This window comes from Heliconius melpomene, chromosome 15, assembly GCF_056956725.1.
Source record: "Heliconius melpomene rosina isolate 202511_hmr_F chromosome 15, ASM5695672v1, whole genome shotgun sequence".
Lineage (NCBI taxonomy): Eukaryota > Metazoa > Arthropoda > Insecta > Lepidoptera > Nymphalidae > Heliconius > Heliconius melpomene.
In genome coordinates, this window is record NC_140403.1 from 9,642,969 (window position 1) to 9,931,326 (window position 288,358).

General features: G+C 33.3%; 11 protein-coding genes, 2 non-coding genes and 1 pseudogene across 19 annotated transcripts; 4 read left to right on the forward strand and 10 right to left on the reverse strand.

The window, feature by feature from the left end:
* Nucleotides 1–10,747: 10,747 nt before the first annotated feature.
* On the reverse strand, nt 10,748–11,796 carry LOC146531655 (uncharacterized; annotated as a pseudogene).
* Nucleotides 11,797–13,154: 1,358 nt separating this feature from the next.
* On the reverse strand, nt 13,155–73,217 carry LOC146531656 (uncharacterized). Of its 3 annotated transcripts, none has more exons than XM_085197908.1 (5): nt 73,042–73,209; nt 21,259–21,300; nt 20,693–20,838; nt 19,829–19,995; nt 13,155–18,570 (listed from the first exon to the last, which is right to left on the reverse strand). In XM_085197908.1, the coding sequence occupies exons 2-5, from the start codon at nt 21,296–21,298 to the stop codon at nt 18,372–18,374; spliced, it is 552 nt and encodes a 183-aa protein (XP_085054034.1). In that variant the 5' UTR covers nt 21,299–21,300; nt 73,042–73,209; the 3' UTR covers nt 13,155–18,371. The 3 variants fall into 3 exon arrangements, with proteins under 3 accessions (XP_085054034.1, XP_085054033.1, XP_085054032.1); XM_085197907.1 differs by having other exon boundaries at nt 20,693–20,865; XM_085197906.1 differs by lacking the exons at nt 13,155–18,570; nt 19,829–19,995; nt 20,693–20,838; nt 21,259–21,300 and adding an exon at nt 31,354–37,520 and having other exon boundaries at nt 73,042–73,217.
* Nucleotides 73,218–76,611: 3,394 nt separating this feature from the next.
* LOC146531657 (solute carrier family 23 member 1-like) lies at nt 76,612–92,225 on the reverse strand. Its single transcript, XM_085197912.1, has 15 exons — nt 91,765–92,225; nt 91,356–91,453; nt 90,457–90,564; nt 89,996–90,116; nt 85,789–86,022; nt 85,530–85,665; nt 80,640–80,760; nt 80,245–80,386; nt 79,898–80,011; nt 79,408–79,547; nt 78,998–79,145; nt 78,572–78,726; nt 78,101–78,167; nt 77,439–77,556; nt 76,612–76,808 (listed from the first exon to the last, which is right to left on the reverse strand). The coding sequence occupies exons 1-15, from the start codon at nt 91,868–91,870 to the stop codon at nt 76,724–76,726; spliced, it is 1,893 nt and encodes a 630-aa protein (XP_085054038.1). The 5' UTR covers nt 91,871–92,225; the 3' UTR covers nt 76,612–76,723.
* Nucleotides 86,275–86,346, forward strand: TRNAA-CGC (transfer RNA alanine (anticodon CGC)). The gene has a single exon. It is a non-coding gene; the product is annotated as a tRNA-Ala (tRNA).
* Nucleotides 92,226–92,379: 154 nt separating the features above from the next.
* On the reverse strand, nt 92,380–113,958 carry LOC146531659 (solute carrier family 23 member 2). Of its 2 annotated transcripts, none has more exons than XM_085197911.1 (15): nt 113,718–113,958; nt 108,222–108,279; nt 104,293–104,397; nt 103,849–103,969; nt 102,191–102,424; nt 101,408–101,543; nt 97,457–97,577; nt 96,588–96,729; nt 96,151–96,264; nt 95,616–95,759; nt 95,270–95,413; nt 94,904–95,058; nt 94,615–94,681; nt 93,692–93,809; nt 92,380–93,197 (listed from the first exon to the last, which is right to left on the reverse strand). In XM_085197911.1, exons 2-15 carry the CDS (start codon nt 108,270–108,272, stop codon nt 93,110–93,112), a joined length of 1,740 nt encoding a protein of 579 aa, XP_085054037.1. In that variant the 5' UTR covers nt 108,273–108,279; nt 113,718–113,958; the 3' UTR covers nt 92,380–93,109. The 2 variants fall into 2 exon arrangements, with proteins under 2 accessions (XP_085054037.1, XP_085054036.1); XM_085197910.1 differs by having other exon boundaries at nt 104,293–104,400.
* Nucleotides 98,481–98,552, reverse strand: TRNAA-CGC (transfer RNA alanine (anticodon CGC)). Its single transcript has one exon. It is a non-coding gene; the product is annotated as a tRNA-Ala (tRNA).
* A 2,162-nt stretch (nt 113,959–116,120) lies between the features above and the next one.
* Nucleotides 116,121–120,208, reverse strand: LOC146531661 (uncharacterized). Its single transcript, XM_085198306.1, has 5 exons — nt 119,622–120,208; nt 119,213–119,304; nt 118,115–118,680; nt 117,829–117,893; nt 116,121–116,921 (listed from the first exon to the last, which is right to left on the reverse strand). Exons 1-5 carry the CDS (start codon nt 119,749–119,751, stop codon nt 116,803–116,805), a joined length of 972 nt encoding a protein of 323 aa, XP_085054432.1. The 5' UTR covers nt 119,752–120,208; the 3' UTR covers nt 116,121–116,802.
* A 2,337-nt stretch (nt 120,209–122,545) lies between these two features.
* Nucleotides 122,546–129,934, reverse strand: LOC146531662 (uncharacterized). Its single transcript, XM_085197913.1, has 4 exons — nt 129,701–129,934; nt 129,415–129,563; nt 127,391–127,503; nt 122,546–125,313 (listed from the first exon to the last, which is right to left on the reverse strand). Exons 2-4 carry the CDS (start codon nt 129,551–129,553, stop codon nt 124,267–124,269), a joined length of 1,299 nt encoding a protein of 432 aa, XP_085054039.1. The 5' UTR covers nt 129,554–129,563; nt 129,701–129,934; the 3' UTR covers nt 122,546–124,266.
* A 659-nt stretch (nt 129,935–130,593) lies between these two features.
* Nucleotides 130,594–133,007, forward strand: Atg12 (Autophagy-related 12). The gene is made up of 3 exons (XM_085198167.1): nt 130,594–130,892; nt 131,254–131,390; nt 131,887–133,007. Exons 1-3 carry the CDS (start codon nt 130,775–130,777, stop codon nt 132,007–132,009), a joined length of 378 nt encoding a protein of 125 aa, XP_085054293.1. The 5' UTR covers nt 130,594–130,774; the 3' UTR covers nt 132,010–133,007.
* Nucleotides 132,979–144,324, reverse strand: LOC146531664 (cilia- and flagella-associated protein 52). Its single transcript, XM_085198168.1, has 16 exons — nt 142,963–144,324; nt 142,525–142,787; nt 141,822–142,026; nt 141,352–141,487; nt 140,775–140,923; nt 139,972–140,117; nt 139,341–139,534; nt 138,366–138,514; nt 137,753–137,898; nt 136,014–136,165; nt 135,627–135,771; nt 135,029–135,121; nt 134,528–134,671; nt 133,870–134,016; nt 133,339–133,504; nt 132,979–133,130 (listed from the first exon to the last, which is right to left on the reverse strand). Exons 1-16 carry the CDS (start codon nt 143,006–143,008, stop codon nt 133,066–133,068), a joined length of 2,346 nt encoding a protein of 781 aa, XP_085054294.1. The 5' UTR covers nt 143,009–144,324; the 3' UTR covers nt 132,979–133,065.
* Nucleotides 144,325–144,460: 136 nt separating this feature from the next.
* Det (baculoviral IAP repeat containing deterin) lies at nt 144,461–145,355 on the reverse strand. The gene is made up of 2 exons (XM_085198166.1): nt 144,974–145,355; nt 144,461–144,759 (listed from the first exon to the last, which is right to left on the reverse strand). The coding sequence occupies exons 1-2, from the start codon at nt 145,247–145,249 to the stop codon at nt 144,631–144,633; spliced, it is 405 nt and encodes a 134-aa protein (XP_085054292.1). The 5' UTR covers nt 145,250–145,355; the 3' UTR covers nt 144,461–144,630.
* Nucleotides 145,356–145,788: 433 nt separating this feature from the next.
* On the forward strand, nt 145,789–187,426 carry LOC146531666 (monocarboxylate transporter 9-like). 4 transcript variants are annotated; one of them, XM_085198722.1, is made up of 6 exons: nt 145,789–146,154; nt 178,444–180,051; nt 180,556–180,789; nt 181,932–182,214; nt 182,658–182,886; nt 183,241–187,426. In XM_085198722.1, the coding sequence occupies exons 2-5, from the start codon at nt 178,537–178,539 to the stop codon at nt 182,867–182,869; spliced, it is 2,244 nt and encodes a 747-aa protein (XP_085054848.1). In that variant the 5' UTR covers nt 145,789–146,154; nt 178,444–178,536; the 3' UTR covers nt 182,870–182,886; nt 183,241–187,426. The 4 variants fall into 4 exon arrangements, with proteins under 4 accessions (XP_085054848.1, XP_085054847.1, XP_085054849.1 ...); XM_085198723.1 differs by having other exon boundaries at nt 145,797–145,952; nt 146,049–146,154; nt 182,658–187,426; XM_085198721.1 differs by having other exon boundaries at nt 182,658–187,426.
* A 16,708-nt stretch (nt 187,427–204,134) lies between these two features.
* LOC146531667 (cytochrome P450 9e2-like) lies at nt 204,135–211,847 on the reverse strand. Its single transcript, XM_085198580.1, has 11 exons — nt 211,707–211,847; nt 210,559–210,758; nt 210,019–210,182; nt 209,632–209,769; nt 209,114–209,124; nt 206,866–206,998; nt 206,539–206,640; nt 206,223–206,444; nt 205,896–205,993; nt 205,378–205,547; nt 204,135–205,074 (listed from the first exon to the last, which is right to left on the reverse strand). The coding sequence occupies exons 1-11, from the start codon at nt 211,707–211,709 to the stop codon at nt 204,909–204,911; spliced, it is 1,407 nt and encodes a 468-aa protein (XP_085054706.1). The 5' UTR covers nt 211,710–211,847; the 3' UTR covers nt 204,135–204,908.
* Nucleotides 211,848–244,641: 32,794 nt separating this feature from the next.
* LOC146531668 (uncharacterized) lies at nt 244,642–247,908 on the forward strand. The gene is made up of 4 exons (XM_085198581.1): nt 244,642–244,860; nt 244,999–246,069; nt 246,256–247,294; nt 247,640–247,908. Exons 1-4 carry the CDS (start codon nt 244,642–244,644, stop codon nt 247,906–247,908), a joined length of 2,598 nt encoding a protein of 865 aa, XP_085054707.1.
* The last annotated feature ends 40,450 nt before the right edge of the window (nt 247,909–288,358 follow it).

Genomic DNA, 288,358 nt, shown 5'->3' on the forward strand with positions numbered 1-288,358 from the left:
AAGTATACGCGACGGGAATCGATTTCGCAGGTCCCCAGAAATTGTGGATTGACGAATCATCGTGTTTAGTTACATTGTTCGTGAAATAATGCATCGATATTCTGCGGCGATATCGAATATCGATTATCCGGTAGTTTTTTGTTTTTTTTTTGAGCTGATGATGCGATAATGGCCTACGTAATTTATTTCGGAAATGTATTTAAAATTTTTATTTTTATGTTTAAATTGACTTCTCCCTAAGTAAAGAAAATACAAAGTTAAAAGTAAAATAGAAATATACGACCCAAGATACATAATTACTATTTTCTTGTTACCTGTCGTTAGAGACGAGTAAATTTTATAAAGCAAAATAATTAATGTGGTTTAATAGGCAATAACAATAAAAGAGCGGGTTTCATTTAAAATAAGCGTCTAAATATTTCAAAATAGCATTTGTTTTTAAAAAACATTCTAGCTTTTCTTAGAAGAGCTATAATAAGCTCATGTCAATCCGGCGGTGACGTCACTCAGCCTTGTGAACCGACAAACTCGTTTAACTCGTATTACTAGATAGGTAGAGAGATTTAGGTTGATATTATAAATAAAATTAAATGTATTATACTTATATAAAAAAGGTTTAAGGTATAAAACTTAATATTATAAGTAGGTATATTTTAAAATTATTATTCTAAAAATAAAATTAAAAACCAATAAAATAATTAAGTCCGAAATATAATAGACATTAATTATCTGTTTCAAAGGCACACACAAAAAAGTTCGTGATTGACATAAAATATACTAAAATAACATCTTAATTTTAAAATTTAATCTATTTTAAAATATTTATATAGGTTATTTTATTTTTTAACTAATATTTACCCTATGCCTTAAAAGTTGAGTGGAATTTCAACATTCAAGGTTAGAAGGGAACTTCCAAAACTATTTGAGCAACGATAACGAAGCTCTTATGGAGGGACAAGGACGCACTGTGTTTATAGTACTGCACCAGAGCGAGACAGAACGATATATTTTATTTATTACCATATCAAGTTTCCTCGTGGGTTCTGTATGGCGTGTGAAAGAGACAAATATATTTCGATATTTAACTTGTTATTTAGTGTTTGAATCAAATGGTTAATTAATAATTATGCTAACTTAATAAGTCCTATTTACATAAAATATTAAGGGTAAGCAGAGGGAACCTGATATTGAGATATTCCGTTTCCTACTTTCCGGTCATTTTTAGAGACATAGCTAGCAGAGTGCAAGAACTCACCGCCCCGTATTGTCTTGTTAATAGAGGGAGTGAATGAAAATAATTCATTAACCTGAATGAGAGTTGAATCCACAACCATTGGGCCTCCTCACTCTCCTTAGGGCCTCAGGCTCTAATAAAAAAACATCAGTACATAATAAGATTATACCAGTTAACTTTTAGAGAAATAAACCTAAATATAAATATTTTCCAAACAAATCTATTAACCACATAAACTACACTTACTTACAATAAAAAACAAAAAAAAAGCAAAACAAAAGCTAATTGTACACCGTCTCCACCGGCTATTTTCAAAGAAAACCTTCAACAGGTTGCCAGAAAGAACACTTACGAGAGAAACGCTGAAATATGTTTGTACTGTCTAGTGTCTAGCTAGTCTATATGATTTCGAGACTTCAGCTTATACTTGAAGTCACTCGTAAAATATATGTGGGTAGTTTTAAATATGATTTTGTCATGATTTCTGTATATACAAATAGTGAAGTAGACAAAGGGAAATCTTGGATCCTGACACTCTGTTCCCCACTATTCGGGATATTGCGTATTGAGTTGTGGAACTCAACGCCGCGGTTTATCTTCTTATCAGCGGGAAGAAATGAAAATAATTCTCCCGAGTGGGAATCAAACCAATAATTGTTGTGTGCGAAAATTATTGGTTTGATTGATGGGTAGAGTCAGACATTGTGCGGAACACGGCCACGACGGTATCTTGTTTTCATAATTTAGGTATTTGATATCAAAGTTTTTAGGGTTTTTTTATTTTGAAATGTTGTTCAAACTCTTAAATTGATAAGAAATTGATGCAAAATAGCCTGCATCTTTTCATTTCCACGTGTTAAACACATAGCATAGTTAGCAGTCTATCTATCTATATATATAAAATCGAAAAGTCACTCACTCATCACGAAATCTCAGAAACTACAAGTGCTAGGAATCTCAAATTTTGCATAGGAGTTACTTATAGGACGTAGGTGCTCGCTAAGACGGGAATTTGTAATATTCGACTTCTAAGGGGTTGTTTTTGGGGTTGAAAGTTTGTATGAAACTTCGTTACTACAAATGCTAGGAGTCTCAAATTTTACATGGACGTCACTTAACGACGACGACGAAATTAATAATAAAGTAGTTCACGCAGGCGAAGCCGCGGGCGAGCCGCTAGTATTATATAAAACAACAAATATCTTAGTAAATAGTTACAGTTGGGACGTGCCCGATTATCATCGGTAGCTTTAGGTTCGAATCTTTCTCGGAGGGAATAATATAGATGTTTCCTACACGTGTTGAGATAGAGCACGGTGGTCACAGCGCTTAATGGTATTTTACGGTTTACCTTAGTACCCTACTTAGTGTGTTTGATGTATAACAAGGTAGGTAGGTAGAGGGAACCTAGGAACCTATTGTTAACACATTCCAAATCAAACTTCCACTCTCCACTTTCCGCCGAATTCTTAAGGCATTGCGTGTTGAGTGGCGGTATTCAACGCCGCTTTGCGGCATGTGTCACTTCCCGAATGGACAACAACCGTTCCCACAACCGTTGAGTTTACCTCCGTACGCGTGGCCCCCTGCGCCACGACAGCCACAACAATAGGTAATATATTATTGACATATTAAAAATATCTTAATAATAATAAAAAATATCTTAATAATAACAAAAAATAAAATAAAAATACAAAAATACAGTCGGAGTAAAGGGCCACAAGCGTGCGACAATAAACGCGACAGGTTGTGGGTTCAAATCGCACTCGAGGAAATGAAAAATTAGTTTAATATATTTTCATTACAAAAAAGAACATAAAATTTACCAAAATATGGGTAATTTCTAAACATAAAAAAATATCTTTAATTCAAAACAAAAAATTACAAACAAACAAACGAATCTTACATTTCATAAATGTTTTAGTAATTATCATCCGTCCCAACCGCGATACGGACTAAAAAGCGCCACTTGTAAGATAACAGTCTCCTGTGAGCGACGCGACGTCAAACAAAAAGCCTTTAGAGATAGCACTACGGTGGTACCCTGTTTACTCTGTTAATAAACGATTGTATTGTAAATAGTTTGTAAACACGACGATTGTGGGTTCGATTCCCATTAGGGAAGAATATAACTAGTTTTGGTCGTTAATAGGACCAATAGCGACATTGAGTGCCGCCATTCAACATAGAGAATTAGGCGGAGAGTGTGGAACGGTTTGTACTAGCACTCTGCTCAGTTATATGTTTTTAACTCATTTACAAACAATATGAGTTAAGTATAAGTTCTTATTACAAAACATAAACCCTACATCCCCATGCGGGGATCGAACTCATAACCGTCACGTTTTCAGTCAGACACTTCTCAGCAGCGTCACTATATTAGCATAATGCATCAACAACAAAAGACTAATATTTATATTCCACCTATCCTAAGGGTAGGTAAAGAGCATAGTGTTAAGAACCGCAAAATTTTTGACATTTGATGATTGGCGAAATTACTCGCGTCGCCTTATTAATAACAGAACAATGATAATAGCCAACCATAATATCTCAAATAAAAATAATTCATATCCCAATTGAGAATTAAACCTGCCTGACAAGATACTGCGTTGTACACTTTCCACCAAATTTATGAAGCATTGCATCTAGAGCGGAAGAACTCAACGCCTTTGCCTTTTTACCAGAACCAGAAAATTTAAATATTAAATCGACCCAAAAACCACCACTGTTCCATGACGTCTTCAATAGAAATATCAAAATTTTCTCCATCAAATATTACAATCAATTGTTCTATTCTGTAACCACAAAACTGAATTTACAAAAGGCAAATTTCTCATAGTAATAGTAACAATAACTGACCTACGCTACGCCACGGTACGGTACTCGGGACTCGAAGTGATAAGTGAAGGAGTGCCGACCTACCGCATATTTGTTTTAACCGACTTACAAATTCATTTAACATTACTGTGAAGTATGCGGGCTCTGTGTTTCGTGAAATCTTGGATAGATTGTTTTTATTATAGATAGATAAATAGATAGATAGATAGATAGATATGCATGTTATGAGGCTGTCGAGGCTGTTGTGGCGCAGTGGTAGTGTTTGGCAGTAAGCGCGATGGTTGTGGGTTCGATTCGCACCTGTGGAAAATGAATGATTTATTATTTTTATTCTCTGATCGCCCTGACGAAAAACTAAAACGTGGCGTTGAGTCCCACTACACAAGACTACAAAAATTTAGTGATACGTGGAGAGGACAGTGTCTTAACATTAGCTGTCCTCTGCTCACCCTTCTTTCCCGGAATTCAGCGAAAAACTTAAAAATATATGCACGTTATCTTATATAGTAAAAAAAATAAAAGAATAAGAAGGTAGGTAAGAAACAAAAAAAAATCAAAACAAAAGAATCTGTCCTTGCGCAGTGGGCTGGGAACTGTAAGCGTGATGGTTATGGGTTCAATCCCCACTCAGGGTCATGAATATTTTGAATTAATTGCAGAGTATCTTGAGACACCACAATCTCTCTGTCTACACTTTTTTGCGGGGGCACAGCGTGAATATAATGAAATTTTAATTGACTACAGATAAAAGTAGATAAAAGCACTACATTACAAAAATATTTAAAGTAACTCAACTACTGTAGTGACGTATTATCTACCTACTCACTAGCATATCGATCGGATAATACGAAATACATGTCCATAGAGACATTGAATGAATCAATAGAAAGGACCCCACTAGGGAGAGATTTATTAAAAATTCCATATAAGGTATTATTTAGATCTGTTTTATTATAGTTTATAATTTGATATTCCTATCTAAAAGTATTAATACTCTTAATTAGAACGTTTTATAATATTTATCAATACAACAGAACCCCAAGCAATAATATATAACATTTGTGTTCAAAAAACCAGATTAGTTAATTAATTATTGTGTAGTTCAAGCGGGCGAAGTCGCGAAAGAGTCACTAGTTTAATATAAATATCTCTAACTACCTATGCACATACATATAATAATATATGAACCATGGTCTGTCAGTATTAGTTGCACGCTAAACTAATCTTTTTACATATTCATTTTATTCATCAAGCCAGCAAATCCATTGTTTCACAGAAAGAAATCAAGATTTTCCCATTCCTAAGTCTTAACAATGATTGGGGACGGACCCAAATCGAAATTTACTATTGGCTTATCTCGGGCTCAATCTTCAATAGTGTTAGATTACCAGACAGACACTTATATTGGTAGTTTTTGTGGAAACTTATTGTATTTGGGGGTAAAATTACATTCCTATGAAATTCGTAAAAGATCAGAGACTTTTTAATTTCACAGGAATATGTCATAAGACACTCCTGTGCTCACAAGTGGGTATCTCTATCCTATACCTATCTTTAATTAAAACAATATTACTAGTGACCAAATTATTTCTATTTTCCTATTCTAGGAGATACAGCACGCCGTTGAGTTCCGTCACTCAACACGTAATGTCTCAAAAGTTGTGGGTCTAACAGGTTTAGGTTCCTTCTTTCGTAATTCATTTCAGAAATTTTATCCCTTCGCCACTTTTCAACTAAAAAAAACATAATAGGTACTGGATGGTTAAATAACCTTTAAAATTATGGCGTAGGTACTGGCAGACACTTCTCTATTAAATTAAATTATATTAGTAGTCCATACTTTTTTATGAACCAAAGCTGTGTTTGTTAGAGGAATGGCGGAACACAACGCCGCTATCACACACCAATGCCTAATTAATTTCGCGAGTCATTAAGTGTTGGGTGAAAAATGAAAGTTGATCCCTTTCCTCGAGTTTACAATCAGTTGATTTAGACGCCGATGTGTTACGACTGCCTCTATGACTTGTTAAATACCACCCTTACAGATATTTAACTTTTACTAAATTCACCTCAACATTCAGAAATGTCAAGTAAATCTGTATCCCAACTTCAAACAAAGTTCGCTCCCCATACGATAAAGTACTTTGTAAAAAAAACAACAAAGTTTATATGTGGGACTTCCCCCTGTGAGATTCACAAGTGGCATAGATTCATTATGAGCGTTCGGAATTCGTGGAAGGAATTTAATCTTTAATTTATATGGGCTACCCTCGGAAATTAGTAGTTAAAGGTATTACTTATTGGATAGTATAATAGATTCTAGTATCTCGCTTGTAGCAGGGTAGGTAAAGGGAATCTAGTAAAACACTCCTTCTCTCTTACCGTTTAATTTTCGAGCCTTGGATGTTGACCGGCAGAACTTAATCTCGTGCTTTGTCGCACAGAGCGAGGAAATAAAAATAACTCATTCCCACGAATGGGAATCGAACCCACAACCGTCGCATTTACAACGGATCCTGTCATTTATTGTCAAGTGTCATGTATTTGGTTAGACATGTAGTAAATCTATAAGCAAGTACCTAAGGCTTAGATTAAAGGTAGGCACTTTCCTCAACACTTTCGTCTTAAAGGTGTCAAATTAATTCTGGTAGGCGTCTCAGGTACGCCGTAACTCCTAATATATCTTATTTGTCAGTTGACGCAAAGTGCGCGTAGTGAGAAATACTTGTTTATTTATTTAGTGGTTATTGTAACTGCTAACATGTGGTTGTGGGTTCGATTCTAGATTGGAGGCATTTTTATAATGAATCATCAATATTATTTTTTGGTCTTCTACGTGGCACATGTCCTAGCTTTCATTGCCTTTAAGGCAGGCGCCTTACGACTTACTTTATATCACTATGCACGGTCTTCTATATCTATGGTGATCAGTCTCTCTCATTTGACTTCTCATATCCTGTATCCAGCCATCCCTTCCTTGGGCGTGTGCGAGGTCTTCTCAGCAAACTACTTCTCTTATTCCGACGCAGTTATTAGCCCGCGTCTGTTGTCATCATCTAAATACCAACCTATAGCTTTGGTAAGGCAACTCTGTGATAATCTCTGTGTGACTCTGTGATCTGTCTTGATAACTCGTCTATAAGCCATCATTGAATAATATGAATGAGTTAGTTTCTCTTTATCTATATTTCTATACTACCTATGTCTCTACTAATATTATCAAGCGTCTGTTTGGTTGAAAGCGCTTATCTCAGGAAGTGATGGTTCATATTGAAAAAAATCTTTTAGTATTGGATAGTCCATTTTTTCGATGTAGGTAGGTACTATGTCATCTAGGTATAAGAGTATACCTCGTCAAACGTTTCTAAATAAACCACTGTACCTGTAGTCCTGTAGACAGAGTTACCTTTTTTAAATTCACGCAATATCCCGCACCTATGTGGGAAGGGTAGACAGAGGGAACCTGGAAACCTAGAGTTAAGATACTTCCCATCAAGACATTTTATTTTCCCGCTTTTACTTGTGGCGGAAATCAGTGCCGTAGTACATATGTACCTATATGAACCTACATACATAAATTGTAAATGATTACAAAAATGCGGGTAATTACACACAAAACGTAATACTAAGTCGATTTAATACATTGAATGGCAATTGTATTACAATAGGTTATTGATGTGGTTTCACAAAGGACATGGGTTCAGATCAGTGAACATATGCGACTAGGGGTGCCTTTCAAATTAATGTAAAAACCAATATATGAGAAGAAATAAGTTGAGTCCGTCGTGGTGCAGGGGCACAGGCTGTAAACGCGACTTTTGTGGGTTTGATTCCCACTCGGGGGAATGAAATATTTATTATTTTCATTTTTTCACTCTGGTCAAAGCACGGCGTTCAGTTGCGCCAGCCAATACCTGCGCAATGTTTCAAGAATTCAGCGATAAGTGAGGAACGGAGTGTGAGAGTGAGTGGAGGTCTTAGCACTATTTCCCAGGTTCCCTCTAAATACTCTGCTCTGCGGGATATAACGTCAAAAAAACCACCGTGATATCTTGGTCCTCTGGTTCCATTTAAGAATTTATAAATCAGATGTAAAGATAATATCTTCTTATCACAAATATTAAGTATATATCTCAATACTAATATAATTACTATTCATAATTAGGGGAAAATAATAAAAGTAAGAGAAAATAAGTTTATGGACCTCGCGCTAGCTGTGGTATCATAGTATTAAAATAAACAAAATATAAACGTGACTTCTAAACATTGATTCATTGCTTAGAAATTAATAGTAATTGCATCTTCTTTCAGCTTACCAATATACGCTTATCTATTTTCTATGTAGGTACTAGATACTACAATGATTTTTTATATTTTGGTTGAGTTCTCTTCATGCTTCGTACAAATTTTCCAATTTTACAATATATCCCGTTGAACCACAATTAAACCTATGAATATTTATAAAGTTACATTACAGAATTTTAATTTATCGTGCCAGTCTGCGCATTTAATATTAGTTAATAATTCTAACGAACGCTAAAAAAAGTTCGCGTGGAATAAGAAACCCAGTGAACAGACATTAATAATGCAAAAATATGTACCGACTTGCATTATACTACAAAGTAGAGAAGTATAGTGAAAAAACTATGTAAATTAAAAAAAAAAAAACAAAAGACTATTTATGTTTTTCTTTTTCAACGTGACGCTTGTGACAACGACCTTTTGAGATACTGTTTTGACGTTATATTTTTTTTATCTGTGTTAAAATAATTTAAACTTGCATTATACACTTTTTCGTGAAATTAAAATTCAATATTACTTATGTATTCTTTATTAAGATTTTTATAAATCTTAGTATGTTATAAAATTAAGCTATTTAATTGTAAAATTGTATGACAAATCAAGAAATTGTCAAACGGCTGCGGGTTCAATCCCCACCCGAGGGAAGAAAATATTATTTCTTGATATTTTGATTTCTTCGCTCTGGCACCAAGGCTCTTAAGTTAAGTCCGGCGTTAAGTTCCGCCTCTCAAAACACAATGCCTAGAAAAATTCGGCGGAAAGTGGGAAATGGAGTGTCTTATAACACTAGGTTTCCTATGCATATCTTGGTGTAAACAGCGTGAAGCTGATAAAAAAAATATCAATTTCAAAAACCTAAACACAAATTATAATTTTAAACAAAAATTCTATAATATTCGAAAAAAAAAAACAATTAATTCCCCATAATTAATGTTTTAACATCACTATTATATCGGTAGCGGGCCGGCGGGATCGATGCGGGCGACGTTGCCGCTCCGCGCGTGTTTTGTTTGGGTTGCGCCCCGCCGCCCGCCGCCCGCCGCCGCCCCCGCCCGGCGCCCGACGAATAAAAAAAGTTTTTCGACGTAAGTTGTAAATATAACTTACTAGCTTATTTTTACCCGTGACTTTGATCGTTTCGAATGGAAATAGTAAAAAAGTTTTGTATGACGATGGACAGGTAGTTAGTGTGCGAGGTACAGTGTAGGTACAGATGGTCACTATTGGACTATCCAATATAAAAAGAATTTATCATTTCGAACCAGAAGTTCCTGATATTAGCGCGTCCAGCCAAATAATTTCTGTATCTGCTATTAAACAGAGTAGCTAGTAACTACCTACTATAATATAAGAATTCATTATACACCTGAGGGAATCTGGAAACCTAATGTTCAGACACTCCGTTCCCTCTAAGATATTTCCGTTCATCACAAATGAACATTTTGTAATTCACGCAAAAGAAGGGATTTACGAAACGGCGGGTCATATATATGCTATAATGAAAGCATAACTCAAAAATAACAATTGCCAATAAATACGCAGAAATAATATTAGAAAAAACTAAAATTTAAAAAGTTTAATTTCGAACAAAAAGGCGATCTAAAAAAGAACTATTCTGGTCTGATCTAAGTTTTTTATCGCGTTTTGTAGTTCTATTGAAAACGGAGCTATTCCTCACAATGTTTTTTTTCTTAAATAAACTTACTTGATAAAAAAAACTTAGTTTGCTTAAAAATATGATGAAGATAAACAATTAACTGTAGCTAGATTGTTAGAAATCGGACGCGGTTAGCGTTTTTAAAATAACACGATAAAAATACATACCGTCTATATGTTTCCAACGTACTCGGCTAGAGGTTCCACATAATTACAATAAGTGACATGTATCACTCAGTAACAACACTACACACTAGATACCTTCCAATCAGGGCTTCCGTCTACAAGCAACTGTTCCCGTTTGACACAATTCCAAAGCTTTTATTGTTGTTTTTACCTAAATCTACCCACTTTTATAGGAATATGCTAACACTATAGTTACTGATAATGTAGGTATATATTAAGTATAATTTTTGTTTCATATACTTTTTTTTGAAGTGCCTCCTCCTCATATGGATCGCTACGGAGTCTATGAGAGAAACCTAGTGGAGAGACACTTTGTTCTTCATGCGGTCGTTCAGTATTAATATTCAACGCTATTCTTTGTCTACTTACCGAAGCAAGGAAATTATTATAATTCTTTTCGCTCAGTGGGAATCGACTACAGAGAGAGAGAGAGAGAGAGAGAGAGAAAGAGAGTCAGACTCTGTACCTACCACTGCGCGTTGGCGGTCTCAATAAATAATGTAATACTCTATTTATGATGGACAGATAAAATTATAATTTCGTACCTTTTCTTTGCGTCAGACCATCAGCTACAAATAAAAAGAAAAATATATATAAAATATACTTTAAATATTATAAATAAGCGTATTAAAATATGTACCGTTAACTAATAGTTTACTAAATAACTCATAGTAAGTTTTAAAGTTCTTCAATTTGCCGACGGAACTTTCGCCGTTACTTATATTAGACTTCGTTCGTCGTTGCGCAGTGGAACAGCCAGCAAAGGTCTTGATTATGGGTCCGATTTCCACTGATTTCGTAAATTGAGCAGAAATGGATAGAGATGAAGAAGTGATGATGAATGAACGTATTTCAAACACATGTACTTTTGTATCTAAGATTATCCACAACGATTATATCACATAGTTTTTGCCTGACAGCTCTTATCTCCCAAATCCCAATTTGCACTACCACCCAAATTCAAACTTAGTGTGGTATTTCAAAATTATTTTGCTCAGCCATTACTTTCAGTACCTACCTATAATATCTTGTATTTTATTTCTAACTACTAATTTCCTCCATGGCTCCAGTACTCTAAAAAACGGCGTAAACTGTAAAAACATTGAATCGAAATCATCTGATAATTTTCTTTTATTTGTCGACTCTACCTCAACATTGCTTTCGGAGACGCGACGGCTAATTATATTATTTTCTATTAAACACTCGCAGCAGTTCTCCATTTCATGTTCCTCCTTGACTCATTATATCTCTGGCCTTGTCTAGGCTTTCTTCAACTGATGTGTTCTCTGTGTGATCTGATCTCTGAAGAAACCATAGAGCCTTAAAATATCGCCATTTGCCTTTGTAATCAAATTCAAATTGAAAATATTCTTAATTCAAATAGACTACTATTATAAGCACTTTTGAATCGTCGAATGAACATGTAAACAAAAAAACTACCACCGGTTCGGAAGGAAGTTCTGAGAAGAGCCGGCAAGAAACTCTCTCAAGAAAGAGAGAAAATCGTCTATGAAATGAATTTTGCCTTTCTTTATCTCTTGCTTGAAGCGGTATCGCAGGATTTTCCACTTCGCCCGTAAGACGGTTTATGAAAGGATAATTTAAGGATTAGTTTTTTGTTAAGTACCTAAGTATTCCAAGATGTTGATGTGCATGTTTTAGTTTAAAGATATATTTTTGTTTTTAAATATATTTAGAGGCTAGTTGCGCAGGGATACAAGCGACTAACTGTAAGCGCCAAAGGTATTTTAATATTTTTATTTCTTCGTTCTTGTGTCGAGGTAAGAGGCGTTGAGTTTCGCCACTCAACACACCGAATGTCTCTAGAATTCTGTGAAAAGTGAGGAACAGAAGTGTCGTAAATGGAACGGAGAGTATTAATGCAAGCTTCCCTCGTTCTTGCTATGTGGTGGTTACAGTAAAAAAACTTTAGGATGTAAAGTAGAAATTCTCTCTTACTGCTCCTCTACTCTCCATTATCTTCAGTAGCTTCTTGTGCGTTATCTGTGAATGACTTAGTAATGGGAAATTTTCAGTTTGATATAATCGTTTATAGATAAGTATTACACAGTATATCTATTTGAATATACGTAAGGTTGTGTTTTAAAGCAATTTATATCAATAAAGGGTGGTCTTTATGATGCACGTGGACTTTATACAGCCACTAACATTTTATGCCTCAATTTAAGTAATAAACTACAATACTCGGGGATAGCACTATACTTAGTATGAAATATGTATAGATCTTGATTATAGATCTTATATTACAAGTGTGTTGTTTTGTGGCAGCGCGGCGTTGAATTCCGCTTTTGTCTCGCAACGGCTTCGGAATTCAGCGGGAAGTGGCGAGCGGAGTGCCTTGTCTAAGTTCTCTCTGCTCGCCTCTGCATTCCAGACCGAAGAAGTGAAAATATAAAATTATTTTCTCGTGTGCGGCATTGCGTGTTGATCTTGTAACTCATTATTATCAAATTTTAGAGAATATTATTTTAAGTGACAAAAATAATCTATTATTTATTTTTCTAGTAATATTATATTAATCTTTAGCTTTATCAGCCAGTAATAACTATTTATAGTAATTATTTCTTAATTTCGATTTAATGTAATTAACGAAACATCATTATTTCATAATATTTTATTTTGTTTGCCCTCTAACGGGTAATTTTGAAACTAAAATCGTTTTGTTTTGGCTTCCTTTGCTCATTAATTAGTTCCTTAAATTAAACATAGATGGCGTTACTACGAAATTTGAAATATAATGTGTTGTATAAATTATGAAATGTTGTTTAAAATTCATACTTTTGTAGCATGTGACAACATTATTCTGGCTCTTTATCATATATATAGTTTCCAAATTTTGTATAAAAATCATTATCAAATCATTAAAAATATATATACCTATAAAGATTACAATTTACAAGGATAAAAGAAACCAGCATTTCCGTTCACATTTTATTTAGAGACATCGGTATAAAATATATGAGATATAAAACAGCACAGTCGTAATTAAAATTAAAATATTATCAATATACGAATATAAAAAACGTTCATTGTAACTTTAAAGGTGATAAAACACTTGTTAATAATACAATTCCTTAGAAAAAATTAAAAAAAAAATTACAATTAAAATCGATTTTCAAAAGGTGCATTAAAGAAATAACTAAAAAAAATATACTTTTAGCTAAAACTGTGAATTCACTGTGATGTTATTTAAATAAATAGATGATTATTTACCTTATAAGTTTAATTTATCACAGTGAATAGAGCTTAGATATAGGATGAGAGGGGTCCTTAGTGGGATATGAAGAACGAAACGATTCAACGATCTTAATTCATTGTTATTATAGAACAAAGTATTAGGTATACTAGATTTTTCTCAAAAACTTAAATTTGCGAGCATAATTAAAAATTAACAATATTTCATCACATAACCAATTAAACATATGTTAATTAATTAAAACTATTTTTAAAACTTTTTATTATAATAATTATAATATTAAATAAACAGAAATAAATAATGTAGAAAAAGTTTTTATATAACATAATAACTTTGAAAATTCAAATATTTTCCATCTCTGTTCTATAATTGCAACAACATTAAATACAACGAAAATACATATATTTAATATTAAATTGTTTACACATTCATAATAATTATAATATACTATAATATATCTTATTCTACTTAATTATAATCCGTCAATATAACCGTTTGGCGATTTCGATACACAAAAAGCGGAATGTACGCCACAACTGGACCGCCCACTTATACTAAAGACAACATTGAGAAAATTATATTTTTAATTACAAATTAAAAGCACGATTGGCACAAGAAGCTTAAACAAAATAGCTTAAAAAACCTCAAAAGTTCTCAATCATAATTAAATTAAAGTAATGAGTAACTTAAGAACTAAAATAACACCTATATAACTATAAAAAGTCGAACGATCTGTCTATCTAAATTCCCTTATAGAATACAATTCCTTAGAGACTGTTTAGTCTAAAACTCAACTAAGAAACACATGCAGATAAGTGTAATTACAATAACATGTAGCAAAAAATAACGTCAGCAAAAAAATATAACAAATAATAAATAAATAATACAATTTAAATAAATAAAAGAAAATCAATAGTACTATTCAAGTCGTATTATTAGTTAGCATTTATTTGCTGATGCTATTTTTGTGTCGTTACGATTAAATATTCGTATGTGTTGCTAAGTTCAGTTCTAGAGTAGACGATTTATAACGTCGGTACATACGAGTATATTATATAATGTAAACATGTATGTATGTCTTTGTTTGTATGTAACGTGAAATAAAAGTTAAACATATTTGGCACGACATAAGAAAAATAATCTAAATTATTTTTTTAACTGTTAATGAACTCGCAGTGTTTTATTAAATTCGTTCCAATTCAATTTTAATATAATTATAACGAAATAAAATTTGGCAACATTTTCGAAAAATATGAGATTTTTCGATTTTGCAATTATGGATCCTTTTAAGATTATGTCACAAAGCTCTCTTGATTTTCAGGTTCACGCTGATCCTGTATTCTCCCTCATCTTCGTTCGCCACGCATCGCCAAATTTTAGAGACATTGCTTGTTGAATCATGAAACACAACGCCGTGCTTTGTCTTGTTAAATATAATTCTTACCTCGGCGAGAAATCAAACCCGCAACCGTCGCAGTACAGTCAGTAAAGTGAGGTGCTCCGCACCTGCGCCGCGACGGCCTTAAAACGTTCTAAGTAGGTTCATTTATTTCTCCTTCAAATTTCAAGTATTTTAAGTGTTAATAACTAACAATTTAGCAAACTTTACGATATGCTTGTAATTTTTTCTAATAACACCACGAAGCTTGATCAAACTAAAACTCTACCTGACTTTTCCAAAAAAATAATAAAAATATTTTATTTCATAAATATAATTGCGGTAGAGACTGTTTTGCAAATGGAAGCAACTAAATAATATTATAATGACTAGAATTACATAACATCAATTTTTTTATACCTATTTTATATGAACATAATTACTTGGAATACTTATCTATTGGATATTTGACATAACCGAGTCCTAATTAGTCATAAATAGTTAAGACTTGATTAGTTGTTAGCTTGGAAATAGTTTGAAATAGTCAAATTGTCCAAAAGTTTACAGTTAGTAAGTAGAATGTCTTATAATGCGACTAAAAGTGTCCCATTTTAATTTTCAATCATAAAGGGTAACATTTCAACTCAACTTCAATGACTTCAGCAACTCCAAATTCAATTAAAAAATTTAACTCAATCAATGTTTAGTCAAACATAAACTATTTCAATACATAATAAGACTTTTAATTCCATTTAGCTGTATACAACTAAAGTAATGAGAGTTGTTCTCATAGACGTTAATTGTGTTTTAACTTCAGTTAAATACAAAATTATATGTATTTTTAACTCTAATTAACGTCTCTGAGGAAGTTTGTAAATCTCAAAAATGTTGATTTTATTAATTTTAAAGTTTATATTAAGTTTCAATAAGTCAAGAAAATTAATTATTTAATTAAGTTTTTTTGTATGATTCTTACTTTAAACTGGGATGTCAAAATAACCTGTACAGGGATTATAATATCAATTCAAAACTATTCATAAAGGAAATATATCAAAAATTATTTAAATAATCTGCAAATTTTACTTTTTAGAACACTTCTCAGTCTCTTAAGATAAAATGTCGATTTTGAACTTGAACTTGAAACTCCAACTAGACGAATGTAAACTATAGTATGGATAGTAAAGAAACGCGACGAATTCAAGTATTCTACATACACGTAAGTTACGTAAATATTTTTAATACTAAAGTTGGTCTACATCTTGTTTTTTTTTCCTTTTAAATTTAATATTAACAGCAAAGACAACATCTATTACACCAATAGCTATAGTTATATATAGTTGAACCAGAAAATATTTTTAATTATATAGTACTTGTGAATGACACTTATCATTTAAATATAATAACTTATTATATACTAACATACTTATATTATATTAAAATTGTATATACTTTTCGAAATGATTTAAATCGATATATTATTTTTTTTGAAGATTTACACTAATAAAAATCTTTAAAACGATGCAATTAAGTGATTTTTTTTTTCTCAAATATCAGGAGTAAAGGTAAGAAAAAATAAGTTTTTAATATATAGATATGTATCAGAATATGTATGTATGTTTGTTAGTATGTAAATATAAACCAATATTTTTTTATTTAACATTTTATAAAGTAATATATAGAAAAATACATTAAGCTCTCATATTTTTATGCTGTATTGGTACATGGCTGTAAACATGTGTTAGAAGGGATTTGGTTATACGTTTCTTTGAGCTATGACCAGTTTCGGCGGACGGTAAGGAATTAGAATGGTTCTGTCAGGTTCGATTTCTTGAATAATTTACAAAGGCTACCTAAATAATAGTATATGATATACATTTTTTTATTTTCCAATATATTTTATAATTAAAAGTCATATCTAAAGCAATTTATCAAGGGATATCTCAATTGTAAAATCTTCAAAAATATTATGTTTAACTCAAAATCGTAAAATATATATGATAATTCATACAAAACAAATATTTTGTCGACGTATCAGCTGATGTTTAAGGGTAGATCTAATAAAAATGATATGTTGCCAATACTCAATAAGATAAACAAATGACAAAAAGAAACAAAAAGTTTCAATTTCAACATGGAGCTATCTAGAAAATGAAAGAGAAAGCCGAGAAATAATTCACAGACAGACTTACAACTTATTACTCGGGAAGTTACATACTAAACATCAATACTTACTAATTACTATATGATTAAGGGTTTATATAATAAAAATTTCATTTCTTTTCTAAATAAAGTATAGGGCTTCCAAATATCAAATGTATAAAGGTACTAAAAGATTTATCTAAAAGACAAAATAGTGTCTGAAATGAAAATCTACTTACTGTATACAGTCATACACCGGATATCGCTACAACTTTATTTTTTAAGCATCAGTGGGATCAAGGAAAACTTATTATAGAAAAAGAGATTATAGAAAATAATAAGAAATAACTTTTATAATTCTGTTATTTTCACCAAGACGTTACGTGTTGAGTGGCGAAACTTAACGCCGCCCTTTGTCTTGTACCAGAGGAAAATAATACGATATACCGAATGGGAATTAAACCCGTCACATTCACAGACAGTCGCTCTGCCCCCTGGTCTCATAAAATGTATTTAATTATAATTAAGGTTTCACTCTTCGTCTCATTTCATTATTTTTATAGAAAAAAATGTATCATTCTTTGTGAAAATGAAATACTAGCTAAAAAGCTTTGGCGGATTCATCAAACTTAATACGATCTAAATATGAATGTTATTTTAGAGCAGAACTTTCACCTTACGTAAATAAAAATCTTATTTGAAATAAACCTCAGAGCTTTTTGAAAACTTTTATGCAGAACTTAAAAATAAACATCTGGAGAAACTTTTAAATGAGATGCCTATTTCACTATAACTTATGTTTGATACAAACATTTCAATAAGTCTTTTATTTAAAGAAATAAATGAATGAATTTTTAAATATTTTAGTTTGAATTTTAGCATGTTATAATTCGTTTCGACAAATAACGCTCTAAGTAGACACCAATGTGGTACATGAATAAAAATAAATATTCAATTCGAACCATTAGTTCTCGAGATTTGCGCGTTCAACCTTACAAATTTTTTAACTTTATAATATTAACTAGCGGCCCGCCCGCGGCTTCGCCTGCGTGAACTACTATATTATTAATTTCTGTCTCCATGAGTACCTACGTCCTGTAAGTGACGTCCATGCAAAATTTGAGACTCCTAGCATTTGTAGTACGAACGAAGTTTCATACAAACTTTCAACCCCAAAAACAACCCGACGACTTTTAACCCCAAAAACAAATCGACCTTAGAAGTCGAATATTGGAAATTTCCGTCTTAGCGAGCACCTACGTCCTATAAGTAACTCCTATGCAAAATTTGAGATTCCTAGCACATGTAGTTTCTGAGATTTCGTGATGAGTGAGTGACCTTTGGATTTTATATATATAAATTTATAAATAAAAATATAAAGTTATAGCGATATCATCATTTAACATTATAATTTAAATGGTCTAAGTATCGCTAGCAACTGAGGGTTGCTTGATCAAGTCTACATCTTGAACGCTAACTTGGGCCTTCAGCTTGGGCTTGTCTTCCTTGCGGGTCACGTGATCGTGGCTGTCAACCACGCTGACGCAGTTCTTCTGGTTCGAGCGGATCCTCTCGTCGTACTCTTCACGGAATTTCATGTTGTAATGTAGGCACAGGCATCTGGAATATAGGAAAACATGGGGTTTTAGTTTTTATTTGGTTATATTTATCTGCATTCGATGCCCAATTGTGGGAATGAATTATTATTTATTAATATTTTCATTTCTTTGCTGTGGCACCAAGGCAAAAGCTCGGCAAGGACACGAATGCCTTTAGAAAACGGAAGTTTCCCAGGATCCTTTTACCATGCTAGGTGCGCGATATGGCGCGAAGCAAAAAGAAAGGATTTATAATTTGAGCTAAATAGTTTGAGTTACTGAGATTAGCGTGTTCAACCCAACAAAACTTTAAAATTGGTACCTCTAGATTTTGTATTTTATGAAATAAAATAAAAAAGAAAAATCTCTCTCTTTCTCCCTCTCTTTATTCTTTGAAACTAAAACAAACATCGATTCCATTAAAACGTGTCGCAATACTTCAATTAGACTAACAAGTCTTATCTCTTTAATTAAGTTAAGTAACAGCCCTTGCATCCAGCTTTTATAGCTTTTAAGCTACATTAGAGTCATTTACTGCTCTAACGATATTGGATCATTAGGTATATAGGTACCATAAAATTATAAGTCATTAACTAAGAAATTAACTGAATATAATTAAATTACAATAAATATATTATTTTTCTTAAATTCTTAAATTCTTTATTGCACAGAATTTAATACATAAAAAGTGTATGCTCTCTCTACTCTACCAGCCAACATTAGTCATGTGGGAGAATAAAATGTGTAAGTATGCGAAAAAAAGGTCTATAGATACATTTTTCATAACCTAAATAATTTCTTAAATATTAAATAAATAATTTAAATTAATAATATACTTTTTTAATTAATTATATTTTCTTGTTCTGGGAAGGCCAAGCGCGGCGTTGAGTTCTGCTACTCAACACTTAATGTCTCAAATATTGGGCGGTGAGTGAGGAACTAAGAATCATAACACTGTATTCCTTTTGGATTTCGTGGTATACGTGGATTACATCCTAATTCTGGGGAGTATGAGAATATGGTAGAGAGAGTAGTAGGCAGTTGTGGCACAGGCGCACAAGAACGCAACTGTATAAACGACAGAATAAGAATCGAAATAAGAATCGGTTCGATTCTCACTTGAGGAAACAAAATATTTCACCACTCAACATTGAAGTGCAAGGGAACTGTGTTTTTTAACACTAGGTGCCCAGGTTCCCTCTGTATAACCTGATATATGTGGGATACAGTGTGCAGCTATCTCAATTTGAATAAATCGTAAAATCATCTGAAGTTCTCACCTAAGCACTGCACCTAAAACACCAACCCCAACTAGTGCTGCGCCCGCGCCCATCAAGTAGTAGCGATGTTGGGCTGCCTCCGCACCAGGTGACAGCTGCACGAGTCCCACCACTAGCACCACGATGCCCAGCAGGAGCGATCCTACTATCGCGTGTAGTGCTGCCACCTGCAAGTTAGATAAGTATTTAGACCTAAGGTAAGGTAAATATACGTGGCGTTTCATCAAAGTAACCCTTAGCTTTTCACAATATTTTCCTATTTATTTAACATACTATTTAGAAAACTTATTTTTTTTTACTTTTTCCAACAAAAAAAGCTCAATTTTAGTAGATTTCACATGATTCACATACAAGTGTATATAGAATATAGTACATGCTGCTATAACGTAAGTTGTAAATAGGTCTTCAAAATGTCATCCTATAGAAGCTTTGTAGGTTAAAAACCAGCTTTCAGAAAAGTGTAAATGTGAACAGAAAATGACATACATGTAAACTACTTCTATAGGTTACATGTGGAATTAACTAAAAACAGATTAATAAAGACCTATGTGCCGTATTTTATATGAACCGACGGTTTTGGGTTCGATTCCCACTCTGGGGAATTAATTATTTCTATTACAGCTCTGGTAACAGGACTCAACACACTTTGCTCTGGTAACAAGATGAAGCGCGGCGTTGAAGTACATCTCTTAATATGCAGTGTCTAATTTAGACTGTTTTAAGAGAAGGTTTCCTCGGCGATAATTGTGTTTTTAAATATTGCTGGTGAATTTTAATTTCAAATAATCTTTTTGTCTCTAAATTTTACACGTACTTACTTACTTGGACGATGTTCATAAAGATCAAAGAAGCTCTCTCAATTACCTTTCCACAAACATAAAGCTCATTCCTCAGCCGATGATCTGGCGAGGGCGTGGGGTCCTCTACTCCCCTCCCGAGCTGCAAGGGCAGCTGCGACGGCCGCCGCCCCGTTCTCTTCTCAGCTCTACGCCGTTCATGCCGGACGGCGACTGCAGGCATCGCACCAATCATTTTCGCTGAGAAATTTTCTATATGTAGATTTCTACATATTGGGTTATAAATTTGGTAACCAGTTTTTTTATATAATACTAGCGTAGACCCTCGACTTCATCCTTGGGCTGAATAAATAACTAAAATATGTGTGTGCCTGAGATATCTCTGACCACAGAAGATGTCATTATAATTAACGCGATGTAAAATAGTCTTTCTCGATGAATGGACTATCAAATTCCAAATGGAATTTTTCAATGCGATATAATAGTTCCTGGAATAAGTGCGTCAAGCCAAAAAGCCCTTTAACCACCCATGTGATTATATACGCTATCACACACTCAAATTGAGATTTTATATCGAATTTTTCATACTTTATTACTATTTACAACTAAAATATTTGAGTATATAGAACTTACGTCTTTGATTATCTCTTGGCTGTAATAAGGATTGTAGCATATCTGAAACAAATTAAGAATTTTATTAGATCAAAAAATTAGGATAGATTGGTATACAATATATTTATATGATGGTCATCATTTAAAATTACCTATTTAACTCCTCATATGCAAAATCTCAAGTCACTTTTGATGAAAAATTACTTGTTTCGTTTGGTGTAACAAAATGGAGGCAGAGAAAATAAATTTTATTTTAATTATAAATATTTTTCTGAATTACATTCGAAATACATAAAAGGAAATACTAGGTCCCTTGCTAATAAAAATATTGTTTGTTTAAAAAAAAAAACTCAAATAATGCCTACTCTGCCATAAACAGGATGATCATGCGTAAAGTTAAAAAAAGAAAGAAAGATCTATTTAAATATTATCTTGTATACAGTCAAAATAACATATTTTCTTTATGACCATAATAAAACTCAAAATGTCGAAACAATAAAAGAAAAATAAATTTTCATTTCGTACTTAAATAGAACTCGGCCATTTCTGTCAACAAAATATTCATGTTTGTAGCGTTTTAATAAAAGAACAGATTATTAAAACTATGCATTTGTATTTAAACAATCTGCTTCATTTTTCCTTTCAAGATGTTTTAAAACGTTCCCACTTTAAGTATAGTGCAGTAAGTCTATTTTTTTATGATTCATATGATTTTTTTTACCTTTTTCTATGGTGTTATATTAGTTGCTATCTCCAGCATATAACAGAGAAAACAGAGGTAACCAATTGTTAAGAAATTCCGTTCCACATTTTTCATCCAATTGTCGAGAATGCATTGAATGAAGGAATAAAACTTTCACTTTTACAATTGCAGTGTTGAAACACTCTGTCAGAGCGGAAAAGTCAAAATAATTTATATAAATTAATGTCATCGAGTTATAATCAAACCCTCAACTATCAAATGCTTTCGCACTGCACCATGGCGGCTTTGATATGTAAAATCAAGCCCAAATCCCCCAAGGAAAAGACATTACTTGGTGGGTGGTACTTGTATTCGTCGTAGCTAACCTTAGTAAATAAAAAAATGTTGTTCTTTAATTTAAATGGCATGAAAAATTGGGGGGAACGGAAGGAACAAAATGTCTTAACACTAGGTTCCCTCTGCGGCCTCTGCCTATCCTGCTGTGCGGGAAAAAGCGTGAAGCTGCTTTTCTTTTTAACAGCGTTTTCATACATAGGCGTATGGAATATTCATATGTCATATACATAATATGACTTCAAAACGTTGAACGCCGTATGGCCGCGGTCGAGTGTAGACTCAAGTCAACTGGGTCGCCTCAAATTTATAAAGGCTTTTAGCGAATGTGCGGCATTTTAGCGCTGCGCCAAGTAATAATTTCTAACTGAATTTATTGTTTTCCGCAACCATTTTGTTTATAATAAAATATAATTACCTATATATTTCCTCTTTTCTTCCTTTCACTTTTTCTTTTGTGAAGAATTTGATGTCTGTGAACTTAGCAGAGCATTGTCCAGCAGATCAAAAAAAAAGTGGAGTTCTCTTCGCATGCACCTGAGTTCTATAGTTCCTGATAGATTTTATAAATAGTTCTGCCGTTTTTACCCCTGAAAAAGTTATGTAAAAAAATGATCTGCTAACTTCCCGTGGCAGATCATTTTTTTGCAAATAAAAATCGGGGCGAGATCTGCACTCATAAGGATGAATAAAATAGTTCCTGATAATTTTTAACAATAGTTCTGTTAATTTCACGAAGAAAAAAATTTTTAAACAGAAAAAAAGAACGTTCGTTTCGAAAAAAGTTCGAAAGGTAAAGTAATTTTTAAAATTAATAAAATGATACTCAGACGCGAGAACTCTTTATTTTTCAATAGAATATAACTAGTTCTACAATATTTAGCCTGAAAGAAAACCATAACTCTGAAAAAACTGCCAGCAGAGCATAGTTGATTGTATGAAATATTGAAAAATGTCCATTTCAACTCTTCATATGTAAAAGTACTAAATAATCTATTTATGAATGTGCTCAGACTCGGGAACTCTTTAATTTCTAACAGAATATGAGTTGTTCTATTATAAAAAGCTAATTATGAAACTAGAACTCCTGTAAAAATGCCAGCAGAGCATAGTCGAAAATTCGATTTGTTGAAAAATATCAAATTAACTAGTTGCGAAGAAAAATATTTTCTTAAAATATTAATATCTTCCTCAGAAGCGAGAACTCTTCATTTTTCAATAGAATATAAGTCGTTGTACGATATTTAGCCTGAAAGAAAACCAGAACTCTGAAAAAACTGCCAGCAGAGCATAGTTGATTGTATGAAATGTAGAAAAATGACAATTTTAACTCTACATATGTTAAAGTACTAAATATTTTTTTTTGAAAGTGTTCCGACACGGGAACTCTTAGATTTCTAATAGAATATGAGTTATTCTATTATACAAAGCCAATTACAAAACTAGAACTCCTATAAAAATGCCAGCAGAGCATAGTTGAAAATTCGATTTGTTGAAAAATATCAAATTAACTTGTTGCGACGAAAAATATTTTTTAAAAATATTAATATCTTGCTCAGAAGCGAGAACTCTTCATTTTTCAACAGAATACAGGTAGTTCTACGATATTTAGCCTGAATGAAAACCAGAACTCTGAAAAAACTGCCAGCAGAGCATAGTTGATTGTATGAAATGTAGAAAAATTACAATTTTAACTCTACATATGTTAAAGTACTAAATATTTTTTTTTGAAAGTGTTCCGACACGGGAACTCTTGGATTTCTAATAGAATATGAGTTATTCTATTATACAAAGCCAATTACAAAACTAGAACTCCTGTAAAAACGCCAGCAGAGCATAGTTGAAATTTGTATTTCTTGAAAAATATCAAATTAACATGTTGTGACGAAAAATATTTTTTAAAAATATTAATATCTAGCTCAAAAGCGAGAACTCTTCATTTTTCAATAGAATATAAGTAGTTCTATGATATTTAGCCTGAAAGAAAACCAGAACTCTGAAAAAACTGCCAGCAGAGCATAGTTGATTGTATAAAATATTCAAAAATGTCCATTTCAACTCTTCATATGTAAAAGTACTGAATAATTTTCTATTTTAATGTGCTCAGACTCGGGAACTCTTTAATTTCTAACAGAATATGAGAATTTCTATTATAAAAAGCCAATTACAAAACTAGAACTCCTGTAAAAATGCCAGGAGAGCATACCTTAATATTCAATTTGTCGAAAAATATCAAGTTAATTTGTAGCGAAGAAAAATATTTTTTAAAAATATTAATATCTTGCTCAGAAGCGAGAACTCTTCATTTTTCAGTAGAATATAAGTCTTTCTACGATATTTAGCCTGAAAGAAAACCAGAACTCTGAAAAAACTGCCAGCAGAGCATAGTTGAACATGTGAAATGTAGAAAGATGACAAATTCAACTCTTCATATGTACAAGTAGTAAATATTTTTTTCAGAGTTCTGTATTTGTTGCAGGCTAAATTTCATAGAACTATTTGTATTCTATTGAAAAATGAAGACTTCTCGCTTCTGAGCACGATTTTAATATTTTAAAAAAATATTTCTGCGTTTCAGATAAGAAATTTGATATTTTTCGACAAATTGAATATTCAGGTATGCTCTGCTGGTATTTTTACAGGAGTTCTTGTTTAATTATTGGCTTTTTATAATAGAACTACTCATATTCTAGTAGAAATCAAAGAGTTCCTGAGTCTGAGCACATTAAAATAGGAAATTATTCAGTACTTTTACATATGAAGAGTTGAAATGGACATTTTTCAATATTTCATACAATCAACTATGCTCTGCTGGCAGTTTTTTCAGAGTTCTGGTTTTCATTCAGGGTAAATATCGTAGAACTACCTGTATTCTGTTGAAAAATGAAGAGTTCTCGCTTCTGAGCAAGATATTCATATTTTTAAAAAATATTTTTCGTCGCAACAAGTTAATTTGATATTTTTCAACAAATCGAACTTTTAACTATGCTCTGCTGGCATTTTTACAGGAGTTCTAGTTTTGTAATTGGCTTTTTATAATAGAACAACTTATATTCTGTTAGAAATACAAGAGTTCTCGTGTTTGAGCACATTCAGAAATAAATTATTTAGTACTTTTACATATGAAGAGTTGAAATGGACATTTTTCAATATTTCATACAATCAACTATGCTCTGCTGGCAGTTTTTTCAGAGTTCTGGTTTTCTTTTTGGCTAAATATCGTAGAACTACGTGTATTCTGTTAAAAAATGAAGAGTTCTCGCTTCTGAGCAAGATATTAATATTTTTAAAAAATATTTTTCTTCGCAACAAGTTAATTTGCTATTTTTCAACAAATCGAATTTTCGACTATGCTCTGCTGGCATTTTTACAGGAGTTCTAGTTTCATAATTCGCTTTTTATAATAGAACAACTCATATTCTGTTAGAAATCAAAGAGTTCCCGAGTCTGAGCACATTCATAATTAAATTATTTAGTACTTTTACATATGAAGAGTTGAAATGGACATTTTTCAATATTTCATACAATCAACTATGCTCTGCTGGCAGTTTTCTCAGAGTTCTGGTTTTCTTTCAGGCTAAATATCATAGAACTACTTATATTCTATTGAAAAATGAAGAGTTCTCGCTTCTGAGGAAGATATTAATATTTTAAAAAAATATTTTTCTTCGCAACTAGTTAATTTGATATTTTTCAACAAATCGAATTTTCGACTATGCTCTGCTGGCATTTTTACAGGAGTTCTAGTTTTATAATTGGCTTTTTATAATAGAACTGCTCATATTCTAGTAGAAATCAAAGAGTTCCCGAGTCTGAGCACATTAAAATAGAAAATTATTTAGTACTTTTACATATGAAGAGTTGAAATGGACATTTTTCAATATTTCATACAATCAACTATGCTCTGCTGGCAGTTTTTTCAGAGTTCTGGTTTTCTTTTAGGCTAAATATCGTAGAACTACCTGTATTCTGTTGAAAAATGAAGAGTTCTCGATTCTGAGCAAGATATTCATATTTTTAAAAAATATTTTTCTTCGCAACAAGTTAATTTGATATTTTTCAACAAATCGAATTTTCAACTATGCTCTGCTGGCATTTTTACAGGAGTTCTAGTTTTGTAATTGGCTTTTTATTATAGAATAACTCATATTCTGTTAGAAATCCAAGAGTTCCCGTGGCTGAACACTTTCAAAAAAAAATATTTAGTACTTTTACATATGAAGACTTAAAATAGACATTTTTCAATATTTCATACATTAAACTATGCTCTGCTGGCAGTTTTTTCAGAGTTCTGATTTTCTTTCAGGCTAAATATCGTACAACGACTTATATTCTATTGAAAAATGAAGAGTTCTTGCTTCTGAGCAAGATATTAATATTTTAAAAAAATATTTTTCTTCGCTACAACTTAATTTGATATTTTTCGGCAAATTAAATATTCAAGTATGCTCTGCTGGCATTTTTACAAGAGCTCTAGTTTTATAATTAGCTTTTTATAATAGAACAACTCATATTCTGTTAGAAATCAAAGAGTTCCCGAGTCTGAGCACATTTATAAATAAATTATTTAGTACGTTTACATATGAAGAGTTGAAATGGACATTTTTCAATATTTCATACAATCAACTATGCTCTGCTGGCAGTTTTTTCAGAGTTCTGGTTTTCTTTCAGGCTAAATATCGTACAAAGACTTATATTCTATTGAAAAATGAAGAGTTCTCGCTTCTGAGCAAGATATTCATATTTTTAAAAAATATTTTTCTTCGCTACAAATTAATTTGATATTTTTCGGCAAATTAAATATTCAAGTATGCTCTGCTGGCATTTTTACAGGAGTTCTAGTTTTATAATTAGCTTTTTATAATAGAACAACTCATATTCTGTTAGAAATCAAAGAGTTCCCGGGTCTGAGCACATTCATAAATAAATTATTTAGTACTTTTACATATGAAGAGTTGAAATGGACATTTTTCAATATTTCATACAATCAACTATGCACTGCTGGCAGTTTTTTCAGAGTTCTGGTTTTCTTTCAGGCTAAATATCGTACAACGACTTATATTCTATTGAAAAATGAAGAGTTCTCGCTTCTGAGCAAGATATTAATATTTTTAAAAAATATTTTTCTTCGCAACAAGTTAATTTGCTATTTTTCAACAAATCGAATTTTCGACTATGCTCTGCTGGCATTTTTACAGGAGTTCTAGTTTTATAATTGGCTTTTTATAATAGAACTGCTCATATTCTAGTAGAAATCAAAGAGTTCCCGAGTCTGAGCACATTAAAATAGAAAATTATTTAGTACTTTTACATATGAAGAGTTGAAATGGACATTTTTCAATATTTCATACAATCAACTATGCTCTGCTGGCAGTTTTTTCAGAGTTCTGGTTTTCTTTCAGGCTAAATATCGTACAACGACTTATATTCTATTGAAAAATGAAGAGTTCTCGCTTCTGAGGAAGATATTAATATTTTAAGAAAATATTTTTCTTCGCAACTAGTTAATTTGATATTTTTCAACAAATCGAATTTTCGACTATGCTCTGCTGGCATTTTTACAGGAGTTCTAGTTTCATAATTAGCTTTTTATAATAGAACAACTCATATTCTGTTAGAAATTAAAGAGTTCCCGAGTCTGAGCACATTCATAAATAGATTATTTAGTACTTTTACATATGAAGAGTTGAAATGGACATTTTTCAATATTTCATACAATCAACTATGCTCTGCTGGCAGTTTTTTCAGAGTTATGGTTTTCTTTCAGGCTAAATATTGTAGAACTACTTATATTCTATTGAAAAATAAAGAGTTCTCGCGTCTGAGTATCATTTTATTAATTTTAAAAATTACTTTACCTTTCGAACTTTTTTCGAAACGAACGTTCTTTTTTTCTGTTTAAAAATTTTTTTCTTCGTGAAATTAACAGAACTATTGTTAAAAATTATCAGGAACTATTTTATTCATCCCTATGAGTGCAGATCTCGCCCCGATTTTTATTTGCAAAAAAATGATCTGCCACGGGAAGTTAGCAGATCATTTTTTTACATAACTTTTTCAGGGGTAAAAACGGCAGAACTATTTATAAAATCTATCAGGAACTATAGAACTCAGGTGCATGCGAAGAGAACTCCACTTTTTTTTTGATCTGCTGGACAATGCTCTGCTAAGTTCACAGACATAAGAATTTGTATAATAAGTCGTAAATCACTATTCTTTTTTCTAATTCATGTTTATTCTGAAGCACGATATGATAATTTGATACAATACATGCTTAGTGGTAGAGCTCAACGCCGTGCTAAGTCTCTCCAATATTGCCTTGTGAATGCAATTACATTTAAAACGCTTTTTCTGCTCGCAAGCAGGGTAGCCGGAGGGGACCTAATGTTAGGACACTCTGTCCCCACTTTCTTCCACAAGAGCAGGCAAATGAAAATTATTTAAATACATCATTCCTCTGAGTGGAGATCGAACTCACGACTATCGCGCTTAATGTGAGAGTGTGCCACGATGATACCTGAGGCAAGTACATCTTTTGATAAAATCTTCGTAGCTATTTAATTTTCTCCCTGGTGCGTAGTTAACCATATTTTAATAGGAAGAATTAAATTCTTTAAGTCTATCCCAGGCTTAATAAAGTTAATATTAGGAAAAAACAGCCAAAAGAAAAACATGATTATTCATACTAAAAACCGAAAAAAATCTCGCAATTTTGCGGCATAATACTAGTATTTTGAAGAGCGCCGTCATTTGAAAGACGTCTTTGAGTTGATTCAAGTTTGCCAACCATCTGCCAACTGGGTCGAGCTGTTAACCGATATTTATGTGGTCTTTTGTTATGGGTGTTGTGCTTCATGTTTAATTGGCAATCCTCTGGCATACTGATATTCGGTTTATGCCAAAAGTATATAGGTTCAATTTGTTGCGTAGTAAGAATTAAATATATTATTTTTAATAGCTTCATTCTTACTTATTTTCTCCCTCTGTCAAGACAAACCGTGGCGTTGAACTCCGCCACTTAACACACAATATCTAGAAAATTGCAAGGAAGTGGGAAGCGACATGCTTCATCTACGATTCAAAAGCTTCATCTACGATTAAAAAAATACGATTCAAGCTTCAGCAGGTTAAGAAACTCCGTTCTTCATTTTCCGCTCTAATTTCGAGTGGCGAAAAGTGAAAATAATTCATTCCCTGTAGTGGGAATCGAACTCACGATCGAGTAGCGTCTACAATCAAACGTTATTACCCAGTGCGAAATAAATACCTGCAGTAGTGTAAATTGTAGAGGGGAAAAATGTCAGCCTTTTTAAACGAAACAGATAATATATCAAAAATTAAAAAATATACAATAAACGAATAGCTTATAAGCGCTGACTCGATCAATATTTTTTAATTGAAACCGTCACGGTGACCACAAAATTATAGCTTCGAAAGCGACCTAAATAATGCACAATAATGCATTTAGATAAGGGTGTAAAGTATTTTTTTATTATTTTCATATATTTTCCCCACTTTTTTACCAACTACTAAGTATTTTTAATACTTAAATATGCTGTCTCGCTGTATCCTTCATGATAACGTAGGTAGAAGTAACCATTCCACATTTTCCACCTACTTTTCCGAGACATACAGAGACAGAGTTAATAAAAATACGTTATTCCCCTGAGCGGGAATTGAATCCACAACCATCCTGTTCACATTCCGATGCTGTACCACCCCGCCACGAACTTCTCATAACAAGATATCGAACTAGTAATATACGATATTAGAACGCAATTTGAATATGTATTTGACGAACTGTAGGTACGTACGTGCCTAGCATCCCTCGACCTTGAGATAGAGACGAGAACAGATATTATATGTAAATATGTCTAATAAATTGAACTTGGTGGTTTATATCCAAACTAATTAAATGCAAATCTACATAATTATATAGATTCATTATATCCTATTAATGTTATAAATGTGAAAGTTTGTGAGGATGTATGTTTGTTCCCCTTTTACGCAAAAACCACAGAATGGATTTAGGATAAACTTTATATCTATTAATATATTTTATACTAATATAGACTCAGTTTCTATCTTTTGACGATATTCTAAAAATGAAAATACTTTTATACATCACAAGAAAAATTATAAACCAAGCATGTTTATGATTTTTCTTAGGTGGTGGGCAAAGGGACCTTAATGTTAAGACCTCCATTTGCTTCGACAATTCTGGAGGCATTAGAACCAGTTACGTCAGTCACAACTGGCCTCAATAAATCATATATAGCATATTCTAAGAGACTTTTTAACTAAATTTTCAATGGATTTAAACGCGTCGCCTACACTGTGGCAGTATAGGCCTTTACACAAACTTCATTCCCTTTGTGCTCTTTCACGCTCGCATGGGCTTTATAGATACTGCTTTGTAGTATGCTTCGTCGAACAAGGGAGGATAAAACTAACCTTCTAGTTGTGTGATTTTTATCCCTTCACAGTAAGAATTATTATATAATTATTTATAAGAGGCTAGTCGTGGCGCAGGGGCACAAGCCTGTGACTGTAAACGCGGCTGGTTGTGGGTTCGATTCCATTTAAAGCCATTTAAAGCTAACTTCAGGGAGGCCACGACACGTCAATTCTACTGTACTAGCTAGGTCAAGCAACATACGCCCTAGTCAGATGTTAGATGGGTTGGCAGATGCCCTCCTTTCTACAAAACAACTGCTAAGCTAAGATCAATGACAATCGTTGCGGGCACTTAGAAGGATGCTTAAAGCTGTCGAGATAATTAAGGTTACCCGGCAACTTAACGGTATTGAGTAGATTGGACTCCTTAATGAAATTGGCAAAGAAAAAATATTTCCTTTAAGGAAAGAGTTGTAAAGAGGCAACCCCCTAGACGGACGGACAGCAGTATTAGTAATAGGGTTTTTTGAATGAATGAATGATTAATTGCTCCGAGTCATACACAACAACCAACCAACCAAACAAAGGAATCACACAACCTCGCTGCCCCACTTTTTTTACTAATTAAATAACTATTTATAACAATTAATTACTTTAATTAGGTGAAATAAAATATCAAAAGATTGAATTATTAATTTATTATAATAATAAGTGTAATAAATTCAGTGAAATAAAATATTTGCCTAACGTGTATGGTGTGTGCGTTTGAGAGGTAATATGTGATTACTTCATTTATAATTGAAAATTGTTTATTTAATTGCATTTTAACTTTACAATTATTATATTTTTTTCTATTGAATCACGATTTTATCTTATATAGTAGGATAGGCAAAGAGGTAGAGCGGGGATGGAGAATAATTCCTTGCCCCTAGTGGGAGTCGAACCCACAAACTTCGTTTTAAAGTTAGACTGTACGATTGTCTTCTATGGCCTCAATAAATGGATGGATGACAAATGTGCATTATAAAAAAAATTAAATGGAAATTAATTGTTCTTGAAGAAATTGAAACATTACATTATTCTTTAGATCTGAACAGCTCATGTGATAAAGATGGATTAGAGACGATTTCTCGAAAAATCTGTAGAATAGTGGGATTTTCTATTTCTTAAAATGTGTCATATAAAATTTTAGATTATAAAGTTAAATTCAGCTTCAAGCTGTATCCCGCACACAGCAGGAAAAGCAGAGGAAACCTAGTGTTAAGAAACTCCGTTGCCAAAGGTTCCGTTCTGGTTTTAAAATTAATAACAAAAAATAAATAATCACATATTCCCTCTCAACAGTTTTAAATTGCATTATTACAAAATTTCATATTAAATTTAATGAAATAATTTAACTATTAAAAACTTGTACAGAAAGTTTATTTGTTTATAATTAAATAATTATCTAGTCGTCAGTATAGATGTAGTAAATGTAGGACTTACTATTTAAAGAAGAAGTAAATAGTTTTAGGAATAAGATGTATTCGTAGGAAAAAAGATCTTTTTAATAGATAATTTTAGGATAAGGAGATAAATAGATTTATTTTTGACATATATTAGGGTATTATCAAAATTCATTTAGTATACATGTAAGATATAAAGTTTAATATACAAAACAAAGCACGCCTCTTCCTGCATAGCAGGATAAACAGAGGGAACCTAATTTCAAGCGGGTCTTAATACTAGGTTCCCTCTGCTTATCCTGCTATATGTGGGATACAACGTGAATATATTAAATTTAATTATTTTTATCCTTCAAGTATTTTACAGACGCTTATCAGCTAGTTAACAAATATAATATTTTAAATTTAAAAAGTATTAGTAGAGTTATTGAAAAGGAAAATGGATTTAAAATTTTATACATACTTAAGTAGTAACAACAACGTACAGATTTGGCGGTTTTTAAGTGTAGGTGCGGGTATTTTTGAAACTTTTAAACTTAAAATCAACTTAGTTCACCTAACTGCACTTAAAAACCGCGCCAAATCTCTTGCGACCTTTGGCTTCCTTGTTGCCTTGTTGATTGTTGACGTCATTTTTAGTGATAAGTCTCTAATTTTTAGATTCAGTAGCGTTAGTATATAAGTAATACTAAACGATTACTACATCTATACCAACGATTTAGGTTAATATCACTTTGTGACAGTACAACCATATTTAAAATATATTGTATTTGTATTAAGATTACACATTTTTTTATTTGTGAAAAGGTAAAAAGGCACAAAAAACAAAAAAAAAAACAAACGCGACTGACTTCTTCGCCCTGATAAGAAGACAAAGCTCGGTGTAGAGTTCCGCAATGGTTAATAAATAGCCAATAGAGGATCGGAGTGTTTGAACACTAAAATCCATTTAGACAGAGGGAACTTTGCGTAGTACTACGTAGGGTAGACTCTGCTATAAGCGGAATACACAGTGAAGCTAAACTATTATCCTTTTTAACTTTAACTCATTTACAACGATTGCTTGAAACTAGTTTTGTAGGAATATAGGTATAATGTGATATCAGCTTCACTTGTTAACCTGCACATAGCAAAGTAAGCAGAGAGATATGAATTATCGCTCGAATTCAAGAAATCATGTTTAGTGGCAGAACTCATCGCCGCGTATTAATTAGCCGATATATTTAAAATAACTACAGTCAGTGGTAAAATTGTAACGTTCATTTTTAAATTATTCCCTTTAAAATTTATTTTAAATAAATAAATAAATTATAAGATTATGTACTACATAATCTGTATGTATTTTTATAATATTCTTAATACAAACACAACAACATTTTAATGAAACAGAAAAATATTTACAATATTTGCCTCTTTTACTATATAAAATGAAGAAACATATTATTACATAACTCTTATATATTAAAAAAATATTCATGATCTTTGCATTAGTTAAAATTTTTACATATTTGTTTTTTTTTTTCATAATCCTCATATAAGTACACTGCAGTCCAAAAAATGTACACAATAAAAGAAAATTTTTCTTCATTGTAACGATACGTTGACACAAAATGTCATTATTGTTAAGAAACGAGTTTAAGTTGCAAGATACCCTTGTTAAGGAATCGAACGTGCGACCTTGTCCTTATAATCTTTTATTCTATTTTTGTAGAATACAATAAATAAAAGAGACAAACATTATAAATTGTAATAGGTACATGCAATTTCTTAGATATATAATATGAAGTAGGTATGTATTTATGTATGTAAATTGGTGCGCACTATACGCATATATGTAGAATTGTTTAAAAAGGCGCAAAAGCGTTTATAAAAAATGTTTCCACGACATCGAAATTGCGTAAAAAAAATCACAACTAACACTTTTGAGCTGATACAACACCAAAACTGTTTAAATTAACATCACAAATAAAAATATACTACATACATTTGTTTCATATAAGATCACATTGTGCTATAAGGTTAAGTGCTTATATACGAATATGTATGTATATTACAAGGCTTAAGCTTTTAATTTAATTTTATTTAATTTTAATGTCAATTCTCACTTTCGATAATAAACGGAAAATCTTTTTTTGGAAATTGGCAGTGTTTCCACTGTTTTTCTTTTTCCTTTTTCTTTCAGCTTCCCGCTGTATCCCGAATAGAGTAAGGTACACAGATAGAACCTAGTGTTAAAACACTTCGTTTCCAACAGAGCGTAGAAATGAAATTGCCTCAAATTTAATAGTATTTTTTATTTTAATAGTTTATTATTTATTAGATATAATGATTTGGGCAATATTTTCTAGTCATCCATATAAATTTTCAATTTAACTATCGAAAGTGTGAATCTTAGGAGGAAAAGAAGGCGTCTCTTAAAAATACAATAATGATAAAAAATTTAAAAAGGACGCGTGATATATTTACATGTAATGGTATGTACTCGTATGTATGTATGTGGTTTAGCGAATATTAAATCTTACGTATACTATCAAAAATATCTAAATATAAAAGTATAGGCACGAGAAATTTAATAATTAATATGTGCAAGAACTATTTTTCACGCTATTTTATAAGTGCATTGTTTTATTATAGTATTTACGTTGAATAAGATTTTACAATGTATTCATTTATGTTTCATAATATAAAGCGAATATGGCACTTTACTTTACTTTTAAGAGATTTTCTTTTGATTTTTTTATCATTTCAGCCTATTTTATAGTTTATAGATAATTTTTATGGTATTAATTTGACTATTGTTTCTTTTGAAGGCTACCATTATTTGGATGCTGGAATATTTTTTTAAGAGCGCTCACGTTTTTTGTACTCTAATTCTCTCTTTTATTTCACCATATTTACAAGCTAGCATTTACTAAACATAGAGGCAATTATAAATATACAGATATAGATAATATAAGAAAAATTAAAAATATTATCATGGCAACATTGTATAATGCCATTTTTAGCATCTGTGCAACCTATATTTTTATTTTTTCTTACATTTTCCACATACTTATTATACAGTAAGTACTTAAGGTAATAGTAAAAATTGTGCTAACAGCCAGTAACTTGAAATAAACAAGGATCTTAATCTAAATCAATAATACAATTTTAAATTCAATATAATGTTGTGCAATTTGAGATCAAAACAATTCTCCATTAATTTTTACAAAGTAAGTAAAAATCAATACTTTTTTTAGAAAATGTACAAAAACTTTAAACTCGTAGGGGAAGTCGCGCTACTTTTCATACTATATTTATACATCTTCTAAAAAAAGTATTTTTCTATTCTAAGAGTGGAATAATACATTATACTTGTTAAAATACTTAAAAGATATAAAATTTTAAAAACACAAGAGATCATTTCGAAATGCAATAAAAAAATTACATAAATATCACATACACCATTTAGAATGTAAGTTGGGAATCATTAAATTATAGGGAAAATATTCGAAGAATCATTAAAAGTCTATGCATTGCGTAGCTAAGCTCGTGATGAATATGTTTAATCTTATGATAATATCAGTGAGAATTACAAATGACGAAAACTCGTCGCTTCCATCAGAGGACATATTATTATAAATTAAAGCTAGAATAAATTTAACCAAAAAATAAACTTTAGCAAGTCGAAAAGAGTTATATAAGAAGTAGATACTTAAATTCAACAATAATTTAATCACAGCCCAAAAAAATACTCTTAAACAAAAACCTTAACATGTCTGAGATCATTTAAATTTAGCCTTAGAGTAATTAGATCGATATTTATTTTATACCGGATGTAGAAAAGTGTAAATTTGTTAACATTGTTGTTTTGGCACAACTGCATTGGAAAATCAAATTCATACTATTCTCGGAAATCTGCGCAAACAATAGTAATAAATTATAAATTATTAGATTCTAGAACAGTATTCACAATCAGTCTCAAGCCAATAAACGAATCATTAATAAAATACAAGACCCGTTTACAACTGCAATCAATATTTAACAACATAAAGTAAGGAAAAGTGACATAAACACGCGAGAATTGTGCTTCGTTCAGATTTAAATATTCTTCATGACTGCAATAATAAAAGAGTATCTATAGTTCTGCTACTCTACCGTGATTTGGTCCATCTGTAAAATGTGAAAGCAAACGTTAAATCCACTAAGCGGTAAGCTCGGCGGGCTGCATCAGCATTAACTTCAATTGGTAACGCGAAATAAGCGAAACATCTACTAGTAGTCCAGATCTTAAGCCTTAACGCACCGCGGTTCTCCCCATTTTGACATTTCACTGATGCCGAACATCCTGTTTCTCGTTGGAGACTGCGTTCAAGAACTTTGGAACTCACTTGCAGAAGGGATTATAGATACAAGTTAGAAAAATGTTAGAAGCAAGTCAATTTAACAGATTTTAGTTTTAAGATTTTTAAGATTTATAAGAATTTGGTAAAATTATTTTAGAATGTAAATTGTGTTAACGTAACACATGGTTACCTATAAAATCAAACACTATTCCATAGAGAAGTAAGATGTACGGGATCAATAATCTGTCAAACTAGGATGTTCACATCCTCGACATGATGAGATACCGTCCATCAGACAGCAGTTCCCTCGTATCTGAAGGTGATCCAGGACTTAGGCTGGGAGCCACTGAGGGCGTGGAGTACGTATCTCTGTTAAATTTGCCTAGTCGTCTCTCGCTTTCTGACGCCACAGAAATTTCTTCTTCTACAATCTGTTCTAATGGCGTTTCTCTCATAGCGTCACCATTTATAGCTAATGCATTCACAAAACCGTGGGCTCTATCTGGAGGTGGTTCTGTATATGTTTCTGTAACGACTGCATCTGGTAGTACTTCAGTGGCGCGGGCTCGTCTCGCCCCCTTTGTTCTCATACCACCTGTTTCAGCATCACGTTCTAATCTGTGACCAGAACGGGTTCGCGTCAATTGTCGTTGCACGTAATCCTCTAGCGCGTCCTCCTCACTCTTTGTTAAGTATTTGTGAAGGGCGATTAAGAATATTCCAATGCCCAGAGCAAACAAGCCTGAACAGACCAATTCATTAAACCAGCTTACAGACCCTATGTTACTCCAAGCTGTGACATCATCTGGCAGCCATCCGGACGCGATAAGAAATACTCCAAGAACAAGGAACACTACTCCAAGATGAAGCATGCCCACGGACGAGACCACTTCATTGTCGGTGGCCCTGGACTTCTTGTGGTTGCGTCGCTCGAGGCTGCCGGTGGAGCAGTGGGGGGAAGTGACCCCCGACTCGGAGGACTGGAGGGAGTAGCGTCGTTCTCTGGCTCGTTGCTGCTCAGCCCGTCGTTTGCGCTCGCGGCGTATCGCCAGCGCGGAGTGGAGGCCCACCGCGTGCATCCTGCAAGCACGGGCACGGGTTACCGCGTGCACGGACGGCGCGACCCGTGCCCGTGCCGTGCCGAGCCGCCCGATACACTAATAAGACTTGATTTCTACTAAGCCACATTTATCATTGAATTCAAGTAATAAAATTAGTACAATGTGCATCTTTAAATAATATAGAAATCAAGACTTTAAATTACATTTTATTATAAAATTATTATCATAAAAAGTTGGACTATAAATATATGGACTTATAAAAAAAAGGCAAACATTGTAAAATAATCGAATATTAATGGGAAAAAGGAATAATAAAATACAAAAGTGAAAAATCTCATCTCACTTTAATTGCGAGTGCTCTAGCGAGATGGGCTCAGAATTATTTACACGACCTTTCTTTATCTCGTGACATGAAAAGGAAAGGCCTGTCCCTTCATTATACTTCATAAATATAGCATTAGGGTCGCCCCCCACCGCTCATAAAGCGCTATGTCAAATTTTTGTGGCTATCATTTATTTTACGTGTTTTCGTAAAGTTGTTAATTATTACAGGGAAACCTTCTATTAGAATAAGATAATTAAGATTTTTTATATCTTTTTGTAGTCTTATATTAAGAAAATGTAAAAAAAAAGGAATAACAACATAAAGCATATGCTTTTCATATTAATGTACATATGTATTTGTTGTTTTTAATAGATTGTATAAACAACGCGTTTGGAGTTGGACATGGTGTCAATAAGGCTACATCTTTTTCTTTTTTTAGATTCAAATTTTACCCCGCACATAGCGGGGTAGGCAGAGGTAGCCTGGGAACCTCGTGATACGATAGTTTCGTTCTCCATTTCCGATTTCTGGAGCTTTTGCTTGTCGCTTTGCATCGTTATCAGAGCGAGGAAAAAGAAATTCAGCCCTCGAAGGTTCAATCGATCTTTTCAATAACAAAATCGTATTCGCTGTTCGTAGTTTTAAATTTAAATTATTATAATTAAAAAAAAGAGCAATATAATATTTTATAACACTATAAATTATGGAGAAGTTGAATACTTATAGTGGAAAAATAAAATGTCAAAGGTGAGTGAAAATGTGTGATGCTTAGATAACAATGTTCTAGATGTGAGCGATTCTTTAGGACGAGATGAATATTTTTATATAACGTATGAAATTCTGTATTAAAATACGTATTGCGAGTAAGTAAGTTTAACACAAATAAAGCAGTCTATAGATAATATTTTTCTTTATTTTAAAATATTTTAATAAGCTAAGTGGCCAACCGGAGGGTTCTTAAGTGTCTTTTATCTGAACAGTGCTCCAGTTAATTTACGATAGCATCAAGCGATATCGCCGTTCAGGAAAATTGAACGATATTTTTTTATAAATAACTTATAGAGACAGTTTTTTTTTATTTGAATAAAATATTAATAAATATTGAGCCCGTTGCGGCCTAGGAGCTCATGTGTGTAGTTGTAAATGCGGCGGTTATAGGATCGATTTATACAAGGCAAAGTGCGGCGTTCAGTTCCGCCTCTCAGGACGCAATGCCTCGAGAATTCCACCAAAAGTGGGAAATGGACGTTTCAATTCTCCACTTTTTCGCTTCTTAATGGGAACTTAATGGGAAGGAAGAACATCTTAACACTAGCTTCTCAGGTTCCCTCTGCCTATCCTGCTATGTGCGGGATACAGCGTGAAGCTTATAAAAAAATAAGGCCATCGTAGCATTAAATCCCCTTTAAATTCCCTACCCTAGTATGTGCGGAATTTCATGTTAAGAATTACTACAGCTCGTCAAAACAACAATTTGTTTTTGAGACTATTAATTTAAAAGTAATTGTGTAAGAAAATGAATGGTTATTTCATTCATTCATCATTCGATATCTACAAGTACTACGAGACAGGTGTCACTAGCAACAGGTCTGGCTAGTTGCCGAGAAAACATGTATTTTATTGCATTTCATTGAATTGCTGCAAATTCTATATGAAAATGGACAACCAGTGATTTACTTTGGATAACAATCTTCTATACTATACATTAATAACTAGCTTTTACCCACGGCTTCGTTTTATTTTCCTCGATGAAAATCGAATCCACAATGTCGCGTTTACATTCACACGCTTATACGCCACGACTGGCCTTAAATTGATTTTTTCTTTTTTTGGATATGGATAGTGGTAATATATATGATAATGTCCCCTCTGCCTACCCTGTTATACGGGAAAAAGCGTGAAACGGAGCGGGAAAAAGAAAAGTTAAATTCATTTATCGAAATCACTTCTAAATTAGAAACGTCTCAAGTGTTACATCTCGACGGGCCCATTAGAAGGAAAGTAGCAAACCATGTTATTTCGTTCTTATAATATTTATTTATATGTCCTTTAGAAGAGTATTAGTTTCTTAATGGACATGTGGTAATTCTAGATATTGTTTGATATATATTTGTCTAGACTGTTAACGTGAAGATTGTGGGTTCAAATCCAACTTGGGGAATTCCTAGCTCGGAAGGCTCTTTCTAACAATAATCGGCAACGAATGAACACTTGCTTCTTTAAGCTTTATGATAATAATTTACCATTTCATTTGTACCTACATTATCATGTATGTATTATGCCAAAAAAACAAATTAGTAACACATTTCTTCTTATTTATAATATTTTTTTTGTATTTTAAACAATGTTTACTTAGAATGAAATATATAAACTTTAATTTTAATGTAATGTTAGTCGTATTTCATTTGTAACGAGCATTTCAATATTGTTTATTGTATTGTACTCTGTTTCCTTGCGCTTGCGCACGTTTCACGTGGGCGGGCGTTAAATATGAATTAGAGATCAATAACTTGTTACATTTATTATACTAAATATTTATTAATTTTAAATAAAAATCATTTGATAGTTATTGAATAATTTTAATTTAATTTTTGATTTATTAATTATCTATATCTACACTACTTATAATAAAATCATAACGGATACGTATTATACAGGGTATTTTTGTCTGTCTGTCTGTTCGTTTGTTCACGCTAATCTAAGAATCGGCTTAACTGATTTAATTGCAGTTTTTACTATTGTAATTTGACAAGCTTCTCTGAAGATTTTGTGTTTATTTAATTTCATCGGTTTACATATAAAAAGATAACACTATATACAGTTTCAAAGAAATTTCAAATGCTGTCCGACAAAATAAAATGTCACTGTCGCTAATAAAAATTTTTTTTTTCATATTTAGTATATTATGTAAATGTTTTTTTTTTTTTAGATAAAAAATACATCTCCCACAAATTAGTACATTTTTTAAATAATTGTACCTGCATTCAGTTCAAATCCATGCCCTAAATGACCTAGAAACTATTATATCCGACCCACTTCGTAAACTTCGACTGGAACTACAAACACCTATTGTTGAGAAATACATTGAAAGTCGCATACATGTATTACATACATTTTTTTTAACGGCTTTACGTGTACGGGACACGGCCGCATCGTTAGAGATTACCACCGCAAACACTTTTTTTAGTGATGGAACTATGATAAAATTTACTCTATTTTCTCCATTTGTATAGATTTTTTTTTTTAAATAAAGGTAACAAATATCTTTAGTGAGTTAATTAATTTCGAAAGTATAATAATAAAAATATATGCGGAATCAGTTTATGTTTAGCAAGGATGTAAATTTAAGAATGAGAATGTGCTCAGGTGGCTTGGGTACATTGAGAGAATAAGTGATAAATGAATGGCAAGCAACGTTTATAAAGTAAGAGTGAGTGGAAAGAGAGTCAGGGCGAGACCTTAGTGGCCCTTCGAGAACACAATATCGACGATACTGGAAGACTTTCAAGTAAAAATCATGAGCATTCCTCGGAGGTCACGTATGAAGAGATTGCTGACAGTTGACCAGGCGAAAGAGGTATGCTGAGGTTACCGTGTTAGGGATAAACCGTGTAACTACAATAATATTAAATCTTTATTTTACATTTTCATTTTGATTCCACCCAACAAGTTTTAGAAACTTAAAGTAAACAAATAAAACATAAACGACTCGACTCTTAGGAAATAAAACTTTAAAAAGTTCTTTCAACTTTCAAATGTAATAATATCTTTTAGTGCCACGTATGTAGGCCATGACCAGCCCCAACTTCCTCTATAAGCAGATGCCAATTCATTTCGAGAATCATTTGTAAATCAAAATTTGTATTGTTTTGTTTATACTAAGTGAAAATATCAACAGCATAAAATATCAGGACAGTTTTTTTTTGTCAAATTTTCTAACAAAATTTTACTATACTTTTAAATAACTTTCCGCGTAGTATTAGATTACTATCGTTCTAAGTGACTTGTAGTTTAGCTAACGGTAAAGCATAAGAAAATGAAACAGCGAAACATTATACAATACAAACACTAAGATAGAATGCATTAGTATAAAGTAACATCCAATTGTTTTATTCACTTGTAATGAAATGAAATGTTTTAAGTATGAAAAAACATATCAAGAAAGTTGGAGCTGTCGTGGTGTCGACGGTTCTAGGTTCGATTCCCAGTCCGAGGAATGAGTTCTTTTCATTTTTCTTGCTGTGACAAGACTATGAATTTAACAAGATAAAGCGTGGTATTGAGTTACGCCAACAAGAGTTTTAATACATATTTTAATAAATTATATTTGATATAAAAAACAGAGTGCTCTTTAAAAGTTTTTTATTAATAATCGCTTTATACATTCACACGAGCGTAACAAGAAAATTGAACAAAAAATGTGGAAAGCGGGGAATGGAGTATCTTAACACTAAGTTTCCTCAGCATACCCTGATGTTTGCGGGATACAGCTTGAACCTAATAAATCACTACTTAAAAGGGTGTCAAGAAGCTTTGCGGCGGTTAGTGTGTTGCTTGCGTCATCACTCGCCCAGAAATCGATGTATTGTAAACATCTATATACTCGCATGTAGAGGGCGATCCGTACTGTCCTATTTAAACATGATATTTTTAAAATAGAAAATCCTAAAGGTACCGTATTCTAGTTTTATTTATATGATATATTGCCAGTTTTTATAAGGAAAATGTTAATGTAGATTATTTTATATTATAGTGTGTTAAAGCTTATTAAAAGACGATAAAACTGGAGTTAGTTCTTAATTTAACGCGTATATATTTTTAATTTCCACTGCGATAGAAGCGAAAAGAACGACTAAAATTGAAATAAAAAGAATATTTCGTTAGATTTATTCTCCATTATGTAAGAATGGAACCAATGTAAGAAATTAAAGAAACATGTAAAATAGGGAACAAACATTAGTATTATTTAAGAATGATAATTTTCCACACGACATGTAAACATTTCAGATTTAGAGTCAATAAACTCATGAAGCTTAAGGAAATGAGAGCGCGATCTGGTCTTTAATAACATTGTATATGATATACGATAATAAGTGTACCGCCTTGGCGCCAGTGGTGGCGCAGAGGCACAAGTATTGCCTGGAAACGACTGGTTGCGGGTTTGATCCCCACTTAAGAAAATGAATTATTTATTTAAATTAAATTTTAAATTTATTTTCTTTGTCCTGGTGTCGAGAAGCAATACCTCCGAAATTCCGAAACTGATTTTACTTGATTTCATATGTACCTTGGCGCCCATGGAATGAGACGTCATGTGTATATTTTTTATTTTCCCCTTAGTACAGATACTATATAATAAAACTCCTCCTCCTCCTCTTATGTAGAATTCCGTTTGCTATATTGAAACGGTAAAAAACGGGATTATGTCTTTTATAATTGATGTAAACCAAATTCGGAGCGAAAATATTGCTGCAAGGTCATGGAAGATTTTTTCTTACTTTTTTTCTGAAGTGCTATTTCACACTACGGAAGAGGAATAATTATTTAGAAGATATATAAAAATTTCAGCTTACGGGGACTACGGTTTTAGATAATTCTCTGTATCATAATTTAATTTACTGTCATATATATTTCTATTTTTTTATTTATCGATGTTATATGGCATCAAGTTAATCGTCTCTTATCTTAAAATATTTTATGCACAACCCTCATTTTTTTCATAAGGAACACCAGCGAAGCCGTAGGTAAATTCTAGTAGCATATAAAAGTAGCGCGTTAGTCCCGTAGGCTATTTAGACTTGGAAAACTACCAGTATCTACAGTAGGTAAATATAATTATATTTGCCACCTATAACGTCTCCCTAAGTAGGTTAGAGTTTTCCTTCTTCATATTAGATCGACTTTTCTCTTAGCAACAGCTAAGTGAATGCCAATTTTAGTATACTGAATTCTTGTATGGAGAAAAACAGAATTATGGTATTTTTTTTTGCTCCTTAGCACAGACACTACTTTCCACCCTATTTTTGAGATATTGCCTATATAATTTAGATTAAATATTGTTATATAATACCGAGGCCAGTCGCTACGCAGGGTGACAAGCGTGTGATTGTAGACGCAACAGGATATGGATTTGATTCCTACTCACGGAAATTAAATATTTAATATTTTAACGTGAACGCACCGGTGTCTAGGCAAAAGCTCGTCTTTGTATTCCACCACTCAACACGCATTGCCTCTAGAATTTGGCGGGAAGTAAGAAGTGGAGTATCTTAACACTACTCCCTCTGCCAACCTAATAACATGCGGAATACAGTGTGAAGCTGTAATAAAATATAAATAACAACAATTCCCCGCATAAAAATCGAACCCACCACTATCACTCAATTCCACCAATTGAATCTAACCTACTTATAAGTTATCATAAAGTAGCATCATCCAACTTCGTTCCGCCATATCGTTGCTAATTCTCCGCGAGCTGTCCAACTGTCTAACTGGCTTACTGCTTCTGACGTTTAAGATAGGCCCACTTGTTATACCACTGAGAAAATAGATTTTCCAAGTCCAAAAATAGTTGTTTTTCGCTTGGAAGATAGATTTTCAATTCTAAAAATAGTCGTTTTTAAAAACGACTTATGTAAAAAAGGAGAAGGTGCCAGTCAAAAATAAAGTAATACTAAGAAGTAAGTACTAAATACACCGAAGCTAAAAGAAATAATTGAGAAAACATCTTCAAAAATAATCGATTTTTAGTAGTAGTAGCTTAAACCTATTGGTTTAAGCGTTTCAATAACTTCACTTATTTTTTTTATTATTTTTATGAATCTAAATAAGATAGCATTAATTTTCTTTCATACGTTTAATTTGGAAATCTATTTAATGACAATATATTTAAATAATAAGTGGGTGATAAGTTATTTTTAATTGATGTATTTGGAAAGTAAAACAATTTTCCAGAACTATTTCATAATTTTTGAGAATTCTTCAGTCTAGGGAGTGCAGTCAAATAAAATTAACAAAGAATTTCCCGAAATCCTATGGATTATACGCTTTGTTGTCCACGCAAACGAAGTCGCAAGCTATATAATTAGTATTATACAAAATTTTATAAAAATTATAAGAATTTTCTTTTTTCCAAGTAATAAAAAATGACAATTTGCATAAAAAGCGACTTGTAAGAAGGGTCAGGCTCTAGGGGCTTGGAGTGTTCTTGACTTTTCTTTTTACAACGTGTGATAACAATTTATTTTATGTATTATGAATATTTACCTTAGATTTGCTTTACTATTTCTAGTATATTATATATTTTCTTATTTTTAATAATGCTGCATCAAATGCATAGCAAAGTAAGCAGAGGGAACCCAGTGTTAAGTCACTTCCTTGCCATTAAAATACTTCCTATACCCTTGGAGGCATTGCGTGTTGAGTGACGGAACTTAACGCCACGCTTTGACTCGTTACCAGGACGAGGAAATGAAAATAGTACATATTTCATTTTTTCGATTGGGGATGGAACCTTCAATCGTCCCTGCGCCACGACTGGCCTCCTATTAATAATTAAACTTCGTAAAACAAAGTAAGTGAGAACAAATCTTCATTCGCATGTAAATAGCGTCGCAAGTTTCTAGTGCACTCTCGTTCAGTGCCACTGACGAGATGGAGCGCGAGGAAACTTTTAAAATAAAGATTCATTTTTAATTTGTATAGTAATTCGAGATTTTAATGTAAACTAGGTGTTTTTAATAAAGACTAGTTGTCGCTTGCAAGTTTGTTTACGTTGACTGTGAGACGTATATTGGTGAAGATTGTTTTTCCCGGTCTCAAAGAAATTTCGGGAAATCGTTTCGTAGTGCTTTCAAGCACTCTTGTCAATGTTCTTTCCAGGAATTTCCCTATAATTGGGATTCACGCTAAGCCGTGTTTACCTCGTACGAATGTCTATCTCCAGATAAATATGAAATAGTCAAACATTTTTCTATCCAAATATAATCCTGAAATGTTTAAATTAAAATAAATTTCAACGAACGAACTTGCCCGAGGCAATGCCTTAAAAGTTCGGCAACGCCTGAAAATTGGAATGAATATATCTTAATTGGAACGGAGTGCTTCAACACTAGTTTCTTACTACCATGCTATATATGAGATACAGCGTGAGGTTACTAAAGAAAGAAAAAAATCATATAATTAAATAAAACAGGCGAAGCCGCTAGTGATACATAAATAAGAAAGAAATAGTAAAGAATATGTAAATAAGACATACTATATAAATAATAAAACTTGGTTCTATCAAATGTAGCGTATAAGTAAACTTTAAAGGTTAAGTTATTGGAACTTTAAAACTATTTAGATTTACTTAAAGTTAAACAAACTTACACAATAGTGTACGATTAATTTGTAAAGAAACTTTAGTTATTTACATAGACAGTATAAGATTTACTGTTATTTTTAATATTAGACATTCTACTTCAATTTGCCAAATAAGGGGACACAATGATCGTTCATCATTCGCCCTGTATACAGCTGACCTAATTCCAACTCGATTTACGAAACTTGTCAATTTATCATGTTCTTATAATTCATTTGAATTGAGAAAATTTTCTCCCATCTCCTCTCAAATTATTATGTCACTGTGACCTTCTGACGTCCTTGGGGGATTTTTATATCATCACAGAAAGGGCACAAAGTCTGACTCTGGGTCTGTCACTCAAGGAAATAAAGTATTTATTTAAATTTATATTTCAATTTCTTTGCACTGGTGTCGAGGCAAAGCGCGTTGAGTTCCGCCGCTCAACACGCAATGCCTATAGGTTCCCAATGGGTTCCCTCTGCCTACCCCGCTATATGCGGGATACAGCGTGAAGCTGATTTATTTTTATTATACAGAAATAAAACCTTGTCTTGAGATTGGAAGTGAACTCCCCATGGCCGCGTTATACCCTATTATTATACCAATCAACTAAAATCATTTACACAGTACAATGACAATCATTCTTGTTTATTCATTCATTTGTTCCAACAATCTTTACTTGTTTAATTATCATAGCATATTACTCTTTGTATGTATGGAAAATAAACACAATGTAGACTAGTATTTACTTATACGTATGTATTACAAAATTTCAATTTAATGTCATACAAAGGTCGTCGTGATGATATGGCAGGGCGGTTGTAAACACGGTAGTTGAGGGTTCGATTTCCACTCGGGAGACTATTAATTCCACTGGTAACGAAATACAGCATGGCGAAAAAAAAACCGTGGCAGTGCATGGGGAACGGTGCAGTCTTAAATGTTGATAAGAGGATTCCTTTGCATACTCTTTTATATGCGGGATACAGCGTGATATGTCTTGTCCTTTAACTAGAGGGGAGAAGAGAAAAATAACCCGATACCCTGAATGGGAATCGATCCCATACCTGTCGGGCTTACAGTCCAGACGCTGTGAAAGATTAGCTTAGGAAAATTACTTATTATCGAAGCCGCCATTTCCGGTGATAGCGTGGGCAGATGACATAACAAGATGATGATACTGCTGTGCATTATTACAGGGACTCTTCTACTTATTTCGTCTAAAAATATATATAATTTTTCAAATGAATAGCTTCAATTTTTTTTATATATTGTAATAGAAATAAGTTGTTTGTCATTTTGTTTCATTTTGTTCCCATCTTAACTCTGTATCCTGGTCCATTTTTCCAGCTTCACGCTTTGTCTTTTACACATCTCGGATCTCAACGCCGCGCTTTGCTTTGCCAGAGTGAAAAAATAAAAAAACATAAATATTTTATTTCCTCGTTTCCTCGAGTGGGAATGGAACCTAAAACCAGTCGCCTTTATAATCACACTCTTGTGGATCCATACTAAGTATAGAAAACACTTTTTAGAAAACGTATATAATAGGTTTTGAATAAAGTGGGTGACAAACTAGCGCTTCTTGGAAATCGTATCGAATGAAGGAATTGAAATATTTAAGAAGTCGAGGAAAAACGCGGTGTTAAGTTGCGCCACTCTACACACGAAGTACGAAGCTAATGGAATAACGCTTTAAAAATAATAAAAAAACTACTAAGAACATCACAATTAATCGATTCGCAACAACAATTAGATACAATTAAAACAAACTCTCAGAACGAATACAAATGAGGTGCTATTGTAAATCGAATATAGATTTGGAGGCTATTTAAATGATTTACTCGTCGCGACTCGGTTATCGCCAGTCGTAAATAATCGAGTTTATCTATTATTGATGCATTAACCGTTCGCGTCTACTGTTTTATATCAAAAATCTAAAGTTGTGTATAGGAATATTATAACGTGGAAGAGTTTGTTTGGATGAACGAGCTTATCTCATGAACTACTGGTATGAATTGAAAAAATATATTTGTGTCGACGACTATCAAAGTCGTTTTGTAGAAGAAAGCTGTCAGAAAAGCAAGAAAGAAAGTGTTTTACACTCCGTTCCCCATTTTCCAATGAATTTTTGAAGCATTGCATGTTGAGTAGTGCGAAGAAATAAAATATATATAAGAAAATAATAAATATATCATTTGCTCGAATGGGAATCGAACAAACAACCTATTGCATTGTCTATATACTCTCTAGTTTCTGATCTAGTCATAACTGCTGCTTGTGTTTAATAGTCAACTTATCGGAGAAAGTTACAGGATATGAACCTGAATTTAAAGCTACCACGGGCAATAAAAATGTGTCATACAAAGATCTTAGTATATTTCCATTTGGCCACGCGAAAGGGAACACGGGAAACCATAACTAGTTAATAATAAAAATGACTATGAAAATAAGTTATATATTTTATAAAGATTACACAAAGCTTTTTCATGACCAATTCTTACTTTCTCTTGCTTTATCCTTTAATTTAGTACCGACCTAGTTCTTGTAGGATAGTTGCGCGTATTGTCTCGAGATGGGTTTCGGTTGCCAAGTGAAATGTTTCTGGCCATTTAGTCTACACTTTATTATTTTAATATTAAATAATATTATTTATAGCAGCTTTTCTTTAAATAAGATTATTATAAAAGAGACTAGCGGACCCGGACGCGGCTACGCCTGCTTGAAATATAAGAATATAATTTCTATAGAAATATAATTTCAATCTAGATGAAATGCTAAAAGTGACTATTATATTTATTTTCATAAGGATGAATATCAAAATGACGCGGTAACGAACGCGGTCGCGTAGCGACGACGGTTGTTATTAACATGGCAGAATAAATTGCATGTTAAATTAGAAAGTATTTTAATTTATAAGTATATATGTGTAATGTAATATTATATAGCCTATAGCACTTCTGAAGAATGCAGCTTTCATACAAAACAAAAACAAAGTAAATCGATCCAGTAGATCCAGAGATCTTAACGTTCAAACAAACAAACAAACAAACAAACAAACAAACAAACTCTTCCGCTTTATTATATTAAGTATAGATTTCGAGTCCATTTGTGGAGCAAGAGCAAAAGCCTGCGACTGTACGGTTGTAGGTTCGATTCCCACTCGAGGAAATGAAATATTTTAAATTTCAATTTCCTCGCTCTGGTAATCAGGTAAAGCGTGGCGTTGAGTTTCGCCACTCAACAGCATGAAGCTTATAAAAGATGTTAATATAATATACCTATTTGCATTTGTGATCAAATGGGAAAAACTAAGAGTTGTGTATGATACTTGAAATACTCTAAGGCCCGATTTTTATTTATATTCCACCCTCAACTCTAAGATCGATCTTGAGATGCTATTTTATACATTATACATTTGTGACAATGATACCTGTACCAGAGGTTATTACCACTTTTAACATACAACCAATCTTACTATTTAGAGTTTTAGAGACATAGCGGGTCGAATGACGTAACTTAACGCCGAATCATTCGATGAACATTAAAAATATTCTTTCTCATTTTTGTATAGTTTATTAAAGATTAATGGGGAGTTATGAGACAGTGACAAATTACCTCTCTGATGGCGAATGATTATTACAGCTGGTTCACGGAATACCTAAGTATAGTATGAGTCGCTCGTAGTTCAGATATGTGTGATTTTAACATCTATATATGAACATAACTGTTTTATCCGTCTGTTATTTAGTAATAACAAAAACTTTAGGAAGAAGGAACCTGGGAACCTGGTGTTGAGACATTACCGTACACCATCTTCCACCGAATTCTGAAGTTGAGAGTGCGGTGAGTTTAGAATCGCGTTTTGCCTTGTAACTAATGGGAGGAAAAGAAAATATTAAGTGTTTCATTGCCTCGAGTGGGAATTGAATCCACGACCTATCACGTTTACAATCGCACTCTTGAACCTCCGCGCCACAACTGACCTCAAAGTACGATATAAGAATATATCCACTATCTTATTAAGAACATATACCTATGATCCCTCATGAATTGGATATTCTGGAAAAAATACCAGGTCCATTCCTTCACTGTAATATGTATTAACTATCAGGCTTATTAGACACGGGGGTGCGGTGGACGGCCAATATCGCAGAACTACCCCTAATGTCTGTTTGCGATGCTTTTAATAGCTCGCTAAGGAATGTATCTTATGGCGAATTGATTTTCTATTTGGAAAGTAGGTATAAACATTTTTTTATAGTTTTTTGGATAAAACTACTTTTCTGTCTTTTTTTTTAATTCATTTTTTTTTTCTATATTATTATAATATAAGGCACAAGCAGCCTGCAATTCTTACATATTGACATAATTGTAAGAAAACTTATTTTTATTTGAAGCATAAAGCTTTACAAAATTTTCACATTTTTTATGATGCATATGTTATCTTTTTTATGAAAAGTCTTCGTGGATTGAGCTTATTGGTTGAATTTGAGATATTGCATGTCAAGTGGCGAAACTCACCGCTGCGGCACTAGAACGTTTTATAAAAGCCTCGCGCACGTAGCAGGGTAGGCAAAGGGTACCTGGGAATCTAGTGTTATGACACTATGTTCTTATTAAAACACTTCATTTACCCATTTTCCGTCGAATTCTGGAAGCGTTATGTGTTGAGTGAAAGTATTAAGTATTAAGAAGTATTACATTTTTTATCTTAATGATAAACAAATTAAAATATTAAATATTTCATTTCCTCGAGTGGAAATCGAACCCACAATCTGTCACATCTATAGTCGATCGCTTGTGCTGCACCACGACTGGCCTCTGCATAAAATTTACTTATATTTTAAAATTTTAATTTCTTATTTTAGTTAGCGATCAATATGTTTCTTGTTTAGTCTGCCTCTTAATATTTATTACGCCCATCACAAGCTCGAGTGTTCGCTTTGATAAACTTCAGATTAGAAACTGAAACTACTTTTATATATTAACTATATATGAAGAAACATATTTTTCAATACCTAATTAGATTAATAGAATAATTTTAATAAAAAGTATCTATAAAAAGCTTATTCAATATAATTATATGCATATGCATATACCTACAATATACATACATATATTTTGTTTTAGATCCACTCTGTATCCACATTGCACGTAACAGGGTAGGTAGAGGGAACCTGAAAACCTAATGTTAAGACACTCTATTACCATCAAGACCACCTCACCATGTTACCTGCGCGAGGAAATGTAAATATTTCATATTTCAGTGGTAAGCAATCTAACCCATAACCATCGCGCTCACACTCTTACAATCACACTCTTGTGCCACTGGGACAAGACAATACTCTGACGAATCTACTGGACTTAAAAAGTTGAATTTAAGGTGGAGAGTGAAGTGGTACCTAAGAGAGGAAACTGCTAAAAATCGAGCGAAAGAAAATTCACGTTAACTAAGTTGAGACCGACGAGTCTTGCTAGTTAAATTAATATTAGTTATTTTTAACTAAAATAGAAAAAAAAACCCAATTTCTAAGGTCATACAAAAAAATTGAGCAATATTGAAAATTTCAATCGATTGTGCACATAGTACAAGAAAGGTCAGCGGAGCGCACGCGGCGCGAGTACAGAAATAGCACGTCGAGTGATTGAATATACACAATATTTACTAAGATACTTCCCTTCCTACCGCTGGAATCATATTTTGTTATATACTCAGTAGTAGCTTCACGCTGTATCCCGCACACATCAGGAAGTGTAAAGGGAACCTAGGAACCTAGTGTTAAGAAGCTCCTAATAATAATAAGGAAATGAGGCCAATGAAATCTGAGGCCATTCGTGGCGCAGGGGCACAAGTGTGTGTTTGTAAACGCTATTAGTGGTGAGTTCGATCCCCACTCAATGAAATTAAATATTTATTTAAATTTATAGCTTCATTTCCTCGCTCTGGTGTTGAGGCAAAGCACTCAATACGCAATGTCTTCAGAATTCGGCGGAAAATGGAGAACGGAGTGTTTAACTTAACTCTAGCTTCCCTCTGCCTACTCATTTGTGTTTTTTATATAGCATGAACCTGACTTTTTTATTATTTTATTTGGAAATTATGCGAAATGTAAAGAACAGAGTGCCTTAACACTAAATTTCCTGTATTGGGATAGTTAGCTACATATAGCATATATAAGAATGCCTAATAGCAATATAACAGGAAAGACCTACAATATTCATTCAGTAAAATGATTACCGACATTTATTATGGCTTCGATCGCAGCACTAAATCAACAAGCGCCTAAAGTATCGACGTGTCAAGTGTCAGTGTTGTGACACTTCACGGAGCCACTCGACGCTATCAGCCCCCATATCGGTGTTGTAGATTATAGATTTTTGGTAATGAAATGGATATAATAATATAATGAGGATATTGTTGTTAATTCTTTTTGTTTGTATAAGTTTTGTAAAATTTTCAATATTTATTGTTAGTAAGTGAATACTGAATATTGAGTAATCGGTCTTGCGTTGCCCTAATCGAGAAGCTGTCCTGGAATCCTCTCGAGAATCTTTCCGTCCCAACGTATCTTTTCGTCACACCCACTGCCACTGCAATGATTCTTTGAGAAATATAATAAATTGTAATTCGAACTCATTACCACTTATTCAGCAACTGCGTCATGATGGCCTTAATTTTAATTGACCTCTAAAATTTCTTACATACATTTCGTTTGTTTGTTATCATTTTGAATAAGTGTCATTTCGTGTACATCTTTCCGGTCCCTGTAAAGTGTTTCCATGTTACAACCTCTCAGGTAACCATGTCATATATTTTTATTATATTCACACGTTTATGGACGTTTTTATAGTTAGGACGTAAAAAATATTTTGAGTGTAACATGAAGTACTTCCTTAATAAATAGCAATATGTAAAACCTTATTTCATTTTGTTTAGCTTCAGGATTTGAGAACGAACGGTCAGTGGCAAGCGCTACGGCCTCTGCACACCTCTTACGCCTCGTTAACTGTCATTAATTATGTGATATGTTGATTGTGTATGTTAATTATGTGGGGGAAGCCCCAGTATCATTGACACTATGTCAAAAGGTCAACCGTAGGCATCGGAAGTACCAACTTGTATTGCATGGACTTTTCCAATGACTCAAAACAACATTACTATCATGCCCGAGAGTCGATGTAACTGTCGTTTGTTACCCAAGCTTAATAGCGAAATGCTTGGACAAATGTCACAAGAGGCTGTCTAGAGGCTATCAAGAACCGGATCTTGAAGGAACTGGCCTACAGCCAATATTGCTTAAATGGTGCAGATCACTAAGAATTCTTATATAGTTTTCGTCATTGGCAGCTCGGTTCTACCGCCGTATTATTATTTTTAGATTCACTCTTTATTCCGTACATAGCGGGGTAGGCAGATGGAACCTGGGACCGTAGTGTTAAAGCACTCAATTGCATACTTTCCGCTGAATTCTGGAGACATTGCATGTTGTTTTGTTGTTCATCGCCGCGCTCGTCGTTGCCTCGTTACCAAAAATACCAGAGTGAGGAAAAGAAAATAATAAAGAAAAAAAATTCTCGAGTGGGAATCGAACATACATTCTGCCGCGATTACAGTCGCACACTTGTGTCCCTGCGCCAAGCTTTTTTCTTTCTTCTAGTGAAAGTTCTATAAAAATTAGTTTAGCAATTCAGGAGATTAAGACGGACAAAAACATTAATGCAGACAAAATTTATTAAAACGTTTGTTTGTGTTTGCTTAAATATATTTATTTATTGCTATTGTGTTTTCATACATTGGCATTGCAATAAATAATACAAAATCGACAAAAAACATTGATTTATATAATAACAGAATAACGATCCAATAACTTTAACTCGTATCATAAAGATCATTCAAACTTTCAACAGCTATTAAACAACATCGTAAAGTGTTAAAAACGTGCGTAGTCATTTCAGCTACTTGTAAATCATGAGTATTTACTTTAACTTCCAATGGATTTAAAAAAAATTAAATCAGCTTAATGTTGTATCCCGCACACAGCAGGGCAGAGGTAACTTAGTGTTAGGACACTCCGTTCCCCACTTTCCAAAGTATTCTGGAAGCATTACGTGTTGAGTGGCGGAACTAAACGCTGCGTTGAGTCTCAACAACAAAGAAATAGAATTATAAATGGTATTTAAATAAATATTTCGTTTCCTTGAATCGGCATCCAACCTACAACCAGAAGCGTTTACATTCACTCATTGTGCCCCTACGCCACGACTGGCTTCTATGAATTTAAATAGATTAACAAAAAATAACTGGTAAACATAAAATGTAAAAACTGTTAAATAACTTGTTAACTGTTTCATGTGATAATGGTTATGTTTAGGGTATGACTTTATTGTCACTTCTTTAAGTAAGGAAAAGCCTTTTTAACCGACTTCTGTGAAAGGAGAAGGTTCTCGATTATACTGGTAGGTACTTGCCGTTTGGAAATGATAGTGATCATTAATAGGGTGTTATTTGTTTTTTGGGCGTTTTAGTAAGACACCTTTTCTTATAAAAACACCCAGATGCCTTCGTGGGGTATGGACACAAGTGTACAGCTGTACACATGACGGTTGTGGGTTCGATTTCCACTCTGAGGAAATAAATATAACAAACATAGATATGTAATGCAATGTAATGTAATGTAATGAAGATTCATTTCCTCTCTATTTTAACACGGCCAACTCCACCAAATTCAGCAGAAAGCGGCGAGCGTAAGTGTCTTAATGGGAACGAACTGTCTTAACATCTGTTTCTCAGGTTCCCTCTGCCTACTCTGTTATGTGCGAGATACATATACGGGATACCTGAACCTAAAAGAAATATCCTTAAATACATCGGTACCATTATTTGTTCTATCGAAACTACATGCGTATACGCGTAACTGACATTTTTAATAAATAAAAAAGGTATACAAGTACCATTTCGTCCGCATCCTATTCTGAAATTCAAGGGTTGTAAAAAACGTGACGCAACCTTCGATTGAAGAGGGTAAGGACGGTTGCATAACTATGTCGCTATCAGCTCCACGCTGTGTACCGCTCACAGCAGGATAAGCAGAGAGAACCTAGTGTTAAGACACTCTGTAATACTAAAAAACTTATGGGGCATGGAGAATGGGGAACATTTTAATACTAGGAACCCTAATCCTAATCCTAGCCTAATCTGCTATATGCGAGGTACACCGTGAAGCTAAAAAAGTGTTTATATAATATGTATTTGTAATAAGAAAAATAATTTAAAATTTTGCGAGTTATTACTATTATGAACCATGTTAACTACACTTTCATTTAGAATCATAATTAAAAAGTTGATTTATTAAAATTAAACTAAGCTTGTACACTATACTACTTAAATTAAAATTTTATTTTACACGAAACAAAACTTAATTAAGAAAGAATGACATCTAACATCGTTTTTTGTCTATATTAAGATAATATTTTAATTCCGTTCCCGAAGAAATTTCGAAAAATCAGTTTTTAGTACTTCCTCTCAACTTACCTTTATACAAAATTTCAACAAGTAGTATAATAGTTTCACCTGTGCGCTGTCGTACACAGTAAGAAAGAGTAAATTTTGTACATATTTTTTTAGCTTCACTCTGGATTCTGCACATAGCAAGGCAGTGGGAATCTGGGAACCAAGTGCTAAAACACTCCGTTCATATTAAGTCACTTCCGTTCTCTAAGCCTAAAGGCTTCGACGATGTCTACCATACCTATATGTATTTAAGTAGATATTGAAAGAATGTTAATAAGCAACAAAGGCGAAAATAAGCCTTATCCTGAAATATGGGAGCCGCAATGCAGAGATAACGCTTCACGAACAAGTAAAAATTCTTTACTTCAAGTAAACGGACGCTATCAGTTAAATACAAGGTTTCCTACCCGCCCCACTTTCCCCCATTTTTCAAGACATAGCATATTAAGTTACGGATCTCAACCATGCGTTTCGTCTTGTTACCAGTGCGAGGAAATGAAAACTATTCTTTTTCCCAAATGAAAGTCATTCAAATCGTTATAAAGTAGAAATTCAAACAATTATAATAGTTTTAAACTAAAAAGCTTACTATTTAACAAATAATATAGTTTCAACAGAAAGAGCTAACTAAGGGTTGTAACTAATAACTAAAGTCGAAGCTCGCCGTCCGACGAAAGTTTATTCCTTATACCTACATAAAGTTATAAAAAGTTCTTTCCAAGCTTATTAGAAATTAAATATTTATGGTTTATACTTTTTAAATTATTTAATATGTTGAGGCCAGTCGTGGCGCAGGGGCACAAGCGTAAGACTGGAAACGCAATGGTTGTGGTTTCGAACCCTTTTGGGATATTAAAGATTTTTTCTAAAATTTTTTTTTATTTCTTCTGGGTGTTTCTCTGGTGTCGAGGCAAAGAGCGACGTTATGTTCTGCAACTCAACGTGGAATGTATCGGGAATAGGTTGAAAAGAGGGGAAATTGGGTTTTTTAATATTTTGGTTACGTGTGCCTATTCTGCTGTGTGCGGGATACACCGTGAAGACTAAAAAAATGTTTGTCCTTATTTATACTGAGTTAATGTGAATATTAATTTAATAAAGTAAATTATAAATTTGACTCGAAAATGAAAAATATTAAATGTTTCATTTCTTCGAGCGAGAATCGAACCCGCAACACGCTTGTGCCCATTTACAAAGATGGCTTTAACATCGTCTATTACAACAAGTAAATAGGCAAAATCTTAGGTAAAATATTAAAATAGTTGCACGTATTATTAAATAGTAATAAAATATTAACGTTATTATTAGAACAAACGATCGAAGAACAAGCGCTCATTAAATCGGCTACGGCTAGGTTTATTGTGGATTCCTGTCTTTACGACTTGTCGCGTACCTACTATATGTAGGTATGTCTCTTGTTACACTACAGCTCAAAAACATTTAAATAATATTGCTAAAACAATGAGAAGTGTTAAGTAAAGTGATTTATCTCTCTGTTATCTTTGTCTGCTATGCGGGGTGTGCGCATGTGTTATAGCTTTACTCATTTAAATACGACATGTACATGTCTCCTTCAGAAATGTGTAAATATCTATATAAAAATTACTTAATGGATTTTGATAAAACTGAACGGTTTGCTAAGATGGAATATACTGCATTTTAAATCAAGAAGGATAATTTCGATATGATTTTTAGTTGCCGAGAAATTTGTGGACAAACATACAAACAAACGGACGAACCCGCAAGTGGTTGATATATTTTCTTAGTCTTCTTATACCCAACTTTAAATATTAGGTATTATGTAAATATATTTATGTATGTATACTTATTTGTATAAAGCCAGTAGAGTCGTAAACCAAAATTAGGCGTCAGGGCGTCTCTTGTGTAATGTGGAAATAGGTCACAATTATTTCACTTCTACACTATTACGCATACTCGTAGTAGGATACATTTCTCATTTAGTATAAATATTTGCTAAATTATTAATATTATTAATTGTTTTTAATATTGTTTTTATTAATATTATTGTTATTAATATTATTGTTATTAATATTATTGTTATTAATATTATTAATTGTTTTTTTTTCGTACTTGTATAACAAAATAGAATAAGTGAATAGTTTATTAATGCATATATGAATCTGTTTTTTATCTTAATAATGTATAACTTGTGTGTAATTTATTATTTATTTTTTTGTATTGTGTTTATTTTTAAGTTGTTGTTTGTTGTTATCGTTGAATTTATTTTTGCATGTGGAGCTTACCTGTAAATAATTGAGCAATTAGAAATAATTTACTTTGTTTTTTCTTTAATGGCATGTAATAATTGTATCAATTGTTGGTGAGCCTTATAAATAAATAAATAAATAAATAAATTCATAATTTTGAGGTCGTTGTGGCCTGGTGGCACAAAGGTTTGCCCGTAAATGCGGCGATTGTGGGTTCAATTCCCACTCGAGGATATGAAAACGCAGCGTTGAGTTCCGATACTAAACACACAATGCCTCTAAAATTAGAAAAGAAAGTGGACAATGGAGTGTCTCAACACTAGACTCCCTCTGTCTATCCTGCTATATGCGGGATATAACGTAAAGCAGAGAAAAAAAAACTGCTCTGTTAGACGTAAAGACTTCGTAAATTACATACGTAAAGGCGTAGCTTTGGGAACCGCCATTCGGCAGGAAAAGTTGGGCAGAAAGTGGGGGACGTAGTGTCCCCCAGTACTTACGCGAGTAACAAGAGGTTGAAAATTATTAGTTCCTCCAAGTGAAAATGAAATCCACAACTTCCAATCTGACGTATTTCATTACGACAAAACATCTTATCTACATCAAAATCACGTGCAAAACTATGTTTTTTAAACCACAAAACAGAAATACACACAAACACATACACATAAAATACACAACACCAGCTCATTACAGTCTCTATCCAATTATATCACGCGAGTGCACACGTGGGAACAATGGTGAACAACGTCGGGCTCATCCGGGTAATCCCCGCTAAGCTTCTTAAATCTCAGTTAACGTATTAACGAAATGGAACCCTTTCTTTAGTTTGTGAAAATCAAAAATTAGTATTAAACCATAAATTTATCATAAAAAGTTAGGGTTAATAGTTGAATTCAGTGTTAAGATATTTCGTTTTACGCTTTTCATGGAGTGGCGGAACACAACGTCGCGCTTTTTCTTGTACCTAGTATCTACAAGACAAGGCGAGGAAATGAAAATAATAATAATTCATTCAATTAAGATTTTATTTATCTTTTTCAGCTTCGCATGTAACAGGGTAGGCAGAAGGAACACAACACTAGGTGTGTGAGAACACTCCGCTCCCCAATTTCCGCCGAATTCTCGATGCGTTGCGTGTTGAGTGGCGGAAATAAACGCCGCGCTTTGCCTCGGCAACAGAGCAAAAAAAAGTAAAATATTAAATATTTCATTTCCTCAAAATGAAATCGAACTCTCAACCTGTCGCGTTTGCTTATGCGCCTACTCCACGACCACGACCAGACATTTTATTCTAATAATAAATAACTCCACCAGCAAAAGATTTAAGCCAATAAAAACACGTTTTACACATTATATTTCATCATTACAGAACACACGTGACTCGAGGCTTATTGTAATAAAAATACGCTGCAAGTTACATATTGTATCCGCGAATAGTATTACTAATATTAGATCATTGTTTATGTTTCTTTTTAATAATATATAATATTTTTAGTATCAACGGTATGCCTTCACACTGTATCCCGCAAATAGCGGGTTAGGCAGAGGGAACCTTATGTTTTATTATGTTACTTCGTTCACCGTGTAAGTAATAAGTGCGAAATTCAACGCCATGTTTTTCCTCGTAAACAGAGCGAGGAAATGAAAATATTAAATATTTTATTGCTTGGAGTGGGAATCGAACCCAATATATCTATCGCGCTTACAGTTGCCAGCTTATGCACCTCCGCGAAAACTGAGAAAACTCAAGAAAAGTATTTACTTTAAATATACAGGTTTCGATTATGGATTTCAATTTCAGATATTAGATTAGTATATCTTGATGTTGTCAATAAAGATAGAAGGTAAATATAACCCTGGAAAGCCCGAAGCTACTTAGATTTGAATTAGAATATCAAAGCTCTTAAAATGTAAATCGAAAATGTTATTACTTGATTCTCGGCGGCTTCCTATATTCCTTTCAGCATATATTTTATGAAATTTAAATTAAATATTTGTATTTAATTTAAATTTCATAAAACATATGCGCAGAATTCCCACTATTTTACAGATTATTCCTTTATCCCGCATATTACTATATTTCATTTTGCATTTAGGAGTCTAGGCAGGGAGAACCTAGGCGTATTCATAAACCGCTCTTAAGTCTGACATTTATCTTGAAATGCCTTTTTCATTCAGGCCCTGGTGTCAGTCAGGGTGCCCTGAAAGAGCGTTTTTTTCTCTGGTCCTTCCGCGAATGCGCACACATGTGACACAACTTTTAACTTTAAATTCTATAGCTGTTCTCTTCTTCAATTCTCACTCAGTAGAAAAAAATATTTTTATTTCCTGGGTCTGGTAAAAACCAAAGTGCTACGTTGAGTTCCTCCATGCAAAATGCAATCTTACGGTAACGAAAAGCGGGTTACAGCGTGAAGTTACTAAGTGTCATAAAAAATAACATTTTCCCTGAATGAGGATCGAACCCACAATTTACAATCAGACACTAGTCTCCTATTTGATTATGTTGGACCTTAACATGCTTATTTTACTATTTCTCGATGATCTTTATGTTGATAAGCAACTTTTTACACGAAAGACATTGCTATAAAATGAAACGTTTTAATTACTTTTTTATTACTATTTGTGAAATCGGAAACAGATAATAAAATGGTTTGAAATCGTTTATTCGTAATCGATTTAACTCGCCGCCAAAAATTATCGATTTGCGTTTTTGTTTGTGATTGATTGTTATTTTGTTTTTTTATCTGTGGCATTAAATTTTTTACTATGTAACTCTAGTACAGTTAGAAACGCAAGCTAGGAACGTCATATCTTTTAAATATTATTTTTAAAATACCATGTTTACCTGCGGCTTCGCCCGTAGTCAAATTATGTGCGAGATACGGCGTAAAGTTAAAAAAAGTTAAATATCTACATATGCAGTCTATATAGAAATTGTGCATGCGTCTCATGTAATATTTAAAAAACAGCAAATATATCGTTGTTGCACCAAATGAACTTTATTGTATTTGAATCAATATTATTACCAATTTACGTGCGACTTCTGAACAAATACTGTATGAACTATAGTAATAGTATGGCAACAACATAGTCACAATATTTTTTAAATTTAAAATTATTCTCATAGCAAATAAAATAATTTAAGTTAATTTAATTTAGGTTACTTTTTGTAAAATACATAATTTAAATATAGGGAAAAAACTATATATGGAAATCAATATAAAATGTATTTCTGCGTTTGATGATTCCATCTATTATAGTATATTTTTTGCTCTATCCTATATAGAGCTAAGGTAACTTAGTGTAAAGACACTCCATCCTTCCCACTTTCGGCCCAATTTTGAAGACATTGCGTAATAATTAACGTAGCTCGACACCGCCCTTTGCCTTATAACCAAAGTGAGAGAATCGAATCCACAACCATAAATTTCAATAATGCTCTAACATAACACAACTAAAACCCAAACGCCTGGCCACCCTACACCTTTGGCAACGTATACCACATTAAACGGTGAATCAACAAACAATGGTTCCGAAATAACGTGGTGCTAGTAAAGAGGAGCTCCGGGGCCGGACTATACGTATAGCCGTATAGCCCACTAGCTGTCTGTCAACGGGCTTTGTTCGATTCAATCGTAAATTATTTTCTATTTTATACATGGTGTTATTGACAGTTTTATTGAGAGTTTTTTTCGTATGAAAATATATTTTTTTTATTGTTTTTTTAGCTTCACACTGTATATCATACATGACATAGTTGAAAGAGGAAATCTGGAAACGCTGGGTGGACACTTTAGGACTCTCGAGGTATTGTTGCTTTTTGCCTTGTAAAAGCTTTGTAAAAATGAAAATATTAATAAATAATATTCATTCTCCCGAGTGAGAATCGAACCCACTTTCATTGCGTTTATCTTTACACGCTTGTGCTACTGTGCCACGACGGCCTCTCGATACGTAGGCATATGTGGTATTGACCTCGAATGTACAATATGGAGTTCATCAAATATTGTTTATAGCTTCATAAAAGGTTTACTTTAACTTCAGTTAACACTTTGAAACTGTAGTGATGATGTATGGGAAGATATTTGATAGAGTGTTTATTTTCTCCCGATTAGATTGAAATGTAAAGTTGTTTATATCTCTTAGTACAAGACAAAAAACATATATTAATAATGAAAAATAATTAGAAATAATATAGATACGTCATCAATCCGTCGTTCGGCGTGGCGTTCAGTTTCACAATTTAGCACTCGGTGTTCCGAGTTCAGGGACTATGTAGACAAAATTATTAGACATTAGGTTCTCTGTGTTTATGTAATGTTGAATTACACTATACTATGCCATCGCCACACCTCAGCTAAATAAGTCAGGGTGCGGCGTTAGGTACCACGATTCAATCTGTATTAGTAGATAAAGGAAATGGTACAACCACTAAAAAAATCCCGAAGACCTAACATTTAAATAAGGAAATATTGTGCAAAGTAAATTTGTTTATAATTCAAAAATAGACATCAATTTACACGCACGCGTAGTCGCTATTTCAAGCATTCATGTATGTACATATGGATATACTTAAAAATTAACCAATCTCTCGTAGAAAGTGTCTGGACATCGTCAAAATAAGCAATTTTTCTATATAATTTAACGTTTTTTTAGCTTCACGCTGCATCCCGCAAATAGCAGAGTAGGCAGAGGGAACTTGGGAACCTAGTGCTAAGACAGTTCGTTCCGTTAAGACACTTCCATTCTTCTTCTCCGAATGCTGTAGGCATTGCGTGTTCAGTGTTACTAGAGCGAGGAAATTAAAATTTTAAATATTTCATTTCCTTGAATGGAAATCAAACCCCAAACTGTCCCGTAATATGACTGGCCTCAAAAGTAATCTTTGTGTGTTTACAAAATTCTGACATGTAAATATTTTTTTGTAGTCTACTCAATTCATTCATCGATTTTGATTATGTTTAAGATTATTTATATATAGATAGTTATAGATAAAATTTATTCTGGAAAAAAATATTTTATATTTGTTGGTTTTTTGCAACGTTGTGCGCCGTTTTCAGTTAAAATTATAGAAATAATTCAAGTATATTATAAAGGCATGACTGCAAGGAATACCCACGTAGAAGTAGTTCATTGAAAGCTGTCTTTGTGGAAAACTAAACAACAGGAAACGGAAATGATGTTCATAAACTTATTTATTGTTGTCTCTTTGTTCGTAACTCGTAATAATAATAAATATTACGAAATACAATTCGTAAATAATTCATTTTATATTTCTTTAAAGATCTACAGCAGGTTCTCTTTTTTCAGTATAAGCAGGCAACTAGAACCTCTTGCCACTAGTCAGGACACTCTGTCCTTGGCTTTTCACCCGGATTCGAGATATTATGTGGCGGAGCTTAACGCTGCGCGCTGTGATAATCTATATGTGAATTTTTGTTCAGCTTTCCAGAGCTTCCAATCCCCTCATATGGATCGAACCCATAACCCATGCTTTTACAATTCTTGTTGTACTATTTTACCACGATGACCAATACTTGCTAGTCTAATTATAGTGGTGGTTTTAATTAAAATTACGGCTTTGAATAACAAGCCCGATAATAACGTCAAAATATAGCCCCAAGTCAATAATAACGTCACATTGTAAATAACAAAATTATTTATGTTCTAGGTCAAACGTAGAAATAAGTAGACGAAAAAGGAAATGGTTGTTGATTATAGAATAATTCACGTTTATTGGAGGTTTGTAATTATTTACTATGGATTAACTTAAATTTATTACTTTATAAGCCTTATTGATAGAGTACGTTGATTAATGAATAAACGCTTAATTAATTGCGTTTTTTTCCGCTTCCTGCAAGTAGCAGGGTAGGTACTGGGAACCTGTGAACTTACTGTTAAGATACTCTGTTCTCAATTAAGACATTTCCATAAGTAATAATAAATTCCACTTTTATAATAATCCGATAAAATCTTTGGTTGTTAGTTATTGAAAATAATATTTTGGGTCCAGGTGTGAACCTTGTGGCACACCCGAATAAATTTTAACTTTAAAGCCTTTAACTACCAGATTATATATAAAATATGTCTTTTAAGAGATTCAGAGGAAACCTTGGTTGACCTTCAGGAACACAATGTCGATGATACTGAAGGAAGGTCACGTAAAAAGTGTGATATACGTCACGTAAAAGGTATGGTAATAAATCTTATATTCTGGTATTAGTTGGTAATTTGGTTACATGTAAAATATATATAAGATATTTCATTTCCTCAAATAGAAATCGAACCCGCAACCTGTTGCGCTTAATAGAGTTACCTGGGGCATTTACAATATGTCATAATTATGTCGTCATACACTAAGAACCAGTCAAAAGCCAGTACGTATGTATAATATAGAAAAGAATTAATCGATACCAGACAGTTGCTGTCATCGTTTCGCTGAAATGTCCTAAAGCATTTTTTTCATGTCTGCAAAATTTAGGAACTTTTAAACATCAATAACTATAAAATTATGGAAGTGATTGACCTTCTATACATACGAACTGACCGACAAAACACTAATAAAATATATCTACATATATTAAAATATTATAAAATAGAACATTTTATAAGAACTAAGATTATGAAATCGATGTTAGCGATATTTAAGCATCGAGTAAGTATATCTCGGCGGGCTTACAGCAATACTTGCCCCTTTGTTGTCGGCTAAGCCCCCTCACGTACATGTACACAGCTTGTTGCGGATTATATTGGGTTGAACAAGTGTGAGATTCAGTGAATAATCTTTCATAACTCCTAAATATACTGACGTGTACTGACATCGACTGACAATATTGAGGTTTAGTCAGAAAGTCAGTGTGCAATTTACTTGGAAATTGAAAGAATGTGATGGAGTTGTTTTTAACCACTTTCAAAATAAGGAGGAGGTCGGCAATTCGACTGTTTTTTTAGGGTTCCGTAGTGCTGAAGGAAAAATGGAACCCGTGATCGCGTAGAGATTTCAAGCTGAAATTATTTGTATAAAATTCGTTGCGGAATCCAAGCCTAGGGCAGTAACTGCCGTGGATTTACAATTATGACATTTGGCACGAAGTGTGAACTTACAACACAAATCAAAAGTGAACGTTTATAAGTATTTCTTAAAAAAAATTCAATACCAACCTATATTCATTGTTATTCATTTCATACAAAATAAGTGCATGCAAACTTAAGTTAATAAATTTTTATAAGTTGTACTTTTCGTTGACCTACAATCCTGAATTACGTAAGGAAGCCTCGGTGAGCAAGCCTGACTCGCACTTAAGCGGTTTTTTTTCTATTGGCTAAAAACTTAATTTTTATTTTATAGTTCTGTGTGGTCAGAAAACAAAATACAACGTATAGTTTCTCCACTCATACGAAATAGCTTGAAAATTGAGTTGTACGTGGGGAATAGAGTAGACACAGACTTAGACTAGGTTCCCGCTCCCTTTAATGCTATAAGCGGAATTCAACATGAGACCAAGTAAGAAAATTCAAGAAGTTTCAGTTGAGAACTGAATTCAAGATCTGAAATTCAATTTCATACTAAAAGCTTAGCAAAGAATTACACTATACTTATATTAACATCGTAAGTGAAAACATTGTGGAATGTACCCATATAAATTACTTCAAAATATGAGATGGGATCTCCAGATGGGATTCCATTAAGATATCGTTTGACAGCTATGACATGGATATATGGGAATATCTATATATGTATGTATATGGCCTATAAACATCTTTGTGACGTAATATCTCGTAGGTTCATTGTAGTTTAGTATAGAATAAATTACCGTATGTAATAGTTAGAGGCCAGTCGTGGAGCATCGGGACTGTAAGCACGGTAGGTTCTGGGTTTGATTCCCACTCAAGCAAATTAAATATTGAATATTTTCATCTTGCTCTGATGTCGAGCCAAAAGCGCTGCGTTAAGTTCCGCCACTCAACACACAATGTCTCCAGAATTCGATGGGAAATAGGAAACGCAATTGTCTTAATGGGAACGGAGTGTCTTAACACCAGGTTTCCATGTTCCCTCTGCTGAAGAAAAGAAAATGAAAATATTTAATATTTAATTTCCTCGAGTGATTTTTTTCATCGATTGATTGAACTTATTTAATTTTAATATATTTTTTATATAAAATATTCCATTTACTGCATTCAACCAATGCAATTTTCATACATACGAGTACATAAATAGAGCGCCTTTGGGAAATGTAACCGAGTGTACGAGTGTATCGATCGTCCTCGCCCAGACGAGATACGCTGATAAAAAAATTAAATTTAGTTATTCTTTTTTTAGCTTCACGCTGTATTCCACACTTTGGCATGTAGACAGGGAACCTGGGAACCTAGAGTTAAGACACATTCGTTCCCCATTATCGTTAAAATCGAAGCCACAACCTGTCGTGCCTTTAAATTTTGGAAAAAATAACTGCACGCTTCTCTCATTGCAGGATAGGGAGATTGAACCTAGTGTTCAAATTTTTGAGACAATATTTTAAGCATGTTGAGAGAACTCAACACCGCCTCGTCTACAGGAGCGGGAAAATGAAAATATTGAAACTTCCATTCCCCGAAATCGAACCCACAAACGTCTTGTTTACACCCCCCACTGCCAGTCCCTGCGCCACAAGGGCACTTAAACATGCATCAATAAAAATAATTGGTCGATTTCCCTGAATATGATTCATCTTTCCATTGAAATATACTCGGTATATCAAAACGCGATACACCGCTCGAGTGCTGCGGGCTAATTGATCGCGCTCGAGTGTTTGTATTCACCAAAACGTATATAGAAATGAACATCGATTTATTTAAATTATTTATGAATTTTAAATATATGATATCATATATATTAGAGGATGTTCAGTAATACGAGTAATGTATATATGCGATGGTTGTGAGTTCAATTCTTACTCAATAAAAATATTATATTTTTGTATCAATCATTCGATTTGGTAGAAACTCTGCGGCGAGGATGTCAGCCAATCAACACGTAATATCTAATTTCAGAATTTCACTGGGAAATTGAATAAATACTGCAGCGTTGAGTTACGTTTCTCGTGTTGAGTACACGTAAGTTTTCGAAGGTGGAAAATAGAAGTGGGCTCTAGTTATAAGGAAAAGCACGACTTAAAATTCCACTACTCAACATGCAATTGTCAAAAATTCAGTGGAAAGTGGAGAACGGAGTGTTTTTACACTACGTTCTCATCCTGACCTTGCTATTTGAGGGATACAGCGTGAAGCTAAAAAGAAATAGTCACAACTTTTATTATCAAACCCCACAAAGCTAAAAGTGTGTAGCTTTTATGACGCACTTAACATCGGACTAACAATTAATTACGTTCCATAAACTTTTATACTAGCGCGATGCCATGAATAGATAATCTACGTATTCATTATAATTATGATGTAAATAACATGGAATATTACTGAACTTTTATATAGCGAAGAAGGCACAGTGAGCCCAAAGACTATGGGTTTGATTCTCATACGAGGGAATTAATTATTTCAAGTTCTTCGTCCTAGTAACGAGAAAGAGCGAGTGTGTTTTGACAATTTAACACGCAAGGCCACAAAATTGGGCGAATAGTGGGGACAGGAGTGTCTAGAACCTAGTGTTAACTAGGTTTCGCATTTTTTTGCAGTATAAACGGCTATATCTCTTTTTTTAAGTAAATATAGTATCTAATATATTTCTTATCAGAAAATCATGGGGCCGTAGATCTGTTTGAATTTCAACCCGATATCTCCAAGCATTTCTTCTTCTTCTTCTTCTTCAAAAATAAAAATAAATTTACAATCATGTATATTTTTTCTTATATCATTTTAATGTCGTACCATGGAACCGGATATTCACCAAATGGAAAGAAATAACAATGAAGAATAATATTACGTTTCTCAACATAACACACGACAGAAAATTGTAATCATAAAATAAATTATAGCGGAGAAGTCGTGTTTATCTGCAAGTATATTATTTTAAAGCATGTTATGTTTCGTTAAACGCTAATCTCAGGAACTACTGGTTAAAATTTAAAAATAGTTTGGACATATCAGATTTATCGAAGAAGTTTATAGGCTATATTGCCTCAAATGAGTAGTTTTATGAAGCCCGCTGTAGCTACGGTTACAGTTATTTTCAAAGTTTTAGTTATTTTCTGCTGAACCATTAAATAAATATAAAATAATAATATTGTGATGTTAACTCATAAAGGTTTGTTTATACAAACACGTTATTTATTTATTGTATTAACAGTGTTGCAATCCAAAGAAAACATATTGATTTATTACATCGATTTCCCGTGCTGGAAGTAAATTTAAACAACTTTGTTTTCTTATTAGTTACAAACTAAACTGATTATTATTGTTGTCATATATAAGGCCTGTAAAGGTGACGATTGTGGGTTCAATTTCTACTTGGGGGAATCGATTTAATAAATAAATAAATAAAAATAAATAAATCATTTTCCTTTCCCTCGCTCTGGTAACAGCCAGCGCAGCGTGAATATCCATTACTCAACATACTTGTTGTGTTATCGGGCTTATTCCGTACATAGCAGAGGAGTCCTTGGCACCTAGTGCTAAAACACTCTGCTCTCATTATTCTGAAGGCATTGCGTATTGAGTGGCGGAACTCAATACCGTGCTTTGCCTCGTTACCAGAGCGAGTATCAAAATATTTCATTTTTACGAGTGGGAATCGATCCCATAACTTGTCGTAGAACTAACTAACTTAATATATGAAGTTTATTTAGGAACACATATTATAATTAATGTTTTATCACTAGATATATACTTTTTATAGGTAATGTGAGACACACATAACCATATAAATACCAACAGTTTTTACATTTCTGGCAAAAAAAACATATTTAACTAAAAGATTTATAGGCACACTATTTGCTGATGATCAGCGAAGCAGAAAGTCACTGATAAAAATGATATTTTGCTCACGTTGGTATACGTTATATTCTATAGGGTTGGCATTAATTATATGAACGTGTTTATAGCATTTTTAGTATAGAGGGAAAACTAAGAAGAAATTTTGTGTTTGTAATATATAAATAAGACCGACACGACCTCTATACAGAGACGATGAGATACAGAGAGAAATTAAAAAAAAAATTGATATTAAAGCTATTAATTAGAATTATATTTACAATTGCTAAACTTTGACATGTAATTATCTATTATCTTATCGTATAAGGATAGATTCTACAACCGTCGGCTATACAGTCAGTTAGTAACCCTCTTAGCAACGACTGCTTGAAATAATTAAAAACATATAGATAAATTTAAATGTGTTTAAGGGTCGTACTGCACAAGTCTGAACCGCGGGCGATTCATGTAAACGTGAACATTTAAATAAAACATTTAAAACGGGCTTATTCAAAGACTACAAAGAACTTCCGCTACTAAGATAACGAATGGAAATTACCTTTTGTGTTTGTAGATATTTAAAATATTTTTTTTTCTATACAATACGTAGTTTAGGACTTGACTGTACCTTACGCCTGACTGTGTGTACCTAAGTGGGTTGTGAGTTTGATTCCTATTCGGGGAAATTAATTATTTTCATCTCCTCACTCGGGGCGCAATTTAACACGTAATAACTATAACCCTCTCGTTTGGAGTAAGACACTACTACTACGCTTCGATGGATTGTTTTATGAAAATACCGTTAAAATTGAAGTGTACATCGGCGAAAAGCGTCTACTAAAGCTACTTAATCTAAATAAGTACAATAGTAATTAAAAGTGAAGTTTATTATATCTTAACGATCTTGGGTGTACCGACCACGCGAGGGCACATTACAAATTACCAAGAAGAAGTTTAGTAAGGTAAAAAAAAGTCATTTAGTGTTTTTGAAATTTCAGAAAGATAATTTCCCTGAAAAGGTGACAGGATTATTACTTTTATTAAGTTAAGTAAAAAGTTGGGGTTTTGCATAATTCATGTTATTGAAACTTTTTTTAAAGTATGAGAATTTGGACGAAGTGGAATTTGAACCCGCGCCTCTTGAAAACCCTCTAAGCGCTCTAACCACTAAGTGTGGAATAACATTTATAAAATTTAAATAAACCTTTTCAGCTGACTTTTAAATGTTATAGACATGGGAGTAAAAATATATATAAAAATATATAATAGGAAAAATGCATATATTTATAAATGGAGAATAAAAGCAGAATATATAAGATAAATATTGTGAGGCCGTCGTGACGCATCGATTGTAAGCATGACGGATGTGGGTTCCATTCCAACACAGGGGAATGATTTTGTTCATATTCTCGTTATGGTAACAAAATAAAACACGCCAAGTCTTAAAAATTGGGGAATGCCCATTGCATTCCCCAATTTTTAAATTAATGACTATTAAAAAACCACACAGAAATCGTTACATTTTCTCACTCTAAAAGAAAGGAAATTCGAGAAAATAAAATACAAAGAAAATAAGAAGAAGTTATAAAGTCTACACATGTCCAACCTCTTCATATTATAAGGAAAGCGTCTACTACAATATAGCAAACTAGCTACGACGTAGCGCGCTACGAGACCTTGCTACGAAATTAAGTCATGTACTTAATACGAACTTTGAAGTGAGATAGATATGTCGTAGTTATATCAATATTTTAAGGTTTTAATCAGAATATTATACTAATACTATTATATTTAATAAGAAGGCGTCCGACTATACATAACAGCGAATGTGGGTTCGATTCCCACTTAGGTGGAATGTTTTTTTTATTTTCTCGCCCTGGAGAAAAAAACAGTGTGGTATTTAGTTTCTGGACTTAAAATGAAACATAAATTAGGCAGAATGTTGAGAGCGGAGTGACTTAACCCTAGGTAACCTGCTATGTATGTGATAAAGAGTGAAGTTATTTTTTTCCAGACTGTGACAAAATAATTTTATACCAAAAGTATCGTGAAATCTCTTAATGTTTGAGATTTCAACTTGTAGAATATGTAACTGTGCTAACAGCTATTATTATTGTTACTTTAAAGCTAAATTCAATCATTATTTTGATTTTTGTTTGTTATTCGAGTATTTATCTATATTAATATCATGAAACTAAAGCGTTCGCTTGGCTGAATCGAGTAATCGGGAACTACTGAATCGACCTTTTTTTGTTTGTTGCATGAACTATGTATTTAAATAGGAAGGCTACGTTAATCATTTCGCTAATAGCCCAAAAAAAAACATTTTAATAGCCAAGTACCTTCCGCTTAAACTAAAACTAAAAGTGTTAGGACCTTCAGTTGCCCACCCAAATTTCAAGATATTATGTCAGTGGAACTTAAATCCTCGCTATACGTCAACTCCAGTCCTACCTTAATAACAAATAAATAACGCAAACACAAACAAAAATTATATTACCAATACTGGAAACTTATTACCATATTAAATCATAAAATATTTACCTAAAGTGAGCTATTACCGTTTAGTTTCCGAACCGGATATTAGATACAAATCCGTTAAAGCGACTATTTAACGCTTACTGAAAGGAGGAAGTCGTTCAAGTATACCCATCAACTTCTTACTGGAGTGATGACTTAACCTTCACATCAATATTATGAAGATATAGTTTATAAGAAATGGCATAAATTACTATGATTACTTGTTTTTTTTTTCACAATGTATCCTCGAATAGGAGGGTAGCCAGGATGATCACAGTATTAAAACACTCCGTTCTCCACTATCCAGGTCGTGACTGTAATCGCGACTTTTGTGGGTTTCGTTCCCTCTCGAGGTGATGTAATTTCGATTTTTTTTCATTTCCTTGATCTTGTAACGAGGATAAAATACTTAGTGGCGCAATGATAGGTAAGTGTTGATATTCTACTTTTTATATTTGCTTAGCTTCACACTTTACGCATATAGCAGTGTGGCAGAGTGACTTGTTATTAAGACACTCTGTTGCCTTTGTGTCCAATTTTTTAAAACATTGCGTCGTGGTTGGTGCTACTCAATAGCGCGCTTTTCCATTTTACCAAAATAAGAAAACGAATAATCATACTATGGAATGGGAATTGAACTTGCAACCGATTGAAATAAAACAAACACTATACCTATATTAAGAGAAGTTTGCCAAAATATTTTAGTGAAAACTGTATTTAAAACAGGTAAGCAGTTTCAGGAATTAGAGTGTACAAACGCACAGACAAAACGACAGATAAACATTTTAGAAATCATTGTTTTGGGTTCTATGACGTTCATATATGCCCTCTATCATCTTCCATGCACGGATAGCGATCAGTTACAATTTTTTTATATGTATAGATAAGTAAAACACACAAAAGCTAAATTATAAGGAGTACAGTTTACTCATTTGAACTTCCATTGAGAAAGGAAGTCAATCAGTTCTAAGAGATAAGTATAGAGTGGCATAATGATTTACAATTTATATTCAACTCTAAGTAAAAACGTTACTAAAAATATTGGTTTAAATTAATTTCAGGCATGAAAAGAGAACTTTTTATGAAATTATCTTATTTAGTTTGTGAAATTTCTTTAATATGTCGTCAGAAATATCTAGACAAATGTTTTTAAACAATATAACATAGATAATGCGCATTTTATATTGCTATTTAGATATGATCATACGAAAGTTTAGAAAAAGACACGACAAATCCTAATAAATGGTATACTATAATTAAATATATATTTTTTTAATTTATGTTTTTTTTATATAATTTAGTCTATAAATAGTTTGTTGGTTACACATCAAAGGCACACATTCGTACACAATGACGCAAAACAGGCTATAAGAAACAATAAACATTTGCAAAATCGATATATCTAGAACTAAAAGTGGAAGCTACGTTTGACAGGACTTAAAGCTTCTTTGTTCTTACGAATAGTCGTTCAACAACAAATATATAGAAAGTATTGCTAGAATATACACGATTTTCGTTGAAAAGGCAATTTTTAATTATTTTGGAGGGTACTTCAATATTTTTTTGGAATTTTTTCGTTCATTTTCAGCATATACGAGTAAAGGTCGATCAATTTAGTTAAAACACACTACAGAAACACAAATTACGTTTACAAAAAAATAAAAAAATAAGAAAAAATTACAAAAATCTGTTTACCTGTTAATATATTTTCAATGGGGCCAGCTTTCTGTCAGCATTTCGGGTTGAAAACAACAATTTGTGAAGGAATGCGATCGCATACGTTCACTTTGGGTACACTTCCGCCTAAACGTAGATACGTGTTTACTTGCGTAAGTACCGGCCGGGACTGGTTCGCCTCGCCCTGGTCGATATCCCCCCCACACCCCCTGCCAACAGGTTAGTATGCGTGCGCAAAACACTGTACGACTGTAGTACGATAGTGCATACCCTGCAATTGTAAATGACCTAATATCAACTTAATACTAGATGTATTTTGGTTTAGACAAATGGAATTGTAATTTTGTGGTTTTTTAAGCCAGGGGTATTTTGTATCCTGGTATTGGAGGGTGGGCCAAGGGAACCTAGTGTTAAGATAATTCGTTTCCCACGCACCGCCCAATTTTCGAAACATTGCGTGTTGAGTGGGAGAACCCGTGGCGAGAAAATGAAAATTATTATTTTCTCCGAGCGTATGTGTGTACATATCTATTTATGTATGTACATTGTACACGTATAAAAGTATTATAACACCAACAAATGTAAATTATATATTTTTTTTCAGCTTTATATCTATCTATCACGCATATAGCAAAATGGGCAGAGGAAACCTATGGCTAAGATACTCCGTTCCCCACTTTCCATCTAATATTTACGTGTTGAGTGGCGGATCTCAACGCCGCGCTTTTGCCCTGGTACCAAAGCGAAGAAATCAAAATATTCATAAATAATAATTCATTCCCCCCGAGTGAACATCGAACCCACAACACACGCTTGTACGCAACAACGGCCATTTGGTCATTGGCTAACCAAATTTTAATATAACATATAATTATATAAAATAGAAATGGACAATTATTTTCTTAATTTGGCTTCTGCCAGTGTAATATTGGTATTTAATAGTTCAATAACCCCTTGACCTGAGTGAAGCTGTAACGAAAAAGGCGAAAAACAAAAAGAATAGTGTCTTTTGGCACAATTACCAACTTTTACGCTTAAGAATCACAATTAATTGCGAAAATTGAGTATTTATTTCTAAATTAACTGTTTTACGATTTTTGATTGTTTTTTTAACTTCACACTGTATTCCTTATATAGCAGTGTAGATAGAAGAAAAATGTCATAATTGAATAGAAAATTAGGCATGACATTCTGTAGCTTCCTTGCCCTGGAATTGGAATTGGAATCTAACACACTACCATATTTACAGACCAATCGCGCCTCGACGGCTTCTTTTATTATTTTCTAGCATTTTCTACAGCCTCTGTCTCTCCCTCTGTGCCCCTGCTATATAATTGATACAACGCGAAGTTGCTGTCAAGCAAATTAATTCTTAGTCTAAAGTAGAAAACATTTTTAATTATTAATAAAATAATGAAGACAAATACGGTGGCAACGAAATGTTTTAGTCATCAAGAAGAATAATATGAGCTCATTTCTTTTAAAGGGTGTGAGAATATATAAGGGTTGCAACGCTTTGTAACGTCGAAATTAGGTTATTAAGATTTTACGCCCAAATTCTTTTTGGTATATTTATAAGGCAAATAAATTATAATAAATGGCTGTTTGAGTACCTACGTAGAAATATTAGTGATGAAATAATGGCAGAAAAGATTTTTCAAGTAAGGGTGAGTGTAAGAGAGGCAGGAGGACAGGAAGATCACGTAAAAAGCCTGATGACCTTGCTGTGTACGAGATAAAGCGTGAGGCTGGTTTCTTTTTTTACAAAAGTTAAAAAATAAATGAAAATTGAAAAGTTAAAAGCACGCAATTTGAAACTCAACGGAACTACATTATTTCGTAGGGAATTATGTAATTATGATAATTGCTTTGTCACAGGACGTTTTTGTTTAATCAATAAACCTTTGTTATTGCTGTGCCTTTATACAATTCAAGCTTATTCGGTAGATATAATTATTTTTCTGGCTTGATACTGTATCCTGGATATAGCAGAGTAAGCAGAGAGAATCTAGTGTTAAAACACTTTAAGACACTGAATTTTCGAGACATTGTGCGGTGGGCTGTGGAACTCAACTCTGCGCTTTGTCTCGTTACCAGAAAAAAATCGTTTTCTGCCTACCCAGCTATGTCTGGAATATAATGTTAAACAAAAATGATAATTACAATTAAAATAATCATAATTTAAATGTTTTGCATTGCTGTCTTCCAAGAGTTTCCTCTTGACTCATACAGATCCAGATCAAATGGAATATTTTCCTCGAATTAAATACATGACCTATATACAGAGTAAGCATTATTAAGCCATATTGCTCTCGTCTGCCACTGCCACTTCGTCTACAGTAACTATATATTTGATGAAGTTTTGTTTAAGGTCGTCGTGGAACAGCAGAGTAGAGTCTGAATGTAAACGTGATGGTTGTGAGTTCGATTCCCACTCGTGGAAATTAATTATTATTTCTCTCAATTAACAAGGTAAAAAGCGCCACGTTGAGATCTGCCACCCAAAACGTCATGTCTAGAAAATTCGGAGGAAAGTGGGTAACGGAGTATCTTAGATTCCCTTTGCCTACCCTGCTTTATGCGGGATACAGGATGAAACTGAAGAAAAAAATTGTTATATTTCACATTCGACAAAAACTATTATTTTCATTTCCTGTCCCTGGTAGCAAGACAAAGTGCGGCGTTAAATTCCGCCAGTGAAAATGCAGTGCTAAAAAATGGAAACATGGTGCTATAACATGCAATTTCCTTGTATTTTCCTTTGATACTATTAGTTATAAATACTTTAAAACCGCCCATATACTCGTGGTCACGCAGGTCGCATTAAGAACCCTGCGAGCTCTATCCTTGTGGATACAGTGCGGTAAAAGCTTGCTAAATATCGCACTTAGAGATGACGATTAAACTAATTGATATATATTATTTCTGTTTTCCTTTTTTTAACTTCACGCTGTATCTCGTACAATAGAGTAAGATAGACGGAGAGGTATATAGTGTTAATACACTTCGTTCCCATTAAAACATTTTTTCACCCACTCTCCTCCGAGTTAGGCATTGCGTGTTGTTTGGCGGAACTAAACACCGCGCTTTGTAACATTACCAGTGCGGGGAAATGAAGTTTATAAAATAAATAAGTTTAGATAGATGTTGTTTTATAATTCAACAACACAATTAGTAAACAACAGTGAAATTTACAACACTTTTTAACTAAGTTTAATGTAAAAAAAAACTATGGAGGTTGCGCATTTCATACAAATGGTGCTTTGTTTCTGTACTTGGAACCGACGAGCTTTTCACTTTAGAGTGTTTTGCATTCCTAATGAGCTTTACAAGCTTGATTTTGATGTTGAATTTTTTTTTTGTTTTGTTTTATTTTATATTACGTGCAAACAGAGGGAAACTAGTGTTGAGACATTCCGTTCTCTATTTTCTGTTGTTATATGTTGAGTTAATAGGGCTCAAAAGGCAATGTACTCCCAAGGCAATGTACTCGTATTATAAGTTTTCTCATTTCCAAGTTTCTTGATAGTATTAGTAAAAGGGTAAGGGTTTTTAATTAAATAAAACATAATTAATGTTATTGTGTAAACTTTTACTTAGGTATATTGACTTTTTACATAACATTGACTGTGGTTTAAAATAGTTACTTAAAAAGTAAACATTTCATCGATTGTAACAATAATTACAAATAAAATTATCTTTAGTTGTTCTTTTTGTAGAAGAGAGCAGTGAACTTGCCGGTCTCGTAAGTCGGCATGAATGGCATATACTTGGTCCACTCCCACCTGAAAATATTGTTTATTATCACTAATATCTTAAAATACTTATCTCGTACATAGCAGGGTAAGCAGAGGGAACCTAGCAGAAAGTACAGAAAATGAAATCTGTAGTTTAAGGAGAAATAATAATAAAAGTGAAGTAAGGTCACGTAAAAACTATGATGACTTCCCAAATGACATAAATGAAGAGGTTGATGCCTTAGGACAGGGCAAAGAGGTATGCAGAGGCCGTAACCTTTAACGCTTCGTTCTCTCTGGCTAAAAAAATCAATCCTTATGAAATAGTAAGTAAGCATTAAGTCAACACCTAAATTCAGCCGTATTTACCACTCATTGCCTGCTTAGATATAATACTCGAAAGTAGCGTAACCTAACCCAGCAATTTATCTAATCCGATAGTGGATAACTATTAAATTTCTTAGATACGTTAAGTTGAGCCAATGTTTCTTTTAGTCCACGTTGTGTTAAAAAAAAGAAGAGGCAGAAGATACCAGACAATCCAATCGACTTCTCGAGACATTGCGTTTTGAGTTCTTCTTACCAAGACTTCTTATCAAAGTGAAGAATGGAAATTTTTAATTTTTCCGAATCAGAATCGAATCCACAACTGTCGTAATTACATTTATTAACATTTACCTGCGTATAAGAGACATGCCGATAGGGAAGTCGTAAGTATCTCCGTGCTCGCTCGCGCCGACCGCCTCCAGTGACATCTCCTTCGCCCACGCCTCTAGACCACGTTCTTCATCTGTGCCTGTCATAATTTATATTTAAATAAATGAAAAAAATAAATAAATATAAAAAAATATATAATTAACTATTAAAAAATATACCATGAGGCCAGCCGTGGCTAAGTAATAAAAATACTTATACATTCATAAATATCATTAATATTTTAACACTCCAAATAAATCGAAAAGTTTTCCATCTTTCGCATATCACAAGAACTATATTACTATTAAACTATTAATGGCTATATAAATGGGTTACAAACATACAATCAACCACATAACTAAACAATAAAACGGAAAATCAAGGAAATAAAATAAATGCTCGTAATAATTGGTCACGCGAGGACGACGTTTATATAGTACGGTCGACGAGTTGTGACCATTCTGAAATTGGCTGTAGCTGCGCTGATTGTATGTTTTGTTCACTTTTGATTATTTCCTTCCCGAGCGAAAAGTTCAGAAACACTACAATATGATGTACTACAATTGTTTTTATGTATTTCATGTAGAAAATTAGCCTTTTTTATAGTATTTTATATAATTTTACATGATTAATTAGTTACTTACCAGGAATTAAATTATCTAACACGCAACCAACAACACCTCCGACAAGGATGGACGTCGACAAAAGAACCTGTAAAAAAAATCAGAATAAGAATCCATCCATCAGCCTTTTAAGGTCCACTGCTGGACATAGGCCTCCCCCAATGCTCGCCACTCCGTCCGGTCCTGCGCCCTTTGAATCCAGCGGGTTCCCGCTGTCTTCTTAAGGTCGTCGGTTCACCTGGTAGGAGGGCGGCCTGTACTCCTTTTGCCGAGACGTGGTCGCATTCGAGGACCTTCTCTACGCGACAGAATTCGAAATGATGAAATCCGTAGACGAACGCAGGTCGCCGACATAGCTCTCAAAATCTGCAAGCTAAAGTGGCAATGGGCAGGCCATATTGTCAGGAGGACCGACAACCGATGGGGAAGAATAAGAATAAAATTGAATAATAACATATTTCTGTGAAAAAAACTTTGAATAGTTCTCCTCACCTGCAGTACAGCATCTAACGCATCAACACCGGTGTGTATGACGCCACCGTGAGCAGACATCCACCGCGTGAGCACGAGCGGGAAGAACAGGCTGAAACCGATGATGTAGAGGTTGCGGGAACTGTTCAGATTGACGTACTGGAGAGCGGAGAGACCTAGAGAATTTTAAAGGAAAATATGTAAATAATTTGGTAACTGTACAGAAATTTCGTTATAGTCAGTACTAGTTCGCGCCAGCCGTGGCGAAAGGGAGCAAGCGGGGGGATTGCAACTAAAGGAAAGGAAATATTTAATATTTTGATTTCGTTCTGGTAAAGAGCGGCGTTGAGTTGCGCCACTCAATACACAATGCTTCCGGAATACAGCGTGAAGCTAAAAAAAAAAAGAAAAATTAACAACTAGAATGACTCAACAATATGAACATACCAAAAGCAGCAATCATCCCAAACATAACACAGAACAGTCCGCCCACGATTGGCTGTGGGATGATGATGAAGACAGCGCCGAGCTTGCTGACCACACCCTGCACTACCATCAACGCGGCCGCCCATTGCACCACGCGACGAGAACCTACCTAATGACAAGAAATTATGCAAATTTGTGTCTGTCTACCTCTAAAAGGAACTTTTCTATGCACTGATATAGTAAAGGTTAGAAAAGAAATGGCAACAAATCAACATCAATAATTGTTTTAAAAGATAGTATAACTATAAATCTAGATATTACCCAATAACTCTGAATATTTATAGCAATTCGTTTTTTAAGAAGAAAAAGAATAGCTATATGAATATTATTCAAGATGTGTCCGTGTATTTTTGTATACACAGTTAGCTCACCTTAGTAACACCAATAGCGCCAACGTTCTCTCCAAACGTGTTAGTTCCGTTGCCGGAGCCCCAGAGCCCCGCCAGCATTGTACCGAGACCCTCCGTGCCGAGTCCACGGTTGATGGCGTGGAGAGGCGGAGGAGGCGCCGCTATTGATTATATTAAAATAATATACCTAATGTAAAGTACAGTTCTAATCTAATAACTAACAGTTAAGTATGCATATGACAGTCAATTCCTTCTAAGAGCAGTGGTTTTAACCTAAAAATTAACGTGTTAAATTATAAAATATGCATAGAGGGATAAATATTTGTCAGAAGTTACATTTGTCAGAAGTTACATAATTTGAGCCAATACTTTATTATTCAGAAACTTATCAAAATGCGGCGTTGAACACCGAACCTCAACACGTAATATCTCGAAATTAGGTGAAAAGTTGAGAAGAGAATGTCCTAATTCCTAAGGTTTAGTATATAAATGAAAACTGGTTAGTACTTACCACACATCCTCGCCGTGGTCGGGTAGTAGCTGATGGACTCGACGGTACACGCGAGCACTCCCGCTAACATGCCCAGCACTCCTGCCACACTTACTGTTGGCCAGCCCCATTGTCCTAAAAAAAATATTATAAAAAAAATTACGATAGCGAGATTAAATTTCACTTATACAACAAGTCGTGGCCTTCCTAAAGTTAGCTGTAAATGGCTGCGTAGATTAGATTTTACGCTTATTGTTAATTTTGATTAATTTCTTAAACTTTTCTCTTCTCTCTCTTTCTCTTCGAAAACTCGGAAAACCTAACTTCAGGGGGTTCACAACTTGTTAATCGTTCTCCAATATAGATACCTGGATAAGGCACGCGGAACCAAGAAGCATCGCGTATAATATTCAACTTAAGGTCTGTTCGCGCCGCATGTCCTGCCGGGAGCGCGCCGGTCACCGTCAGTATACCGCATATCGCCCACATTATGACTATAGTTAGTAACACCTGAAATAAATTCCTATACAAATAGCATAATTTTTCCATTTAACATTTTTATAACATTTGCAAAGCAAGAGTGAGCAGTAACAGAGGCAGGGGGAGACCTCGGTTGACGGTCAGGATCTCTCCGTTCTCTTTTGCTAACCAGCAAGGCGTCAAGCTAAAAATATATCAAAAACTAATCTTATTCTTATGGAATGTGGATCAAAGTCAATTTCTTATATTTGTTTTACATAGCACTAAATAATATTAAACTTACAGGGAAGAGCTTGAACAGCGGAAACCATACGATTGTGAAGCCTCCATCACGATGCCACGTGACCGTCGGCATCTTCACATCGCCCATACATTGAGAAAATATAGTCAGCAAAGTAAATGTTCTGGAACAAATAAGTATAATATTTTAGTTTCACGCAGAATTCCTCATACAGCAGAATGGGCAAATAAGAAACTTTGTCTCTACAAATAGTATATTATTTACTGAGATATTATGTAGTGAGTAGTGGAACTCAAAATTGCGTCTTACGAGAGCGAGGGAAATAATCTATCCTTCCTTCTAATAATCTATCATCCTATTCTCAAGGATAGGATAGGATATAGGATATATCTAAAGATATCTTGCCTCAAAGCCGGAAATAGCTCTACCCAAAATTGAACTTTACTAAATCATCGTGTAACCGTTCGGTTGCACAGTACAGCTTTGAAAGGATAATTTGATTGTTCCATCATATCAGCATGCTATGGAGTATGGACCTTTGACATGCAGGAATTGATTAAAATGTCGAACTGTGGAGACAGTAAGAGAAAGCATTTATTATTTGAAAAATGTAAAAATTATACTAAAATTAATGAATATTATTAAAAAAAAGAAAATAGTGAAAATAGTTTATATTTCTATTTTTTAAACGTATAATTGATTATTAAAATTCTATATTTATTGGATATATTTTAAGATATACAGCGTGTAGCTGATTTCAAGATACATAATGTTTTTATTATTTACTCTAAATTTATAGACCTTAATGAGAATTTAAGGGAATCCGTCATCCACGTACTTAGTGGAATGGTAAAACTCTACTCTCGCGCGAAATCGTACCCAATACCGACGCCTTTACCACCATACAAATCAAAACATAAATTTTCTTTAGTCAATATATCTTCGGTTCAAATTTTCTCGAAACATTCGTTTTTTTTTTCTTCCTTCTTTTACTTCACCTTATTTTCCTTACGAACGGTAAACGCGGTGATCTTATCAACCCAAGATTTATTTTGAACCAAAAATCCGCTTGAAATTGTATGGTTTACATTTCTTGACAAAAAGATGTGTACACACATCTATTACTATGTCATCATAACGTAAGCTTAAATATCCATTTATTGTGCAACTTTTTGAAGCAAAGTTCAGTCAAACCTCTAATACAAATACAAGCCAAAATATAAATGTACTAAAATTAATAAAGAGAAAATTAACAATCCAATAGTCTAAATTAAAAATATCTTCTTCTTATGTCATAATATCTTATGTCACTCAAATTTCTAGCGGAATATGGGAAACGGGGTCTTAGCACTAGGTACCATCCTTGCTACGGGAAAGAGCGTGAAACAAAAAAAAACTTTTCATAGTTATCTCATACTATGTACATATAAACCACGCCCAACGCATATTGATTCGCATCTGCTGGACTTTCAAATAACACACTTAGGCAATCTGTCGCTGGAGACCTATTTTCAGTACTACATACAGTGAATTTATATATTCTTATTACAATAGTAGTAGGGTTCATTTTATGATAGCAAAATTATACAGGGTGGAATTGACGGCACCACGTTAAATGAAACCACAGTTTTAACTACTCTATAAAAGCCTAATATAATTCAGAAAAAAAATAATTCCCAAAAATGAAAAAGTTATTTTTTCAAACAAAATAAATAATAAAATAATCGTTTTAAATAAAAACGCCATTTGTAAAGTGTTACATTATCACTCACACACTTACCTGTCGGCGCGGCAACGTCGCACACGCTTCATTCAAGAAATCGAGTCGCAGCAACTAGCGTAGGTATGTAGGCAACGGCGGCGAGCTGATGTTAAATTAACGCAACACTTAGGAATACACTTTACACACACTTTTATTGAATTATTTCTATTAGGTTTTTAATTTTACTTTTGTTGCACTACAAACACATTTTTTATGTTCCCGTTTTAAACTAACACTCATTTTTAACATGTTTACAAAATTATTACAATAATAGCATTTTTTTTCACTTTTTTTAACAATAAATATTACATTTTCTGTCCACATTACATTCAGCTCGATAATGACCCATATTATTACACTTGAAACATTTAATATTTCTTTTAATTGTAGCATTTCTTTTTACAATAAATGCAGATGATGATGACACAATTTCCCCCCGTAGTAGTATTATGGTTTGGAACTTCCAAGCATTCCAATTTTTTACTCCTTCCAGTTTTATTACTGTGCTGTTTCCTTTTCATTGTGATTGTTTATTTTGCTTGTTTTTCTTTTTTATTCCTTCCCGGCAACTTAACCTCCAAATTTCAATACCAACGCCGAAGCGTCGCATGAAGTAACGCTGTTTTAATCTCGCCAGTATTTCTAATTTTCTACGATTGATGCAATTTTCTTTATTATTGTTACGACGTGGTCTGGGCCCATAACCCGTTGTATTTATATGGTTTAGTAAATAGCATTCAGCTATAGTCCGACCCAACTACTATTGCGCAGAATGTACGCGCCGCACCGATTCTATGGGAATCCCCGGTAATCGGTGCGGCGTGAGCGGGGTGTCTTTGTACAGATAACAAAATTCATTTTTAATATTGATTGATTGTGCAATATAACACTATAATTCATAATAAATGTAGATTATACTTTTTACGCATGATTTGATATTAAAATAATTAATAAAATTATCAATACTATTTACAAATAATTACTAAATATTAATTTATTTCGTATTGAATTTTCGCAGGTCCTCGTGTAACATTATAAAACTCGTTTAATATTTAATTTTTATACGATTTTCTATCAAAATAATCATACGAATATAAATAATAATGAAAATCTTAATAAAAAATTTAATAGTATATTCGATAAGTATTTTAGTTAATGGCAACTATTACAATGTTTTTAATTATCTGTGTGAGAACAGAACTTAGCCGCGGAACGGCTAAGTTCTGTTGTATTTACATTATTTTGTTCGATTTTATACGTTGAATAATTATTAAGTGTTTTAAATTATTTGGATGTTGTTTAATATTAATTTTATCATTAATCGGATTTCTAAAATCGTGATGAATGTTTCGTGATCGTGATGATGTGATTACTGAGTATTTTTCTCAAATGTGAAACTATTGTGTCAGTATTTGAGTGTACTATCAAAACATACATTTTTTTAAGACATTTCAAACAAATGTTGAGTTTTTAATATTACTTATGATGTAAATATTAGTGATAGTAAAAGGAGAATGCGACAACGACGATGTAAAACTAATGTTAAATGTAAGTACCTATCTATCGTAGTTCAATATCATTTTGTGTGTTAAAAATTTAGAATATAACTTTGTGGGTGGTTCAATAACCATGCAGTATTTCTAAATAATTTCATAATAAAGGTGATATAATAAATTGACTTAAAGTAGGATTTTGTTAAACAATTTTAATAAGAGGTTTGAACGTTATTTAGATTTATAATAAATAGGTAATTGCGTGAAAAAGAACGCGAGATATCGTTCTTTCTCGTTCGGTTTTGTTTTGACGAATGAAAAGTAGAAGTTTGGCAACGCTTAGTAGTATTTTTGTAGTAGTATGTGTATGTGTGCGTCACACGAAATACAGGTATGGAGAAAAATCGTGAAATGAAAAAAAAATCCTACGTCCAAACTGTTGAGGCATCTTGATTAATTTCTTTAGCTTCGGGTTTGAAATTTTTTACCCTATATGCAGTTTCAATTAAAGAAGCGCAGCCTCTTCCACCCTGTATAGACTAGGTCAGTGCTTTGTGAATCTATGTCATATCTATACGTCATTTTATGTATATTAATAATAGTTAGGGCCCGAAAGTTTTTGCGTGAACTTTTTGCCCTTTTACAAAATTAAGCAAAATACGAAATAAATAATAAAAGAGAGAGAGAGAGAATAAGAGAGCGACCCGCTTGCGACTTCGTCCGCTTGAAAGGGATATTTTTTTTTAGTAGCAGACCATTGAAATAAAACTGATGAATTGAGATCTCAGGGCGGGGCCAGGGCCCAGGGCCAATTTTAACAAAGCTGATTTTTTAAAAGATTAATAGTCTAATATGTAGTTAAGACGGTATGTGGGTTTCTTAATTTAAAAGTTGGGCCCTGTCATGAGTAGCGCCAAATAAATATTATTTATTAAATATTTGTTTTGTAAAATTAAAGAAGCAGAGGTTCCTCTGTTGTCACGTTTCTTTGCCATGCCTCTGCGCCACCGTAACCAAAAATAAGTTTTTAATTTTGATGTCTTCAAAAAAGTGCATAAAATAACTTTTGCTAAGCCTACTTTTTTGTAGTTTAGCTAAAATATTATATTTCCATATCACACGCCCCAGTCCTTAAAATTAATTAAGCCCTAGCTAACAAGTAACATCCCTTTTAAATATGAAAAATACCAGTAATACTAAAAATAAGTAGATAATACAAAATGACAAACAAAAATTTTAAAAATATTTTTGCGCTACCAGCACTGCATTAGCTCCGTATTGAAAAATATGCTTTGTCGTGTTACTAAAAGCAAATATAAGTTATTTTAACTTTGTTATAAAAATATTCTTAAAATAATAGATGCTTTTTAAATTTATATATTTGAATTGGGGAAACAATTATACCTATATTTCTATTTTTTATTATACGTATACTAGTGTACCGCTCGCGACGCGGCTTCGCCCGCTTGAAGTAAACATTTTTTATTTAATTTTGTATTTAGTCTCGAAACTAGAGCGATGAAATGAAAAAATTAAATATTTCATATTCTCGTGTGAGAATCGAACGCATAACATGTCGCGTATACAATTACACGCTTATGGCCTGCGCCACGACTGGCCCCAAATATTATTAATATAAAACAAAATTTATTGATTATAGTATAAGTATAATCTTACCCAGCAGCTATGCCCCAATGCTGAGAGGCGGCTTCAGCAGCGTGCTCGAACAGCGTCAAACCCACTAACGCTACAGTTGGAGCAATAGTCAGTGGTGTCACCACGCGGAGCACGGAACCGATTATGCCGAAATAGCCTATGAATTGCATAGAAGTCATTGTAATAACGACAGAACCACTTGACGCGTACACTACGCGTTGCCATAGCAACGTATAATATAATTAGTAGTAAGTAACCAAAAGCATACGCAAATACACACCTCCAATAACTTGAAAAAGTGCAGCTACAGTGATAGCCCCAGATATCTCACACATCCTACTGGTCCATACTTCTCGTCTCTGTTCATCATTCATGACAGCCAGGATATCTTGGCCTGGACACTTCCACGCTGGTAGTCCAAGGATAGCCAGAGTCGGAACGAGGAAGGAGATGGTACCACCTTGGACTATCGGTAGCCTACATCCGAATGTTGATTGAAGCCATGTTATAAGACCTAGAATGAATATGTATTTATATTCAATTATATTAGGAAAAGTATTTATTTCTTTAGTTTTCTATTACTTTTTTAGCTTCATAAGAATGCAAAGAAACCAATTATATAAAAATACCGCTATGTTACAATAGTCCTTCTAAAGGTCTTATTCTAACAAAAAAAAAGTATTGGTTTTAATTTAATTTCTTTTAACTAAGCGGTCAAATGGTTCACATTGAATTTATGTTTAGCAATTTCGTTATTGTAACTATAGGGGGTGTAACTCAGTGGTAGAGTGTCTGCTTCGCATGCTGAAAGTCCTGGGTTCAAATCCCAGCACCTCCAAATGTTTTCTTTATTTTGTTATTTTAAGAGAATGACTCGTATTATTTTTATGAAAATTAATTTCAATTGTACAGACAATAATTGATAATTTATAATGTAAGAGATTTCTCTTTGCTTTAGTTATTGATTTAAAAATAAATATTCTTTAAAGTATTACATTTTTTAGCCTAAATGAAAATAATGACATAAGATACAAAAACAAAATCAAGCTTTAGCAAAATCAGTGAATATAACTAAAATAATATTATTTACATTACTATACACGTTTATGTGACTCATCTTTATAAATCAAAACAATGGCGAAGTCCATGCATGTGATGGAACACGGCTGCTATGGGTTCGATTCTCACTCGGAGGAATGAATTATTGCTTATTAATATTTTTATTTTTTCATTCTGGTATCAAGACAAAAAGAGCAGCGTTGAGTTCCGCCACTCAACACGCAATGCCTCGAAAATCCGGCGATAAATGGGGAACGGAGTGTTTTAACACTAGGTTCACTATATCTACCCTGTAATATGTAAGATAGAAGTTGAAGCTAAAAAAAAAGAAAAATAAATATCTAACCTAAATCAACAAAATCCACAACAAGACGTTTGTTTAATATATTATCAGTAAATTTTTACACGTTTCTTTCAATTGGCCTTGGATTTAGTCTTTGGGTCATTGACACAGAGCGCACGCTGCAATTTGATTAGGTGCTAGAGATATAATACGGCAGGAAAATATTATCAATTATTACATTTATATAAGAAAAAGTATTTTATTATGTTTTGAAGAGTCAAAATGATAGTGGCCTATCTTAATATACATATTTTTTTCAAAGCTGAAGAATTTGTTCGGTTGAACGTCTTTATCCCGGGAATTACTCAATGGAATTGGAAAATTATGAAGAAAGGGGTGATGATGAAGTTAGGGGAATGAATTATTTTCAATTCCTCGCTCTGATTTCAATACAAAGTTCGGTTTAGACACACAATGTCAAAAAATTTTAAAGTTGATTGGAAATTGGCGGGGTTTTAACACTGGGTCCCCTCTACCTATAGGGGATTTAGCGTGAAATTTCATTTAAATTAGAGTAGACATAAGGTCGGAGTATTAAGAAAACCTTTATTTTTACGGTTACAGTATAGCTAACAGAAGACAGAACTCAGAACTTAGGTTTTAACTTAGGTCTTATGTTGATATTTGCACTACTTGTCATACTAAAAAAAAAATTATATATTTAAAAATTCATGTAAATATATCGATGTATGTGAAAATCATATTTACAAATTCTCATTGCGTCTCCTGCAATATTTGAAAAATTGCAAATATGTCATTATTATACCAAACATGCTATATATCTATTTCTGTGAAAAGCAACATATATTTTAATAATATAATTTTATGGGTTACTCCAGTTTAGCACTGCCTGCTTCACTACTATGCAATGGCCTTGATACTTGTAGGTTATTAAACCGTCACGAGTGCAAATAACCGCTTTTGATAACTACTGATAACAAACGATTAGACAACTTCTTAATCTTATATATAACATATATTTTTATTAAGAAAATTTAAATAATTGCCTATGTAGTAATTGTAGCTTATAACGTAACATGGCACAGTTTTGATAGGCATTAGTAATAAAAGTGGCTATTTTTTTTTTTATGATATAATAGGTAGTTTAAGTAAATAATTTTCTTTGCTATTATAGCAAAGAAAATTATTTTAGAGCCTGCACCCATTAATGTTCCACGATGGCCTTGTGGAATATTAGACTTAATTTTACTTAATACGAATTCATGACGTCGAAAATAGAAAACTCTTAATATTAGGTTAACTCGTTTCCCCAAATATTAGTCTAGTCAGACTAAATACGGTGCTATCTTCAGTAGGTTAGATGAGGAGATAATGGTGTAGGTACAGGCTAACAAAATTATTTACAGACATTTTATTTTCCCACATATGTTGCAGAAGGAGAAGCGGCGTTAAGTTCTGCCAATGCCTGGAGAATTTGGCAGGAAGTGGGGAACAGAATGGAAACGAAGTGTCTTAACTGTAGGTGCTCTTTCCCTACCCTACTTTATAATATGTTCACGCTGCATCCCGCAAAAGCAGGGTATTATCATTATTTATTATAAAATATATTGCAATATACGTTTTATTAACCTTCCGACGTCACGATCATACGAGCGACAAATTGAAAGAGTACATATAACACGTCAAATATATAAACGTCTCTAAAGGAAATGATGGTTTTTTTATAGTCAAGGCCGTTTTTTAAGATCATTGTGCGTTTTCGTAATGTTTATTTATTCATTTTATATTTCTTTTTTACTACGTTTTTTTTGTAATGTAATGAAAATCTTTGTTTTTGCGTCACGCTGTATCCCGCTCACAGGGGGGTAGGCAGAGGGAACCTAGTGTTAAGACACTCCGATCCCCATTTCCCCTCTAATTCTTGAGGCATTGCGTTTTTTAGTGGCGGAAATGAACGCCGCTCTGCGTTTTGCCTCGAGACCAAAGCGAAAAAATTAAAATATTAAATATTTCATTTCTTCGAGTGAGAATCGAACCCACAACCTATCGCGTTTACCTTCACACGCTTGTGCCCCTGCGACACGGCGGCCTTCATTTGTGTCAAAAAAATGCAACTTTAATTTGTTTAAAAAAAATGCAGTATTTCATAATTATTTTCTAAGCGCGTAGGTAAGATGGGTTGGGTAGTATTCTTTATCTTTCCGCATGACATACTCTATACGTGATTAACAGAAATAACTCAGTACAATAGATTATACATATACTAGGTTTTGCGTTTTCCTCTCATTTCATATGTAACTTATGCTAATAAGTGTATTTATTACTTTGTTCAGAAATTATAAAGGATAAACATATTATGTGTAAATAAGATTATCTTAATAGAAATGGAGTATAGGTTCCCAGGTTCCCTCTGCCTATCTTGCTAAGGAAACAGCGTGAAGATCAAAAATATTTGATTGCACACAGAATACCTATCATTGAAAATTTGATGAAAGGTAGAGAACGGAAGGGTCTTGACAGAGAATGGAATGTAAGATCAGGTTCTCTCTGCCTAACCTGCTGTGTGCGACGTACAGCTTGAAGCTAAAATAAAATAGAAAATAGAGTATCATAAATAATTAAATATATTTTAAAAATAAACAGGCCCATATTTCATTTGTATATCGATATTATCTCTAACAATAACTTAGGTGGGTAAACCCAAAAAAAAATTCAGTCCTGTCTTGATGTCAATGTAATATCCTAATAAAGAAAACTTATCTGGCAAAGAAATGATAAAATATCTATATGTTACGTATGTTCGTATATGCAATGTATCTTATCTCAGCAACAAATATAAATAATCAAATAGGTACTAATACTATAAAGCTGATGAATTTATTAGCTCCCGTCGGGTGGTATCCGTGGTAGGTCGTAGGTTCGATTTCAATCCGGTCGTAACGAGTAAAATACGGCTTATCTCTTAGTTATTTCATTATATATTTTTTAATCTGTTACCCGATTTTAGGTAAAATTTAAAAAGTGGCACTAGGTGATCGTTTTGTTAAAATAAAAATTAAGACACTAATTTTACAAAAGCCAACTTGGTAGTGATGAGAATTTCAACATCTTAAAACTGTCTCACCTGTCACAAATATCATGGTGGATATGATGTTGGACCTGTCCGGGTCCGTCTCCTCCATGCAGAGCGCGGGGCACAGGATGAACGGTATGGCGACTATGGCGCCTATCATTGTTAGGTAGTGCTGGAAATTTAATATATTGTTAGAAATATTAATTCCGAAAAAAATTTTAAACTATTGATCAACACTTTTTGGATAGCCTTAAAGGTTCTCCGAATTTTCAAGACATTTTATATGGAGTGACAACAGAACTCAACGCCGTTCTTCTCTTGCTACTAGAACAAAGAAATGAAAATATTAACTAATTCTTCTCCCTGAATGGGAATCAAACCCATAACCGTCATGTCAGTCACACGCCGTGCTCTTGCAGCCATGCACCATGACAGCCTCTACAAATTAATAAAAAAGGAATGATAGTTATAAATTCAATTTCTAGGCAGAAATAATTATAAAGATATCTTACTTGTAAAGCTAAAAATATGCACAAATACCACGGCGGCACATCGTCGATACCATACGTTACGTTGCCTTTACGTTCTTCTTTTTCTTCCTTTTTTATATCATCTGGGATCTGAAATTATATATTTTTTTAATAATAATACTAGTTTTAAACTGCATCTTCACTTCACGCTCACTCTGTATCTCGCATACGGCAGGACAGGCAGAGGGAACCTAGTGTTAAGACACTCCGTTCCCCACTTTCCGCCGAATTCTGGAGGCGTTACGTTTTGAACGGAACTTAACACCGCTCTTTGCCTCGACACCAGAGCGAATATATTTCATTTAATTTAAAATAGTGTTAATTCAATGCATTCTTATTTTTCTCTAACGGTTGTTTTAATAGTTCAATTAGTCAAAGATTATAAAATAAATACTTCACGCTTGTTATGAGTTCATATAATACTTATATTTAGAGGCATGTCGTGGCGTAGCAAGCGCGGCAGGTTTTGGGTTCGATTCCCACTCGAGAAAATTAATCATTTAATTTTTTTTTTCCTTGCTCTGGTGACGAGGCGAAGTGCAATATTGAGTTCCGCTACTCAACACATAATGCTTTTAAAATTCGGCGAAAAGGAGGAATGGAGTCTCGGAGACAAGCCCCCACTGCCTATCCTGCTGTTTGCGGGATACATCGTGAAGCTGAAAAAAACAAGAGACCATAGTTATAAATATTTGACATTAATTTCAGCTTGATACCTCCACGCGATCTCGAGATAAATAGTGTTGACTGACAGGCAGACGGAGAACAAAGTGAGAATACAAGGATTCCCTTTTGTACCTTTTGAGGTACGGGACCATAAAAAACAAAAACTATTAAAAAAACTTTTTATTCTATAACCATCTGTCAAAGTTTTTACTTACATGTTTAACAATCATAGGCGTTTTAACATCCGGTATATCGACGCCTTGGCTGGAACCTCGATGACTTCCATACAGTTTTAACAAATGTGTTTCTTCCTCTAAATAATGTTACAAAAATATCTATTTATATGTTTTTTCATTGCTTAGGTTCTAAATGTAAGCGCGACGATTCTAGGTTCGATTCCCACTCGGAAGAATTACTTATCATTACTCGCTCTGGTAACATGGTATAGCGTGGCATCTCTCCGTCTTGAAAATAGGGCTGGTGTAAGACACTTCATTCCTCACTTTTAAAAGTTAACGCCGCAATTTGAGGAAATGAAAATAATTCCTTTCCCCGAGTGAGAATCGAACTCACACCAAACTATTACTACTATTCGTAATTTTTAAAAATATACTAAGTACATACCTCTCTCATCCTTTCCTTCAGATGCTTGTTCCATTAGAATTTTCTCATCTAAATCACTTACACTAGTTTTTCCATTCGTATCTAAACTATTTTTTTCAAGCGACATTTTAATAAAAAAATAACAGAAACACTCAATAAGCACTAAAAAACACGATAAGTAATCTCACACTATTATTATTAAATTATTTTTATGTCTAAGTAAAGATAAATAAATACTATTATTATTTAATAATAGTTTAAATTTATTTATTTATTTGCAATATTAAATACATAACGTCCATTCAATTCGGAATACATTTTGCGAATGTGATCGATAGAGATAACTATACGCTAACTTAGATACTAACTGTTATACTATTCAAAGGAGTTTTTTGTATCGAAATCGTTTTTTTTTCGTCGTGATTTAGTCGTGACTAAGGCTTTTTAATAATTGTTAGTTCATAGTTTTTTGAGAGGGGTATTATATTTAAATAAAAATCCGCCAAGTGCGAGTTGGACTTGCGCACGAATAAAAATATAAGAATATTTTTATTTATTTATTGATTATAGATTTTTTTATGGGATTTTAACTATTTTAACTGGTGTACATACGTGCCCTATTATTAAAACAAGAAATGCGGAATAATTATTTTATTATAAACAACTTTTTTCTTATATAAGAAATCACAATAATATTTTTATAATATATACCTATTTCAAGACAATATATTTAAAATAATGTCTTGAAATAGGCACTGGATTTTCGAAAGTAATTGTAACAAATTAATACAATATCTATGAAAAAAATGGGTTCAAATCCAGATCTTTCAAACAATTTAGCATATACCAATATACTATTAATATCCTATTATAAAACTGAGAAATTTGTTTGAACTCGCTAAGCTTAGCAACTACAGACCCGAATTGATTTTTTTTTTGGATAGCCCATTCATCGAGAAAGGCTATATAGGCTATAGGCTACAGGCTATAGGCTATATTACATTACATTAATTGTTTCTAATTAATACACTGTACCTACGTTCAGAGTCACCGTTGTCACTTAGCTATTTTAATGCGTACCATTGTTGTGGCTTCGATTCCCACTTGAGGAAATTAATTATTTAATATTTTCATTTTCTCGCTCTATTAACGATTAAAGCAAAGCGCGCAGTTGAGTTCCTCCACTAAATACACAATGCCTCTACGTTTCGACGGATAGTGTCTACCTACCTACGCGAAGTAAAAAAATACGATTTTACATACATATTCCTTAATTTACAAGTCTCGGTGCATCCATTACAAATATTTAAGACAACCATTATAATATAACATTTTTTTAACTATAAACAAATAATAATAAATTTATCTAAATTTCTTTCTTCCTTTTGAAGAGAGCAGTGAACTTGCCGGTCTCGTACGTCGGCATGAATGGCAGATATTTGGTCCACTCCCATCTGAAAATGTTTCATAGAAATTTATTTTTTACTGTCGAATGGTAAAAAATAACTTAAGTTACTCTACGGTTAACAAGTCGTGGCCGCCTCGAAATAAGGTTTTCTATTCTAAACTTATGAGCATTCGGAAACAAAATATCTAAAACTAAGAACTGTCCTAAAATTAAACCTGCGCAACAATCCACATCTAATTTTAAAGAGGCCACGACTGAATGACGGTAGTGTAGGTATTTTTTAAGGGCCAGTTGTGGCCCAGGAGTAGAAAAGTGTGACTATAAACGTGATAGGTAGTGGGTTGGATGTCCACTAGAAGAAATAAAATATTTATTATTTTCATTTCTTCGCTCTGGTGTCGAGGCAAAGCACGGCGTTGAGTTCTGCCACCCAACACGTAATGTCACATGGACAGTGTTAGAATAAACTATTATAGAACAAAGGTTCCGTCTGTGTAACCTGCAATATGCGGGATAGAGCGTGAAACTAAAAAAACTTACCTGCGTATAAGAGACATGCCGATAGGGAAGTCGTAAGTGTCACCGTCCTCGCTCGCGCCGACCGCCTCCAGTGACATCTCCTTCGCCCACGCCTCTAGACCACGCTCCTCGTCTGTGCCTAGTTTTGTATATATTTGTATGATTAGAACTAAAATATTGATTTAGTTCCAAAATTTCTTATACAATTTTTATAAAATAAAAATATTACATCAACTTTGATTTTATTTATTAGATTTTATCTACAATTTTGGTCACGAAAGCCTAACTATATTCATTTTATTCTAGTCAAAGTATTTTTTAATTATTATTTAAAGTACTTTTGTATTTTTCTAAGAATCTTCAATATAAATTATGCTCTTTAAAATGTCTGTAGTTATTCTGTTAAAGAATAATGGAATCAACTAATTCAATGCAATTGCATTATTCCCTGCGGCTTTGTGAACTCAAGCTAATTGAAAAAATCAGCAATTCAGCTTAGAAGTTAAACGCAGGTTTAAATAAAAGAAGAAAAGAAAGTAGACTAATAAATTAACTTAAACAATGTTACTGGTTGAGGCCATAGTGGAGCTTGGAGATTGTGAATTTGAACGCAGTGGTTGTAAGTTCGATCGCCATTTGGGGTCGCCAATAATAATTATTTTCATTTCTTTTTCTAATTCCTTGCTTTGAACAGACTGACGTTAAGTTTCGCAACTTTCTTTCTTTCTCGACTTCGAGCGGATAGTGAAGAAAGAAGTGTTTTAACACTGCTCTCTTGCAGCCTACCCTGCTGCATGCGTGAAGTAGAAAGAAAAAACTACCAACTTAAATGTAACCTCCTTAATAATGAGTAAAATCTAAACAGAACTGGTTAATTAAAGTAAAGAAAAAAAATAGATTTCTTGTTTTACTCAGTAATATTGGAATCATTTTTGCTTACTTACCAGGAATTAAATTATCCAATAAACAGCCTATGATGCCACCAACGAGGATGGAAGTGGAGAGTAATACCTAAACAAAAACATAAATTAAGCATCAATATAAATAAAATAATTATTTTATTCTAACTTCTAAATTTTGAAAGCTGTATTTCACAGCAGAGAGACCCACTTTCCGCCGAATTCTGAAAGCTCCGGTGTCAGGGCAAAGCGCGGCTCTGACCCAATTTGGAATGTGGGGAACGGAGCATTTCACACTAGGTTTCCTGTATCCTATACTACTACTATGGCATACTTGTAACACAGCATCCAGTGCTTCAACCCCAGTCTGTATAACACCGCTGTGCGCCGCCATCCACCGCGTGAGCACGAGCGGGAAGAACAGGCTGAACCCGATGATGTAGAGGTTGCGGGAGCTGTTCAAATTCACGTACTGGAGAGCAGAGAGACCTAGGTGGAGAAATGTATGCTATAAGCATTTCGATAAAACAACATTGCGAAAAGTAGGGAAAGGAAATGCCTTAATTTGAAAGGAATGCCTTAACACTTAGAGGCTCCCTCTCTCTCCCTGCTGAGTCTCATGTGATCATGAAGCTTTTCTTTTTAAAAAGTTTTTAGCTAGTTACAAATTCACATTCAAAATAAAATAATTGGAACTTACCAAACGCAGAAATCATTCCGAACATAACGCAGAACAAGCCTCCCACAATAGGTTGTGGTATGATGATGAAGACCGCTCCTAGCTTACCCACCACGCCTTGCACCACCATGAGTAGCGCTGCCCACTGTACTACACGACGAGAGCCTACCTACAAGTTATGTCAAAAAAATATTATAGAAACTGATGGTAAATTTTATTAGGTCTCCAATAAAATAACACTACCAAAATTTATATTATAGCCAAAAGTCGGCGAAAAGTGGGGAACTAAGGGTCTTAACACTAGGTTCCCACTGCCTACCCTGCTGTGTGCGAAATACAGGGTGAAACTGATTTTATTTTATCAAACCTACCTTAGTAACACCAATAGCGCCTACGTTCTCTCCAAACGTGTTAGTTCCGTTGCCGGAGCCCCAGAGACCCGCCAGCATTGTACCGAGACCCTCCGTGCCGAGACCGCGGTTGATGGCGTGTAGGGGTGGGGGTGGGGCCGCTATAAAATGCAGTATAAAACAATATATTACGAAACGTATAAACATTTTAACGTAGCGGAATTTGAACCCATTTTTCTTGAAATCCATCGAGAGTCTAATATCCAGAAATATTTTAGCAGACGAACACAAACCAGGCTTTCGGAATCAGAATGAACTTTGCTCCTTCGAAGCGCAAATACTTTATTTAAAGTATTAAAGTCAGCTATGTATATTATAATATTTCTAATGTGATGATAAAAAGCTTGGGATTTAATTCCATTACTTAATATGTAACGTCAGGATAAGACACAAAATATATTGCAGTATCGTAACTCCTAAATGTGACCAGATTCTATTATGAAAATAAGAACGTACGGGGATTTGAACTCGTGTCATTGATGAGATTCTTACCACACATCCTCGCCGTGGTGGGGTAGTAGCTGATGGACTCGACGGTGCACGCGAGCACTCCCGCCAACATGCCCAGCACTCCTGCCACACTTACTGTTGGCCAGCCCCATTGTCCTGATAGAGTTTTTTTTAAATATATTATGAGAAGTTAGATTCACCTTATATATCAGTTAATCTTTGTTTTTTATTATACTCTCCATAGACTCAAGATAGCGCCATGGTCTCTGCATACTTGTTTTGAACCTTCAGGTGAACTAAGGCTTCCCCTTCCTCTCTTACCACTCACATTTACCACATAAATCTTTTTACCATTCCGTCATCACTTATCCTATCAAAACCTGACCTGTCTAAGTTACTTGACCACGTTCTTCATCTCTGCCAACCATTTATTTATTTTATCTTTCTGTTTTATTTAATTTGTCTTCTTATTATTTTACCTGGATAAGGTATCCTAAACCAAGGCGCGTCGCGAATGATATTCAACTTCAGGTCAGTGCGCGCCGGGTGCCCCACTACCAGCGCCTCCGTGGCCGTCAGAATACCGCATATCACCCACATTATGACTATAGTTAGTAATACCTAGAGGTAGAAAAGATTAATTTGTAACTTTAAGCTGTATATATCCCACATATAGCATGGTAGGCAAAAGGAACCTAGTTTTAAGACACTTTATTCCCAATACACTGGCCAAATTTCCGTATCGAATGGAGGAACCCAACATGGTCGTTCGTCTGGTTACCAGAATGAGGAATTGAGAATAATTCATTCCCCAAATGGGAATCGAAACCGCAAGAGTGATGTTTAGTCATACTCCGCGCTGCTACGCCAGGACGGCCTCAATATACAGGGTGGAATTGTCAGCACCACTTTAAATGAAACCACAGTTTTAACTACTCTATTAAAGCCTAATAGAATTCGGAAAAAAAATAATTCCCAAAAATAAAAAAAGTTGTTTTTTCAAACAAAATAAATAATAAAATTATCGTTTTAAAATAAAACGCCATTTGTAAAGTATAACATAGGCACGCACACACTTACCTGTCAAATCGGAAACGTCGCACACGTATGTGTGCGTCACACGAAATACAGGATAAAAATCGTGAAATTAAAAAAAAATCCTACGTCCAAACTGTTGAGGTACCTTGATTAATTTCTTAGGTGTGGGTTTGAAATATATTACCCTATATGCAGTTTCAATAAAAGAAGCGCTGCCTCTTCCGCCCTGTATACTACATATATCGAACATATAAAAGTTTTTATAATGAGCTTAGAAATGTACCATATAAAGTAACTTTATAAAACTTACAGGGAAAAGTTTGAAAAGCGGAAACCATACAATGGAGAACCCCGCGTCGCGCTTCCAGGCCAGCGTCGGGATCTTAACTTCGCTCATACATTGTGAAAATATTGTGAGTAGAATGAATGTTCTGGAACAAATTAATTATTACGTTAAGCATATGTCGATTTAAAACCGAGTTGATTAATTGTAATAAATTATGGTAAGTTATGGTCGCCAGTTATTGGTTCCATTCCCACTCGAGGAATAAATTCCTCTACTCAATACGTAAGTTCCCTGTCTACTCTGCTATATAGGGAATGCAGCGGGAAATTGAAAAATAAATATATTATATTCTTTATTGTAATAAGCCTTAATTATAATTGAAAAAAATAAGACATTTTTAATATTTTTCTTACGTACCAGCAAAAACTATACAAGCAAAAAAAGTGATGTGTAAGTTTGCCTTAAATAAAGTAGTAGGCGCTTTGAGCATCTCTATTTTTACGAATTACGCTATTACTTAATATTGCTATTTTTTTAATACAGGTAAAAAAATTACAATATATTAGAAATTTTCGTTATATGTTTTGTATAATATATTTTCTTTTCAACTGAAATAATAAATAAAAATATAACTTAAGATCAGATAAAAAAATCAATATAGAATTTGTTGCTGACATGTTAAGAAAAATATATTTTTATTTCCACTATTCATGCAATATAGTTGCCAAAAAAATCTAGATGCCAGTCATAGGTTCGATTCCCACTTGAGAAAATGAAATATTTAATATTTTCGTTTGTTCGCTCTGGTAACAAGACAAAGCGTGGTATTGAGTTACGCCACTCAACACACAATGCCTCCAGAGTATGTGAAATAGAAATGGCTTAAAAAATTTATAAGAAAAATTATATACAAAATCTAAATTTTAACTTAAAATCGAATAGGACTAAAGAAATGGCATATTTCCTACAACGTACATAAATATAAAACAATTCTATAAGAACAAAAAATAAAAATAATAAAAAAATATATTAATAAAAAAAGCGACTTTGGAGGTGCTGGGATTTGAACCCAGGACTTTCAGCATGCGAAGCAGATACTCTACCACTGAGTTACACCCCCGACGAAGAAAATTGTCAAATTATTCATCTTTATCCTTAATAATATTATATATGTATTTAAATATATAAAAATCTTTGTTTACAAAATAATTATTAATAGAATATGCAAAAATTTAAATATTATAATTTAATAGACATTTTATATAACTGAAGTTCGAATTAAAATTAATAATTTTATTTTTGTTCAAACACAGCGAGGACTAAATTCTAATTAAATATTTATTAAAAACTAAATAAAAATAAACAGAGTATAAACGATGTTACACACAAAAATTAAAATATGTGAATGTATCAGTCATAAAAACAAAACAAAATCAAAACATTCAAGTTATATATAATTTAAGAAATGTCAGTGATGTCAGATGTGAGTCCAGGAAGCTACCATTCATGCTCATAGGTAAGTAAAACAAGAGGTCAACGTCCAGCTGCATCAGTGCAGAATCAATATTCACTTGTTGAGCTCGCGTCGCCATGGCAACGGCCCCGCCGCCCGGTACGTAAATATGATGAAATTTTAAAATCAATGCGAAAAACTTAGCCTAGATCGAAATATAGGTCAGGATCTAGATAAATAGATACATAGAAAGATATGGTGACTTTACTTGTTTCCCTCTGTATAGCCTGCTGTGTGCGGGATAGAGCGTGAAGCTGTATACTTATATAACCACATAATTTTTTTTGAAATGGCAGAAAAATTCTGTGACAAACTATTATTTTTTACTTCTTTTCTTTAAATTCTTTCTTTTCATATGAAATTCTATTATATGAATACATTTTTACAATACTAATATATAATAAGTTCTAGGTTCGATCCCCTCTCGTAGATAAAGCGCGAAACTTAATTTCACCAGCCAACACGAATTATATCGAAAGTTAGACAGAAAGTTGAGAATAAAGTGTTACTTAACACTAGATTCCCTCTGCTTTTGCTATACGGAAAAAATGGAACTTAGCAAGTGGATTATGTATGTAATAACTAGATAATAAATATATTTCCCGAGCAGTTTTAAACACAAACTGTTCTCTTGGAAAGTAATTATTAAACTACTTATTACGGAAACAAAGCCCGCAGAGTGGAGCGCTTTAGAGAATAACTTCTTTGTAATAGTTTGAGTGGACTTTGAGAAGATCTAGAATTCTAGAATAATGAAAAACATCAATTTATACTCTATGGCATATTTCCTAGGTATTTTAATATCGTTTAATACTTTTAAAGTACTTTAAATTGAACTCATTAATCGAATTAACCGAAGAGGGAGGCCGGGTGGGCCGTGCCCACTCTAGAAAAGTCTGGTGCCCACCCCAAAAATTTTAATAACAAAAAATTTGCACCTAGAAATTAAAAAACTAAGGTACACGCCCACCCCAGAAAATATCTTTAAGTACGTTCATGTGCCAAGAGTGCTTATTGTTAAAAAACTCCATTCCAGGCATTCTAATAAAATTTCATGACATTACACGTAGAGTGCTGGAACTTAAGCGCTTTGTCTATGAGAGCGAGAAAAAGAAAACAAATAAAATTTAATCATTCCCTAAATGAATATCGAATCCACGACCATCCCGATTATAATCATATGCTGTCCCACTACCCCACAACTGCCTCGACATATACATATATATATATAATAAATTTATACATATACAGGTATGATGCACACTGAAAACTAAAATCGATAGAGCCCCGTGCACCGGGACGATAACCTTTGACATTCCTACCCACCGCCCACTACGTATTGGGTAGGTATACTTAATTAGTGCAAGGGAAGACCACTCCCAGGATGGAAATTGGTGTAAAATTTTAATTAAAAAGCCCTTTTTTAGTTTGGGAACCTTTAATATTAATTTAGGGGACGTTGTAGCGCAGAGGAACAGCGTCGGACTGTAAAAGCGATAGTTTTGGGTTCGGTTTGAACTGAAGAAAAAAAGTTCTTTGAATATTTTAAGATAAATATTACTTTCTTTGAGAAATATTCTGCTCCTTAATATTTATATAGTTGTAAGCATGTATGTAACCGTAATATCAACGCCCACGTTAAAGCGTAGGTTTTAAAGATTCTATTCAATAACTTTCTCTGAACGCCCTACTAACTATCCTTCAAGTGAATCATATTGCCAAATGGAGTCAGTGCCTTTATATTTTTAAATAGTTTCACGCTTTATCCCGCAATGGGTTAATAGCAGGATAGACAGAAAAAACCTAACGGTAAAACATTCCGTCCTAATTTTTCGCCCAAATTTCGAATCATTGCGTATTAAATGGCGGAACTCTGCAATTTGTCTTGTTAACAGACGTGAAGAAAAGAAAATAATTACCCCAAATCGGAATCGAACCCATGACCGTCGCGTTTACAGACAGACGCCCTTTTACCCACGCTCCACGACAGCCTCAATATATTGACATAACCTTTATATATAGACACAGAATTTATTATCACTGAATAGCTTTGGCTATTAAAAAGTGACCTATAATATGAAGCTCGTATGTTATTTATTTTAGATCGATAGTTAACTGTATAAAAGACCGTTTAGTGTAGAATATGACCTAGTTCGTATGTATTTATATATCTTTTTTAATATTTTTATGCATTCACCGAGTATTTGTGGCGGAGAAAATCTTGATGTTTCCGTTCTTCACTCTCTGTCTGTGTGGAAATACCTATGTTATTTATATTATACCAAAGTAAAAGTAAAGAAAATTAAATCCATACTTCAGGGCGGCCAGGACTCGCCGACCGTAATGTGTTCTCTAAGTTGTCTAAGATATTTTCCTTTTCCAGAAAATAACTTCAGGTAAGTTAACTTCAGCGATAACTCGTTGACTGTATTATAAAAGTATTAAAAAAATCTAGTTCTCACCCAGCAGCGATGCCCCAATGCTGTGATGCGGCGTCAGCGGCGTGCTCGAACAGCGTTAAACCCACCAGAGCTACCGTTGGGGCAATAGTAAGTGGTGTCACTATGCGGAGCACAGAACCGATTATACCGAAATAACCTGCGAAATATTCAATTTTGTATGGTACATAACGAAGAGTGAGTGCACTCAAGAGTTTGCAATTGGTGTAACCTCTCTAAAATTGTCACATACTCGCGAGATACAAAAATGTAAAATTAGTTATTCAATTAAGGCCCTTACTAAATACTTTTGTATCGAAAAATTATAAATATAAAAATGTCAGTATTGTCAGTACTATACAAATTAAATGTTAATGAAAAAAACAATTCTTTAATCCCATTAACATCATATTTAATTCTCGTATGAAAATGATTGAATAAAAAAAATGTTTACAGATACGTAAAAAAGGTCTCATTTTTACACTCTTCTATTGACTGGGATATAGTTTATACAATATATAACTCAAGAGAAAACTACTTAATGACAAAACCATCCCTGACTGCAAACCTGACCCTGACGGATATGGGTTTGATTCCCACTCGAGGAAATGAATTATTTAATATTTTCATATCCGCTCTGGGAGCAAGACTAAACGCGGTGTTGAGTTCCGCCACTCAATACGCAATGTCTCGAAAATTCGGAGGAAACTAGAGAAAACAGTGTCTTAATACTGAATTCTCAAAATTTTCAAATTTGCCCTAAATCCATGGAGTTTTAAATAAATAACAATAACCATCCAAACTTACCTCCAAAAACCTGAAATAACGCTGAAACAGCTATAGCACCGGACAATTCACACATTCGACTCTTCCACACTTCTCTTCTCTCATCCTCAGACATCGCGGATAGAATATCTTGGTCAGGACACTTCCACGCTGGTAGACCGAGGATGGCCAACGTCGGCACTAGGAAGGATATGGTACCACCTTGGACTATCGGCAATCTGCACCCGAACGTTGCTTGAAGCCATGTTATTAGACCTGGTGGAAATAAAAGAAAAATAAGGTATATTATGTTAACTTTTATGGCAGCTCTGAATTTCTGATTTGACTAAGGACAGCTCTAAACATTATGTTCTCTGGTAACGGAACAAAGTGCACTCAACACGCAGTGCCTCCAGAAATCGGTTGAAAGTGGAGAACGGAGAAGTGGAGAATCGGCACCGATTTTTATAAAATTTGAAATTTAGATTTTTAAAACTATTTGATTGAACACGTGTTTCATCGTTTTCTAGAATTCTCCCCCTAAGGGTGCAAATATGGGGTTGAAAGTTTGTATAGAATTTTTTTTAAATCGGCACCAATTTTAATAAAATTTGGAGTTCAGACTCTTAAAAGTATTTAATTGAACACATGTTTCATGGTTTTTTAAAATTCTTCTCCAAGGGTGCAAATAAGGGGATAAAAGTTTGTATGGAAAAATCTTTAAAACGCCACCGATTATTATAAAATTTGAAATTTAGACTCTTAAAAATATTTAATTGAACATGTCTTTCATGATTTTCTAGAATTCACCCCCTGCAAATAAGGGGTTGAAAGTTTGTATGGTTTTTTTTTATATCGGCATCGATTTTTATAAAATTTGAAATTCAGACTCATAAAAATATTTCATTGAACACGTGTTTCACGGTTTATTAGAATTTACCCCCAAACTGAAAATAATTTTATAAATATATTTAATAAATATTCGTATGATTCAAACGGGTGAAGCCGCGCCGGTCCACTAGTAAAGTATAATTAATTTCCCCGAGTGAGAATCGAACCCACAACGGTCGCGCAGTCACACGCTAGTGTCACTGCGCCAGGACGGCCTCAATGATATGTAATGTACATATTATTCCTTATTTATCACCTTTATCTGAATAGTGCTAAAGAATTAACGTAATCGTGGAAAGGTTGGTTCGTGATGTTTGTGTACTTAGTACTTACATTGAAGTGTGTTTTATATGAGACTTGAGAGTGATTGTTAAGATTTTAGTTTTTAAACTAATGGAGATAAGTGAGAAATTTATTTGTTTTATTTGAAACAGAAATATATAATAATTTGTAGTTTTAATTTTAAATTAATATTTTTCAAAACCAAATATCTTTATAGGTTTAAAATGTTGAATATACATAACTATGTTCTCACTGACAATAACTCGTAATTTTTTTTCATTTTCATAGCAGGGTAGGCAGAGGGAACCTATTGTTAAGACACTCCGTTGCCCAGTTTTAGCTAATTTCTTGAGACAATACATGTTGAGTTGCGGGCCTCAACGCCGCTTTGCCTTGGCTTGACCGCGCTTTGAATTAAAATATTAATAAATAATAATTCATTCCTCTGAGTTTCAATCGAACCCACAACCTTCACGTCTACAGTGACACGTTTGTACCCCTGCGTTACATCGCCTCTAAAACCTTACCTGTCACAAATATCATGGTGGATATGATGTTGGACCTGTCCGGGTCCGTCTCCTCCATGCAGAGCGCGGGGCACAGGATGAACGGTATGGCGACTATGGCGCCTATCATTGTTAGGTAGTGCTGTAAATAAATGAAATCTTTTTCAAAACAAATGTCTTATTATTCGGAGGAAAGTGGGGAACGAAAGTGTCTATGTCAACACTAGATTCCCAGGTTCCCTCTGCCTACTCTACTATGTGAGAATAGAGTGTCTAAATACTAGAATCCTTCTGTCTACCCTACTGAATGTGAAATAAAGCGTAAACAAATACTAACTAAAAATATTATTTTTATTTCACTCAGTTACTACCTTACATGGACATTTGCCATATAAGGTAGTAACTTCGAATATGACAATAACGAAAAAATTGTATTTTAATTCAAATAAAGAAGAGTAAATTCACCTGTAACGCCATAAATATACACAGGTACCAAGACGGCGCGTCGTCGATGCCGTACGTGACATTGCCCTTGCGGTCCGCATCACCATTTGGCACATTGGCTGGATTCTGCTGGAAAAATAAAAATCAAACATATTATTACAGAGGTACAACGCGTGTTTAACGAGAGGCGTGCGAAACTCGGCAGGCTTGAGTTCGATTCCCACTTGAGAAAATGAAATATTTTATATTTTCATTTCCTCCTTGGAAAGTGGAGAACGAAAGACACTTGTTTTAATGGGAACGGAGTGTCTTACACTAGATTCCCAGGGTCCCTTTACCTACCCTGCTATTTGTGCTACAAAAGTTATATTTTAAAATAGTACAGATAACTACTTTTAAATATCGCTTATAAATGACGAAAAAATGCAAATTGTATCAATGACGTGTTCACTTAAATATTATTATGTAAATTTTCAGACATCGAAATATGCACGACAGTTGCAATTTACATGGTAAATTTTAATATGGAAAATAATATATTTTAAAATACTTATAATAGAGGCAGTCGTGGCGTATGGCGTCCTGTAAACACGACAGTTGTGGGTTCGATTCTCACTCGGGGGAAGGAAATATTTAATATTTTCATTGCCTCGCCATGGCAACGATAAAGCTCGGCGCTGTATTCAACCCGCACTGCTTAACGAATTTGGCAGAAAGTGGAGAATGGAAGTATCTGAATGGGATCCAAGTTGACAGAGAGCACGGAGCGCTAAATGCTACGGCTTCTCTTCTTCTTCCTCCTGGCATTAATCCCGGCTATTGCCAGGGTCTGCCTTCCTACACAACCTACTCCACTTTGCACGATCTTTTGCATCCTCGGTGGTTAGACCATTGGCTCTCATGTCCTGCATCACAACATCCAACCAGCGCTTCCTTGGGCGTCCGGGAGGTCGCACCCCAGGGACTGGTATAGCAAGGCACTTGCGTCCGACATAGTTCTTAGGCCGGCGCGTAACGTGGCCAAACCATCTCAAGCGACTCTCTTGGAGCTTATCCGCTACGTCATGGACCCCAAGACTACCTCGAATGAATGTGTTGCGTATGCGGTCAGACCGCGTTACGCCGCACATCCACCTCAGCATCTTCATTTCCGTGACGTGAAGCTCAAAGTGTGCCGAGATAGTGCTGGCCAACATTCGCTGCCGTATAAAAGAACCGGTCGGACGATGCTCTTGTATATCAGCCCCTTGAGCTTGGGCGGTATTCTGCGGTCGCAGACCACACCAGTGACCTCCCGCCATTTCCCGCCAGGCAGCGCTTATCCGGCCATGGACATCGTGATCGATGCCTCCAGACTCGTGCATAACGGATCCAAGGTACCTGAACTTCTCCGACTTAACGGCTGGCTCAGGACCTATAAGGATGGTGCTCGAGTCCCGGCTCCCGCAGGCCATGTACTCTGTCTTCGACACATTTAGTTTAAGACCGCCGTTCTCAAGCGTACCCTTCCAGAGGTTCACTTTACGCTCCAGCGTCAGTCGGTTCTCGGCAATGAGTGCTATGTCGTCGGCATACATCATCAGCCATGGAGGCTGGTCCTGGATGTGAGCCGAGACAGTATCGAGCACTACATTGAATAAGAACGGACTAAGAGCCGAGCCCTGGTGAACCCCCACCGTAATCGGGAAGGGTCTAGTGTCGCCAACAGCAGTCCTAACCATAGAAGCGGAATCGTGGTACATGTCTCTGATAATCTCAATATAGGCCTCAGGGATCCCTTTGGATCGCAATGCCCACCAGATACACTGACGAGGCACACAGTCAAAGGATTTCTGCAGATCTAAAAAGGCCACATGCAGAGCTCTCCTTTTTTCCCTGTATGCCTCCATCAAAGTTCTGAGGGCGAAAATGGCGTCCATGGTGCCCGATCCTGGCTGAAATCCATATTGAGACTCAGAGACAGTACACTCTCGGCGGAGCCTGAGGTCGATCATGCGCTCGAAGAGCTTCATGGTATGACTCAGAAGCTTAATGCCCCTATAACTACCACAATCTTGAACACTGCCCCTTCCTTTGTAAATAGGGGTAATGAAGCTAAGCCGCCACTGATGCGGCATCTTACCAGTGTTCAAGATATGGTTAAAAAGGTCAGTAAGCATGAGCACACCAAGAGAGCCCAACGATTTCCACGCTTCGATCGGAATGTCGTCAGGTCCCACCGCTTCGCATCTTTGACGCAAAGACATTTTGCGATATCTTGCGTCACTTTATCCCGGGAACGTGCCAGTTTGTAAATGAGCTTCTGCCCCTCCACAGTTTCAAGTTTATCATACAATGGTGACAAACTTTCACTGCGGGCTCTGGCTACAGCTCTTTTACAGGCACGTTTAGCTACTGTGTACTCCAGTCTGTCTTCAGGAGAGTTGGATTCCTGCCACTTCTTAAAGGCAGCCTTCTTTTCACGAGTCACCTCCTGCACCTCGTCATTCCACCACCATGTCTCCTTGTCGATGACACGTCCTCCCCTAGAAAGGCCAAGAACTCGCCTGCCCGCCGCAATGATTGCCGACTGAGCCCGATCCCAAGCATCCTGAGCAGTCTCGGTGTTCGTCGAAATATCGTGACTTTTCACCTCTGCCAGGAAGTCGGTCTGCATCGGTCCATTCAGCAACCACCACTTGATCCGAGGCCTACGTTTCTCGGCTACTTTCTTCTTCGGAGTGACGTTAAAGTCCATGACAAGAAGACGATGTTGGGCCGTTAGGCTTTCGCCTGGAATGACCTTACAGTTAGTTACCCTGCCCATATGACACCGTCTGGTCAATAAGTAGTCTATTTGAGTTGAGTGGGACCCGCTCTTATACGTGATAAGGTGCTGAGAATTCTTTTGGAAGAACGTATTCACGACGGCCAGATCAGACGCAATACAGGTTCTCAGAATGTTTTCTCCCTCTGCATTGCGAAGACCGTGCCCAAAACCCCCGTGAACACGTTTATACGGCTCAGCAGCCTTACCGACGTGCCCGTTCAAGTCCCCCCCAACTAAGACCACTTCGGTAGACGGCACAGCAAGTAGCATCCCTTCATACTGCTCCCAGAATGTCTCCTTTTCGGCCGCGCTACATCCCGCCTGGGGAGCATAGGCACTGATTAAGTTTGTGATAACGCCCTCAATCAGTACCCTCACTCGCATCAAGCGGTCGGAGCGACGGTCAACTTCAAGGAGCCCATTCTGAAGCTCTTCAGAAAGCACTACCGCTACACCGTTTCTACCCGAAGGTGACCCAGTGTATATAAGCCGGTAACCCTGTCCGATGTTACGGGACTTATTGCCCTTCCAGCGAGTTTCCTGGAGGAAAGCACACTGGACCCGACGTCTCATGAGTACATCTGCGAGTTCCCTGCATCGTCCGGTTAGAGAGCCAATATTCCACGTTGCAAAGCGGAGTTTTCGTCTGGGTACTTGCGTCTTTAACCGTGCCCGTACTTGACACGGTAGCCCTTGCCCACTTATCGCAGGTGTAGGGCGATGTGCCTGCGCGTCGTTTTGCGGCGACGCCCTAGCTGTACCCAGTCTTTTCTTATTCCGTTTCATGTACTGGCGGTTTGCGGTTTTCGTGGAGCGACTGCCGTCTGACCTCCAAACCCCTTTGTGGGGAAAACCAAAGGGAGAGGAAAATAGAAGGGTAGGATAGGAAAAGGAAGGAGGGAGCTAAGGAAGGAGGAGACGGGGGGGGGACACCATTCTTACGGACTGGATGAGGATATAAGAGTGGCGGCTCGAGGATCCGGGGTCGCGTACCCGTATGCCCACAAACCAATATCGGACAGATATTAGTCTGGACACCCTCTGAATATTCTAAATGCTACGGCTTCTATATACGTATATCACCTCGTCCACTCAAACTAAATAGTAACTAAATAATAATCAACAGAAGAAATCAACTTACCAAGTCTCCTGTAATATTTTCAAGTCCTATTTGTATGTTGTGATGTACCATTTTTTATCTGTGGAAGAATAATTAATAGATTTTTTTTTAATACGATACAATACAATTATATTTGTTTTGTTTTTCTATAGAATATTTTGACATTCAGCCAAGACATAGCCAGCCATAAAATGTACAACTTCAGGATAGTTTAGATACACTGTATGTTGAGTGGCGGAACTAAACGCCGCCCCTCGTTAAACCAAACTAAGAAAACGAAAATCGAACTCATTACTGACTTTTTCCATAACAATTTCCATAATGACATAATTACAAAGTTACTATAATTGGACAGATAGTATAAAATTAGTTGCTCCTTTTTTCAATGCTAATGAAATTAAGTATATGATAAGTTAATTAACTGGAACTAAATGTTCAAAAATAGGGGTGCTATCATGATAAGGGCAATTTCACACGTATTACATTATTTCCGTACTATATGAAACTGGTTTCTACATGCGACTTCGCTTGCATAATGAAACAGTCGTTATTCGGCCCGATCTCATATTCTTGTATGAATGTATAAGAAATATTCTTATATGCGTGATAGTTAGTCCTCATATAAGAATATTTTCAATAGACAGATCTGACTGAGAACTATGACTGGTACTATAGTGTCAAACCTCTCTGAGAGTTACAAATCCTTGACTGCGTGAGGTAACTCTGGCACTCTGGTAATCTCTGGCCGCTGTCAAAGTGAATTAAACTAAAACACTTAATGTTTTATATTCTAGCTAGAGTGCTTCTCGATAAATTAACTTATACCATAGAAATAAATCTAATCTATGCCTTTATAAACTATGTAAAACTATAATGCTTCCGGTTTCAAATTTACACTTGGGTAACATTCCAAATGGGTTGTCAATTTCATTTAGATACATTTAATTTGATATTATGCATTTATATTTCGATAAAAAAAATACAGGAAGGAAATGATAAAAAAAATCTTAAATATTCATATAAACGTAAATAGTCGTTTTTATATCTATGCAAATTTCGAGTGTCGTACTGTATTTTTCAAGGATATTTCATATATCGCTCATTTTGTGCAATAATGACATAAGTAATATTATGTAGAATTTTTAAAAACAAAAAGAGGCCAGGGGCACAAAGTATGACTGTAAACGTGACTGGTTGTGAGTTCGAATCCCACTCGAAGTAATGAAATATTTATTTAAATTTATATTTCCATTTCTTCGTCTCCAGAATTCGGTGGAGAGTGAGGTACATGGGAGTATTTTAAAAGTAGGTTCCCTCTGCCTACACTGCTATGTACGGGATACAGCGTGAAGGTGATATTTATTAAAAAAAATTGAATGTCAATATATGTACTTATATGGAAAGACGATGCGACTTTGATTAAGTCTTGTAATATTTGAAAGTGCATTGGCAGAGCGTGTAAAAAATATTCTCTGGGATTGCTGTCAAGCCCTATTACTGCGTCACAACGGCTTTGTTAATAATAATAATAACAATAAGTACATCTATACTAATATAATAAAGCGGAAGAGTTTGTTTGTTTGTTTGTTTGTTTGTTTGTTTGTTTGTTTGTTTGTTTGTTTGTTTGTTTGTTTGTTTGTTTGAACGCTAAGATCTCTGGATCTACTGGTCCGGTTTTCATTGTTTTTGTTTTGTATGAAAGCTGCATTCTTCAGAAGTGCTATAGGCTATATAACATTACATTACACATATATACTAATATATTTTAAAGTACATTCTAATTTGACATGCAATTTATTCTGCCATGTTAATAACAACCGTCGTTGCTACGCGACCGCTACCGCGACGTTTTGATATTCATCCTTATGAAAATAAATATAATAGTCACTTTTAGCATTTTATCTAGATTGAAATTATAGTTTACTGTATAACATACTAATAAATAATTAAGGAGATGTCACTGATTCCAAATGACCTAGCCTACGGGCGGCTCAGTATGACCGACGTAAACGGCCAGATGACGTTGACGGTTTTATAAATTTTCATACATTTTCGAACTATTGTAAATGTTTATGTAATTATTTGCTGTTTATAATTAATTTAAGCTACACTTTGGTTCTCTTCTTATTTTATTTGATATTGCCCGCTAAAATTATCCTGCTTAATAGAGAGAAATGTTTAGTTATTTCGTAGAGTCGATATCTATGTACGCACGCACGGAAAACTTTAGGTACTTTTTCTAATATTAAGAATATCTATCCTTTAGTTACTTTTAATTCTTTTGTTGGTTAATTTCAATAACTCAGATAATATTTTCTAATAATGTGTATCTACTTATTATTCTTTTTGATTATTTAAGCTTATATTTTCTTACTAATTCTATTGAAAATTGAAAATAATTTAATGAATATATTTAATAAATATTCTTATAGTTGAAGCAGGCGTAGCCGCGTCCGGGTCCACTAGTATAATAATAAGCGAAACTGGTTGATTAATTGAGAATGCACATATTTTATTATCGTTTATTATAATTGTATCGTTAAAGTTATAGTAGTTATACTTATATATGTAATCTAATATTACAAATTACGTAATAGAAATATTTTATAAAAATCAATAGATTGAATGCTACGGTAATGGGTGACTATTACTATAAAGTTTCATCGAAATTCGTTCAACAGTGGACAGAAAGTGGAAGAAATATACATTCTTACAGACTTTTACATTTCTAATATTAATAAAAAGGATAATAGCGATATTTCTCCGTCGGTCCATGTCCATTTCAGAATAATCTGGTGCCCACCTCAGATTTTTTACGAATAAAATTAAAAAAAAAATCTTTTCCCAAAAAGATTAGTTCAAACTAAACTTAAGTCTGCTCCTGCAAAATAACTATATATACGAAAATGCGGATTGCCGAAAGGGGAATTCCTTGAGCTAAGTTTCTCGGTCTAGGTTTTACCCAAAACTTCTTCACGTAGTATTCGATAGAGCATTCATTAATTGTATAATCCGTTGATGCTGTCGTGGTGAGTGCGGCTGTAAAACGCGAAGATTATGGGTTCGATAATGGAGTCCCATTCGGGGGTATTAAATATTTAAAATTTCCTCTTAAACTTTGTTACTTATAATAATACTATTTAGTTTACCTAAGAAGTATACTATTGGGTGTAGTACGACGCTGTTATTGTCAAACTCGCTTTGTAGTCGAATGAGACTTATTTTTCACATTTTAATATCATGTTTCCTTAAAAATACTTAATATAACTTTATTTTTGTGTTTTTTTTCGTTTATTATTAAACCAGCGAATTGTTCTATTAAACATAAAAAGAATTGTTCGCCAACTAGCAATTAAAACTTTATTATAAATGACTCTAAAATGATACTTAAATTATTATAACATAAATTATAATTCATTAACTGCAAATTTCTCACGGAACTTGTTGAAGAAGTTGGAGAAGACAATCGATGTTAAACAAAATAAAGGTGTTCAAAAAGTGGTCAAGTGCGAACCGGACTCGCCTTTGAATCGTTTATTAGTTAACCAAATACCATTATCATTTTTCGTTAATTTTATTTTTCATATGGTCTGGCAGTCACGGGTTCTAATCCTTATATTGTTTGTATAAATGACGTTGCTATGTTTGCGTACATATCGTTTTAATCAATTTTCTTTGAGTGTTCATTAAGATCTTTAGCAAACTTTTTTTATATTTTTATAATAACCTAGTGTTCGACCAGGGACCAGTCGTAGTGCAGGAGCACTAGCGTGTGATTGCGAACGCGACAGGTTGTGGGTTCCATTCTCACTCGAGGAAATTAAATATTTATTATTTTCATTTCTTCGCTCTGGTGTTGAGGTGAAAAACGCGACGTTGAGTTCCGCCATTCTGTTGAATGCAATGTCTCCAGAATTCGGCGGAAAATGGGGGACGGAGTATCTTAACACTAGATACCCGCTGCTTACCCTACGATAAGAAATCAACGTGAGGCTAAACAAAATATATACTTAAAAGTAACTATTATGTAGGAATTTAAAATTTTAAGTTGATACCAAACTCATTTTAATATTAATATTTATGTATTAATAATTTTAAATTAATATTTAAATGGACATTTTTAAAACACAGTTTTGTTGAACTAAGAAAAATACAAATGGAGAATTTAATAGCGTACTAATTTATATTCATGTAGATATGAATATATAATGGCGGTAGTACAAAAAATACTCCAAATTAGGTACTAATTGCACGAGGTCGTTGTTACAATTCTTATTTCTTGTAAATAAATTGTATATTATTTATGCTTAAATTTCGATTACAGTTAGCTAGATTTGAACCTGTACCCTTCTAGAATGTGGGTAACGTTGCCCACACGTGGGAATAAAATATTTTGATATCAAGTGATAGAAAAACAAAACACGGCGTTGATTTCCTTTACTCAACACAAATGTCTCGAATATTGAGCGTGAAGGGGAACATAGTATCTTAACACTACGTTTCCTCTGCCTAACCTGCTATATACGGGATAAAGCATGAAACTATTTTAACTCTTTTTTTAACTCTAGACATTACAACTGATACCTACTATTAAGTCATTCGTTTAATTATAACAATCTAAATTATTACAAATATAACACGGTTCGTTTACATCCATTCTGATATCTATTAATTTCCTTAAATTTATTTTAATTGAAGTGTTTAGGTATCGTGATAAAGAAACTTTTTATATATAAATATAATAAATTAATAATTTATAAAAAAAAATTGCGACGTTTGTCAGTTCGATTCCCACTAGAGGGAATGAATTATTTTTATTTCCTCTGGTAAACATAAAGTAGAAGAAATTTAATTCATTTAATAAAAAAAATAATGTAATCTAAATGATTAAAAGAATTAATTACTTATTTATTCAACTTTGTTCATTAAATTGCATTCTAATAACTATTAAGAATTAATTCTGATTCAATAATGCTACAATATCGACCCGTAACTGACTGAGATGAAAGAAACTTTGTTTATAAATTAAAACGACCTAGTATTATTAGTATCTGTTATTGCATAAAATTATGCAATTTAGGTAAATCTTGGAACCTTTGGAAACGGGACCTGGGACCCTATTGTTATGACACTCTATTTCCATTAAGTTACTTCCGTCCCCACTTTATGCCAAATTCTGGAGGCATTGGGTATTGCGAGTGGGAATGGAACCTACAACCCATTGCATTTACAGCTCACACGCTGGTACCCCTATGCCACAGCTGACCTTAATTATTATCATTGTATTTCGTTGCTATTATAAAAATGAACAGAAAAATAATTTGTTTTTAAAAGAACTTCTATAAAGTAAATAGCTAAGATTTAAATATTTGAAATAAATAAGTACGATGTTAAGTTCCGCCTGTCTCGTACATTGAACAATGCGTGGAGAACAGTATCTTAACACTAGATTCTCTCTGCCTACCCTACTATATAAGGAACAACGCGTGTAACTAAAACTAATTAAAAAATACTTACAAAATTAACCAGGCCACATACAAAAATCACTTGAAAGATATAATCTAAACTACTAAATTGAATATTATACTATAATTTAACTAATTAATTATATTTATTTGTATTTAATTTTATTAATTTTATATAATTAAATTATTTTTCTTATACATATATTTATTTCACAAAACAGACGTCGCGCTATGACAACTATAAACACTGTATGGCACTAAACGATTGAGAACAAGAACAAGTAGACGACAGTACTAATTGATCTCCACAATATGACTAAACGATTTCATCTGTTGAATTGTTGATTTTATTTATATTATTAATACTCTTTAGAAAATATATACGAAATTTTTGTGTTGTTTTTTTAATTATGTATAAGTGTGGAATAACTTTTTATTAATTAATATTAAAATATTACTTGTATTAATTGCTGTTTATATTACAAAAAGTTATCGTCAGTAAGTTTTAATATAATTATCATTAATTTTTTTTCTCTTTTTAGCTTCACTCTTTATCCTTCATATTGCAGGGTAGGATACCATAGTGTTAGGACACCATTCGGTTTTGAGGACAGTGTTGGCATTTAACGCCGCGCTTTGTCTTACGGAAAACGAAAATATACCTGTCATTCTCGTATGGATTTATATTCGCTTTTCCCCGCATAGTAGGTAGCGTAGGAAGAGGGAACAGCTAATGAACCAACACTCCTTTCCCCACTATCCAAGTTTTTCATTCAAAATTTTAAAGATGGGTGATAAAAATAAATAAATATAATCATTCCTCCGAAAGGACGTCGAACCTGCAACCGTCGCATTAATAGTCACACGTTGCCACTGCCCCAAAAAGGTTAATGTAATTCTTTATATTATGTGTAGTTAATTTTTGCTTGTATTTTTTTTTTCAGGTTGTCGCTGTATCTGGCATGTAGCAAGGTAGGCGGCGGCAGACGCAGCCCTAGGTTAAGATACTCCGCTCCGCCAAACTCTGGAGCCATTGGTTATTGAGTGGCGGAATTCGTCTTCGCGCTTCGAACACACACCGAATCGAAGAAATGAAAATAATAAATATTTCATTTCCCCGAGTCGGAATCGAACCTACAACCTATCGCGTTTATAGTCACACGCTTGTGCCTCTGCGCAATCACTAGCTAGAGCTTTTATTTTTGTTTGTAATTTTCAGCGTCATAATTTGTTTGTAAATATCCTCTTATATTCTTTACACAGATGAGTCATGTCTGATTAAATATACCTGCTGCAATTTTACATATACGTATTATTGTGATATTTGCAACAATTTTGTTGTTTGTTAATAATATTTTGCAATATTATTAACAAACTCGTGTAGAACAGGGTAAGTGTAGGTGCAAGTCTATAAAAGCATGGAATTGTGTTAATCGAAATCCAGTCCGCTCGACGGCCGCAAGCCGATGTTCGACTCCAGCAGGGGACGTCCTTACCGCCGTCGGCATCCTCACAAACAGCGACATTGTGCTTGCAATCTTTCAGGGACAGAATACCCTCTTTCCTACCCTACCGGTGTTGCTATGTCAGTAGGGCAATGCCTCCAGAAATCAGCAGAAAGTGGGGAATGAAGTGTTACACTAGGTTCCCTCTGCCTACCCTGATGTATGCGTGATACAGCGTGAAGCTGTTTAAAGAAACGTCTTGCACCCAAACTTTGGTAAGACTAGCGCATATATATTAATTAAATATTTAAATATTATTCTATATTCACCATAATATCTTTACTTTCCATTAATTTATATAAAACGATCAACTTATATGTACTTACTAATCGCATCAAATAAACCAGCGAATGTACGACCGAGTTCAGTAACTAGGTACCTACTTATATATAAAATTAACATAAGTATGAAATTTACATAGGTACCCTGCATTACATGATAATATGAGAGTTCAAAGAACTTATTAAAATATTGTGATAAAAATACACATTCCTGGTGGAACTGTTTTTTTCTACGTTCATTTTTTTTCTAAATAAGTATTGACTTATATATAGTTATATTACGTCACAGGCGGAAATATTATTTTTTATTAAGACCGATCGACGACTGCAATCTGAGATTCAAATCCCGCAGGGGACGCCCTTGCCCCCGACATCCTCTCAAGCAGCCACGTAGTGCTTGTACTTTCTCCTGGACAGAGAGAGTACTCTCTTCCTTCCCCAACTTGTGTCGCTGTAAAAACCAATAGGCCTAATAGAAATAACCTCAAATCATATAAACGTTATTGTACTGTTAAAAACCTTGATTATTTTATTTTATGAACCTAGTAATTTATCGAATAACTAATTAATAGAAACGTCTAATCACTATTTAGAATTAAATAAACAAAATATATGAAATAATGTGGGAAAACTTCATTTAAAATTACATATAAAAAAATAATACAAGCATTTAAAAAATATATATTTATTATACTTCAATATAGCTTTTAGCTTCACATAACATAAAAAATATAATATTTTTAAATATTAGCTAATCTTTACCCTTTAAATATATCTATAATCTATATTAATCTATACAACTTTTAACACTCATCCTTAGTTGATTTTTATTTAACTTCTATGTGTATCCCGCACATATTAGAGTAGGCAAAGAGAACCTAGTTAAGACACTTCTCCATTAAGACACTTCTGTGTCGGTCGAGTTCTTGAGGCATTGCATGTTGAGTGGGAAAACTCAACGCCGAACAGCAAGAAAATGAAAATATTAAATATTTCATTCCCTTGAATGAGAATCGAATCCAAACCGTCGCATTTACAGTTTTACGCTAGTGCCACTGTGCCACGAAAGCGTCGATGTAAATTCTTTATTTCTTTATTATTTATTTAAAAAATTATGAACAAACAGATAAAACAATGAAAACTTAAAGTGCCTCGACACCAGAGCGAAGAAATAGAAATATAAATTTAAATAAATATTTCATCTCCTCAACTTTTGGATTGAACCCACAACCAGTCGGTTTTACAGTGACATTTTGTGCCCCTGCGCCATAACTGGCCTCATATAAATATCTATTTATACAACTTTCTTCTTAAATGTAACAATTGGAAACAAATAATTTCTCATTATTCATCACTGTTTCTCACTATTTTTCACAATTTCTTCATCACTATGCACACATAAAATTTGACAAACTTTACACTCTCCTGTTAACAGATGCCTGTGTTGTGGTAGACGGACGAAATCCATGCCTGGAAAATAAAAATAAATAAGAATTAAATAAATTTAGCAATTATTATCTATATATATAGAAAAGGACATATTCCCACTGACTGAGGTAAGACGCACGCACAGCAGTAACTGCTGAGTGTAGAAAAGTGAAATTTGGACAGATGTTTATTTTCGTAATCTGGACATCCACTAAGGGATTTTAAAAAATTTTAACCCTAAAGGGATGAAATAGGGGTTGAAAGTTTGTAAGGGGTTTTTTTTAAATCACCACTGATTTTTATAAACTTTTTAAATTCAGACTCTTAAAAATATTTCATTGAACACTTGTTTCGTGGTTTTTTAGAATTCACCCCCTAAGGGTGCAAATAAGAGGTTAAAAGTTTGTATGGAAAAATCTTTAAATCGCCACCGATTTTTTTAAAATTTGAAATTTAGACTCTTAAAAATAGTTCAATGAATAGGTGTCATGGTTTATTAGAATTCACCACCCGCTAGTTAATAATAAATTTATTCGTTTATTTATAGAGGTCGTTGTAAGGCAGTAACATGACCGTGTGACCGTAATGCGACAATTGAGGATTCGATTCTCGCTCAGGGAAGTAAATTATTATTGAATTTAATTTCTTCATTTAGAACTAATATCAAAAGCGCGGTGTTAAATTCGAAACGCAATGCTTCGAAAATTAGAAGGAAAATAGGCAACAGTGTCTTAACACTAGGTTGCCTCTGCTTACCTTGGTATATAGTAAATTTTTAGTTTCACTTTCTTTCCGAATTTACTAGTATGTATAGTAACAAGGCAAAGCACGGCGTTGAGTTTTGCCACTCAACACGCAATGCGAGAATACAGCTTAAAGTGGTGAAACGGAAGTAACTTAATGGAGAGTGGTATGACACTAGGATACAAATAAAAAAAATATACCATACCTCTGAGCTCTGAACTATTTATGTCTTGATCACTTTTTGTTAAGGATAAGGCATCCTTTTGCTTTCTATAAAAAAACATTTAATTGTTAATTTTCAGTTCAATAGAATTCAATGTTCTCACTTTCTCGCTTTGGTACAGAAGGTACGACGTTAAGTTCCGCCACACAAAAATCATGAGGCTATGTCTAAATCAAGCGGTGCATTGGAAACGGAGTGCCTTAATACTAGGTTCCCAGCTAGGATCCCTACATGCGGGATACAGAGTGTAAGTACTGAAAAAACATACCTTTCAAGACTTTTCAACTGATCAATCTCTTTCATTTTCCTTTCGACTTCACTCCAAATATTTTCTTTAACATGTTCCTGTACATTATTCATTTCTACATACTTCTTATAAGTCTCTCCTGCAAAAGACGATGGCTTGAATTTAGCTGGTTCAAATGTTGTATAATCTTTTTTACTTAATTCGTCATTGTTTTTAATTTTCTCTCTATTTCCTACAGCTGGATTGATAGATTTCTTTTTAAACATAGTCAGAGGATTCGATAATTTATGATGCTGATATGTAGAATTACTTGGAATATTGTTTATATCATGATTTTCATTTTCTACTTCATTATTACAATTATTATTATTCGTAAACATATATCCATATGTTGCTGTAAGTGAATTCATTGCTACATTCCGTTTTTTCTTTTCATTACATTTTATTTTGGCATTTATGAAATCATTATTTTGGTTTGTAGTTTCAATTTTGACATTTTTAGGTGATGTATTGACTTTGCTAACTTCAATAACTGTATCACTTTTAATATCTTGGTCTCCAATATCTGTTACATTTACTTCTCTAACCTGAAATATACATAGATACCTATTTAGACTTGGACAGCTTCCAAATGACACAAATTTAAGTTACACTATATCAAAAATCTTAAAAATTTCTTAATCATTTCTTGTTCTTCATGAATAACATTAAAAAAAATTTTGAAATTCTGATTGTGTCTATGATAAAGTTCTCAATTGTACATGTCTCTAAATTTGCAACTACCATAATTTAAAGAAAAAAACAATACTAACAACTAAAGCCTATTATACTGTTCAATTATATATTTAGTCTAAAAATGTATGGAATTTATATCAATTGAATCTCATTCAGGTTATGCAATAGTTAAATTATAGCATTCACATTGGTAAGAGCAGTGGTAAGAGCAGCAGAGTTGAGTTTCTTGCTAGCTCTTCTGCTTTCCAAGCCAGACTTAATGAGATGTTTATTTGATTTAAAAGTGATTATAAAAGTCTATTTTAATAATGAATATTTTAAATTTGAACTACTGAGAATTTGAAATTGAACTATTAAAAGTGTAAATTTTAACAGTATACTTACCATATCTAACATTTGCTGAATCAAATCCAAATCGGGTCCTGAATTCAAATCCCCGCCATCAACACAATTAGAGTAAAATTCTTCTTCAGTGTCTGAAAATAATTATAATACAACAATAAACATAAGTACCAATGAGAGAAACGAATATTTTTTTTGTTTTTAAAATAGTTTTTCAAAGGCTGTTGTGGCACACTAAATGCGAAGATTGTGGCTTCCATCAACACTCGAGTAAATGTGATATATACATTATATTCATTTCGTCCCGTGCGACGTTGAATTCCGCTAATCACCACTCAATATCCTGTCTACACTAGTGATTACTCCTAGTACTCGTTCCAGGAGTGTCTTAATACTAGGACTTTGTCAAGGATGCTAAGCTTGATAAAACTGTTTTCACTTCTTCACATACCTTCTGTATAATTTAACGCAGGCGGTTTTTCATTATAGCTTACTGTATTCTCTAATTCCACTGGCACTTCACGCCCCTGAGCTAATGACAAATCTCGCAGAATTGCGTTTTTGCTTGTCCAATGCGCCATTTTATTTTAATAAGAAAAATAATTTGAAAATATATACAACTAAATAAATACAAATATATAGAATAAGGTTAATTAATAAAAAAAATATTTCAAATAAGGTGAAATGTATTATTTATTAAAATTCTCGAATTACTATGTAAATAAAACATAAATATGATATATTATATTAGAAGAGTATAGTTTAGCAGTATTTTAGTAGAGAAAATTTATATTTAAGCTATTTTGTAATATAATTGTTAAACAATAAAATTGTAGAAGGTAGAATTTTCTTATACTTTCACTTTTCCAAAATAACAGTAATAGTGAAATGTCAACTGTCAAATCTGTCAATAATTGAATGGAGCAGGGACAGGAGCGTACACTACAGACCAGGGCTTGAAATAACGTTAAGAAGCTGGTATTGTTACAACGGGTATCGATAGTTGATAAATAGCGTTACCATATTTCCCTATACATTTAGATAATTTTATTGGTCAGCATAGGTAACTTGAAATCCACGGTATCAATAGGTATCGTTAAAATGGTATCGTTATGAGTTAGATTTATTACCGTCGCTCTCGTCTAATTCCGAGTTTTGATTGTTTTTGTTAATATAGGTACATCGTTGGTTTTATACAATAGTTAAGCATTAATTTTTTAAAACTTAAATTTGTAAGTTTAATAAAATTATTATATATTTTGTGAAACTTTCTTTGTTTCTTTTTCTTTTACCTTCACGTTGTATCCCGCGCACAGCAGGGTAGGCAGAGCGAACCTAGTGTTAAGACACTCACACATTGCGTGTTGTGTGCCAAAACTTAACGCGGCGCTATGCCTCGACACCAGATTACTCATAGATATTTCACTTCCTAGAGTGGGGATCGAACCCACAACCGTCCCGTTACAGTCATACCCTTATGCCATTATATATGTGACGATGCTTAAAGGGCGGGCCGCGGGAGGCGCTACGTCGATCGGCGACTTGTACTTGTGACCGCTACTTTCGAAGTAACATTAAATGTTACGTTAAGATTTATCGCAAAATTAACCTTATTATAACGTCATTATTCCGTTAAGTTACCAAGTATCGCTACCACATTGTAACGATACTTAGGTATCTATATAGGTAATTAACTTTAATTTAAATGTGAATTGGTAACGTTAACAAGCCTTGTTACAGACTATAAGCAAAGAAAAAAGTTGTATATAAGTATATTCTGTAAAATTATTAGGCCCTCATGGCGCCGCGCCGCTCACAAGGGTGTGACTGTAACGCCACGATTGTGGGTTCGAAACATATGTAAATAAATGTTTCATTTCCCCACTCGAGGAAATGAAACATTTATTTATGCTTATATTTGCATTTCTTCACTCTGATCCAGGCAAAGAGCGGCGTTCAGTTCCGTCAGTCAACACGCAGAGACTCCAGAATTCGGCGGACAGTGGGGAACCCTCTGCTCATCCCGCTATATGTGGGATACAGCGTAAAGCTGATTTATTTATTTAGTAATCAGTAAGAGTACTGATTCACCGCCCTTCACCGTTTCTTAATTATTCTACTTTACCGCTAAGTAACTATTTCTAATTACCCTATTGCACTTCTCTTCCAGTTCTATCTACCACACACCCTACTGCCTACGACTCAGTATATGGTATGTGATAGGTGTATACTGTGTTTTACGCAAAAATACTACATATTACATTTTTATATTCACGCTGTTGTCACAGACCTGCACACACCAGGGTAGTCATAGGAAACCTAGTCACAACACTGTGGTTCCGTACTTTTCATCTTATTTTAGAAATATGAGAAAAACGATAAAATATCACCATGCAATTTTAAATTTTTTTGTCACAAAATGTCTTATTGTAACTTAAAAAAATTATATCGCGGACTTTATTTTAGAACTAATGAAACTGAACGTTTTTGTAGTATTGTTGTAATATACTTTCATAATATACGTAAAAATCTTCCGCAATCCCGCTTTATTTTATTAGTAATATAACGGTTATTTTTACTTTTATATATTTCAATGAAAAGGCTAAGCAGTTGTTAATATGTCACTGTAAATTGATTAAAATTAAGAATTAAATAAAGCATACTCGTATATGTAAACGACGAAGGTTTGATTTTAGCATGACGTTCTTTTTTCCAAAAACGTAAAAAAAACAACTAAAATTAAAGAATTCTTTCTAATTTTAATATTTCGAGAAGAATTTGATGACTTAATTTAGTACAAATTCTTCTTACAATCAAACACATTATTTAAATTTCATTTAAAAAAAATATTTAAAATAGTTTTATCCAAAGTTTATCTTTGGTAATATTACAATGATTTAATAATAAAATGCGTATTTTAATCCTAAATTGCACACACATACGCATATTTTTCAATATGACTAATATCACATTTTTTTAATGTAATAATTTCTACAAATAACTGAATGATCAAAGAAATAAATTCAAAATATTCTTTATTAAAATAAACTATTACAAGTACTTTTGAATCGTCTCTTATGTTATAAATATATCTCACGGCTCTTTTTTGAAAAATAAAAATTGAATTAATGTCTGAAGCACTGCCCAGCAACCCAGCAATGCAAAAAAGAAATTAAAATATGCGAAGAAAAATATTACTTTAACAAGCATTATTTGAGCATAATATATTTAGCTTTTACAAATATATAATGTGCTAATAACTGAAATGTAAATATATTCAAAATATTTTTTGAGTATATTTACAAACTAAAATGTAAACATATATAAACATATTTTAGTTTGGATGTACAACAGGATATCAAGTTAAAATTAAAATAGCTACTAATTTGTTTATTAACATAATATTTTATACATTACAACTGACAGAGAAAGAGCTAAGAATTTTTTAAGCTTTAAATTATCATGTACGTTGAATTATACTATATGTCATTTTCTTTCTCTATCTCCTACCTGTTTAGACATCGATTGAGTGTCGAGATTTAACGCCACCTTTTATATGACAAGATGATCATCTCAAGATCAATCATCATAAAGACGAGTTTATATTATAAATGTATATATTACACTAAGTTGGATAATAATCCATATTTCAAATATGAACACCATTAAACATAAAAAAATAAAAAATATCGATACTATTTGGTATCAACAAACAAGTTTCATAGTTTTACACGTCTTGTACTTATTTTGTGTCTAACTTTTATATAAATGAAGATAATGTTATTCATGCCCAGAAGTATATTTCTCGAACATTTTTTTTTCGAGTTCTTATGAAAATAGCTTTTATAAAATTATTTTTATGAAGAAAAAATCAAAGCAGAGGTGGCTAATGGCTGATAGGGCCAATGGTTTAAGTCTGAACTTACGTCTGAAGACAGATCCTGGCAATGGAACGAAATAATGCGAGGTAAAAAGAAATAAAAATCGAGAACCAAATAAATATTATTAAATTAAATCATAAACATTATCTTCAATATATAAAAATTAGCTGACAAAGATTTAAAACTAGATAAACTTAATGCTAGTTACATATACATATAAATTATAAGTACTTACTTTATAATATTAAGAATATGTTTATTTTTTAACACAACCCTCTTAGTTAAAAATTAAGCTGAAATAAAATTAGTCTATTAGTAAATATAGAATATGTTTCTGTTATCTGTACCTCTTACATCTAATATATTATTTTTTTATACGTCTTATACCTACTTGTTTTGTGTTCGTTACAAGAGGATATGTCAAATTGATAATAAATGGACGACATATTAGCATGTTTTAATTTCGTGTTTTGTGTATAAAATTTTTTAATATATTAAAAAAAAATATTTATTATTAATTATTATATTAATTTGAAAAAATTAAAGAATTTAAGGGAATACAGCATAAAGACAAAAAAGGCAAAGAGTATATTACAATACTTTCAAGACACTGTATTGTAACAGAGACATTTTTTGGCAATTAAATAGTAAGTAAATTAAGTAAAAGTAAAGAGCTTTATTTCAACCACAACATTAAAGGTAGTAGGTAAGTAATTGTACTTACTACCTTCAATTTTATGGTAATGATGTGGTAACATGTTCTGGGTTGCTGGTGCCTGTGATAGGTACGAATCCCGTGTTACAGACGAAATTAAAATTTTACGCCATATTTCATTCTTAAAATATCCTATACTTAAATTAATAATTTAAAAAAAAAAACATTTTTTCTTGACCGATCTTGTAGAGTTCGATTAGTACAGTTTAAATGACACAATAGTGTTATTAAAATTACTTTCCTTACTAGTTGGTCTGAACTCTAAAGTCTTAGCGTATAAATAAATAGTAATTAAATTTTAAATATATATTAATAAAAAAACTTATCTTTTTGTATATATAATAAATAAAATTATTTTAATATTACAACAACACATAATGTTATTAACCTTATGTGTATTTGTATTACATTCATTTAAGGAATAAATAGAGACATACGAAAATAATTGTACTACTCCAATAATAAAATACAATTAAATACAATAATAATCAATTCTTAGGTCATTGTTCATTCGATTCTATGCGTTTTTTAATTATTATTTCGTCCCTTGCCTTTAATTCTTTTTCCAATTTGGTCCAAATATCTTGTGCAATGTCTTCCGTGAATTTGTTTCTATTTTCATATTTTTTAATCAGTTCACTCGCGTACGCTGATGGTATAAACTTGTCATTTTCTTTTTGAATTTTAGGTTCTGTTTCAATAGAAACGGGGGATAACGGTTTATTATTAATTTTCCTTTTGAACTTGATAGGCCCGAAGAAAGCTGCTGGTTTGGGCGACGAACTTGTTGCTATAGTTCCACTTTCTTTCTTAGGATTGAGCCAATCTTCAACTTTTTTTATAGAATCTTTGATGTAATTCAATGACTCGTTAGAATTGTTTAAATTTTCTGATCTTGAATTGTCTGTATCAATCGTTTTATGTATATGTTTATTTGTAGACATATCTACTGTAGAGTGGACGTCGTTAAGTGCATTTTTAAACATATAATGATCGCTTTCGTTATTTGAACCCATGGAAATCAAATTGCTATTAGAATCAGCAATTTCTTTCTCTTGGTCAGGAGCTTCATTTTGTGATAGACTTTGCATAAAATAGTCTGGGGTTATAAGCTTCGGTGTTTGTTTGACGTTCGGTTGAGTGTGTAATTTTATAAGCATTGCCATAGCTAAATTTCTTTCTTTTTTAACTTTGACACACATTGTGTCAGACATCTCGCTTAATTTATTTTTTAATTTTTCCCTCATATCGCGGATTTCTTCTGGACTTTCAACCGACGATGTTCCAACGCTACTGATCATAGTTGAGCTTTTATCACAAGTTTCAGTCTTTTTAATATTCTTATTTTCAAGAGTGTTTTTATTGTCAGTATTTAACTCAACTAAACTACTCATATTAGTACGACTATTATTAGATATATTATTTTTACCGCCAGGCACAAATTCATCTACATTAGGGTTCAATTTAGTAATAACAATCGTACTATTGGAATGTTTATTTGTTTCACTTACAGTACTTTTTTCTGGTACATCGTTATACTGGTCTACCTGGAATGGATTTTTTTATAATTTATTGTAAGCTTTTAACTGACTTATTTGAGGACGACGTTAAGCAATAGCGCAAGGTGTCGACTGTGAATGCTATGGTTCTGAGTTCGATTTCCACTAGAGAAAATGAATCATTCATCATAAGCATAAGGCAAAAGCTAAGTTCTCTAGAATTACTGGTTGGATTTTTTTCCTATTAAATCTACATTCGAGGTCGTCGTGGCGGAGCGGCACAAGGGTGTGACAGTAACGCGACGGTTGTGGATTCGATCCCCACTCGAGGAAATGAAATGTTTATTTACATTTATATTTCCATTTCCTCCCTAATTTCATTTCTGGTGTCGTAGCAAAGTCGCGGCGTTAATTTCCGCCATTCAACACGCAATGCTTCCAGAATTCGGCGGCAAGTGCGAAACGGAGTGTCTTAACTCTAGGTTCCCTCTGCCTACCCTGCTGTGTGCGGTATAAAGGACATATAAAAGACATTCTTTAGGAGCTCTATAGACTATATAAAATAACGGTATAATTCTTGGTTATTACAAGTTACTATCATTGCCCTGTTCTAATAGACAAACCGGTAACATGATATATATATGACTTATAGACTTTATAAAGGTATAAACAATACTATAACGAGACTTACAGATTATATACCTATTAGATGAAACAATATAAAAAATATTCTGAAAAATACATTAATGATTGTAAATATTGACTTATAATAAATAATATTCAATAATTGAGTCATTACATAATTAATTACTTAATGAATCATTAAATAATTATTTGAAAACACAAAAAAATATATAAACACACAGTTAACATTTCTCAGAAACCGTAATCTACGCCTAATCTCAAAACAAATAAACAAAAAACCTCTTCCAACATTGTTCATTTCTTGGAACAACGAAATACTTATTCAAACCGAAGCTTAAAATATTTATTTAAGTACTACCACTTATGACTTAACATATGGTGACTGTGTGAGACGTCTAATGACAATTCAAGTTATAAATTAGTAGAAACTAAAAAGGTTTTTGTTTTCTCCAAATTTCTGTATATTAAATAAATATATAATACTAGCGGCCCGCCCGCGACTTCGCCTGCGTGAACTACGTTATTATTAATTTCTGTCTCCATGAGTACCTACGTCCTATAAGTGACGTCCATATAAAATTTGAGACTCCTAGTATTTGTAGTCCCAAAAACGTCCCGTCTTAGCGAGCACCTACATCCTATAAATAACTCCTATGCAAAATTTGAGATTCCTAACACTTGTACTTTCTGAGATTTCGTGATGAGTGAGTGACCTTTCGATTTTATATAAATAGATAATATTGTGCAAAATGAAAAGGCTTAAAACATAATTAACGATAACATTTTTTAAAATATGTTTCAAACAAAGTAATTAAAAAAGCACATAGTGAAGATTTAACAAGAAAAACAACAATGTTATGTTCTTTTTTAAAAAAATATGTTATATCCAATACTGACAAGTACGCAAAATGGCGTTAAGCGCAGGAATTTTATGGAGCTTCGTTATCTAAATGGAATTTGTTATAATAGGTTTTAGATTCTACTTTATTTTTTGTTACGTACTAGGGTACAAAAAGATAAAGATAAGATAACAGTAAATAAATATCTTCCTACTACCTACTCGAGGTTTTTGATCCCGTTTATCCCGTAGTCTGTATTCAATCTGGAAATTTCAATCCCACGGGAATTTTTAAAATAATATTTTATGTTATAATATATTAGTTAAAAAAAATATTTGACAATAAATGTAAAAACCGTAACTGAAATTATTCCAAGATTACGGATAATCCGAAGTATCTATTATCCTATTGATTCTTGTAATATCCGCATCATTCTTTATTTATTGATAGATTAATTAAATACATGATTGTTTTCAGCTTTACGTTTTTTAGGTGAATATAGGGTAGGATAGATATAGGGAGGTTTGTATTGTATTAGGACACCCGTTTCCCACATTCCACTTAATTTTCGAGACATTGTGTATTAAGTGACGAAACTCAACGCCGTAAAGTTAAATGAAAGCGATTTCAAAAATTCTTACCATTCTAAGCATCGCCGTAATCCCATTATAATCGGGTGTGGATTCAAAATCCATGTTGCTTACATTTGTCGCCTCGTGTCCTCCGTACAGCCTTAGCAAGTGTAGCTCCTGTTCTATAACATTAATAAACATGTTTTTAACCGACTCCATAAAAAAGGAGGTTCACAGTTTGACCTATATGTATACGCATGAAAGTTTATCCATAATTATCTCACGTGAACAGGTGAGCTCATTTTGATTTGGTTTTCATAAAAGTAAGTACAAATTTCATATATGAATAGTGTATATTCTAATTTAAACAAAATCAAAAGAAGGAGATTCTTAACTTGACTTGTTTGTGTGTTTGTAAGCGATTATTTATAACAACAAAACCCCTAGAAGATAGAAGGCAGTTCCCTTTTTGAAAAAAAAAATTGATTGATTGGTTGTTTATTTTTTGACTTTAAAAAAGAAACTATGAAATTCATTTGTTATCCTGTGGCGTAGGCACACAAAACTCCAAAAGTCAAGTGTCATGAGATTTGTTTCAATATCCCTCGACTAGGATTAAAGACAATGCTTGTTAAAATGCTGCACTTTGTCAACCAGAGCTGAGAAATAGATAAAAAAATATTCCTGAAAATTCATTAAACTCACAAGCCTTTCTTGTTCCATATCATTGCATAGTTTTTTCATAAAAATAACAATTATTTAATTTATATACATATGTGTACTAAGAATGAAAGGTTCTGGGCAATGCACAAAAAAATTATTATGCATTATAAGCAAATTATCAAATTGGGTCATTTTATTGTTATATAATGCTGTGTCACACAAAATTAATGAGGACTTTTGTTTTTGTTCAGATTTATATATACATATATATATATATATAAATCATAATAAATCTGAACAAATATATATATATATATATATATATATATATATATATATATATATATATATATATATATATAAACGTTAAATGATAATTATTTATATGTATAATATCTATTTTAAAGAACATATAAAGTATTGTATTGCAAACAAAACATTGACTATAGTACACATACATAGTAAAACAATAAAAATCGAATTAGTTAGTATGCAACAGACATTTTCACTAAAAGACATACTTAGTGTATAAAATAATATAAAAAATTGATATTGTAGAAGTATTTTTGTATCAAAGTGTTGAAACCGTAGTTGAAACCACAAAAAGATAATTTTATAATTAGTAATAAAAAGATACCAGTATATATGATAGTTACATGTTCATATGTGGGAACATATGAGAAGCTAGATTAAAATTATCTTTAATTCCTTACCTTAGCAAAATTTAAATTATGACAAATATTAACCAGGTAATCACAATTGAAGGGCAAGGCATAGACTATGTTGACCAATACATCTACTTAGGAAAACAAATATCCTTCATAAAAACCAATAACTAGAGGTGGAGAGATGAGTTGGCATTATATGGAAGAAATTATGAGCACAGAAGGGAGTATTGAAAAGTACTATAGCTTTTTCCTAAAAAATATTGTTCTCAACATCAATGTATCATTCCCACCTTATTAGATAGTCTGTCAAACATAGGCTCTTACTGACCAAATAAAAAGAAGAAACCAATATTGTTCTCTTATGATTGTATTCCCATCATCAATCTTTAAGATTGATTAAAGTGAAAATGGGCAGAACATGTTTCTTTATAGAAAGACAAACAAGATGCTTCTGGCAAATAGGTGGAAAGGCCCTACAAGCGAATGGAATAACTTTGTGTTGAAGGTATAATGTAGAAGAAATAGCAGGTACAGACTGGCTTTCAAGGCAATAGACAGGAAAGAATGGGCAAGTTGAACGAGACCTACACCCTAAGCCACTTTTTCCAACCAAGAAATTTTATTTAAAATCTATTATAATTATTATTACTCTACTAAAACATGTGTTTTATCTTTGTTTCTGCCATTTAACAATAACAAAATACAATGTACAAAATACAAAGGAGCTTAGTGTATGCGGAAAAAAAAATAATAGAAACTTACCGTCATCCATTGTCCTGAGATAAGGCGGAGGCCGTTCACCAATTATTACATATTCTTCATCTAAATCACATAGAGCACCGGTTGCTTTCGATAAATCTTTGATTACATCCTTTTTCGAATACCAACCTTTAAGTGACATTTTGGTTTGACTAAAATATGAAATAAGGTTATTTTGATTATTGATGAATAATAATTTTATGAAACAAAACAATAAACAGAAAACATATGTTCAAGTTCAAACAACCTTTCAATTATACTTAATTATATTTGAAAAAAAAAGACTTACCACTTTTACCGCTAAAACGAGTTTAAATTAATTTTAAATTCACTTAAATATGAATGGGTAAATAATAATATTTGAAGTGAAATTTATGTTCAAGAAAATACGTATTGTATTAACTGTTACACTTTCAAAGTTGAAACTTTGACTAAACTTTGTCTATAGTCTGGCAAACATGTTATTGATAATGGGATTGGGAAGCACGCGCGGCAAATTGTGCACTTAGAGGCAAAAGTGTCGATACTTTGTGATTGTGGTATCGAGTACATTGCCTTTCGATACCGATACTTTTGCACTCGATATTTTGTATTCGATACTTATACTCATCTAGTACTTTTTAATAGGCATCGTATCGAATAAATTACCCAACTAACTTGGCTTTTCAGCTCCTATTTATGATAACAACATCTGACAGACACGCACTCTTCCTTAAGAATCCTCTGTATGCGAGGATGGAACATTTTAATTTTTCCCTGTAATTACTATTTGATAAGAATTATAATAGTAATGAGTACATAAATTAGTTACACTACTACCTACTCTGAAAAAAATCCCGAAACAGCCTATCAGCAAAACGGCTGGAATGTTTTTATTATTAATCGATTGTAAGGGGATGAATGAGATTTATATTTTTAAAAAATTTTATTTACTTACTTACAGACTGACTTTGATGTTCTAACGTATGCGCATTAGTTCCTAATAAAAGTACTCGATACTTTGAAGTATCGATACTTTCTGTTCGATACCCTGTCCCTACTTATGACTTATGAATTTTAAGTTACGGGGTTTTATAAGACATTTTAGTATAGAAGTTACATCTTTTATAAAGGCTGTATAGTGTAATAATTTTAATCCTAAGTTATATATTCCTTGATTTTAATTATCTGTGCTTGTGTTTTACTTTGACATTTGAGAATCCGACGACTGTTCAATGTAAATGTTATCAAATAAATGTATTTTATTATCTTATCTGTAATAAAGTACAGCATTTATTTTTGTTTAAAATAATTTATATTCAAAATAAGATATAACGAAATATTACTAATTTATTCGTTATTATTAGTATTATAATTGTTACAAATGAGTGATGAAAAGCAATCGGACGATGTATCACAAACAGAAACATCTAATTCAGAAAATACTAAGGAAAGTGAACAGAAGGACAATAACGAAGCTGGAAAATCTGATAAAATTAAAAGTATATTCAATATATATTAATTTAAGTAACGATATATACAATAGTTATTCTACACTTAATATTCAATTAAAATTCATTCATTACATTATTTGTAGGTCGTAGTAACGGCTGTGGGCTTAATTCCTACTCAGGAGAATTATCTACGTTTCCTCGCCCTAGTAAGATACAAAGCACTGTGTTGAGGTCTGCCACTCAACACACAGTGTCTCAAAACTTAAGCAGTATGTGAGTAACAAGATATCTTAACTATAGGTTCTCTTTGCCTATGCTGCCTCATATGCATATACAGTGTTAACCTTTAAAAAATCCAGAATGGTCAATTTTAGCAGGTTTGTTATTAGTAATAAATTTTATTTTTTAGTTGATATATTATTGAAAGCAACTGGCAATGCACCAATAATGAAGAAGAAAAAATGGGCAGTAGATGCGGAAAAACATATTGGTTGGATCATTGAGTTTGTTACGAAATACTTAAAACTGGAACCTGAAGAGAAATTAGTATGTTTTACAAGTTATTTGTTAATTATTACAATTTTAGAGAACATATTGTCAAGACATTCCAGTTCCTGTACTTACACTAGTTCAAGACAATGTATATTGTTTTTACCAGAGTAAAACATTGAAATTATTCATCCTCTGAATAACATTGGAGCCCACAACTATTGCATTTACAGTATTTTTTTTTTTTTTTTTCGAACATGTGGATAATGCTGTTAGCCCTATTGGCTTTTACAGCGACACCGGTTGGGTAGGGAAGAGAGTACTCTGTCCCTGAAACAGTTATATGCTGTTCTGCTGTGCCATAGCACTCTTAAATATATTGTTTATCTTAATAACTGACATTTCCCAGTCGGGAAATAAATTATTTTCATTTTAAAAACAGGGCAGCATGTAGAAAACAAAGTATTTAAATCTAAATACCCTCTGCCCACCCTTGTATACAGGAAAAGAGTGAAGCTTCCTTTTATTTATTGTCATTTTATCTTATTTTCAGTTTTTATATGTAAATCAAACATTTGCTCCGTCACCAGACCAGCTAATAAAGAATTTATATGAATGTTTTGGTACCGATGGTAAACTAGTTTTGCATTATTGTAAAAGCCAAGCTTGGGGATGATTCAATATAAAAATGTCTAACTAAATTGATATTTCGAAGCATGTTTGCTATTTTTTATAAAATTTAAAGTTTAATATATCTTAAAAATAATAAAATAATGGGCATTTTCAAATAATCTTGCAATGTTACAATAATTAGCATAAAGTTGTATGAATTAGAAAATTGTATGATCTTGGCAAAATAATTATATTGTTGGTTTAATATAAAATGAAATCATTTTAAGATAATCAAGACTACTAGTCCATATTATGTCCTCAATATATAAAATATTGTTATTTGAATATAATATTATTTGAATTGGTTATTTTTATCCAACTACAGTGAAGCCTAAAGCAGGCATATGTTTTTAGCTTATATTTAAAATGTACGTATGTCCATTCCTTTGTTCCCATGTTAAACAAGTGATCCAATTTTAATAAATGATATGTCATTTGTGATGGCACAATTATGGGATATATTAATTTAGTTTATGCTATCAAGTTTTTTTTTGTTTTGTTTATAATTGACTTATTTATTGTGTCACATTACTATACTTGTGTGTGTGAGTGAAAATTTACCAGCAAAAGCTCCCAAATATTTAATACTTGCATTTTTCAATGCTCAAACAACTGTTAGTATATATGTAAAACACTTATGTTTTTATATATTTTTTTTCCAAGTCTATGTTTCTGGGTTGCGATGATTTGAAAAACTTAAAAATTTATGTATTTATGGGAATCCATTTCATATTTCTAGCTAAAAAATTTCTAGCTTTATACGAAATATTGTAACCATTGAAAAAGTTATTAGTAGAGTAAAAATATTATTTTAGTTTTTGCAATGTTAAAAATCTCATAATTTGTGGAAAAGCTATTAACGCTATAAATGCATGTAAAGTTTAATTTCTTGAACATTTGTTTGTGATATTTAGTTTTTAAGTTATTCACTGTAACTATAAAATAAAAATAAATGTAAATAAAAATCATTGAAGTTTTTAAATAAATATTTATTCAAGTATACACAGGCTGTTTTTTTATCAAAAATTCATAAAAAGTATTAATTATATAAAAAATAGTTTTATCGTTTCTTATCACCACTACCGTTAACGAAATCTTTGCTGGTAGTTCTTGTTGGTAGGTTATCTGAAAAAAAAACAATAATAACTTCAAAAAAATTAAAACTTACTCTTTGAAACTGAAACCAAAAGAAATCATTGTTTTGGGTTTTATTACATTGATTTAACATAACCTCTATGTAAATAAAAAATAGATTTAATCATATATCTTCCATGTGCAGACAGCAATTATTTACAATTTTATTATATGTAATTATTTAAAGTTTTAAATTTACCTGCAGGTCTACAACATCTGTTGCCATTCAAAGATTTATTCGGCATAACTTTCTTAGATTTATCCGAATTATTCGATTTATCCGTTTTATCCGACCTCTTCGTATCACACGGGCAGCAGGAATGTACGCTACTACGTGATGTATCCATTGCTTCAATTTTTTCTGTCTACAATTAGAATTAGTATTATGAAATAAAAATATATTGAGGCCAGTCGTGGCGCAAAGCACAAGCGTGCGACTTAAAAGATGACAGGTTGTGGGTTCGATTCCTACTCGGTGGATTATTTAATATTTTTATTTCCTCGCTCTGGTAACGAGGCAATGCGCGGCGTAGAATTCCACTACTCAACTTGCAATGCCTGAAGAATTCTAAAAAAAATCAAATGACTCACCATATATCTATCACTCACCATGATAAATGCGATAGAGAACGCACAGTGAGGAGACGTCTCTACGCAAAGCAATAATATTGAATTTAAAAAGAAAGTATTTAGGTAGGTACCTTAGTACCGTAATTAATGTCTAAATTACCTTCAAAGGAGCCGCTGGTATCTTTACAGGTCTATCAACATTAATATTGTGCTTAGATTTTAATTCCAACTGTAGTTTAAGTTCCTCTTGCAATGTTTTAGGCGATTCTTTGCGTTGTGATGGCGGCTTTTCTTTTTGTAGATATATCTTTTTTTAATGAAATAACAAGAAAATGTAAGACAATTATTATATTATCGTAGCTATATAAAATATTATTTAAAAAAAACTTTTATATAGTATAAACAAGATTAATAATAATAAAAAGAAGACAATTTCTCTAGATGTTTTAATATGGTGTATTGTATTTTATAAATCAACATATTCGGACTCACACCCACTGGGGCAAGCCCAGTATCAAATGACTGAAAAAAAAGATAGGGAAACAGATATGCATGTACCTACATATATATGAAATTGTTTGAAATTTCTCAGAACGGAAAAGTTATATTCTGCTGATTCTCATGTAAAAACAATTGTTTTATAGAAAACATAAAAAAAATAACGTAGCGTTATGATGTAAAACAAAATTTTCAAAAAAATCCAAAAGCTAGGTAATTCGGAAGTACTTATTTGAAATTATGAAATTTATTTTAAATTATTTTTAGGTGTAAAAAAGAGATTTTTAATATAACAATAATATGTATATTATAAAACTAACCTCAGGCACTTTCCAAACAATAATAGTCCCGGCCGCACAGCTACTAACTATATAGCGGGCGTCGGGACTGAACCTGCAGCACGTGACGGCCCCGGCGTGCCCCAACCCAGTGTGGGTATATATACCCTCTTGGTACTTCCACAGCTTAGATTAAATTAAAAGAAAATAATTATTATTCTTAAAGGAGTGTTTTAATACTAGGTTCCCTCTGCCTACCCCGCTGTGTCCGGGATACAGCGTGAACATGATTTGATTTAATTTTGTTGTATATTTTTATTATAACTTGGGAACTTATAGTGTTAAGACACTCCGTTCACATTAAGACCCTTCCATTTTCCACTCTGATTTGAGTGCGTGTTTATAATCGAAAATCTTGATTATGTTTTATGACAATAGGATTATCAGTTTAAGAGCTACCTACAAGCACTTTGCCAAGACGATGTTTGAGTGATTTTATGGGTCGTAGGCTTTTTATAATTTTTAACTTTGTTTGCTTCTTACTTTTACGCTCTGATCGTTGCCGCCAGTTACAAAGAGTTCTCCATCTTGTGTGATGTGCAGGCCGTTGATAGCTCCCGCTTTGCTGGCTTCTAGCTGAAAATAGCATTTTAATAGAAAGTTAAGTTTATATTACAGTACATGTATAAAAAGATTCCTTGAAGAACCTTGCTATATCATAGGCGTTAGTGCAGGAAAATTGCAGTTTTTTAAATATTAAATAGGATAGGCATAGGATAAAGGAGCGTACGGGTCACCTAAAGGTAAGAGATCATTGCCGCTAATGACCTCTTGTAACACCAGAGGAGCTACAGGTGCGATGCCGACCAACAAAGAACATAAATTGTATTATATTATCGACCTGGAAGCACTGCCGCAGGTAGGCCATTTCACAGTAACGCGGCGGGTGGAAGTTCCTACAAAACCACTCAGCAGTGGAGTGACATGTACCCAGATAGTTAGGATAAAATTTCAGTTTGCGTCATACTGTGCGATTGAAACATTCAGAGACAGGTAGGTTGTACACTTTGTTGTACAGGTAGGGTGTGTTTGTTGTATTATTATTTCAAAGTATCCAGATCCCTTAGGAAACCATACCCACCTCCCGTGCCAGGTTCCCGCTGGCCGCTTCCCAGTAGGCGACGCGGCGGTCGGTGCCGCCCGTCAGCAGCTGGCAGCCGCGCGGCTCAAAGCAAACGCACATGAACAGCGTGTTCGCGTACATCACCTGGCGGCGGGAAAGGGACCTGGGGTGGACCCACGATAGGAAAAAATGGTTTTAAATTTAGTCTTTTAAAAGACTTCGGGATTATCTATAAAATATGTCACCCAATTTTTTACTTTTATAAAACAATATCTAACTACTCCAAAACTGAGAATAAAATATTACCATGCAAATCAAAACAATAAGAAAGCAGGGCCTTAACACTGGGACCCCTGGTTCCCTCTGCCTACCCCGCTATACAGTGTGAAACCAAAAAAAACTTACACCAAATCCCATATAATACAGGAGCCATCGGTGCCAGCGCTGACTGCCTCCGTGTCGTTCGGCGACACTTGTATAGCTGAAACTGGACTTTTGTGTTCTTTGAGTACTTTCTTCAAACTTTGACATTCTGGTTTTATATCCCATAAGCGTACCTGTAAAATTAATAAAAAAATAATTTATAAGAGTTGTTGTCGATTACACTAGAATATTATTATATTTAATTATCATCATCATAATTTTTAAACGGTTTTATTTAGCTCACCCCGTTTATTTGTTTGTTTGGGTCAAATTTAGTAATTGAAATTTAACCCTCTTCCCGTTAACCGATTGATCTGAAATTTGGTATACGCCTTTGATTCTGGTGACAATACAATTATCCATATTCAATATTATTGTGAATCCAAGATGGCCGCCGCTACAAGATGGCGGACAACTTAGTTTTTTTCAATCCCATCAATATGGGTATCAAATGAAAGGGCTTGTCAATTAGAATTCAGTGGACTATACAAAATCAAAATCCAAGATGGCCAACACTACAAGATGGCGGACAAGTTAGTTTTTTTCAATCCTATCAATACGGGTATCAAATGAAAGGGCTTGTCAAGTAGAATTCAGTGGACTACACAAAATCAAAATCCAAGATGGCCGCCGCTACAAGATGGCGGACAAGTTAGTTTTTTTCGATCCCATCAATATGGGTATCAAATGAAAGGGCTTGTCAAGTAGAATTCAGGGCACTATACAAAATCAAAATCAAAGATGGCCACTGCTACAAAATGGCGGATAATGTAGTTTTCAATCCCATCAATATGGGTATCAAAATAAAGGGCTTGGTAAGTATAATACAGTATACTATACACAATTACAATATGAATCTCCCACCTAAGTCAAGATCTGGTATCCTGTCGAGGACTGTGTGGCTATAGGGTGCCTAAAAATGAGACGTCGCTAGGGGTACACCACCCAAGGTAAAAGGTAAAAGCGCGCCGAGAACTGTATGGCACTAGGTGGATAAAAATGATATGTCGTTAGCGTTTTCCCCTCAAGATTCAGGCACATCTTGTTGTACATAGCCTTGCTCCTCTATTGGACCTCTGGGGGGTCGATTGTAACATTCTCCATTAACCTTGCAATAATGAGGCACTCAACGAATTGAATAGTAGGAGAAATAAAAACTAAAAACTTAAAAATAAAAAAGTAAAAAAAAAATTTTAAGTTAAACGGTTTTATATTGCAGATAAATGTACTAAAAAATAAAAAATAATATCATGGAAATTATGATTACTAAAATAAAATCGTGGGGCACGTCCAATATCTACAATCGAAAGACATGGCATGAGACTTCACCCACCTAGTGGTAAGTAGAAAGTGTCCCCACGATTTTATTTTAGTAATCATAATTTCCATGATATTATTTTTTATTTTTTAGTACATTTATCTGCAATATAAAACCGTTTAACTTAAAATTTTTTTTTTACTTTTTTATTAGACTTCAGTTTTAAATACGGTTAATATGTTTAAATTTGATAGCACAGCAGCCGTCGTCATTGAGCAGTGATCCAGACGCTGTGGTCTATGGTAAACGCGACGGTTGGGGGTTCGATTCTCACTCAGCGAAAGTAATTATTTTCATAATATCGTTATAGTAACAAGTCAAAACGCGGCGTTGAGTTTCACCCCAACGTGTAATAAAGCTAAAAAAAATTAAAACACCAATGAAATACACAATAGCTAAGCACCTGTCCTTCGCATCCACCGGATATGAGCGTGCGACCATCTTGAGTCATGTCTAGGGCGGAAGTCCCTTTATTATGTGTATTGTAGATGCAGTATATTAACCTTCCAGTTAGAGGTGTGAATGCTCGAATGTTACCATCATTCCAGGCTAAAAAGAGAAAGATTTTTTTAGTTTCACTCTATATTCCACTCATAGCAGTGGGGAACCTGTTGTTAAGACACTTTGTTCCCATTGAGACACTTCTGTTCCCCAGTTTCCGTCGATTCCTGAAGAAATTGCGTGTTGAGGGACGGAATTCAAAGCCGCGCTTTGTTTCGTTACCAGATCAAGGAAATGAAAATATTATAGATCATCCTACCACAGCCTGTGATATTTGCAATCGCACAATTGTCCCCTTGCGTTAAGAGTGGCCTCATATAATATATCCTAAAATTTTAAGGAGTAAATAATTATGCGTATTTACAAAAAAGAGGCTCTACAGTATTTCCCATACAGCAATTTTGGATCAGGGAACCTAGTGTTAAAACAATCCGTTCCCGAGCCAGAAAATAAAAATAATTTGAATATAATAATTCTCTTACTACAATATAACACCACACAATCCAAACACTCACCAGTAACAATAGACTTGCCATCAGCGGAAAACAAAACAGCGGCACAAGTGAAATTGGGCACTACTATACGCAGCAGTTCCCGGGCGCTGCTCGCGCACCACACGCGCACGTCTCCTGCGCCCGCCGTCGCGAACACACCAGACATACCCCTAGATCAAACCCTTAAATCAGCATCATGCTGTATCCCGTACGCAGCAATAGGCAAAGGGAACCTAGTGTTAAGTTCCGTTTTTCAATTTTTGAGGATTCTGGAGGCGCTTTGCCACGACAGCAGAGAAGAAAAATAAAAAAATTAAATATTTCATTTCCTCGAGTGGTGATGGAACCCACAACCAGTCCCGTTTACAGGCACACTTTGTGCCCCTACGCCACGACTGACGGCACATCTAGTTATGTATAGAAATCGAAAGAGTTATATTACAAATCAAGATAGATTAAAAATAATCTTAAAACACAAACACATAGTACGGTCGACGAGTCCTGGCCGCCCTGAAGTTAGCTGTGTATGGCTGCGCAAGTTTTGATTTTAGGATTTTTCGTACGTTTATTTATTTACTTGCAAAAGTTCAGAAAGCGGAACTCACTAACAGTGCGGCCATAACTCGTCGACTCGACTGTTTTCAGCTTCACATCTCGACAATTAAGCCGTGCGTATGGATCGATGTGTTTTAACACTAATTATAATTAGTGTTAAGACACTTCGATCGCGTCCATTCCAATAATTTTCTATTGCGTTGACTTAGTCGTTTGATTTTCTGAGATTTCGTAGACCTAAACATCTGGTATTAATTTCATACTTGATATCTCGAGATAAATGGTCTTGACACAGACAAACGAATAACAGTGACCCTATTAGGTTTCTGTTTTTCCCTTTCAAGGTACCTAACTAAAACTACGGAACCCTAAAGCGTTAAAAGCGAAGTGAAGGTAAAAAAGAGCAAGCGGATCATTAGTTTGCTAATAAAAACAAATTACCTAGGAAAAGCAATATCATTTATAGCGCATCTGTGACACGTGACGACTAGCATTGGTTCAAATTTGTTCACACTGATCGCGTATATTTCACTACTTCTAGTTCCCGCTAGGAGAAGTCTCTTATCTCCTTTGAGAGCCGGTGATTCCATTAGTTCTAAGGAAGTTATGCAACCTTCCAATTTGGTGCTTTTCAACTAAAAAAATGAATTGTTTTATAATAAGAATTTATATACAAACAATGTAAATTCTTATTTAAAAAAGAAGCAAATTGTTTAAGCTCGCGAGCTAAAAAGCTCGCTGTAAATCAGCTTCACGCTGTATCCCGCATGCAGTAGGGTAGGAGGCAGAGGGAACCTATTGTTAAGACACTCCGTTTCCCACTTTCTGCTGAATTCTGGAGGCATTGCGTGCTAAGTGTCAACGCCGCTCTTTCCATAGCGAAAAAATAGAAATATAAATAGTAAAAAATATATGCCCGATCCTCTTAGCCTTATTCAAGTCCCAAGAAAGACTATAATTTTCAGACCTTAAAAATTATAGCCTTTTTTGGTACTTTTGTTATTTTTCTTAGTACATATACATAACACAAAATACTATTAGAATAATTATAAATATACATAAACAAACTCACCGCTCTAAAATGTGGCATATTGGGATCCAACACTTTGCTTTTAGGGAATTCACCTTTCCAATTGATTTCATCCAAAATATCAATGGTACCGTCACCAGCGCCGACGATGAGACATCCATCTGTCATTATCAGTATGGATTCTATTCCTGAAGAAAAACACAATTGCTTAAAAACCTTTTAAAGGAACTAAATCAAGATGTTGCTTTAGCTATTATATATTAGCAAATACATTTTTTTTGCTTCACGCTTTATCCCTACCACCAAACGCTACAGTCTCAGCATACATCTTTGGCCTCGTACACTGTCATCAACCTCCTCATATATAAGGTATATATTCTATCTATCTAGTATCAGTAATACTATGTTTTCAAAGTTCAACTGAATTCTACCGCTGTCTCTCTCCTCAATAACTATTGTTCATAAGTCTTTTTTTCCATTCTTTCATCACTCATTCTCTCGACATGCCCAAACCACTTAAGAACGTTTATCTCTGTTCTCAATGTGACATTCTCGGTAGGTCGCTGCCATTCTGTGATCAATGCAAAATTATCAAAAATATGGTTATTGATTTAATTAATTATTACGGTTAGTTATTATGGATTCTATCTCCACTCTACAAAATTATTTTATAAAGAGAAAAATAAAATAACAAAAGTATAAAAAAATCCACTACGATCGACGTTTCGCAACCATCCTAAATTAATGATACCTAAACTTTCCCAGTCATAGGTAAGAAAGATCCTAAATCAAATCTTCAATGCCATCTTCAAAGCCAATTAAACTACGAACCGACCTTCTCGTACCTTGACTATAACATATAGAATCTGGTCTCTTCCCCTTCTTCCACGGCCCGCATTTAGCTAAACACCCAATGAGGGACGGCTTGCATTGCGCCACAGAAGCTGCGGGATCCGACGGGTAGTTTATGGTAAATTTTATCATATCTCCGGAACTAAAATAAGGTTAAAACAAATTATTAACGAAGTGTCTTAACAGTATTTTTTTTTTATGGAAAAAGGACAAGGCAAACGAGCGTTCGGGTCACCTGGTGGTGATCACCGTCGCCCACGACCCCGTGCAGCACCAGAGGAGCTACAGTATTCCCTCTGTCTACCCTGTTGTGTGTGAGATATAGCGTGAAGCTGAATAAATTTTGTTTCGTATATTTTTTTAAAATGTTTAAATTATTTACTTATACTAAAGTATAATCGTCTTGCAATTATGTTTTTCAAAACTGTACCTACTTCATTAGCCAAATAATACGCGATAGCACTCGAATAAAGGATTATATTTTCTATAGCGTTTCTACGCAGAGAATTCAATATATTTTCTTCATAATAATAGAAGTAGAACTAAATAGAAATTAAACTTTATCCTCACGTGGTCCCTGCAACGCCATAGCTATCGTCCTGGCTGATCGCTATACATCTGACGCACCGTCTCAACTTGCCCAGAGAGACGTCCACCACGTCCAGATTCTTGCTTTCCACTCGTATATTCCATACTCGGAGATTAGCTGGATTTATTGGAAGGAAAGGTATTCTATCTTATTTTTAAATACAATACTTATTTAAATAAGTAAAGGCCGTTTTTATAGTCATAGCAAATAGTTAAGTATGTATAAGTATTTAATACTTCGTTTTAATATATTCAAGCATTATTTATATTTTTTTCTATAAGTAATGTGTGATAAAGCAGAGGCATCCCTTCGAGTGGAAATCGATCTCACATCCATCTCATTTACATTTAGAATTGACATTTTTTTAATATAACTCTTTTCAAGACATTGCACGTTGAATGGCAGGACCCAACGCGTAATATCTTGGTATATCTTATTTAAACCCACTCACAATCACCACCAGTTACAAAAGAATTGACTCGTAAACACAACGCAGTCAGCGTCATAGCGTCTCCCGTGGTCAGCCGCGCAGCCGCCGCGGTCCCGGTGGCGGCGCCCGCTATGCAGTCCCAGAGGACCACGGAGCCGTCGTCGCGACCACCGAGAGATATCATGTAGCGTTCGTCCGAGGAAAACGCTAGGGCTTCTACGCGGACCTGATCAAAGAAACAGTACCTACTTATGTAGTCTGATAGTGGCCATATCTTGGTATATTTCCATTTGAGAATTGTTATTTTTGGCTTCACGCCTTTTTCTTAGAGGGGTTGCCAGAAAGACCAGTACACCAAACGCTACAGTCTCTGTAAACCTCTTTCGCCTCGTCTACTGTCATCAACCTCTGGAGGTTTCTTATGTTATTTATATGACCTACTTATCTCCACCTTTCCTCTTGTTGTTACTTCATATATCTACCTTTTCGAAGAACCGAAAAAAAGGAGATTATTGCAAATGAGTGTCAACAAAGCCATGACAGTCATTGCTTGATGTACTTAACTTAAGATTAAGATAAAAGATAATTACTTATATTAATTAAATCTATATAAGTAAGTATGCACTTATACATAAGTAGGTAGGTTACAAATGCTCTCCAAAACATTTTATAAGCCACTAAGTACTGCTATTATTTACTATATAAAAAAAAATCACAAAAGTACCTTATGCAGTTCATGACTCCCTACCATAATCTTCTTACTATAGTTCCACACCTTGGCAGATGCTTTGAAACCGATATGATTGATCTGACCAGACCCTATAAAAGTGCCTTTAGGTGACACTGCTACAGTGGACACACTGTTAGTATGACCACTTAGGAAGTACATTTTCTTAGTTTTCCATTCTTGTATACAAACTTTGTTGCCCATGGGATAAACTATGTGCTCGCCGTCTGGGTGGACTTTCAAGCCGCGGATGGCTGATCCTGATTTGGAAAATTTTTGTTTTGTCAATTTAATGATGTATATAATGACCAACACATATTTATTTACTTATCAACAAGTGTTACATTTCTCATTTTACAAAAAATATTTTATATAAAAACTAAAATTACTTATATAAAATTATTTTATACTAGAAACATATACTTAAGTACATACCATCAAAACCAATAATAGCGTAAGGCTCTAAGTTTTTCACATCCATCTTTACAGGTTAAATCAAAATAAACATACAAAGTAAAACTTTTCAAACTATACAACTTTACAAGCACTGTTTGAAGAATCCCGTTGCTAAGCAACCGTTGCCATGGTGACATTAATATATATATATATTTTTAAAATTTTTCCGGCATCTTGATTTTTTAGTATTGTTTTTGAAAAATTTACTATAAATATTTCGATTTTATAATTAATTTGATTATATAAAAATTCAAATTAGGCATATTTTATTACAATTTCCTTGTTATTACATTTTACCTGATATTAGGACAGCTTCACATTGTCCATTCCCCATTCAGACACTACCATTTCCCACTTTCTGCCAAATTCTTGAATACTCTTTTAAATATTTATTTATTTATGAAAATATTTTTAGTTTAGGGAGTGAATTCTAATGAACCATGAAATATGTGTTCAATAAAATATTTTCAAGAGTCTGAACTTCAAATTATATAAAAATCAGTGCCGTTTTAAAGACTTTTCCATACAAACTTTCAACCCCTATTTCACCTCAGGGTTAAAATTTATCGAAATCCCTTCTTTTACGAACATTTAGTTATTATCGTATTCACATTATGAAAATAAATTTCATGTTTCCACTATCAGCGGTTATGGCTGTGTCTATACCTGAGTCAGTGGGGTCACCTCCTTTTATATATTATATAGATTTCATTCCTCAAATGGAAATCTAAACCCCAACCGCCCCACTTGGGCCCCACTGTGCCATGACAGCCACCATGTATACTTTGAAGTATTCCTGGATAAATAGACTACACACAAAACAATCTTTAAAATTCGAACCCCAGTGGTTCCAGAGGTGGTATCAGGAAGGAAGTTTCTATGAAACTGCACACCACCTAGATACATGAAAAGCCATGTATCCAAGTGGTGTGGATGATATTTTAGCTTGTATCAGTTATTATTCATTAACACTAGTCAGTCTTTTATTTAGATATCTATAATTTAAAAAAAGCTTATTGTTTAGAAAAATATAATATGAAGTTTAAAATTATTGTCATTAAATTATAACAAGAAATATTCTATGCAATAATTAGATTTTTTCAAAAAAACCAAAAAGAAATGGAACAAGGAATGGAATTCAACACTGCACTTTGTCTACTAGAGAGGAAATGAAAAAAACAATTTCCACTGAATTGAAACTGGCAACTATATTTGTAATCAAATGATGTCCTCATTGGTGTAGCAAGCTTAACTTGCGCCCGGGGCAAAATGCTTTTACAGTGCCCCCCAGAAGAACACAATATAATTTCATATGTATGTTTTAGTTTTGTGGACTATTTGGAGCCCCTTTATGAGCAGCACCCAGGGCATGATGTTCTATATGACACACCTATAGAGGAGCGAAATTAAAACACTACAAATACAATAAATAATAACACTACTAACAATTAGCTTTAGAATAATACTTAACTTAATATAAGTTGGAAATAGAAGGCTTTATTATTATTTTAATTATAGAATACATTAAAAAATGTTAGTTTACATATATTACAACTTGAATTTCAATAATGAACAGTAATATATTCATTAATTATATTTACAATTTTAAACCTTTATTCATAACTTATGCTTATTATATTATATCATCTATTTTTTTCCTAAGCACCGTCTCCTTATGGATTTGGCTTTCTCATCTATCTGTTCTTTAGCCACTTCTGCAATTCTCTTAGTTTCATTTATCATGTACTGTTTGATCACTGATAGAAATTCTGAAAGCTGAAGCAAAATTGCGTTATGTATATTTTATAATAGGACAGTAAAATAGTTATAATTAGATTATCTAGCCCCAAAAGACAAACGTAGAGAAAGATGGATTTAACTTCACACTTCATTTTACTTATATCCCGCAAATGGCTGGGTAGGCAAAGGAAACTTATGAATTATGAAATGATTATAAAATTATTAACGAAATAATATATTAGGTACTTACTAATAAATCATCTTCCTTTTTACCAAGCTGTACGAAAGCACATTTAGCAGCATGGTTTTTGTGTTCAGTCCAGGGGTCGTCACTAGACTCCCAACCATCTAATTCTTTACCACAAAGGAAGCATTTCGCAGCATCAGCATCATCTTTGCCAGTTGCAACTGAATAAAATCCAGCTTCTGCCATATTACGAACGTTGCAATTATTTTTATCACTAAAAGGCCAATTTTTGAATGTCTTAACTCGCTCTTCAACTAAAAATAAAGATGGGCTATCCATTTTATAGATTAATTGATAAAGCAGAGTTTAATTATAACAGAACTCATAAATTAAAATTAGATATCCGTTATTAAATAATTTTGAAATCGTTTGACATTTTTGACAGTGTATGCCACAGATCAGATAGCAACTTGTTGCTTTTTATAAATGTCAATTATTAACAAGGAACATATTTTAATACTCTATAGAATATAATAATTAATTATTCAATAGTAATATATTAATTTATTAGTTCCTATATAGATAATATATTTTTATCGAAAAATGTGCGCTTTGTGACATTATATTAAGTTAATTTTTAAATGCCTGTATCCCGCATGTTAAGGGATAGGCATAGGAAACTTAATCTTAATACACTTTTCCCGACAATCCGTTTTTGATACATTGCATGTTGATAATTATTATATTTGCAAGAAAATATTAAATTACATGTTTCCTCATACTTCAAAAGACAATAATGAGTTTATGAATAACTTATCTATATTGTGCCATAGAGCAAAATTGAAACTAGTTAACATTTTCTGTCAAAATGAACGACCAATCGAAATCGAGGAAAGTCAAAGTCCACTGGGCCACAGTTAGCTCCGATACTGTTGATCTAGAAAGTAATTTTGTATTTGTGTTTATACCAGAAAACTAGTTATCTAGCTACAAAATATAAATTAAAATAAAAACATAGCACTATTTAAATAATAAAATCAAGGTACAAATAAGTAAAGCAATCTTAGTATAGATATAATATCCCAAAGTAATCGAAACAAGTGCCTAATATTTTATAAGATTCTTTTGTTATTTTAAGATATATTGTCGTAATAACGTTGTTGTAAAGAAGTTTAATGTTTTACGCGACTCTTGCGATGGTCCGAGCTGTTTTCTAGCATTGTCCAGTACTGTACAGCATTTTGGTAAGTGGATTTAACTTTTATTTGTTTACTTTTATCATATTTAATATATTTCGTCGTGCATATGGTTAATGTAATTAAGTTGGATACCGTAATTTACCTTTTATCATTTTTATTGAATAATTATTCAAGGGGTTAGGATTTTGATGAACCATATGTTTAAAATACAGGCTAAACATATAATATTTTAGCTTACTCGATTAACGTTAATATGTTTTTTAATAGGTGTCGTCACTAAACTTCTTATGTTATTGATTAATATAAGTCACGGTTAGTTTCTTTTATAAAAAAATATTTACTTTTGAAGTTGCAAAGACTTTAAAAATTTGTTATGGTTATATTATAACTTGATGTAAAAGGTTAGTTTAATAAAATGTTTTTTAAATTTAAAATTGGTCAAAAACTCATTCTAATAGATTTTTTTTCAAACAATATTTTAAATACAGAACAAAAACATAAATAAATCTAATAAAACAACATAGTGCAACAAGCCGTTTAATGCTTAAAAAAGTAATATTACAAACCATTATCAGTAAGACAACATTAGAATGAGGTGACACTAATTATTTGGATTACAATATCTAGACAGACATTTTGTGTATATAAATAAATATTTGAAGTAAAGGTTTTATTTATGTGCTTATTGAGATAATCATTAAAATACATACATTTTTACAATTAAAATTGCTTTTTTTTGCATTGCTTAAAATTACTTTTCACACATTTTGTCTTATTTGATATAAGAATAATAATATTACAACAACCCTTAAAAATCTCTTTATATCCTAAGCATAACTTTGTTCTATATATCATATTGCTGTCAATATTTTATTAAAAATATAATAATCTCTACTGACATCATAAAACTGAAAAATTTGTTTGGAGGAACACTAATCTCAGGAATGAGTGGATGAAATTGATATTTTTTTGTATTAGAAAGAATATTTGAGGAAGGCTATGATAGCTTATATTAATTCTGTTATATTAGGTAATTACATCCATTAATTGTTTATATGGAACCAACTGTAAATGAATATCCACTCAGACAAAGCCGCAATCTAGTCTTAACATTTTTTATGTCATATAATATAAGTACCATGTAAAGATGTAAAGCTAATAAACTAAGTGGCCGATGTTTATAGTAATTAAGTTAAAAGGCAAGTCATCGAGTTAAAAGACAATGCAAATTAAATGCAAAAAAAACAATGAACATTTTTATTGAGCATAAAGTTAGTTATTTATGTTATTACCTATCACTTATAATCGGGTGTTGAGGCCATCATGAGCACTAGCGTGACCATAAACACGACGGTTGTGGGTTCGATTCCCACTCGAGAGAAAGAAATATATACTAATATAATAAGGCGAAAGAAGTTGTTTGTTTGTTCGTTCGTTCGTGTAAGGCGATATTTCATTGATTTTTTCGATCGATATATATTAAAACTTAGGGAAAAGGGATATACAATGAAGCTAAAAAGGTATCGGGAGTTGTTTTGGTAACAAATTAATCAATCTATATATATAAAAGGACTTGTCCTCACTGACTGAGGTAAGACGCACGCACAGCCGTAACCGCTGTGCATAGAAACGTGAAATTTGGACAGATGTTTACTTTCGTAATCTGGACATCCACTAAGAAGGGATTTTGAAAAATTTTTACCCTAAAGGGGTGAAATAGGGGTTCAAAGTTTGTATGGAAAAAACATTAAATCGGCACCGATTTTTATAAAATTTGAAATTTAGATTTTTAAAAGTATTTAATTGAACACATGTTTCATAGTTTATTAGAATTCACCCCTAAATAAGCTAGCGAAGCTGCGCGCGTCCGCTAGTCAAATATAAGGCACAGACAGAAACCATTAGACTGGGAAAGTTGACATTGGCATGCAGGTAAGTTAGGGAGTGTAGGGGAGTACAAGATTTCTTCTTACGAGTACGCGAGGAACGACATGTTTCATTTTATGTCTTAAAATTCAACAAAGTTGCGGGCGGCGTCTAGTATAGCTATAAAGATATTCATAAAATTTGATCTATAGGTTTTCTCGTAAAAATTTTATGTACAAATTTTTACGTTACCTTTTCTTACTATTTTTACTACCATTACCTTTTTTATAACTAAATGCGGGTGGATAGGCAAATATTTAATATACTTTATTTGTGTGAATAGATACGTACTATTTCTACAACATTTTTTTAAATTAATATCATGATGAGATCGACAACGTGGCGTGCAAAGATGCAATTTGGTAGCGTCTTGGGGATTTTTGAAAGAAACCCCGTTTTTTTATAGTAGAAGCAAACGATATTACGGGTTACAACTTTTTGCGAATATTTGATTGCTATTTTAGAAAATTATTTACGTTTTGATTAGGAGATACGAACCCTACGTAGGATGTATGTCAGTTTAGTTGATCGAACCCGTAATCCTTAATGATACACAGAATGACAGGTATTAGAGAGGATGTCATGGCGATAATGAAGAAGAATGTGCTCAGGTGGTTTGGGCACGTAAAGCGGATGAGTAATGAAAGAATGGGAAAAAGAGTTACAAAAACAGCGGAAGATCTCCGTTAAAACTTTGAAAACAGCATTCATAGTACTGGAGGAAAAGGGTAAAAAGTATGAGGACCCGAAAAGATATATAAGGAGATAGATGATAGTAGACTAGGAGGAGTTTGCAGGGACCGTTTTCTCTGGCTACCCCCGCTTGGCATATCACGAAACTAAAAAAGGCTTTTTGTTCACTTTACAGTAGTCCAAAGCCTTTCAAAAATATAGTTTTGAATGAGGTTCTAAACGGAGAATATCACCTCGTTTTTCTCTTTGGCTAACCAGAAAAAAGTGGTATATTATACATTTACAACTATTTTATTGTAGGGAATGCACCTAATGCTACTATGCTATACTTAAATACCTACAGATTTTCCATAGACTCGTAGCGATGGCTCGAGAGGCCCTTGTAAATATCATCGTTGTCGTCCTTTGTATTACTTAGAAAATGTTGCCAGGATTTTTTTTAGATTTCATTTAAAAAATATTTTTTTCTAAGCAAACACTGCTATGATAATTAAACTATAAAATATTATCTTATGTACAACGCAACTCTGTAATTTGAACCAGTGGTTCTTGAGATTAGTACGTTCGCCCAAACATACTTTTCAGTTTCATAATATTAGCTTAGATATGGATTTTAGCATGCTCTATTCAAACGAAACAACGTAATATTGAGTGTTTGTTTATTTAAGAATGTATTGTTTTGAATTCAGCGAAACACGTGTTTAAAAGTAATTTTGAAAATCTTCCAAGTTCATGAACTTACGAGACCATTCTGTACGATTTTTTTATGTGATAAACATACGTTTTGACGTTATAACTACGGTTTATTTCAAAATTTGTTAAAATAGCCGTTTTGGTGATGATTATATTTAGGCGTAGTAAATATTATTCCGCGGTAGTCGTGGGATTGATCCCTATTCAGAGGAATGATTTTGTATAAATTATTTTATTTTTTCCACTCCGGTAGATAAAGCGCGGCGTTAAGTTCCGTCACTACGTATAAAATAGGATGAATTGTGGGGAATAGAATGTCTGAACACTAGGCAAATGTATTTATCTGTGTCTTATTATCAGAGAGAAGAAATGAAAATAATTCATTCCCCCGAGTTAGATTTGAACCCACAAACGTCACGTTTACGGTTAAACGCGATACAATAACAGCCCCTTTAATAATTATATTAATGACAATGACATAAGAAGCATTGTTTGCTTTAAATTAATGATGCATTGTTAAGTACAAGTAGTCATTATATGCTTTCGAGTATTGAATCAGTAAGAATCAAATGAAGCTACTTTTTATAGTACTTAAAATGTATATATATTTTCATATTTACTAACTAATATTGTACATGAAACCTATAATATATTTTTTTTGAGAGATGGACCGATTATAAGTTTGGCCGACTAGTCGATTAACCGATTGCAAAGAGGTCGAAAATTCGGCGGATTAGTTGGTTAAGCCCATTTTGGACATTTCTGACGCTTTGTTATTGTTATTTTATCCCTATGCCTACGCTGTTGTGTGATTTGTGTCAAACGGGTACAGTTGCTTGTAGACGGAATCCCTGATTGGAAGGTATCTAGTGTGTAGTGTTGTTATTGAGTGATACATGTCACTTATTGTAATAACGCAAAACCTCTAGCCGAATACGTTGGAAACATATAGACGGTATGTGTTTTTATCGTGTTTTTTTTTAAAACGTTAACCGCTTCCGATTTCTAACAATGTAATATAATCTAAGGATATGAATTTGAACCACTTGTAATAATTGTATCCTCGTGAATCTCGGCAGTTGTACGTAGCTTAGGTGATAATACAATATTATAGTATCAACGATCTGGTGTGCGTGTATGATGGAGCAGGACCTGAATGTTGGAACTCTTCAGAGGTTACTAGTAACAGTTAGATTTTATTCTCGTATAATTTATAACTCGGAGCAAATTCTATATCATTTGTATCATTTGGTGTAGAAAATCATGTTTTTTAGTTTTTTTTTAAAACCATATATGTTTATTTTATAAAGGAAGGAAGGAACTAGCGGCCCGCTCGCGGTTTCACCCGCGTGAACTATGTTATTATTAATTTTTGTCTCCATGGCTACGTCCTAGTGACGTCTATGCAAAATTTGAGACTCCTAGCATTTAGTAACGAATGACAAAGATAAATGTCATTAGTAACGAAGTTTCATACATACCTTCAACCCCAACAACAACCCCTTAGAAGTCTAATATTACAAATTCCCGTCTTAGCGAGCACCTACGTCCTATAAGTAACTCCTATGCAAAATTTGAGATTCCTAGCAGTTGTAGTTTATGAGATTTCGTGATGAGTGAGTGACCTTTCGATTTTATATATATAGATTATAATTATGTAAAGAATTTAGATTACTATTATCACAGCTGTGCAAACATTATTCGGAAGGTATTTGTCTATTTGAAAGTACATAAGCACAATAAATGTATGAAGACTTTCAATAATTTGAAAATACTCCATAGTGGAAGGCAACAGATGTTTTAGAAAACGTTAAAAAAATTAAACGTAACGGGACTCGAAAATCGCGCCTCTTGGAAACCGTTGAAGCGCTAAGCGTACTACTAAATATACCTACGTTTATTACAACTTATTTATATTGTTAGCATATCTGTAGGTAGTTTCTTACAAGTTTCCGCTACCAAAGATTATTGCTAATAATGATCGTTTGGCAAGGCAAAATATATACTATTTATTAAATATGTTTAAGATTTTGAAAGTGTAATAAGAAACAAGCATGATAAGAAGGCATGGCTTGGTGTTCAGAGCGCTTAGACGGCTTATAAGAGGCACTGATTCCAGTTCTTTTGCGTTTCAATTATTTATACGTAAATTTATAATATATACAAATAAAAAGTAAAATTTGATCTATAGGCTGTACTATAATATAGCTATTTAAATATATTTGTTTTTATGTAAATATACATAACATACCGTTGTTTGATTTAAATGCTTTGAGAATTCGGCGAAAAGTGGGGAACGGATGTGTTGTAATAGGTAATCTAAACACTAGGTTCCCAGATTCCCTCTGCCTTCCCTTCTATGTGCGGGATACAAGGTGAACCTTAAAAAACTATGTATCAGGAACTACATATTATATTATATCCATAATTCATACAAAAAACTCAATCTCTAGTACCAAATAAAATAAGCAACCATAACCCAATAGAACATAGCAAAGTAGGCGTAATGTCAACGAGGCCTCCCGGGATACGGGATCGATGCGGCATCCGCACTGCGGTTGACTGGGGAAGAATTGTTAACACTATTATAAAATTACTATGGAAATACTATGGAGTTGTATAGGTATGATTAATTTTGATGATATATGGCAAGGCAAGGCGTTTTCTGTTCTATTATTTAAATAATTCTTCGATTTTTTTACTTTTAACATACCTTTAAAATTGGCCGTTGCCCGGAGAACGAGGTGGCTTACTAGTTTATTTCTGTCTATCCTGCTCTATGCGGGATACACCGTTTAATTTCACGCGGAAGCGGAGTCTGAGAACAAATAATACTAGTGAAATATTGCTTTATAAAAACAAGATAGCTTCGTTTTTCATTTTCTCTGTATAATACCTTCATTTTTGAAGTTGAGTGAAAAATTTATGATAATTAATTCGAAACTAATTAGCGTCATAGCGTAGTGCGGAAAAATCTGAGCTTTCTAAAAATTAGGTCAAGTGTAGTCACTTCCTAATAAATTATTTTTTCCACTCTGTCTACAACTATGTTTTTTAAAGCCTTTTTTTTCTTGAAATTACTATTATTTTGTATAAGGGTAATAATTTACGTATCATTTCATCGGCATTATAAATTTTCTGTAGTCATATAGCAGAATAGGGAACCTAGTTCAAAAACACTTCGTCACCCACGCACCGCCCAATTTTCGAGACATTCCGTGTGATTGGCGGAATGTCGTGTCATCTGTGTCGCGCGATCTATATTTATTTAAGTTTACTTATATTACCTGAAATCAAAATATTCTAAACTTATAGGCAATATTGAGATGGCTAATAAAATCATTATGTTTTTTTTTGTAGTTTTTACCCACAATTTGTACCAATTATCAATAAATAAAAAAAATCTTTCACTAATAAATAAAAAAATTAGACGCCTTTCCTTACTTTTCCTTACAATATTTGAGCTAGAACCTATTCTAGTATATGCCCACATACACGCGTTATATATGTAAATAACATTTTTATATATATTTTATTATAGTAACAGATCGAATGCCTCGATCGAATATATTTAGATTTGTAAAAAAAAACTATAATAAATGTAATATCCATTTTATATAGTCTAAAATATCTTTACGTTATGAAACAATGGCAGAAGGAAAACAATACTCGTACGCTCCACTTCAAAATCATAATAGATTAAGAACAAGAAGTTGTACAGAATATTATCTTAATGAATTCTTCATACTTTTATGTACTAAATGCCATATGACACATATTTTTAGTATTGTTTTTTAGTATAGGTTGCTCAAAATGCGCGGTTGGGTTCCGCAATGCTCTAATATGATCGAAGTGAAAATGAAAATATAAAAGGTTGTTTTTATCCCGCATGTAGCAGCGGTAAGCAAAAGGAACTTAGTGATAAGACACTACGCTTCCGACTGTCTGCCCAATTTTTAAGATATCGATTGGTGAGTACCGTAACTCAACGCCGCTCTTTATCCAGTGTTTTTACTATGATTTATTTCTGAAGTAAATAAGTTAAACGGCATGGTAAACAAACGTTGTTGATTTTGTCAAAGCTTTGCCTTTGAATGTAGTTAGTAATTAGGGCCAATTGTCAAGAAAGGTCAATTGGAGAACGTTCTCTAAGGACGTAGGTATCTTGTGATTAGCTATTTATAGCTTATAGTAAACATGTTTATTAGTTTGTTTATTTAACGATTTTTTTTTAGTTTTCACGCGGTATCTCGCATTTAACTCTGTGGATAGAGGGAACCTAGGGTCTAGTTCCTCCCTCCGTTTTCCACTTTTAGTCCAATTTGACAATGCGTGTTGAGTGGAATATTAATTATTTATGATAACTTGATTACTTTGACTTTTTAGGTACATTTACGTAAGCTTTCTTTCGAACAGCGATCGAATCCTCAACTATTTTGGTTACATGTAGGCATTTCCCATTGCGCCACAAATTTCTTCTCTTTAAATTTACATTTCCATTTCTTCGCTCTGGTGTCCGGTAAAGCACGGCGTTGAGCTCCGCCACAATCAATTACAACAAATGTTATTTATACCTACAGTAATATAGATCGTAAATATTCCAGCTGAGTAGAGTCAACAAATTATATTTTATAGGACGGCGGGTCTTAATCATTGTCATTATTCAAACGACTACGGTGTATTAGCATGAAAATACGTTCATTTGTAATTAATTAATCGATGTTTTGATGTCAAAATGTTGTTAGGTTATTTATTTTGTTAAAAATCTTTTTAAATTTAATTTTAATCACGTAGATTAAGTCGTAGGAAGTAGCAAATCTCACTAAAACTACGTACTAACGACATAAATATCAAATATAAATATATATAACTAGCGGACGCGCGTAGCTTCGCCCGCTTATTTGCACCCTTAGAGGTAAATTAAAATAAACCGCGAAACATGTGTTCAATTAAATATTTTTAAGAGTCTAAATTTCAAATTTTATAAAAATCGGTGGCGATTTAAAGATTTTTCCATACAGACTTTCACCACTTATTGGCACCGTTAGGGGGTACATTCTAAAAAACCGTGAAACACGTGTTGAATTAAATACTTTTAAAAATCTAAATTTAAAATTTAATAAAAATCGGTGCCGATTGAATTTTTTTTCCATACAAACTTTCAACCCCTGTTTCACTCCTTTAGGGTTAAAATTTTTCAAAATCCCTTCTTAGTGGATGTCCAGATTACGAAAGTAAACATCTGTTCAAATTCCACGTTTCTACCATCAGCGGGTACGGCTGTGCGTGCGTCTTACCTCTGTCAGTGAGGACAAGTCCTTTTATATATATATAGATAATTATAATTATAATAATATAATAACAAGCTTAAGCGGGCGAAACCGCGTTATGTCTCTAGTAGTCATTAAATATACCTAAATAACAAAAAAAATAATATAAATGAACTTAAATAAATACAATGCTTTATTAGAATAAAGCCTAGTTTATCCATAACTGAAATAGCAGTGACCTAAATACTGAAACTGTATACGACCCACTTCTGGATACCTGAAGGGACTGAACGGGAGTCTATAAATTTATATATAGTACTCTTCTGTGCAAGTGCAGTCTACATTACTTCAGGCACTTAGGTTCGTATTTATTGTACACTCTCAACTCTGAGATCGATCTTGAGATGCTGTTTTCATTTATAGATTACATGATACGAGCCTTAGAATGTGTCATGTTTGTGTTTCAACGATTAGTTATTTCCATTTGACCACGTAAGCATAGCAGTAGGTAAAAGCTAGTATAACATAAAATATTAATTTATTCCTAATAGAGAAAACTCTTGGATATTATAACAAGGCTCTCGGCCTTGATTCGATAATATTCACATTACGAGATCGTCGTAAATTATAATAAGAAAGCTGAAGTTTCCAAGCAGCAATTAAGGTCGAGTTATTTTAGAGCCACAATATAGTTCACTGTCGCGGAAAACTAATTTTGTCGTGCCATAAACTAATGTTCGTGAAATGGTTCTGAGGAGTGAGTTTAAATTTCACAAATAGTATTAAATTTTAATATAGTGTTTTTCTTATTTTCTAGTATTTCTCATTTATTCGATTTAGGGGTAAATTACTTCAGTGTTCCACATTATTGTTATTATTTTTACATGGCATTGAGACATGGCATTGAGTTACGCCATTCAACAGGCAGTGTCTCGAAAAGTGTTCTAACTCTAAGTTTGCTCTGTCTGTATTGCTAAGCGGGAGGAAGCATTAAGTTGCGTATTTCTTGCGGTTTTTTTATTCGGTCGTATTTTATGTATATTCTGAGATGGGTAGAGTGTATATACATATGAATATCCATCCTTTTCGCCGTGGCCCAACGGAACGCCGTCTGGTAAACGGCATGGTTGTGAGCTCAGCTCAATCCCTGATTAAGAAAATAAGCCCGGTTTCCACCGCGAAAGAGAAATGAGCGGTAATGCATAGGCCTAACGAACTTTAAAAAACAATAGGTTTACATATCCACCAACAAAGATTATTGTATTTTCTAATAACTTCGCCTCGCTGCCAGAACTAAGAGAGTTCATTTGAACTCTTTTTGCTCGCTCAGTCCCTTACACTTAACTATGTACCTGGTGGAAATACAAGTATGCAATTTAAGTAAGCAGTCCTTAATAGATCCGTTCCGCTCGCGGTAAAAACCATACAGTTAATTTGGCCATATCGACGTTTAATTACACATAAGACAAGTTAAAAGTGAAAAATCCTATTAAGTGATATGAAAATCCAATTTATATGCAATTCCCAAGCTAGACGGTAACGAGCTTTTCACTAACCAAGTTCGGTCTTTGGTTATTTTGTATAGTTCTTTTGTAAAGCTATCGCCAGTGCGTTGAACTGTCTGGAGTAGGAAAAAATTATGATTTATATTTTACTAGCGACCCTAATGCGGCTTCGTCTGCTTTAACTTATTGTTATATTATAGTGAGATTATACAAAATCTTAGTAGCCTTTTGATGTATAAGCTGTATTAAAACACGGTGTTAAGTTTCTCCATATAACACGCAATGCCTTCAGAAATCGGCGGAAAGTGGAGAAAGTGGAGTGTTTTATGGAAACTAATAAATAGAGTCCCTCTGTCTTTGCCTTGTGCGGCATACACCGTGTTAGCTGAAAAAAAGTTTAATTGCTGCAGTTTTATCTAAATCTGTGTAGTTTATCCTACCTAGTAGTTCATGACTCGCCTCATCATTTTTAGGTATGTAGAATCTATATATATAAAATCGAAAGGTCACTCACTCATCACGAAATCTCAGAAACTACATGTGCTAGGAATCTGAAATTTTGCATAGGAGTTACTTATAGGACGTAGGTGCTCGCTAAGACGGGAATTTGTAATATTCGACTTCTAAGGGGTTGTTTTTGGGGCTGAAAGTTTGTATGAAACTTCGTTACTACAAATGCTAGGAGTCCCAAATTTTGCTTGGATGTCACTTATAGGACGTAGGTAGACATGGAGACAGAAATTAATAATAATGTAGTTCACGCAGGCGAAGCCTCGGGCGGGTCGCTAGTTTTAATATATATTCAGGATTTATTAGAATTAAAGGAATGGTATAAAGTTAATTTCAAAGGATAGATATATTAACCGCATGTAATATTATACTTACATAACCATATTAGAACAAAACCGCTACTGCCGCCACCGCAGCTGCTTCTTGATGTTCTTACACATTACGCATTCTTACGCATTTTACGCGCTTTTTATATTTTACGCGTTCTTACGCATAGGTACAACTAAACAATGCGTAAGAACTATGACAAAAAAAATGAATATTTTTTTAGCTCCACGTTATATCAAGCATATAGCACGGAAGGTAGAAGGAACCTAGTGTTAAGACACTCTGTTCTCACTCAATAGTGGCGGAACTCAACGCTTTACATAGAAATGGTAATATTTTATTTCATCCCCACTTAGAAGAATGATATTTATATAAACACTCCTACTATAATCACTATTGCTACATGAAAAAAATCGTGAAGCTTTTTTAATTTATGTTTCAAATATATTCTACCGTAATATTAAGCAACGTCTGACAAGGTAATGCGTAATTCCAGAATTCGACACAAAGTGGAGATAGGAAGTGTCTTAACAGGAACGGAGTGTCTTAAAATAATGTTCCCTTTGCCTACTCTGCTATAAAAAGGATATTAAGTACAAAAACTTGTTAAAACATAAAAAAAACATAACAGTTTTTCTCTTACGTGAAATACTTTTGAGACGTCTCGCTTCTGGACAGTTTGTAAGAAGCTCGAGTAAGTAGCTATTGTTTTATAGTGTGAAAATATTTATTCATAGTATATAAAGAGCTTTTAGGTAAGCCATGTTGTTTATTTTTTTATTAAACTTTACTTAAATTCTGTAAATGAAGAGCACTAGTATTAAAGCCTATAACTTATATCTTATAGGTGTATACATTTTTTTAGTTTCACGTTTCGTACCTAGGACATAGCAGGGAAGGCAGAGGGAATCTGAGAAACTAGTGCCTAGTCTCTCCTACTCGATTCCCTTTTTTGGACTCTTCCGGTCCCCACTTTCCGAATTCTGGAGGCATTGCATGTAGAGTGGAACTAGGAACTCATCGCGTCTTTTCTTATTCATCGTTTCTTATTACTATTTCTTTCATTTAGGTAGTATTATTTGAAGGCTGTCGTGGTTCAGAGGCACAAGGGTGTGGTTGTAACGCGACTGTTGAGGTTTTGATCCCCACTCGAGGAAATAATTGATTATTTATTAATATTTTCATTTGTTCGCTCTGTTACCTAGGCAAACACTAAGCGTTGAATTCCATTACTCAACGTGAATTGCCTCGAAAAATATCGGAGGAAAGATACAGCTCGAAGCTGATACGAAATGAAGAAAAATTTTAAAAAATAATAATTGGACACTAAAAACTACTACGATATAATATTAAGCACTGTTTAAATGTCCATAAAAAACATTAAAGCTACGGCTAGCAATTTATTTCACACAAAGCTGAAGCAATTTAAAAATTGCTGCCTTTATGTGTCAGATAGTCGCCATTGGATGGGATGGGATATTTTTTTTGTTTTATCGCCCATTGTTTTTTTTTCAGTTTTTTGATATTTTAAAAAATCATCACAAACACAAAATCTTAAACAAAAAAAAAACGTACAGTCGAATTGATAACCTCCTTTTCTTACAGGAGTCGGTTAAAAAATAAATTACAAATATTAAACAAAAAATAAATTGTAGAATATGTTTTAATTTACATAAAAAAATTACAACAGGTATCTATTGTTTTTAATTTTTTTTTAGCTTTTGTTTTGCGTATTTCGTAGTTATCTCTTAATTTATTCTTAGCTGGTATAGATTTACGTAAACAAAGAAATATATATAAAAAAAATATTATGATTGTATGATTTTTCCACTCTTATTTCGCTTAAAATGAAAAGGAAAAAAATGTTTTTTAATCAGAAAAGAAAGCTATTAATAGGCCTATTGTAAAGCCAAATGATTGGTTTTTCCGTACTAATGGCGAGTTAACTCCGCTACAACTTACAAAGCTTCGTGATTTATCATTTAAGTCCTACAGTTAATAGTGCTGGGTTATCTAATGGAACTGTCTATATATGTACGCTTATCTCGTTAGTTTGTTTGTGTAGAGTTTAAAAGATTCGACGGAAAGTAAGGAACGGATGTGTCTTAATGGTAACGGAGTGTCTTAACATTAGGTTTCCAGGTTCTCTCTGCATATCCTAGTTTCCTGCTATGTACGAGACATAGCTTTTTTATTTCTATAGACTCTATAGAAATAAAATCGAAAATCTCGTTTTTAATGACGTGACTTTTATATTTACGTATAAATTTATTTGTTGCTAATTGTGATTATAATCCATACCTATATTATAAATTCGAAAGTAACTCTGTCTGTCTGTCTGTCTGTCTGTCTGTGTGTCTGTCTGTCTGTCTGTCTTTTACGCAATCAGGGCCAAACTTCTAATTTAATTGTGATAAAATACTCATATAGAGATACTTGAGGGTCCCGGGATGAACATAGGATACTTTTTTTTTCTCATATTTGTAATATTTTCGATATATACCATTATATTAAAATAATTAATTTGACAAGCAATTTAATCTGCCATGTTAATAACAATCGTCGCTACGCGTTGCTAAGCAACGGCTTGCAAAGTTTGTTGTTTTAAGAAAACGTCACCCAAAGTGAGTTTGCTTAATGCATACATGGCGCGCGCCGATATAGATTTGTATTCATTAACAAAAATTAGATGATTTCTATAATTTGATATTCATCCTTATGAAAATAAATATAATAGTCACTTTTAGCACTTCATCTAGATGGAAATTATAGTATACTGTATAACATTCTAATAAATAAGATGTCACTGATTGGAAATGACCTACCCTACGAGTGGTATAGTATGACCGACGCGAACGGGCAGATGACTTTGATGGTTTTTTAAATTTTTATATATTTTGGAATTACTATAATTTTTTATGTAATTATTTGCTGCTTATAATTAATTTATCTCAGTTCGGTTATCTATACCGATGTTACACACTTAAAATATCGTAATTTTAATCATTTGGGATTTTATTTAATATTGTTCGCAATAATAACTATTTAATATAGAAAAATGTTTAATACGCGCGCACGGCAAACTTTAGGTACTTTTTCTAATATTAAGAATTTCCTTTAGTTACTTTTACTTCTTTTGTTTGTTCATTTCGGTTACTCAGATATTTTTTCTAATAATAAATCTCCACTTATTATTATTTTTTAACTTATTTTAATTATTTAGGCTTATATTTTCGCGGGCGTAGCCGCGTCCAGGCCCACTAGTATAATATATATAATTATATTGCAAAATTTTGTGTAAACTAATGTTTTTCTAAAGCTACCTCTACCTCACGCTGCCGCAGTAACCTTGGATTAGATCGCTTTTCAACAGAATGTGTAAGGATTGATATAAAATACTGTTAAGTATATTATGAGGGTTGTTTACTAAAGTAGAAATCTATACTAATCTTATAAAGCTAAAGGGTTTCTTTGGTCGAGCGCGGTAATCTCACGAACTAATGGTTTAAACTAAATTTTTTTGTATTTTTTAATCTGTTTATCGAAGACGTTTAGAATCTGTCATGTGTCTTCACACAGAAATCTTGGTTTTGTTTCACGATTTGAATCCCAAATATAGCACGGTAGGCAGAGTGAACCAGGGAACCTTCCCCAAGTAAGAATCGAACCTAAAACCGACAACATTTCGGTCCTGTGTATTTGTGCTCCTGTTGCTGCGTCACGGCGTCTTCTGTAAATAAATTTAAATAAGTTTCCATTTTTTTTACATTATTTTTGCAAACTCAACGCCAAATTAAATCATCTTTATCGCTCAGTAACCGTTTAACAGCTGAAATGAAACGTTTTCGCTGAACAAATGAGGGTGAAATGAAAATACTTACCGAGGAGAGACCCTTGCCCTTGACCTTACCCGGATGAGCTTTTTGCCCGGGGCTGGCTCGATATAAGGCCTTTTGGCTTAAGCTCAATCAAAATTACCTTTGAAAGGTCATCTTGTAATCGTTTAAAATATGTTTATTTTTTAATGTTATGGTGTTAAATTATAACTTTTTTATTTTTTTAAGATAAAACAAAATAAGTTATATTTTAAAAAAAGCTTATTCCATACAATTTTCCTTTGTTTTTTTGAGTTTCATGTTAGAGGGAATCTAGGATTTTTTTTTCTACTGTGTGTCCGCATTTCGCATTTTCGTGACATTGCACGCTGAAGGGTGCAAATCGACGCCGCGCGTTTTAAATTTACATGCTAATTTTTCTCACAAGATAACACACAATTAGATGCATAATTGAAATTGCTATCTAATTTGAGCTTTTGATAAGCAGTTTTTAATATTTCTACTAAAAAAAATACTTCACAATACATTTTGTTTCGCTTGGCGCCGCTCATAAAATAAGGATCGGTCGTCAATTACACAAAATAGGCTTTATTTAAAACCTCCTGTTCCTTTAAGCCGATTAAAGATCGGTATTCAGTATTAACAAGGATTTATATAAATTTTGAATTTGAAGACTACTTTCATTTACCCCTATTTATTGAAATATATGAAGCTGGTACATATAAAATATATTTTGAAGTTTGCACAAATTGACTTATTATTACTAACCACAGACCTAGATAAGTATAGAAAAATTCTTGAAATATATTCATCTCTTCGCACTGATAGCTCATTGATCGTTGAGATCCAGCTTTTAACACGCATCATTTCGAACAATTTGGTGAAAAATAGGAAACGGTGTTAGTTAACATTTTTTTTTCCGCTGTCTTGGAAAAAGCGTGAAGTTATTTTAAAACAGATTAGATCGATCGATCTTCATTGTTAGGTAATTGTTAGGTTAGGTTTATGAATACGCAGCTCCCACGGTTTGCGGGGCTGTGCCTATGTATGCAGAGAGAAAATGTCCAAAGCTTTTCTCCACATGAACAAATCTGGGCAAAATTTTCCTAATTAAAAACGTCCCATTTATTGAAGTGAGTTGAGTGTAATTCAGCGAAGTGCAAATTATAGTTCCTATCACGTACAACCATTTGTTATCAAATAAGCCCGTTTGCACAGAGTGCTGCGGAATGACGTTCTTTTACACAGATATTTATTATAATTATAGTTTTTTTAGTTTCACGCTGTATTATGGCATAAAGAAGGGTAGGCAGAGGGAACCTGGGAACCTAGTGTTAATACACTTCGATCCTAAAAAAGTAATAAAAAGATTCAGAGAACAGAGTGTTTTTACACTAAGTTCTCTGAAAAAAAAGTCTTCTTAGTGTAAAAACACTCTGTTCTCTGTTTTCCACCCGTATTAGAAATAATCTAACGACTCAACGCCGCATTAGATCTTGTTATAGTGGGCAAAAGTACGTGGGTCAACCCCATCACTAAGAAACTATTTGGAATGACAAAAAAAACTACCAAGTAAATCAACAAAAAATATTGTTTTTGTTTATCTTTAGGTGAACAAGGAAAATCTTTTGATAGTAGACTTCCATTGTTGGTGTCGTAATAAATTCAGTATTATTTATTGTCTAGTGCGCTTCAGCTATGTATTGTTAGAACGGTTGTTTTTTTCAGGCTATTGTTTTATTTTGCCGTGTGTGTGTGTCTTTGTATGTATTTGCAATCTTGCAAACTTAATTTGATCCACTTCCCAGTGGTCGATTGACCTTAGTTTAGATTATAATTTTAGTTATGGTGATAATGAAATTACAATTCAAAATGGCCGCCTAAACAAAATGGCGAAATTTGTGTGACGAACTTAATATGGGTATCAAATGAAAGGAAGGGGTTGATTTGTAAATAAAATACAATACACCACAAAAATGCTTTTTATATAATGTACGTACATAGATCGTGTACGAGCACGCGCTGTTAAATAGATTCGTCTGAACAAAGGTTATCGAGTTTTTGGACCAAATATGGCCTCATATCGTATCGTATATAGTATGTGTCAATTGGGAAGTTGATAAAAATTGGACTATTTTTTTTTATTATTTCAATGATTAAAAGAAAATGTAACAAGTAGATAAATTAGTGAATAAGTGAATTCATCTGTATCTGATGTTTCTTTGAAAATAGGTTTTTTTAGAAATATTATACTTAACATGTTTCAGCTCATCCTGCTGCTACAATTTCAAATTGTAAACACGACAGTTGTGGGTTCGATTCCCATTAGGTGACATCAATTATTTTCGTTTTCTCGTTCTGGCTACAAGGTAAAATGATGAGTTACGCTACTCAATTCGCGATGTTTCTAAAATTGGGCGGAAGATGCGAATTTTTTTTTATTGAAACACTCTGCTTTTCTCTTTCCATTCATTTCCGAAATTTTATATTTTTGGTGTTTTTTTCACAACTTTAATGATATATGTCTATGTAAAGTAACTTTTTAAAAACTGATAATTAAAATAGTGATTGTTGTAAAGTATATTACATAAATTGATATACATGTGGGCATTACAAAAGTACCCTTTTGTTCACTCATAAATAATAACAAAAGGTTCAATTCTAACTTTGCCATTCAACAGACCGTGAATACGCGAAGTGGTGGGTACAGTGGCGTTGGTAATTTAATTTGAATATGCAATTTTGATGTGGAATGTGGAATGTAGGAATATATGTATGGATGTCTGAAGGAAATTGTGTTTGACTAATGTAATATAGATGTCCTTTTATACATGGATAAAGAAGTCTTCATGGAATCTTCTTTTCTTCCCTAACTTACATGCTAAATTTTAAATTTCTCAAGTCCAGTAGCTTCGTTAGTGCGTTAGTCAATAAATAAAATATAGGTATGTGATGTACTGGCGGTAGACAACAGAGAGAAGTGTCACTAAGACTTATAATAAAAACCTGAAATCACTTTTATTGGAGTTAAATATTATACTTCTAATACTTTCTTTGACTTATAAATAATTTGTAACGGCGACAGAAGATAAAAAGATAATCAATTGATTTTGATACTTATCATAATCGTGCCACTCTAAAACGTCATTTAACTTTCAAAATTGATAATAAATCGGCATTTGCATCGCTGTGCGTCTTTTATATCACTCATATTTGAGTACTTTTTTAAAATTTTTAAATTAACAAAATGAAAGAATAATAAATAGAAAACCAATATTTTGCATTTATTTTTTGAAAATATTTTATAGTTTATTAATTATTTAGTTAACCAAAACACGACTAGGGAGTGTCCTAACATAAGGATGCCTACTGCTATATGTATAGCGTGAATCTACAATTAACACGTGTACAATCAGTCATTATCAATGACAATTTAATTAATTATTTAATTAATTGTTATAAAATCCACTTAAATTAGTCGTTATCTCTGTTGGTGACATTTATCTTCAGAATGTGTGCCGGTTACGGACCTCAGAATATATCGTTATTTAAAGATTGTTATATAAATATGTGTGACGAGTTAATTCTATTATCATTACTGTAGTAATAAAATTGTAGCTTCTCGAATATTCATTTTTTTTTCTTTGATAAACGTGTATTATAATTTATTGTAGTTTGATATCCACTTGCGGGAAATGTTTACTTATATTGATAATGTCGACGTTTACTTGATCACGCTAGACATCATAGGGCTCTCAGTTCTGACCAATGTCTCGAAAATTAACGGGTAGATGTCTCTGATTAAAAATAAATTAAATATGAAGTTTCTCGATTTATATTTATTCAAGTCTTTCGTCTCGTCTCGTTAAAAATGTACTGTAGCAGTACATGTAATGTATGTACGTATTTGCTACAATCGTTCGCCATTCAGTGATAAATACGTAATTTGGTGTCGTATTGACCGAGGACGACTCTATAGATAATCTTTTATCTGGATATTAAATAATGAGCCGGAATGCTCGCGGCCAGGTCACTCCAGTAGAGCCGCGGACGTCTTCTTGTCACTTGTGTAAAGTTTTAACTTGGCTTTTTTTATGTAAAAAAATATATGTTATTTTTGTGAAAGTGTTAAGTGAAGTGAGTATAGATAAGTGTTTTGTATTGGTATTTATTATTATTGTTATTAGTGTTGAGAATGCGGTGGGATTTTATGTTAGTATAAAGTTTGGCGAGCGTCGAATATAGCCAAGATGTTACAAATTAAGGTTTGTTTTTTTTGTTTATTGTGTGGAATTATGTTTTTGGAATTGTTTTTTGTTAAATAATATGCAGGAAGGGTTGCGGAACTCAACGCCGCGCTAATTCTAAGCAAACCGAGGAAATAACGTTATCGAAACTACTAGTATTAAATATTTACAATTTGTCAAGTATTTTCTATATTTGACAAACTATAAATATATTCGTATTTTCCTACAACTCGTATAGTAGTTAGAGTTATGTCTGCTTTGATTTAACTTAGTATCTAGGCTTCCTCGAAAAGAGGTCTGAGAAATACAAAAATATTTTTTCAATTCATACCAGTAGTTCTTGAGATTGGCTTGTTCTAACAAACAAACTCAACAACTTCATAATATCAGTATAGATTATATAGATAATGACTAAGAGTTGTAATTAGATTATTATATTGTAGTGCTATCTAAGTATGCGCTGTAAAAGTGATTTTTACTGCTCTAAATAAAAGCAAGCTGATAAACGTTTTAGGTTATTTTCCTCTTGTTCTCTATTTCTTTTGTAAAAAAGAGACCTCATTATATATTTTTTTCTTATACTAATTTGATATTTAAAACTTATTGACTTAAAATTCAGTTAAAAAAATATTAAATTATAGTTATTTTATAAGTATAAAGTGATATAAAACAATCGCCAAGCGGATTTTGAACTCGCAACCATCTCACGTAGTGCGTCATAGAGGTCAAAGTAAACGACGTTTCTGGAAACATGTGTTCTAATTTTATAGAGTTTTATGTTTAATGTTATGTTTAATCTTAGGAACTATTGATTTTAAATAAAAAAATATATGTTTTGGACAACCTGTCAGTCATAGAAGGCTTAACCTTAAAGCTACTATATCTATATATATCTATAGCTACTATACGTTAATAATTGGAGGTCAGTCTGAGCTCAGGTGCACAAGCGTGCGACTGTAAATGCAAATATTTGTGAGTTCGATTCGAGGAAATTAAATATTTTATATTTTCATTTCCACGCTCTGGCTCTGGTAACAAGGCAACACGCGTCGTTAAGTTCCTCCACTCGACACTCAATGCCTGTAGAATTCGGTGCAAAGTGGGGAACGGAAGTGTCTTAATGGGAATGAAATGTCTTAGCACTAGCTAACTTAGAATATATAGGGCACTTAGAATGTGTCATATCGACGAATGAATCCACAGGTAAAGCTCCGAACTAGCATAAAAATAATTAGTGTTATAATATAAAATAATTACCATCAATTATTTATTGTTCCCGGACGACGTACTAATTAATATATTCTTAGAATATTTTACAATTTTAGTGCAGATTAGTAACTCATTTCAACATGTGATAAAGTGTCAATGTATTACTGATAACTGTTATCAGTTAATGAGTTTTGTGTGACTACTAGCTTTAGCCTTTGACTTTACGATTGTCTTGTTATATTTGTTGTAGGTAAATTTGAATTTTAGTTTTTATATTTAAATTAATTCATAGAAATATTGTTTTTTTTAAATTATTTATGAGATCGTCGATCGGCTGTGAACGTGTGGGTTCGTTACTTACTAGGGGAAATGAATATATTTCTAATTATTTTCTTTTACTCGCTGTTGTCAATAAAGCGTAAGCGTAATATTGTAAATAGAGAAAGCGCTGCATTGGACAGGCTACCCGCCGATATTTTGAGGCATTGCGAGTTCAGTGGCGGTACTTAACGCCGCGCTTTGTTACCAGAGCGAGGAAACGAAAATACTATTAAATATAGCTTTCATCCTAGGACACCCTAGTGGAATCCACGAGGGTGCTCTAGGGTGAAAGAAACGACGTCACAACCGTCGCATTTACAGTCACACGCTTGTGCTCTTCCGCCACGAAGGCCTCGATGGCCCTTCTCAATTTGCTACCAAATTCGAGATACACATAGTGTTAACTAGCGGAACTTAACGTCGCGCTTTGCGTATATGATAAACAAATATTATTCCAAGTTAGATTTAAACTCACAATCATAATCTAGAACTGTGTCTCAACTGCGTCATGATGAATTTACGATAATATTTTAACAATTTTCCTTAATTTGGTGTTTTTTGCACCATTTCATCACTTATCTGTCTGCCACATAACCTTTCTCATATCAATACTATGAGTCGAGCGCTATTATGTTTACAATAATCGATTCTAGTTACACTTCACCAACGCAACACCATATCACGTGCGTTTACACGTGGAAATTTTATATTCTTAGTTTTATATCTCAGTAGGTATACTAGTGGCCGCCCGCAACTTTGTTGACGGAGCTGCTTTTGTACTTCCCTTTACAACTCTCTATTGTGATTGAAACATCATAAAATCCAAGTAGCAGGCAAAGAGAACTTAGTATCAAAACACTCTGTTCTTCGTTTTCCACCAAAACTCGACTCATTTCGTTTTGAGTAGCATTTCAACAACTCTTTTAGTTGCGTTACGTTACGTACGTTTTTCACTAAGGCTCTTCAATATTTCTTCTAGTTAGGCTGGACTGTGATGGTTCTTCATCATTGTTCTAGGTCGTCAATTTTTTCAACTAATAATGTTCATTACGCTCAAGAACGTTTGTTAAGGATACTTTTAATTATTTATTATAGTTTAGCTGAACCCCTACGGTTCTACTCTCTACATCTTCAAAATCAGATATAGTCTAGATCCTGCCCACGCCTAATTACTATGAAAGTTTTCTTCAAATCCGTTCAGTACTTCAGAAGATGTATGTGTATAATTTTCAACGATAGTTTATCACTAGGTATATTATTATAGTAATAGATAACGCGTGTAAACAGTTTTAACAAGGGTTCTTATTTTTCGTTTTGATGTACGGAACCCTAAAAACGATTAATAAGCTGTTGTCTATAAGAAAATACTTTTTTTTCTACAGTTTTGCTAACAACAAAAGTTTTAATATAAATACTTTTATAGAAACTAGAAACTCTGTAAAAGATAGTTAACGAGTAGCTTACTTGGCAAGAGTGCTCGAATGTGTAATGCAGGAGGCGTGGGACTTTATCCTGCTGTGTTTGAAGTTTTATATTAAACTAGTATTTTTTATCGGGTAGATCGTGAATAACCAATCTTGGGAAGTAAACAGGAAATGAAAATATATTTTTCCTTTGATTTTTTTTATGTACCAGTATATTTATTAAATCAATCAATTAGCTTCACGCCGTATCCTGCACATAACAGGATAGGCAGAGGGACTTTATATTTATACATCCTATCCTATCCTATATTCTTATAAAACAAAGTCGCTTTTTGTGTCTGTCTGAACTTTCTAACTCTTCTTCTTCTAAACCACCCAACGGATTTGGATGCGGTTTTCACCATTAGGTCGAGTATTTCTCAGGGAAGGTTTATATATACTTTATTATTTGTACATTCTTATGTAAATTAACATAAATACGATAAATGTGTATAAAGTCCTACCCGCTGAGACACTTTGGCGCATGCGCTGCTTTAATGGTAAATACTACATGAAAAAAATTTACTGGAGTATTGTTCCTCTTAATAAGATCTGCAAAAAAGTCCGCGACGACATATTGTTATCTTTTAAGAATAACGTGTAGTGATCATACTTCTGTCTAAAAATAGTAATTTCAATATATTTTTTATTGTGAGGGATATTTTTCCATAATGGTATTAATCCTTATCCTTTAAAATACTTTATTAAATTTCTACGTTAAACGAAGATAAAATTTGCTTTTTAAACTATTTCGAAATTGCGAATAGTTTTAGAGAAAAACGCATTTAATTATTGACACATCACGTCGTTCACACATCAACTGTATCGAGTCAAGTTTCACTTATCCCTTACTCTCAGCATATAAATAAGTATATTAGTTACGTTGGCCATTTAATGTAGATCAAAACTGTCTTTTCTGTTTTTCATTTTAATAAGTACTTTAGAAGTTGTTACAATATCAAAAAATCCTTGCTGCGAAACGCGCCTCGCGACGTTATGCTTATACAAGCGAGTCCGCCGCGCCCGCCTGCCTTACACGCATCGGTGGTTCAGTGGTAGAATGCTCGCCTGCCACGCAGGCAGCCCGGGTTCAATTCCCGGCCGATGCATTCTATTTAATTTTCGTCACAGGCAGCCACGTAGTGCTTGCTTTTCATCAGGGACAGAATACCCTCTTCAGCATTAACCACAAGCTCGAAAAAAAAAAACCCGCCTGCCTTTATAGCAACGAAGATTTAGGTGCGTTTGCACGTTTTGGATAATTCGAGTTGAATGTATTATTTAATGTCATTTAACTATCTAAAAATAGTAATTTAAATATATTTAAATAAGTACTTGAAAAGATTAGTAGCACAGATTTAAAATTACGGTACCTACTAAAAAATCCTTGCTGTGTAAAACAATTGGAAAATCCTTATTGAAACTACGAAAATGCGGGTTGCATTAGGGTTTAATTAATTTTCACATTATCTTAAGTGCTTTGCAAACATACATTATATGAATAATCCAGTAGTAAAAGCGGGCGAAGCCGCAATAGGGTCGCTAGTAGTATTGAATAAAATCAAACTACACATTGCTTTTGATTAATACATAAAGTGATTCGGGACGACAAATTTAATATGTATGGATAATCTATATAATATATAGAACTCTTCCGTTGTTTAGTTTCCTCGGGGAGTTTAAGGGAATATACTATAATTAGAGCATTTCACAAAATTCTTACGGAAACGATAAATAATGATATCTTCATTATCACAGATAATTAGTATAAATAAAACTTTTAAAGTAAAAATGTAGGCATATGGGTGATATAATGTAACTCTTTCAAGTGGTATAATTTGTTTTAAGTATGATTAGTTAAGTCCGTGCTTAGCCATTGTCCATCACACGTGAGCGAGTCATGACTAAGGCATGGCGATATCGACTTTCCTGTTGTGTCCATTGATAACTATTTAATAGTAGAGAAAAACTCTGCTTTACTTTATAAATATGTATTTCGAAAGAAATTGTTCTTTAGAAAATTGTTTTAGAAAACGTATAAGAATTTGAATTTCGAGGCCAGTCGTGGCGCAGGGCCACAAAGTGTGACTGTAAACCGATTGGTTGTGGGTTCGATCCCCACTCGAGGAAATGAAATATTTATTAACATTTATATTTTCATTTGTTTCTCTCTGGTGTCGAGGCAAAGCGCGGCGTTAAGTTCCGCCACTCAATCCGCAATGACTCCAGGACTTGGCATAAAGTGGGGAATGACACTCCATTCTTAACACTAGGTTCCCTCTGGTTACCCTGCTGTGTGCAGGAAAACTTATCTACTCTAGAGCTAAGTCTAATCGTCCAACTTTATTTACAAGTCCAAACTTCACAAACTCTACAACATGTGTAGTTTGGTTGAAGTTTTTTCAAAATGTGTATCTATTGGTCAATGAATAATTTTCATTTGTTCGCTCTGGGAATGATACAAAGTGCGGCGTTCAGTTCCGCCACTCATTACTTAATGTCTCGAACATTGGGCGAACATGGAGAACGAAGCGTCTTAACACTAAGTTCCCTGTGCCTACGTTGCTATATGCGAAACACACCAAAAAAAACTTCGTCATACTATCCAATCGAAGCAAAAATATATTTTTTATGTTTCTTCATCACATGTTTTGAACTTTTAAAAGCCTCTTATTGAAACGCCCGAGAAAATTGCCCAGAACATCGTCTAAAACTACCCTTAAACAGCACACATAACCCTGTTCTGTCGTCCCCCAAGAAGCTGGCAATCGTCCAAAGAAATTTTGAACGACGTCTTAAAAATTTTGAACCTTATCTCTACTTTTTTAAGATTTAAATTCAATTGTAACGTACTGGTCGGCCTTTTCGCTCTTAATAGGGTTCATTTTAAGCTCAACTTTATATTTTGTATACTGTATTTTTGTACTAAAAAAGCATCTTTGAAGAAATGTGAAGACAGGTCAAGTTTAATGGGGGAAATGTGTTCTTTAAGTAATAAAGCTTTTTTTAAGTAGTTTGCTAACGAAATGCATTTTTTTTTATTAAATTTGGTATCTTTTGTTAATGCTATTTATTCTATGTAATTTTAACTGACTTATATATAGGAGCATATTCTATATTCGACAAATATATTGTTTTTATTGAATTCAGAATGGAGATATCAATTATATATTAAAGTTATTATTTGCTTATATTTCTGCATATAAGTATAGTTAGCGTTTCTGATTAAAAAATATTTTATATAGTATTGATTTTTTGTTATAGTATAGTTTGTGTCAAAAAATTCCGAATTATTAAATACAAATAACGAAAAAAAAAACTAGACTTATGTAAGATTTTTTTTCCTTAATTCTTTTCAAATTTTATCATATAAGGTTTTTACAATCCACTTTAATGTTTACTCACAGGATAATAAATATTAATTAATATCATGTGATGTAGAAAAAAAGGCAAAAAAAAACAAATAATAATTTTAATTAAAATGTAAGAAATGTATCTATGCATAATTACTACACTATGTAAATTTTGTCGCTATAGAAATCGTTTTTTTACATATATTTTTTAATTTGTCTAACTTGGCACAATCTTCGCTGATTCTATTTACTGGAATGTGAGTAATTTTATATAATAAAATTGGGACCATCGTGTCTCAGGGGGCTAGCGTGCGATTGTAAACGTGACAGTTGTAGCTTCGATTCCCACTTGGGAAATCAAATATTAAATTTTCATTTCCGCTCTCTGTTAACGAGGCATCGCTCTGGTCATATTTTCTCCTGTGAGAATGGAACCCATAACCTGTCGGGGTTACAGTAGGTAGTACGCTTCTGTCCCAGAAAGAAGATAAAAAATGAATAGAAGTTATACCTTCAAGAATATTCAACTGCTATCCTGACCCCATAAATCAACGAATTAACTCTAAATAGGTGTTGTTGTAACGTAAATGGATAATGGCAATTGAGACAATACCTTCTACGCGCGTGTAGCGCCGGCGTCAGTCATATTAGTCGCTACGGGTGGCCGAAATTTAATATGATTGTTCATATGTTTCTAGCTTTATATTGTTTCTCTCATAACAAAGTAAGCAGAAGGAACCTGGGAGTTTAGTGTTAGGACACTACGTTTCCCACGTTTAATTTTGGGGACATTGGATGATGCGCTTTTTCTGGAATTTAAGCTTAGCTCTGCCTAACCCTTTCCTCTGATATCTATATACGCATTTTTTGCGATATAAACCATATTTTTCTTCAAGTGTTTTCAAAATGTAGAAATACAATTTTTTGAGACAATCATGGGACCCTAGATTTGAGTATATGGTTTGAATTTTAAGTCGATATCCCCGAGCTCTTTTGAGATAAAGGCTCCCGACAGACAGACAGATAGACAGACAGACGGACGGAACACAAAGTGATCTTATAGGGGTTCCTTTTTCCTTAAAAGCCTAATAATAAGTAAAATTATTGATAACTTATAAACCTATTTACTATTTAAAATCCGTTATTTTTGGAGTAGACAGTAATCGAGCAATTTGATAGACGTATAAGTAATTTACGTATGGTCCGAGATGAAGGATGAATGTGACATCCGATGGCTACAGGATGTTCAATTTGTCGTCAAGTTAAAATTAGAACTCTAATAGACTTTACTTGCCTTGTGTACTTGTGTTGTGAACTTGGGAGTCGATCAGTCGAGGCTCAGGTTGGATGAAATTGTGGATGAAACTTTGTAATGTTGGCTTTGGCTTAGAACAGGTTATGAGTTCAATTCCCACCCGAGGATTTACAATATTTAATACTCTCATTTCTTCGCTCTAGTGTCGAGGCAAAGCGCGGTGTTGAGTTTCACCATTCAACACGAAATGCGTCCAGAATTGGACGAAAAAGGGGAAACGGAGTGTCTTAACACCAGGTTCCCTTTGCCTACCCTGCTATGTGCGAGATACATGAAAAACAAATATCGTCTACCAACCATGACATTACTGATCTACTATCATAAAATATTTTATTTACATTGATTCAATATCTTTTTGGCTCTATGCCTTTTCTGCAGTACTATCGTATACAAACGTTAAATCATTTGCTAGTGACGTACGCAAGTACTCGCCTCTGCCAGCTTTAATGTCAGCCACATGTGTCTTTCCCAAATTCGTTTGGATTCGTCGAGATTTTTGGCAAAATATTCGATTTCAATTATGTAAATTGCGTCTTTTGAAAGCCAAAATGGATTTAATTAGTGAACGGAGATTCATTTGGTGTGATTTATATTTGCTATGGTTAATTTTAGTAGGTTTTAGTGATATAGGTAGTGTATGTAGTTAGATATTTCTCGAAAACTTCATTACCAAATTAAATTGATTTGACTTGTTATCGATAACAAGAGCTTTATTAGCTACTTTTAATTTTTTTTCAGTTTGACGTAAATAGTAAGTGTAGGGAACCTAGTAATAATATATTCCACTCCCCACTTTCCGTACAATTGACGGACGGTAATTTTCCCGAATGAAAATCGAATCTACAATCCTCGCACTTACAGTCAGTTACTGTGCCGTTGTGCGGCGACGACGGTATACATTGAATTTATTAATTTATCGTTAATATTTCGACAGTGTTACGGAAACACTTGCCCATTCTCATAACGGCCTTAACGCCAGCAGCCACCTTGAAATGGAGGTCAAGAATGTATTAGAGTAATCAGATTACAAAGAAATATATTTTAGATACAGTTTACAAGATGATTAGATTCTTTCTTTTTTTTTCACTTTTACGCTCTATGCTGGGTAGGCAGAGGGAACCTAGTGTTAAGTATCCGTTCCCCACTTTTCGACGAACTTTTGAGGCATTGTGTGTTTAGTATCGGATCTCAATGCCGCGAAGAAATGAAAATCAAATACTCATGAAAAATTATACATATCCTTGAGTGGATATCGAACTCGCAAACGTTGCGTTTGCGACGGCACACCACGCTCGTGCTACTGCGCCACTACGGCCTCTGATATATATACATATATGATATATAGATAGTTATAGCTTATAGGCCCTTCAGTAAATTGGTTACGAATTTTGTAATGCGGACAATTTGTTGGACTATCCTCTATCTGGCTGGCTATCGTGGCTTTGCTTGTGAAGTCCAATGAACGTAACTACGAGTTGTTAATGGAACATGACGCATTCTAAATACCCGAGGTCACTCTGAACGTAGGTATTAGGTACCAAAATGTTACTTCGACATGGTTGTCGTATTGTGATATATATAAGCCTTATCATTCCTCAACATCAAAAATATTTCTTCAATTGACCCAGTAGAACCTGAAAATAATGCGATAAACTGCGATTGGTAGGGATTAGGTTATAAGTTTAATCCACATGTGCACTTGACCTGAAGTGCACATGTGGATTACTCAAGGTATTAATCATAGAAAATTGCTGGCCTTTTTATTCTATGATATGTTCTAAGTAATTATTTTAAATTGCTACCGTAATAACTTTGAATTTTATTTTTGCTTCTTTTGCATATAAATGACTATTTTTTGAAATGAAAAGTTAAATGAAATCTAGCCGTCGTCTGTCCACTTTTTGCCCTTTTAGAGATACGATGGTTTTGGTGACGTAACTCACCGCTGCCTTTTGCCTAAGCCGACTGAGATTTTGAATAGAGTCCGGGTCGAACCCAGAACCATGTCGTATACAGTCAAACGTTAGTGGGTTGCGCTATTAATATAATTGCATTATAATTGCCTTGCCTGATTGCCTCTATATTTAATATGAGACGTTTGTCGATAAAATTTTCATATCAAGGATTTTGAACGAGACACGCTTGAAATAATACAAATACTTAACAATGTTTTTTTACATTATAACTTCAATATACATGGTAAACAAAGTTAACGTAATACTAAGAATATCCTTTACCCACCTTTTGTCCAATTTTTAAAAAATTGCGGGGTTATTGGTGGTGGAACTCAACGCCGCAATTTTCCTTGGTAACAGAGCGTGACAATAAAAACTCATTCCTTGGCGAGGGTATCGAAACCACAACCGTCGTGTTTACAGTCAGACCGCGCTGCGCCTCATCGGCGTAGAATCTTTTTACTTTTAAAAAATATATCAATGGATGCGTGCGCAAATGCGTGATGCGCATATACCGCATTTTGGTGCATTACCCAGAGTGATAAAGTTACTTTCTCGTTTTTCACTTTCCCCCGAAATATATAGCCTGAACGCGGCTTTGAGTTACGTCATTCAACACACAATGCCTCTAGAATTCGGCGGAAAATGGAGAGCAGAGGGTCTTAACAAGGTTCCCTCTGCCTACCCTGCTGTGTACGGAATTCAGTGTGAAGCTTAAAAAACACTTCAATTATTTAAATATTTCTAACTAACTTTTTGTTTGGTGTTACCATTACCATTAAGTTTCAACTTGGCGGTATAATATTATTATTATTTCAATTACTAGCCAACACAAAAATATTTCTAGCCGATCAGGATAGTTCCTGAGATTAGAGCTACTAACCAAACATATTCTACAGCTTTGTAACATATGAGAAAGAGATAAGTACATTTGATTCCAGTCCCCTGCATCACGTTTTCTATAGTCGAATTCTGCTTTACACGGTTCGTTTTGTTTAACGTGCTGTTTACGAAAAAAAACATTTCGCACTCTAATTTATTACGCCTACATTCAGGCTATTAGTGAGATGGCTTTTATAAAGTTAATTCATGTCGGGAGATAATTTGAAAATATATGTAGTACGGTACGGCCGATGAGTAGTGGTCGCCCTGAAGGTTGCGCAGATTTGATTTTAGGATTTTTTCTTACTTATTTATTTTTTTTTGAGTGTGCAATGCGCAAAAGTTCAGAAAGCCTAACTTTAGGTCGGCCACGACTCGTCGTCCTTACTTTGAGTATGTATTGCTTTTCATTTGCCTGTGAGCTGTGACGCAGTTGAATTTTGTTTTTAAAGAGATAGCGCATGTGGTAGGTGTTTTTTTTTTCTCTGCATCAATAAAGGAAAGTAGTGGTATGCTTATTCGAACCATCATTGATATTTATGATTGCTTTTAGGGTATCCGCACACTATTAAGGTCTACTCTTTCTCTACTATAATTTCAATATAATATGCGAAACGCTCGCGGATTCGCCGGCTTTAATTACATGCTTATTTAATCTGAATTATTTTCTTGTTCTAATATTATTATATTTTAAAAACAATATTTATAGATTCCGCCACTCAACACACAATGCCTTAAAAATTCCATGAAAAGTGGAGAACGTAGTCCAACAACAGCGGAATCCATTCCCAAGGATACGGCGTGAAGCTGGAAAAAAAAGCGAGGTTGCTTTTTTATATGGATAGAATTCAGTATGTGCTTTAAAAATTTAAAACAACCAAAAAAACCATACAATACTATAAATGAGGCATTTCTCTGTAATATTTTTACATTATATAGAGAAACTTCGGCCAACTACGAAGTGTATGTATAAAAAACATTTTGGCAGGAATATGTAGGATTGCATCCAATTTTCAGTACAATTTTGTTGCCATTGCTTACGTGAAATTGATAACTATTACTTAAAATGTATATATGTGAAATATTTTTGGCTCTACAATTACTAAAGGCAGACCTTGAGTATCTGCAGCATATTATATTTTTATATCACGCATCATATCTACCATCTATTTTTTATGATAAATAAATAAATAAATAAATTAACCGACTTCTGTAAGAAAAGGAGTTTATCAATTCGACTGTATTTTTTTTTTTTATGTTTGTTACCTCATTACACACAACAAACTACTGCTACAACACCTTTACTACAATATCTAATTACTAAGCCTGTTTGTTCTACTTGGCACCGACTTCAAAATTATAAAATATATATATATAAAAGGACTTGTCCTCACTGACTGAGGTTAGACGCGCGCACAGCCGTAACCGCTGTGCGTAGAAACGTGGAATTTGGACAGATGTTTACTTTCGTAATCTGGACATCCACTAAGAAGGGATTTTAAAAAATTTTAACCCTAAAGGGGTGAAATAGGGGTTGAAAGTTAGTATGGAAAAAAATTTTAATCGGCACCGATTTTTATAAAATTTGAAATTTAGATTTTTATAAGTATTTAATTGAACACGTGTTTCATCGTTTTCTAGAATTCTCCCTCTAAGGGTGCAAATAAAGGGTTGAAAGTTTGTATGGAAAAATTCTTAAATCGCCACCGATTTTTATAAAATTTGATATTTAGACTCTTAAAAATATTTAATTGAACATGTGTTTCATGGTTTTCTAGAATTCACCCCTAAATACGTAAGCGAAGCTGCGCGCGTCCGCTAGTCTTTATATAATTATTTTTCACTTTTTAGTTCGTTGTTAGAAGTCGGTTTTTGTTTTTGTTAAAAATTAATTTATCGTTTTATATGGAATACGGAGTGTCTTAACACTAGGTGATTTTAACTAGTTTAGGTATTGATTTTGCAGTTGCTAAACACGCTGAGCAAGCGTAAGCGTACATTATCGAAATATTTTTTCAATTTGAAATAGTAGCTTTTGAGGTAAACGCGTTATCTTCAACTACAAAGAACTTTTTATTTTTAATATATTTGTATAGATAGTATAGATGTCAACATTACCTCAAGTTTAAATCGAATCTACAATTAATCCATCTAAAGTGAGCTACTGTGCGTGGAATAGCGTCATTGACTTTTATTTCAATACTGATCAGAATTTTATTACTTATATGAATTATATGTCGTGGCGGGATAGCGATGACTGTAAACGCGTCGGTTTCGAGTTCAATCCTGAATTGGGGGAATAATTGAATTTAAATTATTTTAATTTCTCCGCTGTGTTAGACAAGGAACGGGAATTGTGTTGTGTGTGGACTCAACACTTAATAACTCAAACTTTTTGTGGAAAGTCGGAAATGGAGTGTCTTAACACTAAGTAGCCTTTATCTATCCTGTTATGCGGAAACAACGTGAAGCTAATTAAAATATAAATTATCTTTATACCATTCGTAGCAAAGGACGGCGCGAGACGTGTCTGGCTTTGTCTGCCAATCGACGCCGCTGTAGTTATAGTTTAGCACACATCCTTTGACCCCTTTTGTCGCTTAGTGAAGTGGCACTAAAAGGCTTTTAACTAAAATGAACTCTCATATAATAAAATAACATTATAAAATATGTTGATACTTGTTCAGAAAATGTGTTAAACATTAAGCTCAGCTGAATACATTTGTCTTTTAATTACTTTTTTAAAATAATTATGATTAGTTAGGTCCTTTCTAATACGTTATGCTTGTATTTTTAATAATAATAAAATTATATTTTTCATGTTTCCAGCATGAGGTCACGACGGCGGTGTGTACGCATGGAAGCCCGGACTGGTGACCCCGCGCTGCACTCGCGCGCTCATCACCGCCGCGTTCAGCCGGCATGGAACCGCGCGTCTCGTCGTCGTCGGATCGCGCGTACAATCGGCAGGTCCAAGGAGGACCCAGCGGAGCCATCGAAACCTTACCCTTAAACGAAGATACGCGTTTGCCAAGAACGCTACCCTCTATCCCAGAAAGTGAGCCTTTACTCCGCGATCCAATCAGTCGCAAGAATATACAGTTGCATGTGCAGTTTGATGCACAGTCTCCTCAGGCGGCCGGTTCAGTGTCCAGCTCCAGCAGCAGCTCTGATGATGAGGAGGTCTCGATCGCGGAAGCTCGGCCCCCGGACGGCGGTTGGGGCTGGGTCGTCGTTTTCGCGTCGTTCATGGTCAATCTTATCGCTGATGGTATCACATTCAGCTTTGGTGTTTTCTTCCCGCATTTCTTGGAGTATTTCGGCGAGGGTAAAGGAAAAACTGCTTGGATTGCGGGCATCTTTATGGCGATGCCGCTGCTATCCGGCCCTATCGCAAGTTTCTTGACGGACAGATATGGCTGCCGCCGCATGACCATATTTGGTTCTATTTTGGCGGCCCTTGGATTTGTAATTTCCGCCTTCGTAGATAATATGGAGACATTGTTCTTGACGTTTGGTATTATGGCAGGATTTGGACTGAGTTTGTGCTATGTGGCCGCAGTGGTTATAGTTGCTTATTACTTTGAAAAGAAACGTTCCTTAGCAACTGGTATATCAGTATGTGGAAGTGGAATTGGGACATTCATATTTGCGCCTCTTACATATGTTTTATTAGATGAATATGGATGGCGTGGAACTACTTTGATATTGGCTGGATTTTTTTTGAATATGGCCGTTTGTGGGATGCTGTTTAGAGATTTGCCCTGGACCACTACAATGAATGAAGAAAAAGCAAGAGAAAGAAAAAGAAAAAGGGAAAAGAAACGAAACAAACGTTTCCTTGCATCATCAGCAGACAGCTTCTCCGATAGTAAGAGTAGCGCTGCTGGTTCTACGAAAGTGACGGATACTGCAGACATAGAGGCGGTTACATCTACTATTGTACCGCAGTTTAGTTCGTTGGTAGACTTACCAACGTATATGACGGGTGGTGAAGGAATATCACTAGAAGCGTTTGAAATGATGTCAAATAGGGGCAGGGCTTATGCTCTGTTGGCCCAGAATTATCCTGGAGTTATGCTACCATCTCGCAGTTTTAGTGACAGTGGTCGTTTACATGAGCAATCTCCGCCAAAGACAATCATGTCACCAGGTGCCATTACTCCAGGAACGCTTTCTCCAACATCAGGACCAAGCGTTCCAGAAACCTCAAATGCTCGAGATCAATTAAACGAAAAAGCAGTCATGTCTCTATGGCTGAGACGGCAAGGACCTGGTTCCACCAAGAAACCACCAGCTTTCTTAAAAGATTTAAGGATTCACAGACACTCGCTGACGTACAGAGGTGCTATGCTCAACATTAACCGATATAGACTACGTGCGTCTTCCTGTCCTAATATATTTAGAAATTCCATGACGACTATTGCCAAAGAGAAGGTGAGTACTTTATAAAATTACTAGAGACTTAAATGCGGCTTTACTCGCTTAACCACTAACTTATTTTTATATTACACCTTGAGAATAATGTTGTTATAAATATAAGTTTTTTAATAAAAAGTATCCTGTCCTTTCTAATACATTCAAGAATATGTGTAAAAGTGTCACGATAATCGGTTGAGTAGTTTTGGTATGTCAGTGTAACAAACAAGCTTACGTTGAATTATAACATTAGTATAAATATGACTAAAACATTGCTCATCTCATGAAATTAATGATCTAATCGCATGATCTTTTAATTAAAAGTTATCTGAGGAAAACTATTTCTTATATGAAATAAATTATAAAAATACCTATTACTAACATACAGTTAAATAGCAATTTTATTAATGTTATATTTTAATTGATGTTAATATTTTATTGAAAATTTCTACATTTATACATATTATGATGGTATATTTAGTATTTTATAATTATGAATATATTTTTTTTTTATTTTTCCAGCTGCAATGGTACGCTGGTCTATGGGATTTCTGGGACCTTGCGGTGGACATGTTAGATTTTTCTCATTTCCGTAATCCTGCGTTCTTATTTTTCGTTATTTCCAATTTCCTTCTGTACATGTGGTACGACGTTCCGTACGTGTATATAGCCGATAGCGGTATGAACATGGGCTTCAATGAATCGCAGTCGTCGATGTTGATATCGATTATTGGAATATTGAATATGTTTGGAGAGGTGGGTTAATATACATATATTCAATATATTTTAATATAATTTCTTATTTTTATAAGTTTATTATTTAGTTATAAAATTGTCAGTTTTAGTTTTTATATCAATATTAGAAACATCGTGTTGGGTGCTGAAACCCAACGCTACTCTTATCTGATTAGACTGAAGAATTGTATTTTTTTAACTTCACTCTATATATCACACAAGTGATTGCCCTGCTTACAGGGAACCTAGAAACTTGGTGTTACAGTCTGTTCCCATTAGGACACTTCCGTTCCACTGAATAATTATTAATGTATAAGATATGAATGCGTGCTGAATTCATCGCGTCCATTTGTCATTGTAATAATGTTTCACCCATACAAGTGTGAAATGTCAGAAAAAATACCCCTTTTTTATTTTTTAGGAGAACTGTGAATTTTAATATATTTTTTTCAAGTATAAGGGTTATTTATATTTAAAACTTAAACAAACAAATAACTTTAGATAATTTTACCGTATACCATTTTTAAATCGTCTCGTATGCAAAATCGTAATTAAAAAACGTCAATTTAATGATACATATAACACCACTTATATAATGCGTCTTGATTTAATAAATCATACTTGTATTATAAAAAAAGCACTTAAATATTTATTATATTATAAGTGCTTTTGATAAGATATCTTTTTAACTTGACCCCTTTAGAACGCTCTTCGTACGTTTATGTAACAACTCCACGTGTCTCTGTTCCTTCCCTGTGATAAGAGATCCTGATACTGATTGTGTGAATAATTATGTTTTGAAGTACTTTTAAATACTTAGTTGATAATTTTATAAATTAAGTTTTGTATGTGGTTTTGTTTGGATGTTACTTTTATAATTTTTCGATTCCCTCGGACTTGGGCTAACGAAATATTTATGGAATATATAAATAATTATTCGATGGAAAGTGAAGAACTTCTGTATTTTATACTCCCGCATTTTAATGGAAACTGAGTGTAATATTAGGTTCCCAGGATCTACCTGCTTTCTTTACTATGTGCGGGAAAAGCACACAGCGTGAAGCTGTAAAGAAATGGCGAAAAATGGATAACGAAGTGTCTAAACACTAACTTGCCATTGTCTACCGTGCTATTATATTGAAGTTATTTTTTCTTTATTCCAGATACTCCTAGGCTGGGTGGGTGACTGGGAATGCGTTAACCCAAGCCTGGTTTACGCAGGATGTATGGTCCTATGTGGCCTCGTGACCCTCTTAATGCCCCTACTGACCTCGTATGTTGGACTAGCCTCAGCAGCAGGAGCTTTCGGGGCTTTTATAGCAGCCAACTATTCGTTGACAAGTATTATACTGGTGGAACAGATCACGTTGGAGAAATTCACTAATGCGTATGGGTTGTTGTTGTTGATACAGGGATTGGCCAATCTCGTTGGGCCGCCTTTGGCTGGTATGTATAGTTTTTAATTTATATATTTTTTTACATTAAACTATATTGGTATTGGTTTTATTTGAATGACTTATTATTCATTTTAAAAGTATATTTTAAGAGAACCGTGAACGGTTATCAACAGGCGCGGGTTCGAGTCCCTCTACGTTATTTTTTTTTATACATTTCTGCATATAATTAAAAAAATTATAAATTTAAGGCGGTGTCCATGCAGTTCGAGGGATTTAATTATTTAATATTTGTTATTCTTCGCTCTGGTAACAAAGCAAAGCGCGGCGTTAATTTTCATCACTCAGCACGCAATGCCTCAAAGAATTATGCGATGTGTGAGTGAGGAACGAAGTGTCATAGCACTAGGTTCCATCTGCTTGCTTACCCTGCTACTTGCGGGATACAGCGTGAAGCTAAAAAATGAATTTAATTTGGGTTTTTTCTCATTCCAGGTTGGTTCTACGATATAACAAATTCCTACGATCTATCGTTCTACTTAGCTGGCGTCTTTATAGGCGTATCGGGGCTCATATTAATTATTTTACCTCTTTACAATTGTATAAAACGAAGGAATACACATACAAAACAAACGACAACCAACGGAAACGGAACCGAACCTCATATCAACGGCGATTTGAAACAAAATGGTGGATTTATATTGTAATTGGTATGATCTAGAAGGTAAATTTCAAATATGTAGTTTTTGATTTTAACTGGAGAAATCGCTAATTTTTTTTTTATAAATTAATGTTAAATTATTTTATAAAATATTATTTTTTCCTTCACATTTTTGAAAGTAGGATGTTTTGAAATTTTGGATTTTTATTTGATTAATTACGTTAATGATAAGAAATGAAACCGAACGGAAAAGTAATATTAGTGATGGTAATATTAAGTAAAAATATATTACGACTAGCGCAGAGTGTAGAAAATAAAGATTTTGATTATGAAGTACTTGGTCATAACGTTTTAATTACTATCATTTATATCAAATGAACGAACAACCGATACATACTTGTGTATTTTTGTTTTTAGCTTCACATTGTATCATGCACATGGCAAGAAAGGCAAAGGGAACCTACCCGATTGCCTGTCCGTTCCTCACAAAGTCTCCTCATTATGTATCGAGTTCCGGAACTCAACGCCGCGCCTTATCTTGTTAACAGAAAGGCAATAAACTAGAGAAAATACACATAATTCATTCTTCGCGAGTGGAAATCGCGCTTGCAGTGAGACGCTGTGCCTAAATACATATATAATTATTTGCTATGAAACTTGTTAGGCTTTATGAATGATTGATATTTATTTAATATAAAATATTCTCAATTAAAAAAGTTAAAATTTTTTGTTATTTTTACGTAGCGCTCGCACGTTTTAATATAAATGATAGTAAATAATAATTAAAATAATATATTTACATATACTAATTGAAGTAAAAACGAAATAGAGTGCTATAAAAGTAAAAATATGGTGAGTTTGAGTGATAATTGTAGTATAGAAGTTTCTAGAACGATACGCTAGAGTATAAATGTAGTTGAAATTATTTAATAATCACATACAAACAAACACACATACTTACATATTTATATATATACATAACATTTATTTTATCGTAATAATGATAAGCTTAAAAAATATTACATTTAATCATTCGAGTTTTTTATTATAATGATATTTACCATTACATTTAATAAATCGATAACTTTGAATAGTGTTGGTATTATTATAACGTATTTAAGATTTGTTAATAATAATATGTAATATTATATCGACTGGAATAAATAAGTAATACTAAATCGATTCTCGATCGTCTTATCAATTGATACATGCTCAGAAACTTTGAAAATAGTAAAGTAAGTAAAGTTGATCCCAAGACTACCTTTAGAATAAAAAGTTTAAAAGTATTTTTTAAATGACATAGAAAATTCTAGAAAACAGTAGAATAGTTTCTAGAATAACCGTTTGAAAGTTAGAAGTGATGTGTGGTGTGATTAGAATGTTATCGTACGACTTCGAAAGTTTTAGTAAGTATCGATCGATATGTGTAATTATGAATGATCGTTTTATATCAATTTTGTGACAATTTTCGCTTTGTTGAAATGTTTAAAAATGGTCGACCCGATTCTTAATCGATTCTAAAAATCATTCGTAACTGCTTGTTAAGGGTTTGGATTAGGTATAATTGTTTTGTCACTCACAGATTGAAAATATTAATTGGCTATTATAGTACGGACTTCTAAATTTAATCTTCATGATTTAAAAACCTTCATTAGTTATTTAAATAAGTCGGTCTCCTTTATCTATTAGATTGGATTTAATTTTATTTTAAAGGGCCATCCATAAATTATATCACATGAATTTTATCATTTCTAACAACTGTTTCGTCTATTTAGTGTGACGTCACATATTATGCAATTTTACACCTAGAAAACATTAAATTGAGACAGCAGTTCATAAATAATTTCTTTTCACAAATATGTCATAAGCTTAATACTTGAGTTTTATATTTTGAAATGTGAAAGCCCCACGTTTTGTCACATTTTATCGATCTGTGTCGTGTGACGTAATTTTTAGATGTCTTTTAACATTCAAACATTCATACATTTTACTTTTTATTGTTTCGTTATATTGAAAGGAAGATTACTGTTCGTACGTTTGCTAAAAAAGGTATAGGATTTGGTGACATTAAAATAAGATATATAGAGCAAATGCGAGAAAATAGAAAGGAAAAACTGGCGTTTTTTGTTAAAGATACAAATAACAAACTTTATATTAGTTGTATTTTATAAATTTCAAATCAATTTTAAATCAATTGTAGTATACTATAGTTGTCATGATTTTATCAGAAAAATTACGAAACAATAATATAAAAAGACATTTTAATTCCTTTTGCTCTATATAAAACTATTCTATAATGATTAAAACGAGGATCTGAACATAAGTTATTAAATATAAATCATAGATAACATATACATTGTACACACTAGCCACAGATAACTCAGAGAAACTAATGGTAATTAACTGACAGTTAACTATATAAGGCATAGATAAAATATATTTTTTCTTAATGTAATCTCTTTTAGCGGTTTGATGTATTCATTTCCAATTGTCATTCGTAAGCAATATAATAAATGAAAATGTTAGATTTTGATATATAAATTATTATAAATATAATATTATAAGATTTTGAACTAACCAAAGACTGCTCACGTAACGTATTGGTGACGAGAATCTTCCCATGACGTAGTTTGTCTATTAAAAACAGTTTAGAGGAAGAAATGTAAATTTTAATCAGTAAATTCACATCTCGTATTTATATTATATGCTTAAAAATTACACACTATAACACAATTTTATCATCTGTATTCAAGAATATTATTAGCTTTTTAAAATTCAAAAACAAAATTGCAATTCAAAATTATTATTCATTATTATACCAGTTTTGACAAACACGTAAAAAACTAACTGTTTTAGCATTATGCAGCATTATTAAAAAAGTAAAAAACTAACATTTTTAGCATTATGCAGCTCTTTAATATTTTAGGCAGCTATATGCTACATTGAAACGTTACATAACTTCTTTTTAATAATCAAGGGTAACTTTTAAATTATTTAAATTATTATTGTAATTATCAATTGCACACATGTATATATAACTAAACTTTCAACAGTCTACATATTATACGTATTTTTATACACTTCGGCTTCAGCATAATACATGCTTTAAATCTTTTTAAATTACAATCACTAACGTTTTAAATATAATTCAATATTTAATAATTACCAAAATGCTGCCAATGATAAAATTATAGATAGATTTAACTATGCTTCGCCAAAACAAAATTGCTATTCACGTATCCAAAGATATATTTTTGACTAATCTCGACTTTTTGCCAAATTCCAATATTTATATTATTTTCTTCTATAAAAAAAGAGTTTACATAGTTTTTTTATTATTTTATATTACTAATTATTGACTGTATTGTGAAATTGAAATATTTGTTAAACTTTAAGGGGTTTTAAATTTAAATGGTATGCTGAAATTGTATTTTGATATTTTTATGTAAATTCCATAATACTATCTTTTTTTATATATAATCCTGATATAATTTGACAGTGAAACAATTGTGTGACACAACATTGTAAAAAGTTATTATTGTTTATTGTGTATGCTAATGTCTAAAATTAAATTATTTTAAGATATAATATATTTATTTTAAGGTTCTTTAGTTCAAAATTAAACATTAATTATAATTTCATAAAAAAATGAGTTTATTTTTAATCTACTATTTTAAATATGATTTACATAATATTAACTTTCAAGGACTTTTAATAATTATATTATAGTATTTCTTATGTCATTTATATTTTTTTCGTTTGTAATTAATACATACATCTGTATAAATATCATATTTATCATTTAAAATGCATGTTGCATGTACATGTTGTGTTACATGTGCTTTAAAGATATTTTACCCGAACTTTTTTAAGAGGCCGAAGACAGAATAGAATTTCTTTGATTGGAAATTATGTTTAAATTAGTTGGTTTATATTTATATCATGTACGACGTATTCCCTGAATTTATGGCGAAAAAAAATACTTTCAAATGTTGAATAATAATTTATTTTCATATGCTAATAAAAACGATTATGTATATCAAAACGCATATTACCCACATTTTATAAAAAAGGAGAGAAGCTATCAGTGGTTTTATATTAAAAAATTTCTTTTAAATTGGCTTATAAAGTTATCTGGTCTTTTTTAGCTGAAATAATATAATTAAAGAGAAACCACACAGAATAAACTTGCTTTGCGGAAAAAAAACTTTCAAATAAATGGATTGATGATCTTTTGTCTTTCTATCTATAATATAATTATAAGCTTTAAAAGCGTATTACCCGGATATTCAAAGGAGAGATAACTAATAATAGAACTTCTTTAGTGTTCATTCAATTTTAAATAAGTATCTTTATAAGTCTTGCTTATATATGGACCTACATTATCTTGCCAGTATAAAATGGCCGTACACTGATAAACGCCTATTACCCCGGCCATTTTAAAGAGTAAAAAATAATAATAAAGTGTTTCTTAAAAAAAAGCATTTTTAAATAAGTCGGCTAATAGTCTTTTTGTATTTCAATCAATGGTAATATGAAACGGGTATATAATGTATTATGTATTGTTGCACTTAATATTGTGTGTAGTAAAGTTTGATGAGAACATTTTTGTTTTATTTACTTCCTTTTTGCAAGCGAATTGCATGTTGATGTTTGGCTGTCGATGTTTTAGAGATATTGGCAGTATTAAAGTCTTTTTGGGTGAAAGTATTAATATCTTGTAAGATATTGAGGATTCAAAGTTGGATTTTAATTTATGCCAATATCTCACTTATGTTTTTTACTTGTCCTATATTATCCTAATTAATTTTAAGGCTTGGACAAATAAGAAATATACTATAACTTCGCTTTCTTTTTGCTATGGTTAAAATATTGGTTTTTGCAATCTATACTTGTAACAAAAACGTTACTAATTGGTATATGCAAGATATACAAGAAAAATTGTTATGGAGGAACTTAACTATGTCATAGAACCCAAAATAATATTTTTTATTTTTTGTCAGTTTTATTTCGTGTAATATAAGAAACGGCTTATCTGATTTAAATACAATTTTCACTTTTGTATTTTGGCAAACTTTTCTTAGCATTTAAGTGTTCGTAACAAATAATTATAAATCAAGCGCAAAAATCGTTTCTTTCTACAGTTCTAATTAATACTTAGAAACCGAGCACAAAATTGAATTTAAATACTTAGAGACTATAGTGGCGCAGGGTCACAAGCCTTCGACTGTTGTAGATTTGGTTCCCATTCGAGGAAACGAAATATTTAATAGTTTTATTTTTTCGCTCTGGTAACGAAGTAAAGCTTTGAACAATGTAATGTTTTTTTTTATTTTCCAGGATTATTTTTTTGTTAGTTAAATTTTTGGGGTGCACATGGTCACCGTCCGACCCTCCCCATTCCTACGCCTATGAGTTAACAAAATAGAAAAAATGATATTCTAAACATTCATCTGTAACTAAGTTGTATTGTATCATAAAAATCTAAATAACATCGAATACCTCATAGTATACCTAATTCATAGCATATATACCTACTTACCTAATGTAAACAAATAACTAGATTTGCTTGAGGCCTTCTGAATTGTTAAACTATTTATAAATTTCATTAGTATTGTGAGTGACGCCGCTAATATACCTACTTGTAGTTAGAATGTGGTTTTATTTTATTTCCCACGAATTATAGTCTTACCCGTATTAGGAGATATTCTCCAGGAGAGGCCTGGACTTAACCTTTAAATGAATCTAATCTTTATAAGTCTTTTTGAATTTTTCTAGGTAATTTTTTGTTGGTGTGGTTTGTTTCGTTCCTGAGAAAAAGGGTTCTACCAGACAGACTAATAGACAGGCAGATGAACAACAAAAGTGATCCTATAGGATCAGGGTTCACTTTTATAAGGGTTCCCTTTTTTTACTTTTGCATTACGGAACCCCAAAAACAAGACAACTTTGCCCTATTTAAAAAACACATAATTTACATGAACAAGCTAAAGTAAAAAAAAATTAAGGTACAAATGAGCGTCTCTAATTAGTCTCGCCTCGATCCTATTAAGAGGATAATTGTTGTCGCACTTTTGAATTTCCTTACTGTTTAATTGTATTTACTTTGTTTACAGCTTTCGTATACTTTTAAAAATTTTATGCTTAAATAAGAGTTCGTTTTATTTATAAAATATAAGCTATTACCTGTAGCTCTTCCCATGGTCAATTGAAAAATATAACTAAGTAGTATAGAAACGAGGCCAGCCGTGGCGCGACAGGTCGTGGGTTCGATTATCAGTCGAGAAAATGGAATATTTGATATTTTTATTTTCTCACTCTAGTAACGAGGCACACGGCGTTGAGTTCCGCCAACCAATAAAATACCTCTAGGATTCGGTGGAAAGTAACAAAAGTGTTTTATAGGAACGGAAATTCTTAATGGAGTAAGCACTAGTTTCCCAGGTTCCCTCTGTCTACACTGCTACTTGCGGAATACAGCGTGAAATTAAAAAAAAACATCTTAATTTACAAATTCATTAACCACAACCTTTTAACTACAGTATTCCATTTAGCTAAATGACTAAAACTAAAAATTAAATGTAGATTTTATCTCCTAATGGAACATCTCATAAAGAGTCGCATTTCAGCTGAAATATGAAGACAAATATGTTATAATAAACTTTTCGTGAAACAACACTATTACATTAAACTTTTTGGCAAGAGAATTTTATTTTTATTAATAAACTAGCGGACGCGCGCAGTTTCGCTTGCGGGGTGAATTCTAATAAACCATGAAACATGTGTTCAATGAAATATTTTTAAGAGTCTAAATTTCAAATTTTATAAAAATCGGTGGCGATTTAAGAATTTTTCCATACAAACTTTCAACCCCTTATTTGCACCCTTATTGAAAGAATTCTAGAAAACCATGAAACACGTGTTCAATTAAATACTTTTAAGAGTCTGAATTTCAAATTTTATAAGAATCGGTGCCGATTTATATTTTTTTCCATACTAACTTTCAACCCCTATTTCACCCCTTTAGGGTTAAAATTTTCCAAAATCCCTTCTTAGTGGATGTCCAGATTACGAAAGTAAACATCTGTCCAAATGTCACGTTTCTACGCACAGCGGTTACGGCTGTGCGTGCGTCTTACCTCAGTCAGTGAGGACAAGTCCTTTTATATATATAGATTATACAGAAACAGGCCGTTATGGCACAGCATCTGCTAGTAAATACGACGGTTCTGGGTTCTGTACTGTTCTCCACTGCCCGTCCGAGATAGATTTTCGAGATATTGCTTGTTGAGTAGCAGAATTGAACGCCGAGAAACTCAACCAGAACGAAGGTGGGATTTGAACCCACAATCATTCGCGTTTTTAAATTTTATAAATAACACGACAAATTAGGTAAATATAACACCGAATATTTTATTTAACTTAGTATGGCTATCACGTAGCTAAGTCAGTATTGCTCTCAGTACAAAGATCTAAGCCGTTTCCTATTTATGCTTTGGCCCCTATATTTAGAGTAGGTTGGAATTGGGAATACTAAGATTGTATTAGATAAATCAATGACATATAATATAAATAATATATTTACTTTACATTATGTAAATATATGAAAAAAACATTTTTTTTGTAGCTTCTCGTTGCTCATATACTCGTACTTAGTACAGTAGGCAGGGGGAGCCTAGTGTTAAGACACTCTGCTCCCCACTTTCCGCTGAATTCTGGAGGCATTTCGTGTTGGGCGCGTAACTAACCTCAATACCAGAGCGAAGAAATTAAAATTTTAACAAATAATTATTCATTCCCCCAAGTGGGTATCGAATCCACAATCGTCACGTCACAGTAACGTCCCTTGGGCCCCTGAGCCACTGCAGTCTACGTTAATATTGAGTAGCGTCTGGTAATTAAAACTACGTTTTCATTGAATGGATTTATTCCATTATTTGGACCTCCTGTATCTACTGCTCATGGAGAGAAATGAATCTAAAATCATAACATAACGAAACTAAATTAAAATTTCTCTATGTTTCTATTGTACTTCACAATACAAAGTAAATATTTCATACACATACAAACAAATAAAAAAAATATATTATAAATGTGTCGCGTTAAAAGCTTTGCGTGATATATATTTTGTTGAAAAAGTTGCATCGCGAGGTTTTCACTGTATTTTTTACTGTTGTATTTTTTATCCCTCTTTCTATTCTATTCTATAGAAATGATGAGAAGTAGTGTAGAGTAGAAGTAATGTTATTTTGTTTATTGTAATAGGTATTACAAGATCTTTATTATTAAAATATAATTATTGAGGTAGTCGCGGCGCAGCGGGACGTCTGTTCGATTCACATTTGAGGGAGATAATTATTTTCTCGCTCTGGCGCCACTCAACACGCAATGCCTTGAAAAAATCGGTGGAAAGTGGGGAAAATATCTTGGCACTAGGCTATGTCTTAGCACTAGGTTCCCTCCGCGTACCCTGCTGTATGCGGGATACAGCGTATAGCTGATTTGATATAATTAATTAAAGTAATGAAAAGCTCGCGCTATTCAAACATTATGTTAACTTTGTATTAAATAAAAACTTATGTTAATTGAATTCGAGTAAGCTCTAAATCAGATTAAATACATAAATCTACGCGGAAACTAACCTTTTTACTATAAAACGTCGCTTTCGGTAAGAGCATTATGAACTTTTTACAGATGTACAAAACGAGAATAATAGGAAAAAAATTATTTTTTGCAGTATAAATTATATTTTTTTAGAACATAGCAGGGTAAACAGAGGGAAGACACTTCCGGTCTCCACTTTCTGCCACATTCTGGAGGCATTGCGTGTTAAGCCGCCCTTTGCGAGAGCGAAAAAATGCAAACATTAAATATTCATCACAAAACTTCATCGAGTGGGAACCGAACTCACAAACGTCGCCTTCACAGTTATTCGATATGCCGCTGGGCATCGATAGATATTCTCGAAATGAGTGGAGAATAGCTTGTTTTAACACAAAATTTTAATGTCTTACATATAATTCTCTAAGACACTTTACGTTCTCTACATAAAAGTGGTAAAAATAAAAGATTCAAAATGGCCGATAAATAACAACCAATATTAAATGAAAATAGATCAACCGTAACGTATAATTTTACAATTGCTTAAATTTCATTAATTTAATTAACAACACAACTTTTTGATGTTTTTCTTAACAAAAAGCTTTACAAAGAAGATTTTTGAGGTAAACATGAAAAATCTAATTAGAGTTACCTTTGATCCCGTTTGAAGTATAATTGTTAACACGTTTCTTTGTAATCAGTTCGTGGCGTTTGTTTCTTCTATTTTCTAATTTTAGGAATAAGTATGATAATAAAATTACGCCACCGTCGAAATTGAGGTTGTGGGATCGATTCTCACTCGCAAGAATTATTTTTTTTCAGATCGTCAACGAAACTTGTCTTGTTATCAATAACTAGACGGAGTTAATAGTCAAGTTCCGGAGTTAATATTCAAGATTGCAAGACATTGGCAAATAGTATTTAGGAGGACAGCGAGGAATGAGTGTCTTATTATTCTCTCTGCACACTCAAGTAGATATATTAAATATGCGGGAATAATTAAAAGAAATTGTTTTATTGATACATAATATACTGTATATTTTCACTAGATTTCATTTTAAATATCAAAAATAAAATATAGGAAAATAACAATATAATGTAATTTTAGCATGTCGATATAAATAAAAATAATATCAAATTGAAAATAATCACCATTCATCATCATCAGGATATTTTTAAGTAATTTATTATTAATTATTTAAAAATATGTTGAATTATAACAATACGTTAATTAAAACGAACTCGACACCTTCTAAATTCCAAGATCAGTTGTGACAAGAAGTCGGTCTCGAGAGCCTCTTGACTCCTTTAATTACTGAGCGAAGACAATGTCTTAAATCGTTAACGTTTTAAGAAATATTGTTGTGTAAATTATTAATATTTTGATACTTTGTGTAAATATTAGGGTTCCGTGCAATATAAATATTAATTGATTAGCTAACCGAGTGTTCTCTATAAATTTCATGATTGTAGGTTAACGGGAAGTACAAGTTATAATAGTTAACATATTTGTGTTTATATTTCAGGTTGTTTACTTGCTCCAGTTCTGAAAAAAAAAATACAGACGAAATTGATTTGGAACCCTTGGCTTTTTTAAATGTATATGTTGCTTTTTAGAATCAAACTTTTATTTACACCTCCCGTGCATTCAAAACTATTAAATTTCTTATAAGTTGTGTAATTAACAATCTTTGTAGTAATTCAACGTTACCTACTCATTTAAAATTAGGTGAAAAGTGATAAACGAATAAAAAAATAAAATTTAATCTATATTTCTAACAATGACTCTCTAAAGGCCAGCTCTCTTGTTTTCTAGAATAGAAACATTTTTCTATAAGCCTGTAACAAAATTTTCACTTCAAAATACTTACAGCTCTGGGCTGCTGTATACAAGAAAATTGCTTCCTCGATACACAGGAGAAATGAAATTGGACGGAAAATAAGAAACTAGCCAATTTTATTGAGATCTAGTTAAGTTTGTGTCTGGTGTTTGGTGACACTTTGATGGATTAAGTTAGGTACACTCAACACCAGAGGACCAATTAGTGTGTATATTATATTAAATGAGTGCAAATGTATGTGTTTAATTTTAGTTAAACGTTAATTGATGTTTCTAAGTGAGTGCGGGAAGATTTAATGTTAGTGTATAGAAGAAACTATATAAAAGTTTTTGTTTGTTTTCTTTAAAATAAGAAACTAGTCAATATTATTAAGATCTAGTTATTATCTTATCTTAGTTAATCACCATAAACCCAAAAATTCATTTCCCTGACAGGAATTGAACCCATAACCGTCGTTCTTATAGTCACTACGCAACGACGGTCTTCTACAAAATATATAAAAGCCCAAAAAGAATTTACTAAAAAAACTTAAAAAATAATAACAAAATTATAACTTTTCGCGTTAACTTTTCTCATTACATATGTAGATACGAGACGAGGCCGCGTGAACCGAATTCGTTTTATTTAGTTTGCCGGAGACCGGCGCTGGCGGAATGAAGTGTTGCCATCGGTTTTCCATATCGTATTCGCGATGTACTGACATTATATTGAATGAGAGGGCGGTTTAATAATTAATTTTGTATATATATATATAAAAAAAACACTAAATCAGCTTCACGCAGATAGAGTAGGCAGAGAGAAACTAGTGTTAAGACATACCGTTCCCAACTTTCCGCCGAATATTTCGAGGCATTGCTTGTTGAGTGGTGGAATTCAACGCTGATCTCTCTCTCGGATAAATTTCGATTTTGCCTTAGTGCTATATCGACAATTCATTCCCCCGAGTGGGGTGATCCCCACAAACGAACCGACAGTCGCGAACGATCAAACGTGAAAAAATCTGCGGAAAGTGAACAACGGAGTGTCTTAGCATTAGGTTCCCTCTGCCTACCCTGCTACATGCGGGATACAGCGTGAAGCCGATTTTATAACTGTAATTAATCGCCCTTCAATACATAATGTGGCACAACCCCCAAACAGTATTAAAATTTTTATAGCCTCAATATTCTGTATTACCAAAGCGACCGCATTCGCTTCAATTTATTGGGCGAATGAAACATGTGTCATTTCCTTAATGCCCCAGACGATGTATGATAGAGGGCTGACTATAAAAGTTACTATAATAGTTTACGTTTCCACTTGATAGTGGAGTATTTTTGGAAATATTCTATAAGCATAAAAAAAAAGAAAAATCAGCTTCACGCACTTCACGCAGCTTCCCGCGCACGGCAGGATAGGGAGAGGGAACCTAATGTTAAGACATTCCGTTCCCCACTTTCCGCCGAATTCTGGACATATAACGGAACCCAACGATAAAAATAAGAAAAAAATATCCATCCACATAAATGAACATATAATTAAATCGAACTTACAAACACCACGGCCTGTGAGACCCACTGTACCATGATAGGCGTCGCCAATGTTTGCTATTGACATGTTTAATTTGTACAAACAAACAATTAACGACTTTCAATATTCGATTAATTAAGTTAATTAACATTAAAACGTAAGGCAGCTCGCACCAATAAAACAGATACTCCCTAAATCAGGATTAAGATAATTCATTTCAAACGGTCAAATACTAAACTGTAATTGTGTAACTTAGGAATACTAAGCGGCTTCATCATTTTTAACATTTCATTGCAATATCACAATTTCCAATTCTTCAGTTGATACGCAGGAAATCCTACTACCAGGAGGACTACCTCCTGGGCTACTAAGTCTACTGTGCCACAATGGCCACTTCCCGTTAGGCTATAAAATAAGGCCTTTGAGCTTAAAAAACATTATATATCATTTTATCCCGTACGTGCGTATTCTTTAAAAGGCTATATTTTTTTACATGAACTATCAATCTTCATAAGTGTCCTCTCAACAACTGGTATATTCAGATAAAAAGGGTAACCAATTTTTTGGACCAACTAATTCCCATTAGTAGGTTATTATGTTGGAGTGTCTTAACACTATCTCCCAATGTTCCCTCTGCCAATAGGCAAACACTTTTGGGTTTCTTTAAATATATATAGATATAGCTATGTGCTCAATATAGCGTGAAGCTAGAAAAAAATACAAATCTTTGTACCAAAAAATAAATAACCTTACTTATCTGGCGCCCAAAGTACTGAACCCGAACACCGGAACCGGAAACCAACTTGGCGTGCTTCCCCCCCTACATTCTGGTAGTGACAGATAGAAATTAAATCTCACTCGGCCAGCACTTATTAAAATGTGGCCGAATGCCGAAAAAATGCTCTTTGAAATTGCTATTATAATACAAAAACCCTCGAGTGGCCTTAATGTATGAGATAGTGCGGCGCGAATGTTTTAACGTGGAAATAACTCATTTTTATAAGGCTTGATAATTTTAAAGTTATACTGTATTTTTTGGTTGTACCTACATATTTATATTTTTGGATGTACATATAACTACGGTAATAATTTGAACCTTTTATATTTATATAAATGAAAGTCTTCCGTAACTGAGTGACTGATAGGAACGCACAGATGAAACTACTGGACTTACTACTACTTTGGCATGTAATCAGGTTAGGGAATGTAGGGAATTCCGATCTAGAGATTTGGGGGTTTTCAAGACATTGCGTTTACCGTTAAACTTAACGATGCGTTAAGTTTAATTAATAGAGCGAGAAAACCAAAAAACATATTTCACCGAGTGGGAATCGAACTCGCAATCGTTTTGTTTACATTTAAGACGGCCTTAGATGAATTATATTTAATGTCAAAAATGACAAAGCTGTACGCAAGCTGTATACAAATTCAAATATCCGGGGTAATAAATAAGAAACACCTTAGTAACATCCTCCGAAACACGACGCCATAAACGTTCGAGATCGTTTCGTTTTACTCGCTCCTTACTGATCTTACTTATTAAGATTGCGATTTTGTGGGATTTATCATTTACTATCAAATAATTCATTAGAGCAAAGAGAGAATAATAGAATTAGTAGAGTTAAGAGAGATTACGACGGTTGTGAAATTTTTCAAAACGCCTTAGCGGGTTTCAAATTATGAAAGTAAACATCCGTCAAAATTTGATGGACTGTTAGGGCTGTGCGTGCGTCTTACTTCAGTCAGTGGGAACATCTCCTTTTATATATATGGATTATAAAAAAAAATAACCATTTTTCTTAACTATAGTAATTTTTGCTATGTCTGTCTGTCTTGATCTAACGATGATCGTAAACGAACGACGCGACGCGACGCACCTATTAAAGGGAAAATTGCGAGGAAATCTTTTTATCGGACCGTAAGCTCCAAGTTAGCGCCTTAAGTATTACTCTTGGACCTACTTTATGGTTCATCGTCGGGCTCATTTATTTTTTTAATATAAAAGATATTGGACGAAAAAATATTTTGTAAATCTTTTTAGTCTTTTTTTTTGTTATTTTGAATCTTTTCTTCATTATTCTGTTTTTTCGCTGGTTTCTAAATACATCAAAATAATTAACGAGGTGCTATTTATAAACGAATAATGTATTGAACAGTCCGTTTTATAAGGAAGACTATTTTTTAACCGACTTCTGTAAGAAAAGGAGGTTATCAATTCGATTGTATTTTTTTTTATGTTTGTTACCTCATAACTTTTGACTGAGGGAACCGATTTTGATAACTTTTTTTTTATTTGAAAGGTGAAGCTTCCCGAATGGTCCCATTTTTTTTAGTCCATGTCTGACAATGGTATCCATGAGAAAATCACGTAAGTCTTAAATTTGCATTAGGTATGTGCGCGACAAATAGACAAATAACTCAATGTCGCGCTAACTGATTTTGATGATTCTTTTTTAATTTGAAAGGATACACTTCAAGGATAATTTGGTGAAAGTTTGGTTAGGTTCCGATTATGGAATCCGGTGAAAATTGAGAAAGTTTGTTTTTTTTTGGTAAAAAATTGATTATACTGTAATAGTTACAAGCAAAAACTTGATAAATTGATGTCAGAAGTGAAATTACTGATCGTTGCATTTCTTTTCAACCAACCTCAAAAAAAGGAAGTTCTCATTTTCAACCAACTTCAAAAAAGGAAGATTCCCAATTAGCCCGAATACTTTTTATGTATGTTCTTGTCAATATACCAAAATGTAACTTTGCACAAAAATAATACCTAATTAAATGAAGTTTTACATAGGACAACCACAACCACTCGTTGACAACCACTACCACCACCAACACCACTCGTTTAAGGAGCATAATTTTAAGATCTACCCGTCACTTAAAATCGTAAAATAAATTAATTTTTAACAAAAAGAAAACTAAAAAGTGAAAAATAATTATACAAAGATTTTATAATTTTGAAGTCGGTGCCAAGTAAAACAAACAGGCACTAAAGTTCATAATAAATGTAGATTATGATAAACGCATGATTTGATATTTAAATCATTAATAAAATTATCAATACTATTTACAAATAATTACTAAATATTAATTTATTTCGTATTGAGTTTTCGTAGGTTCTCGTGTAACATTATAAAGCTCGTTTACTATTTAATTTTTATACGACTTTCTATCAAAATAATTATACAAATATAAATAATAACGAAAATCTTAATAAAAAGTTTAATAGTATGTTCGATAAGTATTTTAGCTAATGGCAACTATTACAATGTTTTTAATTATCTGTGTAAGAACAGAACTTAGCCGCGGAACGGCCGCGGAACGGCTAAGTTCTGTTGTATTTACATTATTTTGTTCAACTTTAGACGTTGAATAATTATTAAGTGATTTAAATTATTTGGATGTTGTTAATATTAAATTTAGCATTAATCGGATTTCTAAAATCATGATGAATGTTTCGTGATCGTGATGATGTGATTACTGAGTATTTTTCTGAAATGTGAAACTATTGTGTGCCAGTATTTGAGTGTACTATCAAAACATACATTCTTTTAAGACATTTCAAACAAATGTTGTGTTTTTAATATTACTTATGATTGAAATATTAGTGGTAGTAAAAGGAGAATGCGACAACGGCGATGTAAAACTAATATTACATGTAAGTACTTATCTATCTATCGTAGTTTAATATCATTTTGTGTGTTAAAAATTTTGAATATAATTTTGTGGGTGGTTCAATAACTATGTATTATTTCTAAATAATTTAATAATAAAGGTGATATAATGAATTGACTTAAAGTAGGTTTTTATTAAACAATTTTAATAAAAGCTTTGAACGTTATTTAGATTTATTATAATAAATAGGTGATTGCGTGAAAAAGAACGCGAGATATTGTTTTTTACTCGTTCGGTTATGTTTTGACGAATGAAAAGTGGCAACGCTTAGTAGTATGTGTATGTGTGCGTCACACGTAATACAGGTATGGAGAAAAATCGTGAAATGAAAAAAAAATCCTACGTCCAAACTGTTGAGGCATCTTGATTAATTTCTTTAGCTCCGAGTTTGAAATATTTTACCCTATATGCAGTTTCAGTAAAAGAAGCGCTGCCTCTTCCACTCCGTATATCGAAAATATTACAAATATGAGAAAAAAAGTATCCTATGTTCATCCCGACACCCTCAAGTATTAGAGATGCTATGAGTATTTTATCACAATTAAATTAGCGGTTTGGCCGGTTAGCGGATTGCGTAAAAGACCGACAGACAGACAGACAGACAGACAGACAGAGTTACTTTCGAATTTATAATATAGGTATGGATTATAAAAAAAATTAACATTTTTCTTAACTATAGTAATTTTTGCTATTTCTAACGAACGACGCGATGCGACGCACCTATTAAAGGGAAAATTGTCACATTTATTTTTTTAATATAAAACATATTGGACGAAAAAATATTTTGTAAATCTTTTTAGTATTTTGAATCTTTTTCTTTATTATTCGTTTGGTGTCTTAAGTGAAATTAGTGGTATGATAGATATCTATTTAAAGCTGTTTTTTCGCTGGTTCCTAAATGCATCAAAATAATTAACGTGGTGCTATTTATAAACGAATAATGTATTGAACAGTCTGTTTTATAAGCAAGACTATTTTAAAAAAATATACTTCTTTAATAAATGGACGTTTCAACACAAAAGGATAAATAAAGATATTGTTAGGGTACAAGTGTAAATGTGGGTAGAATAGGTGAAATAATAAAATAAATAAATAAATAAAAGGCAGAAGCCCTGATTGGAAGGTATCTAGTGTGTAGTGTTGTTATTGAGTGATACATGTCATTTATTGTAATTACGTGGATCCTCTGTCCGAGTACGTTGGAAACATATAGACGGTATGTGTTTTTATCGTGTTTATTTTTAAAAGGTTAACCGCTTCCGTTTTCTAGTTCCTGAGATAAAAGCGACTCATTAGCTTTATTATGTTAATATAGATTGCAACATTTATTTTATAAGGCGTATTATTTGGAAAAGTAATCATGGTTAAAAATATATTCTTTTCGTTATTTTAAAGTTTAACTCAGCGTGCCTCAAATGTTCATCGTTTTCACTGTTTTAACATACTACTTGATGAAAATGTTCCAATATTATTGTTGATTTTTCTGTACCATTTTTTTTTTCAGGTTTTCGCTTATATCTTTTTTATACCAATCGTAGATAAATACTAAAAGTTTGGATATATAAAATGAAATATTGTAATAATTCTTTAATTTCTGCTAACTAATAGAAAAATAAGTACTGTAATTAATATGTTTAACAGTCTTGTTCAGAGAATTATGAGTCATTCTATTACATTTTCATCTTTAGTATTTTTTTTTTATTTTTTTATTTTTTTCTCTACTAACTTCATAGTCCGTATTATTATTAACTATTATATATATTATTATTAACTAAAATTTTGCTTATGCTTAAAAGTAGATTAATGTGATTATATATGTAGATATAGTTTTTAAATTTCTTCTAGTACCATTGCCACTTCTTGTAGGTCAACCGAGGTGACCCCGTCTCTCTTACCATCTATATTATTTATTCCACATTATATTTTGGTTCAGTCTGTGTGAAATATGGAAATGGATTCTGAATTTCAAGACAGTATTGGTAAGGTAGCAATAATTTAACACGTTTCAAGCACTTTATTATGCGCGACCACGAGCCGTCCAGTGTCGGTGGTAGATGTCTGTCAGTTTTACCAAATCTCGCCTGTGATTTTCGTTCAGGTGTATAATATATGGTGTAAATAAATGTATAACATCATGAAAGTTCATGAAATGGTCAAAAATTTGCCTAGAAAATTTGTTTATACTTGAAATATACTTTTATTATCTGTTAGCTATATAGTAAAAAAAGATAATGATAGAAAGACGATAGACCGTCAGGGTTTGGTGGGACCGTCAGCGTCTTAAACTCGATGGTAGTGGGTAGCGCCCCCACTCGGAAGATCGATTATATTTATTAACCATATCATACTACGGCGTTGTGTTTCGCAAGTCAATGCTGGATTTAATTATTAATAATTCAAATTTGATCTTATACTCTAATGTTAACTTAAATAAATGCTTATAAAAAATAATTCAATTAAGTACACTATGACGAATTTCATCAAAAACATAACACCTTTATCGAACTTCACAAATACAAAATATATTCGACGTGATCTGTTCGTCATACAAATAGGATTTCTGATGTGACATATCAATTATTGTATACAGGATTTTGTATGAATCAATACTGACAGCTAAGGCAAAGATTTCATTGTTAAATTTAATAAAAATGTATATTATTTTGGGATATGGGTTATATATTTATGGTAATAATACTTGGAATGATATTTCATCAAGTCTGAATTCATTAACTCTGAATTTTGAATTAAGTGGGACAACGTATGACTGTTAACGCGACGTCTGTGGTTCCCCGAGTGGGAATCGACCCACTTGGGGGAATAAATATATTTAATTTATTTTCATTATCCTTATAGTCTAGACGCGGGGTTGAGATCCATCACTCGACGAGGATTTCTTACAAATTGGTAGGAAAATGGGGAATGCATTGTCTTAGCATTAGGTTCTTTCTGCAGTAAAAAACTTTAAGTTGAAAAAAAAAGATATATTATTTATGCAAATAATACTTTGATAATATTTGTTTGTGACAAGTTCATTTTTCTTATACTATTGGCTATTAGGTTTAATATTAAATTACGGTAATATGGTGTTTTCGTTAACTTTATTTTACCCACATTTAATAGGGGAGGTAGAGTTAGCACGCTAACGCCACGCAATGCTTCGAAAATTTAGCAGAAAGTGGGGAACGGAGTGTCTTAACACTGGGGTCGAACAAGTGCACTTGTTACCTGATGTAATTATACCAGAGGACATGTGCGTTGCTGGCCTATAAGACGAAGGTAGACGCGATTTTTGAAGGTTTTTGTATATGTGGGATATAGCGTGGAGCTAAAGCAAAGTTAATATTTATTATACTGTAAAAGATGTGGGAAAATTCAATATCAGGACTATTTATTAAAAATAAAAATAGCAAAGTAGTTCGTTGCAGCAGATTTTTCTGAACAACGAAAAGCTTTTAATTCTCCACAACAAAATTAAGACCAATTTATATAATTACAACCTTTTAAATAAACACTGAAATTACTTTAAGCTTAGCGAAATATTAAAAATATTTTTAAAAGTAATATTACAACAATATAAAAGTAGTTATATAAAATTTTCATGTCCCATTCGGCGTTGAGCTCCGCAAATCAAAACTCCGAAAAGTCCTAAAAATTGAGCATTGCAGGGGAAACTTATGTTTTAATACGTTTCCTCTACTTATTCTAGTATATAATGGATGAAGTGTGAAGCTTAAGAAGAAAATATAAAATTGTTTTCTGATTGCGTGACCTAATTTTTTTAGGTCCGTATCATAGCGAGGTAAATATATGAAATATTTCATTTTCTCGAGTAGGAATCGAACCTATAGTAGGTTCGATTCCAACTCGAGATATTATTTTTTGCAATCTTCAATAGACAATTCCATTAGCGACCCCAACGCAGCTTCGGTCGCTAAAACTTGTATATTATAGCCAAACTATACGATATATATACTTAAATCATAGTCTATGTGTTATTCTTATTTATATAAGCATAAAGTTTCATCCAAATCTGTGTAGTAAAAAAATATTTTCTACTTCTATCTTCACAATTTTTTACATTTATTATACAAAAAAAATATTAAATTAATACATATCTTACTACTTACATGCCTTTTTTTACTATATTCTTGCTGTAAAATAATAATAAAAAAGATATTTATTTAGAAGAGCACGGCAGAGCCTTCTTCAATTCGTCAAGTTTAATTTACTCATTTCTTTCTTTTTTTCCGCTAAATTAGTAATGAAGCCATGTCTGTCTCCACGAAGTAGGGTTACCAGGCTTTTGAATTTATATTACATAAAAGTATATTATATAAAATTGAAAACGTGAAAAATTAAGCTATATTTCTTTTAAATTAAAAATTGAATGTTATTAAGTCTATATTGTGAAATTATAGTCTATGATCTTCTTCTCTCCGTCAATTCAAATTGTCAATTGTAAGTTGAGTGGTGGAAGTTAACGCCCTCGTTAAATTTCTATAACAAAATAAGAAACTAGCGAATTCTTATCAATTTCTTTAACATTTGTAAAAAAATATTTAGAAAATGTAATCCATAGTCGTACAAGTGTTCCAAAGCCAAGCGTACAATCAAATTAAATGAGATCTCATTAAAGCGCGTCGGTATCGAGTGTACGTGACTAATTTGTTACCGCGAAGCCTTTGAAAGTTTTATTATGGCTGACATAAAGGATATTTGCGTACGAAATTTTATAAAGACATTTCGTTGGCTTTGTATTAATCGTTAAATAATATATATGTAGATGTGTTTATAACCTTTATTTCTATATTTAGCTACGTATATCTATTTATATTATAAACGGAATATTAACAATATACTATACACTATGAAGAGTTTGACGAGTTTGAGGCTTTTTTGAATTGAAAAATCTTTTCGTGTAGGATAATCCACTTATCGAAGAAAGGCTATAGTAAAGTATAGTATAAGTTAATTGTTACATATATACATATAAACGTATCCTATAAACGTTCCTCTATGCACTATTTTATATTGCCGCATTGAAACGAATGGAAATTGATAACGACGCTCGATGACGAAAATTGAAACTATTGAATTGTATTGAAGAACATCTCGCAGAGTAAAAGCTCACGTTGAGTTATTGAATATCTTTTACTATATTTTTGAAGTAAAGAGTTTTTTCTTGACATTTTTATCTAAAAATGTAGATACTATTTTTAATTTGGCATCCCTCAACTAGCTCTTAAAGTTGTGTTTTTATGATTGAAAGCGGAGGAATTGTGTGTTTTTCATGACTTAACTATCCCGTTTGCCAGAGCTTGTGTGATCTACTAATAGTTAAAGCCGATTTTTCTTTGAATTCAAGTCTTCGAGTTTCTTTGAGTTCAGTTTCGCCAGTTGTGGGTGCGATTCTCACTTGAGGAAAGAAATATTTAATATTTTTATTTCCTCGCTCTGGTAAAGAGGTATTCATTCTTCATCTGTAAAATATCTATTGAAATACAAAGAAATATTTTTTCTTTTTGTAATTTTTTTTTAAGCGCGACACAATTTATGATTTTTATTGATAAATATAGTTTTGCTTTTCATTTGATCGTAAGATGAAGAGAGGTAAAGACTTAAATAACCAAATTAATTAATTTTATATAAATAAAATAAAACTCAATATAAAATTTAAATTATTTATTTTTCTATAATTAGAAACAAAGTTGACTTCTATATAAACAATCGTTTTTCAATTAATTTAAGCAACGAAAAACTAAAATAAAAATTGCACCGGTAAAAACTAAAAAAAAACTAAAATAAAAATGGCACAGGCACCAAACAACTGTTTGAATTCTTATGTAATTTGATATGTTAATAAAATGTTAAATAAAATCAGAATATGTCTTGGATTTTTGAATTTCTCAAAAATGCGAATTCAGATTTAGACTCTCTTCCCTTGTTAAATAAGATTATTAAAAATAATTTAAATAATTTAAGAAAATATTTTTTAAGTAATCAATGCTGCACAATATCTTGGAAAAAAATATTTGTGAAAAAACATAACGTGATACAATAAAATGGATGTATGAGTGGCAATTGTAAAAATAGAACCGTATTATTTTTTACTTATTTACTTAAAAAAAGAAAATTAATGTTTTCTGTATTTAAACATACATACTTATTGTTATGTCAAATTCAACATACGATGTCACTTAATAAATATAATATACATTTTGTTTTTACATTATGTCACTAAATATATGGATACTGACAATACTGACATTTATATATTTTATAATAAGGAATATAATTTTTGTTTTAATTTCGAATTTTCACTTTGTTCAATGAATTAATACGACAAAATAACTTTTACCTTTATATTGGAAATAGTAAGTGTTGACTTTCTTATATGAAATAACACATTAAAAAGCCCTAACAAAATATTACAATTAAATTTTTCAATACATTTCAATCTCGTATCTTAAATCTAAGCCAGTGTCCACCAAGCATGCGTGGATTGAAGGACTCGGTGGAGAGTTGGGCGGGGAGGCACGTGCGCTCCGAGGGCGACACCTCCATGTGAAGTAGGATCTGGTACAGCAGAGACTTGAGCTCGCAGAGTGCGAAAGGGGAATACAATTAAATAATGATATATTCATTTATCTGTTGTATTTGATATCTTAGTGCAGTAACTTAGCAGATCCACCTTTGTTTCATTCTTCTTCTGTAATACTCACGTCTGGCACTGTCTTGTGTACGGACAAACGTGCAGCTGTGCTGATGTTTCGTCATTTTATCAGACACATTACGTGCCATAAAGCCTTCCAGGGGGTCCTCAAGATATCTCTGTGGCCTTATTACAGTAACTCGAAGATCAAGCGACTTAATTATATAGCTATATACTATATGACTACAAGGTTATTCTATAAAATACTTACCAATACAATTTCTGGGGCCAATACCAAACGGCATGTATGCCATGGGATTGATCTTCTGTTTATTCTCTTCTGAAAATCTTTCAGGGTCAAATTTGTAGGGGTCTGGGAAGTACTCTGGGTCGTGATGGAAGCACCATACTGGTATTGATAGTATTTCGCCTTGTTTCATCTATGGAGAATAATTAAAATTACTACAAACAAATTTCACGCTGTAAAACGCATATAGGGGTAGAGAGAGAGAACCTAGAATAAATACATTCCATTTCTCTACACCGTCAAAATTTTAAGATATTCGATTTTTTCTTCTTTTTAATTTCAATTTAATCTTGTTACCAGTGCTGCAGAACAGATAATGCAAATAGACATCATAATATTTCATAGCTTGACGCTGTATCCCACCTATAGCAGGAAAGGCAAGGGGAACCTAATGAACCTTCCCAATATCCACACAATCGCCAATTTTTTAGAGGCATTGCGTGTTGAGTTGTGAATTTCTTCTGTAAAAATATTAACTTACAATAAAGTCCGTCGCTTCGCCGTTTGGTTTACCCATGTTGTAATCTTTGAGACACTGTCTGTCTAACGCCAATATTGGCGGCCAAAGTCTTAGAACCTCTGAAAAGCAACTTCCATATTGAAAAATATCTTTACAAAATGTTAAAAAGATTGATTATATCCTAAATAACTTGTAATAAGTATAACAGTAATATTTCATCTCCTCGAGTGGGGTCAAAACTCAAAACCAGTCGGTTTTACAGTCACACTTTCTGCCCCTGCACCTCGACTGGCCTCTATTAAACACTAAAAAATATCACAAAAAAATAAAAAAATAAAATTAACTAACCTGATGTCACCATATCCATGTAAGCCATGCTTTGTATAGCATTGAAGTTTAGTTTCCCATCATTCTTAACATGCTCCTCTTTAATTTCCTTAACTAATCTGTCCTGTACTTCGGGGTGTACGGCCAGTTCGTGTAATGCGAATAACATCGCAATAGATATGATTTCGAAGCCAGCGATGAAGAACAATACTGCTTGAGCTATTAAGTCATTATCAGACCAAACTGAAAAAGAAAAATAATATTTATTTTATTTTTAATATATATATTTATTATGTAATTTTGTAAAAAATTACAATGATTTCAAATAAATACGTACCTCTGCTAATAGATTTTTTGCCGACGGCTGATTCTTCAACAGTAGCGAACCCAGTGTCCTGGGTGACATCGTTTCCTGTTTTCTCTTCATGAGCGAGACGTCCTAAATATTTTAAAAGCATTTTATAATAAAATATTTATAGCGGTAATGATTAAAAATTTAATTTTATGTTTGATAGGGCTATAAATGGTAGGGTTGCTTTACGCTATATCTCGCATATAGCAGGGTAAGCAGAGGGACCTAGTGTTAAGACACTCTATTTCCTATTAATTTCGAAATATTGCGGTGAAACTTAACGGCTTTGAAATAGGTAAAGGCTTAAAATACCTTTCTTTGCTTCCATAAGATGAATCATGTCGGGTCTGATGATATTCTTCATTTCTCTGTTCTTCATTGTACTTGTTACGAGATCGATAAAGAAGTCCTTTGTACGGGTCGTGAATAAAGAGATTTTCAAATACTGTAAATAATTTTACTTTTATATATGAAATAATTTAGAAAATATCCCAAATTTATTAAAAGCTTTTATTTAACTTGCAATGTATGTATGTGGGTTCGGGTGAAATCTTAGAGCTCAATTTTGAAGTAGATATCGTCAACCGATTGAGCTGAAATTTTGTATACACGTTTACTTTGGATGACAATGCACGATAAAATATGTGACGTCATTCTAAATGTAATATGGCGGACCATGCAAGATGGCGGAATTGTTATTTTTAATGTACTTCTACAATATGGGTATCAAATGAAAGGACTCGTTGAGAGCAACTCGAAAAATAATGTGATGTCACTCTAAATCCCATAAGGAGGATATTGAAGATAGCCGAGTATCTATTTGGTCTACTTCTACAATATAGATATTAAATGAAATGGGTCGTTGACCGTAACTCTAAAAATAATGTGACGTTATACTAAATCCAATATGGCGGAACATCTAAGATGGCGGAATAGTTATATATGCACTTCTGCAATATGGGTATCAAATGAAAGATCTTGCTGAGAACTATTAGAAAAATAATGTGACATCACTTGAAATCCAATAGAATTGACACGATTCAAGTTTTTTGTGCTTTCATATAATGAAAGGTATGTTCGTACGATTGAGCTGAAATTTTGTATACACGTTTGGTTTGAATGACAATGCACGATAAGGTTTGTGACTTCATCCTAAATACAATATGGCGGACCATCCAGGATGGCGGAATAGTTATATTTCATGAACTTCTATAATATGGGTATCAAATGAAAGGGCTTATTGAGAGTGACTGGAAAAATAGTATAATGTCATTCTAAATCCAATATGGCGAACCATCCAAAGTAACAGAATAGTTATTTTTGATGCACTTGTACATTACGGGTATCAAATGAAAGGGCTTCTTAAGAGCAACTTGAAGAATGATGTGACGTCATTCTAAATCTAATAAGGCGGACTATCCAAGATGACGGAATAGTTATATTTAATGCACTTCTATAATATGGGTATCAAATGAAAGGGCTTCTTAAGAGCAACTTGGGAAATAATGTGACGTCATTCTAAATCCAATATGGGGGACCATCCAAGAGGAACGAATAGTTATTATTTTTGCAAATCTGCAATATGGATATCAAATGAAAGGGCTTGCCGAGAATAATTAGAAAAATAATATGACATCTAGTGTGAGAAACCTTCTTCCTCCTGGCATTAATCCCGGCTATTGCCAGGGTCTGCCTTCCTACTCAACCTACTCCACTTTGCGCGGTCTTTAGCGTCCTCGGTGGTTAGACCATTGGCTCCCATATCCGGCATCACGACATCCAACCAGCGCTTCCTTGGGCGTCCAGGAGGTCTCACTCTAGGAACTGATATAGCAAGGCACTTGCATCCGACATAGTTCTTAGACCGGCAAGTAACGTGGCCAAACCATCTCAGGCGGCGCTCTTGGAACTTATCCGCTACGTCACGGACCCCAAGACTACCTCGAGCGAATGTGTTGCGTATGCGGTCAGACCGCGTTACGCCGCACATCCACCTCAGCATCTCCATTTCCGTGACGTGAAGCTCCTGAGTGTGCCGAGATAGTGCTGGCCAACATTCGCTGCCGTATAAAAGAACCGGTCGTATGATGCTCTTGTATATCAAGTCCCTTGAGCTTGGCGGTTTTCTTCGGTCACAGACCACACCAGTGACCTCCCGCCATTTGGCTCAGGCAGCACTTATCCGGCCATGAACATCGTGGTCGATGCCTCCAGACTCGTGCATAACGGATCCAAGGTACCTGAACTTTTCTGACTTAACGACTGGCTCAGGACCTATAAGGATCCTACTCGAGTCCGGGCTCCCGCAGGCCATGTACTCGGTCTTCGACACATTTGGTTTAAGACCGCCGTTCTCAAGCGTACCCTTCCAGAGGTTCACTTTACGCTCCAGCGTCAGTCGGTTCTCGTCAATGACTGCTATGTCGTCGGCATACATGGAGGCTGCACTACATTGAATAAGAACGGACTAAGAGTCGAGCCCTGGTGAACCCCTACTGTAATCGGGAAGGGTCTAGTGTCGCCAACAGCATTCCTAACCATAGAAGCGGAATCGTGGTACATGTGAGAAACCTAGACAGTGGTAACTAAAAAGTAAAAAATAAATTATAAGCAAAAAATCATTTTTAGAAAAAGCTTTTATTTAAACGCTTTAAAAAGGAGAAAATAAAATTTGTCTTTTAAATTTTAACTATCAACTCATAACCTCATTGTACACAATTTATATGATCATAAAAGCTTGTCGCGTTAATCAATATTTAATTAAATTGAAACTTTAAAAATTTTAATTTAGCAGATTTTACATAATTAAATTAGCACTAGTTATGTGCTATATAGCATTTATATACTGTTAGTTATTATAGTTTAGTTACACAAGTAAATCGGGCGACAAGCTTTTATGATCATATAAATTGTGTACAATGAGGTTATGAGTTGATAGTTAAAATTTAAAAGACAAATTTTATTTTCTCCTTTTTAAAGCGTTTAAATAAAAGCTTTTTCTAAAAATGATTTTTTGCTTATAATTTATTTTGTATTTTAACAGATGCGTCAAGCTGCTTATCTCTTTCTTACACTTACTCTTAGACTCGTTGATCTTCTTCTTAAGAGCTCTGATCATCTGCTCTCCGACTTCCTCCATGAAGGGCACCATCAGCTTTATCTTGGAGCTCGTGAACGCCGGACTTAGAGTTGATCTCATGTCCTTCCATTCTTCACCTGAGTATTATTAGTAAATAATAATTACACAGTCAATTTATAAATAATATTTAAAAGTAAAATTGATGGTACTTACATATGACTCTTGTAGCATTCTTATTTTGTATAAAACTAGATAATAATTTCTATATATACATATATACTTAGAGACATACATTACAGATGGACGAGAGTCTTGGTAATAGGGTTAAATTTTACTTTTTCAGTACGGAACCCTAAAATATAATATAATGTTAATATTACTCCTACCTTTTAGAGCAAACAAATTCCTGGCAAACAGTGGTTCTACTTTATCGTCAGCAAAAGCTCTGTGATCTATGAAATATTCGAAATCTTTAATCGTAATTTTCTTCACTAGTTCAATGTCGCGTATCATTACTGTAGGTTTCATGAACTCATAGCTGCCTACGAATCTGGGGACAAAATTATTAATTTTGATATAATGATTTTGTTGATTGTGGGTTTAGAATATTTTAGGATACAGTTCAATTTGAAGCCTTTACTTTAAATAATACAGTAAGCAAAAAAATAAAAAAACGGCCAAGTGCGGATCGAAGAGAATATTTATTTTATTCTGTTTTTTATGTTATAGCGGCAACAAAAATATATCATTTATGAAAATTTCAAATATGTAACTGAAACGGTTCAGGAGATACAGATTAGGTTCCGAAGAACCCTAAAAAACAACTTTACTGTTTCTCCTGCCATGTAGGCTAAAATAACCTGTTTTCTGTTCCCGAAATTGAATTGAACCCTAAACTAAATTATGACATGTATGACAAACCTAACCTTTCATTTTTGAATGTGTGGTACAATTTCTCTAACTGATCACTAAAGTGCCTTTGCCTGAGTAAAATCCCCGCCATGTTGCCGAAGAAGGGCACCACCCTGAGATGCTTAACTCCATGATCGCTGAACCTAGTGTACACCTTGTTAAAATACAGGACTATGATTGCTATCAGTACTGACGTCCATATTAGCAATATCATCTGGAAATTATAATAAGTTGTAATTGAGGCCCTTGGGGCGCAGGAGTACAAGCGTGCGAATGTATACTTGACAGCTGTGGATTGTATTCCTAATGTTACATTTAATATTTTCATTTCCACGCTGAAAAAGTGTAAGTTAAAGTTACTTCGTGCACTTAGTATGTCATGTGTCATACACAACCAGTTATTTCGCCGCTTGGAAGCCGCAGGTAAAACATAGCTATTATATATTATTTAATATGACACAATGCGTAGAAATACCCGGATGCATCCTGCTGTTATCAGATAACGTGAAGTGATTGAACTACAGTACTATCTTTATTGTTTATTTGGATAATACAATGACTAATACTATTATTTTTATGGCACAGTGATTAATTTTAACTTTTATTGCTTCTTTTCTTGCTCTTTGATACGGCATCAAAGAGTGGTAGGGAGAAAGAAATATGCATAGTGTTTAGACACGATTCGAATATAAATATAGCCTTAGTATAAGATCAAGGTGACCGTTTGAAGATACGACGCAGTTACCACCTATATTATTATTGAGGCCATTAAATATAATGGTGAAAACTGCATTTAAATGGATTAAGATGTTTCTGAGATTGGCGTGCACAAGCACACAGATAAAATAGAAAAAAATAGAGTTTAGATAAATGCTCCAACAATCGTTTTTTTTTTTATATTTCTTCTATGTACAAACAGTGATCAGTTACAATTTTATAATAACTATGTATATTGTATGGATGTAATAAATAAGTAATTTTGAGGACCTTGTGGCACAGCAGCACAGCGTCTGACACTAAGCGTAATGGTTTAGGGTTCGATTCCCGCTATTATACTCATACTTGCTTTAGTTGCAAGACAAAGCGAGTTGTTGAGTCCAGTTGTCCCTTCAATATGCACGTAAAAATGCAATAAAAAAATAAATTATACCTAAAATCTTACCATGTAATATTTCAATCACAGTTCACTCACAACGACTAAGCAAATTTTAATAAAGTTTTTAAGAAACGACAGTCTAAACATATATGTGCGTATTACACGTGCTCTCAGCGTGAAGTAGTTTGTGGAATATCGTTATTTATATATTTACTTATCATTACATCCGTATGCAGTTTGAATTGCAAATAATTATCTTAAGTATATACTTAGATAATCTGTAAATTATACTTTTATAGTATTTTATAATAGTATAGTATATGAATGTATTAGTGGCACAGTGATATAGCGTTTGACAATAAGCGTGATGGTTTTAGCTTCGATTTCTGATGAAGGATGTGCGGCGTTGAGTTCCGCCATTCATAATGCTTCAAATTCGGACAGATCAGAGTATAAACAAGTAGTAAATCTCTCACTTCTCTCCGTTCTCCCTACAAAATGCGACAAAATTGTAAGGAAAATATGCCCCAGATAGGCTAAAGGTGATATAAAGTAAATAGAGCGCACTGTGGCCTTAATACTCGTTTAGCGATTACAATTTTTAATTAAGCTGCCTGTTCACACGGCAAATGAGAAAAGATGATGTATAGATGAACCTAGGAATTAGATTTTTACGTTATTCTTTTTAAAATTAATAACATAACACCGTTGTGGTGTAGTGTACTGGTATAGTTAAATTTTATAGAAGGTTGTGGTTCGATTTCCACTTGGGGCAATTTTTTTTCTGAGTTACTGGTTTTCTGAAAACTAGAAGTTGCCAGCTTACATTTTTTTCACGCTGTATCCCAGGTTAGGCACAGAGAAAGTGGAAAGTTAATTTTAAGACACTCCGTTCCGTTAAGACATTTCCGTTTCTGACTTACCGCTGAATTCTAAAAGCATTATGTTTTTTATGTTATTACCAGAGCGAATTGGGAATCGAACCCACATCTGTTAATTTTATCTATCTATCTTATAGGCTATGCTGCGTCGGCTTCAGTAAACAAACATAAATAAAAAAAACAAATTGAAGCAATTATAACAGTTGTATAATATAATAGAACAATTTTATTGAAATTCAACGACGTGGAACCCCATTGAGAGACGAGACCGCACGGAAAATATCTAAAACGAGCTGAAACTTAGCACACCCTGTATTGTAATGTAAATTATGAATTTGCCTCAAAACCCTTAATATTTGCTAAATTACTCTCCTTCCCACTGTTTCGAGTTAATTAAAACGTCTGTTCAAATTAAAATTAACTAAGGACTAAACCCAACGGCTTACTAATTATAATGCTATGTCGAGCTATATATTATTTTCATCTTTGCATGTATTGAAATAAACAAGTGTTAAGACACTCTGTTTTTGTTTTCGTGACTTTTCCAAATTTTAACACATTAGGTGACAAATAAAAAATGTAATCATTGTCTCAAGTTAGGGCTAAATCTACAACCATCGAATTTGTCGTACACTTGGTTCCTAGGTTCCCTTTCCCCCCGTTCCGTTCCGTATCCTGCGTTCCGTATCCTGCTATATGCGGGAAACAGTGTGAAGCTAAAGAAAAGAATAAACTTCAATTTAATTTTAAAATATATATATTTTTTAATTAATCATCAATAGATGTTTAGATAGTTTTTTCGTAAAGATTCGTTTTTCATATACAAATCTTTTCTCTTTATAATATTAGTACATAGTTAATTTCTCCTTGTGACAATCGAACTTCCAACCCTCGAGTCTAAACTCACACGTTTCAACTACTGCGCTATCACGGCTTCGAGTATTAGTAATTGAGATAAATTAATTTCCCAAGTGATAATCTAATCCTCAACCATCGGTTAGTTGCTATTCCACTACGCCACCACGGTCTCTCTATTATTCTATAGAATAATTAATTTATTTATAACGAATGATAATTAAAATAATAATTCAGCTAACTCTATTTATATAAAGCCTACGTTTATATAAATTTAAAATGTTACATACAAACGTGCCGACAGCAACCACTCAAAGCAAATTATATTAAAATTTCAAATGGAAAATTAAGGATGAGGTGCTGTATTTGCGGCTGTAGACAAAGTGTGATATGTAATATTTATTAAAAAATACATTATAATTCTTAGTTGCTCATATAGACATACTATAAGTTCTTGCACAATTATGTAATGGACTTTAGAGCTTTAAAAATATTTAAAAAAGCGGCTTTACTTTTCCTGCATGGCAGGTTAAGCAGAGGAAAACACTAGAGACACTAAAGACACTCCGTCCTCACTTTCCGTATAGAGTAGAACTCGAAGCCGGGTTTTAAAAATATTCGAAATTTCAGGATTAAGACAAATTTCAGGGTTGAGCTCTAATGTCTCGAAAATGAAGCATGCATGGGGAACAAAGTTTTTTTAACTCTATGTTTCCTAGTTCTCCTTTCTCGTCTGCCTATCCTATATGCGGAATAAAGCATGAATCTCAAAAAATACAAAAAATATCTGCAAATTGAAAAGTTATGCCAGTTTCACTCGAAACTAAATATAAATTAATACATAAGTTAATAATTAAAATATTCTATTTCACATTCAATAGTAATTGTATGAGGTTAGCCAGTCCTTTGTGGTGAATATCACGAGTCCATTCATAATAATATGAAATTATGTATATATTATGAAATGATAAACATTTTTTAAACTTTTTAAAAAATTTGCAATTTCAGTTCCTTTTTTTTTCTTTTGAGGACCCTACAAAAGCAGCTTCGCGCTTTTTTTGACTTAACAGGGTAGGTAGAGGGAACCTAATATTAAGAAATGCCGTTCTCCATATTTCGCTCATTTTTCAAGATATTCCATATAAGGGGTGAGACTGACCGACGTACTTTAGTGAAAGTGGGAAAATGAAATTATTCCATTCCTCTAGTAAAATCCCCCGAATCCAGAACTACCCTGATTGCTGTTAGACACTGTACTACTGCGCAACAATAACTAACATTGAAATTAACATATTAAATTAACTTGTAACTTCGCGGTTGGATGCCTATTTTAATAACAAAGTATAATACAGTGTTTCATAAATAGCGAAAGGTGACTAAATTAAATTAATTAAAACTCAAAATACAGCTTTTAACGTTAAATATGTAAAATAACCAGTCATTGTAGAAAAAATCATAATTTTATATGAAAAATGTATTATGAAATTCCGAGCGTAATTACTCGTGAAATGTTAAAAGGTTTATATTTTAAAGTTATTTGTGTAATGAGTAAATAGTCTGTGAAATATATATGAAAAGAAAATCAGGTTCTCGCTGTAACCCGCACACAGCAGGGTAGGCAGAGGAAACCTAATGTTTAGACACTCCGTCAGCGTAATAATCGTGAAAACCAAAAATCTTACTATTTTGTATCAAGAACTATAGGCTCCTTCCCCTCGTTTTATAATTATAAAATTTTACACGAATTGAGAAATTACAATACAAATAAAAAAAAAAATCCGAAATTTGAAAATTTATAATTATTTCATAAAAAAAAACAACTACAAACTTATATCTGTAGTTTATTTTATGCAAAATGAATGCATACACCCGCAAAATTAGATTTGTCAACTTGTATAAGTTCGCCTCGGGAAGTCCTGTTCGCACTTAACCTCAGACGAACGAAATAATTAAAATAGAAAATAATAGTTCCACCTGTGACAGCATAAAATAATAATGTATAAACAACTTAGATATAACATGTGTAAGTAAGCTGTTAATTTTTTAAATTTTCAGAGAAAAGGTACTAGAAGGTTAGGTTACTTGACTTAACCATCAATCAAAGTCAATAACAATCGATAGAATCTTAATTTCCAGGCAGCTCGTCCGCTACACTCAACTCAAATACTATATATGCATGTATGATAACACAAAGTTTGGTAATAAAGCAGATATTGCGAGAGTATTATCCATCGGGTGGTAGATTTCTAAGAATATTATAAATTATTATATAGAAGTGATATGGTTGTTAGTTTTATTGCTTTACCATCCGCACATAGGACACTAGGTTCCCGGGTTCCTTTTGCCTTCCCTGGTAAATTAAATGGGTTTAATGGATTATACATACATAATGTTAGTTGTTCTCTTGACCTTCAAAACATTTGACATGGATTTAATTATTTTTTTTAGCCTCTCGCTGTATCCCGCGCACAGCAAGGGAGGCAGAAGAAATCTCCTGTTAAGATACTCCGTTCCCCACGAACGTTCGAACTCACAACCAGTACCGCTAACATTCACACACTCGTGCCCCTGCGCCACGGCTGGCCTTATCTAATTAAATTTAATTTGCAAATTATCTAGACCTTGCGTGTGCTAAGGCTAATTTGTTCTTTTTCATTTATATAAAATAATTATTCTTTGTAGCATCTGTGGGTAGCGTAGCTTTGGAGAAATCGTAGAAGTCTCTACAGAGTTGCTACGAATAGAAATTCTAACAATTTGTATAGAAGTACCAAGTGCTTTTCGATAATTCAAATTGCTTATTCTGATAATTATGGGTTCGTGACCTACTCATAGTGGTGGTGGTTTGTGGACTGACTGACTGTCAAACTGCAACGCGACGTTTGTGGGTTCGATTCGATTTTCTCGCTCTGGTAACAGTTCAAAGCGCGGGGTTGAGTTTCATTAAATTATTTATTAGTACTATAGATAAAAAAATATATAAATATTTTAAATATAATAATATTACACTCAAAACCAAAAGTAAGTAACCACAAATTAAATAATTCAATTAACCAACGATGCCCCTTCCATTGTAACTACTAACCGCCTCGCACCGCCTCAAACCGGTTTCAGCTGGATATTGAATTAACACGAGGCCACGCTGTGGAATTTTAATGACACAGGGGTTTTTCTTGCTTCAGTAATACCTTTTTTTGAGGTCGCTGACGTTTAATATTTTCATTTTGTACAACGTTAATAAGACCGCTGTAAATTCTTTTAGTTTGGTTATTTCATTGGGGGATAAGTACTAAATGCTTTTTTACTAACTTTGTGAGAGAATTATAATATATATAGATTATTTAATTTTGACTTTTTCATTTAAAAAGTCTTGCGGCTTAAGAAAAACAGGCGGAGACTGGAGTGTTTTAACTACAAAGTCCTGTTATACTCGTTTAAGAGATACCTTGAGTTATGAAAGCAAAATATTCTTAAAATATAAAAAAACAGCATATTGTAATTCGCAGATTGATAAAATACTTTCAAAATAGTCCATGGTCTACTTTCAAAATAGAACTTCTATTGTATAGGCATGTACCCACAATATTTAAACACAAATAGCTTAGGCAGCTATTTCACATTTGTTCAGACTTTTTCAGGAATAACATATTGTCAGATATTGCGGTCTCCGTTTTTCGCTTAGGACAACAGTTAGGACAGCTAAACTTTAAATTTATATGTATATACATATATATTTTCTAAGAAAAAGAATATGAATCCACAATCGTATAGTGTGTTATAAATTATTTTTCTATATATTACACAGCTTAACGCTTTTTCCCTCCTACTAGGACACTCCGTTCCCCATATCTGACTTCATTTTTGAATTGTGTGTTAAATGGTGGAACCCAACGCCGTGAAGTTGTCCTAAAGAGCAGGGTTATGAAAATAATTTAAAAATAATAATCATTTTCCTGAGAGGCGATCGCACACACATTACGCTTACAACGAACCTGTGAGCTTAGTGTTAAGACACTCCCTTCTCATAAAGATTCCACTGAGATTTCAAAGTATTGAAAGTTGAGCGGTGAAACTCAACGCCGCGTTAACTCTATAACTTATTTTTAAATTTTCCATACATTTTAACAAGATCTGAAGCTAGTTGGAGCATATTCCGCCCCAATTGCATATAAGTGCTTCCAGTGATAGATTGTTCTTAAACTTATCTGCAGACTCGTTTTAGATTCGTTTCTGTGTAGGGTTGTGTTTGTATCGAGACATAATTTTCGGCTATCATAAATTTGAGGCCAGCGTCTGCTGTAAACGTAATAGTTGTGGTTTCAATTCTCGTTCGGGGGGTGATAAATATTTTCGTTACCTCGTTGTGGTAACATTATAGCGCGCGGGGTTGAGTTCCGCTCCTCAAAATTATATGTCGAAATCTAGTGTAACACAGTATCGATAATACTGAATGAAAGTCTATTAAACAGTAGGAGGATCTCCCAGAGGATATATGTATAGCTTGATAGTGGTCAAGTACTTCAAAAGTATTTTAAATATCTAGGTACACGTTATTTAATAGCTTATAGAAAATGAACCCATACGTTCAACTGGAATCTTATAATACTATTTTTATTTCATTGGAATACAAAAATATAACAGAAAAATCTACATGTACATATATAACAATGTAACAGTTTTAAAAAAAGCTCCAACCCTAGCAGCAGTATTTGACGTAACAATCCATCAATCAACTTCGTATGGAAGTTGTTTGGAATATATTCACTTTTTAATGTATATTGTAGTTCACTTGCATAGAGGAGCTTTGTGGGGCTTTTATATATTTATATATTGTTTTAAGGCTTATTTTGAAAAGTTTGGTTACCATCGATTTAAAAATTTCAAATTATTTAACAGATTTTAATACGGTTTTCACTAATAAACTGTAAACATTTTTTATCTTATAAATTTGTAATATGCGTGCATATTATATTACAGTAAAGGAGAGAATATAAAAAAATATATAATGTCCTATTTAAATATCAAAATGGGCAATAACGTAATAGCCATAATTGTGAAGTTCACGCAGGCGAATCCGTAAGCGGAACACTAATATTTTTTGAGCTTCGTGCTGTATCCCGTTTATAACAGAGTAACCAGAGGATATGTAGTGTTAGGACACTTCCAAGAATTGCCGAATTGTCCAGACATTGAGTGTTGAGTGGTAGAACTTAAAGCCTCGCTTTGTCTTATTATCAGAACCAAGAAATTAAAAAACCAAAATGTGGTGTCGTGGGACACCAGGTAGGAACGAAGTTCCATCGGCTAATGTAGAATCGACACAAATTGCAAAAAAGTCGTGCTCAATTTTATGTAGGTTTTCTTGATTTTTCTCTTAAATTTTGCTGATTAGTTTTTATTTAAGTACAAGAAAGTATTAAGAAAATTCAGTATTTTAGGAAATAACAAATTACTTAAAATAAAAAAAAACATCATAATTCAAATTATCAACTAAAAAAAGAAAGAGGGAGAAAGAGAAAGGTATTATACACTACTCGTCTGTGTATGCGACTGTCGCGCCTGCGCACGTCTCATTTAACGGTTTTATTCCACGCATTTTTCTTACGGTTTTACTATCACATTTTTTTCAGTTCAGTCACGCAGCGAAATCCCTATCCCTTCCAAGCCTGCCGTAAGGAACTTCGTTCCAATAAATCATTCCTTCAAGCGATAACTGAATCTACAGCCTTTGTATCTGCAGACACACGTTGTGCAACTGCGCTGCAATGGCCTCTAATTTCTAAAAATCTGTATATTTAGTAAAACGAAGCAAAACCCATTTCTTTGGTAAAATTCTTTAAATTTTTCTTACATGATTTACTTACATACAACCTATTCATTCTCCACGTTCTCGTCAATTCCATTATGAATATCCCATTCGTTGGATGTAGGTTAAAACTCAAGCTTGTTACAGAAAGCTATGCAATTCAACTCGTCTGTGGTACCTACATGCATAAAAGTTCATTTGCCTCGCCGCCGCCGTCTTTAAAACAAAAAATACACGTTAAGTGAAAATGTATGGGAACGTCAATGAAGTGTTTTGTGAAAATTTTATGCTCTAATTTTGATATTCATTAATTTTATGATATATTTGATTTTTACGGTTCATGTTTATTCCTAGACGGTTTTTTTTTTTTTTTTTTTTTCGGACTTGACTTTAATGCTGTTAGCCTTACTGGCCTTTACAGCGACACCGGGTGGGTAGGGAAGAGGGTACTCTGTCCCTGAAAATATGCAGGCACTGTGTGGCTGCCTGTGGGGAGTGCCGACGACGCAAGGGCGCCCCCTGCGGGGCTCGAACCTCGGCTTGCGGTCGTCGAGCGGGCTGGGAGTTTCCCTATTCTAAGCAAAGCCGGCCGCGACACAGAAGCCGCGACCGGGGGATAAAATTAGACTAATCTAAGGGAGCTAACGGTCCCTAACCGCTGGACCCGACGGCGCCGAGGCGCCGCCGGGCCGTGAGATAAGCTAGACTACGTCGTCGATTCCGGCGACGACGGTGTGTGTGTCGTGCGTGTGTAGTGTGTTTCCTACCTACGTACGGGCCGTTTGCTACGGTAATGGCGTCATCGGGGTCTAAGAGGACGCTACGCGGGCGTCTACGAATCGCGTGAGGCGTGTAATTACACGCCTCGGCGACGAGGGGGTTCGCGTGCGAGCCTGCGCGCTCAAAGTAGCGCTTCGCTAAGCGTTTGCAGTGCTCGTGAATCGATTCCAGTTCAAAATCTCTATGTAGGTCGACATTACGCACGTACCAGGGGGAACCTGATGCGATGCGCAGGAATTTATTTTGCACTTTTTGCAAGGGAGCAAGCTTGGTGTGCGCGAACGCAACGCAAGCGTAAGTAAGGACAGGTCTAATACAAGCTTTGTATAGTGTCAGCTTATTTCTAAGTGACATTTTACTATTCTTGTTTATGAGATAATATAATCTATTGGGAATGTACTTTGCTTTATTGCAGACTTTTGTAATGTGGGGTTTGAAAGTTAATCTAGAGTCTAGAGTGACACCTAGATATTTGACCTGTTTTTCCCAGGGAATGGGTTTGTCTAAGAGATGGATGGTAGAGACTCTTATATTTTTATTGAGAGGGAAGAGTATTGCTTTACTCTTCTCGGGATTGACTTCGATTCTCCATTGGCGGAACCACTCACCGAGTGCGCGGGCCGCTTTCTGGAGTCGATTTTTTAATAGGATAGTACAACGCGAGGTTGTGAAGAGGGCTGTATCGTCGGCGTACATAGCCAGGTGAACACCCGGAGTGAGCGGGATATCACTGGAGTACAACGAGTACAGGATAGGACTTAGCGTAGAGCCTTGTGGCACGCCTGCGCGGAGGAGGCGGGGGGAAGAGAGAGTGCCTTCGACTTTATAGCGAAAGTATCTATTCGAGAGAAAGTCCCGCAGGATGTGTACGAGACAGTCTGGCAAGCCGTAAACGGCGCGCAGCTTGTAAATCAAGCCGTTATGCCAGACTTTATCGAAAGCTTTCGCTATATCGAGAAAAATAGCAGCTGTATTGCTGTGAGAAGGATCCCTAAGGTTGTGTCGAGCTATATGCTCTACAACACGGTGGACTTGATGTATGGCGGAATGTTTCTTTCTGAAACCGAATTGCTCATTGCAGAGCAGAGAGTCGGCCTCTACCACCTCTGAGAGTCTAACGAGAATGATTCTCTCGTAAATTTTACCTAAACAGCTGAGAAGGCTGATAGGTCGATAACTGGACGGGATATTCCGCGGCTTATTAGGCTTGGGAATGCCTATGACTATGGCCTCCTTCCATTCGTCGGGGAATGAGCACGACTTAAGAAGGGAATTGAAAATAATGACCAATAGAGATATGAACTGAGCCGGTAGGGACTTGAACATTCTATTAGACAATTTATCGGGCCCCGGGGCCTTCCTATCTTTGAGGTTTTTGATGATGACTTTGACCTCGTCTTCAGAGGTCGGGCGGAGCGGGAGAAGACGACGAGTCGCTACGGCTTTTATATATATCCCTTTCGCGTCGTCCATTGTCATCAATCTCTTCATATATGTCATGTGTTCCGGGGGAACGTCATGCTTTTTACTTGACCTTCCTCTAGTATCATCAATATTGGTATTCTCGAAGATCTACCGAAGTCTTGGTTCATAACACTACATCCTTTAGATAAATTGGGATTTAATGGTCAATCTCTTATTTATTCTTCACCAAATATATAAATAAAGATAGTGAACCGATTTAAGATATATTCTAATTATTTAACTTATTTTCAAAAAAATATAAATATATTTATGGAGATTAAAATAATATAACCAAAAAATTATCGTAAATGACGGACAACAGACAAATAGATTGACAATAAATTGACAATTGATAAGGGTTCCATTTTTATTTTAAGATAAAGAATCCTAAAAATAGCCAAGGCACCTCCAGAAACCCCTTGAAATGACAAAAACACTACTTAAAAATTCATTAACACGTACTCGTATTCTTCAAATGCTCAAAACTCTTTTGTTTCTTAAAACAGGTAATTGTCTACATCGTTAGCATAAAAAGCACTTGTCTTTATTATGAGTTTTAGCTTTATGACTTTTATAAAAGCTTCTTTTAACTAGTCTAGTCGCTTTTGTGCTTGAGTGAAAAGGGATTTTTTCATGTATTTTTAGTGTTTTGGAGGTATATTAATTGTACTGTATGCGTTTATAAACTCATCCTTCATACAAATATTTATTAATATAGACATCTATACTCGTAGTAAAACTAATTTCTCACTGTTTGTATATAGAAGATATATTAGACAAACTATAATTGAGGCAAACGGTGGCGCAGGGTTATAAGTGTTGTCAGTTCGATCCTCGCTCGAGGAAATTAAATATTTTAGATTTTCATTTCTCCGCTCTCACGATCCACATTAAAGAACGTTTTCCTACTAAATCATAATAAACCCTTAGTATATGAAATGTAATAAAATTTCTAACAAGCAAGATCAGGATGTGCCGCCGTCACGTGGGTATGACACGTTACAACATATTAAGGAAATATATTATGTTTTATATAATACTGTAGGTGTAGCCGTTTACTTGACGTGTTTGATATTGGTATTTGAACTAATTGTACTAGCTGAAGATCGAGCTCAGTGGCGTGCCATTGGAGAGGTTTATGTCCACCAGTGGACGAGGACAGGCTGATGATGATGATGATGGTGATGTACTAGAATAAAGTTATTTATTTTACTCATAAAAATCAAGCTTTAATAACTCGCAGATGTGTTGACAAGCGCGCTGCTATTTAATTTCATTTTACGCCTTCTGTAAGGCAAAGCGCGGTGTTAAGTCCCGCCACCGTTTCACCGTAACATTAGTCTATCTACACAAGTTACCTAAGTATAAAAGTTTCGTGTAATCAAGTAAATATTTATCTATATATATAAAAGGACTTGTCCTCACTGACTGAGGTAAGACGCACGCACAGCCGTAACCGCTGTGCGTAGAAACGTGAAATTTGGACAGATGTTTACTTTTGTAATCTGGACATCCACTAAGAAGGGATTTTGAAAAATTTTAACCCTAAAGGGGTGAGATAGGGGTTGAAAGTTTGTATGGAAAAAAAATTAAATCGGCACCGATTTTTATAAAATTTGAAATTTAGATTTTTGAAAGTATTTAATTGAATACGTATTTCATGGTTTTCTAGAATTCACCCCCTAAAGGTGCAAATAAGGGGTTGAAAGTTTGTATGGAAAAATCTCTAAATCGCCACCGATTATTATACAATTTTAAATTTAGACTCTTAAAAATATTTCATTGAACACATGTTTCGTGGTTTTTTAGAATTCACCCCTAAATACGCAAGCGAAGCTGCGCGCGACCGCTAGTATTTTTATAAAAATGAAACCTAATTTTGATTGCCTGAGTAAATACCAGACAGTGGTGTAAAGTTTGCTTTATCAGCAAAGGATTCAACCAACTATAAATAAGTAATAATTGAAGGATGTGGTATTTAAATACTAAAGAAAAAAATAAATTCAAAATATTTTTTATTCAAATAAATTTTTGCAACCAATTTTTAGTGGTCGAATAAACGTGTCGATACCACCGGCTCGGAAAGCAGTTCTGGAGGCATTGTGTGTTGTGTAGTGGAACTCAAAACCATCTCGCTCAAGTAATGTGTAAAAGATTCCACATTACTAGAGCGAGAAAGTAGCCCCGAAAAAGTGATAAACATTTTTTTTTTAATATTTATTCCAATTTTTATTATTTAGTCGGAATGCAAGCAGAATGGAACTCCAATCGCGATTGTCATAGTCCTTGCACTGTCATCAAGTAAGTCTTCATAATTTTCTAATGGAATTTCATATTGGAAGGTCAATTATATAATTTAAGTTTTTTTTGTTGAGTTTTGCGTGTTAAGTGGCGGGACTCAACACCGCGCTTTACATTTACAGTCACATTTTGTGCCCCCTAGTCACACCATGCCTTTTTAATATTATATTATACCCTCTATATTATCAGAAGTCGAGAGTATAAAATAATCTTGTATTTTATTTTTTCTTGTTTTTTGTTATTGATTATTTTTTAATATACACTAAATTAAAAAATTATCATATCCAATAACAGCGTGTGTTTTTGGCACATTCGGAATAATTAGCAGTTCGCGACTCACAGTCTGCGGGTAGCGGGTAGCGGGTAGCGGGTAGCGGGTAGCGGGTAAATAAGACCGAAATCTCATTAAAATGCATACGAAAGTTATAAGTGATACTTTTGTTTCTCTGTTTTATTATAGATTTTCTGCCCATTCAATATTGAGAGGCGTGAAGTTAGATAAAATGTGTATAATCGGGAAAAGTTTCTACTAGTTTTAGAGTTTACTTTTTACTCTGTATCCTGCACATAGCAAGGAACCTGGATATCTAGTGTTGAGATACTCTGTTCCCATTAAGATTTTTTCGGCCCCTACTTTCCGTTGAAACATGCAGGCCTTGAGGGCTTAGTGGCGGAAATGAACACCGCGCTTTATGTTATATACTATTAAATATATAATTTATTCGAAAGGAAATCGAACCCACGATCTGTCGCGTTTACAGTCGTAAACGTACGTTTATGCCAGAAAAAAAAACTTGGCGGTCACTTCAACGCAACGTACGAACTGTACACCTATTTATCTTAAACGTAGGTAAATTCCCTGCCTCTTAATTAACGTCTTATAAGCGCTATACAATTCATACTGGCGTTTGCTGAATGCTCTTATAGAGTCCTGCTTTTATGGTGACAGCATAATAGAGAGTGGAATAGAATAGAATAGATGTTGAAGTGGTGGTAGTTATAGTATTTGTATAGATATGGCTTCTCTTTTAAATATGTTGTGTTAATGTGATTACTGATATTACTAATATAAAATGCTGTTGTATCCCTAATATAATAAGATAGTAGGGAACCTTGTGTTAAGTCAGCCTGTTCCTCATTTTCCAATCCAACTTTTCTTTTTATATCAGACTAGCGGACGCGCGCAGCTTCGCTTGCTCATTTGCTTAGCTCTTAGGTCAATAAACCATGAAACATGTGTTCAATGAAATATTTTTAAGAGTCTAAATTTCAAATTTTATAAGAATCGGCGCCGATTTAAATTGTTTTCTATACAAACTTTCAACCCCTATTTCAACCCTTTAGGGTTAAAATTTTTCAAAATCCCTTCTTAGTGGATGTCCAGATTACGAAAGTAAACATCTGTCCAAATTTCACGTTTCTACCATAAGCGGTTACGGCTGTGCGTGCGTCTTACCTCAGTCAGTGAGGACAAGTCCTTTTATATATATGACGGCGCGTTGCAATATATTAGTTTTAATTATAATTTCGCAATTATTACATTTCGATTTTAATTGATTTATGTAATGGATTATATTAGAAGAATATTTAAAATGGAGCGGGTGACCCCGAATAGGGTAGTAGGTGTAGCCACGAGTTATAGCAGATGTCATTGGTGACGGCTATGGCGTGAGATGTTCAGAAATTAACCTATTGGCTCCTAATCTATTGTAATTTTGTTAATCTTGTGATATTTATTGTAAAATTTTTGTGTAAACAAGTAATAAGATATTGTAGAATATAAATGTGACTTTTATTAAAACATCTCTGTTGCTACAACGCCCACAAATGAATAGTAACAGCAAAAACCGCTTTGAGGCCCCTTTTGATGCTTCTACATATATATAGATTTTGTTTTTTTATACTAGATCGGGGAAATAAAAATAATGAACGTGGCGTTTAATGTCAGAAGCTGGGCCGCTACGCTGCGACAATCTATTGATATTTACTCTCCTCCTGTGAAAAATATAGATTTCTCATACGTTTTTTACTTCCACCAATTTTGAGGAAATTGTTTAGACGATTGTCGTATAAATTATCAAGGCCCTAATATTAGTGGTGTTAATACTAAATTCTTCAATTTTTTTTTGGATACTATGAAAAGACCTAATAAGTTGCTTTATTTAGCTAGTAAGTGTTAAGACACTCCGTTTCCTACTTTCCGTCCAAATTTCGCCTTTGATATGCGAAACTGAACGCCGCGTTTTATCTTTTTACTAGAGCGAGCAAACGAAGATATTTTACCATCGAAGGAATCAAAGCATCGAATGGAACGAGAAAGTGGAGAATGGAATGATATATCATTTGGTTCTCTTTTGGAATATGAATGGGAATCGTATCCACGACCCTTGGCATAACAATCAGATTCATTAACTATAGGAGAAATCAAAATATAAACAAAATATTAAACTACTAGTAAAACTATATAACAATTTCAGAACAACTTGTTACAGAGTATAACCGTGTCGGAGTGAGAGGGTCACACCGTTCCTTATGTATTATTCAGCGTTCAAACTATTCATTGCTAAAATACCCAAGTCGGTGGAGATTGGTCTGAAATGGTTTATTTAATAGATTTTGTTACTTAATTAAGTAATAAAAGCTGCTTATTAATATTTCCCGTATAGTCTTACGGAAGTATTCGTATAATAGTTGCCCCAAGTTGGAATTGAACACACAAGCACCGAGTTTACCGCCACATATTGTAACAATTTGAGTTTTCAAAATTGGGTGCATGGGGAACCGAGTAATTTAACATTAGGTTCCCTTTGTCTACCCTGCTGTATGCGAGATACAGCGTCTAGCTAAAAAAGGAACCAAATAAATACTTTCATACATTTTTGCTTAATAGAATTTGAACCTATAGTTTCCGCAATACATACAAACGTCGCAATAGTAAGTTAATAATAATAATAATTGCAACAAATCGAGAACAAGTCTTAGTTCTTAATAAGCGATTGTTTCATTATATTTCCTCTACTTCCTTTAATTAACGTGAAAAGCCTGAACTTGGTCAAAGGTCTCGAGAAACGAAGCGATTGAGTTGTCTTCCGCGAAAGCATCGTACTTAATTGGATTCAATAATTGTATTGAATAGTATTATTTTATTATTAATTCATATTAAAATGGGGCCATGGGGCCACTTTTGTTTGTTAATACAGAAATGGGGCCATCATGGCGCAAATAGCGTTCGACTGTTTTGGTGATTGATTCCAGTCAGGGGAATATAAATTATTTTTATTTAATCTTTCTGTCGACAAGATGGCGGCTTTAAGGTTCCCTCTGCCTACTGCGAAATCACATATTTTTCATTACAATCTAATATACGATAAAAAAACTATAAAGCCTTTTTACCCTTGTTTTTAAGGCATAAAGCCTATAGGTAAATCAAAAGTAAAAATTAACTTTAGTATTTATAGTATAACAAAATTAAAGCTTTACAAAATTAAGCGATCGGCTTTGTAACCTTTTAAAGGGAATTTCTTTTTAAATTGAGGGACTTTAGAAATTGATTTGGGATACCTAGCTAATGCTCACTTTGATTTTTCCTATACTTTTTTTATATTTTACTGGTTTTTTTGATATTTCACCTTGAAATACAGAGAAACCAGTAAAAGTGTTATAACGCTTGTTAAGACACTTCCGTTCCTCATTTTCCGACAAATTCTGGAAGCATTGAGTGTGGAGTGGCGAAACACAACTCCGCTCTTTGCTTCGTTGCCAGAGCGAGGAAATGAAAATATTAAATAATTAATTTCCTCGAGAAAGAATCGAAGTCACAACCTATCGCTTTTAATTTTCACATTTGTACCCCTGGGCTACAACTGGCTTCGACTCCATATATATTTATAAGTTGCCACTGTAGAACTGACAAAAAAAGCTAGTTTCATAAGTCCATATTTCAATCCAGATACAAATCTGCTGTTTCAACATTCCAAGAGCCATACCTCGCGGCTCATTGCACAGGCCTTAGGTCAGGCCCTGACCGGCAACCTACATTATACTTATGAAAGTCGTTTATACTGTCACGCATAGTTTGGCTATTTATTTTCCTTTCATTTTGAGCTGATTTAAAATAAAGAGGTTATGAGTTTGACAGGTAGGTACGTATACGAAATTGTTAGGATTGGATAATATTTTTTTTTCAGCTTCACGCTGTATCCCGCACACAGCAGGGTAGGCAGAGGGATAGTGATAGGACACTTCGTTTCTCACTTTTTGCCGAATTCTGGAGAATGTTTAAATATTTACAATAATTGTTATTATTCTTTTTAAGCTATACACTGTACTCCTCATAAGGGTAGGCAGAGTAAATTCAGTTTTGACATACAATGAAAATAATTCATTCCTTCCAGTGGGACTCGAACCCGTTGCCATTACAGTCAGCCGCTGCATCACCATCACCACCAGGGTTTTAAATTTATGGTTAAAACATTTTATCATTTTATCATAAGCAAGTGAAAGCCTATAAAATTATCGGCTTTGTCTGCGGGCTTTTAGCGAGAATTTAATCTTAAATTGGGTGAGAAAAATGAATCAATGTAAATACAAGATGGCGCTGAAACCTTATTACATTATGTATTTATTATGTATTGCTTTTTTCTTCAAGAAATTAAATTGTTTTTATTCTTTTTGTAATAAGGAATGATGTTTATTAAGGTTTTGGAGAGGAAAACATTTTTAACACCTTTTTATTAAGTATACTTGTAATAAAATCGCAAAAACTGGTTGTTTCACTTATTATAATTGTAAGATTACGAAGCTTTTAAAATGGAGTCATCGAGCTGGTCTGATGATGGAGCCAGGAACTGACCTCTTGAGTTTATGCTCTTGTAATTTATAACTTCGAATACTACTACATATTAATACTTTACTACTATACCTTATTACTATTTACATTTATTTCATGCCGTAAATAGCAAAGTAGGCAGAAGGAACCTGGAAGCCTAATGTTAAGACACTCCATTAAGACACTTCTGTTACCCACTTTCCGTGGAATTTTTATTAATTGGCACAGAAAAGAAAGCAGGGAGTGAACTGAGATTATAAATTAAGCGGTGCATGGGGAAAGAACTGTCTTAACACTAATTTTCCTCTGGATGTATCTATTCTATATATTAATCTCAGTTTAATCAACAATAACACGTTGCGGCTATAACATATTATTTATAATATAATATAGCTTGAAGATATTATATTTGTATAAAGAAATAACAGTCAAATGAATCAGTATTATTTTGTGAACGAACGAATCATTCTATAACAATTTACGTTTCCAAAAAAATTTTATATACATCGACGGTCTTATATACAATGTTTAATAAAACACTAGCTAAAAAACGCAATGTATATTGCCTATGGAGTAAAAATAGTACAAGGGTTAGTCATGTAGGAAGGTTAGTGCGGGTTCAGTCGAGATAAGGCGAGGTAAATTGTGATAACAGCCGGCTGTTTATTGTGGGTTCTCGATCCCTTAGTACTGGCTCGAGGCGGTTGTCTCTACCATCATTTATGGTATGGCCTTATTCCGTGTGAATTGCTTAGTTTGTTTGTGCTAATTTTAGTAGGGTTTGGATTACTTATGTAGGGTTAAGGAAGTTAGTGTTAATATAAAATAATATTTATATGTATTAAAAATATTATAACTTAATTGAATTCTATTGCTAAGACTCCGCTTACATATAGTATAATAAGAGTAATGTAATGGTGGTGGTGGTGGTGCTGGTGGTAGGCAAGTCCGTCGCCCTCTTGGTCGGTTTCTGTTTAATTTTCTTAATTAATGTATAATTTTCGTCTTTATAAGAACTTGTTTTAGTGCTAGAATTCTTTTTTAACTCTTTGTCCCCCATATAACAGGATAAGTAGAAGGAAATTATTTTTAATAGATTTTATTTCCCACTGTCCGACGTATTTTTGAAACATTACTTATTACTTGTAGACATGTGGAACTTAACGCCGCGCCATACCTAAATAAAGAGATCCATTTCATTACACAAAGCTAAAGTTCAGTATAAAATTAAGTGATCCTTGAAGATGAAAGCTCAATCAAGTCTCAGTTTAATATTGCAATAGTTCCGACTAAGTGGACGAGAAAATCGCTTAAAGATTAATTAAAGTGAATCAAGTATCACTAAGATTGGTCCAGGTCTTGTAATTTAGTTATGATACTAAATTAACTACTTCTTGTAGTATAATAGATTATAGATATTTAAAAAAAATAAAATAAACATGCTTCACGCTGAATCCTGCACGTAGCAGGGTAGGCAGAGGAAACCTAATGTTAAGACACTCCGTTCCCCAATTTCCTTCCTTCCTTCATATTTTTTTCCCCCGGGTGGGGATCGAACCCATCCATCCCGTTTACAATCGCACGCTTACCTGTGCCACGACGGCCTTAAAATTTATTATATTTTTTTATTGACCTATAAACGTTGTTTTTAAATGTATTTTTTTTATGCAAATACAACTGCAAAGCTTAGCTTAAGCCTCGTGAACTGTACCTCTTATGTAATAAATATGGTAGTATGGATTAATTTCAAATGAAAATTTTAATTTTTGTACCTTGGATGAATATGAAGTGTAAAAATGTGAATTTGAAGTTTCAAAGTACGAATTCAAGGTTTAAAACGGCGAATTTGGTGTGTAAAATGATGAATTTGCACTATAAAAGTATGAAATTAGGGTAAATACCTATCCATCAATAGCAATATAATTAATATCGATGATAAGAAAACAAAAATAATAATAAGGTAAAGTGAATAAATACTCTTGTTGAAATTTGAGAACACCAAAGTATAAATTTTATGTAAGAAAAGTCAAGGTCTTATAAGAAAAATCACATAGCACAGAAAATAAATTACATTCCAAATGAGCTTTCAATCACAATTAATATCTATCTATTTGCGGGACTAATGATTCTAGCGTTATTCATTGCATCGGTCTTAAGATAAATCTAGGGAATTTATCATTGCCCAAGTCTAGACTAATGGCGGTATAAGTTTGATTTGAGGAAAAAGAATATTAGTGCGGCGTTAAACTCCACCAATCTACACAGAATGTTTCGGAAGGAGTAAAGCGAAGAACGGAGTGTCCTGACAGACTTAGTCTGCTTACCTTGTTATAACTTATAAATATAAATTGCTTTACGTTTTAGCATCTACAAAGATCTGCTACTGTTTTTATAGTATGGTTCGATTGTTATTTACTGTACAAATATTTATTAATATTTTTGATTATTTTTAATACTTTAGGCTATATTCTGCAAGTGATTATTCAATGGAAACCCAGTGATAAGACACCTCGTTTCTCACTCTCCGTTATTGCATGCTGAGTGGCAGAACTTATCGTCGTGCTTTTGTGTTGGTGAAATGAAAAGAAATAATTTCTCCGAGGAATTGAACCCGCAGTCAATTGTAGAGCCGCTATGCCACGGAAACCTCACATCAATTAATATTAGTAGCAATGAGTAATATTTTTTTTAATTTAACACCTTAAGACAACAAAGACATAGAATTGTTTTAAATATATTTTTTAAAATTGAACCCGCAACAACCTCTGAAACAAGGGCAAACACAAACGATAAATGGCCAATACAGAAAATTTATTTGCAACAAGGCAAGCTCGTGCCCACATCTTCACAGTACTTCAGGGTACAGGCTAATTGCATGCTTCGACCGATACGTCTGTGTGGCTTTGTAACTAGAAATTGAGTTTACATTCTGTATTGATTGTTGAGTGCATTACTTTGTAGCCTGGCGTTGCTTGTTATTAAATGTATTGAACACTGTATACCGCATGTAGCAGGGTAGGCAGAGGAATCCTAGTGTTTGGACATTCTGCTCTCTACTTTTCATCGAATTGTAGAGACAAACGGTTTTGAGTCGCAGAAAACAACGCCGCGTTTTGGCTCGATATCAGATGGAAGGAATGAAAAATTAAATATTATTTAGTCTAGTTTTAGTTCTAGCTTTTCTGCTACGACGTTAATATACGACTAATGAATATAATAAACAGCTCCCAATTCCCCCCCCTCCCCCCTTTTTTTTCTTTTCAGTTGTATGCAGTCGAGTTTTTCTCTTGTTATTTTATAACATTATTTATTATTCACTTTAACCGTATTAAAAATTAATTTACTACTTTATTCGATCGATCGATCAAACAAGTCTATGAGAGGCACTGGGACCCCTCAAGCGTCAATCTGCCATCAACGTAATTGCGTGTCGATACTATCAGTGACAGGTGTATGAGGCTTGCCTGGTAATTGCTGTTAGCCTGAATAACGGAATACCTTGTGTTTTTAGCATTACGCATTTTCCTCTTATAGCGATGTAGGTTTGCCTAATGTGGATGGATATTTGCATATTAAGTGGGGGAACTCAACGCTACGCTTTATCTTATGATCAAATAAATTCAAAAAATCAAAATTCAAAATATTCTTTATTCAAATAGGCAATTATTATAAGCACTTTTGAATCGAATTGAATAGAATGAACATAATGAACAAAAAGCTACCACCGGTTCGGAAGGCAGTTCTGCTGAGAAGAGCCGGCAAGAAACTCAACAGTTGCTCCTGTTAAAGTCAATGGTACAATAGATATTAATTCCATACATGTTTATCCTCTAAATATTCTTGAACAGTGTAATAAGCTTTACTTGTTAGAATTTTTTTTACAGATATTTTAAATTTTGGAAGTGGCAAACCTAGAATATACTGGGGAATTTTATTATATACACGTATGCTCAGACCCATAAAAGATTTATTAACTTTTTGGAGGCGAAAACTTGGCGTAACAATCTTATCTTTATTTTTCGTTCCTATCGTAATCGTAATAAAATTTAAATAAGTAATTCCCCGAATAAGAATCGAACCTAGAACTGTCGCGATGACAGTACCACTGCGTCACGAGAGCTTATACTTTTAAATGAACTGTTTAAATTGAAATTAGTTTTCGCTTGCGACTCCTCACTACGCTTTTTCCCGCAGCATAGCCGGTAAGGTCAACCTAGTGCCTATACACTCCGTTTTCCATTTTCTGACTCAATTCAGAACGCCGCGACTTGTAACTTATTGTCACTATCTTATATGTATAATTATTTTGTACGTGCTCTTAACCGCAAGACGGTTTAATTGAAATTTCAAAAATTGGGAACGGAGAATTAAGAAACTAGAGAGTAAAGGAACCTAGTGATAAGACTATCACTAGGTTCCCTTAGCCTACCTTGCTATATAATAGCAGGGCACAAAGCTACATAATATATATTTCCAAGTTTTCAAATGTAATCTTTTACCTTCGAAATAAAAATTCGCGGCAAGCGAAATAACGGCTGGATAGGTCAGCGCGTCAAAGCCTTTTAAAACGTTTGACTCCGACACTAAAAACGGAGCGAGTTTATATTCAATTTCGAAATGTTTTATATAAAGAGAATGGGAGTTATTCTGAAGAATGGTGGACGGTGTGTAGTTTGAAAAATGTCCTTTAAAAGAAAAAAACAAATCTTTGACAGGTTATTTTTTATTATGCTTTAATATTTAGTTTTTATAGAGGCCAGTCGGGGTGCAGGGCCCGACTATAGGTGGAAAGCGGGCTGTATTCCAAGTACAGCAGGTTAGGACTTTAGAGTTATTTATAGATTTTTTTCCCACTCGAGGAAATGAAATATTTATTTACGTTTATATTTTCATTTCTTCGCTCTGGTGTCGAGGTACAGCAGAGTGGCGTTGAGTTCTGCCACTGAACACGCAATGCCTCCAGAATTCGGCAGAAAGTGGGGAACGGAATGTTTTAACACTAGGTTCCCTCTGTCTATCCTGTTGTGTGCGGGATACAGCGTAAAGCTGATTTTTTTTAATAGATTTTTTTGTATGTTTGTTATATTAAAGTATCATAGTTTTGTCTAAAATGGGTAATTACAAAATAGCCATAAATGCAAACCATGGAGGCAACGCCGAGCGTACGTGTATATATATTTTATTCAGTCACCTAGAATATTAGATTAGTATAATATAATTTAAATATTCACGTTTCGATGATTTAGCCGCTTATATTTTATTACTTTGTAATTTATTGCGTAAAATGTTAATTTATTGGTAGCATGAAAGGGTTTAGGAGATTATTTTGATAAATCAACTGACGATTTCGCATTGGAAGTAATGTTCTTGTAATTAATGCTCGGAATTTCGTTCCGATGAGTTTTCGTGTAACATACCTTAGGAAATTTATTAAATAACTTATTAGAGATACCTTAGGTTGGTATATGGGGGGATTGAATGAAATGGATTTTTTAAGAATCCCGCAAATAGCTAGTTTTGACTATCAAAGTAGGTACATGAAAATTATTTAAATATTCACTAGAATGGTTATCGAACCTACAACCAATGTGATTACGGGCAGACGCTGTTCCACCGCGCCATGACCTTTACAAACTCTATGTATAAAGACGAGAAATACCGTTTAGAATTTGGTTTGTCCTTTAACAAATTCTGCTTAAATATATTGGACGCTGCAGGAGTAATAAATAACACGAAGCATTCTCGATTTGATTAATGACGTATCGAGGTACATCGAGGTACTAGCGTCTTAGTGTAAACGTGACGGTAGTGGGATCGATTCCCTTTGGATGGATTGAATTATATTAATTTCCTCGTCTTGGTATCAAAACCCCGGCGTTAATCTCCGCCACCCAGGGTAAATAATACTGTCGATTTATTTCTCATATAAATTTTAGAAATTGTGAATCTATTACAAACATAAAATTTACTTATACATTTACATACTATCTTATATATTTTTGCACACATAAAATAAAAGATAACCCCACCATTTTCAGAAGACACCTATAATTTATTTTTATTGGTACAAGAAGATATAAATGTCAGTGTTATCTTGAACAGATTGCATTTGCACGATTAATGTCGGCAATTTGGCCACAGCTTATTAAGCTCAGTATAAACAGGCGTACAATGCTGTGACGGATTGGCTAATCTAGCTAGCCCGAGTAATTAAACCCACGCCAAAGAAATTCAACTTATTTTGTTATATTTTAAATAGTTTTATCTAACTTAAAGGATGTAGGGTTAGGAAAGTTCAAATTATGGTTAAAAGTTGAGGTTGTGACGGTTGTAGATTCGATTCTCACTTTCATTTCGCTCTGGTAACAAGACAAAGCATAGTATTTAATGCACGAAACGAAAATATGCAATGTTTCGAAATTAGGCTGTGAGTGGAGAACGGAGTGTCGTTAAATTAAGTTCCCTCTGCCTTTCCTGCTATATATTGAATATAGTGTGAGGGTAAAAATTGAATGTAATGAAATATAAAAGTGAATTTCTTAGAATAGAAAAGTGGTTTGATGAAAACTTTGATATATATTAAATACGTTAAGAAAATAAAAAATGCTTTATTTTTTAGCTTTATTCTTGTGTTCAGGGCATAGGAACCTAGTGTATTAAGGATTAAGACATTTCGTCCTCCACTTTTTAACCAGTTTTGAAGACGAGAGAGAGAGAGAGAAATGCCGCGCCTAGTACTGGTATAACCCTTACTCATCCCCTGAATGGAAAACAAATCTATAAACGTCGCATTTACAATTAAAATTGTATTTTTGTATTAAAAGCATAATAAATAACCTATTTTTAAACAAATATACGTCAATGAAAGACTGGTTCATTCAAATCGAATTCTCAAAATATTTTTCAATATAACAAACAATTTTTATATTGTACAAGAATTAAACACAGATGGTAGAGAACGGGAATTAATTTTTAAAATAAAAAAATACGAAATATAATAGTAAACAAAGAAAATTTCGGTATTTATTCGAAGACAACGATTGTACCTATTGTTGTAAATATAAGGAGCACAGCGAAAACTCGGTGAAACCAAACATGTGGAAATATTACTGATTCGAGTATAGCGTAGCGCAAACGTGAGAATATCATGAATAATAAAATATTTTTTCTTCTTCTCTTCTCTTTCTGAGTGAGAAGGTACAGGACGAAACTACTGGACTGTATGGAATCACTAAGAGATGTTAATATGTATTTACGATTGCCTTAATTTGTTCGCCTGCACTGGAGTCGTAAGTCATAAGATTTGATACCTACATTTTCTTCCAGGTGACGGGCCCTCGTTCAAATGTATCTAAATTTTTGTTCTGTTAATCTTAGAATTATTTTTGTAGTGGTACCTTCTTATGAGGAGGGTATTACGCTTCATTGCGTTGTCTGCTAGTTACTCAAGAACATAGATATGTTGATTGATGATTGTAACAAATGCTGCTACAATTTTTCTTCTATCCACCCTACGCTTCCAGAAAGATGAAAATTATATTTAAAACCATATTTATACTAGCATGATTTTCTAAAAATATATGAAAAATCAACGACTTTAAAGTCGCAAGTCTACTAACACAACAAAATATGTTAGTATTTTGTTCATGACTGCCAGATATTAGCGCACGTACAGAATTCATGACTTGCGGTTTATCCCCAGTATTGTCCAACTTTAAAATTATATTTAACTAAGAGAATTATGTGATGTCTAATTAGATTAACTTTTTTCTCTAACAATAATTGTAACTTAGGTCTAATGGGTTAAGTTAATTTTGTATTGTCGTAATAAATAATATTTGTTGATTGCTTATATTTTGTTTTTTAAATGTTTTAGTATATTTTTGTGGTTGATTTAGACTATTTCTATGAAAATAGCCTTGTAAGGTCGGAGTTTCCCGTTTTAGTCAAACGTGGGACTAAACGCAACAGATTGTGCGTTCGATTCTCACTCGAGGAAATTAAATGTTTAATATTTTCATTTCTTCGCTATGACATGAGTAAAGTAAAGAGTTATACCTAAATTCAGCTGAATATGAAAGACTTAATGGGAACGGAGTGTCTGGTCGTCCCTGGTTCTTTCTGCCTACATAGCAGGGTATGTACGAGATAAAATGTGAAGCTAAAAACCATTATAAAACAAATTAAATTACATATTTTATTATAGAATTCTTAAGTAGGTACTAATTCTATGAATTGAAAAAAAATATATCTAATACTATTTTACTAAAACTCAGGTGTATTTATTGCCGCGGCATCCACTGGATGCTATAAATTCATCCAATAAAATATTTTATACGCAACAAAATTCCACTGGGTTAGGATTGTTGTGTATTGCGTTTTATGCGCTGTTTTTTTTTGATCCGGGGAATTTAGTGCTAAAACATTAAGCATGTTCTGCACAATTTTCTAGACACTTTGCCTTCTTATCGGGTAGCATACATACTGAAATATTAAATTTAATATTTATTATTAATATATTATTTATATATTTAATATATTTTTATTACCCAAATAACAAATGTAAACTACAACTTGAGCATGCTTTAAATTTAGTTGATTATTTGAGCAAAATTATATTGAGAAAATAAAAACTAAGTGAGAAGAGAAGAGAATATTTAATTTCTAGACATTTCGTTTTCAATTTTTCAAAAGTATTTAACAAACAAACAAAAAAGTAGAAAGAGGAGTTCAGACTATGCATACTGAAAAATTTGTTCTCTTCTAAGCATAAATAATACTTTTCAGTTAAAAATATAGAAATTTCATAAAATATCGCTTTATAAATTCACTACGCAACCATCCTAAACTGGTATACAATTTAAGAGCGCACTCCTGATTCCATATCCCTGGTGCTAGTGTCGAATGTAGTGGCAAGAGTAATTGGCATTGTGTACCATTCGGACTTCAATAACGCATTCAAATGTACAACTAGTACTACTGTAGTTTATGCATTTATATATGTTAGTTTTTAGCTGTATCCCAATATATAGTAGGATAGGAGGGAACCTAGTGTTAAGATACTCCGCTCTCGCAGACATCATCATCATCATCTCGTATGAACCATAATTAAAAAAATAATTTTCACTATGCGGTTTTTTCATTACTTGTTTAGCAAGTTCTCACTTCTTGCCGAATTTCATAATTGTAAGTAGACGGGACTCCTGAAAGTCTTGATGACGCAGCAAATTTCATACAAAACAAACAGCACAATCAATTGATTGATCAGTGCCTGTATATCCTAATCTATATATATAAAAGGACTTGTCCTCACTGACTGAGGTAAGACGCACGCACAGCCGTAACCGCTCATGGTAGAAACGTGAAATTTGGACAGATGTTTACTTTCGTAATCTGGACATCCACTAAGAAGGGATTTTAAAAAATTTTAACCCTAAAGGGGTGAGACAGGGGTTGAAAGTTTGTATGGAAAAAATTTTAAATCGGCACCGATTTTTATAAAATTTGAAATTTAGATTTTTAAAAGTATTTAATTGAACACATGTTTCATCGTTTTCTAGAATTCTCTCCCTAAGGGTGCAAATAAGGGGTTGAAAGTTTGTATAGGTTTTTTTTTAAATCGTCACCAATTTTTATAAAATTTGAAATTCAGACTCTTAAACGTATATAATTAAACGCATGTTTCATGGTTTTCTAGAATTCACCCCCTAAGGGTGCAAATAAGGGGTTGAAAGTTTGTATGGGAAAATTCTTAAATCGCCACCGATTTTTATAAAATTTGATATTTAGATTCTTAAAAATATTTAATTAAACATATGTTTCATGGTTTTCTAGAATTTACCCCCTAAGGGTGCAAATAAGGGGTTGAAAGTTTGTATGGAAAAATCTTTAAATCGCCACCGATTTTTATAAAATTTGAAATTTAGACTCTTAAAAATATTTCATTGAACACATGTTTCATGGGTTATTAGAATTCACCCTTAAATACGCAAGCGAAGCTGCGCGCGTCCGCTAGTTGCGTATATTTAGATGGTTGTTTTTTTTTGTATTTCATGGGACAGGAAAGACTTAAATATATGATATTGGAATTTTAGCTTGATTTCGAAAGAAATGGTTTTGGCAGACAGACAGACCGTCGCGTCGGGCAAATTGAAATTCAAAATATTATCTATTCAAAAAGAGTATTGTAAGCACTTTTGAATCATCGAATGGGAGAGAGAGAGAGAGAGCCGGTCAGAAACTCAACAGTTGCTCTTTTCAGTATCAATGCTGATCTTGTAAGGGTTCCATTTTAAAAATATTTTGTAAGATTACCAACAAACCTAGGTAAAAGTACCTAAATTAGAAACACCAAATTATTTGAAAATATAATCCCCGAATAGGATTCGAACCCAATACAATCGTGTTTATTCAGGTACATTCCAACTGCTCCAATTTAATAATTTATTCATCCCTTGCACTATTATAGTTATATCGAGAGTCAAGAGAGAGGCTTTATCATTTCCAATAAAGGCACACTAACTTGTACTTTTGCATTCTTCTGGATGAATTGAAGATAAGGATCCTTGCAACCATTGATTGCTCAAAAGCGTGTTCTGATCTTTGCTGTTATAGTGTAAAAGCTTTTAGCATACTATTACGGGAGGCTAAAAAGCTTTAAGGTTATTTTTTTTCGAGATGTAATTAATTCAAAATAGACATAAAAAAGACATATAAGTTTTTCTTGCGTATCAGGAACACTTTTGTTAAGGCACTCCGTTCTCAATTTTTCGCCCGAATTCAAAACATATCGAATTAAATTAAAAACTCACTTTATAAATTAGATGTGGTTATAATTTTAGTTTTTTTATTGCCGTATCCTGCACACAGCACTGTAGGGTACGGAGAGGAAATAGTTAAGTCACTCCGTTTTCCATTAACATTTCCCGTATATAATTTTCGTTCTAATTCCCCCACAAAATTCTAAAACGGATACAAATAACTTATTAAAATTTCATGACTCTTCCGGCGCCTAAAGGTTAAATTATTATTACGTTTATACTAACTCTATATCACAGTACAACTGTTGATAATTACTTTCCTCAACAATACTTGCTGTTAAAATGTGTTGCCAAGTATTTCACTTAGGCGTTAGTTTTGACAGGCGTTTGGACTTACTTCTGTCATATTGTTTAGAGCATTGGATGTTGTTTGTCCTTACTATGGTGGATCGGGGCTTCGATTCCGATAAAAGAAGAATTTTTAATTATATATTTCTATGTCTGTTTGTTTGTTCTTCTGTCCAGGCTATTCTTTGGACTATCTAATCTGATTTTTATGAGACTAATACTGAAAGATTAAGAGGGATGTGGCTATATATGCTACTCTGTATCCCGGAATTCCTTTTCAATGTATCTTTAACTTTAGCTTAGCTCTGGTGTTACACGGGGTCGGGGTCGGTGGTGATCACTTATCATAAAGTGACTCGTTTTTTGCCTTGTCTTTTCCACAAAAAAATAAAATAATGAATACTCCCCCAATGTGGGAATCGAACCCACACCAATTATTCATTGCGAGCACCAACTATTTTGAAAACAACTGTAAAGAGTTCAAACGAAATAGTATTTCACCGATTCAATGTAAATCGATATACATAGAGGCGTACAGCACAGTACAGGCTGACGGCCGCTGGACGGGCGCAAATTAAAATCGCATCCATTTTACATGTAAATTAAAGTGGAACTGATTCTTTTCCAATCCGTAGACATTCGTGATGCATGGTTTTAATTCGAACGTTACCTACCTATGTTTCTCGTTTTGTGACATTGTTTTTGTTGGCTGTTGTTCAGTTATTTATTTATTGTTTTCTTAATTACATTACGTTTTAACCTATATAATGGGAGAGAACTGAGTGTCTATACCCTATTCTTCATTTTTACGTTAAGTGGTAGAAATCGATTTTTTATGATACCAGCCTGAACCTATAACTATCATATTTATAGTCAGAAGTGATCCTACTACGCCACGATTAATCTAAGAGGAAGATTCTATGGGGATGAGAGAGAAAGAGTTTTACAGGGAAAGAGAAAAATATTTCCCTGAACAAAGTCTTTTCGTTCGTTCCGTTATCCAACTTCTTATTATAAAAACCTGACAAGCGCGAGCCGGACTCGTCTACCGAGGGTTCTGTTTTAAAATTTTAGATCTCGAGCTTTTTCTGAAATTCAGGCTTAGCTTAGTCAGAGCCCTTTCATTTGCTACCTCACTTGAACTAGCGGCTTTAATACTAAAGTATGCCCCTCTTTTAAGGCTATATTTTTTTAAGATTTAACCTCAAATGTATATGTAGTTTTAGATTTTTTTCTGAACTAGTACTACCTGTAGAAGGTAGCTGCCAAATTTTATAATTCTACGATAACCAGAAGTGCAATATTGTGATAATTGGGCGGAAAGTGAGAAATGGAATGTTTTATCACTAGGTTCCCTTTATCTACACTGCTATAAAAGACTTGTAGCGTGAAACTGAAAAAAGAAATGTGAATATTATTATATTAAAGACATGACAGAAACAATGTTATATTGTTTTAGCAACCCATCTGTGCGTTAAAAGGTTTTTATTTTTCATTTTCTTTGTAGATTCTCAGTTAAGTTTTATCGAATGGCTGCACATGGAACAAGTAAAGTTGCTTATCTTCTAGTTAAAAACCTGTTTGTTAGAAATACTGCTGAAGTAAAAAATAAACTTTATTTATTCGACAAACTTATTTTTACTTCAAGTTTTTTTTTCAAGTTTCCATGTTTATCCTCCGTATAGTAGAGTAAGAAGAAATCTTTCTAATATTATAAATGTCAAAGCTTGTGAGGACGGATGTTTGTTCCGCTCTTACGCAGAAACTACAGAATGGATTTAGATAAAAACCATGCTATATTTTAGCTTATACGTAAGTATGGATTTTGTACAGTTTGGTTGGTGGTATATGATCATCTTTGGGTTTTGGGTTTTTATTTTACCCATTTTAGAATGGAGTGTCTTTTCTGCTATACTATGCACATAAGAGTGATAAGTCATAACCCTTAATAATAAAGCTTTCACGATGTCTCGAAAATCTAAATTAAGAGATAAAATAAAGAAATGAATATCTTGAAAAGGTGCGTGCAGACTGAAGAAAAATCACTTAACACTTAATGTCTCAAAAATTGGGCGGTGCGTAGAGATTGAAGTGTCTTACCACTAAAGGCTAAATAGAGTATAGAAGCTTCTGTAAAACTATACTTTTATCTACACTTTTGAGGGGGATTTTGTCATAATATATCTTTTCTGATATTAAAACCCTTATTCATTACCCTCCTCTTCCAACGTTAGGTGTGTTTACATTTAATTTTGGGTATAAAATATTTAGCGTGTGTTTGTCTAACATATTACATTGTTTGGTTTATATATTCAAAACGAGATAATGAAGTGAGTAGATTTCTTATCTATGTCATTCAGGTTGTAGCTTAATTTGTGAATTTTATTACTTTCACGCAGTATCTCGCATCTCTATAGTAATCTTCGCAGAGGGAACCTGGGAACCTAGTGTTAAGAAGCTCCGTTCAAATTAAGACACATCCGTTTCCTAATATCTTTTCATTTCAAATTGTGGAGGCGTTACGTGTTGAGTGGCGGATCTCAAAATATTACCTTAATTAGACCTTAAAATATTTAATATTTAATTACCTCCGGCAGGAATAGAGCACTTATGTGCCTATTATTGTTATTTATATAAATATTTATTTTATTTTTCACGTTTGCTGTCGCACGCTTGTGCCACTGCGCCCCAAATCTCAATTTCTTTGCTTTAATATTCTTTATATTATAATTAATTTAGGGATTTAGATTGGAGGGTAGAAGTGGAAAGTAAGAAAAGTTAGCTCCGCGTATATAATTGTTTTAAAAAAAGTAAATAACATCCTTTGGGCTCTAATTAGTGTATCAGCACAAATTACATAGACTAAAAACTAAGTGTAAATGTTATCTCCTTGTTATAATCATCTAAAGTGACAAAAAACCTCATGTGAACTTTGCAGTGACAACGGTGTCTAAAAGCATTAAAAAAGTTGTTAGCGTTATATTATACTTCGCCAATCAATTGTGAGAACAAAAAGTGTTGTGTAAGGAAAAGTGCTGACTAATATTTCCTTAAGTTCCGAGTATCGACTTTCTATTGTAATACAATTTTACTGCATATACTCTAAAAGTATGTAGCAATAATTCGAACTCAGTGTTAACGTTTACGTTGGCCTAATGGTGATGTACGAAGAAACAAATCGAGTAGACCCGAGTTCGAGCCTACGTCGCAACAAGACTTTTTCATCATTATTTTAATTTTAAATAAAATTTTAAAGTGACTAATGCTTTAAATATCTATATATATAAAAGGACTTGTCCTCACTGACTGAGGTAAGACGCACGCACAGCCGTAACCGCTGTGCGTAGAAACGTGGAATTTGGACAGATGTTTACTTTCGTAATCTGGACATCCACTAAGAAGGGATTTTGAAAAATTTTAACTCTAAAGGGGTGAAATAGGGGTTGAAAGTTTGTATGAAAAAAAAATTAAATCGGCACCGATTCTTATAAAATTTTAAATTCAGACTCTTAAAAGTATTTAATTGAACACATGTTTCATGGTTTTCTAGAATTCTTCCCCTAAGGGTGCAAATAAGGGGTTGAAAATTTGTATAGAATTTTTTTTAAAACGGCACCAATTTTTATAAAATTTGAAATTCAGACTCTTAAAAGTATTTAATTGAACACATGTTTCATGGTTTTCTAAAATTCTTCTCCTAAGGGTGCAAATAAGGGGTTGAAAGTGTGTATGGAAAAATTCTTAAATGGCCATCGATTTTTATAAAATTTTAAATTTAGACTCTTAAAAATATTTAATTGTGCATGTGTTTCATGGTTTTCTAGAATTTACCCCCTAAGAGTGCAAATAAGGGGTTGAAAGTTTGTATGGAAAAATCTATAAATCGCCACCGATTTTTATAAAATTGTAAATTCGGACTCTTATAAATATTTAATTGAGCACGTGTTTCACGGTTTTTTAGAATGTACCCCCTAAGGGTGCCAATAAAGGGTTGAAAGTTTGTATGGAAAAATCTTTAAATCGCCATCGATTTTTATAAAATATGAAACTTAGACTCTTAAAAATATTTCATTGAATACATGTTTCGTGATTTATTTTAATTCATCCCCTAGGGGTGCAAATAAGGGGTTGAAAGTTCGTATAAAAAAGTCTCTAAATCGCCACTGATTTTTATAAGATTTCAAATTGAGACTCTTAAAAATTCAATTAAAAATTCATTGAACACGTGTTTCATAGTTTATTAGAATTTACCCCTAAGAGTATTATTACCCTGTTACCCGCAGGCGAAGCTGCGCGCGTCCGCTAGTATTATAATAAGTTTAAAGTATACATACATACCGAGGTGTGCCGGTTCAGCTGTTAAACAGTGTAGGTAAAAATTACAATATATACAATAAAGTGTTGTAAAAGCATTGATAAATAAAGAAAACAGGTTAAAATAGATATAACGCCTGACAGAAAGCTGGTATAAGATTATTAAATTGTTATTAGGAAATATACGTGTGTTAATTAAATTTTCAAATATTAAAAATGGAAAATCTTCAAATATTTTTGGATCAAATGAGAATTGAAATGGCGAAACAAACAAACGATATATTGTCGCAAATAGATGAAAAGTTGATGCCCTAAAGAAATCGCGGATTTGAAACAAGAAAACCAAATTCTAAAGAATAAGATATCAAACCTAGAAAATGACAAATTAAATAATAACCTTATTATCTATGAGCTAAAAGAAGATGAGAAATTGCCGTCAGACCTGCTATTATCAATAATAAAAAAGATTAAAAGTTCTTTGAATATAGAAATTGAAGAGAGAGACATTAATAACGTTTACAGAATTGGCAAGAAAAATAACGAAAGCAAGAAAACAAGACCAATATTATTGAAACTAGTAAATAACTGGAAAAAAATAGAAATATTAAAAAATAAGAAGAAATTTAAAGACATTTATGTTTCGGAAGAATATACAAAAGAGGTGATGGTAAAACGAAGAGAGTTATTACCGAAGCTCAAAGAAGAACGTAGTAACGGCAATTTTGCGATTTTGAAACAGGATAGGCTCGTTATCAAAGAAGGCAATTCCTTTTTGGAAAAGCGGAAAAGAGCTGAGTCTACTTCTCCAGAAATCTCAATCCAACCTCGTAAACAATACGCTACGTCAAAAACCAACAGAATAAACGCATTCGATGTTATGAGGGTTAGGAGTAATTCACTATCGTCGGGAGCTTCTACATCAGAAAGAAATAAATAGCATACAGCCATCAGCCGCCGAAACAATGTTAATAAGCCACAACTACCACACACCTTAAGTGACACAACTCATATATTTCCCAAGCCGAGTGGTCTTCGTGGGAAATTAGACCACCACCCTTCATCCATAAATCAGCCAACTAATTTAAATCAGAAACCAAGAGATACGTTTAAAATCTGCACATATAATGTAAGATCTTTATCAACAATAGAGAGATATTTAGAACTTTCTTATGCACTAGAGGATATAAAATGTGATATTATCGGTCTTAGCGAAATAAGGAGACTAGGATGCAAAATAGAAGAAGATGAGAGTTACATTTTTTGTTATATAGGACAAACCAAAGGTTTACATGGAGTAGGCTTTCTTATTAAAAAATATTTGAAAAACAGAATAGTAAACTTTATTGGAATATCGGAAAGAGTGGCATTACTACAATTGAAAATTAATAAAGTGAACATTTCAATTATTCAAGCATATGCTCCCGTAGAACGATCCAGCGAAACTGAAATACAAAGATTTTATAAAGATCTAAGAACAGCTCATGAATTATCCGATGATAAAGTACTAGTCCTCGGAGATTTTAATGCAAAAATTGGTCAACCTAGAAAGGAAGAAAATCTTATAATGGGAAATTATGGATATGGTTCACGAAATGAAAGGGGAGAACAATTAATAAATTATGCCTACGAAAATAAACTGTCAATTATAAATACCTTCTTCAAAAAAAAACTAAGTAGAAGGTGGACATGGATGTCACCAGACCGTAATACCAGAAATGAGATCGATTTTATAATGACAAACTGTCCTAAATTAGTTTCGAACTATGAAGTCATTAATAACATAAAATATGCAACGGACCATAGACTACTCAGGGCAACGTTGGTTTTAAATCGCCAAAAAAAGAGCAGAGCGAGTTTTAGGAGTCTACCAACAGGTGACTTATCAAAAGAAGACACATACTGTTTCTTAAATGCGCTTCAACATCGTATCACTAAAATCCCAATAGAAACTACAAATGTCCAATCCTGTTATGACATTCTAGAAGAAGCCATAACTTTCAGCCTGTCATGCAAGAATAAACCCGTTAAGAAAAAACAACACCGAGTATTTAGTGATAAAACAGTAGCATTAATTAAAAGACGATCTGAACTAGTGAATACGAAAAATAAAGATAAAAATATGAAGAAAAAAATAAGTAAAATATATAAAGAAGTTAGTAAATCAATTAAAACGGACTACAGACAATACAGAAAAAATATAATTACCAAAAATTTGAAGAAATATAGGAGCACAAAGAAATCATTTAAAAAGTTAAACTTAAGTAAAGATTGGATTCAGAAATTACAATATGATAATAAAGAAACTAAGTCAAGAAATGATATCATAGAACTAGCAACAAAATTTTACCAGGACTTATACAAAAAAAGAGACAACGAAGACACATCCAAAGAGCACACAAACATTGCAAATAACATTCATACAATAGAAAAGATAGAAGAACTAGAAGTATATAATCAAATAAAACAACTTAAAACGGATAGAAGTCCAGGTTCTGATGGAATAACGAATGAAGCGATAAAACTAGGAGCTCCCCTACTAACGAGTCATTTTACACGTTTGTTTAATATGGTACTCGACATAGAAACTGTCCCAAAACAATGGGGCTCATCAGATATAATCCTCCTGTACAAAAAAGGCAACCCGTTGGACATTAAAAATTATAGACCAATTAGTTTAATCTCTAACATATACAAATTGTTTGCATCAATAATATTAGGCCGCATCAGAGATAAAATAGACAGCAAACAACCAATCGAACAAGCAGGCTTCCGATCTGGCTTTAGCACAACAGACCATATACAAACACTCGACCAAGTTATCGAAAAATATAGGGAATACGATCAGCCACTATACTTAGGGTTTATTGATTATAACAAAGCTTTCGATACTATAAGCCACCAGTCCATTTGGAATGCTTTAAAAATGTGTGAGGTACATCCAAAATATTTAAACACCATAAAAAGTATATATGCTAACTGTACAAGTGCAATAAAACTGGAAACGAGAGGAAAACGAATAAACATAGAAAGAGGAGTGAGACAAGGGGATCCACTGTCATCAAAGTTATTTATTGCTGTATTAGAGAATGTGTTCAAAAATATACATTGGGAATTCCAAGGGATCTACGTATACGGCCGTTTTTTGACTCACCTAAGATTTGCAGATGACATTGTTCTCCTAGCGGAAAGACCAAAACAATTACAAAGCATGTTAAACACATTAGACAGAGAAAGTAACAAAGTAGGACTGGAAATGAACGCCTCTAAAACAAAAATAATGACGAACAGCGCCAAAATACCCATTAAAACTAAGGATTGTAATATTGAATATGTTGACAGCTATTTATATTTAGGCAAACGGGTATCATTTGATAAAGTAAATAATGAAGAAGAAATAGAAAGGAGAATAAATATAACTTGGAAGAAGTTTTGGTCATTTAAAGAAATTTTGAAAGGTGATTATTCCATAAATCTGAAGAAAACAGTATTTGATATCTGTCTTCTTCCTTGCTTATTGTACGCTAGCCAAACATGGATTTTTACGAAAAAACTGAGACAAAAAATTCAGGTAACACAACGAGCTATGGAAAGAAGCATTTTAAAAATAAAAAAAATACATAAAATAAGAAACGAAGTAATTAGAAGTAAGACTAAACTAACAGACGCGTTATCTCAAGCCCTAAAACTTAAGTGGCAATGGGCAGGACATATATCACGCTACTCTGATCATCGCTGGACCATACAAGCTACCAAGTGGAAAGGTCCTATAGGAAAGAGAAAGGTAGGCAGGCCAACAAGACGGTGGGCTGATGACATTAAAGAAATTGCAGGAATAAATTGGACGACAACAGCAAAAAATAGAGAGGAATGGAAGAGGATGGAGGAGGCCTTCACCCAAACAGGGGTTCACATCCAAGAATTAGATAACTAACAGTACTAACACTAGCATTAAATTCATTTCATACTAACATTAATATAAGATTAACATCAATTGAATTGTAAACATTTGGTTGTGAAATAAATGGGCTTAATTATTATTATTATTATTATTATATTATAATTAATATGTAAAAATATTGTTGTTCGTCATTATTTCCTTTATTATTACGAGATAATGAAAATAATTAATTTGCTGGAGTAGGAATCGAACCCACAAGTATTGCCTTTACAGTTAGTTGCTGCGCCAGGACAGGCTTATATACTCGTAGTTCTATTTTATGTTATAAAGCTATAAATGAACAAAGAAAATATATATATAAAATTTAAATCATGAAATTTTATAAGATATTGAACATACTGTTTAACCCATCTCATCCGTCCCAGTAACAAAGTTTCTTACAATAATCCCACACATTTGGTTATAAAATAACAATTTATATTGTTCAGTACATAACTTTAGAAATAAACAATTTTATATAGTAACGTAAAACGTATCAATACGGAAGTTGCAAGTGAAATAACTCACAGAGATTAGGGGACGATGTGCATGGAGTATGCGTCACTGATCATTGCTGTTGTGGCCATGGCTGACGGTAAATTATTATTTTTTAAAATATTTTTTATTATTTTTCCATTTTCCTTTTCATTGTATTTCATGTAGCAGGGTAGAGAACCTAGTCTTGAGACACTCCATCCACCTTCTAACTAATTTTCCAGACATTATTTGTAACTCCGAGTGGGTATCGAATTATCAAATTTACATTTTGTACTTTTGTTCTGCTTTTATTACTTACGTGACAGATTGGGTTGAAATATTTATTAAACTTCAAATTCTGTAAATTGCATATAGTAGTCGGAGGGAACCTGGAGCCGATACAGTCTGCTCCTCATTGTTCATCCAATTTTCAATACATTGCATGTCTACTGTGTTTTACACATTATTAGAAGTTTCATTATTTACTAGAAACCTACATTGTTAGTAAGAGAACTGAGTGACTGATTGAGATACTCTGCTGCTTTTCAAGATATTGCCTGCAATATAATGACAGAGCTCAACGTCGCATTTTGTCTTGATCATTTTTTTCTATACAAAATTCCCATAAAAAAAACGAAATATTATAGTAATATAACAAAAATGATGGGCACCATAGTGTTTATGTAACTTTCCAACGAGCGATAGTTGCGGGCCATTCCGTATCGCCACACATACTCGTAAAACGGTTATTGTTGACAGAAGCTTTTGTTTAGAAAAATGTTATGGGGTTATATGAAATTGCGAATTGCATATACGAGTATACAGTGGGACCTCTATATATGAAAAAGTTATACGGCGACGTTATGTATGTGAAATAATAAAATACCTAGAATTTTGTATGAAATATTTTATGATTGTTGGGATTGTTTTTAGTTAAGGCGCTTTCAATGTGGCGCAGTGGCGATTTGTACTGTGTATGTGGTTGTGGGTTTGAATCCTTTTTTAAAAGAATGATGAATGAAGATTCATTTAGTTAGGCACATAATATTAACTAGAGAAATGCATTTTCAATAAATAAAAGCCACCATGATTTAGAGCCATATTGCGTATTGGATTACGGTGCTCTACGCCGCGTCTTGTCTTATTACAAGAGCGACGAAATAAAAAAAAATTCTTACCTTCCGAAAAGTGGAAATCGAATCTACAATCATCGCATTTATAATTCAACGCTGGCACACTGTGCCACAAAGACCTTAAATATGAAAGAAAAATATTTCATTCACATAACGTGGCTCTGATCCTTAATACCTGTTTTCAATATACGAAATTGAATCCTGAAAAATCTTTCATGAAAAAGTTAGTCAGATTTAATTGACTATTCATGTACTGATGAAACTGAATGGTAATTCGAAATAGCTTCGCCTTTTAATTGGTGTTCCATACATGTCGTTTTGTACTAAAGGAAGTGGATTTTCATACTATTTGCTTTTGAAAACACGTCGAGGATTAATATAGGCGTGTGTCACACTGATTGTCATTACTTTTATATTTCCTATAAAGCCTTATTATAGTAGTAAGAATCCGCGTTAACTTCAAAATTGGATGTGTATGACACATGACACATTTTAAAACTTCGTGGATGGTATCTAGTACAACAGCAAATACTCAATGAATGAGATATACAATACAAAAATATTTATCTCACTCTCACTTAATTTCACGCTTTATAGTAGGGGGGTAGTCAGAGAGAACGGAGAGCCAAATGCTACAGTCTCTACATACCTCTTTCGCCTCGTCCACCGTCATCAACCTCTTCATACATGCCAAATTTAAATATTTATTGTTATATAAAATGTTACTTAACTACCTTTACATATCACATATATAAGCTTTGCTGCCAGTGTACAAACTTTTTAACGAAAGTTGAGATTAAATTCTCTTTGTATATATTGAGAATAAAAGTATGATACCCATCACAGATTAATAATTTTCGCTTATAGATTAATATTTTTTGTATATTTATATTTTTTTTACTAAGCAGTTATTCCTAAATTACTTACGAGGGCATCGTGGCGGTAGTGTTTTATTGGAGAACAGAGGAACCTATTATTAACCTAGGTACGTAGTCCTGGTACTGCTTACATTGCCATGTGTCTTCTCCGTATTGGCTAATCATTTTCGACGGAAAGTGGAGAATTAGTGCCTCAAAGCTAGGTTATCTATGTCAACACTGCTACATGTAATAGAAAAATGTAAACTCGAAAAATTGAATGAGTTTGACATTCAATTCTTCTACTTAAAAAACTTTTTAAATATAATTTATTAAGCGTTAGTAAATTGGCTAACGCCCTCTAAGAGAGGTGATTGATTTTTTTTCTCTTAGGTGATTGATTTTGTTTAATTAATTTTTACACCCTCGCTCTGGTAAAAAAAGTAAGAAAAGTTGATGTCCACCACATAGAACCCGATGCCACGAAAAATGGAGAAAAGAGTGTCTAACACTAGAATCCCTGTGTTTACCCAACTACGCGGAAAAATAAACCTGAAGAGGCTTGCTTTTTTTAGGTGTTATGAACGTCGCCTTACGTAGAGTATGTAAAGCATTGATTAAAACAGCATAGCCAGGATATTTACTCGCGGTGCTACGGTAATTGTAGCGTAACACTTCCTATTAACAAACTTTGTAATCTCTACTGGAGCTAGAAATGTTTTAGTTTTTCATTTAAGTGTTATTATTTTTTGATATTAATGTTTTAAGAATATTATTCACACACTAAGAAAAATATTCGAGGGAATAATTTGAATTCAGTTATAGTATTTTCATAAGTTTTCATAATTCAAATCTCTTTCGAGGAAATGTAATTGTTTACGTTTTATTTTATTTTTTTAAATTTCATTTTTGATTAGCTTTAGATTTTGAACAATAATAATCCTTTTTATTGTAAAATAAAAAATGTATTGAAAAATTAAAAAGATGGAGTAAAAGAGAGAGTAAAAGAGATGGAGGAAGTGTCTTCATGGAAACGGCTGTCCTATCATTAGGTTCCCAGGTTCATCATGAAGTTTAAAAATATATATATATAATTGTATAATAATGACATTTTCACGTATTTATAAGGCTGTGCCATAGTAAATGTAAATTTAGTGACAAGCAGAGTTTATTACTCGCCAAACTATTTATCATGGCGGTCTATTTGAATGTAAATTGGTTTAGTCGTTGCTATTATTTATGATGGCACTGGATTCTGATATAGAAGTATCTTTACTTATATTTGAGGGAGTTGTTGTTTTATTGAAAGCACGGTGGTGATGGGTTCGATTCCTACTGGGGTAAATGATTATATTTAAATTGACGCTCTACCTGCTTGTGGGAACCTAGTGTTAAGACATTTCGTTCTCTGTCGCCAAATTTTCGATTAATTGAACAGCAGAAATAAACACTGCTTTACACTTTTTTTCGAAGAAAGGAAATTAAAATAACCAATTCCCCAAAAATCGAACCAGCAACCGTTGTGCTAATAGTCAGATGCCATAATAGCTAAAACGAGTATAAATTATCTATTTTAATATATTTAATAACTTCATCTAAATAGCTCTTAGTAAATGGCTTTCAGAGGTCGCGTGTCCGCTCGCTGCATTAGCTCAACTAATACATTAGTTGAGTAGAACCAACCACGTGATGCCCAGCATCATGTACTGAATTTACTGTAAAACACTGTGCTGTCTGGGAATACCAGTATTTTATTTTCATAAACAACTGGTTTTTTAAGTAAAAATGTTTTTTTTTTTGTAAAAAGAGACTGGGAGATATTTCTATTATTTTTAAAAGGTTCCAGCTTATTTAAAAAAATATTTTGTTATAATATCTTGTAGACGCGATAGTTGTAGGTTTAGATTGATATCATATCATGAGAAAAAATGAATGATTTTTATTTTCTAGCTTTGGCAATAAGATGATCTACCTAACGTTTTTGTATGTGAATATAGAGTCGAGCTAAAAAAAAATATTTTTTCTTACTAATATTATAAAAAAACCAAAATTACTTTGAGGCAAATTGTGTTTGCGAACTATTAACATTCTTTAATTCGTGAAACAAACTCTATATCTTTATGATATAAGCATAGAACATAGATGCAGAATATACATATAATACGAATATAATATATTTATGAACATATTGTCTATACGATGCAAATGCGGAATGGCCAGTATGCACGCGGCATTCCATTCCATCATAACATTGTTTGTTACAATGAAAAATGAGTATAACAGTACAATAATAAATGTAGTATAATGTTTTTTATTATAACTGTTATAGCTTCACGCTCTATCCCGCACAAAGCAGAGTAGAAGGAACCTGAGAACCTAGTGTTCAGATAGTCCGTTTTCCACATTCCGGCGAATTCTCAAGGCATTGCGTACTGAGCGGCGGAACTGAACTGATGAGGAAATGAAAATATTAAACATTTTGTACACTCGAGTGGGAATCGAATCTACAACCGTCGTGTTTAAAGTCACATGTAAGTTCCTTTGCAGCACGACGCCTCAAAAGATACGCGTCACTTATTTTTATCTTAATTTTTATATTTTTTTAAAGCTATAATAATATTTTATATCTTTGTCTAAGCTGTAAAATATTATGGTGAAAATTTACGATCCTTTAAACTATATTATGTAATAAAATAGCTTCTTACCTGTGATAGTTAACTGTCGTTCAATTGAGATGGAGATAACTTAAAGTATAATTTTGAAGTTAATGTTAAAAAAATTGCATTAACTTCAAAATTATACTTATATGCACTAACTTAGATAAAAGAAAAAGTTGATTTTATTTCTATTTAGTCTATTTTTATATATCTATAAATATTATTATATATCTTATCTATTTTTATTCGATAATCACTTACTTTAGATATACAATCGAAAATATATCTCTAGAGAATGAGCAAACAACTTTACGTGCTCAAAGGCATGAGGAAATGACACCCTTTATCCGAGCTTACGTTTTCATTATCGCAGAACCTTTTGATTTTCACACGATTTGGAAATGAACCTAATACTACCGTAAATATTTATTCAATAGGATCCTAGGAACGACCGTGAAAGTACTATATAACAATTTTAAAAAAATGAAAAGATTTTATACGTTAAGGTAATTTTTAATTCAATTAATCCTATTAATATTATAAATGTGAAAGTTTGTGAGAATGGATGTTTGTTCTACTTTAACGCAAAAACTACTAAACAGGTTTAGATAAAACTTATCAGAATAACACACTAAGACGTAGGCGTTTAGGCTTAAAAATAATAAAAAGTTTTAGCGGGCGAAGCCGCCAATGCTGCGTGCTGAATTTCTCTATTTCATAAATAGAGTCCTCGTGAGTCACTGTGTTAACGTCTAGCTGTAAGCGATATAGATGTGGGTTCGATTCCCACACTGGGCAGTGATCATATATAAATTATATCCCTTTCTTTTCTATAGTAGACAAAGTGCGGTGTTAAGCTCCACCATTCACCAATTCTTCACAAATTGGAGAAAAGTTGAGAAAAAAACACAGTGTTACTAAAAAATATTTCAGTCACTGGACAAGTATCAAGAACGTGTTTCTTTATATTAGAGCCCACGTGCGTGGCGACATCACGTTCTGACTCGCGTAAATTGAAAGGATATTTTCGTCTTAGAGAATATAATATATAGTAATACACGTTTTCCAAATATTTCATACTATTAACTTTAAAATAAATTTAATAAAAAGTATTGACATTCTTATTATTGTGGAAAGAATTATTTTTTAATTGAAACGGTCATGTCAGTGACTATTATCGCGATGGTTGTGGTTTCGATTCTCATTCTCATAACCAGTAAAAGTACGGCGTTGAGTTCCGTCACTCAACAGAGTAATGGAGTGTATTAACACCCTGTCTGCCTTTCATTAAGAAAGGTGAGACAGCATTTGACTGTGCGGTGATAGTCGATTGATTGTCACTCGTGAAAATAAGAAGACAAAGGGCAGCGTTAATATCTGCAATTCATCACACAATATCTTAAATTTTAGGTTATATTACATTAAATGATGAACGGGATACCTTAATACAAGGTTCCCTCTGTCTATTCTAGGCGGGAAGTAGCGTCAAGGTGAAAAAAAAGTAAATGAACAGCGTGTAAGGTTATATATTTCAAAAGGTATAAGGCTTCGTTAGATTTGAGCTTTCATTAGTAATTTGTATACTCAGTGCATTTCAAAGAAATAAATGTGCATATATATGTATATTTATGATGTGAAAGGCCAGCTTTTGAAGCGTGGTTACATAAACATGGCGTTAGAAATGCAAGGAGAAATGTAAAGTCTTTGAATAAGCATTGGAAACGGAGCAAATAAAATATTACAGAAAATGCGTGATATATTAAATTTTAAGAGCGTGATATTCTTTCTATCGGAGAGATATATGGAAACATAATAAAAACCAGCTTCACGCTGTATCCCGCAAAGCACCAGAGTAGGCAGAGGAAACCTACTATTAAGACACTTCTTTCCCCACTTTCCGCCGAATACTGGAGGCATTGCGTGTTGAGTGGCGGAATTCAACGCCGTCGTTTGCCTCGACACCAGTACGAAGAAATATCATGACATGTGTTCAGATACTACGTCCCTCACTTTCCACTGATTTTTTGTGGCATTGGATAGTAAATGGCAGAACCGTAGACCAGGCTTTACCTTTTACCAGGGCGTAGCAATAAAATATTAAATAATTGATTCGAGTGAGAATAGAACCAAGAACCGTTACATTTTTAGTCAAAAGCTTGTGCCACTGCGCCATTACGACTTCAATATTCTAATTGCTAAAGTCAGTGTATTCGTCACGAACAATACAACCCGTTTAATTTCACATTGTATTTGTATTTCGATACGAAATGTAGAGTACTCAATTTGTGCTAGTGTAGTGTACATATCATATATATAGTTTCGAACCAAATTTAAAACGAACTTTTAGATGAAGCTTTTGTGATTTTGATTGAAAATGCTCAAAACTTTTTTTACCTATACACTGTATCCTGCACATAGCGTGATATGTGCGGGATACAGGAATACAGCGTGAATGAATGTAATGTTAATATTTTCATTTTTCCACCCTCTGATAACGAGGTAAATTGTGACCAGAAATGAAAATATTTCTTATATTTCAGTTGAAATCGAACCCACAACCCTAACAAATCGAACTACAGTCTTACTCTTATGCTCCTGTGCTACGACTGCCCCCAAACAATATAATCTATATATATAAAAGGACTTGTCCTCACTGACTGAGGTAAGACGCACGCACAGCCGTAACCGCTGTGCGTAGAAACTTGAAATTTGGACAGATGTTTTCTTTCGTAATCTGGACATCCACTAAGAAGGGATTTTGAAAAATTTTAACCCTAAAGGGGTGAAATAGGGGTTCAAAGTTTGTATGGAAAAAAAAATAAATCGGCACCGATTTTTATAAAATTTGAAATTTAGATTTTTAAAAGTATTTAATTGAACACGTATTTCATTGTTTTCTAGAATTCTCCCCCTAAGGGTGCAAATAAGGGGTTGAAAGTTTGTATGGAAAAATCTTTAAATGGCCACCGATTTTTATAAAATTTAAAACTTAGACTTTTAAAAGTATTTAATTGAACACATGTACTATGGTTTTCTAGAATTATCCCCCTAAGGGTGCAAATAAAGGGTTGAAAGTTAGTATGGACAAATTCTTAAATCGCCACCGATTTTTATGAAATTAGAAATTTAGACTCTTAAAAATATTTAATTGAATATGTGTTTCATGGTTTTCTAGAATTCACCCCCTAAGGGCGCAAATAAGGGGTTGAAAGTTTATATGGAAAAATCTTTAAATCGCTACCGATTTTTATAAAATTAGAAATTTTGACTCTTAAAAATATTTCTTTGAACATGTGTTTCATGGTTTTCTAGAATTCACCCCCTAAGGGCGCAAATAAGGGGTTGAAAGTTTTTATGGAAAAAATTTAAATCGCCATCGATTTTTGTAAAATTAGAAATTTTTACTCTTAAAAATATTTCTTTGAACATGTGTTTCATGGTTTTCTAGAATTCACCCCCTAAGTGAGCTAGCGAAGCTGCGCGCGTCCGCTAGTTATATTATAAAGTACAAATAAAAATATAACACGTAAGAAAAATAAAGTTATACTCAGTGAAAAGTTCCAGGCGGCAACATGAGATATAGTACAGACGTTTTAGAGCTTCTACAAAGCTTTTATCGTAACAATATCTTTAATGTTGTAAGTTAGAAGTGAACTATAAATAGATTTTATTTAGCTTCACGCTGAAACCCGCATGTTGCAGGATAGGGAGAGTGAACGTAGTTTTTAGGCACTCTGTTCCTCACTTTTTGCCCAATTTTCAAGATTTTCATTTCTTTTTAATATTTTCATTCAAGGCAAAACGTGGCTAAAGAATTCGGTTGAAAGTGGACAAAGTAAGTGTCTCAATAAGAACGGAGTGTCCTAGCACTAGGTTCCCAGATTCGCTCTGCCTTACTATGTGCGGGATACAATAAAAAAAGTGAAGTCAAGTGAAATTTGTTTATTTAAACTATAGATTTTGTTAGTGTATTTATCAAAGAAAACTATAGGCATAGGTAGATATACAATTCTTAATTATTTGACCATGGGACCAAATGTGTCATAGTAACGTTCATGACATTAAGGTTTCGTTCCTCTAAGAGATTAAGAAAATGTAATTCTCCATTTTACGCCATATTCTTAAGGCATTACGTGTTGAGAGGCGGAACTGAATGGTGCGCCTTACCTCGTTACTAGAGTGAGGAAGTGAAAATATTAAATATTTCATTCCCCCTAGTGGGAATCGAACCTACAATCATCGTGCCGTTGCACGCTTGTGTTCCTGCTCCATGAGGGTTTCTTACTACAACTACTAATTAAGTCCGCAACTAATATTTGAAAATCCATTCAGTATTCAATAGTCAAAGTAATTAAATGAAACAATGGACCATTATCCAACTTCGAGGTAAATACTAATTGTTCTTGTAATACTACTGCAGTAGTTGTAATTCTAGAAACTCTTGTAATAGCATTTATTCTTTAAATATAGTAAAATTGAATTGGAATAAATTATTTTCATTTCCACGCTCTGGTGACAAGACAAAGCGTGGTTTTGCATGCATAAAAGTTGACATACTTAAGTTTGTCGACTTAAGAGCGGGCTTTCACGCAATTTACGCAATCTTGAGCTAAATTGTTTTGACTTGACTTGACTTGTACGACACTCTAAACAGGATTTGACCCTAAAAATCAATCTTAATCTCAAAAAGAAACCACTGGGCTTAGAATGTTGAAATATGGGCTAGAGAGTGTAGGAAGAGTACTAAGAGAGGAATTCTCAAAATTCCTACAGGGTCTGGAAAAACCTCGTCACGTTACGTCCTAAAGTAAGTAAGTTCGCAAATAAAGTTGTAGACGACGACTAGTCTAGTATATAAACTATTTTAAGTCAATTCTACGAAAAAAACCTTCAGCAAGTTTGAACTAACAAAATAATTCTGTTGCACGCAAAGTAATTTAAACCCTTAAAGAATATTTGACAAGTTGATTACAATGCTTAGAATTATTTTTTGTTGTTATTTAAATACAGATGCCATTTAGGTATAGGAACGAATATATTTTTTCGTAGGTTTTAAAAGTGTGTTTTTACGAGCTTCTATTTAACCTGCCGTGTTAACACGTGTGTATGTTTCAATCGCAATTTGACCTACTTCCCAGTGTTCAATTGGCGTGAAATTTGGAATATGACGTTAGTTTTGATTTCTATAAAATTACATATAAAAAATACTGTTCTTAATAAAAAATGGCGAAATATATATTTTTTCGCAACCCACCTAATATGGGTTTTAAATGTATGGATTACAATTTAAATAACATTTTATTTCCTCCTATACAAACATTATCCTGCCTACGTGATTGATAGACAACGATCAGTTGAAACTAGTCGGCGTAGAACTCTGAAATTTGAGTAGGGGAGGACTTACAGTGGATTTCTCGAAATATCTAAAGAAACGGGAAAAAATGGAAATTTACGTTTTATAGTTACTTTATAAAATTAATATACAAATACATAATTTAAAACTTAAATTTTACTTAAAATGTTCCAAAATATAATTAATTCAGTTGTCAACTCGTTATAAACTAAAGTAAATGTGTCTCTCGGTAACGCTACTGCGGTAAGTCATTACAGCCTTTAGAAACTACTCATTTAGCATACGTACACCGTTTGGTACTCTATTATAATGGAGTTGGTATATTATTTACACAATTAGTTATTGTATTAAGTTTATTATGTGTATGTAAGTGCAGCGTTAAGTTCCGCCCCTCAACACGCAATGTGTTGAATTTAGGTGCAAATCGCAGAACGGAGGGTTTTAATTAGGTTATATACGGGATATAGGCGTGAAGAATTTGTAATTATGTTTGATTGGTTTTCTATGATATATTATTAAGTTATTTATTGACTTTACAGACAATTAGTTTTTTTTTAATTCAATAAAGTTCAAAATCAAATTCAAAAATTTCAAAATCTTTTCCTAGTTCACTTAGGGTTATACGGAGAACCGTTATATCGTTTCCTTTTAGCTTTTATTTTTAAAATGTACTCAACTAAAAGCGCGATTCAATTATAGAATTAGATTTCACACCCAGGTGGTAAATAGGATTTCCTAAGTCAAGTTTATAATTTAGAAAGAAGATTTTTTTAATACATTAATTGAGAATTCGTGAAAGAACCTTGGACGGTTTTTTAAGAAGTGAGGGCTTGTGTCCTGCTACATTATTTTTTTAATAGTTTTTCTAACAATATTTTCACATGTTTACTTTTTTCCTTTATTAAAGCAAAATAAAAAAAATTATGAATTTATTCAAAATCCTTATAAAAAATTAACTTGGTTGACTTTTAAACAAAATTTTTTCTTGAGTGGCTAAAATTGGATATTTAATTCACGAGCGGGAACCGAACTCACAACCGCTGTTACAATTGCACGCCTGTGCCCCCGCGGTACGACCACGGTAGCTTGCACTAAGCACAGTGCAGGGTGTAATTTTCAGTACAGTCAACTCGAAAAGCTTCTATCTAATGCTGTAAATAGAAATTAAATGGGGAACCTAAAATTTTATCTACTGTATAACTTTTTATTGTTTAGCTTTGGAAATTGTTTTATACAATTGTTGTTTAAGTTTTGTTTAGTTTACGTTTTGTTTTTTATTTATTTTGTACGACAATGTTTGTGGAAATAGTAATGACAATTTTATTTTAGATTATTTCCTTATTTCCATTTTCTAGGTATGATTTTTCAGCTTCACGCTTTATCCTTATATAGGAGAATAGGTAAAGAGGACCTGAAAACCTAGAGTTGAGACTCTCCGTTTTAGCTGCGATGTAACTCTTGAACCATGATATGAATCATGAACTTATTGCTTGATAACATCTTATCCTAGAAATCGTTTTTAACCAATCAATAAAAGGAGGAGATTAATTTGTTTGTATTTTTTAATGTATGTAAGTTACCTCAGAACTTTGGACTGGATGAATCGATTTTAATGATTCTGGTGCTTACCGTGTTGTCCCATTTTAATTTGGCCCAGTTCTGACAATATTATCCATGAGAACATCACGAAAGTTTTAAATTTGTTTCTAGTCGATTTTTTTTGTTAAATATAATTTTTTCCACGCTTACGGCAGAGTAGCCAAATTATTGTATATAGAGTAGTCTGTCTTTCTACGTGTGAATTGAATCTTCAACCGTTGCTCTTGCAGTCAGACGCTGCTCTACTGACGACAGTCTTATTCGGTTATTTTTGTACATTATACATAAGTTCTCTTGAATAATATAAAATTATAGCTTTTGAATAGTTTCAAATAAACATAATATATTCAATAAATTCTAATGAAAAAGTATAGATTTTTTTCAATTACCTTTTAATTACGCTTCAAGCTATGTTCTAATACAATGACGATGGCTTTATGTTTGCAGAACTCGAATGTAAAATTTAGTTTTTCCCCTTTACATAGAAAATCGAGAAATGTTCTCTTAGTGTTACATGTTAAATTTCAGTATTTTATGCCGTTTAATTACGATCGTTGTCTGTCAGTCACTCAGAAATGGTACAGTCTGTTTTTCACTTTACGTCCAATTTCGAATATTTTATATTTAATTTCATTATTTACGCATTAAGAAGTCGGACTTTGTCGTGTTTTTTTATTGTTATTTGTTTAAATATATCACTATCCAATAATTATATATAATTTAAATTTAAACCGGTAGTTTCTGAGATAAGTGCGATCAAGCGAACAAACTTTATATCTCAATATTGAGTATAAATTTAAACCCAGCATTATCATTGAATGGTGCTGTCAGTGCAAGGTTGGAGCACGAGCTGTTGTTGAAGCTGTTTTTGACTGAGCTAGTATTGCAATACAATCGTAATCTTGGTAATCGTTGAAGTACTCTAGTCGATTGGGCTATACGAGTCGGGTTGCGCCAAAGTTGTAATATAAGTTGTTTTAGCGTCACGCTGTATCCCGCACACTGCAGGGTGGGCAGAGGGAACCTAGTGTTAAGACACTTCGTTCCTCATTTGCCGTCTAATTTTGGAGGTATTGCAAGTTTTAACGGAACTCAACATTAGATCGAAGAAAATTAAAATATATAATATTTCAATTCCTCAATTCAGAATTGAGTGTAGGCAAAGGGACCTAATTGTTAGGTTACTCTATTTCAATTTTCGAGACGGCAGCCTTAAATTAGGTACAATAAAATTTTTAATTAAACAAAAATAAATAAAACCGACTTCAAAATTATATTTATATGCACAAACTTAAAAAATATTGTAGAAAATAATAGTTGAATTGGTTCAAAGTAAAGAAAATTGAAAGGTAATAAGTGAATTTATATTAAATATAACTCTATCAAAATCCGTTATTTTTCGACGAAAATCTTAAAAAAAATATAGGTAGTTAACGAATAAAGAACTTCGTCTTTTTCAAAAAAGAAGTCGATTTAAAATAAAAAAGAAGTAAAAACAAGGTTTAAAATTTGAAAATGTTATTATGCAAAGTCAAACACGTCGGGTACCAACGAGTATTCTGTGAATTTGCGAAATGTGGAATAGCTAAGTGGTGGGTGGCGTGGAAGCGTCGCGTCTAGAAATATAATTAAGTTTTAGTCCGAGCACTAAACAACGTCACGTTATATCTGACATTTGCATGTTAAATTGAAATGTTGGACGTGCCTGGGTTTGTACTGGGTTATACGTTTACTGGGAAAGAGGTTGTCCCAGTAAACGTCCCGTTGCCAAAGGTTGTCGCTAGGGTTGTGCGTTCGATTCCTACTCGGAGGAATAAAATACTTTTACTTTCTCGTTGTGGTAACAAGACCAAGCACAACAGAACAAGTTGTGCCGTTTCCCACTTTCCACCGAATTCTTGAGGTATCTAATAGATTTTTGGAAATCTCACTTATGTTTTAATAATCGATAATTTACTTTATGTACTCGTATAGCAGCAGCAGTAGCTTTATGTATAGCAGCTTTTTTAAAGTTTCACTTGATCTTTTTTCCAGTTATCGAGGTGAAATTGAAGTGAAATTTTACATACATGCATGTGTAAATCGGATCTGGTGGAATTGCAGGGTTGCGAGTTCGGGCTTGTTTGAATCGTCTTGATGAGTACTTTGATGGTATATGCTGATATAAATTGAATTAAAATATAAGGTTGTTGCTAATATATTTTTAATATCATTATTATAATATCATAATATTTTGGAAGTATGTTATGCAAACCTGCTTATTTCTATAGGAATATGTGTAAACCAAAGATAAGGCATACATGGGAGCGTAAAATTTGTAATAACATATTTGTTGACATAGTACTGTGACAATACAAACAATATGTAATTACTGTTTGTTGTAGCTACGTCCTTTATACATTAAGTAAATATTAAAGTTGAAATAGGTATATCTAAGTTTTTTTTTAACAAATACCACAGTAACTAGAGGGAACCTGGGAATGTAGTGTTACCGTTCCCATTGAAATATTTTCATCCCCAGTTTTCGCTAAAGACTTAACGTCTTGCTTTGTCTCGTCTAAATAAGAATAATTTATTCTTCCAAGTGGATTGAACTCAGAACTGTGAGATACTGCGTTCCATTACGCATAGAAGCCCTCCACATCGATGACTTAGCGGAGCTTAACCCAAAGACATGCAGAAAGTTATAAACTGAAGTAGAATTGGATTAAAACGCGTTTGGCTTCGACGTGATTGGAAAAAAGTGCAAAAGTTCCCCGAGTGAAGGCACACACGAAACCGTTTGCTGGGATTTTAAAAGCCGCAATCCACGAAATTGAGGATTTTAATATATTTTTGACTTAATGTATAAATTTTGTTTAATTTTTTTTGGACAGGTATTTTTAAAACAAACGTAATATTGAAGCTAACCTGTGAGCATGAAGGTTGTGGGTTCGATACCTGTTCGAATTATAAAAGTTGATAAGCTTGAATTTGGGGGCGATAACAAAGTAATCCCATAAAGGTTCTGGTTTCCATTATGAGGTAATAACCCCTAAAAAAAGGTTATCATAGTGAAATGGGAATGTGCAAAACGTGTAAGCTGTGATTTTCTTCTACACTCAGGTGAAAGATTATATTTATCAGGTTATCTCAGAGTTACCTCGGACGTTTAGAATGTGTCATGAGTCAACTCTTAGTTATTTCAATTTGACCATACGGGTTTATCTGCAATTGGGAAATTAAATATTTAACATTTTCATTTAATCGCTGTAGTAACGAAGTAAAGTGCGGTGTTAAGTTTCGCCACTCAACACGTAGTAATAACATTAAGTTTCCAGGTTCCTTCTAGCTAACAGCATAAAAATATAATAATAATAAAAAAAACAGAATAAACATATCATATTTTCTCATGTGAAAACAAAATATCTATCCTCTTTATTTTATTTGTCATAAACAATTAAATAATCCCTATTCTAGTAAGTTGCGACTACAAAGAAGCTTGACGTGACGTGGGTCCCTTTGTCCTTTCTAAGAAATATGAACACGGTATCGTATATGGATAGTAATGTGAAGAAAATGATAGATTGTGACTGCCTTTCTTTACGAAATGGAGGTAACAGATTCGATTTTAGTTTGAACAATATAATCCTAAATCTCGATATTTAATAGAAATACAATTATAAATGTCTATTTTAAATATAAGTAGGTTTTTCCTGCGGCTTTGTGCGCGTGTACAAATGGAAATACTTAACTAAGAGTACCTATAGTACATGCAACATAGCTTTTAAAGCTTCTTGTTTTTTGTAACATTTTTTACTATTGATCGTAGCGTATTGTACTATAGCCTATATAAGCTTTTCGCTACAAATTGACTATCTAACACAATTTTTTTTTCACCTAGTAATAGTAGTTCCAGAGGTTAGTGTACTTAACCACACATATTGGCTTTCAGTGGTCACTTGAAAGCGATGGTCAAACAAAATATTTTTTTTACATGAATTATTATTAATTATGAAGAAATATTATATTATGAGGCCAGTAGTTTGTGCAGGGGCACATGTATGTGACTGTAAATATGACAGGTTGTGAGTTCGATTCCCAATTTAGAAAATTAAGTATTTAATATTTACATTCCTGTGCTCTGGTGTCGAGGCAAATTACGGGGTTGAGTTCCGCTACTCAATACACAATGCTTCTAATATAAAAAGAAAATGACGAGCGGAGGTACTGGGTTCCGTCCGCCTACTCTACAGTGTGCGGGATAATGCGCGAAGTTGAAAAAAATAATATTATAATTACTGCACATTTTAATTTAATTCCCTTTGCGACTTAATTAATGCTTTGCATACATTTTTTCTTGACCCTCTCGTGCTACTTTCTAGAGGGTCAAGAAATACTTGAATTTGTAATATAATGTTTTGTAAGCTAATTGCAAAGGAACATTACGTAGCTGCCTCGTAATTGAGGATTGGCTTTCGTAACGAGGCAAAGCGCGGCGTTGAATTCCGCCTTTCAACACCCAATGCTTCCAGGATTAAGCTGAAAGTGGGGAACAGAGTGTCATAACACTAGGCTCCCTCTGTCTATCCTGCGACATGCGGGATACAGTTTGAAACTGACAGCGTGAAGCTAAGAATAGGGTGAAATGATTCTATGATAAGCAGGATGGGCGTGAATCTAAAAAGAAAATAATACAACAGTTATATTCTACAATGTGATATAATATAATAAACCTAGATAAATATCACAATACATCGTTCCCCACTTTTAGTCCAGTTTTCCAAACATTTCAGGGTAAGTGGCGCATCTTAACGCCGCGCTATTTCTACCAAAGTCAAGAAAAGGAAAACGCTTGATGTATAAATATGGTGAATATTTAAATGATCAATAAATTCAATTCTTTAATAATATATTAATTAAAGTTAAAATTTTCCACGGTAGCCAAACTAAGGTCAGAGCTCTTCTAGCTCGGCCTTCTCAAATCCAGTGACACTGTAGAGGCCATTAAGGCCAACAGCATACAGCACAATTGAAGCGACAACAATGAAGTCAAAACACTGATATTTTTAGATAGCTGGTGAAAAAGTATTTTTATATATCTTGCTTCAAATGGAAAATCTTGTTGAAAATAGGTAACTGAGTCTCTTAACACTTAATTCCCTCTGCCTACCCTGCTATGTTCCGTTCTCTTTGGATTCAAGAAATTCTATCTTATGCCACCCTACACTCTCTATCCTACCGACGCGACGTTCCAAATTTCAACTCTCTATCAATCAGTCATTTAGTAACGAAAGACTTTTTTATATTTTTGTTTTTCAGAAACTCGAGACTTATGAAATAAGAATATTAAATTTTACGTAGCGTTCTTTTTCTTTCATAAAAACTACATCTGCATTTAAGATGGAAAGAAATATAACGACGAAGAGAGAATTGTATTTAGAAAGTAAATTGTAAATTTATATTTCCACACGGGTGGTTTCAACGTACCTACTTTGTAAATTATATGTTTTTAGTAGAGCTTTTGTTTTGATTTTCAACGACGATGAACTTTGAAAGTTCGCTTGTGGCTTATTGTAATAATTTTATTTTGTTGACTAGTTTTTACTTTCGGTTTCGTCTGCTCGGGTATATGGAACTAATTAAGAATTGTGTATGACACAGTAAATGTTAAAGGTGGCTATAATATTATATGTGTGTAATTAGTAAGATTAGTGCGTTCAACTTAATAAAGTTTATAATATACCTATACGACCATACATATTTGCGGGAAAGGCATACATCTATGTAAGTAGGAACTTGTTTAAAAAAGTTAATTAGATTTAGGGTCGTTGTGGCGCAGGAGCGGGCGACTCTAAACGTGATGATTGTGGGTTCGTTTCCCACTGGACGAATTAAACAGTTATGTTGGCGCGGCGTTGAGCTCCGCTCCGCTACTGAGCGCTCAATTATATACTTTTATTAAAAACGAATACTTAAATAAAAAATATTCTGTGTGTCGTTAGGTGTTTGTTTGTGTGACATATAATTCAATTATTATAACAGCTTTGTCCCCTATAAAGCTGTAATTAAAAGCGAATATCAAAATAAAAAATAAGACAAACAAATTTGAATCCGCTACTATCCTCCTTATACGATCAACGACCTCTCAAAAGTAATTTTGAAACACAAAAACCTAAATGTTAAACTAATTTAAAGGCTTATTGAGACATTCGATAACACTCAAAGGCAGAAAAACAACGCTTTATTGGATTTGTAAAAGGAGACCTCGCCATATAATATTATTCTACATTACAAAGAAAAAATGCTATATCATTCTATAAATCGCCTTAACTTCTTTACAGAGGAACAAAATATTTTTTTCTACAAAAAAGACATATAAAAATAGTTAAATATATCTTTTCCTTGTTCTTTTTATATATAAATTTATTTTGGGAGCTTATTTGAAATTGTTGTATTTTCATTATAAAGATCACGTCCTTATTGTTGTTAACTAAAATACAATGTTATTTGTGCATCCTTCATTCATTCACTCATTCTATACAATCTCATTCATGTATACATTCAGTAGTATAAATAGACAAACACAATCTCGTTCGCACCACTTCATTAATACGAGAGCCACCGGCGAGAATAGACGTGTTGGTAGTTTGTCCATTGAGTGCGGCTACGAGCGTGTGAAATACATATACATGTAGTTGAAGATCCATTGTTTGTCCTAACTACAGATTTTGGCCTATGTATTGATTGTTAAGCATATTCTGAATTATAAGTGGAAATATTGGAAGAATTTAGTGTTACGACACTCCTTCCTATATCACTCCAATATCCTTCAATTGGATCCAGAAGGAAGTATCCTATTAAGTTTAACTCCCTTTATAGTGTCGAAATATGATTTTTTTAGGATATCTAGGGACCGTAGACTTGAATATATGGTTTAAATTGCAAGCATTCTTGATATAAGGGCTCCTGACAGACAGGCAGGCAGACGGACGGACAATAAAGTGATCTTATAACATCAACAGTTCCTTTTTTCCTTAAATGGTACGAAGTGCTAAAAATACAGTCAAATTGCTCCTCCTTTTTTTCAGAAGTCGGATAATTAAGCAACGTATTTTAAAAAATAAACATTTACAGTATTTTATATAATACCTCAAAGTAAGTGTCATACAAGTTATGGCACTTCGTAGTTAAAGTATCGTTACATGTAACCATTTATTAAATTTTTTACAAGCGCACTCCGTGTAATTTAAACTCGCTGGGACCATATCCTAAAAGCAGCATTTTCGTTTTGTAGTTTTTATTACAATTAGAGATTTAAGGTGGGTTTCGTTAGATATATATTAGTATATACATACAAAAATATTTAAAAAATTATAATATCGTATATATTAATTCTGATTTATTATTTCCGGTCGGAAGGACAGTGACAAATTAGGAATATCGTATATGAGAAACCACTGTCAATTAGGAGTTGGTGGACGAAGCGAACAGAAGCATATTGCCAGCATATAACCAGGCCCTGGTCGGAATATAGAATATATTTTATTTATATGATATTTATTTAGGTAAACTATGACAAATCTGCATATAAGCTATGTAAATTTCCTAGGACTAACCTAGATAGGCGTAAATAAGTAATATATTTAACACATCATCAGTTTTAATTAGAACGAGAACGAGGCAAGTTGGGAATTTACACTTTGACATATTTAATTGAATGACTGAAGTAGTCGCTCGCGTTGTGAAGTAAAAGCTCACCTAAAAGTGACTTGTAGTGGTAGCTTTTGAAAAGAGATGTTTATACGATTTCCAAATGTATATTTTTGATTTTTTTCTTTATAAATTATATATATGAGGCCACCGTGGCAAAGGGTTCGATTCCGACCCGAAATAATAAATTATTTTCAATTCTTTCTTATTTTCAAATGTATTGTGTTGAATGGGGAGCGAAGTGTCAAGACTTTGTTTAATCATTAGTGATTAAACAAAGCTTAGCGTTGAATTTCGCCCTTCAATAAGCAATGTATCGAAAATTTTGTTAAAAATGGGAAACTGAATATCTTAAATCTATATAGGTTCCTTCAAGTGAAATATATTGTAAAGTAGAAAAAAATAAAAAAACGTCGGTTCCAATTAAACTTTAGTTTAGCTTTACAAAATATCAGTGGGAAAATAAAATTAAGTTTTCCCCTGAATATGGATCAAGCCCAGAAATATCATTTTGGCACCCTCGGAACTCCATAATAAAAGAACCACACCATCATTTTGTTACATCAAAGATATTCTAATAATTCTACAATATTGTCATAATTATATCACAATATTTATTTACGATTTAAACCACTTTTTATATCGAATAAGAGTTATTTAATACTCAAAACGTTTTCTATCTTGTTATACAATATTTCTTCAAATAGCTTAATCTTGGTTTACGCGAGTTTACGAGAAACACAATTCGTACAATTTTCTTATTTCAGTAAGTTGTCTCTGAATTTTATTATTATTATGGGAGACATTTACTTAAAATTTTCATTTTTAAATAAGTAAATATTTTCTTTCTTGAGACCTGTCATGGCGCAGGGGAAAAAGGTACGACTAAAGATAGGTAGTGGGTTCGATTCCCACTCGTGGAAAAGTGGGGAACGAAAGTGTCTTAATGGGACCACCGAGTTCCTAGGATTAGGGAATTAAGTATCTTAACCTTAGATTCAGAAAGAATAAGCGTGAAACTGTTTATATTTTCATCAATTTTAGATCTAAAATTGATGAAATGTATGGTACATTTCATCAATTTTAGATACTATACGGTCATACTAAAATAATCAACCAATATTTCCTAAGTACACTTACATAACATTAAATAAACAAAGCGGGCGAAGCCGCGCAGCCACTAGTATACCATATAAAACTACGCTGCCAAGACATAATATTTATAAGTTAGTTTAGATAAATACCAAATGCTTTTTCATAATAAAGTGAGGAAGGGGCAAACTACCCACATCGTTTTACAAAGAAGAACGTCATCCGGTTACGTCCTTGTCGCTCCATAAAAACATATAAAGGAAATCCTATTGAAATAATACACTTTTATATTTTGTAGTTTGTTTTGTAGATATCGCGGCGGAGTTGTGCTTGGGTAAATGATAGTAGGTTCAAATTTAATTTCATTGTTTTTTTTATTTTTTTCTGTTTAAAACTATAGCAGGGCATACAGAGGAAACCTAATCTTAAGAAATTCCGTTCCCCTATTTTCAAGACATTGGATTTGAATAACGGAACTTAACGCCACGCATTGTCTTGTCACCAGAAAGAGGAAACGAAAATAATTAACTACTTCATATGGAAATCGAACCCACTACATTTCGCAACGGTTGCGCAACGGTTTACAATAATAAATACAACGCAAAAACTACTTTAATATTTAAATCCACTCAAAATCGGCTTAGCTCAGCCAAAATGTATTTACCCATTACATTCTAAGACTGTAACAGATCTATTTGGGTAACGGTGTCTGCAGGTTGCAAGTAATTTTCAAGGCGGGCATTATCGGGCGAAACACTCTACATGTAAATTAGTATGGCAATTCTGTATAACATATATATGTATTATTCTAGGTAATATATATATATATATATATATATATATATATATATATATATATATAAATGGTGAATGCTATTTCTTATTTATATGCATTTTCGCCTTATATATATATGATTGTCCTATTATAAACGCATTGGTTGTGGGTTCGATGCCCATTTTGGATCGTGAATCATTTTCTTTTCGCAATATGGCTTTTAGTTTCGAGAACGGAAAGTTATGGTAATTGTTTTTTTTTTAAAGCTGGAGAAAAAATAAATATTTGATATCATTATGGCACGTTAGCTGTCATGTTGACAGTTAATCGCTGCACGACGGTCTCAGTAATGTAGTTTAAGCATTTATTAATTGAATTGAAATGCAAGTGAAAAATGTGAATAGTTTCTTTTAAATTTCACGCTGTTTCCCGCACTTAATAGAGGAGAAAGTGGAAACGTGAAAATCTAGTGTTAAGACACTCCGTTACCATTAAGACACTTCCGTTCCCTACTTTCCGCTAACTTCTGGAGGCATTGCGTTGTAAGTTGCGTGACTAAACTTAACGCCGCGCTTTACCGCGTTACCAGAGCGAGGAAATATTGAATATTTTATTTCTTCGAGTAGGAATCGAACCGACAACCTGTCGCGTTTACAATGGCATTTGAACAATACTTCTAACTATTAGATAATATCAAATTTACATCAAAATCAATCGATCTCTTTAATTATTCAATTACACAGTTAATTGTATACATATAATTTTGTGACCGCAATTCAGCAATCAAATTGTAAGACAAATGCATGTATTATTGTCAAAGTAATTAAGTTCCAGTACATGCTAATCTGAAATCTCATCACTTAGTACTGGGTAATGCAATCCTGAGTAACCATTCTGGTATGTTTCCATTGATCGTTGACGGTATATGGGTATATTTCTCTCTTTTTCCAGCTTCACGCTGTATCCCGCAGTAGGGTAGGCAGTGCGAGCCCCGTGTTTGTGGAGGCATTACTTGTTGAGTGGTGGAACTCATGCCATAATTTGCCTCGACACTAGAGCGAAGAAATGGCATTTTCTTGAGTGGAAATGGAATCCACGAAGATATTTTTTTTTCTTGGCTACGTATAACTATTAAGTTTTACGGGTCAAATTCAGTTTCTTAGATCTATAAACATTGTTATAAATCGACCTAAGAAAAGCGTGTTAATGAAAGAACCTCCTGCTGTTTTAATTTTATGATGCTAACGTAATACGTGTATAGTGAAATATTGTGTAAAGCTTATATTAATGTTATAGTTTTTATATCAAGCTTAATTTTTTTAGAATTTACAGTACTTTCATACAATGGAAACGCATTTAAATATCTAACTAAATGCATAAATAAGACAAGATATCATCTGCTGGGCGTGTGCCAGCCGCACCTGGATCCGAGTAAGCAGCTATCAAAATAAATACTTGTACTAAATAAATATTAATAATTAGGTTAATTTAGAACGCCGTCCGTAAGTATTTCGAGGCCGAGGCTACATGAGTAGAAGCGTGTTACTGTAAACAGAATGGTTGTAGGTTCGATTCCCACTCGTAGAAGTAAAATACTCTGGTTGCGAGGTAGGCATGGCGTTAAGTTCCGCCATCAGTGTCTTCAAATTCCTTCTGGATGTTGATTAAGAGATTTATTGCAACAATTATTTAATTAGGTTTATTTTATGTTTTAAAGTTCACGTAAGCAAAGTTGCGAGCGGTCACTAGTTTGTACATAAAGTATACATTACCATAAAAAGAACCAGCCTAAGCATTTCTAACCCAATATTATATTATACATACTCATATGATATTGAAGTTAATATGAAAAGAATCGTAAATTTGGAGATCCACAGCATCCAGCTTCAGTGGAAAAATAAAATTTATATCTTTTGTGAACAAATTCTAGTTTTATGACTGGAATTCGTTCACAGCGTGAAATACGTTATAAGCCACGTTTGGGGGAAACCCCCTTTTATTGAGTGGATAAAATACTTTTATTGTTGTAAAATGCATTGTCTCTATGTGTTTACCTTTTATCTTGGTAGTATGCCCTTTTTTATATCAAATTGTCTTTAAAACAGCTGTGAGCTTCTCGACGTGATGGTTGTAAATTTGATTCCTACTTAGGGGAATTAATTACTCTGTAAAAAAAAATAAGTTTTTGTATATACAGACTGAAATATCTTTTAATATAATACTTTTAAATAAGAAATTATATCAACGATAATACAATTTCAGTATAAATTTGACTCGCAAAAGCGTAATGTTATTCCAATATCGCTGGCAATAAATTCAAAGGACAGATTAATTTCTATCTGACACTTAAATTTGTCAAGATTTGTAATCTTTATCTCTTAAATTGACGAGGTCTTTTAACTGAATTTGGTAGTCGTGGGTTCGAATTCCAATTTGAGTAATACCTCCTTTTTCGAAGTTTAACGCGGTGATCCGCGTATACGTAATCTATAATGGCGTATGCTGTTTCGAGCTTTTAAAATACGGATAAAAATATTTAAAAAATACGTTTATTTTCAGCTTAATTTTGTTATTTTATGGACTAAAATTTTTAATAATAATGTACCTAAACTATCTTAATTGTATTTTTTTTTCTCATATAAAGTAAAACATCCAATTCTAAATATTTCCAATTGTACAACAATTATCACAAGTCCTTTAAGCAACGTTTGTCCCGGATAAGCTCAAGATGGGTGTGCACGTTTCTCTGCGCTTTGGGAGATAGCTTCCGGTTGTCAGGGTGACGTTAGCTACAGTGTTAGAGGATCACAAATTGTGACTCAAAATGTACTCGTAGTTACATTATTCGTATTACTAGCCACTATGCTAGTGGTACTATTTTAAGAATCTCGAAGGTTGAAATAAATAAAAAAATATATAAAAAATTCAATTATCCGGAAACTCTCATGGCGCAGCGGCACAGCATCTGACTAATCTGTAAGCGACATGGTTGTGAGTTCGATTCGTACTTGGGGGTAAAGACAAGACAAAAGCGCGGCGTTGAGTTTCGCTACTCAGTCACAGTTCCAAACGCAGTTTAATAACTGCCTACAATGCTAGGCCAGATACAGCGTGGAATTACGCAGTATTTAGCAAAATCCCGCAGAAGGTAAAAGTAGATAAAAATACGCGTTATATTTTTTTTGTTCGAAAAACAGGCTAAATATATTTTTCCTCTCATATCATGTGGCCTTTCTAATTGCAAAATTTTTAAGCGTGAATTTCCTAAAATTTTTGTTCTCTGCTTTATTTTTTCCTGCTGGGTTTTTGTATCGCTAACACGTACTAATGTTATTATACCAACCACTTTAAGTCTCTTAATAACTGATGGATTTAAACATTATAACCCATTTTCAACCGACTTCTTTTTTTGAAACTCAGAGAGGTTCTGTATTCGTTAACTACTTTTGCAAAATAGGCAGAGAGGACCTGGAAATCTAGTGTTAAAACACTCCGTTCTTATTAAGACAACACTAAGATACCACAGACTCAGTTTCCCCCGAATTCTGGAGGCATTGCGTGTTGAGTGGCGGTAACAATGTTATCTGAGAGAGGAAATTAACAATATTAAATATTTCGGGCTGAACCTACAACCTGTCGCGTTTACGATCGCACGCTTCTACAGCGCGACTAGCTTCAACATATGTAAAAATCATAGATAACTGCTTGTGTCCTTTAAATAATGTCGTTTTTCATTTGGTATGTTAGCAGACTAGCAAAAGAAAATATTAAATATTTCAACCCCACGAGTGACGGCCTCTTCGTAACACTTAGATATAATATAACGTAAACATACACAGTAATGTTAGAAGTCGAGATTTTATCTCCCGTACTTGTAAGATATTAAAGAGGCTATCAGATGGAAGCTTTCACGTGAATTAGTTAAAGCTCAGTCGGGCTTTATGTTAGGGATATGATCTTAAAGTGTAATGTGATACAACCCTTATAAAATATTGTTATGCGAGTAAAAAATGTTAAATATGGAATAAATAAACAGATTTGCCTTTTATGCTACATTACCTAAAAATATTCATAAAATTCTAAATTGTAAAGTTTAATCTTAATTTTTTAGGGTAAAATGATAAATATTTCGCTTTTTTGGAAGAAAATCTTTAGTCGTTCACAATCTATTGTCGAGACACTCCGTTCTCCATTTTCTGTTCGAGGTTGTGACATATAAGCGGGAAATTAATATAATTTTATTTGAATAATTTCCCGAATGGCAAATGAACTCGCAACCGTTGCATTTACAGTTCCGTGTTCCACTGAGCCTTGAAATCTTTCTACCTACTTAAAAAAAAATACATACATATAAAGTGGTTTTAAATATTAAGTCGTAAAGTAAGCTTTTCAGTAAGCACTCGCTCGCTTCTAATACCGTTAATATTGTAAAAGGCTGAGATCGGTTCAGTTTTATGGCCCTTAAATTACATATTTCACATGATGTATTTAATTTACTATTATTATTTTAAAGGAAAAAATAACGTTGATTTGTTTCCGTTTTTTTAACGAAGGTTTTTAATTCTAGAATAGTCTAGAATATTTTTTTTATCTAGATTCTATCTATCTAGATTTTTTTGCTTCACCCTGTATTCAGCACATAGCAGAGCAGGCAGCGGTAATCTGGGAACATAGTGTTATATTCCGTTCTCATTGAGACACCTCTGTTCTTCACTTCTCAACTTTTTGGAGACATTGTGTGTTGGCGGAAAACAACGCTGCTGGTTGCCTCGTTACCAAGAGCGAGGAAATGAAAATATTAAATATTTCACAATTCTTCTCAGAGACCAAGTCACTAGGGTACTAGCCTAATAACTAAGAAATAATGTTTCATAATATAACAGCGATTCTTCCTCCAAATTGAAGGCCAGTGGCCTAGATTTCTGTATTTTAAACGACTTTCAAGTTTAGAAAACATTGAATATTGGGTAAAGTAGGTTGTTAACTTTTCTATTCTCGTGAAACTTTCACATTGTTTGGGAGAAATGTTCCAACCAATAAAGGTTTAGAGCGTTAGGTATTCTGCCAAAATTGAAAATAATGTGGAAATTATACAAAATATAATCTAGTGACAGATCACTTTGTTTTGTATTTGGATTTTTCGAAATGGTACTGCTTTTGCTATAATTTAGCAGGGTCTATAATATCTAAGCATGGAGATTGTCAATTTTACTAACGCGTTTTGGGTTAACAAAGGTAATCTTAAAGGTATTATTTCTTTTTTTACCGTACAACCTCTTTCGTGAGTTCTCGACGAAGTGATTTTGTGCTTAACTGGCATGCTTGGAACGCGATATTAGAAAGAACAGAACAGAACAGAACTTTTAACACTTTCTAATAGTGCTACGAATGTTCGTTCCAAAGTACATTTATGAATTTTTTTGCTTCATTATACTAGACATATATATTAGGACAAACCGAGAAAAACTAATCACACACATCTTTGTTTACTTTTTCACCGTAATTCAACGCTGTGTTAAGAAAAATATATGTAATCGATCCCCTGAATGAGCATAGAACTTACAACCTACCCCACTCTGTACCACTACGCTACAGCCTCGTAACAACATATTTAAATTTAAATGATCAATACAATTTCCATTAGCCTGATGAAAATTTGAATACAAAACACTAAATAAATAGCAAAACAATCGGCCATACAATACGTGATTCAACGTCGATTACCGACGTATCAAATATGTAGAGGCTGCCAAGCCGCGGGCGGGAAAGAACTATATTGGGTTTGAGGGCACTTACACGATGCGACTTTTGGTATGGACACGATCGGTACGATTTTTGTAAATTTTCTGGTGTTTCAGTTAAATATACAGGGTGGAAGAGGCAGCGCTTCTTTTACTGAAACTGCATATAGGGTAAAATATTTCAAACCCAGAGTTAAAAAAATTAATCAAGGTACATCAACAGTTTTGACGTAGGATTTTTTTTTCATTTCACGATTTTTATCCATACCTGTATTTTGTGTGACGCACACATAAGTGTACGACGTTGCCGCTTTGACAGGTAAGTGTGTGCGTGCCTATGTTATACTTTACAAATGGCGTTTTATTTTAAAACGATAATTTTATTATTTATTTTGTTTGAAAAAATAACTTTTTCATTTTTGGGAATTATTTTTTTTCTGAATTATATTAGGCTTTTATAGAGTAGTTAAAACTGTGGTTTCATTTAAAGTGGTGCTGACAATTCCACCCTGTATATGGGATATGGCACTTAGTATTTAGTCTCATATGTCTTATATTTATCGTTACTTATTTTACCCAACAGCGGTGAAGTTCAAAGGGAGGGTAAGGTTTTTGCAAACATGTATGTATATAAGTCCATTCTTTTATTCCCTTGTAACTGTTAAACCAGTGAACTGATTTTGAAAACTGAATTTGACTAAATGAAAATAATTTATTTCTCTAATTAGGAAACGAACAAGTAACCATCGCGGTTCTAGTATATAATGCGCTGCTACGCCACGACGGCTTTGACATTTATCCCTTAAAAAACATATTTAGAAGCCGCTTGTAAGTTCGATTTTGTGAATTAAATATTTAATATTTTCATATCTTCGCTCTGGTGTTGAGGCAAAGCGCGGGGTTGAGTTCAGCCACTCAACATACTGACTCCAGAATTTGATTAAATGTGTAAAATGGAGAGTTTTAATACTAGGTTCCTTCTACCTACACTACTGTGTCCAAAATCAAAAATTAATCGTGAAGCAAAAAACAAATATTTGAAAAAACTTGCTAAGATATAACGTTTGGCTGTAAATCGCATCTCCACGCTTGTAGGCGACCAGTGAACGCGGCCAGCCAAAAAAAACGTGTAATTTATCGTACACACAATAGTTACTGTTGCGATTTATCTAACTTTCTGCCGTTTAGCTGACTGCTCGGCCATGGTGCTATAATAAATCGATTATACCGCATTTTAACGCTTAAATGGATATCGATTATTATTCGAATTAAATAGAATTGTGCTGTACTAGCTCTTTCCTGATGCTTCGTCTGCTAAGTCAAATGGATTTAACTAAGAGTTGTGGAGCCAACATGAGACATGCTAAGTTCTAGAAGAAACCCGTAACGTACGTAACATAGTGGATTAACATCTTCTCAGGCCTATGAGTCCCATCTCAATGAGTGTATAGTCCAACTACTCAATTCCAACCATTACTTAATTCGAACCAATAGTTTCCGAGAATCCACCTTAGTGGAGGTGTCTGAAGGGGTTTCAATTTTCTTGGGCTCGACTTCCACTCTGTGGAATGAATAAATGTAACCATCCTTGTTCTGTTACTGTATTTACAAGACCACCTACTTTCCATCCAAATCGAGATATTTGACCTTAAGTGGAATTTGAACCTGTGCCTCTTGGACGATTTCCAAATTCTGCTACCTTTCCACTTATACGTTTCTACAAAAAGTATTTTTTCTTTCTCAAATGTGGAATAATACTTTAAAAATCTTAAAAATACTAATAATCACGTCGATAATGATCGTATATTATATGTTTTCTCAGAGTGAGGCACCATTTCTGCCGTATAGAGATAGGTCAAGGGTAAGTTGCGTCGATGTTGGCCTTCTCGACCCACTTACTACGCTATTCTATTCCAAATTATTTTTATTTTTTAAGAGAACACTTCATGCAACAATATGGTTTATTATTAAATATACTTATTCGTACATTTTATTCAATTTGATTTAATTATGGATGAAAATACTAATTTTTATCAAGCTATGTCTTAAATATTTTTGAAGTATTAATTAATTAAAATTGAAATACCACTTTCATTTCTAGTGTTAAAACACTCCGTTCTCATTAACACAACACTAAGACACCACAGACCCACTTTCCCCCGAATTCTGGAGGCATTGAGTGTTGAGTGTTGAAATGAAACTGTCTTATAAACGGTATGACGAAGCATTTAATAAAGTATTAGGGAAAGATTTTAGAAATGTATAGGTGATATGATTTAAATATGGTTTATATAAATAGAAAAAGAATCAAAATCGATAGCAATTATTTTCCAAAATATGTTTGAATGCGATAGGTTGGGGTAGGTAGGTTGAAAATAAATAAAACAAACATACAGAAATTCCTACGTGACTGAATGTGAAACGTATAGCTTAATTGACTGGAGCACTTGGACGTTATCCAAGAGGCTTTATGTTGTGTTGAGTTTTTTTATACAAAACTTCAACACATGTTACATAGAATTAAACTTACAGTTATTATTTATGAAAATAATTTTACTAGTAGAGGCGACGGTTACAGGTTTAATTTCCATTCCGGGAAATTAAGGTTTTCATTTCTCTTCCATAAGAAGACAAATAACAGTGTTTAGTTCCGCCAATTAACGCGCTTTCGAAAGCTGCAGACATATTCTGATGTATATGTAACAGGGTGTGGACCTTGGTGACTTCTAGTTTCCTTCTGCCTATCTCATTAAATGTATGAAGCTTAATGTGGTAGCCTTCCTTTAAGATAATTACAATTTATATAATATTACCTGTATTACAAAAACTAAAAAAAGCAACTCTTAGGACGTTATCAGCATATTTCCAGTGGCATCTTCAGGTCCCTAGAGTCAGGAGAAATGATCAGAGCACGTCAGACGAATCTAATTAACCCGTAGTTTTCTAGTTACCTCTGAAGAGTTCCGCTATTCAAATCCTCATTATATCAGACCAGGTTGACACCATATTACTTATTACCACTAGTTTTAAATCATACAAGTTTCATTATGAATAAATTATTATAAGTGGATCAAATTCAGTTTCTTCCATTTCAATGCATAGTCACAAATCAACCTAAAAAAATCATGTTAAAATTAAACTCCCAGAGCTGAATGTGAACCGATGCCTACATTTACCCAAGTTCTAAATCTTTATAAACTAACAATAAAATTCTACTGAAACTGGAATAAAGGCATACTATTGGAGCATTCGCCCGGAACCACATACGAGTAATAGAAGATGTTCACTTCGTTAACAGACAGCGGTCGTAGCAAGCCTTTGATTTTCCCGACACATAAACAATGAAATGCTTTGGTCTCGGAATTTTCGAATAGCAATATCTGGTTTTGCCGTTCTGAATGATATTCAAAGATTTTGGAGTACTAACCATCTACATCTATACTTATAATAAAATCGTAGCGGATCGGTGTCTGTACATGACAGGTGTATGAGAAAAATTTTTATTAGGGGCATTAATTTATGTAATAGAACCCATAACAATAATTTTTAATTTTTTGTCTGTTTGTCTGTGCGTTTGTTAACGCTAATCTCACTACTGCTACCGTACTTTCCTTTAATATTTAATGATTATCTTATTTAGTAGTAATCAGTTCATAAGTTAAAATATTTTGTAAAACTAAATTGCTACAAAATAAATGTGTAATTCAATAAATTTGCAAAACCTTAAAATATTGTATATAAGACAATGGTATTAGAACATGAAGGTTATTTAAATTAGTAGGTAAGTAAATAATCATGTAGTTCAAGCAGGCAACGTCACGTGCGGGTCGCTAGTAACTAATAAATGGATAGTTATGTAGGTTCCCATTTGACTGTAAGTGCCGCTAAAAAGGGTATGGGTACGGGGAAATCCCGCTTTGGTAGACAAAACAAGGCGGTGAGTTCCGCCACTCAATACGCCATGTTTCAAAAACGGGCAACAAAGTGGGTAAGGGTTTCGTTTTTCCGCTTTAAGGTACGGGACCCTACAAACTCATCTCACAACAATTTCATATTATTACAAACACAAATTTCAATATTAATTATTCAATATTAATTAATATCCATCTGTTAAATAGGCTTTGGAATCGTACATATATCATTGTATGAAAGTGATTTATTATTTTGGGTCAATGGTTAATTATCTTGTTTATTTGTTTACGATTTCAGTGTCAATTATATTTTTGTGGGACAATGTCGGTGTCCACGCGACGTGTGTAGGTTCAATTCTCCCTCGGGGGAGAGAATTATTTTTACCCCCCCTAGCAAAACAGTGCGGCGTTGAGTTCCGCTACTCAATAAGCAATATCTCGGATTTGAACGGGTGGTGGAGTTTATATGTCATAAGCGAGCATGAGGCTATATTATAAAAATATTAGCTTTTATAAATATGAACATACTGTTTATAGTCGACGGTAAAGTGTTCTAAAAGATACCACTTTGTGGAATGAAATATAAATAAATAAATACGCTCCCTTAGTTTTCGTAAGACAATGCACATATCTCAGTCGCATGTAGAAAATGCATCAAATTCAGAGAAAAAGATAAAAAGAAACAAACGTTCAAAATAATCGCTCTGTTCACACTAATGTTTAATGGACACCAAGAACACAAAACAATCTAAATGGGAATTGATGTTTTACATTATATAATACATTTTTTCATTTATATTTTTATAACATTAGAAAAAAATTATCAATTGTCTGGCTGTAGACAAGATAAATTCTTTTTAATCCATAAAGAAGTACAGGCTCTGACGCAACGGTCTCTCTTCAAATACATGCTTCTCTGACCATCCCCATTCTTTTTATGTAACCTTCCGGTAGTATCTTCAAATTGAAATTCATCTGAAATCTCTTTCAGCCTCTCTTGCCTGTATCAAAATTGTGCCAAATAAAGAAAATAGTGTTTTAACACTAGATTTTCTTTGAAAAGCGAGAAGATAAAAAAGTATAACGTATTAAATAAACCTCTAAGCTAATATATCAAGACGTAAGACAGTAAAGACAGGCTTTCACAAGCCTCTTTATACGTTACGTGACTGGGCCCTATTTAGGTGGTCCTACTGTATGCGTCTCATGCACGGACACACGTATGCCCGAATGGAGATAAAGCTTGCTGTTCACTGTGCTTTTGCCTTTGTGTTAATATATTGATAGAAATCGAACATAAAAATATATGGTCTATATGGTTCTCAATTATTTAGAAAGAGATTCTACGTCATCATTATCATTATCAGCCTGTCCTCGTCCACTGCTGGACATAGGCCTCTCCAATGGCACGCCATATTCAGCTCTTCGCATCCAGCAGTCCAATTCTACGTAATTGCAATAAATTATTTATATCACCCAATAACAATACTTCACACAAGTTTCTTTCCGATTGACACAAATACATTGCTTTGATAGCCTTTTTCAACTGTATTTATCCCCTTTTAAATGACTTTACCAACCGTAAAGAACTACCTCCAGGTGTCTATATATCTAGAGAGAGAGGTATTCTAGAATAATTATTGTATTAGAATATAAGTTACAAAATAAATATAATTGGAAAGAAATATAAGTTTAGTAAAAGCCTTGAGGTGTTTGATTTCGTTATACTCGTAATATAAAACTTTATACCATATATGCTAACTTAAACTAAGCTTTCAATAAAATATTTCCTAGTTTCTTCCCAAAAGTACTGGTTTCGAAGCTTTCGATGCTTTCTATTTGAAAGCATCGAAAGCTTCGACGGTTTTATCGTATGCGCTTCATGCGGTTCTCTCTACGCCCGGATGCAGCTACCTGTTAAAGCTGACTATTCACTATTTAGTATTATATCAAGGAAATATATTTATACTAATATAAATTGAAAATATTTAGCTTTACATTGTATATAAATAGGAGGAATGAAAAGGAAAAATATCATGGTACTGCAGTGTTGAGACACTCAGTTCGAATTAAGACACTTTCGTTCCCCACTTTTCGCCAAATTTTCAGGACATTGCGTTTTGAGTGGCGAAACTCAACGTCGCACTTTGCCTTGCTAGGGGGTAAAAGAAATAAAATATAAATAAATAATAATTGATTTCCTCAAGTAAAAATGGCACTCACACCATTCGATTAAAAGTCAAATGTTGTGCCACTAAGCCACGATGGCCTCCTTAAGGTTTTTTTAGTTTTTTTTTAGTTCTTCGTTAGCTTTAGCGACCGAATAAACGGTTGGTGCCCCTGCGCCAAAACCGGCCTCTGATTTATTATATAAATGGAATAAATTATATACTATTCCTTACATTTATTACACACAAGTATAAATAAAGCATACAACGAAGTGTCTTGACACTAGACTCTCTCTCTGCCCACCCTACACATGCGCCTAGCGTGAAAAATAAGTAAAGTGTATTGTTTTGTTTTTGTTTTAATTCCTACATACATACACATAGATATATCATTGGAAGCTGTGCGAATTAAAATAGGATCCGCTCATGTCCAGATCGTAATCTGAAAGATTTATTTCGGTCCGCATTGACATGTTTGTTATACTGATTTATACGTTCTGTTCAAAATTATACATATACATCGATACAGAAGGTATTGTTATTATAATATATAATTATATTATATATATATAATACTTATTTTATATATTATAATAACAATACCTTCTGTATATTTAATACTTGTATATATAATACTTATATTATACATATAAATTTATATAAGATTTCATTATTTTTCACTTATTTTTGTGCTATGATAAAGGAGACGTAGTGATAAGTATTCCGTTCTCGATTTACCGATTCGAGGTCTTGCGTGTTGATTAGGGGAACTTAACGATACGCTTTTATCATATAAAAAATGTGGCTTCATAATTTTCCTGTATAGAGAGAAGACAGACTAATTTTCGTAATATTGCTTATTGTATATTTAATTTCCCTAGAGTGGGGGTAATGAAAAATGACTTAATTAGATGATATACTTATTCCAAGTTGGGACAGAACCTGCTACCGTTTAGAGCCAAAGCAGCAACGCCTCAATAGCTTCATTAGACATTTTAATTAATGTTAAAGAAATTATGGAAAAAGTAAATTATAAAAAATGTATACGATAAAATAAATCCTCTCAGCTAAGCTACTTAGAAGGGCGGTCACGAGACGATTCAATATCCGTTGAATAATGCAACGGTAAGTTAGAAACCGCAAACACTTGATAACGCCAGTGAATTTCTGAACTAGAAAGTTTTAAGGCAAACATAAATATGTTCTAGAAATATAGATTTTTATTAATGTTTAAGTAAATGTGACAGGCTGTGAGTTTGTCTGAATTGGCGAAAGGAAAGGAAGGAGGAGTATCATGGCACTCCGTTCATAATTTGCCCAGAATTTGAAAGTTTGTGTATTTAAAAAAAATGACGTGATGATAGTGGATTCAATCCCCACTCAGGGAAATTAATTATTATTTATTAATATTTTCTTCCCGGCGTTGATATCCGCCACTCAACCCACATTGCCTCGAAAAATTTGGCGGAGAGTAGGGAACGGAGTGTATAAATATAGTGTATGTTCCCTCTAATTATGAGCAATACATTGTGAAGCTGACTTTTCTTTGGTGTTTTAAAAAGTGACATTGTCAAATTCTAATAGAGATTGAAAGCTTCACTCTCTATATTTCATCGACTCTTCAAACATACATGCTTGCAATTTATATTTTTAGATAATTATTCAAAAACCTTCAAGTCTTGTAAGCATCAAGGCCTTATTATTTAATATTTTTGCTTTAAGCCCAATGAAAAATTATTATAGCGAAAATCTTTTTACTCTTACTCACTTTCCAAATTTTACAGATCTGTATAATATAGCAAAGAGAAAATCACTCCATTTACCACTTTTTATCATTTTCAAGACATTGCGCGTTGAGTCACGTAACCCAACGCCGTGCTACGTCTTGTCACCACAGTAAGAAAATGAAATAACTGTTTCCATACAATCCACAACCTTCCCGTTTACATTCAAAGCTCTACGTCACACAATAGTCAAAACTATCCACCAGAGACAACAAAACGTCAATTAGAGTTTAATTAATTGACAAATGAATTAATAAAAATATTCCAATTTATTTAATTCAAATTCACACAAAATTCGACCAAACGTCATTGAATGATTCAGTTGGGTCGTATCTGGGCCAATGTGTCGATAGCATTGCGACAACGATCATTAATTATATCAATAAAATTAATTATAACATTTCTGCTACATTATGCTTTAATGTTCTGGAAGGGTTACGTTTTTCATATTTTCGGGAGATTAAGCGTTTAGCGCCTTGTTCTTTGTTCTCGCGCTTTGTTCTCTTGCCTCGAGGAAATGAATGAGAATCGAATCCACAGCAGTCGTAGTCAAATGCTGCGCCTCAAATAAATTTTAAAAACAACTTCAACATTTTAAAATGGACAAAATTGAATTAATTGATCTTTAATATCATACAATCTATATAATATATTAATATTATGAATGAATCTAAAACTATAAAACTATATTAATATTAAAAAGTTGTATTTTATTTGTTTAATTAAGTTAATCCCAGAAAATAATTTGAAAATTATTTTTGTATTAGATATTCCATTTATCGAAGAAGTCTATAGTTTATATTATTTTATTTATTTATATCACCCTAACAGTTTTAATATAACTCGTTGTACTTGCGATTAAAGCTATCTTGGGCACTTAGAATATGTCATGTGACAAATATAACTCTTAGTTTTACTGAACGGATTTAGATGAAACTTTACAGTAATGTAGCTTATATATCAGAATAACGCAGGCTACAATTTATGTAAAATAATTGCTTATTATTTTATTGTCAAAACTATAAATATTACAATAAAAAAATATTTAAAGCGGGCGAAGCCGCGTTTTTGCCGCTAGTCTAATTAAAAATATGAAATTACCTCAAGTAATTCTCAGGTACCTTAGAAAACGCGACGTATAGAAATATTGCGTCAAACTTAAAGCATCTCAAATTGTCAGATACGTACAAAGTACGAATGCTAAATAATTCATGAGCGTGTATCTTGCTTAGAGCTTCAATTTTTTCTGCGATCTAAAGACGTGCCACACTGTCGTCTGTAATAGCTCGTTTATTTTTTATTTTATATATCTAGTGTTTTTTTTGTGGTGAACTCAAATAAAACAGAGAAATCCTACGAAATCTTTCGGTAGCTTTACGCTGTATTTTGTATAAAGGCACAAGGAACTTGGTGTTGAGACACTCCCTTCCCTACTTTCCTCCCAATTTTTGAGAGAAGATGGTCAAGTATGCCCTCTACAAAGAAAATTTTACTAATTTTTAGTAAAAATGTAAGTATTGACATAAATATCGAATCCGTTCAAAAATAATACTAGATACGCAGTAGATCAGATCATTGATTGTGACGGTGACGGTTGTCGTTTCAATTTGTACCTGAGGGAATGATTATATTTTACCGTTCTGGTTGAAACGCTGCGTTGAGTTCGGCCACTAAGCCAGCAATGTCTCGATTATCGGCTTATGGGTGAGAACTGAATGTCTTAATATCTGATTCCCTCTGCTTCCCTTTTTTCCCACTTAGTAGTGGGGAAAAAGGTTAAACTCCTGTAAAATAAACATCAAATGCTACACATGTGAAATGGCACAATATTTAAAAAGCTCACGTTTGAATAAGTCCAAGCTATAATATATAGTCGTTACACCGACGCGTTGTTATGTTTTACGACGCAACTCCAGTTATGATTTAGACACGTTTTACAACACGCGCGGTGTGATAACAATGATTGGTATAAAGGGAAGTATCTACGCTGGAACGTTTCATGAAAATTTCATTTTAGGATTTTTCATCCTATATCTTATAAAACAAAGTCGCTTTTCGTGTCTGTCTGAACTTTCTAACTCTTCTTCTTCTAAACCACCCAACGGATTTTGATGCGGTTTTCACCATTAGGTCGAGTATTTCTCAGGGAAGGTTTATATATAGTTTATTATTTGTATATTTTTATGTAAATTAACATAAATACGATAAATGTGTATAAAGTCCTACCCGTTGAGACACTTTCGCGCATGCGCTGCTTTAATGGTAAATACTACATGAAAAAAATGTACTGGAGTATTGTTCCTCTTAATAAGATCTACAAAAAAGTCCGCGAGAGCATATTCGTATCTTTTAAGAATAACGTGTAGTGATCATATTTCTGTCTAAAAATAGTAATTTCAATATATTTTTTATTGTGAGGGATATTTTTCCATAATGGTATTAATCCTTATTCTTTAAAATACTTTATTAATTTTCTACGTTAAACGAAGATAAAATTTGCTTTTTACACTATTTCAAAATTGCGAATAGTTTTAGAGAAAAACACATTTCATTGTTGACACGTCACGCCGTTGACACATCAGCTGTATGTTACTCAAGTTTCACTTATCCTTTACTCTCAGCATATAAATAAGTATATCAGTTATGTTGGTCATTTAATGTAGATCAAAACTATCTTTCACTATTTTTCATTTTAATAAGTACTTTAGAAGTTGTTACAATATCAAAAAATCCTTGCTGCGAAACGGCTCGCCACTCGCCATGCGCCTCGCGACGTTTTGCTTATACAAGCGCGTCCGCCGCGCCCGCCTGCCTTACACGCATCGGTGGTTCAGTGGTAGAATGCTCGCCTGCCACGCGGGCGACCCGGGTTCGATTCCCGGCCTATGCATTCTATTTCATTTTCCTCACAGGCAGCCACGTAGTGCTTGCTTTTCATCAGGGACAGAATTGAATTGAAATTGAAAAATTGAAACTACGAAAATGCGGGTTGCATTAGGGTTTAATTAATTTTCACATTATCTTAAGTGCTTTGCAAACATACATTATATGAATATTCCAGTAGTTAAAGCGGGCGAAGCCGCAAGAGGGTCGCTAGTGATAATATAAATATAGAGGCTATGGTAGCGCTGTCCTCATTCAGGGAACTAATTAGGGGGAAATGATTTTTTCTTGAAATTGAGGGGAATTCTTTAACATTAGATTCCCTTTGCCTATGCGGGCTACAGGTCATTGTATGTATATACAGGGTACAGCCTGAAATTTAATAATATCGTTGTTATTTTTTGGGTTGCGTAGTTGAGAAAGGACCGACGGAACTCTTTTAAGATCACTCTGTTGTCCGTCTGTCAAGACCATTATGACAACAAGATCGCGTGAAGTTATCAAGCTGAAATATATATTTCATAGAAAAAAATCGTTACAAATTTATATATGTAGTTCATTTCATACAAAGTGAGTGCAGTGCACGCTCGAAAACTTAAGTTTTATAAGTTTTAGTTACGGTTGACCTACAATACTGAAATTTGTACGGAACCCTCGGTAGCAGTATCTGATTTTACCGGTTTTTTATAAACTTTATATTTATTAGGAGGCTTAGATACAGGCGTATCTAATAAAAGCCGGTTAACGACCAGTACATTTCGGTAGACAAATTAAAAGCCTATCTTTATTTTTACACTACCGTATAATCTATTGAAACGGGAATTAGCACGAACTGATAGTGTCTAATCCAGAGACAATAACGTACGTGTGAGGCTCTCGAGGATTTACTCTGTTTATTTCTATACATTTGCTTTATTATGTTAGCAAACAATCAAGGAGAATAGTAGAAAATAAATAATATAAAAAGTATCGAAAGGAAATCGAGGAAGTGAAATATTTATTTACGTGTGTTAAGACATTTCGTTCCGCACTTTCTACCAAATTTTGGAGACCAGTTGAGTGGCAAAACTCAACGCCGCACTTTGCCTCGATACCACAGCGAAGAAATGGAAATATAAATACAAAAAAAATACAGTTTCATGCTGTATCCCGCATATAGTAGGGTAAGCAAAGGGAACCTAGTGTTAAGACACTCCGTTTCCTAATTTTCGCCGAACTCTGGAAGTATTCCATGTCGAGTGGTGGAATTCAACGCCACGTTTTGCCTCGACACCAGAGCGAAAAATCAGAATATTAAATATCTCATTTCCACGAGTGGGAAACCACAACCTGTCACTGCGCTACGGCTGGCCTCATTATTAATTTGTCCTTAAAATTTCAATAACATTGACACTGCAAGATTGATCTCTCCATCTGAATGTCCACTGACGTGATTGATACGCCGCCGTCTCCATCCAGGCTTATTGATATTACGTTTATAACTACCCGTCGTATTTATATTTAAGATCACGTATTTCTATATTATCTTTTAGTTAAATTTAAAAATGATTCTAGACTTTGGAATTGTGGCTTTCTAATATATGGTAAATTTTAATATTTAACTTCTAAGAATAAGGACCCAACCCATAACCATCGCTTTCAATTAAAAAGAAAATGATGAATGCACAAAAAAATATACTTCCCCAATATAGATTCTCCGCCTTTTAGAAAAAAGAAGTCGGTTAAAAATACAAAACATTTTTCATTAATTTCCTGTTTAATCTAAACATACCTAGTACAAAAAATGGCCATATTTTCAGAATATTTAAACTGCCACAAATATTACAGGTCTCTACTTGTGTATTTTAATATAAATGTGTGGAAGACAGCATTGTGGCTCCAACAATGCTGCTAGCTTAAATCACATACGACCCAAATCTCAACTATTGTACATTTAAAACTTTTATTTGACGCCTGAGTTTTCTTGAAGTGGCGTAAACAGAACGGAAAAGCTCAAAATTGTTATTAAAATATTATTATTATTTGTTGGAATGAAATATAAACAAATATGATAAATATTTAAAAAAAAATACAAAAATTTGAAGGTAGCAGGACTTTTGTCACACAACTACGAATATCATGTACCAAATCCAAGAGTGTAGAAAAAAAAAATAGAACTTTTAATTTTACGCATGAAAGTCCATGTAAACAAAGTTGCAGGAAAATACTAGATACACAAAAAAACTTATAATGTACTAGATTTTTATAACTATGATATCTAAAAAGCAATTTTACTTTTATAAAAGTTGTATCCAATAATAAGCGAATGTTTGAGGGGCAATA

What these genes read in the sequence shown, in the direction of transcription:
- LOC146531656 (XM_085197906.1), bottom strand. Translation starts at nt 37,519, where the DNA reads ATGCACGCGGTGGGCCTCCACTCCGCGCTGGCGATACGCCGCGAGCGC.
- LOC146531657 (XM_085197912.1), bottom strand. Translation starts at nt 91,870, where the DNA reads ATGTCGCTTGAAAAAAATAGTTTAGATACGAATGGAAAAACTAGTGTA. An exon ending in GCGCTATTGGTGTTACTAAG is followed by an intron (nt 79,146 to 79,407) that starts GTGAGCTAACTG and finishes TCTTGTCATTAG; the next exon opens with GTAGGTTCTCGTCGCGTGGT. An exon ending in TGGGATGATTGCTGCTTTTG is followed by an intron (nt 78,727 to 78,997) that starts GTATGTTCATAT and finishes AAAATTCTCTAG; the next exon opens with GTCTCTCCGCTCTCCAGTAC.
- LOC146531662 (XM_085197913.1), bottom strand. Translation starts at nt 129,553, where the DNA reads ATGTCACTTAAAGGTTGGTATTCGAAAAAGGATGTAATCAAAGATTTA. An exon ending in TCTCAGGACAATGGATGACG is followed by an intron (nt 127,504 to 129,414) that starts GTAAGTTTCTAT and finishes TTAATGTTATAG; the next exon opens with AACAGGAGCTACACTTGCTA. An exon ending in TTACGGCGATGCTTAGAATG is followed by an intron (nt 125,314 to 127,390) that starts GTAAGAATTTTT and finishes AATCCATTCCAG; the next exon opens with GTAGACCAGTATAACGATGT.
- LOC146531661 (XM_085198306.1), bottom strand. Translation starts at nt 119,751, where the DNA reads ATGGCGCATTGGACAAGCAAAAACGCAATTCTGCGAGATTTGTCATTA. An exon ending in TTCAGCAAATGTTAGATATG is followed by an intron (nt 118,681 to 119,212) that starts GTAAGTATACTG and finishes TGTATATTTCAG; the next exon opens with GTTAGAGAAGTAAATGTAAC. An exon ending in CAGTTGAAAAGTCTTGAAAG is followed by an intron (nt 117,894 to 118,114) that starts GTATGTTTTTTC and finishes GTTTTTTTATAG; the next exon opens with AAAGCAAAAGGATGCCTTAT.
- Det (XM_085198166.1), bottom strand. Translation starts at nt 145,249, where the DNA reads ATGGATAGCCCATCTTTATTTTTAGTTGAAGAGCGAGTTAAGACATTC. An exon ending in AAAAGGAAGATGATTTATTA is followed by an intron (nt 144,760 to 144,973) that starts GTAAGTACCTAA and finishes ATTTTGCTTCAG; the next exon opens with CTTTCAGAATTTCTATCAGT.
- Atg12 (XM_085198167.1), top strand. Translation starts at nt 130,775, where the DNA reads ATGAGTGATGAAAAGCAATCGGACGATGTATCACAAACAGAAACATCT. An exon ending in AAAATCTGATAAAATTAAAA is followed by an intron (nt 130,893 to 131,253) that starts GTATATTCAATA and finishes TTTATTTTTTAG; the next exon opens with TTGATATATTATTGAAAGCA. An exon ending in TGGAACCTGAAGAGAAATTA is followed by an intron (nt 131,391 to 131,886) that starts GTATGTTTTACA and finishes TCTTATTTTCAG; the next exon opens with TTTTTATATGTAAATCAAAC.
- LOC146531664 (XM_085198168.1), bottom strand. Translation starts at nt 143,008, where the DNA reads ATGGATGTGAAAAACTTAGAGCCTTACGCTATTATTGGTTTTGATG. An exon ending in TTTTGTAACTGGTGGTGATT is followed by an intron (nt 141,488 to 141,821) that starts GTGAGTGGGTTT and finishes CAATAAATCCAG; the next exon opens with CTAATCTCCGAGTATGGAAT. An exon ending in CCGGTGGATGCGAAGGACAG is followed by an intron (nt 136,166 to 137,752) that starts GTGCTTAGCTAT and finishes TTAATTTTACAG; the next exon opens with GTACGCTTATGGGATATAAA.
- LOC146531667 (XM_085198580.1), bottom strand. An exon ending in CATGGATATGGTGACATCAG is followed by an intron (nt 205,994 to 206,222) that starts GTTAGTTAATTT and finishes GTTGCTTTTCAG; the next exon opens with AGGTTCTAAGACTTTGGCCG. An exon ending in GGCCCCAGAAATTGTATTGG is followed by an intron (nt 205,075 to 205,377) that starts TAAGTATTTTAT and finishes TATTTAATTGTA; the next exon opens with TTCCCCTTTCGCACTCTGCG.
- LOC146531666 (XM_085198721.1), top strand. Translation starts at nt 178,537, where the DNA reads ATGGAACCGCGCGTCTCGTCGTCGTCGGATCGCGCGTACAATCGGCAG. An exon ending in CGACTATTGCCAAAGAGAAG is followed by an intron (nt 180,052 to 180,555) that starts GTGAGTACTTTA and finishes TTATTTTTCCAG; the next exon opens with CTGCAATGGTACGCTGGTCT. An exon ending in TATTGAATATGTTTGGAGAG is followed by an intron (nt 180,790 to 181,931) that starts GTGGGTTAATAT and finishes TCTTTATTCCAG; the next exon opens with ATACTCCTAGGCTGGGTGGG.
- LOC146531668 (XM_085198581.1), top strand. Translation starts at nt 244,642, where the DNA reads ATGGTAAAACGAAGAGAGTTATTACCGAAGCTCAAAGAAGAACGTAGT. An exon ending in TTAAAAGACGATCTGAACTA is followed by an intron (nt 246,070 to 246,255) that starts GTGAATACGAAA and finishes GATTGGATTCAG; the next exon opens with AAATTACAATATGATAATAA. An exon ending in ACCCATTAAAACTAAGGATT is followed by an intron (nt 247,295 to 247,639) that starts GTAATATTGAAT and finishes CTAAACTAACAG; the next exon opens with ACGCGTTATCTCAAGCCCTA.
- LOC146531659 (XM_085197910.1), bottom strand. Translation starts at nt 108,272, where the DNA reads ATGGTACATCACAACATACAAATAGGACTTGAAAATATTACAGGAGAC. An exon ending in CGCTTTTCAAACTTTTCCCT is followed by an intron (nt 96,730 to 97,456) that starts GTAAGTTTTATA and finishes TTCTACCTCTAG; the next exon opens with GTATTACTAACTATAGTCAT. An exon ending in GTTTAGGATACCTTATCCAG is followed by an intron (nt 96,265 to 96,587) that starts GTAAAATAATAA and finishes AAACTCTATCAG; the next exon opens with GACAATGGGGCTGGCCAACA.